Raw genomic sequence first — 288358 nt, forward strand, 5'->3', positions numbered from 1 at the left:
TGGCCTGCCCTACAGATTTTGAACTTGTTAAACCCCACGACTGGATGAATCACATGAACCAATTCCTTAAAATAAATCTGTGCATGTGTGTGTGAGTGTGTGTGAAGTTCATCTCCATCCCCCACATTCTCATAAAACATTTGAAAACACTTGAAAAAGACTGCTTTTTATAACAGCGTCATAAATGCACTTTCTTATAAAGCTCTCCCCATTCAAACTCTATTTTTTACTACTAGTGACCAAAGGCATATATTTGCAACCTAATTCTAGGCAGTCTGTGGCCTTCTAAGAGCTTGAGAGGCCTCTGTCAAAGCTGCAGGTTTTGACCTGTAATAGAAGTATTATGAAATTACACAGATCTTACAGAATGTGTGGCAACCCAAGCCAAGAGAAGGATGGAGGGATGGAAAAAGAAGACACTTCAAAGTCTCCTTGGAAAACTGGCCTCTTTCCGTTCTTCCTTCAGACATTCCTTTGTTAATTAATTAGCTTTTTCCATGCCAGTCATGAAATTAGGGGCTGGGATATACAGATGAATCGGTAAATCAGCTAAACCCCTCAAGATTTATCCCACCTAAGGGTGAGGACATGGAGGTACATGATTATAATACAGGGTGAGAAATAAAAAAACAGAGATTGCTGCCAAGCACTATGGGAGTACAAAGGAGAGTGCTTGCCTAATTAAGGCTGACTGAGTCAAGGAAACCTTCCCAGAATTGGTGACATCTAAGCTGAATCTTGAAGGTGGTAAAGGATTTTACTAAGGAAGAAGGAAAACAAGACAGGAAAGGGACAGTGTGTGAGACAGGGCAACTCCTGGGGTGTTGTGAAATGCAAATAGCTCAGAATCTCTCCCTCTTTTCCAACCATCCTTATGTCACTAATGATGATGACAATGAGGATTTTAACTTTCTTATAACTTAATTCAGGGTGGTGCTAACTCACAAGTCCCCATTTGGGATCTACCAGCCTCCAAGGAAAACAGCCTTGTATATAAAATTAACTCTTTATACAGACTTTACTGTTGAAAGTGACCATCCTTCACTGGAAGGTCTCACTGACCCTGGGTTTGTCCTTCTTGAAGCCACAGGGGTCAGGATGCCAGGCATACTGGAAGTTGTCTAGCTTTTGTGTCCCCCTCCTCAATTCTCAGTAAAGATCATGGGTTCTCTGTCACTGGTGATGAAGAAACTGGAGCCTGGGGCATCCCTGGGCCCTGGGCAAGAAGGGCTTCTAAGAGCCAAGAAGAGTCTGTTCAGGAGGATATAATTCCACATTACAACTTCAGGAGTCATAAGAAAATAATCCTATGATTCATTCAGACAATGTCCCAGGAACTTCCCAATCTGCAGTGGAAAGGTGGATGAAATGCACTTCAAGTTCACAGAAAATGGGGTGGAATATTGGCTACAGCAATACTAAATAAATAAATAAATAATCTTGTATAAACTCAATGCTGCATATCCTATGAGTAAACAGACTCTTCTGCCTGCTCCTGTGCTGGGGACTTTCACATACATTATAGGGATGTTCTTACTAACCTAAAAAAAAAAAAAAAAAAATTTCCATAACATTCAATCTCATTCAATACTCATCAGCTCCTTCAATACTTTTCTATCTTCCTATATACTGACAGAGCAATGAGGCCCAGAAAAGTTAATAATTTGTTAAAGCCTAAATTAATCAATCTCGTTCAATCTTAATCAAACAATCTCTCTCAATCAATAGCACTCATGCTCTGCCCCCTCCACTCTTTTGCTCTCCCTCACCCCTGCGGTCCCCCCACCTCTCGCTCTCTCTCTCTCTCTCTCACACACACACACACACATACACACACACTTTGGGACTGTGTGTCCTGTGCCTGCTCCAGCTCTAGCCTGGGTCCTTTTGCTGAGAGCCCAGTGTGAAGACTCAACTGGGAACACTCACTTGCTCCCTCCCAACCCCAGTAGCTCCCTGGCAGGAAGCTCCCAGGTCCAGCTCCCACTTCCCACTTTCTCCAGCCTTGGTTTCCTGCTGCCCCTTTTCTTCCTCTCTGCTGCCCCCAGATATTCCAGAGCAGAACTAGCAGCATGGCCAACCTTACACCCCTTACTGTGCTTCTCTCCACCCAGGTTTTTACTTCCTCCAGTCTTGGCCTCAAAGAAGTCACTTTGCTTACAAAACAGCCAAAGCCCTGAACAAAATTCCTAGTTCATCATTAACTTCTGGCACTGGACTAGAAACCTCCAGTGACTCAATATCGTGTAGAGAATTGGGCCAACTTTGCTTATAAGAACCCTGGCTTTGCTAAAGTGAACTTCGACAAGCCCCGTTGCTAATATAGCCCGTATCTTACATTTGCTGTATTTTCCACAAAACCACCTGTGACAGTTTGATTTTGATGAATCCCAAAAAAGATTATATTCTTAAACTAAACTATTACTGTGAATGTGGTACCCTTTGATTGCATTAGATTCACTTTAGATTGCTTGATTAGATTGCTTTTAATTAGAGTACATCAGTCAGGAATGACTCAGGCTGAGTCTCCACCCTCTTGCTGGGTCTTGTATAAATGGAGACATTGAGAAAGAGAAACGCAGAGAGAAAGGAAGCTACCATATTGTTCCTGCCATGTGAGAGACAGGACTGTAGGAAAATAGAGAAGCTCCAAGAGGCTGAGAGAGGTCCTGGATTTTGAAACCAGCAGATCACAGAGGCACAGGAAGAAGTTCCTGAGGGACTCAGTCCACAGCTCAAGAGTGAGGAGATGAGCTCTTCCATATGCTTGAACATCACATGGCAGGACACCAGGATCAACATTTGCTGACTTTGGTGAGAAAGCATATCTGATGGTGCCTTGATTTGGACATTTCAGTGTCAGAACTGTAGGCTTTTACCTCTAATAAATTTCTCATTATAAAAGTCAATTTATTTCTGGTACTGTGCAATGACAGCCTGGAGGCAAACTAAGAAACCACCCCTTTAATAGTACCCTGTATTAGTAATAGACATCTGTTATAGTTCCTGAGAGAGCTTTCTCACATCTGTACTCTTAAAGACAGTTCATCATCCATCACAGAATTCACTGTTATACAGTCCCATGCCTTGCCCGATCCATCAAAGTGTACACTCAGTGGCTCTCAGCTTCATCATCTCTTGTGCTAGCACCGCTTCAGTAAATTTTAGAATGTTTTAATTACTGCAAGAAAAAATCCCATACACCCTTAAAACCCCCTGTTGTTGACCCTTAGAATTTATATAGTATCTTCTTTGCCTTTGCTGCAAAAATATTACAATATTACTGTTAACTATAGTCTGTTAGTTGTATTTTCCTATGTATCACCATGTTCTTAACACCTTGTAATAGAAGAACATTATTTTATTTGTACTATTAACCACAATCTTCATCCACCACTGACATCACTGTTACATAGTCCCTAGATACTCTCTAGCTTCTGTTCAATTGACATTTACATCCGTAGACTCTCTCTGTCAGCTATGATCACATTTATAAATCAGCAGTGTTAGTTATACTCACTATAATGTGTTAACAACCTCTCTATTCACTTCTACACTTTTATAATAAGACTTATCAAAAATTCTATATCCATTAAGCATCGGTTCTCCCTTCTTAACCCATATTCTATCTCCCAGTAACCTATACTCTACAGTTTACCTCCAAGGGTTTGCTCATCATATTTGGTTCTTATTAGTGAGACCATACAATATGTGTCCTATGTGTCTGGTTTATTACACTAAACATACGTCCATATTGTCATATGCAGCCCAATTTCATTTCTTCTTACAGATGAATAGTATTCTATTGCGTGTAAATACCACATTTGGTTCTTGATCAAGTTTTGGATAATTCTTTGAAATTAAATGAAATAATAATTCATTGAGGGGCTGTTATATGTATAATTTTATTCCCTAAAATGAATAACCCTGTCATTGAAGAGCAAACAACACAGAATAAAGGTTAGGAAATAAACTCATTTCATTTATTTATTTTTTATTTTAAAGATTTATTTTTTATTTATTTCTCTCCTCTTCCCCCCTCAGTTGTCTGCTCTCTGTCCATTTGCTGTGTGTTCTCCTGTGACCACTTCTGTCCTTATCAGCAGCACCGGGAATCTGTGTTTCTTTTTGTTGTGTCATCTTGTTGTGTCCGCAGCTCCATTCTTGGGCAGGCTGCATTATCTTTCACGCTGAGTGGCTCTCCTTACAGGATGCACTCCTTGTGCATGGGGCTCCCCTACACGAGGGACACCCCTGCATGGCAGGGCACTCCTTGCACGCATCAGCACTGCACAGGGGCCAGCTCCACATGGGTCAAGGAGGCCCGGGGTTTGAACCACGGACCTCCCATGTGGTAGGCAGACGCCATATCCATTGGGCCAAGTCCACTTCCAATTTCATTTATTTAAATTGAATGCCCTCTTCAATTGTTTTCTGGAAGTTGTTGCCTTCACCTTGAAGTATTCATATGAGAGTATTTATTCACTGGAGATAATATATATTTTAAAATTATTAACTGAATATTTGTTTCCTGGGGATTTTTTTCATTATGGATATTTATTTATTAAATTTTTAATAAAATTTTATAAAGTATATCATTTATACATGAACATACATAAAGAATATGCATATAGTAAAAGTTGTGAACTTACAAAACAAACATGCTTATCCTACAGGGCTCTCATACATCACCCCACCACCAATACCTTGCACTGTTGTGAAACATTTGTTGCAAACTATGAAAGAGCATTGTAAAAAATATTACTATTAACCATAGCAGGTATCTTAAATTTGGTGTATTTTCCCCTAACTCACTTGCTTATTAACATCCTGTATCAGTATTATATATTTGTTTTAGTCATGAGAGAATGTTCTTATTTTTTTAAATTATTAACTAGAATATTTGTTTACTGGGGAGTTTTCAATCAATAATTCATCTAGAAAGTAAAAAACAAAACCTTTTAAAAATAGCTTTTTTGAAGGATAATTTATATAGCAAAAAAATTAAATCCCCAAAAATGTGCCTGTTGTTGTGGTTTGGAGCTCTGTACCCCAGAAAAGCATGGTCTGGAACTTAATCCATTGCTGTGGCTGTGAACCCACTGAAAATAGGACCCATTGATGAGGTTATTCAGTTAAGGTATGGCCCACCTGAATCAGGACAGTCTTAATTCTATTACCGAAAGTCTTACAGGGAAGACCGCAGTCAGAAAGAAAGCCAGAGGAAGCAGACAGAAGCGGAACATCAAAGGAACCCAGAAAAGAACAGAGGAGCCAGGAGGGGCCACTATGTGCATTACCATGTTACAGAAAAGCTAAGGACCAAAGATCATAGACAGCCAGACTTAGAATGCCATAGTCTGCTGGGAGAAAACATTACCTTGATGATGCCTTGATTTTGGACTTTTAGCCTCAAAAGAGTGAGCCATTAAATTTTGCATTTAAGCCGATTCATTGTATGGTATTTGATTAGCAACTTGGAAATTAAAACAATGCCCATTTTAAGTGAACAATTCAATGATTTTTAGTACATTTGCAGAGTTGCATAGTCATCAACTACAATCCCATTTTAGAACATTTCCATCACCCTCAAAGAGATCCCTCATGCAGAGTTGCAGCCAAACCACTTTCCCATTCCCAGTCTTAGTCAAAAACTAATCTACTTCAAAAAAAAAAAAAAAAACTAATCTACTTCTATCTCTGTAGATTTGCATTTTCTGGACATTCCATATAAATGGAAATACATATTATGAGTCTGTTGCATCTGGCTTCTTTCCCTTAGCATGTTTGTTTTTGAGGTCCATTCATGTTGTAGTATGTACCAGTAGTTCATACCTTTTTAATGCCTGAATAGTATTCTATTATATGGACATACCACATTTTATTTATCTAGTATAACTATATTATTATAACCTGTCCAGCTTTCTTATGGTTACTACTTGCATGATGCACATACATATGCACACATACACATACATACACATATATACACATTTTTAAAATAAACTGTATTTTAGAATTACAGAAAAGAGTGACAATAATAAAGTTCCCATATATACCATACCAAGTTTCTCCTATTATTAACATCTTAATTAGTATGGGATGTTTGCTTCAATTCATAAACCAATACTGATACATATTTATTATTACCCAAAGTGTATAATTTAATGAGATTTCCTGTTTTTCTCTAATGTCCTTTTTCTGTTCTGAGAGCCCAACTAGGATGCCACATAGCATTTATTTGTCATATATACTTAGGCTCCTCTTGATGATGACAGTTTTTCAGACTTTCCTTGCTTTTGATCACATTGACAGATTTGAGTACTAATCATGTATTTTGTAGAATGTCCCTTTATTGGGATTGGTCTTATGTTTTTCTTATGATTACACTAGGGTTATAGGTTTTGTGATGGAAAGCCACAGAGGTAAAAATACCATTTTCATCACAGCATATCAAAGATGCATACTATCAACATGACATATCATTGTTGATGTTGACTTGGACAACCTGACTGAAGTAGTATTTGTTGAGTTTTCTATAAAGTTACTCAATTTTCCCCCTTTCCATACTGTACTTTTTGGAAGGAAGTCACTTTGCACAGCTCATATTTAAGGATTGGGAAGTTATGCTCCAACTTTTAGAGTGTAATACATGGATAAATTATTAGTAATGCAGGGTGAAAAACTTACAGTTTTCCCTTGGGTTTTTTATCTCTTGGTCCTGTTCCCTCCAGTTGATGCCCTGAAGCCTCCTACTTTGTGGGTTCCCAAAACAGCTTACTCAGGGAGGATCTTGCCCCTTCTCTACCATTTTTTTTTCAAAAGCGGTGGTGAGTGCCCACTTAAACCAATGCCATCTTCCCTCAATCTGCCAGCAATGGGTTTCTTGATAGACCCTGATTAAGATAAGCCAATGGTAGAAGTTAGAAATCCTATAAACAGACTGTCGTAGGCAGAACTCTAAGAATGACCCCAATGATTCTCACCCTTATATAATGTCCTCCACTTTGATTATTGGTGGAATATGATAAAATATCTCTCCCACAGTTATGTTACCTTATATGACAAAAGGAAGATTATCCAGATAGACCTAATCTAATCATATGGGCCCTTTAAAAACAAGGAGTTTTCTCTGCCTGGTAGCAGAAGAGGAAATCAGAGATTTGAGGCATGAGGGGAATTTGATGCACCATTGCTGGTTTTGAAATGGAGGGGCCCTGTGCCAAGGACTGTAGTTAGCCTTTAGTTGCCGAGGGTGGCCCCCTGCTCCTAGCCAGCAAGGAAACAAAGATCTCAGTCCTGAAGCCACAAGAACCTGACTTTTGCCAACAACCTGAATAAGCTTGCAAGTGCATTATTCCTCAGACTCCAAATAAAAACCAACCCAGCCAACAACTTGGTTTCAGCCTTGTGAGACACTGAACAGAGGACCCAGCTGAACTGGTCTGAACTTCTGAGCTGCAGAATTGTGAAGATAATAAATGGATGTTATTTTAAGTCACTAATTTTGGGTAGTTTGTTGTGTGGCAATAGAAAACTAATACTCAGACCTGTGCTTACATAAATGTTTGCTCTGTGACAGAGCTGGCTTTGGCGAATTATTAGTGAAAGGAGGGAAACTCAGGATAATGCATGGACATCTGCTCCTCTTGCCTTTCATCCTTTCAGGAAAAGTCATACCTTCAAAATTCTGAAAGTAACAGTCACTTGCATAATCAAAGCTCTACTAAAATACTTGAGCACAGCAGTGGCAGGTTTCTATTTTGTTTTCATTCTGTAACAAAGCAAGTAGAATTATAACTTGATTTCACTCTTTCTTAACTCATTTCATGGGCTTTTGACAATTCTATCACATGTCTGACATTTCCCTCTCTAGGAAGATGAGAAAGAAGAAACCATAATAAAAACTGTGGCAACTCCTATAGTCTAAGTAGGTTTTAACTGTGTATTACTATGTTTCTAGTCAAACTGAGCTTTCTGGAGGGTCAAAGGATGAAAGTTTGAGATGCATTCAGCCAGTGCTGAAAACTAAACCTCATATACATGTATTAGCCACAAAGAAACCTGAAAGAATCTTCTCTGCCCTCTCTCATTGTCCCTTCCAAGGTTAATCTAATTGGTCAGTATAATCCATCTTTTTCAATAAAAAGTATTCAGGCTAAGGAAGTGCAGAGGATGGAATACAGCTCAAATAACTCTTAAATGACAGAAGCTCTAGATATGCAAAAGGATTTCAAATTTTCCCTAATGAAGATTATAATTAAAATATTTAAATGGGTTTTTAATTTTCTTTTTGGGTTATGCTATTTTCTAGTCCTCTTCAGGAGCTGCTATTGTTCAGTCCTGACAGAATTCTCTGTTAGAAATTATAGCCTGCTGCCTTTCAGCATCTTCATTAAAATGCAATGCTGCCAGATATATCTGCATGCATATGAATGAAGCATCTATAGAATAATTAAGCCATGAATAACACATTGCTGAGCATGGTTTTTCCTGAATAGGGAAAGAATATTATTTATGAACCCAAGATTTTATATTATATTAAAAATAACTGGCAATTCAAGTATTATTTGAGGTCTCAATAATTTAAATTACGATTACCTTAAAATAAACTTGTTTTTAATAAAATGGGAGATGGATATGAACTTATATGCTATTTTCTTCATTTTGCTCAAAAGGCAACCTGAAAGGTTTTGACAATGGGGTTGCCCAATTTGAAAATCTTCTTTTAGAACTATTATAAACAAAATGTCATTAGCATCACAACACCTTAACAAGCCTGGATTCAAATAAATGGTGACATATCAATAGAAAAACATAGATGCTATCTAAAACAATTCTTAGACTTTTTCAAGGAATATTGTGGAAGCAGACACTGAGCTTCCCCTGGGCTCACCCCACCCCCCACCCAGTATGTTGCAATTTGGGAGTGGTTCATTTATGAAAGGCTCCAGCTTAATAATGCCACATTCTAAAGTTCAACTGTATTGTAGTTTCAGCCCTGTTTAATATTTAACTCAGTGCCTCCCTGACACCTTTAGTTTCAGTGTAATATTTGTTGAAGTCATAGAGGCAGAGAAAGGATGTGCCAGTGAGAAGGGAGAGAGGAAGACTGGGGAGGGAAAAAGGAAGCAAGGCTTAAGGAGAAGAGAGACAAGATAATATCTCTTCTTTCTGGGTCTCCCTCAAGAAAGGGGATTGATTCTTTCTAGGTTACAGTTTTTTTGTGCTCTGTTTCACATATGGGCTTTTTAAATTTTTTTACTAGACAGTACGTACAGTACTTGCTCTCCCAAAGCAAGAGGCAGAGTCAAATGTCAATGGGGCAAAGAACATTTGACATATAAAAAGTCTCCACGACAGTCGGACCTGCTTCAAATATTCTGAACCCATTTCCTCCTTTCCATTTTCCCTTCCAGGGTCCTCCATTTTGACTCACTTCTCTTTTTACCTGAATTACAGCAGCTTCTCCTGCTTTCCATACACATCTTCCTAAACCATCTCTGTAGTACCGTGTAATTTCTCTGATAAAAAGTCTGCAGTGGCTTCTCACCATCTTCAGGATAAATTCCAAATTACTCAACATGGTTCAAAAAGCCCTGTGAGATGTGACCCCAAACTGCTGCTCCAGCCTCCCCACACACCACAAGGTCTCCTTTCCTCCAGCCTAACTAAATTACTCCTGGTTTCCTGAGTTCGCCGTGTTCTGCATCCTCACACATGCCGTTTCCCCAATTTGACATCTATTCCTCCTTAAACTTTCAGCTCAAAGTCCAGCTCATCCTGGAAACATTCCCTGCCCATCCATTCTCCATTCAGTCTGGTTTGGTGCCCCTGTCACACACTGAGTACCACTATGAAAACTTACTCTCACTCTGCACTTATAATCGTTGATTTTATTGTCTGTTTTCCCCACTAGAGTAGAGTGTCCTTGAAAGCAGAGAAAGGTTTTGTTTGACTTTGTATTCCCATCACCTCTCCCTGTGTAGTGATGGAAATTCCTTGAATTAAAGAGTGCACTATGTGCAAAACGAACACAGTGTGGCAAGCACCACAGCCCTCTACCTTATTATTACAGGGCAGTGAGTGAAAGCATAGGCTCTCAGGACCAAAAGCCTAGGACTGGAACTCCAGCTCTGATATTTACCACGTGAAAGCAAGTGATCTCGTTGTCCTGAGCCACAGTTCCCTAATCTGTAAAGTAGACATGTATACTGGTATTTCATAGAGTTATTTTGAGGAATAAATTAAATGAGAGCATATGAGTGCCTAGCAGGAGGGCTGGCATGTAGTCTGCAATCAGACTAATGCTAGCTATAGTGTTGTTGTTACTCTTTTTTATTACTTTTAAAGCACAGATAATAAAAACTACAAAGGCCATTGGGGAGGGAGGAGGAAGGCATACCTTCATTTTAACAACTCATCATTTCATTAAAATAGAACACCAGGCCCTCGGGGAATCCATAACTAAACCTCATAACCAAAACAGTGTAAGCAGTCGGACTATTTTACTACTCCATCTATCCCCTCTGTCATGGTATGGTGGAGAGAAGGAGCCCCAACTTTAATTTTAATCATTATATCACATTTTTGTCTCCCACGATCACCTAGCATATCTCTTGCATGAGACACTGAACTAAGCACTAAGTAGAGAGTTTAAATAGCAAAAATACTAGGAGTTATCCTGGCTTTAGAGTCAGAAAGTCTAGTTTAACTGTGGTATTGACGAGCTGCGTGAACCTGTTTGGGCGTATGTTTTTTCCTTATCTGCATAATTAGAGAGTGGAATGACCTGATCTGTAAGGTTTCATCCATCTCCAAAATCGTAATTACAAGTAGAAGCATGGCCCCTAATCTCCCAAGAGTTGTCATGGTGATGATACTAAACTATCCATGTATAAGTAGCCCTGCCTTTGCCTATTTAGTCCCTCCTCTCTCTTCCCTTCTGATATTGCCAGACTTACACTATTGGAGTTCATGTAACAGAGTGCCCAGACTGTGAGAAGTGTAGAAAGAATAAATATAACGGATTGGCTTTTCTAGAGGAGAGGAGAGCCAGCTTCAAATTGCCAAAGAAAGCAGGTGGAAGGAGGAGTGAGAGAGCAAGAAGCATAATTGGGAGGAGAGATTGAAGAGAGGATAAAAAAGGAATGTATCCATTATTGAAAAGTTATTGACATTATAGGAAATAGCTGGGAATTTTAATAAGTTGCTGTGGGATATAATCTCCAGTCCCCATTATGTCCTTCAAAACAGGTGAGTAAACAGTGAGATTCAGAAGGACTGTGCTTTCCATACTGCAGCACCTCCTGAAGGATGAGACCAAATGGGTCAAAGCATCACTGGAATGACACCACGTAATGGGAAGCCAGAGAGAGGTACAAACTGATATACCCACAAATACGTACACTCTGAATATGTGTTTAATTTTCAGGGTTTAAGAGGGATGAGTGAGATATGGATTGAGGTACCTTCTGAACACTAAAAAATGAAAATTCTGACATTTTATTGATAAAGGATAGGAAGAAATGGTAAACTTCACCATGCCCCAAGGTAAAATGGCCAGACCTAATGAAATCTGTTCAAATGACATAATTGACAAAAGCAAAGAAAGCATTCCAATATCATAGGTGGGAAATCCTTTCACAAACATGTTAGAATTATTTATTCAGAAAGTTTATATATTTTTTTTCTTTTGTTCTTTCACAGATGTTAATAAAGCAAACAACAATCTTAGTTTAAGAAATGTAGGGCTATCCCTCATATGGAAGATTAGGCATCACCATCCCCAAATCTGCAAGATTGAGGAATGAATAAACATAAGGGAGGAATGCAACTATGGACCAATGTAGACTTATTATTATTCTAGTAATGGAGGAAACTTGCAGCATCGATATAATGACAGTGATCACCAGAATTTTTGAAGGGAGAGAGAAGAATATGTGGAACATGGGACATTTGGGAGACATTGGAATTGTTCTGTATAATATTGCAATGACGGATACAAGCCATTATACATTTTGTCAAAACCTATAAAATTGCAGTGCAAAGGGTAAACCATAATGTAAACTATAGACCATGGTTAGTAACAATGTTTCAATATTTGTTCATCAACTGTAACAAATGTACCACACTAATGAAAGTTGTTATTAGGGAGGAAAGTGTGGGATCTATGGGAATCCCCTATATTTTCTATGTAACTTTTATTTAATCTAAAACTTCTTTAAAAATAAAGTTAGGGAGTGGGGTATGGCTCAGTGGTTGAGCACCTTCTTCCCATGTTTGAGGTCCCAGTTTCAACCCCCGTTATCTCCTAAAAAACAATAATAATAAATAAATAAAGCTAAAAGAAGAAAAAGAATAAAAAAGAAAGGTAGAGCTAAACCTTTCTACTTAATAGGGCTGACATTTCAACTGAATTTTTAAGGCTAAATAAATGTCAATTAGAGAAACAGCTTCTGTGAGGAAATGGAATCCATGAATTCAAGAAACCAAGAGTAGTTTAGTTAGTCTAAGTAGGGGAGTTGCTCGTTTTGCATTATAGAAAGATTATTCTGTTTGCAGAGTGGAGAATGGAACAAAAGGAAGCAAGACCAGAGGTAGGGAGTCTAGTTAGGAAGCTGGTGAGAAACAAGAACCTGAAGCAAACAAAGGACGTGAGAAAGAAGGTGGGGGATAAGACTGTAGGTCGGAGTTCCAGCTTTTCCAGTTACTATGCATGTGATCTTGGACAAGTTACCTAATTTACCTAAACTTTAATTTCATAATCTAGCAAATATGAATGGCTATAGAAAGATTTTAAAAGATCAGACATGCAAAATGTTCAACAGTTTCTGGCATGAAAACGTCATGTCGAAGTTAAAATATGAGGGTGCACAAGAATCAAGTATGGAGTAAAAACAGTGGAGGGCCAAGGCTGTCCGCCTCATGACAGTTGGGTCAAGAGGGTAGATCTGATTCTAATCCTCCTGCTGCTCCAGAAGTGCACAGCTTCTTTATGTCCCCTACGGAAATGCACACCATGTCAATGATAGGCACTGCCACTACCAACAAGCCATCTGCTTCTTGGCAGGTTTGCCTATAGTTCATTTTTTAAACCAACAGCAAGAAATGAGAGGAAGAAAGAGTATGCGACGGTAGCTGTTCTGACTTCTTGGTAAATCCCACCATTCCCCACTTGGCCTGATAAAGCTGTATGATTTTTCTTAGCTGCTCAAATGAGATGTAAAAATGAGGACTGCCTTTTTATGCTGTTTTGGTTTTGAGGTTTAATTAGTGGTGTTTCTGGGGAATTCAGTGCTTTAATTAATGATGTGCCCTGAATCTCTTAAGTGAAGAATGCCATTGAAAATATGAATATGTAATGAGTACAACTTTCTTTATACAAGCTGAATGTGGCTGTTACTTTGGCTATCACCTCTCAGCAAAAGCAAAAGAATCTCATGTACTAAAATGAGCCAGACTGACAAGGTTTTATATATATTTTTTGACATAAGTGTTTTTACATTTATTTATTTATTTATTTTACTTTTTTCACTTAAAAGTTGAGTCCATTAATAGAGAAATCAGAGTAGAAAAATAATCAGCTTGCTTTGATGCATTTTTAGACCTTCTCTTTACTGCTTTTAAATAGAAAATCTGAGGTCTGGATCAGAGTTTCTCAATCTCAGCATATTTGTTGTGGGGAGCTGCCCTGTACATTGTAGAATATTTATCAGCATCCCTGATCTATATCCACAAGATGCCAGTAGCATCTACTATTCACAATAAATAAAAATGCCTCCAGATATTGGCAGATGTCCCCTGGGAGGCAAAATCACCCCAAGTTGAGAACCATGGGTCTAAAGACAGGACTTAACTTCACAGGACTTAACTTCACATGTTAATCAAAAATAAATCTGCGTTTACTGGTGACTTGCAAAGTGCTGTGCTTCTTGTTATGGAAAATATAAAAATGTTAAAAGCATTGTACAATATTGGGAATGACCTTGGACCAGCAGTCTCAATCCACATTTGCTGCTTCCTATTCATGTATTCTTGGGCAATTCTTTTACCTTTTCTGGGTTTCTTCATACTGCCAAAGAACAAATTTGAAAATGTAGAGTGAACATTTATGTATGTATTTGCAACTGGATGAGTGAGCACATCTAAAGATCTCTAGTGGTGAATTAAAGAGTTTTGTTCTCAAACCTGTGATCTCTTTAACTTTTTTCTTAATAACTTGCCTGAATGAGGATACAGTTGACCAGTTAATCAAATTAAGCATACCATGTAGTTGGAATTATCATTAGTTGGATGAGAGCACCAGAATTTAAGATGATCTTGAAAAGTCACAACTGAAACAGATATGGAGTTGGACTCAGATATAACCTTTCTACACATGCCTCTTCTGTTACTTTTACCGGACCTGTGGTTGGCGTTTGGGTTGGTGTATACTCAGGAGACATGAATCTCTGAACTGTCCATGTGATGGCCAGGCCCTGGGCCTCAGCAGACTTGCAGCTCCCACCCTCTGGTTTCTTAGACTTACCTGGCCAGCTGACAGGGAGGTGAAGAGGATCAACCACCACACCAGGAAGCCAAGAGTGCCTAAAGCTGCAAGCAGGAGAATTGCATCCATCATCCATGTGGAATCTAAACCCCCTCTTGATGTAGAGGGGGACTGCACATAACCACCCCAGGTCCACAAGATGGAGGAATAAAGTATGGATTAGAGTAGACTTACTAATGTTCTGCTGGGGAAATATTGTGATTAGTAAGGGAAGAAATTGTATTAATGATGTGGAGAGTGTGGCCACAGTGACTGCTGATGGTCAGGAGAGGGAAGAAGAGATATTGTGTGGGGGTATTTTCAGGATTTGGAGTTGTCCTAGGTGGTGCTGCAGGGATGAATGCTGGACGTTGTGTGTCCTGTCATGGCCCACTGGCTGGACTGGGGGAGAGTATGGACTACAATGTGGACCACTGTCCATGTGCTGCAGTGGTTCTCCAGAATGTATTCACTGGGTGCAGTGGATGTGCCACAATGATGGAAGAGTTTGTTGATGTGAGAAGGGTGGCGTGGGTGGGGTGGGGTTTATATGGGGGCCTCATATTTTTTGAATGTAACATTTAAAAGAAAATAAAGAAAAAAAATGAAAAATTAAATTAAAAAAAGAAAATTCAGAGAACAACAACAACAAAAATATATATATATAGTCATGCATTTGGACTCAGAAACTCACACCATAGCACAAGTACCAGACTGGGGAGACTTTGTAAAAAGCTTTTATATGAAAAAGACTAAGTATCTCAAGAATCTAATAAGTCAATTAAGTTCCTTGGTCTTAACTGCCAATTTTTAAAAAAGAATTACAGGATCTATAAAAATGAAGGTGATGTTCCTTATCTACTCTGTATTGTTCAAAACTAAATCAGGAGTATAGTATCCAGGTCAAAGCATAATTCTTTAAGGGAGACACAAAATATATCAGGAGGCTTTGAGAGGATAATAATCAAAATAGTTTGTGTACCTCCTGGAATCTCTTCATTCTTTCAACAAATATGTACTGAGTGCCTATTATGAATCAGGCATGGTTTTAGCCTCTGAAGATACAGCAGTGAGCTAAACAGGCAATATCTCTACCCTCAGAGAGCTTATATTGTATTGGAGGATATAGACAATAAACAAGAATTGCTAGTAAAATAGATAGAATGTTATATAGTATTTAGGTTTCATAGGTTGTTGAAAGCAGATACCATGAAATGAGTTAGCTTCAACAATGGGAATTTATTAACTTACAGTTTGAGACTGATAAAATGCCCAAATAAAGGCATCATCAAGGTGATGCTTTCTTCCTCAACACCATTTGCCAGCGATTCTAGGCTTCTCTGCCACATAGCAAGTGATACATGTCCAGGTCTGCTAGTCTCTCCCTTCTCTTCTGGGTTTCATTGCTTTCACCTTCTTGCTTCTCTGGCTTTCTCTCTCTTTGTCTGATTTCCATTCTTTTATAAAGTACTCCAATAAGAGAATTAAGACCCATTCTGGTGGTTCATACTTTACTGAAGTAGTCTCATCAAAAGGTTCTACTTACAATGGGTCCATAATCACAGGAATGGATTAAACTTAAGAACCTGTTTTTCTGGGGTATGTGCAGCTTCAATCCACCACACAGAGTAATTTGAAAAAAAATTTAAAATGAATCAGGGGCTGTAGACTGGTAGTATTTGTGGAAATACTCTATCTTAGAAGATGGCATTTAAACAAAGACCTGAAGGAAGAGAGGGAGCATTCAAGCAGAAGGAAGAAATGCAAAGACATGAGGTAGGAGTGTGCCTGATATACTAGAGGAATAGCAAGGTGGCCAGTGTGTATGTGGGTAAGCAAAAAGGAGAGAAGTCAAAGGTGAAGTCAGAGACATAGGTCTTCAAACCATAGAGGTCCTCATAGGTAATATCAAGATATAGTTTTCATATGAAGTGGGGAGTCTTTGCAGTTTTTGAACAAAGGTGTAATATATAGGACCAAATATTTATTTTACTAGATTGCTTTAGCAGCTGTGTTGAGCATGAGGCAAAAATGTTAGGACAGAAATAGGGAGACCAATTAGGAGGACACTGCAATAAGTCAGGACAGATGTTTTAGTAGTTAGAATATGGTATACAAGGGAAGCAATGAGATTAGGTTGTGATTGAGAGCAGGAGAGGAGTCAATACTGACTCTGAGCCTGTGCGCCTGAAATATGAACTAGGCCTAGAGCTGCAGGGTGTCTAAGAGTTACCTCCTGAGAGCCTCCATATTGCTCAAATGTGGCCACTCTCTAAGCCAAACTCAGCATGTGGATGCATTGCCTTCCCCCCAGCATGGGACATGGCTCCCAGGGATGAGCCTCCCTGGTGCCAAGGATTACTACTAAGCACCAGCTGATGATATAACTAGAAAAAGATCTTGAATAAAGGAGTCAACTCAAACAGGTGGAATATCTCAGCCTACATGTAATATCAGGTGTTAAAAACTGCTTTTTGACTTTGGATAAAAAGGGGGAAATGGAAAGGACAAGTGAGTTTATATGGCTATGAGTCTCCAAAAACAAGTCAGGAGGTCATCAGAGGGGTGATGCTTATGCACGCCTCAGCAGGGTACCAGAGACAGCCAAGGTAGATGGAAACCCAGATGCTGGTTCTCCTGAGGGCTACAGAGACCCACAGGTTCTATGGTCATGGAAGATGACTCTGGAGTTCAGGGCCATGTCAGTTGGCCTTACTTTGAAGTTTGTGTTCCTGAGTGTGATGGAGTTGGACTCAGATATGACCTTTCTACACGTGCCTCTTCTGTTACTTTTACCAGACCTGTGGTTGGTGTTTGGGTTGGTGTATACTTAGGAGACATGAATCTCTGGATTGTCCATGTGATGGCCAGGCTCTGGGCCTCAGCAGACTTACAGCTCCTACCCTCTGGTTTGTTGGACTTACCCTGACAGCTGACTGGGAGGTGAAGAGGGTCAACTACCACACCAGGAAGCCAAGAGTGCCTATAGCTGCCAGCAGGAGAATTGCATACATCATCCATGTCGAATTTAAGGCCCTTCTTGATGTAGAGGGGGACTGGACATAACCATCCCAGGGTCCACAGGATAGAGGAATAGAGTATGGATTAGAGTGGACTTACTGGTGTTCTGCTGGGGAATTATTGTGATTAGTAAGGGAAGAAATTGTATTAATGATGTGGAGAGCGCGTCCACAGTGACTGCTGATGGTAGGGAGATGGAAGAAGAGATATGGTTTGGGAGCATTTTCAGGATTTGGAGTTGTCCTGAGTGGTGCTGTAGGGATGGATGCTGGACATTGTGTGTCCTGCCATGGCCCACTGGGTGGACTCGGGGAGAGTGTGGGCTACAATGTGGACCACTGTCCATGTGGTGCATCAGTGCTTCAGAATGTATTCACCAGGTGCAGTGGATATGCCATGATGATGGAAGAGGTTGTTGATGTGGGAGGGGTGGGTGGTATATGGGTACCTCATATTTTTTTAATGTAACATTTAAAAGAAAATAAAGAAGAAAAAAAAGATGTATATTATGAGAAAAAAAATACTGACTCTGAGACTTTTTAAATTATAATTGCTTTTTTTAATTGAAGTAATCATTCATACCTGAACATGCATAAACAATAAGTGTATTTTAAAGATTGTCAACTTACAAAATAAACATGCATAACATCATACAGAGTTCTCACACATCACCCCACCACCAACACCTTGATTTGTTGTGAAACATTTCTTACTAACTATGCTAGGGCATTGTCAAAATATTACTACTGGAAAGCAGATGTGACTCAAGCAATGGGGCCTCTGCTTACCATAAGGGATGACCTGGATTCAATCCCTGGGGCCTCCTGGTGAAAAAGAAGAAGAGAAAGTGTGCCTGCACAGAGAATCAGTGCCCACATGGTGAGCCAAGTGCCTGTGCAGTGAGCAAAGTGCCCACATGGTGAGCTGAGTACCCGCACAGCAAACCAAGTGCCTATGTAGGTGCCCACATGGCAAGCTGAGTGCCCACCCGAGTGCCCATGTGGCAAGCCAAGTGCCGGCATGGTGAACTGAGTGCCCGCATGGTGAACTGAGTGCACGAGTGCCCACGTGGTGAGCCAAGTGCCCATGTGGCAAGCTGAGTGCCCACACGAGGACCTGGGGGGTGAGCCAGTGCCCATGCAGCAAACCAGTGCCCAGGTGGGGAACCAAGTGCCACACAGCAAGCCAAATGCCCACCCAGTGAGCCAATGCCTGCACAAGTGAGTCACACAACAAGATAATGAAGCAACAAAAGAAAAATGAAGGGGAGAGTCAAGGTGAACAGCAGCAGAGACCAGGAACTGAGGAGGCACAATTGACAGGGAAATTCTCTCCACAATAGAGGTCCCTGGGATAGAATCCTAGTGAATCCTAGAGGAAAAAGATGAGAAGACAAAAATAGAAATAGATACAGAAGATCATACAGTGAATGACACAGACAGCAAAACCAGCAGGCCAGGGGAGTAGGAGGAAAAAACAAATAAAGGTGTTAATAGTTTATAGACAAAGACATTTAAAAAAAAAGACTTCAAGTTAAAAAATACATATTACTACTAACTATAGTCCCTATCTTACATTTTGTGTATTTTCCCCTTAACCCACCCTAGTATTTTAAAATATATTTTTATTACAGAGGTTGTGAACTTACAAAACAATCATGCACATGTGTAGAATTCCCATACAACACCCCTTCACCAACACACCATACTGTGATGGAATATTTGTTACAGATTATGAGATAATATCATCAGACAATTACCACCAACCATGGTCCATAGCATACATTTGGCACACTTTTTCCATACAACTCCATTGTCAACACAATACATCTTTGGCATTGATACAAGAATATTAGAGTATTGCTGCTAACCATGGTCTATAGGTTACACCAATTATGGTTTTCCCATGCTTCTCCACATTCCCACCACCCTGCAATAGTGATGTACATCTGCTCTAGCTCACAGGACACTTTTGCATCTCAAACTCAGTTGTGGTAGCATCCTCAACCACAATTTTCACCCACCTCTGGGTTCACTGCATTATTCAGTTCCTAGATTATTCTTTAGTTTTCTTTCAGTTGGCATTTACTTCCCCTGAGTACCCTTTTCAGCCACAACCCCATTTATAAACTAGATGCTACTCACTATAATGTGCTACCATCAACTCCATCCATTTCCACATTTTTACAGTCAAATTAATTAAAACTTCTACATACATTAAGCATTAGTAGTTCTTCTCAACCCTCCTCTTATCTCCTAATAACCTATACTCTAGGTTTTAATTACATGTGTTTATTCATATTTACCTCATATTAATGAGACCATGCAATATTTGTCCTTTTTGTGAATAAGGCTGCTATTAACATTGGTGTGCCGATGTCTGTTTGTGTCATAGTTTTTAGTACTTCTGGATATATTCCTAGTAGAGGAATTGCTGGATCATATGGCAGTTCTATATTTAGCTACCTGAGGAACCAACAAACAGTCTTCCACAGAGACAGCACCATTTTACAATCCCACCAACAGTGAAGGAGTGTTCCTATTTTACCACATCCTCTCCAACACTTATTGTTGTATTTTAAAAAATAATGGCCATTCTAAGAGGTGTTATATTATATTGCATTGTTGTTCTGATTTGCATTTCCCTATTACCTATTCATATGGAACATTTTTTCATGTGTTTTTTGGCCATTTGTATTTCCTCCTTGAAGAATGTTTATTTAAATCTTTTGCCCATTTTTTAATTGGATTGTTTGCTCTTTCATTGTTGAGTTGTATGACCTCTTTAAGAATGGAAATCAAACCCTTATCAGATATGTGGTTTCCAAATATTTTCTTCCTTTGAGTGGGCTGCTTTTTCACCTTCTTAATGAGGTCCTTTGAATCACAGAAGTGCTTAAGTTGAGGAGGTCCCATTTACCCATGTTTTCTTTCAAGTCTCATGATTTCAGTGTAAGGTTTATGAATCCACCAATTACCATCAGGTGTTGAAGATGTACATCTTTATGGTACTTGCTTTTATATTTAGGTCTCTGATCCATTTTTAGCTAATTTTTGTATAAGGTATGAGAGAGCATCTTCTTTCTTTCTTTTGGCTATAGATATCCAGTTCTCCTAGCACCATTTATTGAATAGACTGTTCTGTCCCAACTGGATGGGTTTGACAGGTTTGTCAAAAATCTCTTGGCCATAGATGTGAGGGTCTGTTTCTGAACCATCAGTTCAGTTCCATTTGGTCTATCTGTCTATCTTTATGCCAGTACCATGCTGTTTTGACCACTGTAGCTAGGTAATATGATTTGATTTAAAGTCTGGAAGTGAGAGTCCTTCAACTTCACTTTTTCATCTTAGGATGTTTCTGGCTATTCAGGGCCTCTTAGCTTCCAGAGAAATTTGCTAATTGTGTTTTCCATTTGTTTAAAAAAATGCCAGTGAAATTTTATTTGGAATTGCATTGAATCTGTATATCAATCTGGATATAATTGACATCTTACTGATATTTAGTCTTCCAATCCATAAGCAAGGGATGTTCATCCAATTATTTGGGTCTTTTTTTCTTTCTTTTAGTAATGCATTATAGTTTTCTGAATATAAGTGCTTTACATCCTTTACATCCTATAATGCATTGTAGTTTTCTGAATATAAGTGCTTTACATCCTTTACATCCTATAATGCATTGTAGTTTTCTGAATATAAGTGCTTTACATCCTTTACATCCTCTAATACATTATAGTTTTCTGAATATAAGTGCTTTACATCTTTTACATTCTAAATATTTGATTCTTTTAGTTGCTACTGTAAATGGAATTTTTTTCCTGACTTCCTTCTCAGATTGTGCATGACAATTGTATAGAAACACCACAAATTTTTGCCTGTTTATCTTGTATCCTGACGCTCTACTGAAATTGCTTATTAGCTCTAGCAGCTTTGTTGTAGATTTTTCAGGACTTTCTAGATATAGGAATGTATCATCTGTGAATAGTGTAAGTTTTAATACTTCCTTTCCATTTTGGATGCCTTTTATTTCTTTTTCTTGCCTGATTGCTCTGGCTAGAACATCTAGCACTATATTGAACAACAGTGGTGACAATGGGCATCTTTGTCTTGTCCCTGATCTCAGTGGGAAAGTTTTCAGTCTTTCACCATTGAGTACAATGTTAGCTATGGGTTTTTCACATATGGGCCTTATCATGTTGAGAAAGTTTCCTTCAATTCCTATCTTTTGTAGTATTTTTATCAAGAAAAGATGCTGTATTTTGTCAAATGCCTTTTATGCATCAATCAAAAAGATCATGAGATTTTTCTTCTTTGATTTATTAAAGTGATGTATTATGCTGCCTGGTTTTCTTGTTGAACCACCCTTGCATGCCTGGTATAAAACCCATTTGATCATAATGAATAATTCTTTTAACATGTTGTTGGATTAGGCTAGCAAGTATCTTATTGAGGATCTTTGCATCTGTATTTATTAGAGAAATGGGTCTGTAATTTTCTTTTTTTGTAATATCTTCTTGTTTTCTGATTAATAGTAAGATTTTTATTTTTATTTTTTTATTTTATTTTTTGTCTATATTTATTTTTTTAATATTACATTCAAAAAATATGAGGTCCCCATATATCCCCCACCTCCTTACCCCACTCCTCCCCCCTTAACAACATTCTCCTCCATCATCATGAAACATTCCTTGCATTTGGTGAATACATCTCTGAGCATAATATCTTTATCTGGCTTTGGCATTAGACTGATATTGGCTTTGTGGAATGAGTTTGGTAGCCTTCCTTCTTTTTCAATTTTTTGGAAGAGCTTGAGAAAAATTGGTATTATATCTTCTTTGAAAACTTAGTAGAACTCACCTGTGGAATTGTCTGGTGCTGGGCTTTTCATTTTGGGGAGCTGTTTGATGACTGTTTCAATCTCTTTACTTGTGATTGGTTTGCTGAGGTCTTCTGTTTTTTCTAGGGTTAGAGTAGGCTGTTTGTATATTCCTAGGAATTTTTCCATTTCATCCACATTGTCTAGTTCTTTGGCATAAAGTTCTTCATAACATCCTCTTATGATCTCTCTTGTTTCTGTGGGGTCAGTAGTAATGTTCCCATTTTCATTTTTTCATTTACTTATTTGCAGCGTCTCTCTTTTTTTCTTAATCAGTCTAGCTAAGGGTTTGTCAATTTTGTTAATCTTGAAGAACCAACTTTCAGTTTTGTTAATTCTCTCTATATATTTTTGTTGTTGTTCTCAGATTCATTTATTTTTACTCTGATCTTGGTTATTTCATTCCTTCTGCTTGCTTTGAGATTAGTTTGCTGTTCTTTTTCTAGTTCCTCCAGCTGTGTAGTTAGGTCATTGATTTTAACTCTTTCTTCTTTTTTAATGTAAGCATTGAGAGCTATAAATTTTCCTCTCAAAACTGCCTTCACTGCATCCCAAAGGCTCTGGTACACTTTGTTCTCAATGTCATTCATCTTGAGATATTTATCAATTTCTCTTGAAATTCCTTTGACTTACTGATTATTTAAAAGTGTGTTTTTTAATCTTCATATATATGTGAATTTTCCCTATTTCTGCCAATTGTTGATTTCCAACTTTATTCCATTATGATCAGAGAAAGTGTTTCGTATTCTTTTGATTTTGTTGAATCTATTGAGATCTGCTTTGTAACCCAACATATGGCCTATCATGGGGAAAGATCCATGAGCACTTGAAAAGAATGTATATCCTTTCTTCTGCTTCTTCAAATCTGATGTTATATTCCTCCAGTGTATTTTTTATTTCATTTTTACACCTTTCATTCCCATGAGGTCTGCCATTTTTCTATGTATACTTTCAAATTCTTCTCTGTGCTCCCTGGTGTCTTCTTAATATCCTTAATTTCTTTAGCCATCTCACTGAATTTATTAAGGAGATTTGTTTGAACACCTATGATTTGTTGTCTCAGCTCCTTTATGTCATCTGCAGTCTTATCTTGTTCCTTTAACTGGGCCATATCTTCCTGTTTCTTTGTATGGACTGTAATTTTTTGTTGGTGTTTTGCATCTGGAATGCTAGATGTATTTATTCTGGGTGCAGTTTCTCCCTTTAGTTTAGGGCTTTCTTGTCATTTCTCCCTTGCTCATTGTGTAGTAGGGGTTGAGGATGTAGTTGGTGCTGTAAGCTATGGAGGCTAAAGCTGACCACATTGCCCCAGAAACTGATGAAGCTTCTGCCACCTTTCTCCTGTTAGGAGTAAGGACAGATCTGTAGCAGTGTATAATAGTCCAAATTTGGCAGGACAAGACTGTCTGTAGTTGCCCAGAGAGACTGATGAAGCTTCACACCCCTTCCTCCCCTACCTTGGGCAGCAATGGAGCTATAGTTATGGACAGCAAACTATGTCATGTGGGTCCCAAATGACCACAGTTGCCTAGGTCAACTGATGTAGCACCATACCCCCTCCCAGCTGGTCATGGGAATGAACCCTCTGGAGTAACCAACAATCTAATCCATGTGGGCCAAATATACCTGCACTTGCTCTAAGAGGCTGAAGGAGTACTGGCACTTCTGTCCTTTAGGGGGTGGGAATGGAACAACCAACATCCAACAATTCAGTCCCTGTAGTCTGAAAGTACCCACCGTTGCCCAGAGAGACTGAGGAAACACCAGCCCTCTCCTGTCCTATAGGGGTTGGATTGGATCGATAGGCATCCAACAGTCAAGTCCATGCAGGCTGAAAAAGTCTTCCATTGCCCAGAAAGGCTGTAAAAGCTCCAGTTCCCTCCTTTCCTATTGAAGGGTGAGGGTGGATCCACAAGTCCCCACCAGTCCAAGCTGTGTGGATCAAAAGCATCTGCAGTTACCCAGAGAGGTTGAGGGGACACCAACCCCCTCCTATCATATGAGGGGACAGAGGTGGAGATGAACTCAAAGACACTCAACAAAACAGTTTGTGTAGGCTAAAAACACCTGCAGTTGCCAAGAAAGGCTGAGGATACCCAGCTCCTCTTCTATCTTATTGGGGTGCAGGGATGCAGCCCCAGGTGTCCAACTATTCACTCTGTGCAGGGGGAGAGCACCTGCAGTTGCCTGGAGAACCTGGTGCGGCTTCCTCTCTGCTGGAGGTGGTGCTGGAACCTAGGCTAGGACTGCAGTCCAATATTGGTCGAAAGAAGCCAGTCCCTAACTTCACTGGATTTTCAGTTGGCCAGGCTTCCCCTCCTGCTGGGGGTGGAGTCAAAATTGTGACTACTGGACTCTTTTCAATTTGGATGGGCTGAAACCCTAGCTGTTTTTTACTTTAGCCAGTGGAGTCCACTAATCAGTAGCTGAAGTCGGTGGACAACTATCTCTTCCTCCACCATTTATGGGAAATGGAGCTTCTAACTCCAGCCATGGAATAGCTCCTGAGGCAGCTTGTGCTGCTAGAGTAGGATGCGCACCAGCCTCTGTTGCATGACTTGCAGTTTCTGAGAGAGGTGGTGCAGGTCCCCCCAGCTTCCTCCCTGCCAGATGTGGGGCTGGGGTTTAGGCTAGAACTGCAATCTGATCTGGGTGGACAGAAACCGGTCCTTACCAGCACTGTGGTTTTCAATCAGTCCTGCTTCCCCTCATGCTGGGGGTGGAGTCAAAATGGCAGTCACTGGCCTCCTTCTGACCTGGACAGGCTCAAAGTTTAGCTGTTCCTAGGATTATACTTTAGTCTGCCAAATTTACTAATCAGTAGCTGAAGTTGGTGCCACACCATGTCTTCCTTCCCTGCTTTTTGGGAAATGGAGCTTCCAACTCCAGTCACGAATAACTCCGGAGATGGCTTGCACCACAGACATCAACTTCTATGGCGTGGAGGGCTCTACTCATGAATCCTCTCTGCAGATGGGCAGTCTCCTCCTTCCATAATTTTAAGGATGTTGCAGAATACTCTTCTCATCTCCTGGAGCCCCCAAACAGGTATTTTAGATAGCTCTGGGTGATTACTAACTGCCCTGTAGCACAAGCTGACTCCAAGAGCTCCTTACTCTGCCGCCATCTTTATCTAAGACTTTTTAATCAATTGGAAAAATGATAAATCATGAACTGAAATGGGGAAGTGTGAAGGGGGTAGATTTAGGGTGAGTAGGCAAGTTGATTGACCTAAATATCACACAAAAAGAGAAGAATAGCTAAGAAGGGGGGAATTTGACTCATTCTACAAAACTTGAGAAGCAACACCAAAATGTATAGGATGTAGGTATAAAATCTGATTCTGGATAATAAAAATATGGCACAAAAGGAATGGGGCCCTATGTGAGTTAGTGACATTAATACCAACCTTAGATCATACTTTCTATGAGCCCTTCCTGTCAAGGATTGCAATAATTATCTCATTTAATCCCATTTTACAGATGAGGAACTCATAGTTTATAAATGGTTAAACCACGCAAGGTTACTCCAATTTCAGATTGTAAGACTGGTAACTCTAAGTCAGTTAAAGTTAACTTTCCTTTTGTTTTACTATTGCTCCAACTAGCAAGCAATGCAAAAATATATATAAACATAAGAGCAAAATGGGAAGGAGATAAGCCTTTCTAGAGACTTTTTTTCTTAAGTAAGCATACCTGAAGAAGAGTAGTCTCAGCAGCTCATGTGGTGTGTGGATCTTCCAGGTTGAAAGATTCTGCAACACTACTTTCCCTTTATTCCTTGTTAGGCTGAGGCACATCATTTGAACCTTAGTGTTGAGGCCCAGATTTAGAATTCTGATTGAACCACTGTTATAATCTAATTATTCCCACGTTTTGTTTTTAGCTTAGCCATTGAGTCTATCTGCAGCTTCAGTTTAGCAGGTTAGGCCATAGTCTACCAAAATTGTAGAGCTGGGATTTTAACCCAGGTGATCTGACTCCAGAGCCTTCTCTTAACTACTGCCACACACTGTCTGCCTATAGAGGAATTCAAGAAGAGACCCAAAAACCATTACTAGAGAAGATTTAAACCTGAGATATGCCTTGGACTAAGTGACTAATAAAAGTATTACCTGTCTTTCAACCTGTTGGGATAGTGAACTGTGATAAAATACAGAAAGAATAGTAGAGGTGTATTTTAGCTTGCTAACAGCTGTCAATGCAAAATGCCAGAAATCAATTGGCTTTTATAATGGGATTTATTAGAGTACAATCTTACCCTTCTTAAGTGTGGAAATGTCCATATAAAGGTATCATCAGAGAGGCTCTCTCACCAATAAGTCAGCAACTAACAGATCCTTGACTCCTGTTGTGTGGCAAGGCAAAATGGCAGCTGATCTCTGTCTCTCTTTTCCAGGACCACTTTCTCCCCAAGCTCAGCTATGTGCAATCAAATATATGGCTCATCTCTCCCCAGACCTCATCTCTTCAGCTTTGGGCTGCTCTGCTAATTTCAGCCTCTAACCTCTCTCTCAGCTTCTCAGGGTTGCTCTGTCTTTCTCCTACTGTAGACAATCCTGCAGACCTCTCTCACATGGCAGGGTAAAATGACATCTGCCTTTCTCTGTGTGTTTCTGCTTTCAGTTCTCTACTTATATAAGACTCCAGCAAGAAGGCTGAAACCCAAACCTCACTGACAAGTCCAACCAAAGGCCCTCAAGCAATCTAATCAAAAGTTTCCTTAACTGAATCTAATGTAATCAAAGGGTCCCATACCCACAGAAATAGACCAGTTCCAAGAACATGATCTTTTCTGGGACTTGCAAAAGCTTCAAACTGTCACGAGGTGTTATTCTGGTTATAAATTTAACTATATCTTCCACCACTGAGATGACCTACATTCTGTGCTATAGCCTTAGTCAACTAGTTTCTTGTCTCCAAACAAAACATAAGTAGTGGTGTCTTTGAATATTCTGTTCCTGATCCCAGAATATCTTCTCTTGCCCTCTTTTCACCTAGTTAGAAAATATTTCAAGACTTGACCGAAGGACCATCTTCTCTGTAAACCTAACCTGTATCCCATTCCTATATCCAGTTACCTTTTTAGCACTCTTTTTTCTTGGATCCCAGAGGTGACCCCATGGATCTGCTTTTCAACAATGCTTCTGTGATTGTTTTTTATGTTATTTTATATATATAAATATAATAACATATAATATATGTTTCCTCCCACAATATAATCTCCCTTCATTCCTTAGATTGTAAATGATTTTTCTGTGCTCTTTTCCGAGATACTAATACCAATATGTTATTGCTGACTGTTTGCATTATACTTTTCTGAGTAGTTTTTTAGGAAGCAAGATCTGACTATGTCTTGTAGAATGAGTTGGAAAGTGAAGTAGGAAATCCATATGAGAAGTCTGCTCAATAGTTCAAGTACAAGATATAGAGAACTTGAATGAGGATAAGAATGGGAAAAAATGCAAGAGATGTTGTAGAGAAGAAGAAAGAGGGAGAGATGTAAAAAGAGAATTTTTAAATAAATGGGAAGTTCTGGCTCTTTATACATTAAGTTAAACCCTTCTAGTATAGCACACCTGAAAATGCTATGAAAATATATCTTTTTAAATAAACACATTTTTTAAGTGTAACTGGGCTGGTAGGAAGGAAAGGAAATTACTGAGAGAAGTACAGTAATGCACAAAATAAGTTAGTATCAGAGCCAGCCTTTTCCTTGGAGGTATTTGCTGATCCCTGGTCAGCCTAGAATCTGGGTTTTAACGGGCCACTCACAGGGAACAGGAAGCAAAACCAGAAGCCCAAGAGTAGAAGGTTAGATCAAAGACCCCTTCCACAAAGTCAGGATCACCAAAGGGCTATACCCTCAATGGGTGAACTAGAAACAACCTCTCCCTACAAAGAGAGTAATGGAGATAGTTGCCTCTCTCAGTCTTAGATTTGTGTGAAAAGAAAAATATGAAGAAGGAAAAAGAAGTGTCCTCCAAGAATTCCTAACACAGACTTGCTTTCTCATAGTTTGGGAGAAAATATCCACCTACCCATTTATCTGAAAACCCTAAGCCAAGAGTAATTTGAAAGACCCTTCATTAGTAGTACTCCCAGCAACCTGGCAGAAAAAAACAAATTTGCTCTACAAAAATATACTTTAAACTCAGGCTCAAAGTGTTCTCCGAGATAAGGTTCTAAGATATGTAAGTTCACTATCAAAAAATATCAAATGCAGAAGTAAGTGAGAGTTGAAAGACAGAAAAAATAGTCAAATAAGACATAAAAACTTGATATTGGAGTAATCAGACTCAAAATATTAAATATGCATGTTTAATTTTTTTAAATGAAAAAGAGTACTAAACAATATGCCAAAGATACAAAAGACTGTTAGAATTGTCCTACTAGATATAAAACAAAAGCAACTAGAGATTTACAGAAGAAAAAGAAAAATTAGAATACAGCAGATTAGATTCAGCAGTGGAGAGATTTAACGAACTGAAAAATAGAGACGAAACAAAAATTTTCATAAAACACTGCACAGGGGAGCAGATGTACCTCAAGTGGTTGAGTGGTTCAATTCCCAATACCTCCTTAAAAAAAAAAAAGAAAGAAAAAATCAGCACTGCCCAGAGAGACAAAGGAAAAATATAATGAAAGCTAAGAGATATGAAGGAGACAATGAGAATGAAAACGAGTCTCAATTGCTTGGTAAAGAAACTCGAAAGGACATATGAGCTATATCAACTGCAAAATTCAAGTAAGACTTCAAAAGCTGCCCCCTGCTATGGCAGACTGTTAATATTAAAAGAGCAAAAGTAATTGCTGAGTCCCAAAGCTGAGAGGAAAGGTTGTCAACTTCAGGCAAGATTCAGATGAAAGTGAAAATCTTACCACCTTCTCTGTCTTCCCATTCAAATTGATAGTGTCATATTCATATACCCTCAAAAGAAGGAGGAAGGAGCCAAGGCCCTGGTGGCCAGTGTGCCTAAGAATGAACTTGCTATGTGACCTTGAGGCAGAGGATATAGGGCTTCTCACAACAACTTGAATCTTTGCTCATTTTCCATGATCATATAACTAAATAGGAATAATCTAGACAACAATTATATGGCCCCATGTTCCTCCTTAGAAGAGGCCAAACACCTGCCTCTAAGAGAAGCCTGAGAACCCACCCTGTGTATCCTGGGTGGTGACCATTCTTCTGTCAAAATAGTCACACTGTAGTACAGCAGTCTGCACATTTTTTTCTGTAAAAGGAAAGATAGTAAATATTTTAGGCTTTGTGGGCCATATGGTTTTTGTTGTTTTTTTTAAGATTTACTTTTAATTATTCCGCCCCACCCACCCTGTTGTTGTGTGTTCTTCTGTGTTCACTTGTATTCTCGGTGGCACCAGGAATCTGTGTCTCTTTTTTGATTGTGTCATCTTGCTGTGTGTGCAGTGCCACTCCTTGGCAAGCTGCACTTTTTTTCACGTGGGGCGGGTCTCCTTGTTAGGGCACACTCCTTTTGTGTGGGGACCCCTACATGGGGTGGCACAACATTTCTCGCATGTGGCAGCTCTGCACATGGGCCAGCTCACCACACGGGTCAGGAGGAGTCTGGGTTTGAACCCTGGACCTCCCATATGGTAGGTGGATGCTCTGTGAGTTGAGCCAAATCTGCTTCCCTCCTTTTGATTCTGAAGCTGCTGTTCCAAAACCACATATAAGTGATGTTGTCATAACCCTAGCTGCAAAAAAAAAACAAGGATTTCTGGGTAAATCAGAATTTCATGATTTTTCATTATAAAATAACGTATTGGAAAGCAGACTTGGCCCAATGAATAGGGCATCTGCCTACCACATGGGAGGTCCACCATTGAAACCCCGGGCCCCCTTGACCCATGTGGAGCTGGCCCTCGTGCAGTGCTGATAAGCACAAGGAGTGCCGTGCCACACGGGGGTGTCCCCCACATAGGGGAGCCCCATGCACAAGGAGTGCACCCCATAAGGAGAGCCACCCAGTGTGAAAGAAAGTGCAGCCTGCCCAGGAATGGCACTGCACACATAGAGAGCTGACCCAACAAGATGACCCAACAAAAAGAAACACAGATTCCCAGTGCTGCTGATAAGGATAGAAGTGGTCACAGAAGAACACACAGAGAATGGACACAGAAAGCAGACAACTGGGAGGGGGGAGAGAAATAAATAAATAAATAAATAAATAAATAAATAAATAATAAATAATAAAATAAAATAACTCATTGGCTTCCTTTGCCATTTGGACTTGTTATATCTTTCAAATCCTGAGTTTTGCTGGGGGAATCAAGAAATACAATGTAAGATTTTTACAAAATAATTATTTTTCTATTTTTAGGTAAAGTTTTAATCAATGTAAAAAGCAGCCTAATATTATTATTTATTATGCCTATATACTATTCTAAATTCTCTACATGTATTACCTATTTAATCTTCATAAAGTACTCCATTAGGTGGGTACTATAAGTGATTTTTAATATATATTTAACCAGTAGCAGCCACTTGAGACAATTTGCTTTCTTTCCATTGACTTTATTTTATCTATATCAAAGTTTCCTAGTTTGAGCTCAGTGAAGAACTTACCAGGCTTAGACATATAAAGGAAGAAGGAGGAGAGGAGAAGGAGAAAAAGAAAGAGAGAGAGAGAAAGGGAGAGAGGGAGGGAGGAAAGGAGGTAGCTGAGCAAACTAAAACAAGTTTGTCTTCCCAACCCCTGTCCCCTTGCTAGAGAAAAAGATTAAAAATAAAAACAAGATGAAAAATATTAATAGAAAGAGCTCTCTTCTTTGGGGGCCAGAGCCAAGTTCTTGATGTTAGAGCTTGATGCATGAACACTTACTCCCGGTTTGGGGAGCTTCATTAATCAGATAGCCCTACTACAGGGGAGACTGCAGCAGGAAAGGGAGACTGGCACTTCGCTTGACAGCTTCTTGTCTTCTGAGATTCAGGGCTTGCTACCAGAACTTGGGGAAAGGAATTTTGGGAGGGAGGGATTGGCAAAGCCAGGCAGAAGTTGACAAGGTTCAGGTCCCAAAGCTACTTCCAACCCCACCACATCCAAGTTTCCTTAAAGGTGTGAACAATGAGATCGCAACCCATTGATTTCAAGATAGAGAAGACAGGTACATCAAAAGATGGATGAGCAACCTATAAAATGAGGGAAAATTATTGCTGACCACATATCTTATAAGGGTTTAAATCTAGAATAGATAAAGAACTGCTGCAACTCAACAACAAAAAGACAAATAACCCAATTTTTAAATGGACAAGGATTTGAACAGACATTTCGCCAAAGAAAATATACAAAGGACCAATAAGCACATGGAAAAACCTCAACATCATTGGTCCTCAGGGAACTTCAAGTCAAAACTGCAATTAATTACCACTTTATACCCACTAGGATGGCTACTATTTAAAAAAAACAAAAACAGAAAATACTAGGTATGGGCAAGGATGTAGAGAGACAGACACACTGATACATTGCTGGTGGTGTTATAAAATGATGTAGTCACTGTGGAAATCACTTTGGTAATGTCTTCATTTCCAGGCTTCTATGACAAATATCATAATGGATTGGTTTAAATATTGGGAATTTACTGGCTCATGGTTTCAGAGGGTAGAAGACTTGCTTCCTCCTGGGGTGAGTAGCATTCTGGTTGGCTGACCATCCTTGGGTTCCTTGGCTTTTCTGTCATGTGGAGACATCCTCTCCTTTCTCTTCTGGTTCCATTGACTTCTGGTTCCCACCTGCTCCCCATGGCTTTCTTACTATAAGGCCTCCAATAATGGGATTAAGACCAATCCTGATTCAGTTGGCCATGCCTTAATTAAAATAACATCCTCCAATGGTCCTATTTACTGTGGGCTCACACCCACAGGAATGGAATTAAGATTAAGAACATATTTTTCTGGGGTATGTAATTCAACCTACCACAGGTGGTTCCTCAGAAAGTTGAAAATAAAATCATCATATGACCCAGCAACCCCACTCCTTGGTATATACTCCCAAAGAACTGAAATCAGGGATTTAAACAGCTATTTGTACATCAGTGTATATAGCAGCATATTCAAAACAGCCAAAAGGTGGAAGCAACCCAAAAGTCTATCAACAGATGAATGGATAAACAAAATGTGGCATATATACACAAAGAAATATTATTTAGCTGTAAAAAGGTATGAAATTCTGATGCATGCTATAATGTGGATGAAGACATCAAGTGAAGTGAAATAAGCTAGACACAAAAAGACAAATATTGAATGATCTTGCTTACATGAAATACCAAGAAGTAGCAAATTTCATAGAGTCAGATAATAGATTATAAGTTACCAGGAGTTGGCGGGGGGCGAGGGTGGAAGTAGCAGGGGTAAGTGAGAACTATTATTTAATGAGTTTAACAGAAACAGAGTTTCTGTTAAAGGTGACAAATAGTTAAGGTAATGGATATTGGTGATTGTAGCACAATATTGTGAATGTAATTAATGCTAGTGAATCGTACACTTGAAAGTAGCTAAAATGGGGAATTCTGATTTGTACATATATTATTACAATAAAAAGTATTTTAAAAAATAAAAACAGTAATCTAAAACTTCTTTAAAAATAATTTTTTTTAAAAAAGTAAAAACAAAAATCAAACAAACGAAAAGATGGATGGGAGTAGAAGGTGGCAGGATTTTACCAAATGGGTCATGTGTATCAGAGGTATGTGCATCAAAGATGTGCAGATAAGACAGCCATCAGATGGGATATGCAGCCTAAAACTTTGTGGAAACTACAGATAGACAGCTGCTTAAGGATAAACCCTTTACTGTCCAGGCCTGTGGGTCTTCCCTATCAGGGGATTTGGAATGAACTTGATCAACAGTGATGGTCAACCCAAGAGCATACAACCAAATGCCCATCACCAACATCCAGGTAGTCAGGAAAGTATCTCTTCCCCCAACTCTTCTCTTCTACTTCCTTCCCTCCAGGTATAGCAAGAGGAGGGAGGAGACCATTCCTCCCTGATTTCTTCCACCAGCAGGCTCCAAGGAAGCAGATGCCAGCACAGTATTAACTATGCAAAAGATTTATTAAAAGAACAACTACAAAGGACAAAGGAGAGGGAGCAGGAGTAGGTGGCAAAGGTTTTCAGAACATGATGCAGATTTGACCACTGTGAAAGGAGAAAATTGGGTAGGAAGAGCCCCAGACTGCAGTGCTGCACTGAGAAAGTCTTGAGCAGGCCAATGGAGTACTAGTATTGTACTACAGAGTAGTTTTCCCTCAGAGGAGTCACTGTTGAGCAGGAATGGTCCAGCTCCATTACCCCTGTCTTGCTTAGTTATTAATTAGGTGCAACCCTGGGAGATGTATTGTCATCACGGACAATTCAATGGATCTCAAAGATGCAACCTATATGGGAAACAGATGTGGTTCAAGTGGTAAGTCCTCTGCCTACCATATGGAAGGACCCAGGTTCAATCCCTGGGAGCCTCCTGCTGAAAAAGAAGAAGAGAAAGCATGCTGGCATGGTAAGCCAGTGCCTGGTGGCAAGCCAAGTGCCCATGAGGTAAGCCAGGTGCCCATGCAGTGAGCCAAGTGCCTTCACGGCAAGCCAAGTGCCCATGTGGGTGCCCATGTGGTAAGCAGAGTGACCATGCGGTCAGCCAAGCGGCCATGCAGTGAACCAAGGGCCCACACGAGTGCCTGCATGGAAGTCAAGTGCCTGAATGGCGAGCCGAGTGGTCACACAGAGAGCTGATTGCCTGTGCAAGTGTCTGCGTGGTGAGCCAAGTGCCTGCATGGCAAGCCAAGTGCCTATGCGAGTGCCTGCAGCATGGTGAGCCAGTGCCTTCATGGTGAGCTGAGTGCCCTCACAGCAGGCTGAGTGTACATACGGTGAGCCAGTGACCATGCAAGTGAGTCACACAGCAAGATGATGCTGCAACAAGATAGAGGAAGGAGAGAGTCAAGGTTAAGCGCAGCAGGGACCAGGAACTGAGGTGGTGCAACATCAGAGGTCCCCAGGATCGAATCCCAGTGAATCCTGGAGGAGAAAGACAAGAAGAGAAGACAAAAAGAGAAATAGATACAGAAGATCACACAGCAAATGGACACAGACAGCAAAAAAACATTGGGGAGGGGTAAGGGGAGGACAAAATGAATTTTTAAAAAGAGATGCAACCTACAGAGGCTATCAGCTAACTATGTTCTCTATAAGGGAAATATGAGCCTGTAGTTATAACAATGTCTATTAAATCTATCCTGGGATGGTGGTGTGGTCTTCATATTTGAACATTAGAATGAAATTATAAAGATTTTTCTCCAAGCCAGGGTTAAGGAGTCAGTCACAATGTCTTCCATTCAGCAGGTTATAAAATAGGATAACTTCCATCTGTTTTAGCTCAATTCCTTTTCACAACTCCCTACCCTACCTCGCACCTCACTGCCCTGGCATTCAACCACATGTCCTTGCAACAACTGCTTTGAGATCAAGCACCTTCAAACAAATGTCAGTGCAGATAATATCCAAGCATAACTATTTGTAGTAGTTGAAAAAGGTGTATGAGCACTTATGATTGGTTTCTGTCTTGCCAATTCATTATTATTAAGAGGATAAAAATGTGGTCAGGAAGGGAATCATCCTTAATTTGGGATAAATCCAAGCCAAGCACACAGTGATATGAGAAGCTATAATAGTACGATATGACCTTATCAAGGGGGCTAAAGGAGGCCTATTTGAGGAAACGGTTCAGAATAGAGATCTGAAAAGGTAAGAAAGACATTCCAGGCAGAAGAAACAACTTATGCAGTGGCCCTGAATGACTGGAATAGGGGAGTAAGATACAGTTGGAGAGTCAGAACATCAGGGCATGCAAGTTTCAGTCATCCTAAGAGTAGTTCTTTAGGTTTTATCCAAATGATTAGGGTGGCAGTGGGGGGTGATATGATCATATTTGATTCTTGAAAAAATTATTCTTGCTGCAGAATGGAGAACAGGTTGGAGGATGCATGAGGGGTTGTTCATATTTAGGAGTTATTTTTCCTGGTAGCCCATCTATCTTGGATGAGAATAGTGGATATGGAAATGAAGATAAATTAGACAGATTCAAGAAATATTTACATGGTAAAATATCTAATATTCACTGGTAGACTATATATGGGGATTGTGGAAGAAAAAAAGCTGTCAACATGACTACTGGGTTTTTAGATGGTACAAATGGATGGAATATAATGGCATTCACCAAAATAGCAAATATTAATAAAGACCGAAGTTGGATACAAGACTATGAGTTCAAAATTAAATAATATACCAATTAGGAAGCGTAAACTCAATCTAGCTTAAGCAAAGAAGGGAAGGACTCATATCATTTTAAAATCCACAAGAGGGGCTGACCTCACCAATGGCCTCATTTGAGAATCAGATGATGGCACCAGGATCCAACTCTCAGTTCTACTCTCTCTGGATTTGTTGCACTCTCAGGCTTTGCATGCTGGCTCCTAACAGCTTCAGGTTCACATCCATAAGACCTAGTTCAGGGAAAAAGGGAATTCTTTCCCTTAAAATTTGAGCAAGTGTTCAAAATCAGATCTCCTTAGCCTTAATTTTCTTAATTTAAGCATATGTCAACCCTGAGCCAATCCCTGGGACCAAGGCAATGAAATATGCTAATTGGACCCTAGAGTCTGAGAGTAAAGTTATCTTCAAGAAGTTTATGGCTGGGAAACAGACTTGGCCCAGTGGATAGGGCATCCGTCTACCACATGGGAGGTCCGCAGTTCAAACCCCATGCCTCCTTGACCCCTGTGCAGCTGGCCCATGCGCAGTGCTGATGCATGCAAGGAGTGCCCTGCCACGCAGGGGTGCCCCCTGCATAGGGGAGTCCCACGCGCAAGGAGTGTGCCCTGTAAGTAGAGCCGCCCAGTGCGAAAGAAAGTGCAGCCTGCCCAGGAATGGCACCACACACACGGAGAGCTGACACAGCAAGATGACACAACAAAAAGAAACACAGATTCCCATGCCGCTGCCAACGATAGAAGTGGAGAAAAAGAAGAACAAGCAGCAAAATGGACAGAGAGAACAGACAACTGGGGCGGGGGAAGAGGAGAGAAATAAATAAAATAAATCTTAAAAAAAAAAAAGAAGTTTATGGCTAAAATTAGAGGATAGTTAGATATCCCAAATAAGATCACATACCATTGCCACAATAAGGATAAGTGTATATGGGGTAGGGAAAAATATATATATATATGTATATACATACATTAAAAAAACCATCTGTAACAGGTGAACATGACTGATCTTTCTTTTTTTTAAGATTTATTTTTTTTATTTTTCTCCACTCCTCATTGTTTTGCACTTTTTGTGTATCTATTCCTCTTCTGTTTCTTTGGGAGGCACTGAGAATTGAACCCGGGTCCTCCAATGGGGGAGGGAAGCACGTAATCACTTGAGCCACCTCCGTTCCCTGCTTTTTGTGTCTCTCATTATGTTTTTCTTCTTGTGTCTCTTGTTGCATCATCTTGTTGCATAAGCTTGCTGCTCCTGCCCATTGAACCAGCTTGTTGTCTTCTTTAGGAGGCACTGGAAACTGAACCAGAGACCTCCCATGTGGTAGGCAGGAACCCAACTGCTTGAGCCACATCTGCTTCCTGAACATGACTGCTTTTTGAGTGGGAATGCTACATGGTACTCAAATTACCGTTTTGGGGCTGCCTTGGTGACAGAAAGTGAAAAATAGCTTCCACTAGAGGGTGCTAAACCTCAAATAAAAATACAAATTAAGTACCTTTCCAATATTCTTCAATATTCATGGACAAATTACTGTCTTAGCTTGGAAACCCCAGAAAGCAGAGCGTGAGGCAAAGGTTTTGTGCTATTACTTTATTATACAGTGCAATGCTAGGGAGAGAAAAGGGGAGTGAGGCAGGGGGAAAAAATGAGAGGCAATACTAGAAAATACCTTCCTGAGCAGGTCACATCTTGGTATTAAACACAAAGGATTCCTGAACTTTCCAGGACTTTCCACTGAGAAGTCAAAAAAGAACAGGTTCATAAAACAGTCACAGACTGGTTCAATCTCTCATTGGTCAGTTTCACCCAGTGAGGTATTAACTCTCTCCATATAGCTGAATTGTACATAAGCAGGTACTGAGCATGTTCTTGTAGTCTCATGCTTCAGTGTTTACAGAACAGAAGATAAGAGCCATGCTTTGCATAAGGCAAAGTGTTGACAGCTTGTTCTCCTATAGAGTTGGTCTTGTTCGTGCACAGCTAGTTGCTCAGTAGTTGGGACTGAAATAAGTATCACACAAAAGGTATCTGATACAATAAATAACACTCAAGGGCACACAACTGAAAGGGGAATAATACCTCGTCAAAGACACTGTATTTAGTTGGCATATATCTTTAGTCTCCTTCAGTCTGGAACAGTTCCACAGCTTTTCTTCAACTTTGATAACATTAACATATTTGAAGAACACAGTTCCTGGTTTTCTCAAACAGAAAATTTCTCATTTTGTGATTGTCTGATGTTTCCATGAGACTAGATTAATTCTCAGCCAGAATACTGCCTAGGTAATGGTTCTTGTCAGGGTATCACACCTGGTGAGACCTGACATTTAGAACTCCATTTGATTTGGGATTTATTCTTGTGTATGGTGTGTGGAATGGATTTAATTTTATCTTTTGCCAAAGCTATCCAATTGTCCCAACACTATTTAATAAAAAGATTATCTTTGACCCAACATTTTGAGTTATTACGTCTGGTAGTTTGGAGTTGTATGTACCCAGAAAAAAGAAAAAATGTACTTAATCCATTCCTGTGGGAGTAAACCTATTGTAAGTAGAACTTTTTGATGAGATTATTATGTTAAGGTGTGGCCCACCTCAATCAGGGTGGGTCTTAATCCCATTACTGGAGTCCGCTATAAGAGAATGAATTTCAGACAGATAAGCCAAGAAGCTGAAATTCAGCAGAGCCCAGAAGAAAACTGTGAGACCGGGAGAGACCTCTCCCATCCTGTGCCTTGCTGTGTGACAGAGAAGCCAAGGACTAAGGAACACCAACAGCCAGCCCCAGAACTCCAGTCTTTGGGAAGAAAGCATCAACCTTGATGATGCCTTGATTTGGATTTTCTCTTAGCTTCAAAACCATGAGCTAATAAATTCCCATTGTTTAAGACAACTTATTGCACGGTATTTGCTTTGCTTGAGCATCCAAGCAAACTAAACATTACCTTTATCATATACTAGATTTTTATAAATAGTTGGATCTATTTTTTACCTTTCCATCACATTCCATTGATCTGTCTAGTAACAATTCTAAACTGTTTTAATTATACAAGCATTGTAGTATTTTAGTATCTGACAGAGCCATTTTCTACTCAGAGGTTTTCCTTTTCACTGTTTTCCTAACTATTCTTAATGTTTTTATTTTTTCAAAGAACAGGAGGATCAACTTATCCAATCTTATTTTAAAAAGTGCATTGAAATTTTTTATTTGTGATCACAGTGATGTTGAGTCACCTGAAGAACAAGGAACATATTTTCCTTCTTTTAAGTCTACTTCTGTGTTTCAGGGGTAATTTCTATTTCTTATTAAACAGGTTTGGAAAAATTCTAAATTTATTCCCACGTTTCATCATTTTAAAAACCTGGCCATATTTTAAAGAACAAGTAATATCTTGTTTTATTTTTAAAAAACAATATTTCCTTCTCATTTTATCTTAAATCCTTAAGAGAAAATTATCATAGCGCTTTTCCTCAGTATTTTCACAATCCTTCTTTTCTGGTTCCCTCTATTCTACCTACAAACATATTCTGATATATACAAACATAAAAACCAAACAACAGCAAAACTTTAGCAGAGCATTTCCTAAATTTTGTTGTATAGAACACTGGTTTCTTTAGAAGTTGATAGCTAACTTTGGGAGAACGCAGCCTCTGAAGGCACCTGACCTTTCTCACTCTTGTGATCCAGTATGTCATGGCTGGCCCCCTTTTTGGGCCTGTTCACCACCATCCTCTTTATCCTTATAATAGGACCATGCATCTTCAAAATTCTAATTAAGTTTATTTCTTACAGAATCAATGCTTTATTAGTCATGCAGGGATTTCATCCATTTCCAACCTAGGTGCTGGACCCATCTTCCCTCAACCTCAATATAATTGTCAGAGAGGTTTATGCCCTGTCAGGCAGGGACTTCTGCCCTAACCAGCAGGAAGTAACGACAGAAGAATAACCATCACCCCTCAGCACTCCTTTAAGAATAAGGGCATGAACTCTCTGAGGGAGTGTTGAGGTAGATCAGTACAGGGAAATGAGGAAAAGATAAGCCACAACATAGCTGACAGACAACATGATGACAGACAACATGGCTGTGAGACCCCACCGAGACCTTGACCTTGACCTTGAAGTCCCAGTCAACTAACTCTTTCTGGGATCTCCCATTGGTTCCAGATATTCCAAACAGTTCTCACTATCGTCACCCACCATTGGTGGGGTAGCCAATAGCAACTGAGACCCTCTCTTAGCATTAACAAGAGAAGGAATAATTAATAGTTTAAAAGGTAACCACACTAAGCCAGAGCTCACTCTCTCTGCCTAGAGGATCCCACACCAAATCTCAGTGCATATTTCTGTCCTTCTCTCCCATTTCTCAGCAAGCTCTGTTCTTTTCCCCCATTTCCCAATAAATTATTTTTACTGGCATAGCTGGAAAAAAAAAAGTTGATAGCTATTTTTTTCATCTGCAATGCAATGCATTTTTGTAAACTAAAAGTTCTAAAAAACAAAGTAAAGTTAATTGAATATTTTCCAAGCATATTTGACTATGGAACCTTTTTTCTGCAGAATCCCTATCAACATCTCATGGAATAAGTACTTTTTGGAACATTTCTTCACACAACACTCATGTGAAATAACTCCTTTTAAAACTACCAGTGATTTCTTACTGTTAAATTTGTGTGTTTTCCTCAGGTCTCAATCTCTTTTCCTCATACTAAGTATTATATATTGTTAACTAGTCCTTCTGTTTTAAAATCTCTGCTTTCTTGGATTTGATGACATCGCATACTCTTGGCTCTCTTTATACTGTACCAATCTCTTCTTTGCTTTCTTTAGTGGCTCAGTTTATTCCTCTCACTTTCTAAATATGGGGGTTTCCTAGGGTTATTAATTATTTTCTCTTGTCTCCTCTCTGTGTCATTAGTTCTTAATATTGGTAGAGTTTTTTTATATATACAAATGCCTAGTTCACATTCCAGACCTACTTGGTTAGAATCTTTGAAAGCAAAACCCTGGCATTTGATTTTTAAAAAGAGTCACTATCATAGTGATGGTAGCACAACATTGTGAATTTAATGAAAAGTTCTGAGTTATAAATTTGAATATGGTTAAAAGGGGAAATCTTAGGTTGTATATATGTGGTCAGAATAAAGATTTTTTTCTTTTTCTGAGGTATTGGGGACTGGAGATGGAACCTGGAAACTCGTATGTGGGAAGCAGGAGCTTAACCACTGAGCCACATCAGCTTCCCTGAGTTGGTTTATTTTTTTCATTTGTTTTGCTTGTTGTTCTGTTTTTGTTTTTTTCTTCAGGAGCCACCGGGATCTGAACCCAGGACCTCCTATGTAGGAGGCAGATGCTCAATTGTTTGAGCCACATCTCCTCACTGGAATAAAGATGTTTTAAAAACCATAGGGCTGTACAACACAGTGAACCCAAATGTAAACTATGGTACATTTATGATAATATTCTTTCATCATTTGTAACAAAGATATGACACTAATGTTAGATGTTAATAAAGGGAGGCATATGGTAACTTTGTTTTCTGAATGAATTTTTGTAAACTTACAACTTCTCTAATAAATAAATAAATAAATAAATAAATAAATAAATATATATATATATAGATATAGATATATATAAAAGGAAAAGGAAATGCATGCTCATCAAGCCAAAGAAACTATTGTCCACTGCATAGTGCAATGTGCTACTGATTTTCTGCCATATTTTCTATGGCTTTTAATTCAGTCTATGTAATTTTTCAGGAGAAAGGAGGGATATCTGAAGATAATGAAAATACTCTTTTCATTTCACCATATATAACCAGATGTGAAATAAGTAGCCCACATGGGTACTGGGCATAATATGGTTATATCATCAAAACACTGGGTTGCTACAATTAGCAAAGATACTGAGTTTTAATACATAGGAATTGTCATAATATTGACTTTTTGCCCAACAGGGAATCTGTCTTAGTTGCCATCTGTTTTTTTTAGGATAGAACAATTAACATAATCTCTCTCTTTGTCAGGGAGTGAGAAAGAACACAGAGGTAATTGAGCAAGAAACTCACAGAGGGCAAAGCCACAGTCCCATAAACCAAAAGAATAAAAAAATCAACAGCAAATTTAAATGACAAAATACAATTTTGGGGAAGCGGACTTGGCCCAATGGATAGGGTGTCCACTGACCACATGGGAGGTCCATGGTTCAAACCCCAGTCCTACTTGACCCATGTGGAGCTGGCCTATGAGCAGCGCTGATGCACGCAAGGAGTGCCGTGCCACGCAGGGGTGTCCCCTGCATAGGGGAGCCCCACGCACAAGGAGTGCGCCCCGTAAGGAGAGCCGCCCAGCGCAAAAGTGCAGCCTGCCCAGGAATGGTGCCGCACACACGGAGAGCTGACACAACAAAATGACACAACAAAAAAAAAAACACAGATTCCCAGTGCCTCTGATAAGGATAGAAGCGATCACAGAAGAACACACAGCGAATGGACACAGAGAGCAGACAATGGGAGGGAGGGGAGAGAAATAAATAAAAAGTACAATGAAAAAAAATACAGTTTTGCACCTATCAAATGGCAGAGACCAAAAATTTCAATAACACACTGTGTATTTTGCTGTACCTAGCGTAAGATAAGTTTCTATATCTTATAAGTAAAATAGTCTTGGTATTACAGAGGAAATTGGGCAATATCTCTATAAATTAAAAGGCAAACCAACATCTAAGTATTTAATGCACAATACATACTTACACATGTTTAAAGTTGTGGATAAAAAAATATTCACTGCAATAGTGTTTGTAACTGATAAATATCTTATAATAAATCTCATTAAATCATAGTATATCAAGTGAACAGTGAAATTCTAGACAGTCTTTAAAAAGAAAGAGGAAATGAAATTTTAGCTACGAAAAAAATCTCCAAAAGAAACGACTATGAAGCAAAATCAAGGGGAAGAACACTGCATAGCTTGGTGCCATGGGGTGCAGAGGGGTGAGGCATGTTTGTAAATGCCTGGGAAACCTCTCTGGGAAAATACACGTTAAACTGGAAGCAATGGATAGCCTCTGTGTAGAGACAGAGCTGCCACTGGCAGATACCAGCTCATAGGACACACTTAAAAATTCACTGCCTATAGGAAAATGTGTCCCTCTCCTGAGTCAATGCCTCCCTCCCTTCCCCACTCCCCATAGCCTTATATACAGTGCACAGTGCACAACTCTTGTCGGAAGCACTGGCTGGGACACAGTGAGGAGAAGGAAACTTACTGTTCATTGCATTAGTTATACCATAAGCACAACTTACCTGTTGGTTAAGAACCATTCTTCTATGCTGGGTCCCTCAGTATCTTTTCGGGTAACTCCCCTCCTCACTTCAGATGCTCCAAACCCCACCTTCACATTAGCATCTACCTACTTGATATCTCCTTTTCAGTATCTTAATATCAGCTCAAAGCTGAATACGCACAAAATTTTTCTTCAGCAGCAAAACAGTACATCCTCCAGACATAGTCCTCTTGTTTTGTTTTGTTTTGTTTTGTTTAGGAGGCACAGGAGATTGAACCTGAGCCTCAAACGTGGGAAGCAAGGACTCAACCACTAAGCTATACCCATTCCCAGTCCCATTCTTTTAATCCCTTACTCAATTTTTAAAATTTTGAATTCTTCTTCATCTCCTTTCTTTTCCTTCACTTCTTTGGTCTTCATCTCTCAAGGAGAGTAGGAAGGAAAGAGGATTCAAGGCTTGCCAGACTTGAGTTCAACCTTGGCTCATCAGTTCAGAAAAGTCACTCAAACCCTCTGAATCTCAGTTTCCTCATCTTTAAACTGGGAGGAACTAATACATATTTGCAAGACTGCCATGAAGATTAAATGAGCAGGCTCTGCAAAGTGTTCATTTAGCTTTGGCACATGGAACTCAATAAAGGTTCATCCCCCATTTCACCTCAGCCACTTTCCACAGTCCAGATGGTCAATCCATCACTCTCCCATAAATTGGCTTCTCCAGGGAGTGCCAGAGTCTTTTCTTTTTCTACCCACCTCCAAGGACTAGAATTGAATTGGCCAAATCCCAGGAAACTGAACTGAATCACAGTTCTAGTGAGAGAAGATTCCATGGAGTTAAAAGATTGACCTCATTTGTAGGTGGCCAATTGCAGTCAATGGAAGTACCATAGAGTAGTTAAGGGTGGGGCCCCTAAATTTCCCCATAATCTCCATCAGCACAGTGACCACATTCAAATTTAATTTTTTAAAAAAAATCATTTGATATAGGCTATTGGTATTTTAAGTCATCTTTAAAAAAAAATTTTTTTTAATCTATAACAAACAGAATATCCTCTTGTCCTGGCCTCTCTTTCTCTGAAGTCATCTGCCTCTATTAGCACCCTCTTACCCACGGCATATTAACCCATCCTTTCCTCTCCCATTGCTACAGCCTTAAATCAGGCCCTGTCCATTTCTCCTTTTGGATTGCACCCCTGCATAATCCATCGTGTATGCTGCTATTAGGATAATCTTCCTGAAGTATAGTTTTAGAGGCATCATACTGCTGTCCAGTATTTTCTATCACCTCCAATTGCTCAAATTCCTCTCAGAAGCCCTTTGCAACAGGATCCCAAACTAGCTCATATTTCACACTCCCCAAATAATAGCCTACATTCTGAGTCTGACAAAAATAAATTGTTCGTTTTTCCCCAAACTGCTCTCATTCCTTTACTCATGCAGTCCATTCTACCAAGAATGCTTTTATTATCAGATCACTTGCCTTTTGAAATCCTATCAGTTCCACGCGGTCCATCTCAATTGCCATCTCTTCCATGATGGCTTTTTTAGTTTTAACTTAAACTGATTTGAGTTATATTTAAAACAAGAGTCTTTCTATATGTATAAAAGACATTTATTGACCAATGCCTGGAATACACTCTTATCAGGGGCTAAAATAACAACCATCTACTAATATATACTAAGGACTTTATACTTTGACATCAGGGAAGTCAAATCGTTGTAGTAAATCCCAATTTTATTACCAAATAGATGTGTGACCTTGGCAACAGATGTGTGAGTTCTCTCACCTCAGTTTATCATCAATAAAATGGGCATTAAAAAAACACCTTCTTTGGAGAATTGCTATGCAAAATAACGTAATCGTGCGCATGAAAGCCTGGGGCTGTCATTGTTGTATTCAGTAAATGTCTCAGATGAGGTGAAATCTAAGGGGTCAGATTCTAATCCTGACTTTTTCGATGTTCTGCACACATCATTTCATCTCTCATGTATAAAATGAGGTGATCGAGTCCATCTTACTGAGTCAGCCTCAGCAGTTAAGTGTTGGCTGCAGTGTGGGATTAAGCCCGTACTTTTCATGGCCACTAGCTGGCAGGATTGCTACATCGTGTGCTTGGCCACTCACCATCTCCGCTGGCCAACTGGCCTTCCTGCAGACTGTGGACCAAAATAAACAGAATATTCCAGCCTCTCAGCAGCCATGACTGCATAGCAGGCTCTTGTCAGGATGCAAAGAGAGCAAGAAGAAACCCCCCACCCCCACCCCCGGCACTTTTGTGAAAACAAGTTACTTTGATTTGCTTCAAGCCTGGAACCTGAACTAGGATTCCAAATAACAGCTGATGCCACTCCAGCCCATGTATCATATCCATTCAAGAGCTGCAGATGACCTAAGCCAATGCCAGAACATCCTAGGGGGAATACGGTGCTGCCTCTCTTTTGAAACCTCACCTCAAGGCTCATGAGCTACCAGCAAAATTATGGATTTTGGACTTCTAACCTTTAGGCAAGTCATTTTAATTTTTCTGTTCCTCAGTTTCCTCCTTTATGAAATGGGCCTCTGGACTCTTTGGGCAGCCTCCCAGTGCTACAGGCAGGATGGAATCATGGAAAGAATAGGTGCTATGAAATCACATAGAGGTTTTCTAAAACCCTGTCCTCGCCACTGATAGGATCTCAAGAAAGTTACTTAACCTCTCTTTTCTGTTTACTCATCAGTGAAATAGGAGTATAAAAGCTATTACACAGGTTTTTCCTAACAATGAAATGAAATAGAATATGTGAAAGGGGCACATAAAGGTGCTCAATAATGTTAATTCCCTTGTCTGATTCTAAAAATACAAAACAGCATTTCCATCATCACTAAATCTGTGCATATATGTACAAAAGATAAATCTATATATCAAACTGTTAATAGTGTTTATCTCTAGGTGATGAGAATTCAAGTGATTAATATTTTCCTCTTTATCCCTCTCTGCAGTTTCTAAATTTTCTAAAATGAATGTTTATTACTGTTGTTTCTTTTTTAACATGTTATATTTTAAACAATTTTTTCCCTAGACCACCATTTCTCAAACTTGAATCTGCATATGAGTCACCTACAGATCTTATTAAAATACTGATTCTGATTCAGTAGGTCAAGGGTGGGCCATAGATTCTCCATGTCTCACAAGCTCCCAGGTAATGCTGATTCTGTGGGTCCTGGGTTCACATTTTGATTAACAAGGCTCTAGACCACAGGATTTCATACCCATTTTCACCTGGCCCCTATTTAGGTCTTTCTGTAGAAAAACTTGCCAGGCCTGGTACATTAATACTTCAGTCTTCAAACATCTCAAGGGAGTATAAGACAGAGAATGAGCAGATCATATGTGTTCTTAAATTAAAGTTAGTGTATCATAGGCAGTGTGTCTAAGAGAATTAGAAGACAACATTTGTAAGCAGTACATTTAAGCATTTATTTTACTCTATGGCTGTTTTAGTTTCCTAGGCTGCCTAAGGCAAAAACCATGAAATAATTTGGCTTAAACAATGGGAATCTATTCACTCACAGATAGAGTCCAGGAAAACATCCAAATCAAAGCATCATCAAGGTGATGCTTTCTTCCCAAAAAGCAGCTGCTGAAGATCCTGGGCTCCTCTATCACATGGCCATGTCTTCTGGTCCTCCATTCTCTTGCAGAAGAGAGAGCTTTCACTTCTTGCTTCCATGGCTCTCTCTCTCTCTGTATTCATTTCATTTATAAAGAACTCTAGTAAGAGGATTAAGATCCAAAGTCATTGAGGAGGGTCACACCTTAACTGAAGTAACCTCATTAAAAAGTCCTACTTACAATGAGTTTACACTCACAGAAAGGGATTAACTTTAAGAAGAGGTTTTTCTGGGACACATACAGTTTCGAACCATCACACTCTACCTTCTGGACCCCAAAAAGACCTATTCTTTTCATATGCAAAATACATTCATTCCATCCCTACATCCCAAAACCTTAAGTCATTCAGAAACAATGCTTATTGCAAAGTCTTATCAAAATTAGTTATGGGTATAGTCATACCCATTGTCCTGGGGAACAATTCCCTTGTGTCAGTGGACCTGTAAAACCTAGAGAGCAAGTTATCTGCTTCCAATGTGCAATGGAGGGGCAGGCATAGGATGAACATTTCCATTCCTATAGAGAGAAAATGGAAGGAAAACAGGAGGCATAGGTCCCAAACAATTACAAAATCCAGCAGGGCATACTCGATTAGATTTCAAGTATTGAGAGTCATTTATAGGACAATATTTTGTCCTTCAGGCCTGATGGAACAGCAGCCCCACCCCTTCCAAGCACTTGCACAGTGGCCAGAGGACTTGGGTGAAAGCTCCACACTCTCCAAGAGTTGGGGTGACAGCCAGACTCTCTGCAATCCCTGGGGTATATGCACCACGTTTTCTGAAGACTGGGTCAACAACACTCTTCAACAATGGGACAGAAGTCCTGCCCTCTCAAATGCCAAGGCAGATTCACCCTTCCCATGCACATGGGTGGGCCTGCTCACCTGGCCAGAGATGTCTTCAGTCTGGACCTTATCTTTCATTGTGCTTCCCTTGAAGTGATTTTTTCCTTTAATCTGTCTCTTTTCTGTCCCTTTTAGTCCAGGCTAATAGTGATTCCATTTATACAGATCTCACAAAAAAAACTGGTCTGTTTTGCATGTAGTACACAGGGGTCCAAATCTTAACTGAAGTAGCCTCATTAAAAGGTCCTATTTATAATGAGTTTATACCCACAGCAATGGATTAATTTTTAAAGATTTATTTTTTTATTTATTACCATCCCCCTCCATTGGTTGCTCTTGCTACCTACTCTCTGTGTTTATTTGTTGTGTGTGCTTTCTTTCTGCTCATCTCCTCTTTTTGAAGCACTGGGAACCAAACCTGGGACCTCCCATGTTGTAAGCGGGAGCTCAATCTCTTGAGCCACATCTCCTTCCTGTGGAGTAACTTTAAGAACATATTTTATTGGGGTACATACAGTTTCAAACCACTACAATGCTAAATAACTTTTAAGTTCTTTTTCTACCAAATAAATGCATATATTATAAAATAGAACATTTACACAAATTTTCAAGCTAAACTATGGGACTTCAAAGAAAGTTTCCACATGTGTTAAGAAACTTAGATCTATACTCCCAGACCCCCATGAGTCCTCATTCATTCTTCTCCAACGTGAGAATGTTTTGAAGAACATTTTGAGAAGATGGAATGGAAAACTCCTAAAAACTGACCCCCAACTTCTAGTCCCTGAGTCCAGTGGAGTGAAAGAGAATGTAGGAGCCAATAAGGCCACAGCTACCTGACTAGCCAGCTTTTAATTAAGGAAAGCTTTCAGCCCCCTCTTAATCTGAAGCAGGGCAGGCATCACTATCCCAAAATCCTCAATGAACAAACATAAGGGGGGAATGCAACCATGGACCAAACTAGCATTATTATTGTTATTAACAAAAGAACTTGTAATTTTGATATCAATTGTAACATTGATAGTGGTTACCATAGGTTCTGAGAAGAGAGGGAGGGAAAACAGGTGGAACATAGGGCATTTTTAGGGAATTGGAATTGTTCTTCATGATTTTGTAAACTGTACAGTGCAAACTGTAAACCATAATATAAACTATTGACAATGGTTAGTAGCAATGCTTCAAAAATTCTTTTTCAATTGTGACAAATGTACTATACTCACGTAAGATGTTATTAATAGGGGAAAATGTGAAAGGGAGTGGGGGGTGGTATATATGGGAATCCCCTATATTTTCCATATAACTTTTCTGTAACTTCGAACTTCTTTTAAAATAAAGTTTAAAAAAATAATAAGGAAAGCTTTCAAAGAAAAATGAGCCCAGAACTCAAACAAAATCAATTCAATAAATATTTAAGTTACCTGGATGCTCTTCTGCATTTAAGTGATCATGTTACTCTTCATGAAATGAAGAGTAAAACAGGCATAAACAATTGTTAATAGTCTAATGCAGGGGTTCTTAACCAGGTGTCCATGAACTTGAATTGAAATTCAAAAAAGACATTATTATTGTGGGGACATGTTGGTGCAGGTGTGATATATTTATTAAATAATACACAATAGGGAAGTGGACTTGGTTCAATGGATAGGGCAACTGCCTACCACATGGGAGGTCCACTGTTCAAACCCGGGGCCTCCTTGACCTGTGTGCAGCTGGCCCATGCTCAGTGCTGATACACGCAAGGAGTGCCGTGCCACGCAGGGGTGTCCCTCGCATAGGGGAACCCCACGTGCAAGGAGTGCGCCCTGTAAGGAGAGCTGCCCAACATGAAAGAAAGTTCAGCCTGCTCAAGAAGGGCACTGCACACACAGAGAGCTGATGCAGCAAAATGATGCAACTAAAAGAAACACAGATTCCCGTGCTGCTGACAACAGAAGCGGACAAAAAGAACATACAGCAAATGGACACAGAGAACAGACAACTGAGGGGGGGGGGGGGAGAATAAATAAATAATAAATCTTTTAAAATAAATAAATAATACACAATATAGTGTAGATTTAATAAGGGGTCCATGGTTTTCACCTCACTGGCAAAGGGGCCCATGGAACAAAAAAGGTTACGAACCCTTGGTCTAATGAGTATTACCAATATGAAAGTAAAGAGTCTCATGGAGGGTGAGTTATAAGGATTTAAACTAGGGAAACAGAGCCAGACTCTGAACCAAAGAGTCAGAAATTCCAGAAGGAAATGGACCAGGAACTAGAAGGAAAACATGGAGTGATGATTCCCAAATGACAGTGGGCAAAATGGTAACTGATCTTCAGTGAAGGGAGAAAAATAAGGACACTCTCATGAGTCCTTCATAAAGCACAATTTACTGCATATGGGAACTGTCAAAGGGATTAAAATGTCCTTTCTTTTAGGAAATGAACAATGTTCTTACTGAGCCAGTTTTAAAACTCTACTTCCTTTTTTAAAAATTATTTAGTGATCTTTAACTGGTCTGTGACAAGTGACATTTCAGGACTCTAGGCATTCCTGGCTAGGAGCAAGAAGTAGGGGTCAGATGTGGAGAAGAATGATCCAGTCAAAGTGAGTTAAGGCCTAAAGGAGGCTTAGTCAGTGATGAATATCATGTGAGACACCTACCTCCTCCAATAGAGAGGCTATTGGATAACCTGACATATGCAGTCCCTTTCCCCAACCCATCCTCCAAGCCAGGGAAGGGGATTTAAAAGAGCAGAAATCTGTTAATGCCTTTTGGACTTGTCTGGCCCAACCTATGGAGTGGGGTAGGCACACTTTTTCTGTAAAGGGCCTGATAATAAATACTTTAGTGTTTAGTAATATTTATTAAATATTTGTAGGCCATCTGATCTTTATCATGAGCATTCAATTCTGCTGTTTAGTTGTAGCAGAAAAGCAGCCATAGATAATATGTAAATGAATGTACATTACTTAGTTCCAATAAAACTTTATTTATAAAAACAGGCAGACAGTCAGTTTTGGTCCATGGGCCCTAGTTTGCCAAAGTCTACTTACAGCATAGAGAGAAGCCTCATAAATTCTGGACCAGTCTCAGCAATAAAAACTAAACTCTGTTCATTCTATAATCACAAAACTTGTGACATAGAGAAACTTGTTTTTTGAGTTCAGTGTAAACAGATGTTTTCTGAGCATCAATATCATCCTCATAGCTAGCATTTTATAATGAATTACTATGTGCCAGACAACATACTAAACACATTAACTCTCACAACCACACTATAAATAGGCATTATTATAGTTTCTACCTTACAGTTGAGGGAATAGAGGATTGGGAGATTATATAACTTGCTCAGGATCATATAACTGTGATTTATAAGGAAGGGATGTGGATTTCCACTTCCAACCATGATGAAGTAATATGGATTGGATTTACCCTCCCACTTTAAACAACTAAAAATCTGAACAAAGTATATGAAGTGATAATTTTTAGACACTGAGCAACAGGCAGAACAAAGCAGTGATCCTAAGAGAAAGGAAACAAATGAGGCAAACCTTATGATGCCCTAGCTCACTATCTGGAGAGCATTTCCAGTCTGTCTCAAATGGAACAGAAACCAAACAGGGCCTAGCAGTTAGAGGACACAAAGTTTGATGTTCTGGGAGGTCAAGGTAACTAAACTTTCTGGGGTAGAGTACTGGAGAGAGGAGACCTTCACAGAAAGAGCATTCCAGAGAGATGTAGGGGATTCCCCTTGAATCTTCAGCTGAGTACTGATCGGCGCATATGTATAGGGAAACGAGGGAGGCCAAGGAAAGGAGCAATGCCCAGGGTTCCCACAAAGTTGGAAATATTTCATGTTCCTACCAGACAGAGTAAAAAGACCTCCTAACATATGGAGTATAGAGTAGGGTATTCAGAAAGTATCACTTCAGTAATGGGGCTAAATTAGACCAAGACTAAAGGTTGTTATAGAGGATCAGCTTAATAATGCTTAAAATCAAGTTTCCAAGCAACTTAATTCTAAGCCAAAACATACCCTATCCCTACAAAAATATTTAAAGGAATACATATACACACACAGAAAAATCTGTACCCTAGAACATAAAATTCCCAAAGTCTAGTATCCAATCAAAAATTAGTGGTCATTTAAAAAAGCAGGAAAATATAACCCAAAACCAAAGTTAAAAAATCAATAGATGAATGCACAACATTATAATTATACTAAAAGCCATTGATTATACATATCAGATTGATCATATGGTACATGAATATATCTCAATAAAACTAGTAAATAACTAATTGTGCAATAGCAAGAAATAGCAGCTATGTACAGCAGGGGAAGCATAGAGAGATCAAGGGGTGAAGAATTTTCTTGTTTATTTTTTGTTTTTTATTATTATTGAAATAATGAAAATGGTCTAATGATGATTGTGGTGATGAATGAACAAATATATGATTATACCAAATAACATTGAATATACACTTGGATGAACTGTATGCTTTTTAATATGTATCAATAAAATTGATTTGCTAAAAGAATCAATCAATAGAAACAAATACATAAATGCCACAGATGAGAGAATAGACAAGGATGTTAAAATGGCTTCGGTAAATATACTCTGTATGTTCGAGAAAGTAGAGCAAAGAATTGTCATGGATGAGAAAAGAAACTTAGGATATGAAAAAGGCCCTTATCAAACATCTAAAGATGGGGGCGCGGGGAACCAACAATACCTGAAATGAAAGGTCATATAACTAGCACATGGCAGACTGAGATTTCAACCTTGGACTGACTCCAAGTTTGGTGCTCAACCACTACTATACCAGTTTTGTAGCAGAGAAGGCTGATAAATAGAAAAGGCACATTGACTATGTTAAGTAAGAACTGTTTCCTTCATGAAACCAATTGGTTCACGTATCTAAGTGGCACTTTTTTTTATTTCCCTGAATATATTTGAACTTTCTTTTGTTTACACTCCACAGTAGGGATTGAGGCTCTGACTAGGCAGAGGCTGCTGGGAAAAAAAGAAAAAAAACAACCATTACTACATTAAGGTCAATCTAACAGCACCTGTATGGATTTGCTTAGTTTTCTTCCCTGTTGAGAATATTCACACTTCCTTTTTTTAAAACAAACATATGAACGTGATAAAAATTCATTAACTATACTTTAGTTCAGCGGCTTTTCAGATGCTCTGGAGATTTTCCTTGCTCCATCAAAGCCACAAGAGAAATCAGAGGAGGATGACACTATTCTTAAGGATGAAGAGCTGAACATGCCCAGGGTAAATGGACACCTGAATCTGGTACCCACGTTCTACCACAGCGGGACTGGAGCTCATCTTTTAGCTATTTATGAAGAAATGGTTTGCTAAATCAATTAATAATTTCAAAGTATTTTCACAAGCAATATTTAACCAGCATAAAGGAGTAAAGGGTTTTCAAGTCCCTTTGCCACATTTATTTGTATGTTACACATTGTTAATTATACCTGAGTTCACCTACTCAGGAAAAGCAGACCAAGTAAGACCTTAGTGCTAACTATAATTGCATAACATCTTCAAATTAGATGCAGTCTCGAAGACGATCTAATCCATCCCTGTCATTTTACAGATAAACTAAGCCCACACACATAGACAATGGCAGAGCTGGAACAAAAATGTGTACTTTCTTTAAATGGGAACTATAGCACATGTGGCCAGCAATAAGTCCACCTTCAGAGGCAGTGAAGCTTGGGCCAGATTTTACTCTTTTTGTGTATTATGTGAAATAATGTATATATGTTGCATTTAGAATACACTTATTTCTGTGACTGCCACACAGAAAGGGCTTCCTAACTGGATTTAATGTCCTCCAGGACTTGTTGACTAGAAGTATCTCTAAGAGAAAAACCAGTTAGAACCTACACAAAATGGGAAAAGATCAACCACCCTGAGATAGCCTACTAAACATGGATGTTTTCCATACGTCTTCAAAATGATTGCAATGAAATCTCATGAAGGTGTAATCAAAATACAATTTATGAGAAAAACGAATTATGATAAAATGAGTCAATGGAAGAGGAGGCAAAGGCTTCATGGCCATGTTGCCTCCATTCCTGTCCAAGGGAGGTGATGCCTGAGCTAGGTAATGGTAGCTGTTATGTTCCTTCAGGGAATTCTTTTTATATATATATAATTTTATTGAAGTATATCATTCATACATGAACATACATATGCAATAAGTACACAGTAAAGGTTGTGAACTTACAAAACAAACATGTGTATCATCATACCAGGCTCCCATCCATCACCCCATTTCCATTATTATGAAATATTCGTTACAAACTATGAAAGAGCATCATCAAAATATTACTACTAACTATAGCCCATATTTTACATTTTTCCCCCAATCCAACCAATTACTAGCACCCCGTATTAGTATTATACATTTGTTATAGTTCATGAGAAAACATTGTCATATTTGTCCTGTTAACCACAGTCCATCTTCCACTACTGTGCCATAGAGTCCCATGTTTTTTATAATTCATCCAGGGAACTCTTTCTCAGTCTGTGCTTCCCAAGCACCTTTCTGAGGGTAACCTATGTTGGGACAATGTCATTGCCTTCTCATCCTCCAGTTCTCCTCCTTATTATAAATATTCACCTTTTTTTAGGGACTCCTCACCTTTGTATGGGCTTGGAGGAAAGCTAATTGCACCCCAGCACTAAGGGTGGATCTGCCACAGGCAAAGCCTAATCAAAGAAAACCTCTTCTTTTGGTCACCTTTTGAGGGTGGACTCATAAAATGATTCAAGCCACTTAAATTAGTGAAGATGTTTGTTAGATACCTAGGGAAGGAGGGTGGGAATCTCACTCTCTTCCTCACTCCTTCCCATGTCCTCCTCTCTTCTCTCCTCTCTATTTCTTTTTCTCCCTCTCCCTCTCTCCCATTTCCACTTCATTCTAGGTAGAAGGCAGGCAGATGTAAAACCAGTACACCATTATGCCATCATAAGAGAAGACAGCCTTAGTGTGAACCTGACACCTGACATCGTAAAAGGCAGAGAGAAAACAATAAGGAGCACACATCCATCCATACACATACACACACACACTCAGGAAACATAACCTGATTTTGATGATATGGTCATGTGCCTAAATCATCCAGTCTCATCCCATTTTGAACTTGCAATTACAGAAACCATCAAATTCCCCTCAATTTGTGTCACTCTGGTTTGAATCGTAGTTTCTGTTACGTGCAAAGGAATTCAATGCAACAGATCAAAATTAGTTTATGATGAGAGACAATGTACTAAACAATCAATATATATGTTTGGTTGACCTGAAAGATGATTTTCAAAATGCATTAACAAATGAACATGTAGTTGTATTCATTTGTTTGTTGTGTGCATTTGGACATATCTAACCTTGCTGAGTGGAGTGCTTCTGGCATTGCCAACAATTTCACAATTCTGGATCTGCAAATCTAAGGGCCAGCCCCTGAGATGTGGCTGCTGTGCTCCATTGTTGCATTTTGTGAGGCCCAGGCTGGGTATTTCCCTCTGCACGTCTTATCTCTCCTTAATGTGAACAAAGACCAGTTTACAAGACTCCCATTTTAGTGCTCTTTCCACCAGGCCATATGTTATTTCCGTGGTTAATTACCTCATGAGCTTGAAAGTAATAAAACAGCATTTCTTACTTTTTGTTAATTCACATAGTCCTTCCCTCCAATTAGTTGTAATTTATTGAGGTTTTATTACACACATACATATGCGTTTGTATTCGCAAAAGTTTATTGATGAATAATGACTGCACAGCCACCCACAGGCCAGATGGAAACGATTGGAGATTGTTAAATAAAACATTGTTAGGTCATTTCCAGCATGTAATCAGCAACAATGGCTGTGGTTAGACTTGTTATATAAACAGATGGAGGAGAGGATGACTCACAGAGTACAAGAATTATTGCGGCCTTAGGTATTCCCAACACAGAACTTCCAAGAAATAAACTTGGGAACTGCTCAGCATGGCTTGGGTGGTGCAGCCAGTTGAAGGGAGGGTGACCAGAACTGAGTCATCTCATGGAGTCTTGATTGTACTTGAGGTTTTGAGGAGAGACTCTCCTGCTTCCCTTCTCTTCCATGGAGGGCCAACCCTGTACTACCTACTCCCGTACGTTTTTATCAAGAGAGAATTAAAATTCTATATTGTTTAAACAATGATTCTTCTGAGATTTTTGTGACATGCAGCCAAAAATCCATCCTAAATGTTCAATGTCTCTAAACACAAAGAATAGAAAACTTAAGTAGATGGGATTCAAGTAATATGGAAATTTATCTTACATAAGTAAGGGGAAATCCAGAGGTCAGGCAGCTTCAGGGCTGGTTAAATTGGCAATTCAAGAATGTCAGTGCACCAAGGTTCATGGCATGTTTTTGGTCTTTTTCCCCACAAACACACTCTTCTTCAGCCCTGCTGAACTACTACTGCTGCTTCCCTAAATATGCCATGTTCTCAGTCTCCTTACACGTCAATGTGCTGCTGCTTCTTAAATGTTCTTCCTTCCCTTTTTGCCTGGCAAGCTGCTTATTAATCCTCTAAGATTCAGTTCAAACCTTATCTCTTTCAGGAAGCCTTCCCAGACCCCTCAGGTAGAATTAGATATTTCCTTCTGAGTTGCATATTATTTCATATCATGCAGTGTTAATCACATTCCACTGTAATTAAGTACATGTTTTCCTCAATCATTAGACATAACCCTTTAGAGCAGGTACAACATTTTATTCCCTTTGTATCCTAATACATAGGACAGTGCCTAGCACAAAGTTGATGTTTAACAAATGCTTAAGGAAAGGAGGAAAAAAGGAAGCTTTACATCTTCAGAAGAAAAAATGCAATGCATCTTCAGAAGAAAAAATGCAATGCATCTTCCAAACAACTGAATTACAAATGAGTACCAGAATATCCATCATCTACTAGATTTGTCTCAATAATACATATATTCAATATATGTATATATATATATTCAATTTCCAGATTGCTAAACATGGTTTAGTGGTGAAAAATGTGTCAGAGTTGTAAATGCTGTTTCTCTAGCTAATAGCTATATGGATTCATTGATTATTTACTGTGATAGATTTAAAATGACCCAAGTTCTTTGCTGTTCTTCCTATTTGGAGGTAGAGTCTAACTCCGTTCACATTAAATCTTGGTTGGTCTTAGTCACCTACCTTAGTCACTTGTGTCACCTTCGGGAGCATCTGAGGCTAGGTCGTAAGAAGCCTTACAGCTTCCTCTTAGGTCTCTTGGAGCACTTGTTCCTGGAGCACTGGGGCGCCACAGAAGCAGTCCAACCATCCTGAGGCTCCAAACCTTGAGGAAGCCCAGGCTAGCTCCGTGGAAAGACCATGCAGAGAGCAAGAGATTCACAGCCAGCCCCCCTGCATTCAAGTCATGGTCCTAGTTTCAAGGAGCAGAGTAGAGCTGACTCTGCTGCACCCTGACCAAATTCCTGACCCCAAAAACCACGATGTAATATTAATAAATGGTTGTTTTAGGTCACCAAGGGTTGGAGCAGTTTGTTATGTGGCTTTTAGGACCAAATCAATACTCTGCTGCATGCACCCCGGTGTTTTTGTTTGTAAAGGGATATAAACGGTTTCTCTCTCTTGGAATTACTGCAAGAGTTAAGTTTAAAACTCTTAAAACACTACCTGGCCCAAAGTAAACACTAATAAATATTAGACACTATTATTATTATTTAATGTGTTCTTTTTTATTCCTACAGGTCAAAACAATTTTGTTTTGGTAAAATTAACGATGGTTCAGAGCTAAGGCACTTAACGTTCCTGATTAAGAGGTCACATTGCAGTTGTTGATGATTGTCTCATCTTTTAATTTAGTGGGCTTGGTTCAGACTCTGTGTAGTTAAGGTGAACTCTTGCTGAGAGGCTGTAGGTGTAGGGGGTGAAAGAACAAGCCCCTTTCCTTCTTACCAGCTAATCATATTCCTAACACATCAATGCTATTAAGCTTCAGCATCCCTCTGTTTACACGACTGTTTTTTTGCCTTCTTTCTCCTGGGATAATTTGACACTAATGGACAAAGCTCTTGAGAATGGAAACTGTTGATCTTTTCTATCTGTGAGACTGGAATCCAGCTTCAGAGGAGGAGAAATACAAACATGACACTAATGGACTTCCCTTGTTCTCAGTTCTTCTCATTTCAAGACAGCAGGACCCTTGGCATCGAGGTTCCTCACTTCAGATCCATTAGTGCCGGGCAAATGAGCCATGTGGTTTCTCTCATCTCCTGCCCATAAACCACCATCCATACCTCTCTCCTGACCCCTCCCTCTAGTTAACATTGTTTAACAGACTCAAGGACACAGTTGCAGTTCTTTGATTCCTAGAAGAGCAAAGTGTGCTAATGCTTCCTGTGCTGGCCACCTCTGTGGCAACATAAAGGCAAAGTCCTGGGCTGTTTGATGCTTTGTATTTCAAGATGGTGTTGAGAGTCTGATAGTGAACACCTTGATGATGAAAAGGGACCTGAGTGACACGCCTGCGTTCCTGACTGACACACCTGGCATGGGCCAGCCATTTACCTTCTCAGGCTTCCCAATGTTGCCTTGGTTTTACTGACCTCCTCAAGGGCAGCTTCGGGACCTTGAGACCTACAGAGAAGGGTGTGGAAGGTGGGAGTGAGGCAGAAAAGGAACTTATAACATAGACCCACACAACCAGTACACTAACTCAACTAACTTATGTGGAAAGGGGGGACCTTTGTGGGCTGCCTGAAGACTTAACCAGCAACTGGGATAATGGGAAGCATATTGGTTTCAAAACCACGTAGCTGGGCTTTAGTCCCTACTCCACTTCATACCAGCTGTCTGACTTTGGGTAAGCTATCTAGGTCTCAGACAACGTATTTGTGTAAACAGGAGTATAATCCTTTTTTTCAGAGGGCTATTTTGACAGTTGGACTAAGTGAAGTATCTATGGTCCTGTGTTTATGCAACATAGTACCTTGATCATTCATCACCAGAAAGAGCCCAGTTTTACTTCTGGCTTGGAATCCAGAGGATGGAGCAGACTTTTTTTCTACTGTTCCCAGCATGTGTCCTTCAGTCTGCACAGAGTTTGCCCATATATCAGTTCCTTCTCTATTTCCTCTGTGCTTCCTTTGTCTTTTCTGTCCTCTGCCTTTGGTCTCAGCCAAGGCTTGGGTCAGTCCCTTGTGTTTGAGCCTGGGAGTGGCCCTACTCCAGTGCCTTCTAAATGGAGTTCCTGGAATGAAATGAGATTCTCTCACTGATCCGGACTGTGTTCCTTGGCATAGCTTTGAGATGTGATAATGTTGAAAGATCTGTCACAGGTGAGAATTGGACCAGGTTAAAGGAACAGAGACTTACATCCTGACGAGGCTGTAAAGCCCCTAGCATATAGTATACATCCAGTGTAACACTGACTTCTCTTAATATTATTAAATCTTTATCCTAACTCTTCAACCTACTAAATACGTGACTATGGGCAGGTTGCTTAACCTCTTATACCTCGGTTTCCTTGTCTGTAAAACAGGGATAATAGTAGAATGTAGGTCATGAGGACATGCATGTGAATTAAATACATTTACACATCTAAAATACTACAAATGATGCCTGATGATAAATAAACCACATATAAATATCTGCCAAATTATTTCAGTTGCATTTTTTAATAAAATAGGCTTTCATCTGGATTAACACAATTTAAAATGAGAGGTTCAAATACTTCAGTCTCTTCCTTCTCTCTCCTAACTTATCCAAAGATTTTTTAAAGTCAATTCTTACTTTCCAAATTCCCATTTGTGTGGTGTCAGATATCAGACCAAGAGCAGACAGTCCTGAGGTCTTCAGCCTCCACCACTGTGTGACCCCGGACAAGGCACCCAACCACCTGCTCCTCGGTTTTCTCCTCCGTCATGTGGGAGGGATATACCAGGTGGTCTGTGGTCAGTTCACCCCTCAGGCCAGAAGAGCAGGGCACTGTCAACACTGCATGTGTGTGTGTCTCCCTCACCCTTCAGGCCTGGGCCAGCCTGAAGACAGCCTGTTTTCAAACTGCTCAACTCCCAAGAGAAGAGGGAAACCTACCTTCTAACATAGCCTGCTGCCTTTCCCGGAGATAAGCACACCCCACCCCCCAAGACTCCCTGATCATCAGACATGTCAGCAGTATGCTAAGAATTCTGTGAAAAATAAGCAAACCAGTCCTCTGGGAAGACCTGGGAGACTGATGTGAACACAGTGGATGTACCTCCGTGCATAAATGGATACATCCTCATTAGGCTTGCTGATGCTGTCAGATGGTGACCCCCACATTGGGGTACTGCACCTCTGCAGGTGGCTGGATCACTAGGGAGAAGAATTCTCCACCCCCTGTAGAATAGTTGCCTCTGAATATCTTTATATTTTCATGGAGATACCGATAGCATTGAGATTTTTTTTCCCTTCATCTGTTTAATCTTTCTTTCCAAAGTAGTCTCGAACCCCTGCTATGTGCCAGATACTGTGCATTCTGACAGTTACATAAAGAAGATTAAGACAGGCTCCTTGCTCTCAAAAAAACGTGTCCTACTTGTTAGTAGGACAAAATAAAATGTAAAGGACTCTATAATACAGTGCCAGGCTAAATCTGGTTTCCCTGATAACACTCTAATGGCACTTAGCATTTTTCCTTCCTATCACTTATTACAAGTTGTTAACTATATTTGTGTATTTAATTCATTTATTTGCTTTCTCCAATCCCTCCACAAGGGTAGGTTGTGACTCCTTCAGCTAACATATATTAAGTGCTTAGTACATACAAGGCATGTTCCCCATATATTGCCTTTTAATCTTCACAACTACCTTAAGAGGTAGATCTTAATATTAGGCATGGAGAAACTAAGTAATATCCCTCAGGTCACACAGCTGTTAAGAGTCAGAGGCAGGACTTTAATCTAGATAGCCTGACTTCAATCCTCTGCTCTCAATTACTGGGCTTTGTATTAAAGGGAAGATACCAAGGCTCTGTATAAAAGATAATTAAGTACAGTCTAGGAAGATTTCCTTCCAAAATGCTTAAACTTTGATACAAGGGGGTAAACTTTATTTGTCTGGAAAATCCCTAGTGGCAAATCCAAGTAAATGAGATACTGTGGTGAATATAAAAGATGGAGAACAAGAGGAGGGAAATGGCAGCACTTAGATCAGAATAAGAAAAAGAATACTTACCACAAAATAAGTCTATGTGGAGGACTAACAAAAGTTGTTATCCTAAAAGCAAAGGACAGTACATTGTCAGATCTTTATTTGACCTAAATTTATAATTATGTAACCAAGAAAACTGATCAATTATTTCCTATATATTACCTATCTCAACTGTTGTAACAATGCAGTTCATTAATCTATGGGTAGTGGGAAACTTCTCTGGTAGACTCTTGTTATCATCTCATCAATTAAAATAGCAAAACATCTATTAGAAATTAAAAGCTAGGTTTCTTTATGTGGCTGTGTAATCTAAAGGCATACTAAATTTCTAATCCATTTAATTGTTCTGTACCTTTTAAAAATATAAAATGGGGACTTTTTATCTAGATGTGTTAAATTCTTGTTGGTAGTTTAAAACATGAACTCACACCAACTAGTTTTGGACCTTGCTTTGGCTCTCTTATTAATTATCTACATAGATTTGGATACATAATTTACCCTCTCTTGGTTTCGTATACCGAATTGCAAAATTAGGAGACTGAATTAGATTATTTGTGAGGCTCTTTTCTCCTCTTCTAACATTCTGAGATCTGAAGGCATATTAAGCCTTTTTATAATGCTTGATTTCTGTTCTGGCATTAGAAAATATTCACGTTTGACTCCAATAAAAACAATTCTCTTAGAAAACAAATTGGGAGCTAGGCTCAATATTTAACAAAGTGGTATGGCTCCCAGGAAATCATAAATGCACAGGACAGGGACATTTGTTTTAGAGACTGTTGGTACTTGCAATTATCTGTGCTCTGCTTTTCTTGTGGACACATGGCTGGACCACTACCAACAGTTAGGTGAGGCCATGTGACTGGGTTTGAGTCAATGGAATGTGAACCTACATGCCATGTGTCATGTCCAGGCCTGCACTGTCAAAACACCCTTCATGCATTCCTGGTTCTCCTTCTCCATCCCTAGCTAAATGCACAGAATTCTAAAAAGGGAAAGAAAAGCTGAGACACGAGAGAAAATGTATCCCCAAATGACTATGTGGAGCAGAACTTTTCAGCAGAACTCTATTGGATTATGATATGAAAGAAAAAGAAATATTTATTATGTTAAACTATGAAATTTGGGGCTTGGTTATTATGGCAGTTAACCTATCCAGACTAATACATCATCCTTTTAGATTTTTATCCAGGTAAAATTAATTTATAATGAACATCTGGCTCTACCTTGAAGGAAGACAATCTCACAGAATGGTTAATCTAAGGAGCGTTTGTAGCAAGAAGAGAGGAATATTTTTTTGCTGGGCATCTTCTCTGCATTTCCCAGCCTTCTTCATGCTGTGATGCTGCTGTCTAATACCCTATTTTCATCTTATACACAGGTCTCTCTAGTTTTGCCAAAACCCTTGCTGTACTTCCAGCACTTCTCTACATTCCCTCACTTCTTCCTTTCCCTACCCAAGCATATTTCCTCTCGCAGCTTCCCCAAAATTCCATCATCCAAATCTACTCCCTAGTAAGTGCAACTTGGCTGTTCTTCATTCATTTATTCCTGCATTATCTCTTTTAGCATTCCTTCTAAATCATTTTGAGTTGTGTAACCTAACATATTGTTTACTAATCCTTCACTCCTGTCAAAACTGAAAAGCTGTTTAAGAGCAAAAGAACTGCCTTGTGAATTGGTCTATTTTACCTTTCAGATCTATGTTTTTCTTTCATTTACTTTTAAGCTCCACTATTAGGTGCATATATGTATAGGATTATTATGTCCTCTTGATGGATTGACCCCATTACTGTTGTTATTCTTGTTAATATTCTTTACTCTGAAATTTACTCTGTCTGGTTCCCCCTCCTTTCTCGACTGCCTGGAAAGTCTCTCAAGGCAATAAGCTGGAGCAAACACAGGACTCTCACCTCATTTGTTCTCCATCTCTTAATGACCACTGTCTTTTGCTGCCTGCTGCTAAAGGTCTTTAAAACTATTGTTTCATATATTTTTGCTAGTTTTCTGTTGTTTCAAGAAGAAGGTAAACCTAATCCCTGTTATCTCATCTTGGCCTGAAGCAGAAGTCATTTAGTGCTTTTATACATGATATCATACTTGATCAACCCTATGAAGTGGGTCTTATTATACTCAATTTATAGACAAAGAAACAAACTCAAAGAGGTTAATTGGTCACATAGCTCATAAAATCAACTGAAATAAATAGATAAGGTAAAGATTTGTGTGATGGGCACACGTTTTCTGAATCTAAAATTGGGCACATGGTGTGAGATTTTTAGTGATTTGTTAATATATTTACAGGATAAATATCACAGAGATTAAATGCTTAAATGAATTTATGTACATATACAATGATTTGCCTTAACTGATAATAGCTACAATATACAAAGTCAGTTCTGTCTCAGAAGACCTGGGATATAATGAGATGAATGATGAAATATCATAGCCAGAGGGATTGGATGAAGGGTGAAAGTTATTTCAGGTAGGAATTGGACCTTCCATGTTTGAATAAAAGCCTCCAAGCCAGAAATCCTGAAGCAAATCTCTTCAGTATTCATGGAAGGGCTTTAAAGAAAAAATAACTGAAGTGTGTTATTTTAACCCCATTTCCTTTCACATGTCTGAATGAAATAAAAGTGCATAATCCTGAAAAGTTTGGGAGGAGCCACCAAACTAGATGATTCAATCTGGATCCCAAAGGCAGTCCTAGGCACAAATTCCCTCAACTTAACAAATGTTCTACAGTAGGCTGACTGAGAACAATGGGAAATCCTAGTTCAAGCTACCTCCTGCTTTTAGAGTGTCTAGCATGGAATCTGGCATATTATACCCTCTTATCAAATGTGAGCCCCCTTCTCTCCAAACAGAACAAATCAGACCAAACACTGTCCCTGTCACAAAGGAAAAAGCAACTCAAGGACAACCAGGCAAGGCTGGATGAGAAGGCTTAATTTGTTTTTATCTTGGAGATCCTTCCATTGACACTAATTAATCTCTGCCTCAAACTTGGAGGCTTAGAGAACCTCTTTTAAAATAGTATCAATCTAACACTCCCTAAATGGGATTTTAACTAATGTATAATAATTACTCTTATCATAACAGCATCTCTTTACCACATTCAGAAGAGAACCTCGCCTGTCTGCCATAAGTGGTGTTATTAGAGGGAGGAGAGTATTTTTCCTGTCCATTCATGCTCCAGCTGCCATTTAGCAGCATTCTGTGGGGACAATGATCCTCGTCTTTCATGGAGTACAGATGGAAATGCAGAACCACAGCATTCAGAGAAATTCTGCTGTCTGCCACAAAATCAAGTCAGCCCTGTTTCTTTGGAAAAGCATAATATTTCTGAATTGTATGAAAATGTTCTTTAAAAAGAAAACTACTATTTGAGTCCACTGAAACCCAAAAAGACTAGCAAATTTGAGAAGTCATTGCAGCAGACGTGTCTTTTAGACAAAATATCTATATGGTTTGTTGAAATGCAAGATAATTTACAGTCACAGTGCATGAACCAAAACTTTACGGTACAAAAATCTGACTGGAGAGCACATGTTACCCTTAGACACAAGAGCAGTAAAGCATCTTCTTGGGCCTTGGCCCCTCTGCATCTGGACCTTAGGACCCAGGATAGAACTGGATTCCAGTCTTAACTTAGTATGTGGGGGTATAGCCTCTCAGACTGTGCTGTCCAACATTTTACAATGATAGAAAAGTTCCATATTTGTGCTGTTCAGAGTAGCCACTAGCTACTTTTCACTACTGAGCCCTTGAAATATGACTAATGCAACTATGGAAGTGAATTTTTAATATCACATCATTTTAATTAATATAAATTTAAATAGTCACATGAGGGCTAGTGGCTATTGTATTTGACAGTACATCCCTAAGATAAGAATAAGTTGTGGCCTCTAGCACCTACTAACATTAAGAAAAGGAACAAGTGTTCCATTGGCCTCTTTGGATTTCAGAGTCAGCATATACTGCACTTGAGAACACTGTTCCAATTCATTCAGCAGTTGACACAGAAGGCTGTCAGTTTTACATGGATACCAGAGCAAGAGAGGGCTCTGTCCTTCCACTCAGGCTATCTGCTAAAGGTAAATGAGGCAGATAACAATGCTGGGGGGAACTCTAGGCAAAATCCAAAAGGAAAGTTGCCATCTCATCTCCTAGAATTTGAGAGAAAGGTCATGCCTTTTACAGCTGAGAATAATATTCTATTTGAAAAACAGATCCTGGCATTCTAATGAGCCCTGGAGGGGCTGAGGACTGATATCAGGACCACGTACATGACCAGAGCTGTCCATCATAAGCTGGATATTATTTTACCCATTGTGTCATAAATTCAAGCAGGGATAATGCAATCCATCATACTATGGAATTAGGAATTGGGCCCAAAGAGTTCAAGAAGATAGAAGTAAATTACTTAAACAGGTGTCCCAGGCTCCCACATCACCTGCTGCCATTACACTAATGCCTCTCCTAAACTCAAACCTTTTGCTATGGGACGTTCTCTACAACCTTTTTTAGTGGGCTCCATTCAAAGATGGGTTGTCATAACATGTCAGTGCTGACAGAAAATGGAGGGCTTTTACATTGCAATACAACTGAGGGGTATTCCTAGAGTGCAGTGGCAAAAGGAAACTTGGTCATCCAGTGGATATAACTTGTAGAAATATACTTGATCATCCAACTCTAATGGAGGGAGATGTGACTTTGAGGTAGAAACCTATACTGGCTCTTGGAAAGTGGTAAATGACTTAGCTAATTGCTAAGGGTCTTAGAAAGAACAAAATTGGATGACAGAAGACAAAGAGGTCTGGGGAAGTGGTACACAAATCCAAGTATAGCAGTGGCACAAAGTGTGCAGATCTTTGGGTCTCACATTAATGTTCATTAGAGTATCCACTGAGAAGAGAAGGCTCTGATAAATTAAGGAGACAGAATGACTCCTTCTGTGGAAGGCAACCCAACCCTTTCCTTAGCAACCCCAAAACTGATAATAAGAGCTTGGGTTAATTAACATAATGATTTGTGTGGCAGGGATGAAGGCAAAGGAAGTGTCTCTCACCACAACAAGTACAGCTACAACCACTGGTGAATGTTCAGTCTCCCAGCAGGAGAGACCAATTCTGAGCCTTCACTATTAGAGCATCATTTGAGGCAACCAGTCAGTTACTTTGTGGTAGGTCAATTACATGGGGCCCCTTTAATCGTGAAAGGGGTAGTGGTTTGACACCACTGGAATAGAAACCTACTTATGATATTAGTTTTCTTTTCACTGCACCTCTCTCAGCATGACCACCTATAGGTTTGTAGAATGTCTAATATGTCAGCATTATACTCTACACAACAATTCCTTGGAGCAAGTTCCCTATTTATGGCAAATAAAGTGCTAAATGGATGCATGACCATGAGACCCATTGGTCTTCTTATGTATACGCTCACCTGGAGCATCTGTCTCATAGAACGGTGGAAAGTTCTATTAAAGGTTCAGCTAAGGCACCAACTCAGAATTGGTTGCTGTCCTTTTGGATGTAGAGTATGTACTGATAAATGGCAAATATATAGTGGCTCTTTATCCTGAATAATAAGAATATATGGGTCTGGAACCCCAGGATAGAAACAGAACAGGGTTCTTTCCCCATTATTAACTATAGGTTCTACAAGTTTGGAGATTCTGGTTCCTGGAGATGGGATGCATAAAGTGGAATGGAGGAACACTTTCGTCAGATGGCACAGAAAGCTTCCGACTGAACTTGTATCTGTGACTACCAGCTGGTCACTTTGAACTCCTTATGCCAGAGACCAGCAGGCAAAAAAAAAGTGTGAATATCTTGTCAAAGGTAATTGACCCTGAGTACCATGAGATAGAATCCAAACTTGCTATTACACAGTAAAAGAGCATGTCAGGAACCCAGGAATTTCTCGGGGTGCCTGCTGGTGGTTTCATGTCCAGTAAGTGATAAATCTATAGCAACCATAGCCTAACAAGTACAAGGCAATTATGAACACATAGTAACAGAGATAAAAATCCACATCACTCCATCATGCAAGCAACACAGACCAGCTGCAGCATTGACTGGAGGTAAGGAAATTCCAAAATGGATGGTGAAGACAGGTGATGATAGATATCTATTACATCTTTGGAACTAGTTATAGCAATAGGAATTACAGCTTGGTTCACTCTTGATTTAAGTCTTTTCAGAGATTATCGCTAATCTCCACCTTAAAGATGACTCTGTGGTTAACTGGATTCTCATTTCTGGGGAAAGAAGTGAGGGTGCTTTGTTCTCACAAAAAAAGAAAGAAAGAAAAAATAGAGATTCTTTCATGTAACGTGGCAGCCAAATATAATGGGAGCACATGAGTTGATGTCAATAGTACAAGGGGTAGACTGTATCAGATGCTGCATACAAGTCTGCTTCAGATTTTCTTTAATTTACCTGCCTCTGTCTTTGGCCACTAGTTCCAGTACCCATAATCACTACATTGAAAAACCCTGTTTCAACTCCAACTCATTTCATATGGACACAACCTAAAAGCACTATGCAAATCTTGTTTTCTACCCAATTTGATGCTGAAGAATGAGATGCCATGGGACCTGTACAACTTAAAAACATAATAGAATTAATATCTCAGGGAACAAACATTTGACCATTGAGAAATTAGAGAAGATGGATAAATTATCCTCCTTTCCTCCCCTGGAAAGATTGACATGAGAAGCAATTGGTTTTATGACTTATTGGACGATAGTCACATGAAATCAGGCAAGAGTCTCACTTGATACCAAGCATTACAAGTTCAATAACTCACCCTTTTGTTGGTTCTTCCCCCACTTTTCCTACCTTGCTCTCATTTTCCCTCAATCCTGTTGTCTAAGATTATAAGCACCCAGGCCAAGAGAAAATGAAATTACTTGTATTTTCCTGGGAAAAAGAAGGTAAGTCAGGTATATATAAGGAAAGATGTGTCTAAACATCAGTGTGAAGAGCAGATTTAATGTATCTTTTCTCCACTTCAGGAAGTCAGTCTTTAACTCTTGCTTGCTGATTGGCTATCATTTCCAACTCATCCATTCTTTAGCCCTAGTCTCAATTCTTCAAACAGCAGTGCCAACAGAGGGCACCCCAAAGAGCAGAGGGCCATAAAGGGAAATTAGCTCTAATTAAGTACTGTGCTCTTCTCCACATATACCCCAGATATTATCTCATCTAATCTTCACACATGGGTATCATTCTCTCTAATTTATAGAGGAAGAAATGGAAATTCAGGCCAATGTAACCCAAGTAGTAAGTGGCTGTGAATCAACCTCATATTTTTTTACTGATGCAATTTCTCCAAACTGAATTCCTTGATTGGGCACCAGAAGTGAGTTTAGAGCTTACTGTTTTATGGCTTATTTGACCCAGGAGAAACAAAGTTTAGTATCCTGGGGGCAAGAAAGCCACAGACTATCTTGGCAAAAGTAGAAGTTAAATACATTAATAGGTAAAAGGAGAAAATAAAGGTGAACAGAGAAAGTCAGAATGCTATTGGACTGCATTTGTCTAGACCAATGGTTTAGAAACACATATATATACAAAAAAATGGTGGTGCTACCAATTTTTTATCAATATGCCCAATAATTGTTGGCTATCATTAAAGACATTGCATTCATCATTGCCTGCCAGATTAAGCATTGCTTTCAGGGGTTGTGCAACATGGTTAGGGTAGCTTTGCTATTAACAAGAAAGAACTAGATTACTAGAATATTTGAGAGCATTGTCTCCTGAATATACATATATATATAAAGGAAAGAACAGTTAGGGTAGTCAATATTTCTATCAAACAGTAAAAGTGTTTCTGAGCAACCAAGGGAATACTGGAAAAAAATTAAAATGTGAGACAGTATTATTTTCTGTAATATAGACTGATCAGTAATAAATGATAACTTGTTTACCCTTGTTGGATAGGTCTTGAATCCCTTCAGGTTGTGCCTCTAAAAATTCTATGAGATCTGCTGGTCTATTTACTTGACCAACATGCCACTCTACCTAAACTGAGAAACAAATGGGAAACGACTGCTTGTCAAAGAAGTGTATTGTGTTTTTTTAAAAAAGCATCTTTCCCCAGCATTACATGTAGACCCACATTGATAGGACTTCCTACCAGAATCAGCAACATTCCTTTGGCAGAGAAGACTCACCTGGACTGAACTGATACCCTGAAGGGAAGATGTGATCATTCATCCAGAAGGTAGCTGGGACATAGAAGCACCAAAAATAAAATTCCCTGAGCCATGGGCAAAAATCATAGCATGCATTAGAAAGAAGAAGAGAGGGCTCCAAAAGAAGAAAGCCAGGATTTTGCTTTGACTTGGCACTTATTCCTTGATTTTGCAGCACATAAAGGAAGCCTACAAAGAAGAAAGCATTTCTTCAGTAAATGCCAGACATCTGTTGATGTCTGCAAGGACATATACTGATGGGCTGAAGTGGAAGAAGCTGCAGAACACTTCAGAGCATGTTTGAAACAAGTCATCACTGTTGGTCAGGCAGAGATGAAGGAAGTTCTTGCTGACCCTACAGACCAGTTGCAGCACTTTAAAGAGGGCCAAATGAAGCTTCCCTTGCAAGATTTGGCCACAAAAGACAACATAAGTTTCACCAGCTATAATTCCTCTTTCACTCTGTTGGAGTTAGCACAGGCCAGATGTGGGTGCTAAGCCAAGGCCCAGAATGTTTTGAACAACTATGGGTTGCACTAGCACCCAAAGAAGAACTAGCCCAAGAAGGAAGTGATCCAGCCATCGATTGATAGAACCATTTCAACAGCAAGCACTGAATGTCCTAACACAAGAACAACAATGAGTTCATGATGCCGAGTCCAGACACTCCTCTGATGCTGTATTATTTGTAAGAAGGTAGTTAAATTAAGAGCACACAGGATCCAGGTCAGGGTGAGTTCCTGGTATAAAAGAAAGTTCAAGCAAAGATCAAGAGACACTTTTAAAAACAAGTATCATATTATAAAGTATATACATATTGGCAACTCACATATCTTACCTCAAAAAAAAAAACTGATAACAACTCAATATGCGACATTGGCTTCCACATTCGGGTGATGCCAACCTGAAAACATGCAATTCTGAAGGCAGCGTATGGTGAAAAGGACATGAAATTAAGGGCAACATAGCACTGGAAGAAAATCCCAACTCCACCACTTCCTGTTTGGGTAACTAAACTCTTTGAGTTTCATGTTTACCCTGGTAAAATAGGGGAAATGATATTATAAAAAGGATCTAGCACCTGCCTGCCCTGATTGCAGTTAGAGTCAATGGCTTACGACAACTCTGTAAGAAATGTAATCAGGTATTACTATACCTGTAGCTAGTAAATGACTGAGTTAAGAATTAAACCATCTTTTTAGAATTTCTAGTATCTTTGCTCCTTTGCTCTGAGACTTCGGGTTTTCATTCACTTACAAACATTTATTTAGTGCCCAATATATGCCAGATACTAGAAATAAAAATTTTTTAAACAGACAAATATCTGCCCTTATAGAACTTATAGTCTAGTGAATGGAGACCTATAATAACTAAATATGAAAAATATGTAGTGATGAGAGATGCTGAAAGGAAAATAAAGAGGGTACGTGATACAAGTGCTAGGTGCATGTGTGCTACTTTAGAAAAGCTAGTCAGGAAGGTGATCAGATAAGCTGACTTTTGAGTAGACCTAAAAAAGTGAGAAGTCATGTAGGTATCTAAGGGAATAGTGTTTCAGGTAGAAGGATCTACCAAAGACAAAGGTCCTGAGGTAGAAATGTGCTGTGTTTATCAAAGGACTAGCAGAAGCCAATGTGGCTGGAATGGAGAAAGCAAGGGGGTCAGAGTGGCAGAATAGGAAAAGAGAAAGACATGGTGGGGCAGGATTATTCAGGGTTCCATAAGATGTTCAGCTCTTTGGATTCTATTCTGAATGAGATGTGAAGCCAGAGGAGATGTGGCACAGAGGCAGTAGCAAGATCTTACGGTTTTACAAAGATCACTCTAGCTGCTGTTGAAGAAGAGGAGACTGTAACTGGGACAGGGGAGAAAGCATGAGGCCATTCACTAATTCAGGTGAGAGCTGAGGGTGCCTTGGATAGCATGCTAGTGGTCGAGTGGTCAGGTTCTGGATGTATTTCTAAATAGACACAACAGAATTTATTTATGGATTGAAATTAGGTGTGAAAGAGCGGCAGATCTCACAGAAAACAGCAAGGTGTTTTTGTTTTTTAAACAACATAGAAAGAATATCATCAGTGATTACTAAATATCAGCCTTTGTAAGTGACTCTGAATTAGTCATTTCAGCTCTCTAACTTTTGTTTCTTCATCTGCAAACATTTGTGCTTAGTCCAGAGGCACTCGAGCATCCTTTTATACCCACATTTCTTCATTCCAACATCCCTTCACAGCAGCAGCCTTTGGCTCCAGTGTCCCCTTACTCCAGCGTCACTTCTCTACAGCATCACTTCACTCTGGCATCTCTTCAGTCCAGCATTCCTTTATTCTAGCATTTGTTCACACTACCATCCCTTTCTAGCACTGATTTAATTTGAAGATGGTGTTTCATCTTTCCAATTCTAAGAATCCCTCTCTTCCCCCTCTATGTACATTATCCTATTTCCTTCTTGCTTTTGTTTATTCCCAATTCCCTTTTCCCATTCTCATGTCCTCTTCCAGAGGCAAAGAGAGCTGAGGAAACATGGTCATAATTTGGAAGAGAACCATTCCTCTTCCTCTGGATTAGACTGGCCGTGCATCTTCAATCCATTACAGTCTCTGTCTTGAGCATCTACAGTGGACTAGGTGTTCTAGGAAAAGAGAGCCTGTGTCTTCGGGATCCGGTTGCTTCTCCTTTCATCAACATCTTGATTCTTATGGATTCATCCAAAAGAAAGTAAGGGAAAGTGTCACAGAGCTGAACTTTAAATCTGGTAAATTTGTACCCACCTAGAAAGCTTCATTTGTCAGAGTTTTACATATTGCCCCCTTCAAACCCATTCCCAGCATTCCTAAAGTATGGATACTTATCTGATTTCAATCTAGAAAAATAGAAATCCTATTAGACAAATAGAAATTCCTCATATATCCTTAGCATCGAATGCCTTATATGGCTCTCTCACATTCACTACATATTTGATTCTACATATAAACCTATGAAAAAGTAAGGCAAGACAGGAATTACTGTCTCCATTTTATGTATGAGGATATTTAAATACAAATGATGATTACCTGCCCAAAGAAACAACCAGTAAATGTGGAATCTACACTAAAAGGTAGGCCTTCTGGTTTCTAAAAACAATCTTATTTCATGGTAATAGCTACAATTTGTTGAGTACTGTGTGCCTAGTACTCTGTGAATATGATCTATTAAATTACCTTAGTAAATGTTTACAAATGCCTATGAAGTGTATCGGCCCAATTTTACAAATGAGGAAATCAACATTCAGAAAGGTTAAAACAAATTGCCCATCTAACACTCAGGAGAGATTTAGTCAAATCAACTTGCAAAGCTCCAGTGACTGCCTCTCATATAAAGAGGTTTGGGAGTTATGAATGGGTTGTCATCACCCTTTGACACTGTTGCCTACTACTTCCTTCCTATTCATTTATCTCTCCCATCTTTTTTTTTTTTTTTCCTACTCTCATCTGCTCTTCCTCTTACCTCATGGCTATGGCTTTCTGGTTTCCTTTGCTGGCTTCTTTTCTTCTACAATCATCTTATTGTTGGAGTATCCAAGGATAGATCTTTTTTTCTTCTCCCCTTCCCTTTGTAACTTTATCCATTCCATTAGATTCAAATAAAAACTATTTCCAATTCCCAAACTTTTATCTTCAGCTTAGTCCTCTCCTCTGCGTTCTAGACTCTCTTGTATATCTGACTTCCTTCTTGGCATATCTGCTTGGCTGTCTCACTAACATCTCCCAACATTTCCAAAATGGAACATTTGATTCCCCCTTTCACCCAACTCCAAACTGGCCATATTCCTACTCCAACTGCCCTCTCTGAAAATGGCAGAACCACCTGAACAGTGACTAAAGCCAGAATCCTTGACTCTTCCTTTTCTCTTATACCCTACAAACTATCAGAAAGTCCTAATGGCTCTGTGTAGTAGTTTGATATAGTTATGAATTCCAAAAGTAGATATTGTATTATGTTTGTAAACTGTATGAACCTAGGTGTGATTAAATTATGATTAGGCCCTTGATTGGGTCACATTAGTAGGGTGTTGAGTCCTCACCCACCAAGGGTAAAAAGCATGGCAAAGGGCAGACTTGGAGGGCTTTTAATGTTGGAGTTTTGATGGTGGAGTTTGATGCTGAAGTCTTAAGCTGGAGCCCCAGGAAGTAAGCACACAGAGGAAAGAGAAGCAAGCCCCTGGAAGAGAGGAACCCTGAGAAGCAAGACATGGTAAAAGAGGAACCCGGGAAGCCTGAACTCTGGCAGACGTTGGCAGCCATCTTGCTCTAACACATGGAAATAGACTTTGGTGAGGGAAGAAACCTATGCTTTATGGCCGGGTATCTGTAAGCTTCTATCCAAATAAATACCCTTTATAAAACCCAACAGGCTTCTGGTATTTTGCATCAGTACTCCTTTGACTGACTAATACACTCTGCTTCCAAATTAGATCCTGAATCTCACTGGTGTTATTCCAAGCCATCATCCATTTTCATCTACATGACTTCTATAACTGTCCCACCATACCCACGCTTGACCCTCTTCCATCATACCTCTTTCAAAAGCATAAACCAGCCTGTATCACTCCCCTACATAGAAGGCCTCAGTAGCTTCCCCAAAACTTAGGAAGTCTTCAGATATGTTACCATGGTTACAAAGGTCTGTATGATCTGGCTCCTTAGTTCTTCCCTTCTTTCCTTCATTATATTCCAGTCACACTGGCTTATTTTGTTTTATTTTGTGTGTTTTTTATTTTTTTAATTTTTATTTGTCTTTTTTTTTAAAAGATACAAAGATCACAAAAAATGTTGCATTATAAAAATAAGAGCTTCCCATATATTCCACCCCTCACCCTCATCCCCACTCCTCCCACATCAACAACCTCTTTCACCATTGTGGCACATTCATTGCATTTGGTGAATACATTTTGGAGCACTGCTACACTGCATGGATTATAGTTTACATTGTAGTTTACACTCTCCCCTAGTCCATTCAGTGGGGTACTGGCTTTTTAAAAGTTCTTAAAACTTACCCAGCTCTTTCCCATCTCAGCACATTTGCTTCGAAAACTTCTCCCTTGGCTCTTCATGTAGATGACATCTTTTCGTCTTTTTAGCCTCATCTTGAACCTTCTTGTGAGAAGCTTTCCTGTGTATAAAGTAGGTTCTCCTGTTAGTCTCTATCACAACACATTGCTTACTTTCTTCAATCACACTTATCACAATCTGTAATTATCTAATTTTTTACACATTTATTTATGCATTTACTGTCTAATCCCTCACAAAGATCTCATCTGTACAGATGCTACATTGTGACAGTGACAAGTCCCTGCCCTCTAAGTAAATGAAAAAATAAATGAGTGAAACTCAATTCCAATTAACCAAACACCAATTATCAACTGGTTATGTTTATCTTCTGTGTTCTGTGCTCTGCAAACTCAGGGAGGAATTCCCAGTGATGAAGAAATGTAGAAATGAGTTGTGGTCAGGACCTAACCTCTATTAATAAGATCAAAAAGGACAAATGATATTGACCTAAAAGAATCTAGGCTGTTAGGCCAGGTTCCAGATATTGTTGGCTTTTTCATTTCCTTAGGTATATAACAGACATGAATTTCTGAGAAGTCATCCAAGTATGACCTTATATTACAAAATCCATTTCACTTAGTCCTTAAACATGTGTCATGCTCCATTTCAATACCAACCAGATTTCTCATCTACATTAATACTGCTGGAGGCCATAGCTGACTCATTCTCTGTCATTAAAATAGACAAATGTGTAATCATAATAACTATTTACCTTATAAGAGCCTACTGTATGACAAGTACTGCCAGGTACTAGGTGCTCTTCATGTTATTTATATTTAATCTTCACACACACACACACATACACAAACCTATGAGGAAGGTTTCATGCTCAACTTAAAGATATGTCTGAGACTCAGAGAAGTTACTTTATTTACCCAAAGCCTTATAGCCAGAAAGAGTGAGAACAGGATACAAACCCAAATTTTCTGAATCTAAAGGTGCATTGCTTGAACTACATTATATTGCCTTTTTAGATAGTCATATCCATGTATTTTTCATTAAATTATTTAAATCATTAGGTATGACATGTATTCTGATCAACTAATGAAATGTGATTCTCTTTAGCAGGCAACCTGTGCAAGCTCTCTGAGTCTCCATTATTCCTCTAAGATGAAATCTTTTCAATTATCCTGTCGCAGGGAATAACCTTAATTTACCTTCTCTGGGTAAACAGCTGCCTCATGGAGCTTAGAGATTTCTCCTGCCTGAAGTCTCCTCAAGGAGGATATAAAACCCTTTTGGCAGTGGTCCTCACTACTGTGGAGCCCAAGGATTCCGTGAAGATGCTGTGGTGTCCTACCATTATCCCATTGTTTGTCTATTTTCTATTTTGGGTTTCAATTTAAGCTTTCACTTGAAGTTTGAAAAACCACTGCCCTTGAGCAGGAAACAAAACAAAACAAAACAGTGAAGAGTCTTCTGTTTCTCAGAATAGTTTCCGCAAAGAAGTCATCCTGACGGCCTACCTGACTGGGAGGGAGGGTGAGATGAAAGAGCAAGGGTGGAGGCTCATTACCAAAGAAGGTGGAAGATAAATATGTCCAGACCCAGGAAGAAAAGTTGGAATGAATAAGAGTATAAACTCCTTCAGCTGGAACATTTAAGAAAGGTGTCAGAGAATATGCGTTTCACTTTCAATAGAGACTTAACTCTGTTTCCATTTGGGCAAGGACAAAAGATAACTTCTACTAGTAGAAAGACAGTTGTCTAATTTTGTAAAGAATTGCTAAAAGACCTAACTACAGTTGTATGGCTAAAAGTGTAACAAGAGGTCATGCAAACAATGTGAGAGGTATTCTTGCCCCATAAAACTAAAATTATTATTTAATTCTAAATTACACTTTAGAGATGAGATGTGGAGGCGTTTTTGGGACTTGGAGTTGCCCTGCATGGTGCTTCAGGGGCAATCACTGGACATTGTAAACCCTCCCAGGGCCCACTGGATGGAACGTGGGAGAGTATGGGCCATGATGTGGACTATTGACCATGAGGTGCAGAGATGCCCAGAGATGTACTTACCAAATGCAATGGATGTATCATGATGATGGGAGTGAGCGTTGCTGGGGGGGGGTTGGGAGTGGTGGGGTGGGGGTGGTGGGGTTGAATGGGACCTCATATTTTTTTAATGTAATATTTTTACAAAATGAATAAAATTTTTTAAAAAAGGAAATAAATAAATTACACTTTAGATGATCCATTTGCAGCATTTCTCATGTGTTCTTAAATTTAGTTTTTATTTCATAATTGAACACACAATTGCCCACCTTAGTTCCAATGGATGGTCACTTCAAGTTTTCAGTATATCTAATGATTTTTTATATTCCATTTTGTTAAAAGAAGAATCACTTTCAGAATGGAAGTACTCCTTTCCTCTTAGGTCTATTAATGTTAGGTTGATCCAGAGAGTAGACCTAAGCTTACCACTCTTCTCTATATACACATTCTCTCTAGATAAATTCCTGTAGTCCCTTAGCTTTAAATAATATTTTAAATAATATTCACATGCCAACACCTCTTATATCTTTGTCTCCAACCCTGATCACTCAACAAAACTCCTTGATGGTAGTTTTTGCCTATGTGCCATCTCCAACAAATTTGTAGTAGGTACCCCAAAATTAAAATATCCAAAATTATGTTCTCATTCCTCAAAATGTGACCATCCCCCAATTTTGCATCTCAGCAAATGCTGGCTTTACCTCCAAAATTCATAATATTCATCGACTTCTCTAAGTCTCCTCTACCACTCCAGTCCAACCCACCATTATCCCTCCCCTGACTGACTGCACTTGTTTCCTATCTGGTCTCTCAGCGGCTAATCTTGTGCTTGTCCAGTCTCCATTCTAGATAAGAGTCAGCCAATGTTATTTTTTTTTAAATGTTTAAAAGATCAGATCATGTCACTGCCCCACTTACTACTTTTGGAAGGTTTCCATTTATACGAGAATAAAATCCTAATTCCTTATTAGAACTTAGCACAGAATTTTTCAAAGCACAATTTACTAGATTGTGAAACCAATTTATTGGATATGGATCAGCGTTTTTAGAATAAAATAAAGTAGAAAATTTCAGAATTTGTTGTATGTAGTAAGGATATGTATTATTTCATGAAACTTCTCTTTCAGATATGTTTGTGTATGTGTGTGCATGTACTGGACTGCAATGTAAAATGTGTTTCTTACTTTGGGACACATTAAAAGAGTTTGAAACCCATTGGCCTACAAGACCCTACTGATCTATCTGTTCACTAGAGTCTCCTACCTAATCTCTTATCCCACCCCCTGTTCTCTTAAGAGGCTTTAGCCCCTCTGGCCTCATTACTGTTTCTTCAATGATGCCAAGCTTCTCCATGCCTCAGACACTTGGCACTTGCCTGAAGTGCAATATTTCCAATTATTTGCATGGATGGATCCTTTTTATCATTCAGCTCAAATGTCATATGCTTAGAAAGCCCTTCCTCTGACTATTCTAAAGTGGTCCCATCCACTTCTCTCCCACATCAGCTTGTTTTATTTCCTTATGCTGCTTACCATGACCCTGTATATTTGTTTGTTTGTACATTGTCTTTCTCAGCCTTCCAGACATAAACCACAAAATGCAGGGACCTTGACTATCCTATTCACCATTGATCCCCCCACACATACAACAATATCTCAATAAAGATCACTTGCAGACATGTTGAACATTTCAGTTTTACATGTGCTTTTACATAAGGGGCCTTTTATATTGAAATCTTTAGATAATTGTAGTAACACTGGCATGAAAAAAAGATGCTGCTTCTACAACTGAATTGTGGCTAGCAGGCAGTAACCACGGGGCACCCTGAAAGCCTCATTTGTTAGCTGGTCTATGGAAGCCTAAATTTCGTGTACAAAAGACAATTTCTCAATATGCAATATATGAAAATGCAGATTCGTTGACAATGAGTTCTGATGGTTAATGACATTCTTACAGTATTTACCTAATGCCTTGCGGTCCCTGGCAAAACAAATAAGCAGCTACAAAAAAAAAAAACTTTTAAAAACTCTTAAAAATCAAAGATTTTCACCTTGATTTACCTTCAAAATTAGTAGAACCAGAAATTCCACACTGAGTGAAGCAATAGGGTCCCAGGAAGCCTAGCAGGTAATGGCCACTATAAACAGCGACAAGATGGGGCAGGGTCAGAGTGGAAACAGCCCTCCAGGGTCAGAGATAGACTCAGGAATCTAAGAGAAATGAGCCCTCATTCCTTTCACAGTTAATCCAGAATACTTCTCCAAAGGTTATTAGGATTTTTGCCTCAGTATTTTTTTTTAAGATTTATTTTTTATTTATTTCTCTCCCCTTCCCCGCCACCCCCACCCCCATTTGTTTGCTGTGTCCATTCTGTGTGTTCTTCTGTGTCAGCTTGTATTCTTGTCAGAGGCACCCAGAATCTGTGTCTCGTTTTGTTGCGTCATCTCGCTGCATCAGCTCCCCATGTGTGCTGCGCCATTCCTGGGCAGGCTGCATTTTCTTTCACGGTGGGCGGCTCTCCTTACGGGGCGCACTCCTTGCGCGTAGGGCTCCCCTATGCAGGGGGTACCCCTGAGTGGCAGGGCACTCCTTGCACGCATCAGCACTGCACGTGGGTCAGCCCATCACATGGGTCAAGGAGGCCCAGGGTTTGAACCTTGTACCTCCCATGTGATAGGTGGACACCCTATCCGTTGGGCCAGATCCACTTCCCTGCCTCAGTATTTAATTCTTTCTAGATGTCAGATCATAAAGAGGCTTGTGTGCTAAGCTGAGGATTTTTAACTTTCTTCTTAGAGTAATGAGGACCCCTTGGAAAATTTTAAGCAGGGTAGTGACAGGTGGGGACGTCTCTTTTAGAGAGGTCTTCTTGGCTGCAGTGAGTAGAAAAGGGAAGCTGGGCACAGACAATCCCAGTGAGAAGTGAGTAGAACCTTAAGAAAGGCAAGGGTTGTGGGAACCAGAAGTTGTGGGGAGGGACAGATCTGTGTTTGAATCCGGCTCCACGTACTTTCTCGCTACTATTTCCAGTCTCAGGTATGCTGGAACCTAAGCCTTGTTTTTTCTCTTAGTAAAATGATGTTGATAATGGTGCAGAAAATTTTTGCAAGGTAAATGTGATAATGCATATGAGCTCCTAGAACCTGGCACAAAAATGAATAAATGCTAGTAATTATTTTTTAGTCAGGTACTACGGAAAGCACTGTAGTAGAAACAGACCCCACTTGAAGCAGAACAGAACACAAGTTGGATTGCACAAATGTTTCAAAAACACAAGAAAGCCACCGTTTATTCTTGCCAACGGGAAGCCTCCACAGTGGTGAACCTGGAGCTTTGAGTGACAGATAAACAGCATTTTGAAAGGCAGTGTACTTAGATTAAAAGATTGCAATGCACTCACATGCAAACAGAGTAAAACTCTAGTCTTGATTGAGATAAGCATGTGACTGAGGCAGGGGAAGGCAGCTGGGAAGACCAGGCCTGGGCCTGCCTGCACTCAGTTTAGAATCAGCACTGTCAATCTCTTCATCTTGGATGGTTGCCTCTGGCTCCTTCTTTAAGCTAGAGGGAGAGAAGGCCACAATCACAGCCCTCAATAGGTCGGGGGTTGAGGGCCCCTCAGCACAGGTTTTTGTCTGCAAACCCCGTTTCCGAGGTGCCTAAAGTGTACAAATAGTAAGCCAGGCCCAGTGGAGCCCATTCATCACAGGGCTTCAGCGCTGCATGCTGATTATTTGCTCTCGGTATCACCTCTCCTCGGGGGGCTTGAAGGAATCAGCAAATTCCCCGCATCAGAGCCACGAATCCCCAGCACAACCCATTCACACACAGCAGGGCGGCTGGGGATTAATTGGAGGGGGAATGTTGTGAATTCCAGAGAGTTCTTTCTGTTTGCCTCACAGCTGGTGGCAGGGATATTGCTACATGAAAGCTTCCCTGTCAGCATCAATCGTCATTGCTGGGCCGCTACATTCCAGAGAATGAATTAGCCTCATTTGATAACTCAACCGCGGGGAAGTTGGGGGTTTGGGGGGAAGGGGGGAGGTATATCATTACAGAAGTGTCCACATTTGGGGGCCCCATCTCTGGCTCCATAAGTGTCTTCCAAAGACAAACAGAAATCCAGAGGGCCCAGCTTTCATTTATTGAATTCCAGGCTGAGCGATCGGAAGCGGAGGGGACTGGGTCTGGGAAAGGGGTAGGACCTAGGTTAGGGCCTCGGCAGGAAATTAGCTAAAGGCAAAGCCGTGACTTACAGGAGAGAGGCAGACAAATCGCCCCCCAGGGTCTCCCCTATTTGATGTGGTGACTTTCCCCTTCTCTCCTCCAGGCTTCTCCGCAGGAGGCCGGTTGACTCTCCCCGGGGCTCCCGGTCAGAACAAAAGGAGGCCCGAGACCTGGAAGGCAAAGGGAGCTCTTGTAGCTCCTGGTCCTTCAGCGGCAATGGATTCCCCAACAAAGCAGATAAAAAGGAAAGCAGAAAGTCCAAAGTTTTCCTCAAGGAAGCGCCGCTGGAGGCCCCCAGGAAAGAACAAGAAAGGGCCTCTTCCAGAGATCGCATCTCTAAAACCTGCAGATTCCCGGGCCCAAACTTTCACCAATTCTTACTTTTTTAAAAAATTATTCTTATCTTTCCAATTCAAGATTTCCAGATTGTGCAGCCTTCCCGTCTTCCACCTGAAAGTTTCTCTCCACGTCTCCTATCCTCCCTCTACCTTTTGCAGAATTTCCTGCCACTCCCACCGAGTCGAGGACCCCAAGAACATACCCTGGGGGATTTTCTGTGAGAGGTACTGGACCCTGTTTGTCCTCAGCAGCACTGACCTGGGGTCCCACTCTGCTGCTCTGGGGCTGTGAGACGCAGGCAAACGCTCTCTCTGTGCCAGTGCATCCAAGAAATGAATGATAATAACTACTCTGCCTCCCTCCTAGGACTGGGGCGGGGATTAATGGAAGAATGGAAGGAAAAGTGCTTTGTGAATTGTAAATCACTCAATAGAAGATAACTATTACTAAATCCTCACTGGAGGCAGTATCACCAGATGGTGACACTATCTTGGGTGGGCCTTATTCTAGGTCAATAATTCATTTTCTGGGGACTCTGGCATGGCAAGAGGCAAGTGCTGGCCTGAGGCAGAAGACTTCACTCTCTCATTGGCAGTGTGCGAAGAGAGCAAGTCTCTTCCGCTCTCTTGGCCTCAGTTTTCCCATCTCTAAAATGTGTGAGTAGGACCAGACTTCTTTAAGATTTTAGCCAACTCTTCTGTTTTATGCCTCCCTGGATGCCTCAGTTAGACATCCCAACTTAGTAACAGTTGCAGTGCCAAGTTCATATCATACTTGATAGAATATCAAAGAGTTGTACCAGTCCCTTTATCGGGTGGGGCTTGGAGGGCAAAGGGAAAAGGACTAAGTAAGTAAATGATCCAAAACAATACCAGCCACTTACGGATACTTACTATTACCTGTAATGAGAATTTTCAACATTTGGAATGTGGGGAGAAGTATACCTTAGAATACTCTCTAGGATCTTTAGTGCAATTAGTGGTTTTCTGACCCCAAATGCTTTAATACTAAAAAAAAAAAAAAAGGGTGTTGCAAGAATCCTAAAGAGCATGAGGGCAGCAAGCCATTTCGCCCTTACAACTTACCAAATCCAAACTCTCTTCTAGAGTTTCCCACACAGGGTCTTTATCTGCCAGCTGCACATGTCTGCCTAAAAGACTCTTTTCTTCCCAGCTGCAGGCAGCTGGCTTGTCTGTCCTCAGTCAGAGACTTCGGGTTCAAGCCTCTGTCTGCTGGCGTTCACATACAGCCTTGATTATTATTCTGATGGATCGGTTTAATTCTCCCCACTTTGATCAAGTCAGGTTCCACAACAAACAAGGCTTACAAGAAGCATTCCTGGGCTCACAAAGGCAAACACACTTGGCTTTGCATCACAGATACAAGAGGCCCTAATTCTTCTGGGCTTTCACTTCAAGTCTATTTTAACCCTTAGCTGCGTAAGTTTCCAGTTAACATTTTTCACCTTCCTTTCCTCGTGGAGTGAGGATTGCTGCAACTATAGATGTGTTTGGCTTCTCCAGAGAAACGCAATGGCTTCCAGCCTTTAATTAAGCAAGGATCCAAGTGGCAGATGCAGTTCACACAGCACTGGAGCCAAGCCCTGGCTAGGAAGATCCTTTTGCTTCAAATGCTCAGCAGTTCACTAAGAATAACTTCAGCTAATTAAAAATAGCTCTGTCTATTGAGTGGCGGGGGTTGTTTTTAAACCATTTAAAATATCATCTCATTTAATATTAGCAAAACAGTAAGTGAATGAAATAGGCATTATTTCCTTTTCATAAATTAAGAAACCGTAGATGATGGAAGATTAACATTTTGTCCAAGATTACACAGCTAGCCTTGAATAGCAATGGGATTTAAACCTGGATTGGTCTGACTTCAAAGGCAGACCCTAAGTGCTAAATGTGAGATGTCATCATACTATAGTAGAAAGAGCTCTGGATTGAGAGTACAGAAGCCAGAGTGTAAGCCTATGACTGTAGGCGCTTCAAGCAGAATTTTCTCTATGACTTGATTTCCCGATCTGTAAATTGAAGATAGAATTAAATCATTCCTGCCCCCCACAAATCTCCATCTTTGCTTGCTTTTGCCATATCCCCATACATACACACTATTACTTAATAAATGCTTTTCTTTAAGTAATGCACTTTTTAAAACCAAATGAAATGTTTTTTAATTCAACTTCATTAAATTAAAAATCAAAATGACTTGCTCCTAATAAATGGTAATAATAAAACTAAATATAATGGAAAAACAATGTCATTCAATTTTGCCTGCCTCAGGCTCTGAGCCTTAAGCTAATTTTCTCTTTGTTAAATGGGAAAACACGCAAGCTATTTAAAGACACTGCAAGTTAGTTAAGGTATGTTGAAAACATACTTCACTTCTCAAAGTAACCAGATAGGAAGAGAATCTAAAAGGAAATAACTTTCTTACTACATTACTCAATATCACTACATCTACATTTTGGCTATGTAATATCTTAAGTGTGAATCCCCCTAAAAGGTTTTCTGCATACTACCAGGTGATCTTAAAGATTTCTTTCAGCATTTCCAGCTCTAAAATACTTTGATTCTAATTAGAAAAGGTAATATTAATGAGTATTAAATTTGAAACTTAATTCACTAACACCCAGGATTTCTTGACTTCCAGGGAAAGTAAAATTAGGAGACTGACAATAAACAATCACTGTTATCAGTTTCTTTGATGAGAGAAAAAAAACTTAAAGCTCTTGCCTGATCATGTCTTCAAGGATTGCAAACCACATTGCTCTACAGGCATGAGATACTTTTGCATATTAACCATGGTGCACACCAGTGGTTTTCGAAGTCTGGTTAAAGTCCGTGGGGATCCCCACAACCCTTTCATTGGATCCATGAGGTCAAAATTACATTCAAGATAATGCTAGGTGTTCATTGCCTTTTTCACTCATTCTTTTGTGAATTAAGCATTTCCCACAGGCTAAAGGATATGTGATACTGCAACAGATTAAATGCAGAAGGAGATAAAAGAATCCATCTATGTTCTAGTACAACCTTAAGGAGGTTTGCAAAACATTAAACAATGACACTCTTCTCACTAATTTTTTTTTTGTTTTGGAAAATAGAATTGTTTCATAAAATTTTTTTCTTGTATTAACATATAATGGGTTTATTATTGTCATTTTACAGTAAATATCTTTGAAAGATCTATGTTTAATTTCTAATATGGTAAGTATTAATAAACATATCTACATAAACAAAAGCTCTTTGGATTCTGAAAAAATTTTAAGAGTAAAAAAGATTCCCTAAGACCTAAATATTGGAGAATGTCTCAAGTCATTACAAAGAGCAGATTTAGAACACATCAGCTAGAATATGAAATGGGTAAAGTCAAAAGCAGCTCACAAGGATGAGAAGCAGAAACAAACAACAGTAATGATGAAAGAACTTTTCTGAAATGACCATGATCTCAGTGACTTAATTTGTGGTCATTACAAGGCAAAATTATGAATAAATATAGTAACCATAACTGGAAAATGCTTACCTTCTATTGAAAAAAGAGAAACAGGACACTGAATTCTGAATACTGTGATTGCAGCAATGCAAAATATGCCTGCTCATGGCAAGGCCTGGAAAGGAATGTGGAAATGGAAACTTTTGTTGGGAAGTTTGCATATAGGACATTTTTTCTTTTATAAATTATTCTTAGTGGTGGCCCCATATTGCTTTTATAATCACTATGAATTAGTAGTTAAATTTAATTTCTTGTGTTGTCAAGAAACTGTTGAAAGGTTTGGACACTCCCACCCATGGTTCTCTGATCACACCTTTGATTAAATCAACAAATTGGGCAAATGCATTTTAGCGGTTTTAATGGATGTGTTCCATCATCTATAGGCCACAAATTGATTGTGACTATCAGCTGAGACCATGGCGAAAAATTTATAATTGTCAATTAGTATGTTTCATGTAGATAAGGCCAAAGTGTATTGGCACCCACAAGAAATGTCTCACCCTCATTTGGATTCTGGGAGCTCAATTTACAAAAAGAATTAACATTTCTCTTTATTTTAAGTGGTTTCTATGGATACCTTCCATGAAGCATTTCATTCACATTTATCCAATTTAAGCTTCTCATTTTAATTTAAAGACATTTTTCCATTCCTCCAGAATTTGTATATGATACAATTCATTTTCTGAAAATAATCTGCAAAAAGCATTTATGAAAAAAAGCATTTATGCACACAAATTTTAAATGATATGTTTAAAGATCTAAAAAGAGGAGAGAGAAAAATTCCTATAGTACAGAAATTCATACTCTCAGAATTAGAAGTTTAGTTTCATTTACCATATAATGTGACCTGCAATTTAGAGAATCATGTTTTCTGGGTTTGATTCTTTGTTGTATTGGAGTTTTCGTACAGAGTAGAGTTGGAATTAAAATTTTCTGGTCTGTAGTCCATTTAAAAATCAATAATAAAAATTAATGAATAGCATATTTCTACTTGGTGTAGAAAAATTATAAAAAATGTTTTTAAAGAATACAACCTCAGATGACTGACATAATATTGTCAACATTTACTAATCTAATAAGCGCATCTATTTTTTAAATTTTCTTTTTCCAAGAAGAACTGTAATATATAAACTTGTTAGAGAAGAGGTCATCTCCAGCTTAAAATCTTTCATTTTTTAAAATCTACTTCATGTGTGCAAACTTCATGTGTCTCAGCCTGGAATCCAACACGTTCTACAGTATGGCTCCAGATCCTGGTAAACTGTCTCCACTACCCCATCCTACACATACCCACAGTAAGGCCAAATAGGACAGCTGTGCTCTCCAGCCAGCACCTCTGGCCTTTGCTCTCACAATTCTCTCCCCTGGAAATGTATTCTTCAGGTCCAGTGTCTCTTAAACAAAATCTGATCCTGGCCTGGAGACTGATTGATCACTAGTGCCCCTTCCTTTAGTCAACCTTTCCCATCCTCCCTAGCAAAAGCAAGAACTGTCTTCTGACCGACCAGAAGTCTCTTTACACACTGAGCTTTTTATGATTTGTGTATTTTTTTTTATTTATCCTCTACTTCAAAATAAAAGCTTCTTTTAAATTTTTTTGTATTTTATTTTTAATAAGAAACACATGCAGTACACTAATTACACGATACAAAAGGCACCAAGGAAATGTCTCTTTTCCACCCTCCTTACCCTGTTCTCCTCCTCAGAGGCACCTAACTGTTCCTTGTATATCATTCCAGAGATTGTGATGTGTGTGTGTGTGTGTGTGTGCTAACACACATGGTAGCATATCTCCATACCATAATGGTGGGAAGTTGTGACTTATACAAGTACACCCAGTGGAAGGGGCAAATGGGAGCTAAAATCCAGCCCATGATTCTCTTGCCAGGCTGTAGCTCTGCCACTTTACTACACATAATATAGAAACAAGACCATCTTAAAATTTCTATAAATTCATCTTAGAAGCTAGCAGTAGCCCTTACTACCACAAATTTCGTTTCATTTTAAAGTTTCATTTTACTGTAAAATATTTTTGTTTTCTTCATGTTGCCTATTACAAGGAAGGATTTGTGCTACAAATTCATATTAAAATACTGTCGTTGGGAAAAAGATTAATTTGCAAAACGTTTCTTTAAAATCGCCAATTTACAAGTCATCAGTGGACATACTAAGTTGAAATGATTGTTTCCAAATGAAATATCTATAAAAAGGCTTTTCAGGAGTCATAAAATATTATATCAATCATACTTATAATGGTTATCATTATTATTTTTTGAAGCAAGAATCTTAAGATCTTTAACTAGGCTGCTGTAGTTGGAGCTTATTAAATATACAAAAAAAAATTTTAATGCAATGATTGTATCATCTATTTCCCCAAGTTAGTCTAAGGAGGTTAAAAAAGAAAGTGCTGTTTCCTACCCTGGGGGCTCACTGGGTGTCAATTGCAGAACAAGTTAAAATCCCAGGCTCTCCTGCTTCCAGAAAGAACTCAGCTTTATTGCTGCTCACTCCAGGGGTCCCCTTTTGATGTGTTTTGGTCCTCATTTTCCAATAGTTAAACCTAAATTGTGTTTCTTCCCAGAAAATTCATCATTCCATTTTGGAGCCTCAGTTATTCAGGCTAGGACAACGGCTTCTGGAAATTTGGACCTACGTTCATTTGTGACTGTCATTCTGGCCCTGTTAATCTCCCTGGGTCAGAATCACTGGAAGACAAAAAGACCTTTCTCTGTGGCCTAAAAGGTGGGTATGCGAATATTTTTTAATGCCCTAGAAATTTTGAAATTACTTCTTTTTTATGACCTTTGATAAAGCTAAACTTTTTTTTAAAGATTTTTATTTATTTCTCTCCCCTTTCCCCTCCCCCACCACCCCCGGCCCATTGTCTGCTCTCTGTGTCCATTCGCTGTGCGTTCTTCTGTGTCCACTTGCGTTCTCGGTGGCACAGGGAATCTGCATCTTTTTGTTGTGTCACCTTGCTATGTCAGCTCTCCTTGTGTGCAGCACCACTCCTGGTTGGGCTGTGCTTTTTTCACGCAGGGCAACTCACTGCGGAGCATACTCCTTGAGCGTGGGGCTCCCCTACACAGGGGACACCCCTGCTTGGCATGGCACTCTTTGCACACAGCAGTGCTACATGTGGGCCAGCTCACCATATGGGCCAGGAGGCCCTGGTTTCAAACCCTGGACCTCCCATATGGTAGGCGGACACTTTATCAGTTGAACCACGTCTGCCTCCCAAAGCTAAACTTTTTAACTTTTTAAAAGTAAAAGTCAGGTAATGTGCCTTTCATTTTTTGGCACCCCAATGTTGACCTCAGTCTCAGAGAAATCTAAGCATGATGATGATGATGATGATGATGATAAGGGGAAGAAAAGGAGAAAAAGAAGCTATGAACTTAATGGCTGACTTGTTAGTGTCTCTAAATGCCAGGGAGTCAGAAGAGTTATGTCTGAACATGCTGCTTTATATAAGTTATCATATATTTATCCTTGTTATATATATTTTTGGTTTTGATTTGGTTTTTTTGTTTGTTTTTAGGAGGTAACAGGGATTGAACCCAGGACCTCGTATGTGGGAAGCAGTTTCTCAACCACTGAGCTACATCTGCTTCCCTGTTATATTTTTCAGAAGGCAGTAATAAGTATTGAGACATTATTACCTTGTTGTTCATCCTCTCTTCCTACGGCAATAATATTCACCTTACAAGGCTTAACTCTTCTGACCTTCCAAGAATTTTGCCTGTTAACTCCTTTTAAGGATGTTTTCCTCAGATATCATATATTATAATAATAAATAACCTTGTATTACTCCTATATTCAAATATAGGTATCTTGAAGGCAAAGGCTGGATCTGGTCCATCTTTGGATTCCCAGTATGACACAGGACAGTATTTTGTATATATGCTAGATTCTGGGTAAATATTCTGGGAAGGAAGGCATAAATGTGCCTAATGGCTCCAGCACTGTGAATCTGAAAAGTTCCTAAACTAGTGGTAGTCACTTCTTAGCTATTAGCCTTGGGCAAGTCACTTTCCATTATTTTCCTCAGCTTCCTCATTTGCAAAATGAGAATAATAGCACCTACAAGGAGGCTTTGTTTTCATGGTGATGAGCTGAACTGACTCTGATAAAGGATCTAGCAGAATGTCTGGAACATCAAAGACAAACTATAAACTTAGTGAACCTCTCCTTCCCTCAGTCATAATAGGGGCCTGGGTTTTGGGGAAGACCCATGATCTTTGTCTTGAACCTATCCCTCTCAGCAACCTGCCGCCCTCTCCCCTGCCCAGGTTTAAATTCCTCATAGTAAGAGTCTCTCCTAACATCAATAGAGGCAGGCAAAATTCCCTCTAGAACCACAAGGAGTCAAAAAGCCAGGACTCCTGGAAGCCTGCTGTGGTCTTCTAGGCATGGGTTAGGTTAGTTTGTCAGCTAGTTCACTGCCACCTGTAGAGGGAAGATGCAAGAGAAAGGTTTGAAGGGGATTGAACTGGTTGAATTTGAGCTTGAACTAGGAGTGGGGATGGAAGAAGTGATCACATAAGAAGGCTGGGCCAAATGAGGGATGGCTCGAGTGATGAGAACACTGAGTCATCCCTGTATATTCAGAATATATCTGAATTAGTGTGATTTTGGCCTCTATGTGAAGCTGTGTGCCGTACTTGTATGCACAGGGAAAGCAACAAGAAGTCCACTCATTGATTCATTCATTTGTTCATTTGACTCAAACAAAATGCGTTTTATTTAATGCTCCAGGTACTGGAGAAAAGAAGGTAAGACAGCTTGTGTTGTTTACAGGTGTCTGCCTAAATTCGTTCACAGTCTGTTGGAGACAAGAAGTAAATACTCTACAGGTACCGCCCTATGACAGAGGTTAGCACAAAGTGCTAGGAAACAGACCAAGGAAAGAGCCCTGGAAAAAGCGAAAAGAAGCCCTAAGCTCTTGTTTTTTCAACTCTGTAGGTTCCACAAAAACATTTTCCTTCATATATTCCCTAACCAGTCACTCCCCAACCCGCACCTAGGGATTCTGTTTGGAAATGGAAATATATTTAATGAGACCATTTATTTATGAATGATATGTGCTGAATACCCAATACTGTGTAGTGTTTCCTCTCTGGTTTAAAGATCTCTCTGTTTCTCTACCATCTTCAAGTGAGCAAAATAAAAATGTGAATTTTTGGTATAGTCATTCCTTTTGTTAGTTGGGGGGGATTATAAACTCTTTGAGTATAGAACGTGTTTTGCTCATCTCTATACATTTGGTACTACCAGCACAGTGCTTAGCACATGGAAAAGAATCTGTTTTCTGAGTGGTGAATGAATGACATCATTTTCCCTTTTAAGGCTCACTCCAGTTGATTCTCAGTGTTGTAAGAGTAACCTGGCACCAGGTTTGGCACTCGACAGGCAATTAATACATGTCAATAGTAATGTTATGATCATTATTAATATCAATAATTACAGTTTGATGGATTATATACCAAAACTATTCAAAATATTTATTTTTGCTTGTAAAGAAAAGAGAGAGAAAAAACACACACACAAACATTTAGATCTCAATTAAAGCCATGTGGGGGCTCTCCACAGCTCTGTTTCCCAGACCTCTGCAGGAGGCCAACACAGTACTTCCTCCTGTCAGCCAAATTCCAAGATCTGAGAGTTAGCCCCAGGAGGGAACATGCCATTCCAGGCAGGGGCCATTATCATGCAACCCCTGTTATCTAAACAAATCCTCTCTCTGGCTCCACTGGAGAAGTTGAAAGGACACCAGAGAACTGTTGGGCTCTCTGCCATTTACATAAGGTCCAGAATCGCTTGGGGCACAGCCTAGAGCCAGAGGAATCCAAGGGACGCCAGCCTGGAAGGACTGTCTCACTCAGGAGTCAAGACTTTCACTCCTTTGCCTGCGAGGCATTTGCAGACCACAGAATTCTCCACTGCCAAAGTACTTGGTCAGTGTGCCAACCAGTGTGATTTTCAAGTCTATTCTTAAACAGGCAGCTAACATCTTCTTTGCTGAGCTGTACACTGTTGAGCCAAAAGACAGTTCATTTGCAAATGATTCCAACAGTACCGTCTGATTTTTTTTAATTAATAGAGGATGTGGGTTGTTCATTAGCATTTGTGAGAAACATCTGGAAGCCTACCTCAAGCATGAAGACTGATTTTTTACTTACTGACTCTGTTTACCTGGATTTTCATCTTGAAAAGCTGACTTCTGGACCTGGTGCTACACTTCTGCTCCCATTTAGCTCTTATTTTTGACCAAATCTAAAATGTCTGGCCCATAGTAGTTGCACAAGAGGTGTCTCAGTGAATGGAGAAAATGAGAGAGTTGTGCTTCAGGAGATGGTCCCTCAGGTTACCAACTGAGAAAGAATACCTGTAAGGAAATTATACCTGGCAGGCAGTAGGCACTTTTTTTTAAGTGTGCTTCATGATGATAGGACTAGGAATATTGGGAGGACAAAAGAGATAATGCGTGTACATATTACTCGTATAATTTTAAAATACTCATACATAAAAAGACTGAGGCAGGTTAGCAGAAGAAAAAGTGGTAAGATCCGACAAAGAACATGGCCAGCCGCAATCATACCTGGAGACCCCCGAGGGGAAGCCTGCTACTGAAAATAAAGCCAGAAAGACCCCACAGGGACCCTGGTCTGGAGGTCCCACTTGAAACTCTTTCTGGGGTCAAGGGGAGGTCCGGGATAACTCCAACCAGGCCTCCCTATTGGTTTGAGATAACCCCAAACAAAAGGCCTCATCAGTGGCCCCCTGAGAACTGTCAGGTACGATAATCAGAACAGCAAACAGCCGGGGCTTCTCCCCCAACATTGGGAAAGGGGAGGAGTGAATAATGGCTTAATAAAGACACCACCCCAGATGCTCTTCTTGCCTAAAGGAGCCCACATCTACATCTTGGATGTATAATTTTGTTCTTTTCTCCCATTTCTCCATGAACTCTTTTTACTGGTCTGACTAAACAGGCATGTTCTTACATTCTTTCACGTAACATAGCCAAGAACTGAGACGAATACAGCATCCCCTGACTTCAAGACTAGAAGCAAATATGACAAAATATTGACTTGAACTAACATTTCATGTTATGAGAATATATATTATGTCTGCTCTTTTCTATATTTTATCTATTTCTCTCTACTGCATAATTTTTCAAAACTCTCAAAGTTCAAAAAAAGGTATTGCCTGAATGTAATCACATAGAGGATATGGAGTAAATGGCACCAGGGCTCTTTCACAAAAGCAAGGGTGGTTTCTGTTGACTTCTTATCTTTTTTGAACTTATGGTCTGGGTCCTACATGCCTCACAACAACCTAAATATGTGGGTATTACAATAGTCATTTTATAGGTTTTTTTTTTTAAATGAGGCACAGAAAGGCTGGCTAACTTATTTAAGGTCACACAGCTGCATATGGCTGAAGTGGACTTCAAGTCCAGGCAGACTGTCTTCATAGCCTTTCTCTTTAATCACTATTAAGATGAACCTCCTATATTGCTGATAATAGAGAATAGAGGACGAGGAATAGCCCTGACTCCTGTCTTCTTCCTGGAGTCAAAAACTGACCTGAGGAACTTTATTTTCTCTCTAAGACAGTGTTTCTCAACGTTCTTTATTTTTAAGAAGGTTGTTTAGATATTTTTTCCTAATCTCCCCTCCCCATGAAATTTTAATTCCACAGATAGACTGCATATTTCTTATGACTGTGAAAGACCATATACCACTGTAATCTGTTTTTTCATCGCTGCCCCCTCCCAAGAACCAATCTTCACCTCTTTAGCAGTGATTTTGTCTCCTTGAGAATGCATGCTCCAAGGAAACCATTACCAAGATTTCCCTAAAACCTTTTATATTATCATTGTTTATCCACATGTTACAAAAATCTAGGAGGAAACAAAGGCTCCCGTGTAAACTGGAAGCACAAAAAATATAGTAATGGAAGAATCTCGCTTCTTTCTCCCCAGCTTCTGAGGCTGTGTGTTTGTATGAGGTTACTGTTGGCGTGTAAGTGTGTAGGTGTGTGTACATATGTGTATGCTTGAAAGTATTTGAGGGAAGGGATAATGAGTAACTGTTCTATGAACTGAAGATTCCTGCTATCCTTATTCAGCCAGTTTCAATTACGTGTGCTAATGAGGTCCAGCAATAGGATGGGAAATTGAAATCCACAAAGAATTCCCAAACCTCATTTAGAAAACTATTTCAAGCTCCTTTGTGAACCTGTGAACATGTAGGAAGCAGACTAGGATAACTATTCATTTTCTTTTATTGTTTCCAGTCTTAGATGGAGAGGGAATAACAATCAACTTGCATTTATGGATTCAGGGAGTTTTCTGGGCTAGACACTCTGCAAGCCTTATTCACTGAGGTATTTCATTTCTGTACAGCCTCCATGTGTGGTAGGAATCATTCTTTCTATTTTGCAGATGTGAAAACTGATTTGTTGAAAGTGTTACATGTGGGAAATGGAAGAGCCAGCATTCAAACTTAGGTATTTCTAATTCCAAGTAATTTCTTTTGTAATGTCTTCAAAGCCTTGTAAAAAGGTTGGAAAACCTGGAAAGCATCCAATTTAATTGAATTCAATTCCATTTGAATTGTTAACCAATTAAAATTTTGCTTATTTGAACTTTAAAGTGAGCCAAACTGGCTTTATTTCTTTCTAATCATGTGTCCATGAGCAAGCTACTCAACTGTTCTTGCCTTCCACTCAACATTCTAGTCAATAGAACTGTGCTAGTATGAGGAGTAAAAGAGTTAATGTTTTCAAGCACCTAGTACGTCATCTACCTCAGAACCTCTGGTTTCTTTCCCTTTCCAGCAGCTTCTTCCTCTTTATTTGACCTTTGTCCTGTATTGCTTTGCACTGTTACCTGCCATTTTACAGGTATCTACCTGCCTTTCTTAGCTGCAGTCTAAGAACTTTGGGATCACAAACTGCTCATAAGGGTGATTCTCAAATTTTCATATTTATGACTTTTGAATATATGAAATTATATACATTGCACACTGTTACTTCTGAAATACCACTTCTAAGCTAATTTGAGACTTTTACAAGTCATTCAACAATGAAAACTTTAATCTCTTGAATGGTGGTAATTCTTGTCAGTATAAATTCATTTTATACATCATTATCTCTTTCGTGGAACAATTTTTGCTTGTTCTATTTATTTAAATATTATTTGGCATTCTAATTTTATAATGAGCAAATAGCAATAACAAATAGTGATAAATGAAATTGCAATATGACAGAAGATAATCCCCAAATGGCAGATTGTGATCTCAGTGATTGAACTTAATTAAGCTTGTGTCTCTACTCAACTGACAAGAGTAAGGAGTAAATGAGAGGCCATAAATGAAATATTGGGAATATGTCTTCTCATACCATGCCTAAAAGCAGAAGAACCGTGGTGGAATCCATAAAGAAATCTTTAAAATTCTGAAGAGTGAATCTTCATAAAAATCGTGGCTGTGATTCAAATGCCAGAGGAGTTCAAAGGCAGATGCTATTGATAGAGGTAAAACCCACAAAGATTCCTCACCCAAGTAGGAATGCTAGAGTTCAATTTCCCTTTGATAAAAATTTCCAAAAAATTTCTGATAACATAAAGTCATCATCATAAGCTCCTGCTCAGTTCCTTGCACAACCCCACTGTCAAATTCTTCTTCCCACAATGAAAGCATTTATTTTTTCTGTTTACAAAATGTCACTTGTAGAAAGTTCCTCAAGGGCAGGGATACCTGTTTTGTCCACTGTTGTTCACCAAGCACCCAGATTAGTACCTGGTACTGAGTAGTTATTTAATAAATATTTACTGAATTGAATTCAAGTAAATCCAAGTTATAATAAGACATTATTTTGGAAATTTATTTGCTATGCTCAATATTTCTATATTTTAAAAAAGACCATGTGAGCCTTGGGTTTAAGAAAACCAATAAGCAAGTATTTACACTACTGGTTTAAGAAAACCTAGAATGCATAATACAATTAGGATTTGTTATTATTTGAGACATCTAGGTACAGAAAAAATATGTACCAGGATAGACTCTATTTTGGAGTAAGTGTGTAAACTTGACCAAGTAATCCTCTCTGAGCCTGATTTAAGATCAATCAGTACATAAATAGCAATGTATTTATCTATATATCTGTCTCACATTATTAGCATAGCTTATAAGAATACACACCATAAAATGAAAGAAAAAGAAATACACAAATATATATCACGTCCAAAGAAAATATAGGTTAAGTGAGAAGATAAAACGGAAAGGAAAAAGTCTTTTTTTTAAGGTACAAATTAAGAAAGGCACCAAATTTGCAGGTTGTCATGAGAATCGAATCAGCTAAATGTAAGTGATAGTATCTTGTTAAGGTTAATGCATTTTAGACCCTTGGTTGTAGTGGTAGAAATAATAGCAATCCTAAAGCTGAGTTGGGTGACTTCATGTTTCCTATCTACATGTCATCTGTAACAGCAATCTTCCTTTTTCACTATCATCTTCATGACCGTGTGGATGGTGTGGTTTTCACTAGGGGTGGTACACAGCATGATTATATGCAAAAATGGCCACCAACAATCCCTTCTATTCCTGTATGTTTTTTGCGCCTCTCACCTAGACTGGAATCTATTTTCCCTCCTCTTGAATGCGGGCTGGCCTTGAGACTTGCTTTGACTATGAGAATGCAAGAGAAATAATATTGCACTAGGCTTTTTGAACCAGTGCAGCTTGTGTTTTCACTCTCTCTGGAACCCTGAGACACCAGGTAAGGAAGTCCTTCTATTCCTTGGGATAGAGAAACCTTGAAGGTTGAAACTCCTGAGACAGAGAGCCAGCCAGCTGTGGCCATTCCAGCCACCCCACTTGGAGTTCCATGTGAATGAAGCCATCTTGGATCCTCCAGCCCCGGTGAACCACCCTGTCAATACCACAGAAAGCACAGATCAGCTGTCCCCACCAAGTCTGCCTGAATTGGAGAACTGTGAGCAAAACTACGACCAATTGCTTAAGCCGCTAAATTTTGGGGTGGTTTCTTATCCTCAGTAGGGAATTGAAACAATGTGGTTTTCCCTGGGCAGAACCCCACCCTCAGTATGGTACTATTCAATGGTGTTTTGTTTATCTCAATAACAGCATCTTTTCTCCCCTGACCTGTTCAGCATCCTATTTATGTCATCTGTCCCTCCACTAACTGACCTCTCCACCCATGGATTTTAAAGGTAGGTTAGTAGTGGTGTGAAAAAGACTTTCTGACTTACACCTTTATGAGGAAACTACCGGGAGTAAATATTAGATGAAAATAATATTTAAAGTTCAGAGTTGTTTGAAATGTGGAAATAGAAATTTTGGCTCTCCAGAGACAAAATAACAGTAATTAAATGTTGAAGGGGCTTGTTTTATGTTAGGCTAGAAGAAAGGAAAATGACATTAGTCAGTCCCAGTGGACACTAATGAGAGATTGGTACTTACACAGGAAGTGTGACTTTGCTTCCTGTTGAAAAGTAATAAGATTAAAACACACACACACATAGGCCCTTGTTACTCCAAATTTTTACGTATTATACAATCAACACTTTGATAACAATCAAAAGAATAAAGGAAGCCACAATCTTACCATCAAAATGAAACTATTTTCATTTTGCCAACATCCCTTCTATTTCTTTTCCAAGTGCATAATAGCAAGCCCTTATTTTTACCTCATTTATAATACAACTTGTCTGGCCAAAACTGCAAAGAGCAACCTGGACCCAAAGCAATGAGGAGAGTAGGAAAGGGGAAGTAGGAGAGCTTGTGCTTCTCTCGTGGAGGTTGAGAGAGAAATGGTTAATAAACTATGTAATTATATATTTATTCAGTCAATAAGTATTACTTAAGTATTTGGCATACTTTGTACTTCTTAACGTTCTTCAGGAATGTAATTACTTGCTTATTGGTCTTCTGCCTAATTAGACTGTAAGCTATATGTGAGGGCAAATCAGTTTTTTATTCACCACTGTTTTCCTAGCATATAGTATTATGTGTAGCAGTTGGTAGGCATTAAGTATTTGTTGGATTGTAGTAGGGGAATTACAAATCTAGATAACACATTGACCAAACTAGAGATAGAAAGGAAAAAATAAGGAAAAATGGCTGTTTTAAAACTAAGTGCTGCTTCGGCAGCACATATACTAAAATTGGAATGATATAGAGAAGATTAGCCTGGCCCCTGCTGCAAGGATGACATGCAAATCTGAGAAGCATTCCTTATTAAAAAAAAAAAAATTAAACAGTGAGTGAGATTCTATGTAACAGAAGGAGAGTATGCATGCCCTAATGTGCTTTATAATAAATGTGGTCTATTTGATTAATGGTGCTAGTTAGAATTTGGATATTCTGGAAAAAAAACTGATGAAACCATCTCCGGAGACACTGTGTATATATTCAGTTCATTCAATATTTATATTGAACTTCTTAACATAACATCCTCAAGGAGACCAAAAATTATAGAATATGCAGAGTGATACTCAGGAGGATGGGGTAAGAGCACTCCCTACTCTTCCCATCCCACATAAATCATTGTAGATTGAGTTAATTTAGGTACTCCTAAAGGATGGAGGGATTACTCTAGAATATTCAGATGGAAATATTATCTTTCCTTCTCTTTCTCCCCAACATGCTGGCAGAGACTACAAAAGCAGGTTTGCTATTAGAAGGAATAAAAGCCATATAACTTAGGGTAGAAATGAAAAACAGGATCCCAAAATACAATGCCTTAAATAAGAATTTTATTTCCTCTCTCTCATAGTAGTCTAAGATGGGCACACCAGGCTGCAGGTAACTCTAATCAGAATCATTAAGAAGCCATATTCCTTCTGTCCCACTGCTCTATCATCACTCTACTAAGGTAGTGCTTCTCAAACTTCAGCATGCATATACATCACTTGTTCTTGCTGAAATGCAAATTCTAATTCAGTAAGGAATGGGGCCTAAGATTCTGCATTTCTACAAAGCTTCCAGATGATGCTAATGCTGCTAGTTCAAGGACCACACTTTAAATAGCAAGACCCTAGGGCATTGTCATCATCAGTATGGCCAAAGTGAGGCTGCTGGCACATCTGTACTCAGCTCTCAGGAAGGGGGAAGAGAACAAGTCCATAGCAAGGAATCTCCTTTAAGCAAACAATATAGAAATAAAATACATACCTTCTGCTCACATTCAATAAGCAGGGACTTAGTAAAATGGAATACCTGGATTCAATGGGGCTATAGATGAGGTTAGTCTCTAGTGAGGCAGCCATATTACCAGCAAAAAAAGTGAGGGATGGAGGAGAAGATCACTCTTACCATAGGAAATGAGAGAATGGATATGGGGGAACAGTTAGCAGTCTACGCTACAAAAAACAAACAAAGATAAGGAAGTGGGAGCTTACAAATAAGCAATAGGGATGAGCCGAGCCGTAACACTAAGAAGTAGGGTGTATGAGCCAGACATTGCTCTGAAACCTTTGAAAACAATTATGGCACAAAGCTTTTGGATCAGAAGCCAAAGAGCGTTGAAAGCAGTCCATTTTCAATTTGCAACCACACATATGCTTCCCTTGTATATCTTCTATGACTTGTTCTTGGGGTTATCTGATGATAGGGTAGGTAACTGGGAATGACAGTCTATTGTAGACACAGTAAGTAGAGTTGATCCAAAAAAACAAACTTAAACAAAAGTAAAAAACTTAAGTAAGATTTCATTAAAGTCATGAGGCCAAGTACTAAGAAAGATAATCTAAGCATAAATTACGAGTTTCTGAATTTATTTAACATGAACACTGGTTAACACAGGACAGCATCCTCCATGTTTTGACTTTGTCTGCCTCTGACAGCTTCAGCAACAAAAGTCATTGCCCAAGCCCTTGGACCTGACACATCTTCTGAGAACTTCCAGTTGAGTAATACATTTTAGGAGCTTCCTGCAAAGAACATTGCATAATTTCTTCTGGTATCCCCACCCCATTTCAACATTTAAGTTTTCCTTTGCATCTAATCCACTTAGAGTGGCAATACTGGAACACTTTTGAGAAGGAAAGTAGGATTATTAATAACTATATCAGGACTACAGGTATAAATCAAGAATGTCCTGGGTAGCCCAGGATATAGAACTCAAAGTTAAGGTAATACCTGTCATATTTTCTTTTTCTTTCTTTTTCTTTCGTCCTTTCTTTCCTTGCTTTCTCTTTCTTCCCCTCCCCCCTTTCTCTCTTTCTTATCTCATTTCTTTCTTCTTTCTTTTTCTTTCTCTCTTTTTTCTCAATTCTTGGGTAGAAATAAGAAACATTGTATTGGTCAAGCTCTTTAAGATTGTAAGGAATAGTCACTAGCAAATTACCTTTGATAATGAGATTTTGTTGCAAATTTCTGAGGTAATGAAAGTAATACAGAGTTATGACTGGAGAGCTGTTGCAATCAGGCACTCCTGCCTTAATCCAGTTCTTTCAAGAATAGTATGAGCAATAGGTTAGAGTTCAACATTGTTCAGAATATGATCTGAGCTCTACTGTCTCATTCTCTCTGTGTGCTGGCAGAGATTTTGCCAAATCCTCTCAAAGCAGTTGACCTCCTTCACATCAAGCTCACATGAGTTTACCTTGTCCATTCAATAGTCGCCAGGGAGCAGGGAGTTAACTCATCGAAAATATTGTGAACTTTCTATAGACATTTTGTGAGGAAAAAACCACTTGAGGATCAGGTACTCAACGGATTCTGAAGTGTTAGAACTTTAACGGCATTTCTCTAGTAAAACAAATTTGGTATGTTGCATATTTCTGCTTAATGCTTTTTGCTTTAAATGAAAGAAGCATAAAACAGATTGATTTAAGATTGTGGCCCATTATGACCATAATGCTTATTAGATAACTTGATTCTTTCATGAGGGGTTTGTTACCCCTAATGGAGAGAGTGAATGAGATAGACTGACAAAAATACAAATACTATCATACTGGATAGATAGTAAAAGCTGATAGAGTGACATAGCATGTGTGTGGTTCTTACCCCCAGTGATTTTGGAAGTCTAAGCAGGAAGTTTGAGAGTTTGGGTTGTTTCTAGAGAAGAATGTACTATGTAAGGTGTTAACTCAAAATCGCATAAGCTAGAGAAGGTATGAAAGAAAGCATTCTGCAGGAAAGAGAGGTGAGGGCATAACCTGCAAAACTTCAAATGCTGCCTCAAACCATAGCGATTCTAATGAAAGTATAAATATGATAATGAATAAGATAAAGAAAGGATAGCGAGTAATGATAGGCTGGGTGGTCAAAGTCAGGCATTTCTATATATAAATTCTTGAAGATTCCATATCTGGTGGGGAATTTTTTTTTTAATGTGGGTCATGTCTTGTTTCACCATGGTAGGGAATAATCCCTATACAAGTTGAAGGAAACCAAATAAGATGAATTTCTCACTTAAAGAAAATATAACACACGCCCTGAGATATAGATCTCTTCCATAGCTTCCTCCTACCTGGACAAGAGGCATAAAGCCAACAAAGGAGGCCAGAAGCGGGCAAGAATGATAACAATTTGTGGGAGAGCTTCACTGAGATGCAATAGTATTACATTAGTAGATTCATATATGTATATATGAATATATATATATATATATATAACTACCAGCAGCCATACCACACAATCACAATAAATTATATATATATGAAGAAAAAATCATGGAAGGTGGAGCTGGAAAGGACCTTAGTAATTATCAAGTCCAACTATCTCAACATTAAGAAATGTGGCCTAAAAAGGTGAAATGATTTCCCAAGACTGCACAAGGAGATAGAGATGGCTCTAGCACAAAAATCCATGTGTTCTTTATTACTCAGAACTAACTGAAACTGCGCTAAGCAAAAGGAGTAATTTCTTGGGTCACAGCTGAAAAATTCACGGGTAGACCTGGATCCGGAGACTGAGACAATGTCGTCAGGATTTGCCTTTACTCTCTCTCTCCTACTCTTTCCAGGGGTGGGCTCTGTTCTCAGAAAATTCTCCATTTCTGGAAGTAAAATGTCTTCCAGCAGCATCAAGACCCAACTCTAGCAGAAACAGGATCTCTCTTTACCTGTACTTGAAACAAAAATTCTGGGATTAGTTCTGATTTGCCTGACCTTACTCATGTGCAGTCTCTGAACTAATTACTTGCTGTGGCCACCACACTAACTGACTAGCTGACTGGCATCAATCCCTCTCTCCCCAACCATAATACCTGTGAAATCCCAAGACCAGGGTTCTTACCTTACTTAACTAGATGCACCATCTCTCTAACCCAAGTGCATTGAACATCCATTGATTCATCGGGCATCTGCAATGTGCCAGGCCTTGTGCAGGAGACTATGTGGATAAAAAAATGAATAAGACACAGGCCCTTCACTCAAAGAACTCTCAAACCTGAGTGTTTAATAAAACTTACACATAAATAATTTCTTCACCTGGCAACCAAACAACCACAGGAGCAATCTGACCATCAGTCAAACAAGGATATGCTTAGAGCTTAAGATTGTGATTTCCTATCGGAATACCACATGTTTGTTCAAATCCACAAAATGCCAGTACCACTAAAGCAGTAGACACAGTAGATCTAGAAAATAGAGAGGACAATTAAACATCATAATTTGAAAAAGTAGAATAAGCCTGGTTTCTCCCTTTCAATTCCAAATTTCAAGCTTAACTGCTAAAACAAAAGCCCAACTTATTAAAAGTGGTTTAAATAAAATAGAATTGTATTTATCTCTCATATGTACTATTTTCTCAATAAGGGATGATAAGGCAGCTTTGCAGTGTTATAAAACCATGTATCTTCTATCTCTGTCCTTCTCAATTGTGTTGTCCTCTTGCACATAGGTGGATTGCTAACACATTCTTCTGGATCTACACTTCTTCAAGCAGAAAGGGGGAAAGAGGCAAGGGAAGGGCATACTTTTTCCTTCCAAAGGTTCAACCCAGAAGAGACACACATCATCTCTGCTTATATCCCTTTGACTACAAGGGAGGCTGAGGAAAATGGTGAGAGTTCTATTGAAGGACAGAGAATGGATACTATGGGACTTCTAGCAGTCATGCCTCACAATAGACATAAACTATTTAATCTATTAATGAATATTTAGAGAGAAACTACAAGTATTGTTTAGTAAGGTGACACTGGGTTGATGTTATCTTTTGTGACACCACTCGCTTCCCCTCAAAAGACCAGCCTCCACAGTCAAGGTCACTAGCTGGAAAATATTAAAGGAGATGAGGACATGGGTTTTCTGTGTGATTTTCTAACCATTTAAAAGTGAGGATTCCTGGGAGCTTCTCAATGTTCCCAGTTTACTCTTTCTCTCTATGGTGAGTGTGCTGAAAGGCAGAAGAGATATGTTTAAGGCTTTGCTCCATCACTTACAAGTCATGCACCTTTTAGCAATCACTTATCTCTCTGAACCTGAATTGCTTCATGGTGATGGGGCAATTGACCTCACAGGGTTGAGAAAACAAATGAGATGCTGTGCAGAGGTTTAAAGACTCGCTATTAGTAGGCCAGATTAATTTTTTTCTTGATTCAATTAATTTCTAGTATCAAAGAGAGTAAACAGGGGAGTGAATGTACTTTAGTGGCTGAGTGCCTGCTTCTAATGTACAAGGTCCTGGGTTCAAACCCCAGTACCTCCTGAAGAAAAAAGTAAACAAACTCACACACCTTTGACATTAGCATTGACAAACCCATAAATTTTGATTTATAAAAAAATTTTGAGGAATGGGGATAAAACAATAAAAAAATATTTAGCTCAAACCTAATATTCATAATTCTTTAAGACATAGCAAGTCCCAGACTGTAGACTTGAAGCACCCTGGATATATTTTCAGCACTAATAGCAGTATTCTTCTTAACAAATAGAGAAAAACCTTATAACATTGTTCTTAATCTCAGATTCATTTTGTAAGGGCTAGTTCTTTTATTATGTTGTTTTTATTATGAATTCAATTATTATTGTTGCTTTTAGATCTGAACATTATATGAATATTCTCTGGGCCATTATTGTGTTGACAAAAAAAGGATTGAAAAAGCCTAGCAGGTAGGGCTGATATTCAGTAGGTACCACTAACCCAGCTGTGCTGATGTTTTAAGGCTGGTCATTTTCTGATGTATACCTGATGTATATCTGATAGATACTTGTATCACTGTTAACAGAAACCTTTTTGTGAAAAAAGCAAACATCAGTTGAAAACCAACTCATTTTTTGTGGGGAAGGGGAGGAATAGAGGAACTTCAACATCTTCATTTTGTTTTGGTAGAGAGGTTAGCATTTTAAATCAAAGGAAGGGAAGCAGACTTGGCCCAGTGGTTAGGGTGTCCGTCTACCACATGGGAGGTCCACAGTTCAAACCCTGGGCCTCCTTGACCCGTGTGGAGCTGGCCCATGCGCAGTGCTGATGAGCACAAGGAGTGCCCTGCCATGCAAGGGTGTCCCTGCGTGGGGGAGACCCACGCACAAGGAGTATGCCCCGTAAGGAGAGCCACCTAGCGTGAAAGAAAGTGCAGCCTGCCAAGGAATGGTGCTGCACACACGGAGAGCTGACACAACAAGATGACGCAACAAAAAGAAACACAGATTCCCATGCCTCTGACAACAACAGTAGTGGACAAAGAACACGCAGCAAATAAACACAGAAAACAGACAACTAGGGTGGGATGGGGGGGGGGGGAGAAGGGGAGAGAAATAAATAAATAAATCTTTAAAAAAATAATAATTAAATCAAAGGGAGGTTATAGGGACCAGATGTGGCTCAAGCGGTTGGGTGCCAGCCTCCCACATGGGAGATCCCTGCTTCAGTTCCCAATGCCTCCTAAAAAAAAAAAAAAACAAGCAAAACAAGAAAGGAGCCAACTCCAGGAAGCCAATGTGGCTGATGGTTGAACACCAGCTTTCTATATGTGATGTCTTACATTCAATACCTGGTCCCTAGTACTTCAAAAATAAATAAATAAATTTTAAAAAGGACAGTTATATTCTTAAACTCCCATAAATGTCATTTACAAGTTGACTAAGTTCCTGGATTTGTCCTTGAATATTGGCACTGTTTTAAGCATGGGTTTACTGGTTTGAGGTCCCTTATGAAATAAACAGACAAATGAATCAACTTCCTCTACTGCTCCCCTCCCTACAAATGCTGATCCTTTTGACTCACTTAAGGAAGCATGTGCACCCCTCTTCATAAGATCCATTTTCAACAAAGAATGCAAAACAGGTGCATATACCTAATCCTTTCCATTCCCTTGAAGATATACTTGAATCTACATTTTCTGTTTAGATTGAGAAGCTCTAAACAAAGATTGAATGTATATATATATATACTCACACACATCCATACCCATATCCATATCCACATACACATACACATGCACGTAAACATAATAAACACACATTCACACACACACAAATACACTACGCATACATAAATACATGGATGTTCCCGTGTGTATTAGGGTTCTCTAGAGAAACAGGACCAAGTGGATATTCATTATTATAAGGAACTGGCTCATGAAGTCATGGTGACTGGCAAGTCCTAATTCCCTAGGCAGACTGCAAGTTGGGAACTCCCATAAAGGTGAAGTTTTTAGTTCAAATTTCCCCAGGAAAGTTTGGCTGGTCAGAAATTCTGTCATACGCAATGCCGGAGTTAAGGCATATATTCTTCAGACTTTCAAAACCCTCAGTTTTGACTTTTAAGACCTACAAATGGTTGGATAAGAGAAGACTACCCAGGATGCTGAAGGCAATCTCCTTTGTTAACTGTAGATGTGGTCAACTGATTACACTTACAAATCCCATCCATGAAATACCCTCACAGTAACTAGCAGGCCAGTGCTTAACCAAACAACTAGACACGATTACCTAGCCACCTTGAAACACGAAATTAACATCACAGCATGTATGTTTCTCTATAATTTGATTAGTCAAAATTAATTTTAAAATGCTAGTTTATTACAAATACTGTGTTTATATCTACTTCGTGGTGAAGGTACAACTTGAAAGTGAAGTTTTTTGTTGTGGAGTGCCTCCAAAGTGTTTGAAAAAAAAACAATTTGTGAATTGGTGTGTTTAGTTTTTGTTTTTTTTGAAACACTTTAAGATGGTTACTAATAAAACTAACACTTCCCAGCTTTTTCAACCAGGCATTAGAAAACCTGCCCGTTTCCTGGCCTTTGATAATTTTTCTTCCATTTATGCAACACAAAGAAAACAGAGCATGGGAAAATTAGTAAATTCAGAAATTGCTTCCCCATCATTTGTGGAATATAGAGAAGCCAGATTATGAGGGAAACAAGAAATTCAGAGACTTCAGCCATTTTTATCAAGATTTAATTAAAACAATAAATTATTCAAGTCACAAAATCTTCAAAGTCTAAGCATAGCTTAAATGAATTAAAAATAAAGTTTGAATTACTCCAATCTACTAGGCTATTCTCCTGTTGATACTTTCCTTTAATACCCTGAAATATTCACTTGCTTTATTTTAGATGTGAGATTGTGGTCATTAATTGCTCTCTTTTTATTTCAAAATTATTTTGATTCTTCTATATTCATTATTGAGATTAGTATTACTTTTTAAATCAGGAAGATAAAATATTTAAAATCATTTCTATAATTAGAATGGTAATTTGTGTGCTAAAGTGTTGATTCCACTGTATTGTAAAGTTTCAAAGAAATATGAGTTGTAAGAGTTAATAGTTGTTGACTTTGCTGTTGTCCACTAATGTTCAATACAATTAATCCTATAATTTTTTGATGGAATCTACCTTGGTTGACAAGAAACCATTCTAAAGTTAGCATACTTTTTTCAAATTGAATTAAAACTACTTCTTGATGTAATAAGGCTTAGGGAGGTAACAATGACCTAATTACCCAACCTAGAAAGAGTCTGAATCACCTCTAGAGATAGCTAAAATTAATAATGTTATCGTACACCTTTTAAATGAACTTTGAGTCCACTTAAAGACTGGGATATCTGATTCCGACCAGGAACAGAACAAAGACTTAGGCAAACTTGCCTTAAAAAAGGTAAGTTTTAAAAATTTCTGACAGTACTATAAACCTCAATATACTTGTTACCTTTAATGTTTAGCAACCAGCTAAATTCCAAAAAGGACTAATATTAGCCAGAGGAGCTCTGATAGTCAAAAAAAATCCCAAAAAGGAAATCGTTCTCAGTTTAGTTTATGAAATCCATCAATGACACTGGAATAAAAATTTGACTCCATGGCAAAAGCGAGTGGCTTATTAGAAAATCTGAATAGGAGCAGTCAGCCCACACCAACATCAGGCAGGGAACAATGAATGCATATCAACTTTCATGGAATTAACTTATTTCCACCATTAAAATGATTACTTCAGACTAACATCTCTCCTAAAGTTTCAGCCTCTTAGGAAAAAGTCTTCTACTGAATATCGCAACAAATACAAAACAGATACAATATTTTCCCCCAAGAATTAGAGACAGAGTTATTAGAATTTTTTGAAAAAATAAAAATAATGGACATGACTCCAATGAAAACATGTTTTTTTGTTGTTGTTGTGCAGATTTACTACATATTAATTAAAACCATCTGTGAAAAGCAACATAGCCTAATGTTTAGAGGTACAATTCTTTTCCTGGATCCTGGAATCAAATCTTGCCTCTATCAATTACTAGAGGTAAAACCTTGGGCAAATTATATAACCATTAAGACTCAGTTTCCTCAGCTGTAAAATGGGAATACTTCATTGAAGTATTGTAAGAATGATATAAAATACAAACCTACAATTTCATTTTTTTTGATTTAAAGTGAAATTTACTCTTAATATGCAACAATGCTGTTTAATGGTTTATAAAGTATTTTAATATTTGCAAAAACAGAAATAATTATAAAACATTTTTTGTATTATTTTTACTAGAGAAGTTGTGAGTTTACATAAAAATCATGCAGAAAATACAGAATTCCCACTCTATTATTAACACCTTGCATTAGTGTGGTATATTTGTTAAAATTGATGAAAGAACATTTTTATAATTGTACTACTGACTATAGTCTATGGTCTACATTAGGATTCACTGAGTTATACAGTCCTAAGTTTGTTGCTTTTAAAAATTTTCATTCTAGTAACAATTACAAAACTTAAAATGTCCTCTTTTAACCACATTCAAATATATAATTTAGTGCTGTTAATTATGTTCAAAATGTTGTGCTACCATCAACACCATCCATTATCAAAACTTTTCCGGGAGGGGGGGCAAAATGGCGTCTGAGTGAGTGCACCTTATAATCTCTCCTGCAAAGAAGTGGCTGAGTAGGGTTGGAGTCCTGCTGGACTGGGCCGTTTCAGGTGTTTGCAGGGCAGGAGGTGTCTGGATGTTGATTTAGTGGGACAGTGACAGAGAAGATTCTTGTAAAAGCAAACAAAACATGTGATTCTTTGCTACCATGTAAAAAAAAACAAAAAACAAAAAAACTTTTCCATCAACCCACTGTACAATTTAAGCGTAAACTGCCCATTACATAACCCAATCCCTGCCTGGTCACCTATATTCTAGTTTCTGACTCTAAGACTTTTCTGATTCAAATTATTTTATATCAGTGAGATCATACAGTATTTGACCTTTTGTGTCTTATTGCACTCAACATGCTGTTTTTAAGGTTCATCCATGTTGTCTTATGAACCAGAGCATCATTCATTTATGTGGCTAAATAATATCCTATTGTATGGATATACCACATTTTGTCTATCAGTTCATCAGTTGATGGACACATGGGTTGCTTTCATCTTTTGGCAATTGCGAATAATACTGCTATGAACATCAGTGTGCAAATATCTGTTCAAGTCCCTGCTTTCAATTCTTTGGGGTCAACACCTCACAGGGGATTGCTGGGTCACATGGTAATTCTATACTTAGCTTTTTGAGGAGCTACCAAACTCTTCCACGGTGGTTGCAGCATTTTACATTGCCATCAGCAATGAATGAGTGTTCCCATTTCTCCACATCATTTCCAACACTTGTTATATTCTGGTTTTTTTTCATAGTATCCATTCTAACGGGTATGAACTGGTATCTCATAAAGGTTTTTATTTGCATTTCCCTGATGGCTAAGGTGTTGAACATCTTTTCATGTGCTTTCTGGCCATTTATATATCTTTTTTGGAGAGATGTCTGTACAAGTCTTTTGCCCATTTTTAAAATTGTGTTGTCTTTTTGTTAAGTTTAAGAATCTATTTATATATTCTGGATATAAATCCTTTATCAGAAATGTGGTTCCCAAATATATTCTCCCATTGTGTAGGTTGCTGACTTACTTTTATGATAAAATTCTTTCAGGAACAAGAGTTTTTTGTTTTGATGAAGTCCCATTTATCTATTTTTTCTTTTGTGGCTTGTGCTTTGGGTGTAAAGCCTAAGAAACTATTGCCTAATACAAGGTCCTGAAGATGGATCCCTACATTTTGTTTTAGGAGTTTGACAGTTACAGCTCTTATATTTAGGTCTTTGATCCATTTTGAGTTGAGTTTTGTATACAGACATAATTCCATTTATTGTGCTTCATGTTGCTGTGCTTTGCAGATACTGCATTTTTTATGAATTGAAGTTTTGGGGCAACCTCACCTTGAATAAGTCTATTAGTGCATTTTTTCGCTGATATGGAGAAAATTTTAGTGATCTGTATAGCAGCTCAAACCAATCACAACATTCCCTTAGCCCAAAGACGAGAGCAAGGCCCTAACTCTCTTCAATTCTGTGAAGGCTGAAGGAGGTGAGTAAGCTACAGAAGAAAAGTTTGAAGCTAGTAGGAAATGGTTAATGAGGATTAAGGAAAGAAGGCATCTCTATAACATAAAAGAGGAAGGTGAAACAGAAAGTGCCTATATAGAAGCTGCAGGAATTCATACAGAAGATCTAGCTAAGATCATTGATGAAGGTGGATACTCTAAACAACAGATTTTCATTGGAGATGAAACAGCCTACTATTGGAAGAAGATGCCATCAAGGACTTTCATAGCCAGAAAGAAGCTGATGCCTGGCTTCAATGCTTCAAAGGACAGACTGACCCTCTTGTTAGGGACTAATGCAGCTGGTGACTTTAAGTTGAGGCCAATGCTCAGTTACATTCCCAAAATCCTAGAGCACTTAATAATTATGCTTAATCTATTCTGCCTGTGCTCTTTAAATGGACCATCAAAGCCCTGAAGACAGCACGTGTTTACAACAAAGTTTACTGAATACTTAAAGTCCCCTGTTGAGACCTACTGCTCAGAAAAAAAAAGATTCATTCCAAATTATTGAGATACACAATGAGATTAATATTGTTTTCAAGACTGCTAACACAGCATCCATTCTACAGCCTGTAGATCAAGGAGTAATTTCAACTTTCAATTCTTATTATTGAAGAAATATATTACATAAGGTTATAGCTGCCATAGGTAGTGATTCCTCTGATAGATCTGGGCAAAGGCAATTGAAAACCTTCTGGAAAGGATTCACCATTCTTTACGCCATTAATAACATTCATGATTCATGAAAGTAGGTCAAAATATTAACATTGACTGGAGTTTGGAAAAAGTTGATTCTAACCTTCTTGGATGACTTTGAGGGGTTCAAGTCTTCAGTGGAGGAAGTAACTGCAGATATGGTAGAAAGAGCAAGAGAACTAGAATTAGAAGTAGGGCCTAAAGATGTAACTGAATTGCTGGCATCTAATGATAAAACTTTAATGAATAAGGAGTTGCTTCTTATGGATAAGCAACAAAAGTGGTTTCTTGAGATGGAATATACTCCTGGTGAATATGCTGTGAATGCTGGATGAAATGACAACAAAGGATTTAGAATATTACATAAACTTACTTGATAAAGCAGCAGCAGGGTTTGAGAGGATTGACTCCAAATTGAAAGATGTTCTACTGTGGGTAAAGTGCTATCAAGCAGCATTGTGTGCAACAGAGAAATCTTTCATGAAAGGAAGAGTCAATCTATGCAGCAAAATTCATTGCTGTCTTATTTTTAAATTGCCACAGCTTCCCTAACCTTCAGCAAACACCACCCTGATCAGCCAGCAGTCATCAACATCGAGGCAAGACCTTCCAACAGCAACAAGATTATGGTTCACTGAAGCTCAGTTGATGGTTAGCATTTTTTAGCAATAAAATATTTTAAATTAACACATGTAAAATTTTTTTTAGTCATAATACTATTGCAAACTTAATAGACCACAGTATAATATAAACATAACTTTTATACGCACTGGGAAATCAAAAAATTCATATGACTCTGTTGCAATTTTTGCTTTATTACCTTATTTTGGAAGAGAATACACAATTCCTCTGAGGAATGCCTGAATGATAAAAGTTAGGAATCCACCTTAATTCTTTTGCTTACGGATATCCAATTTTCCTGCCACTATTTGTTGAAGAGACTGTTCTTTTTTTTCTGAGCCATATCCATAAAAATCAATCTAAAGTGTACAATCAATGGCATTTGGAATAATCATAGAGTTGTGCATTCATCACTTTGATCAATATTAGAGCATTTTCATTACAAAAGAAAGAAAGAAGAAAGAAAGAAAGAAAGAAAGAAAGAAAGAAAGAAAGAAAGAAAGAAAGAAAGAAAGAAAGAAAGAAAGAAAGAAAGAAAGGGATAGAGCCCTATCCCTTAGTAGTCACCTCTCAATCACTCTATCTTTCCCCTGCCATATAGAACTCCTAATCTATTTCCCTTTCCAGAATTTATTTGTATTTACATCTTGTAACATCAACAACCATTTGTTCTGTTTCAGAGAAAAACATTCTTATATACGCACTCTTAAACATATTCATTTTTCACAAGAGGGTTGGTTCACTATACTGTTTCATTTTTTAGCTTTCCTTCTAGTGATATACACAACCTTAGACTTTCCCTTTCAACCAATGTCATGCCCATATATTAGTGCCACTAATTACAAACATTATGATGTGCTTTCACCATTTCTATTCATTTCCAAACATTTCCAAACAATCTTTTTACCAAAACCCACTGCTTTCCATTCTCTAAACTCATTCTATTTTATGGTGACTTATATTTTAGCTATTAACTCCATGAGTTTGTTTATTATATTTAATTCATAATAGAAAAATCATACAATATTTGTCCTTTTGCTTCTGGCTTGCTTCACTCAGTATAAAGTCCTCCAGAGAACCATGCTGTTTTGACTACTGTGACTTTGTAATAAGTTTTAAGATTGGAAAGGGTGAGTCCTCCAACATCAATCTTCTTTTTCAATATGGCTTTGGTTACCTGGTACCTTTTACCCTTCCATATATATTTTATGATTGTCATTTTCATGTCTGCAAAGAAAGCTGTTGGAATTTTGATTGAGATTGCTTTGAATCTGTAAATCACTTTGGGTAGAATTGACATCTCAACAGTATTTAGACTTTCAATCTATGAACATGAAATGTTCCATTTATTTAGGTCTTCTTTGATTACTTTTAGCAATGTTTTGTAGTTTTTTTGTGTACAAGTCCTTTATATCTTTGGTAGATTTATTCCTAGATGTTTGATTATTTTACTTGCTTTTGTAAATTGAGTTTTTTCTTGATTTCTTCTTCTGATTGTTCATTACTAGGTCATAGAAACACCACTGATTTTTGTGGGATCTTGTACCCTGTCAATTTACTGTATTCATTTATTAATTAATTCTTGAAGCTTTGTTATGGATTTTTCAGAATTTTCTGTGTAAAGGATCATGTCATCTACAAATAGGGACAGCTTTTACCTCATTTCTAATTTGGGTGGCTTTTCTTTTTCTTACCTAATTGCTCTGGCTAGAACTTCCAGTAAAATGTTGAATAACAGTGGTGACAGTGGGCATCTTTGTCTTATTCCAGGTCTTAGAGGGAATGCATTCAGTGTTTCACCATTGACTACATTGAATATGATGTTAGTAGTGGGTTTTTCATATATGTCTTTTATCATGTTCAGTAAGTTTCCTTCTATTCCTAGTTTTCTAAGTGTTTTTATCAAAGAGTGGTACTTAATTTTGTCAAATGCCTTTTCTGCATCAACTGAGATGTTTCTATGCTCTTCCCCGTTTATTCTGTTAATGCAATGTATTACATTAATTTATTTTACTAATTGAATTATACTTATGTATCTGGGATAAATCCCACTTGATCATGGTGTATAATTCTCTTAATGTGCTGTTATTAATAGATTTCATTTTCTAGTATTTTGTTGAAGAATTTTGCATTTATTTCCTAAAAGATATTGGTCTGTAATTTTCTTTTCTTATGATATCTTTATTTGGCTTTGGTATGAAGGTGATGTTGGCCTCATAGAAAGAGCATTCAGTTGTTCATATTATGGCATACAGTTTCTCATAGGATCCTGTCATAGTCCTTTTTATCTCAGTGGGGTCAGTAATAATGCCTTCCTTTTCATTGCTGATTCTATTTAGTTATATTCTTTCTCATTTTCCTCATCAGTCTAGCTAAAGTTTTGTAAATTTTATTGATGTTTTCAAAGAACTAACTGTTGGTTTTGTTGATTCTATTCCTCTATTTTTTAAATTCTCTAGTTCATTTATTTTTGCTCTAATATTTTAATTTCCTTTTTTCTATACACTTCAGGTTTAGTTTGCCCTTGTTTTTCTGGATCCTCCAGTTTGGTAGTTAGATCTCTGTTTTGAGATCTCTATTCATTTTTAATGTAGGCATTTAGAGCTATAAATTACCCCCTCAGTACTGTCTTCACTACATCCCATAAGTTTTCATATGTTGTGTGTTCATATTCATTCTCCTCAAGATATTTCCTAATTTCCTTTGTAATTTCTTCTTTGATCCATTGGTTAAGGGTGCATTTTAAAATTTCCACATTTGTGAATTTTCCATTTCTCTCTCTTTTAATGATTTCCAACTTCATTCCATTGTGGTCAGAGAAGATAAATTGTATGATATCAATATTTTTTAATTTATTGACTTGTTTTGTCAACTAATATATGGCTTATCTTGGAGAATGATCCATGTGCACTGGAGAAGGATGTGTATGTGTGAAGTGGGTGAAGTGTTAGCCCTAGTTGCGGGGTGAAGTATTCTATATATGTCAGTTAGGGCTCATTCATTTATTGTATCATTCAAGCCTTCTACTCCTTTATTGATTCTCTGTCTAGACAGTCTATCCATTATTGGAAAGGGTATATTGAAGTCTCCTACTGTTAATCTCTTTGGAGTACTGTAAGAATATATAAAATACAAATCTACAATTTCTTATCCAAAACCCTAAGGCTGAATGTGTTTCAAAATTTAGATAGCATGTTTACAAAGGAAATAAGGGGCCCGTGCTGAATATTATGCAACACCACCAAGAGTCTGGGACAGCACTCCATAATCAAATATATCGTATTAGTCAGCTATTGCCACAATAATTATTAGTAACAAAACTCTAAAACTCAGTGGCTTACAAATGCAATCATGTATTTTTCTTATTTATACTCTGCTTCTGGCTGCAGGTTATCTGGCTTTATCTGGGATTGGCTGGTTTAGCTCCAAGCTATAATTTTGGAAACTTGTGCATTTCTTCTCATTTTCCTTGAACCGTAGTTCCCTGGGACAGGCTCTTCTCTTGGTAAATCATTTGAAGGCCAGACACAAACCAAACTGGACAAGTAAATTTAATACTTCTGCCCCCATCATCTCCTCTCTCATTCCATTGGCCAAAGCAAGTCACATGGCCAAGCCTAAAGTCAAGGAAATAGATTTCCTCCCAAGGGAGAAGAGAGGATGAATGAATATTTACTGGAAAATACTCAAGTTTGTCATACATGTTAATATTTCTTTAACAAGGCATAAGAATATATTCCCATTAAGGGAGATAAATACAAATTATAAACAACTTTATGAGAGCCTGGTTTTCAGAACTTACGTATTTCAGATTTGTAGATAAGACATTGTGGATCATTAATGTAGGCAAATCACTTAACATAATGCCAGGTAATAGAAATATTTTTCTGTGCTCATGGATGTTTTATAATCTTTATGGTCCCTAGGGACTCTTAACAATTGAAAGATTTTCCCCATGTCATGTCAAATATGTTAAATGCATCCATACCCCTTCTAAATACATGAGTGAAATTGAATTGCAATTTATTAGATGACATAATGCTAGATTGTAAGATGCTTAAATCTGTATTACTTATATTGAATTAATTTTACAGTGCTCCTTTTGAATATTGAAGCCAGTAATACTTCTTTAGACCTAAAACAAATAAATGTAAATATAGTGTATTTCTTACTATGAGCCAGGCATTGTTATAACTTCATATGCATATTAGCTAATTCAATCCTTAAAATCATTCTGGGAGTTAGGAACTCTCATTAGCCCCAGCCTAGAGATGAAGAAAGTAGAGCATTGAGAGGCTAAAACTTTGCTTAAATTCACATAGCTAGAAAGGTGCAGACCTGGGACTCAAACACAGGGACCCCCACTTTCTTGTCTTTTCTCTTAACCCTGTGCTAACCATTTTTGTAAGCACAAGAAAGCTCACAGGTTCTCAGCATTGGACCATGAAGCCACTATGAAAAATAATTCCCTGTGTGCACATGAATCTAAGGCCTTTCCAGATATCTTTTGAGATGTGGAAAACCTAGTTCTCAATTTACTTTTTTGTCTACAAGTTCCCGAAAGTCAGAAAGACCATGTGAGTCATCAATATCTTCCCAGTGTCAGGCACATGCCTAGCATGTAATAGTCACCAAATGAATACTTGTTGAATGAAATAAATGACCAAATAAGCTACCCATAAGTAATTAATGCATTCCAAACCTAGGCTGTTAAGGTAACAGTTTGTAAAGTGTCTGGCAAGCCCATGCAGCATATTCTCTATGGTCCTTTTACTCTACAATTCCTACTCCTGAGGCCAAAGTCTAGTGTAAAATTGGCCTATCCTCTGCTCATGGTAGGCAAGAGCTACTGCTACACCATGACTCCCAATGTTCTCCACAAATAATGTCTTTCAAATTTCATATACTTCTTCTATTGCCCTCACAGGACTTGACAAAAGCTCCAAACCCATAGTAGGCTCATAAGAAAACGTATTTGTTCAACTGAATTCTAATGTTAGTGAAGCCTGTAAACCAGGCGCAAGTGAATTGCAAGAAGACTCAAAGAAGATAGTCCAGAGGGACATCCTTGCCTTTGAGTTAGTGTACCTCATCAATTTCTTCTCTGTAATCTCTCTGCTTAAAGAATGTCTGGACAATTTGCAAGTGTGTTAATTAAATGTCACATTCTGCATTCATTAAATAATTCATACCACCATGTTTTCAATCATCGTGAGATAGTTTCTTTGACTTCAATAATATTCTCCTAAAATAAAGAATAAAAATGTTGGCATTAGAGTTATACTAACATCTAAAGCCAACTGATAAATAGTGAATCTACCATTTTTCTGTTCCTTTAGTTATCTAAAAATCATGTTTCTCGAAGTTAGGGATCTGTGGAACTGTGCTTAAAGTAGAACTTTGCCCATTAACAGTTAGGGCTGTGGAACTGTGTTTAAAGTGGAACATTGCCCATTAACAGTGCTGCCTACCATATATTTATCCTAAACCCTTCTAGCCTCGATTGTAATTAAAAGAAAGGGTTATTACAATGGCATGGTTGTGACTTGTTTTATGTTAGATTGATTGATATCTTCCTGAAAAATACAGAACTCAACTGCATCCTGCAGGATTTTTCTAAATACACTGATTTAATTCTTAATGCACAAAATCATTATGTCTCAAGTTTTGGAACAATTTGAAATAAACACAAAGGTTTACAAAAGAAAAAAAATAGAAAACAATACTGCTGAATTACTAGCAATTGGGCTAAACAAAAGAGTTAAGATGAACTGCATTTACTTTTAAAGGTAAATTACAAAGAAATGGCAAATCAAAATAAATAAAATAATAGGAACTTTTTATAGCCTCAAAGGAGATATCTGAGCAATTTTCTGGGAATTTACAAGTTAATACAAATTCCTCATTTCTTTTTAAAATTAGTTAGTTTATTTTATTACACAAGTAATAACAGTCTCATAATAAAAAACAAACAGAATAGAAAAATATGAGAGGGTACATGAAGTTTTCCTGCCTTCTTTCCTTCCTACTCTGAAATCCCACTCTCTAGAGGTAACCACTGGTAACAATCACATCCATTTATAGCCATTGAAAATATTTCACATTTACTAATAAAACAACGCTACCACAAAAGTGTGGAATTCCTGTACATATGTATATATAATTTTTAGCACTTTTGCAGGTATATAAGTAGGATAAATTTCAAAACGGAGGCCAAAGGATATGCTCATTGGCAGTTTGGGTAGATGTCAATAAATTTCCCATAAAAAGTTAATAATAATTTATGCTAACTGCAATACATAGAAATGCCTATTTCCCTTCAACCTTGGTTTTACGTAACCTTTTTACCTTTTCATTTGGATAGGAAAAAACATTCTATTCTTGTTTTAATTTGCATATTCAAAATGTTAATATGATTGAGTATATTTTCATGTGTTACTTGTCCATTAATAATTTTCTGCAAATGCCCTTGCCTTTTTTCCCTAATCCGTTATTTACCTTTTACTTTAATTTTTGTGAGTTTCTTTTTGTATTTTAAAGATGCTTTGTCATATTTTATTACAAATACTTTCCCCAATCTTTTTTATTTCCTTTGGTCTTTTGGTCTTTTTTACTGTATGGAGGTACAAAATTGATTTTTTTAAAAAAAGTTGAGATATGAATTTGGATATTAAACCTTCCTATATGGCTTGAGAGCTCTGAAAAATGCTTAAAAGGACTTTGCCCATGCCAAAATTATTTTTGAAGTAATATTAGTCCATGTTTTCATGTTTAAGTCATTGAGCCATCTGGAATTTATTTTAGTAACAAAAGAGAAGAGAGAAAACCAGCTTTCTTTTCTTCAATGTTCAACCAGTTTTAGCAACATAATTCAGGCAACACTCCATATTTTCCTAATTTATTAAAATGAGACCTTGAACATATATTAAAATTCTGATTTTTATCTGGGATTATTTATGGATTTTCTAATCTGCCTCATTTATCTGTTTGTTTAATCTGAGGTCAGGGTACAAAGTTTTAAATATTATACCTGATAGTGGCCAAATCCCCTTCAAGACTCTCCTTTTTTGAATTTGTTCTTACATGTTTATTTTTCCATATATATTTTAGGGTCATTTATCCAAGTTTCTAAAAAAAAAACTTGAATTTCATTATGTTTTTACATCAGTTCAGAAATAACTCATATCTTTTTTTTTTTAACCTTTTTATTTTCACTTTTCTGTGTCTATTGAAAGTGCATTTCTTGAAGGCAGTTTAAAGTTAATACTAGGGAAGCAGACTTGGCCTAGTGGTTAGGGCATCCGTCTACCACATGGGAGGTCTGCGGTTCAAACCCCGGGCCTCCTTGACCCGTGTGGCCCATGCGCTGGCCCATGCGCAGTGCTGATGCGTGCAAGGAGTGCCGTGCCACACAGGGGTGTCCCCGCATAGGGAAGCCCCACACGCAAGGAGTGTGCCCTGTAAGGAGAGCCGCCCAGCGCGAAAGAAAGTGCAGCCTGCCCAGGAATGGTGCCATACACACAGAGAGCTGACACAACAAGATGACGCAATAAAAAGAAACACAGATTCCCATGCCGCTGACAACAACAGAAGTGGACAAAAAGAAGAACATGCAGCAAATGGACACAGAGAACAGACAACTGGGGTGGGGCAGGGGGGAAGGGGAGAGAAATAAATAAAATAAATCTTTAAAAAAATATAATAAAGCATTAGAAACCATCAATGAAGAGGATCAGACCTGGGACATTCTAGACAAAGGCTTTTAAAAAATGGTCCTAATGTGCGCAGAGAACATCAAACAGTATAAACATGACACAACAAGATGACGCAACAAAAAGAAACACAGATTCCCATGCTGCTGACAACAACACAAGTGTACAAAGAAGAACACACAGCAAATAGACACAGAGAACAGACAACTGGGGTGGGGGTGGGGGAGAGAAATAAATAAATAAATAAATCTTTTTAAAAAATGTGTGGAGAGTTGTATTTTTCTTCATGATTATCCTGTTTGATGTGCTCTGAGCTTCTTGGATTTGTATATTCATGCCTTTTAATAAGTTTGCAAAGTTCTCTGTCATTTCTTTGACTAGTCCTTCTGCCCCTTTCTCTCTTTCTTCTCCTGAGACTCTTACAATGCTTATATTGGGGTACTTAATGGTGTCCCACAGCTCTCTTAGGCTAATTTCACTTTTTTAAAAAAATATATTTATTTATTTATTTATTTATTTATTTATTTATTTATTTTCATTTATTTCTCTCCCCTTCCCCCACCACCCTGGTTGTCTGTTCTCTGTGTCTATTTGCTGCATCTTCTTTGTCCGCTTCTGTTGTTGTCAGCAGCATGGGAATCTGTGTTTCTTTTTGTTGCGTCATCTTGTGTCAGCTCTCCATGTGTGGGGGGCCATTCCTGGGCAGGCTGCACTTTCTTTCGCGCTGGGCGGCTCTCCTTACGCGACGCACTCCTTGCTCATGGGGCTCCCCTACGTGGGGGACACCCCTGCGTGGCAGGGCACTCCCTGCATGCATCAGCACTGCACATGGGCCAGGTCCACACGGGTCAAGGAGGCCAGGGGTTTGAACCGCAGACTTCTCATGTGGTAGACGGCCGTCCTAACCACTGGACCAAGTCCGCCGCCCTAATTTCACTTTCAATATTTCTTTTTTCTTTTTGCTTCTCAGCGTGACTCATTTCAAGTGTTTTGTCTTCAAATTCACAAATTCTTTCTTCTGCCAGCTCTAATCTGCTCTTGAAACTCCCCTGGGTATTTTTCATTTTGGTTGTTATAGTGTTCTACTCCAGGCGTTCTGCTTGGTTCCTTTTTAAAATTTCTATTGCTTTACTTAGACTCCCATATTGTTCATTCATTTTTTTCCTGATATCCTTTAGTTCTTTCTCTGTACTTTCATTTATCTCCTCTGGCATTTTTAAGATCATTTTTTAAAGGCTTTGTTCAGTATGTCCATGTTTTACTCTGCTAAGCAATACTGAAAGCAATATACCAGAAATGAGTTGGCTTTACAATGGGGGGTTTTATTAGCATACATGCTTACAGTTCTGAAGCTAAGAAAAATGTCCAAATAAAGTCATCATCAGGTGATGCTTTCTCCTTAAAGATCAATTGTCAGCAATCCTAGACTTCTCTGTCTTCATAGCAAGGTACATAGTAGCATCTGCTGGTCTCTTCCTTCATTTCCAGCATCTTACTTCTGTGGCTTTCTTTCTTTCTTTCTCCATATTTATCCCATTCATAAAGAGCTCCAGTAAAATGATTAAGACCTACCAGCCACCTGGGTCACACCCCAACTGAAGTAGCCTAATCAAAATGTTCTTTACTGACAAAACCTAATCAAGAGCTTTTCTTACAATTGGTTTATACCCATAGAAATAGATCAGCTTTAAGAACATTATTTTCTGTGGTCCTTTAAGTTTCGAACAACACAGTCCACATTCTTGTCTTCTTCATTGGTGTCTTCTGTATTTTTACCATCTTCCCTTGGATGGACCTTCATTTCCTGTTCCTTTGTTTTTTCCTGTTCTGTTGTGCACTGTACATTTTAATATTTTTAAATGTTTACTCTGGAGTTTGTTTCCTTAGATGTCTGTTTCTTAGTTTTATAACCAGCAGAGGATGATTTCAAAGATAACTAATATGTTTTTAATGTTAAGTGCTCTTCCAAATAGAGGATATCTTTTCATTTTTTTAACTCTTCTTTCATGTGCCTCTGTGGAGTTTTTAATTACTGTGGTCTTCTTGTTAAATTAATTCCTAGAATTACAACTTTTTGTAGTAATAATCCAAGAGATATTTCCTTCTCTTTTTTTGATGATGATTATCATTTCTTTAAAGTAATTTATTTTATGTTGAATTTGTGATCAGCCATTTAATGAGCTTTTCATTGCTTGCAATAATTATTTGAATTGTTTATATTTTTAAGTTTTATAATTATATCAATTACAGATAATTCTAAGCTTACTTCCTCCTTACTTCTCATTTTAGTTTCTTGTCTGATTGTGCTGACTAAAATTTTCAATAAAAATATCAAATAATAGTGATGATTTTTCTATTCCACATTGTTTGGGAGGAAATAGCTGTTTTAGTTTGCTAGGCTGCTGAAAGCAGTTACCATTAAATGGGTTGACTTTAGCAATGGGAGTTTATTCACTTGCAGTTTGAGGCTGAGAAACATGTCCAAATCAAGGCATCATCAAGCTGATGCTTCCTTCCAGAAGACTGGCTACTGATGATCCTGGACTCCCTTGTCACATGGCATGGCACATGGCAGTGTCTGGTGGTCTCTCCCTTCTCTTCTGGGTTTTGTTGCGTTTAGCTTCTTGCTTCTGTGGTTTTTCTCTCTTTGTCTGAGTTTAATTCTTTTTAGAAGGACTCCAGCAAGAGGATTAAGACCCTTTATGAATGAGGTGGGTCACACATGAACTAAAGTAGCCTCAATACAAAATCCTACTTTAAATGGATCCACACCCACAGGAATGGATAAACTTTAAGAATATGGTTTTTTGGGGTAGTTTCAAACTACCACACTAGTCAATAAAATAAGACAAGAAAACAAAATAAAAGCTATAAAGTTTAGAAAGAAAGAAGTAATATAATCATTCACATATGACATGATTATTTACGTAGGAAAACAAAAGAATTTACAGATGAATTTTTAAATCAAATAAAAGAAACGCAAGACTTCTGCAGTTCTGATAAGATATAGCTGAGAGAAATTAAAGAAGACTTAAATAAATGGAAGCAATCCTATGCCTATTGATTAGAACACTCAATATATTAAGATGTCATTTTGTTGTCAAATTAATCTATGGACTCATTGCAGTCTTAGTCAAAATCCCAGCAATTCTTTTTTGGAAATTGGCAAGGTAATTATAAAATTTATATGAAATTCAGAAAATTCAGAGTGTCAAGTCAATTTCGAATAAGAAAAAAATCTGTATACTTACAGTATATCAATTATTTCTGTAAATCAATGATAATACATTAATATTAAAAAAGATAAAATAAAGTCAAATAATAAAACAGTATAGTGTCACTATAAGTTGAGATAAATAGACTAATGGAACAGAATAGAGAGGCCAGAAAAGGATCCACACAAATATGATTACCTGATTTACCACACAGGCACCACTGAAATTCATTGAGAAAAGAAATTATTCTGGGTCACTTAAATAATCACATAGAAATATTAATGAGATAAATCATAAGTCTATATGCGAAAGTAAACAATCAAGCTTCAGAGTAAGAGATGATATTTGTAATACAAATCCTGAAAAGACATAGGTATCCAGAATATATAAAGAACTTCTGCAAATCAATAAGAAAGAAACACTCATAGATTTAAAACTGGAAAAAACTCAACAAACATTTCACAAAAGAGTTTATCCAAATGACCAAAAGTCTACATCATTATTCATCTTGGAAATACAAATTAAAACTCCAGTGAGGGAAGCAGATTTGGCTCAACTGATAAAGTATCCGCCTACCACAGGGGAGGTCCAGGGTTCAAACCCATGGGCCTCCTGACCTGTGTAATGAGCTGGCCCAAACACAGTGCTGATGCACACAAGGAGTGCTATGCCACGCGCTGGGGTGTCCCCCGCATAGGGGAGCCCATGTGCAAGGAGTGTGCCCCATAAGGAGAGCTACCCAGTGAGAAAAAAGCACAGCTGACCAGGAGTGGCACTGCACACATGGAGAGCTGATGCAGCAAGTTGACGCAACAAAAGAGACACAGATTCCCAGTGCCACTGACAAGAATCCCAGTGGACACAGAAGAACACACACAGTGAATAGACACAGAGAGCAGACAACTGGGGGGGGGGGGGAGGGAAGGGGAGAGAAATAATTTTTAAAAAATCTTAAAAAAAAAAAAACAAAACTCGAAATGAGATACTCATCCATCCCCACCAGAATGGCTAAAATTAAAAAGATTAATAATGCCAACTGTTGGTAAAGATGTGGAATTCACATTGCTAATGTGAGTATAAATTGGTATATTTAGAAAAACTCTTCTACAGTATCTATTAACATTAAATATACCTTTATCTATAGTCCAGTAGTTCCACTTTTGCCTATGTATCCAGCAGAAAGGCATGATGGCTATGTCCACCAAAAACATATACAAGAATGTTTATAGCAGCTTTATTCATATTAGCCAAAAACTAGAAGCAACTCTGATGTCATTCGGATAAATAAATGGTGATATATTTATACAACACAATGAAATAAACTACTGCTATTTGCAATAACATAAATCTCACAGAAATAATCTTGGGCAAAAAATCATCAGTCAAAAGAAGGCAAAAACATTTTATGTGGTACAAAATCAGGAATACCTTATCTATGATGATTAAGGCATAAAGAGTAGTTAGCACGAGAGAAGTAATTGGCTGGGAGGTGGCACAAAGTAGCTGTTTGGGATGCTGGAAATAGTCTATATTTTGATCTGGGTGGTTCTATATCATATATATTATATACATGTATATATATATATAAAGCATATCATATTTATGTGTATATATATAAAGCATCATCAAAGTGTATACCTATGATTTGTATACTTGACTGTATATAAGTTATGTATCAATAAAATTTTTGAATGAATAAATAAATATGAATTTTCTTCTAGCAAGTTGTCCAAGCAATCCACAACTCATCCATTCTACTCCTTATGACAAACCTGACTCATAGTCCTTTCAACACTTTGTTTCATGTCCCTCACTATTTCTGATTGTCTTTTAACCCAACCCTAGCTTCTTTAGCTACAGCATTTTACCCTATTTTTCCAAAGATGAGCAGCAAGATGTGAGGAGAGTGTGGAATTAGTGTATTGTTATTTTGGCCATTAGCTGGCTAGAAAGAGTCCCATTTCTAGATCCACTAGCTAACTTTTTTTTTTAAACAGTTCTGGATTTCTTCCTTCTCATCCTTGTACCTCAGCTTTCCTTTATAGAAAATAGGGATAATAATAATTGGCCAGAACTCCAAGGTTTGTTGTGAAGTTTACTGAGATAGCATCTTAAAATTGTACTAAAATGGTGCTATACACGTATGGGGAAAGGTGTTATTATTCCAGCCTAATAATAAACTTGGTGTCAAAGGATAGTTTTCAAAGATCTTTAATCATAATGAAAACATCACTTCTCCACCCTTGTTATATTCCCATCTTACATGGCTGTAGGTCTCTAAGGCAATATGCTCTGGAGAGACAAAGACATATTACACCAACCCTTCAGCCTGGTGCATGAATATTAGGAGTTACTGTTCTCTGATTTTAACCTTGCCCATCTATTTCCTTCTTGGATACCTGGAAAACACCTACCCATCTTTTAAAAACTCATCTAGAGTTATCTTTTTTTTCCTCTAAAGACTTATCTGAACCCCTTATTCTCCAATATAAAATAAGCCACTCTCTCCTTTGCTACTGCTCCCAAATGCTAGTGTCCTTTTACATGATGAGTGATTTGATGATGACAATGACAACTACTACTAACAACAGTAATAATAATAACCATAGCTGCCCTTTGTTTAGTATTACCATGTTCCAGAAACTGGCCTAAGTCCTTTATACGTATAAACATTTGCAATCCTGACAGCAGTTTTATGAGGTAGGTATAATGAAAAAATTGAAGCAGAAATAGTTTAAATGAATTTCCTAGTGTCACACAGCAAATAAGTGGCAAACCCTGGATGCCTGGCTCTAGAGTCCATCTTCTAAGGTCTCTGCAATTCTATCTGCCACACCCCATTGTGCTTATTGGTTTTAATGTCCTTTTCCTTTTCTAGAATTTTGCTTTCTTAAGGGCAGAAACATCTCTGATTTATCTAGTGTCAGGTATACAGCAAATGCTAAATAACTGTTTGTTAAATGGGTGTATGGTTGAATGAATAAAGATACATGACCTTCACTCTCAACCTGGAAATAGGCTAAAAGCATGTGTTAAGTGATCTGAAGACTCCACAATTCCAAGAAATATGAAACAAAATTCATAGAGGAGTAAAAACATACTCTTTTACTTGTTTTTTCTTTTTTTTTGTTTCATTTTTCATTAAAACATACTCTTTTTTTAAAAAAGTGAGTGTTCATTTCCTAATTTTTCTGTTACCAGTTTGAATATTTTTTTTGTTTTCTTTAAGTAAAGTCCATTTACATAGATAATCAAGGGGGAGGAAATTAGTGCCTGCCTCAAAGCAAGAGTGTGAAGGAATACGTACAATGTTTTCAGAGCAGTACCTTAAAAACTTAAGGGGAGCGAATGTGGCTCAAGCAGTTAAGTGTCTGCTTCCCACATGGGAGGTTCCGGGTTCAGTCCGGTTGCCTCCTAAGAACAAAAACAAACAACGACAAGCAAACAAATGAAAAAACCTACTCCGAGTTGATGTGGCTCAGTGGTTGAACGCCATACAAGGTCCGGGTCCAGGGTTCAATCTCCAGCTCCTGTACCTCAAAAAAAAAAAAAAAAAAAGAAACACAAAAAAACTAAACAACAAAAAACACTGAGATATTACTATTACTATTATTAGAATAAAAAAGCACAAGAAGGTAATAGTTAAGTGCATGGACCTTGGTGCTGCTCAGGTTCAAATTCTGGCTCCCATATTTATCTATTTATTTATTTGTCTTTTTTTTTTTTTAAAGATACATAGATCACAAAAAATGTTACATAAAAAATATAAAGGAAGCGGATTTGGTTCACCTGATAGAGTGTCCGTCTACCACATGGGATGTCCAGGGTTCAAACCCACGGCCTCCTGACCCATGTGGAGCAGGCCCATGTGCAGTGCTGATGCACGCAAGGAATGCGATGCCATTCAGGGGTGTCTACCACGTAGGGGAGCCCCACGCTCAAGGAGCGCGTCCCATAAGGAGAGCCGTCCCGCATGAGAAAAGTGCAGCCTTCCCAGGAGTGGTGCCGCACATACCAAGAGCTGACGCAACAATATGACACAACAAAAAGAGATCCAGTTTCCCAGTGCCGCTGACAGGAATGCAAACAGACACAGAAGAACACACAGCAAATGGACACAAAAATCAGACAACTGACAGGGGTGGGGGGAAAGGGTAGGAAAACAAAATAAATCTTAAAAAAAAAAAAAAAAAAAATATATATATATATATATATAAAAGAGGTTCCCATATACCCCACATCCCACTCCACACACGCACTCCTCCCATATCAACAACTTCTTTTATCATTGTGGCACATTCATTGCATTTGGTGAATACATTTTGGAGCACTGCTACACTTCAGGGATTATAGTTTACTTTGTAGTTTACACTCTCACCCAGTCCTTTCAGTGGATTATGGCAGGATATATAATGTCCAGCATTTGTCCCTGCAATATCATTTAGGACAACTCCAAGTCCTGAAAATGCCCCTACATTTTATCTCTTCTTCCCTCTCGCAGCCCTCAGCAACTCCAGTGGCCACTGCCTCCACATCAATGATACAACTTCTTCCATTGCTGGAGCCACAATAGTTCTATAGCAGAATACCAGTAAATCCACTCTAATCCATATTTTATTCCTCCATCCTGTGGACCCTGAGATGGTGATGTCCACTCCAGTACTAAATGGAGAGGGAGCTTAGATCCCACATGTCTGATGGACGTGATTCTCCTGCTTGCAGTTATAGGCACTCTCGTTTCCCTGGTGTGGTGGTTATACATCACCTCCCTATTACCAGCTCCAGTATTTATTAGTTGTGTGACTTGGGCAAGTTACCAATCCTCTCTGAGACTAAATTTTCACAGTATCTAAAATATAATAATAACAACAATAGTACATACCTCAAATGGTGTGATGAGGATAAAAATGTTCTAAGTGATATATATACACACACACACACATTTTTATACACTCAGAACATCTAATGCTCACTGCAACCATTTGAGCATTTGATTATTATTTTAGTTTAGTTCTAAGTGTTATTTATATATAAATATATCTATATCTGTATCTATATATATCACTTACAACAGTGCCTATCACATAATAAGACTGATATAAGTCTTTAGGGTTGTTATTAAGATGGATTGTTTATGATGCCTGGCATATAATATGCTCAGTGTCTATTAATCGCACTAATAAAGGAACGGTCTAAGATGATTCTAGTTTTCCATCTTGGGACTCTGGATAGTCAGTACTTTGAAATAGGTCATACAAGAGGGAGAATTTCATGGGATCATAACTTGGTATCACCACCTAGGGGTCAACTGGCCTATCCCATTATTATGTTATAAGTAGAAAGACCTGTGGTAGGCTGTAAATTACATATACTCGGGGAGGAACAAAGAAGTACCTTGGTGTGTCTGGGGAAAAAGGTAGTTCACAGTATGTAGATATTAGAATATTCAATAAAATTTTGCAATATATAAGTTTTAAAAGATAAACTTTATTCTATAGACATGTCTAAATACTGAAGGGTTGTTTTCAGTGTGGTAGACTGAATTATGTACCCCAATTTATACATGTTCTTAATCCTCATCTGCATACCTGTGAGTGTGAATTCATTGTAAATAAGACTTCTTAAAGATGTTATTTTAGTTAAGGTATGGCCCAACTGAATGAGGGTGGGTCTTAATCTGGATTACTGGAGACTTTATAAAGAGCCAGAGCAGGAAGTCAGCAGGAACTATGAAGAGAAAGGAGAGGACATTGCCTTGTAATGGGAAAGCCAAGAAATCCCAAGAATTGCCAGCAAGCCAGCACCAGAATGCCACTGTTCTCCAGCAGAAAGCACGACCTCACTGATTTTTGCCTTGATTTTGCACTTCTAGCCTCTAAAGTTATAAGTCAAAAAAATCCTTTTTGTTAAGTCAAAACCCATTGTGTGGTATTTGTGATAGCAACTTAAGCAAACTAAGGCCTTTGGGAAATGAGGAAATCAGATTTATGGTTTATAATGATCATATTTTGAAAGCTGTGTGCAGACTGGATTATCTCCAGAGGTTGAAGACTTGAAAAGAAAGATTTTCTATAACCTAAGTTGGGGAGATGATGAAAATCTGCACTTGGAAAGAGGTGGGGAAGGTGGAGAGGAGATGCTGGCTCATTATGAATAAGAATTTGGTCTGAATAATTGATTGGATATGTGATTAAGGAAACAAGGATGACCTGGAGGTATGTAATTTGCATCACTGGATGGAGAGTTGGTCCATTAACTAAGATAGGGAAGAAAAGACAGTAAGACATTCTGCTGATTTGGAGTTGCATGTAGTTTATCCAGACAGAGAAGTCCAGGAAGTAATTGGCTCTATGAGTCTAAATTTCAGGCAAGAGATTAGGACTGAAGATACAGATTTGTCCATGACTCTAAGAGAATGGGTGAGGTAAAGGAGAGAATGCCAGCTCTCAAGGAATACTAACATTCAAAAATTGACAGAGAAAATAGAGCCAGTGAAAGAGAGATGAGATGTTAGAGAAGTAGAAGGAGAACCAGCAGAGGGTAAAGTTACTGAAGTCAAGGATGTGGGGAGGGATTTTCCAAATAATGGATATAAATGGTGTCAATTTTCTGAGACATCAAGTAGGATAAGCACCCATGACTTTTGTCAGAGCAGTCAGTGAATGATGGGTTGGATGTAGATTATCTGCATCAAGTCAGCAAGTGTGAACTGTTCTTCCTGGAAGCCAGTGAAGGTGATGGGTTAAGGAGAAGGCAGGGATCCGTAAGGAAAGGATCTTTATAAAATGGGGAAGGCTTGAGATTGAGATTGAGGAAAGGTGTGAAAGGAGATCATTGAAGAAGCTGGTCATAGGCAGTGATGGAAGATAATGAACAATAATAATTAACTTTTACTGAGTGCATACCATGTACCAAGTACCTGAGTAAGCAATTTGCACGTAGTAATTCATTTAATCCTTACCACCACCCTGAGGGTGTGAGCAGGATCATGTATTATTATTACTGTCTTCATTTACAGAGGAGGAACCCAAGATACAGATAGACTTAGTAACTTGCTCAAGGTTACACATCCAGCAAATAGCAGAGCCAGGAGTCTAACCTAGGCAGTCTGGATTCAGAGCACATGCTCTTAACCACAGGCTACACTGGCCAGCTGTCTAAATGGGTCTAAGACCTGTAGAAGTATAGACCCATTTGGAGGCGGCTGAGAGTGCTCATACGCTATGGTTCTCCCTCTCTCTCTGTGCCCCAAGAAATAAACTATCTCATGAGAGAGAAAGAGATAAAGTGGCATGGGGCAACTTCACAACTTCATAGCGAACATCTGGAAGAGCCAGAACAGGGCCTGGAATCCTACTAGAATTAAATGAAGACTTCTGAGTAAACCACAGTCCCTTGACCTCAAAGAATATGTGATCTACTTGAGTGGATATAACCAGGACCCAAATAACCACAAGGTGGGATAACATGTTTGAAGGGAAATAACAGAGAAAGTTTTATGAGGATTTACCCAACGGAAATACTGTATCTGCTTCTAGGGAGTGGTGATCAAAAAATATCTCAGGATCAGAGTTTCAACAGTCCTGGGAGCTTGACGTCTTGATTTGTTCCAACCCCCAGCTTAAAAAGCAGGGTTCGATGAGGGAGAATTGTCAAGGAGGATTCCAGAATTGAGGGGAGCAGGGCACAGGTAGAGGAAGAGTCCCTGAAAGGGGCAGGATGGAGCGCAGTGTTGAGGGCAGCTGGACCTCAGTTTTCTTACTAATTAATGGTATCTACCTCCAAGATTATCTTCTTCCTCCTCACCTCCTCTAGTTCCTCCTTTTTACTGAGTGCTGATCAAATGCCTAGAATGTTGCTAAACCCATTATACATTAAATATATTTAATCCTTGCTACAGCCTTTGTGAAGGTAACTTCGTTTTCATTTTACAGATGACTCGGCTGAATCTCTGAGACATTAAGTCACTCACTCCAGGTCTCAGAGTCCGTCCAAGGCTGAGCCAGGATTCTACCCTGGTCTGTTTGCCCCTTAATCTGTGCTCCTCATACTGCCTTCTATAATTACGCATCAAGTCCTGGATACAGGAGATGTCCAATAAATAAAGAGTATGCAATAATAATAGTAATTAATAATGTATACAAGGCCAAAAGCAGAGGCTTTGGGGGTTAATCGAAATGTTTAAAGTGGGCAGAATCCAAAATATCCTTGTGAGAGTGACAGAAGAGGGAAAAAACTTATCTTTTAGCAAACACTCATTTGCACTGTTGTAAACACTTTTGTCTTCATAGTCATTGTGTTTGGGGAGGGTATTATTATTCCCATTTCACCGATGTGGGAACTAAGGCACAAAACAATGGACTGGCACAGGCACACTGTTGTAGGCGGCATGCTCTTAACTTTTATATTATGCTGTCTCTGTGAAGGTCAAATGGAGCCAGAGTGTGGAGGACCTTGTAGACCAAGCCCAGGAGAGCTCCCTTTGCCATCTTCTTTTCTCAGATCTGTCTGCTCCATGCTTTTTACACCAATGATTCTTTAGGACTTACTGTCTCGGCTAATAGACTCATTGCATCAACACGACCCTTTTACATATTTGAGATGATAAACTTTGAGAGCAAGGGCCATATCTATCTTTTTCACATTTGTATCCAAAAACTTACAAGATGAATAGGCATATGATAAACATACAATAAATATTTCTGAAAGAAAACATCAAGTCACTCAGTCCGTAGGTATCAGATTTTTCAGAAAGCTAAGACATATATCAGAAATTGGGACATTTTTGCCCTCACAAATTGTTACATTAAGATTAAAAATATTTATAAAGCAACTTGAACTCTGTGGCAAAGAGAATTGGTTATTGGGGTTTCCCAATTAAACAATAAGATAAAACAAAAACATTTTCATAATCAATTTGCAAATTAGCTAAACAAATAATTTCATGGGGGAGCAGATGTAGCTCAGTGGTTGAGCACCTGCTTCCTATGTACAACATCCTGGGTTCAATTCCCAGTACCTCCTAAAAAATAATAATAAATTCTATGTGCTGAGTGTCTTGCTAATGTGTATACTTCAAGAATATCCTCTGTAATTGTGCTTAACAATTACTCTTATGAGTCATTTGACTTGAAAATTGATCTTCAACCTGGAAATGCCCTTAGCTGCAAATATACCAGCAAAGAAAAAATTGCAAAGATTTAAAGCCTAATGGGAGGACGTTTGATCTGAGTGGGACTTAAAGTGCTGAGGGAGAGAACCGGAGCTGAATGTGTAAACAAAAGGAAAGCTGGGAAACACTAAAACAAGCCTATCTCAGAAATGGCAGGAAAAGGGCTTCTGAATGAAGGTTTCCTGAGAGCTTATGGGGCAAGCAGGAGTGAGGTGCCTCCACGCCCCACGGACTTACTTACTATTCACCTCCGCAGACCAGAGGGCTTCAGTGAGTTCAAAGGAAAAGGCAGGTATAAAGGAGAAAAGAGCTAAGACTAGGAAGCAGGCTCCCGGAGGGCAGGGACTTTGTGGGCCTCCCTGCTCTGCCCTAGCTAGGCCTTGGGACTAGATTGTCTTGAACTGGTCCTGGCTCCTCCCAGGCGCTTAAGAAGTTATTTACTCATTGAAAGAATGAAGGGTGTGTTGTATCTACTTTAGAATCTCAAATCCCCAGTTTACTAGCTGTGTGATCAAGGACATATTCCTTAACCTCTGAATCTGCTTTCTTCTTTTTGAAATGATTTTTTAAAAAAAATACTGTGGTACCTACCTCATAGGATTGCTTTATGAATTAATGGAGAAACACATGTAAAGCATTTTGCGCAGTGGTTAGTGTACTGGAAACAATTGGTCTAAGTTCTTGTTGTTATTACAATTATTGGCATTACTATTAGGGGCTATTAACTGCTATTGTATCTGAGGTCTCAGTAGAAATATCAGCGTACGTGGCGTTCATCTGTTTATCCTCATACAAATTTTTCTTCCCCATTACATATAGACACTCTAAGCGGCTTTTATTGGATGTTGTCTGCTATGCTGAGCTCCTTAGTGATGATTTTGAACTTTCCCAAGTGGTTCTGATTGGGGGTTGGCCTGAGTCAGGGCCTACTCTCACTCCATCTAGGGTAAGGCTGGGGCGAGATCTGAGTCCCTCTTCCTGCCATTGGCCATGTGGGTGGGGCATGTTTCAGAACCCCTTGGATAGACAGGGACCTCCATTAAAAAACATTTGAGTGCTGAACTTGTGCCAGGCATAGTATGGGAAGTTCTCTGCTTATCACAGGACCACAGTCCAGGGCAGAAGTATTTAGGCCAATGAGGGGCTTCTCCCACTGCCACTCTCCCTGGGGAGGGATGGAGAAGATAGAGAGGAGTTGAAGAGCGCCAGGAAGGTGGGGGGATAGATGGGGAGGAGAACAGTTATGGGGGTGGGGGTGGGGTGAAACAGTTGAGCTAATGCAATGAAAGCCAACAACCCAGGAGTCCAGAACGTGAGACCTCAGAGATTTGCCATTTGGAAGAAATCTAACTCTCTGCTTAGGCCTCTTTCAACCCTGGGAAACAATAGCAGGCTGGCTGGCTACTTCAAGCTCTAGGCTCCCTCCCACCAGAAGCCTCTGGAAACCTATAAAATTTCTTACTTGTCCTTCCAGGTTGTCTGGGTTCAAAGAGGCAATTTCATAGGAGACTGTAATTATGGGTTTTACTTTTTTTTTTTTTTTTTTTTGTATCTGGAAACACAAATCTCTCCCTTACAACATGCAGTATTTGTTGAGGGCCCTCTTTGTGTCAAGCACTGTGGGAGGCACTTTTTACATTATTTTATTTCATGATCCCTGCAACCTAGCTGGTATCTGTTTGGCCCCATCAGTCCCTTTTCTAAGAAATGAGAAACATCAGTCTCAAAGAATGAAATTTTTCCAAGTTCATTTGTATATCAAAAAGACTTGTAACTGGGATTGAATACATCTGATATCTTAAATGCATGAGGAATGCAAAAGAAAAGATGAAATGGAAGTCTGGAGGGTAGGTGCTGATGTGTAAAAAGGAAGGGGGTAGAGGGCATTTGTTCAACAATTTCATCTAGAGATCAGGTTCAGGTGTCAGTCTTCTGAGCCCTGGGCTTTGATTGGTTCCTACCCAAGGTTCGTGTGTCAAAGGAGGTGCCAGAAGAGGTCTTGAATTTCCATACAAAATAAGACAATGAGGCCCAAAGACAGAAGGGAAGGGTGGTTTGGTTTGAGGAAAAAAAAGAATAAGCATTTTAAAAGAAGATGTGATTTAAATAGATATACATATATATATTTCTTTACACTGAGTGAACGTGACACTAAATAATAGAGTGTGAACCCATAGTGCCTACTCACATTCATAGGTACTGATTATGAGAAAATAGGAACAACCGGGAGCCACAGGGATGCCTTTTATGGAGAAAAGCTATTTAGCAGAATGCAAAGCTTTAGAGTGAGATTATTACTTATGTTAGGTCTCTCTGAGAAGTAAATTGGATGTTTAAGGAGGTATGTTCAATGATTTTAGAACTCTACATTCCATTTAGTGCAATAACAATGATATGCTGCCCTTGGCTTCCACAGGGGGCTTTCTCAGCTGTAGGCACTGAGCCCTCCTCGGGCAAAGAGCTGTGCTGGGCCGTGAGGGAGACAAAGGCCCAGGTCACGCTTGTCTTGTTTCTAAGGCGCTCGCAAGGAAGTTGGGGAGGCAACACACCACATATATGGATATATGTGCTAGAAACAGCCTAGCATACATGTGCCAGGTAGGAACAGAGTTAGTAAAGGCTTTATGGGAGTTGTGGGGGGTGGGGGGGGGGGGGCATTTTGTAGTTAGTCTACCTGATACTCCTTTATTCAAACATTCATTCATTCAGTCATAAATATTCATTGAACATCAAGACCTTCTAGATGTCAAATGCTTTGAATGAATTAGTGGATAAGTCAGGATCTTTTATTTGAAGTGTATTGAAATGGAATTGGGATGAATGGTTTCTGTTGGAGGAGTTGGATCATTGGATCATACCCTTAGATCCTCCCTGTCTTTGGGGCAAACTACCTTATCACCCAAGAAAAGCATTTCCCTAGTGGTGAGGAAGAGTTTTAGTAGAGAATTTTTCAGTAAAGTTCACTGACTCTTGTTCAGACTTTGAGACTGGGTGCAGCCTTAGCACCCTTGTCAAGTAGAGTTAAACCACACAGACTTCTCCTAAAACATATTTTTTAAAAAATCCTAACATGATAAAATGATGGGACTGAGGATTATCAACAATCAATTGAACTAGTTTTTATATTAGTTGTTGATTTCCCTTAAGGGTCCCTAAATACCATAATAATAATGATAATAACAGTTCTATTTTGCAAGAACGCCAAGAGATAAATACTATGTTTATCACTTTTTAATAGATGAGGAAACTGAGCCTCAAAGTATGTAACTGTGTATCAGCCCTTGACTATACATAGCAAAAGATGGAGCCAAGGAGAAGATGCTAGATCTAGCTTCCTCACTCTGCTCTTTTCTACTGGTCTATATTGACTCCTTTGATAATTAGAGGCTAACAGTTATTTTTAATATTTAAAAAGACCTATTGGGAATCAGATGTGGCTCAAGTGATTGGACTCCCATCTACCATATGGGAGGTCCAGGGTTCGATGCCCAGGGCCTCCTGGTGAAGGCAAGCTGACCTACATAGTGAGCTGGCACACACGGAGACCTGGCACAGCAAGATGACGCGAGATAAAGAGACACAGTGGAAAGGCAATAAGAGATGCAGCAGACCAGGGAGCTGAGGTGGTGCAAGAGATCGAGGGCCCCTCTCCCACTCTGGAAGGTCCTAGGATTGGTTCTCAGTGTCACCTAAGGAGAAGACAAGCCGACACAGAAGAATACAGAGCAAATGGACACAGAAAGCAGACAGTGAGCCCAAAAACAATGGGGGGCAGGGAAGAGGGGATAAGTAAATCTTAAAAAAAAAATTGTTATATTAAAATTTAATTTTTTAAAGCAGTGCATAGTGATGAATTCAATAGACATTTCCCACTACCCCCTAACTCCATTTTGCAATACTGGTAATCTCATGCAAGTTAGAGCACTGATTAGTAATTAGAAATGTTTCTTTTTAATTAAAATGGGTAAACAAATGAATTGATTATAATAAATGCTCTTTCAAAATAGAGGATCACCTTGGTGGGGAACCAATTATTTATTCCAAGCCTTTCATCTCCATTTGAGGAAACTGGAACATAATGAGTTGGAGTTACTGTGAAGAGATGCATTTGAGAGTGAAACATGTGGGTTATTGTAGAAGTTGATAGAAAAATGAATCAAGATGTTCATTAATCTTAGACAAAGAAATCAATTCAACTAGACAAGGCATTTAGGGAGAGTAATACAATTTTTTAGGGGGAGTAATATAATTTTTTAGGGGGAATAATACAATTTTATTGAAGTATATCATTCATACATCAACATAAAAAACAATAAGTATATGGTAAAAGTTGTGAATTTATAAAACAAACATGCATGTCATCATACAGGGCTCCCATACATCACCTCACCATCAATACCTTACATCATTGTGAAAATTTTGTTACAAACTATGAAAGAGCACAATCAAAATATTATTACTAACTATTGCCCATATCTTACATTTGGTGTCTTTTCCCCAACCCACTCGATTACTAACACCCTATATTAGTATTCTACATTTGTTATAGTTCATGAGGGAACATTCTCATATTTGTCCTGTCAACCACAGTCCATCTTCCACCATTGGAATGCCTGCATTATACAGCTCCATGTTTTGTATAATCCATTCAAAGCGTACACTCAGTGGCTTTCATTTTCATCACAGAGTTGTGCTATCATCATCTCAGTCAATTTTAGAACGTTTTCATTTCTCCAAAAGGAAAAATCCCATAATGAGACATTTCTTATGGGCACAAGGCATTTCTAATTCACACTTGAAATGTATGGGACACCATCTCTTTTTTCTTAAATAGTAAAATGTAATATCAAATGGAGAATAAATCTTGATATTGAATCCTATTGAGCTTACTTTAAAAATATCTTTTGGTTCTAAACAGAAATTCTAACCCGAAGGCATCATTATTATTCAAATGTGTGGAAGCCAGCAGCTTGCTGAGATGAGAAAACAGAATGTGGAGTTCACTAGCTGCAGAGGTGAGAAGGGCATACTCACTCCTTTTTTTTTTTTTTTTAATGCTCTGGAAATCTACCCCTAACAAAAATAAAATGTTCCCCTTTTAACCACATTTAAATATATAATTCAATGCTGCTAATCATGTTTCCAAAGTTGTGCTACCGTCTCTATCATCCATTACCAAAACTTTTCCATCAATCCATACAGATTAGGTTGTATATATGTACTAGAATAAAAATTTTTTTAAAAAACAACATAGGCCTGTATCACACAAACAGTGGGCCCTATTGTAAATGAAGGACTGTAGTTACTAGTACAAGTATAAAAAAGGTTCTTACGTGAATTCTAACAAATGCACCACACCAACGCAAGGTATTTATAATAGGACGGTATGTAGGAACACTATATTTTATACATGATTTTTTTCTGTAAACCTACAAATTATCTTATAAGAAAGGAAGAAAAGAAGGGAAGGAGGGAGGGAGGGAAGGAAGGAAGAAAGGAAGGGAGGGAGGGAGGAAGAAAGATGTAAGTTTCTGAAATGGCAAAGACTCCCACAATGGTCTATCTTATGTTTGGGTCCTGGCTAAGTACTTCTGACCACTATTGTCCACGACAGTTCCCCCTTCTTCTGATTTGATTAGTCACTATTCAGCAAATAACTAGACTGGGGGACTCCTTCAGGGCAAGAGCAAGTATCTTGACATCTTGATTTCCTTGGTGCTTAGAAAAGAAAGTATGAAACACATACAGGACACAGTGACTGTTGGATAAAGTGTTGAGTTAAAAAAGGAATAAATAGCAATTATACCCCCAGAAATGTTAAGAACTGTTACATGCCAAGGAAATAGTCTTTTTAAATAAACAAATAAATTTTATTGATACATATTAATAAAGAGTAGAGTTCATCCAAAGTGTACAATCCATGGTATTTGGTATAATCACATAGTTGTGCATCCATCACTTCAATCTTATTAGAACATTCTCATTACTCCATTAATAAAAAGAAAAAAAATGACAAACAAGAAAATTCTTCACTTCTCAATCTCTGCTTTCCCTGCTGTACATAGCTGCTATTTCTGGCTATTCTTGAACATTTATTTATTTATTCAGCAGTTTTACTTAGATATATTCACATACCATACAACGTAGGAGAGAGAGTTTTATATATATCACATTTGGTACCTGTCCTTTAGAAGAATCTAGTCTAGTTGGAGACTAGAAGAGAACACCTCTATTAAGTGTAAGCTGCATGACAACTTCTGTGGTCTATTGGGCAACACTGTAAGTGGTCAGTTTATGAAATATGAAAAACCAGGCCCAGGATCTAGACTTAATAGAGCAAGAAATCTCTAACGAGCACCACTCCCACCCCCAAGTGAAGTATAAATACCTCCTCAAAGAGAGACAACAAACATTGCAACCTAATATGTGTACCATCTAAATCAAATAAGGTCTCTTTTGGGCTTTTGAAATGCAAACAGTGGGCTTGCTTTCACATTCACTTATTTATTCTACAGAAGTTTACCGAGCGCCTACTAGAGCTAGAACTTAGTTAGGCATCGTGTTGGGGGGCGGGGCGGAGGGGGGGGGAGCAGAGACAGGTGGGACAGAGATGACTAAAACTCGGTCCCTATCTACCAGGCTTTTTCAGCTCATTGGTGGAGACCAATGTGTACCTACAAGTCCTTACAATGTGAATACAGGCTCGTAGGGGCTCAGTTCCCTGAGATATTACAAGAAGATGGCGTGGAAAATTAGAAAGACTTTGCAAATGAGATGATTTTTGAACCTTTTAAGGCTAGAGCCAGGGTCAAGGTTCTAGAACTCCATTGGGGTGGGGGATAATGTGGTGATGAACAGTGGTCTGATTTGGCTGGAGGGCAGGTTCCCCAAGGGGCGCAGTGGGGGGATCTGACTGGGTACATGCCCCATTACTGAGGCTGGGACCAGGCAGGAGGAAGACGAGCTAATACTTGATTCTGCATCTCTGCGCTTGGACCTAAGCATCTATTAGGCAAAACTCACTTCCTTTCTCCTAGAGAGAATGCTAGCAGTTGCGGGTGGGGGTGGGGGCCATTTCCTAAAGTCAATGTGTAAGTTAAACGCTTATGAAGCAACCCACGGGTGATTTAAATCTCGCACTTAAAGAACAGAAAAAGAAACCTGTGAGAGGCGGGGTAGGGAGAACCCACTCACAACAACCACCTCCACATCATACCAGCTCCTGGCGGGACAGGGTGCCTGCCAGAACCAGGAGCTGGACGCCGCCGACCGTAGCTCCGAACTGGAGGGCAAGGGGGAGAGGAAGAGAGGGAGGGAGGGAGGGAGGAAGGAAGCGCGAGAGGGAGGGAGGGAGGAAGAAAGGGAGGGAGGCGGCGTCATGTGATTCGCTTCCCTGCTCCTTTAAGCGTCCACAGGCGGCGGAGCGGCCACAATCACAGCTCCGGGCACTGGGGGAGCCCGAGCCGGCTGTGCCGGGAAAATCCGTGCGGGCTCTTTGCGTCCCGGTCCCATCCTCGCAGCGCTCCCGGCACCCCAGAAGTTTTGCAACGCCGGGAGAGAGGGCGAGAGAGGAGGGAGAGTGAGAGGGGAGGGAGCAAAAAGCACACCCTAAAACATTTATTTTAAGGAGAAAAGAAAAAGGGGGACGCAAAAATGGCTGGGGCAATTATAGAAAACATGAGCACCAAGAAGCTGTGCATTGTTGGTGGGATTCTGCTCGTGTTCCAAATCATCGCCTTTCTGGTGGGAGGCTTGATTGGTAAGTGCGAGAGCTGCAAACTTTTCTCCTTTTCTCTCTTTTCTGGCCCCTTCCCTCTTTGCCTCTTGGACTACTTGTTACTGTATCACTGCCTTGCTTCTATGATCTAATTAGTCCGGCTATTGTGCTTAAGAAAGCAGAGCTCCATGGGGCTCCGTAGGGCACAATCCAGTCTAGTGGCAAAGAGAAAAGGAGGGGGAAAAGTTTTGGCCTAGTTTCAGTATCCACTTGAAAGGAAGGAGGGGGGGCGGGGGTGGGAATCTTAAGCATGGCGACGGATCGGACGAGGAAGCGCTTGGTTACAAAGTTGATTCCTTGCCCCCCCCCCCCCCCGCCCTGCTTTTTCCCGCGTTCCCCCCTTTTCCTCTCTGTTCCCTTCCAATCAGCTCCCGGAGGGCAACGTAATCGACCTTATTAGGAACAACAGAAGAGTCGGGGAACTGCGCCTGGCGCAAGCGGGAGCCGGTTACAGGGTTGTGTCGTTGCATGTGTAAATGCTTTTGGTTGTCTCTGCTAAGGGGGTCGGGTTTGCATTTTGAGTCCCTACCTTCGCGCCCTCCGCTCCCGCTCCTCCCTCCCGCCTTGGCCTCAGACTAGTCGGAGCTGTGGACTGGGAGACGGGATGGGGTGGGGCGCGGTGGGAGAAAGTCTTTGGCTGGCGCCGAGGGAAGTTGGAAAGGTCGGAGGGGAAAAGCGTATCCGAAAGGTGTTGCTTTTGGCCGCCTGCCCTTTCGTGAATCTCCCCTCCCCCCACTTCTTAGAGCCCTAAGAGCCTGAGCGCCTGAAGCCCCTGGTCCTCCCTCAACACCTAGAGTCCCCGCTTCCCTCCGCACGCTGCAACCCGGTGCAGTTGACAGCTCCCGGCCCCGGCCGCGGTGCCCGCCCTGGAAGACGTCCTCTGGCGAGGACCTCCTTAGCCGCTCCGAGCCGAAGAGGCTTCTGGATGATGAAGACTGTAGAACGGACTTTCCACTCGGAAAAAACTCGCTTCCTCTCCCTGCCTCTGCATGCTCTCCTTTTCCACCTCCATCCATCCTCCCCACCTCTCCACACACTGGCGATCGCCCTTTCCCTCCCTCCCTCCCCCAAGATTTAGGAGCTCTCGGCACAAACTTCACTGCAAACTTTGCAGCCAGCGCGGGTGCAAGGTTCAGCTTCCTTACTTTGCGGCTTTGCTAAACTTTGCGGAGTGGAGCTAGTCCACTGAGGGACGTTCTCCGGGCGTCCCTTTGCGAGAGCCCGCGCGACGTGGGCAGGAGAGCGGTGCTGGTACGCGAGCTGCGACGCGGCGAGAGCTGCACGGGCTTGGGCACCTTGAGTCGTGTGCGTGGCGTTTTGTTTCCAGACTTGGGCTTAAGGAACAAATTAAAGGGTGTCTGGTACAGAAAAATCACTGTAACATCAAGTTAATTGTCTTAAACAAAGGAGTGCGAGAAGCTTCCCCAAGAACAATTTCAGGAGGAGATCCTGCCTTTCTTTCTGTGTGTTGTGTGTATGTATCCACAAAGCAGAAAGGGGTTCAGAGTTTTCTAAGCGCGGGTCCTCAACACCTTGTTCTTTATTTTCTTGGAATCCTCACCATCGACACAGACACTCACACACACACATCCTGACCGGTTTGGCTTTCGTGTTGCAAGCTCCTGTTTGGCTACGTGCAATCTCCATGTTTCCCTGTATTTGATTTTTCCGAAGCTCTTAATACCTCTTCTGCTGGGAGCTGAAGGCAAGCCTTCCCTGTGCCCTCACAGTGATTATGCAGCGGTTACAATTACACCTCTTGTCTCCCTTGATGAGCAGTTGCAGCTAGATGCCATTGGATCTTGTGTGATTTCAGTGGCAGACCATAATTAAAATTTCTTGCACCTTGTGCTTTCAGAATTAAATTGGCCTATTATCCCTGTCTGACCTTCATCCTCTTTGAGGTTTTTGCACAAGCAGTGAACCATTATAGAGTTCCCTGGTGTTTGCTGGTGTTTCTTTTTTCTAAAGCTGATCTCTTAGCTTCGAAGAGCCCATTATCCATTGTAGGTTTCTTAGGGCACTTCAGGAACTAGATTAATTTCTGGAATTGTCATGCTGTGGAGAAGGTCCGTGGACACCTGTGAATGGCTGCTGGACGTGAGAGGTGCTATAGGGTCAGAAGAGTTCAAACATGGTTCCTCTGGAGTAAGAGGTGCTGGGGTTTGTTTTGACTTAGAACTTGGTTAATAACCCAAACTTGATAACAACCTCAAAAAGTCGGTGAGAAGTCTTACCTATAACTATATTTACCATAATAGATTGCTTCAGAGCCAACTTTTCTTGAAAAAGATAAATATCTATGTATAACAATTCTTTACGGTAATTAATATAAATTTACTGCCTAGTTCCTTTCCCTCTTCAGTGGAGAAGGCTACATCCCTAGTTCTAGTCTGAAGACTGAGCAGATCAGTCACTTTGAAAGTGACTTAGCCTTTATCAGAGTAACTTTTTGCTCTTCATATCAAATCTAGGAACTTGGGTATGTTACAAGCCCCCGAAGTAGGGGGAAAAATCAGCAAAAGGTAAGCAATGTGTTTTTCACCAGACTTTCTTAAGCTGGAAAGCAGATGAAACTGAGCAAAGAATCAATCAGTACTTCAGCCACTTGGGCAAGAGGAATCAATAGTTGAAGGAACTGTTTGTAGGTTGAAAGTAAAGTTCAGAAACCTCCTTCTCCACTCTTCCCAGTGAGAACCTCCACTGCTCAACACCTCTGCTATTTAAGAAGTCAGGTTGTGAAGTGTTTTTCTAATACATTTACAGTAGGTCAAGTGAGAAAGTTAAATTTTCTCTGTTAACCAGCCATAAAATAGGCTTTTTTTTTTTTTTTTTCCCCCCTAAATCACTGTCCTTCACCCCTGATGAAAGTAAACATGTCAGCTTGGGAAGGAGAAGATCTAAATGGCAAAGTTCCTGATTGTACGGACACATATACACACAACAATAATAAAACAAAACCCAAACAAATGACAAACCATGTGCCAGAAAGTGACTGGGTAAGTTAGCTTAAAAGACAGGCTTCCACCTCCACATTGGTAGATTAATGAGTTTAAGGTTCCTTTCAGTTCTAAAATTGTATGACTTTCAAAACTTAGAGAGTTTTATATGATATTGAGACTGGTGAGGTTTTTTAAAAAAGATTTTTATGTCAATAAAGTTTAACAAAGAAAACAGTATATAATATTTCTTCCTCAAAAAGCTCAAAAGGTCATAGGCAGGCTTCTTTCCCATTGGAGACTGCTGGGTTTTTGCAACCCTCTAGAATTAGTGGAGAAAATTTAAACATTAGACATTAAACAAGTAGGAGGGATTATGGTTTGACTTAGCTAATTTAAATATTCTTTAATGTCATCATACTGCTAAATCTGTAATGGAATTTTGCAAAATGGCTCTGGAAAGCAATATATTATATGGTAGAATTTGAGATATTTAAAAATTCACTGACTTATGCCATGCTTTTGTAAAGTTTTTGATTGATTATAAAATCAGGCATCTAATTGTTTCCTTTTTTAAAAAAAAGATTTATTTCTCCCCAATACCTCACTGTTTGCACCCGCTGTGTCTGTTCATCTTCCTTGTTTCTTTAGGAGGCACCAGGAACCAAACCTGGGACCTCCGATGTGGGAGAGAGGTACCTAACTGCTTGAGCTATCTCCATTCCATGCTTTGTTGTGTCTGTTATCATGTTTTTCTTCTTCTGTCTCTTATTGTGTCAGCTTGCCACACCTGCCCATAGCACCAGCTCACTACCTTCTTTAGGAGGCACCAGGAACTGAACCAGGAACTTCCCATGTCATAGGCAGGAACTCAATAGCTTGAGCAACATCCGCTTCCCTAATTGTTAATTATTCCCAGTGCTACCGACAAGAATGCAAGTGGACACAGAAGAACACACAGCAAATGGACACAGAGAGCAGACAACAGGGGGGGAGGGGTGCGAAATAAATAAAAAATAAATCTTTAAATCTTTATCCTCCTTAAAAGTAAGCCTACAGAAAATTTAAAAAATAATTTTCCATTGATTTCTTGTTTAGTGGATTTAGTTCATGGAGAGGCACCTGCAGGAATGGTTGAGGGGGTGGGGAAGGAGACCATGTATCCTGAAACGAGTTCAGACTTAAAATCATGAACTTGAATCCCTGGCACATTATATGTAATTTACTCAGCCTTAAATTAGTCATGTATGAGGGTATAATGGTTGAGAAAGCAGGTCACTATTCTCACCTCTTCTAAAACTATTAACTTACGAAGATTAGGACTGAATGAATAGAAAATTACTGCATTGTTTTAAGTATACCATAAATGAGAATGTCCCAAAGATAGATGCCAAATAAGTGCCAGCCAATCACCAATTATTTCTTTAGGAAAGATTCTTCTCTTTCTTTCAACAGTTCACTTACGTGAGTGGCCTTTTAAAATTTTTTTCAATATGGAGGCCACAGAATGCATAAAATCAATTTTCTCAATTTTATGGATTTATCAACTGTCTTTTCATTATATAGCTTATAGCATTTTGCAGTTATTTAAATGGGAACTTTTGATGGCCTTGATTATAGTTCATTCATGTAAGTTTTATTTCTGCTACTGTTGTTTACTTGGAGAGTTGCAGAATTTTAAGAAATTAACTAAAATTACAGTTGTGCATAGTATATATGAGTTTGCCCCCCAATGCATTATGTTTTAATCTTTCTGTGGTGCTAATTATATGTTAACATATATTAATCATGCAATTGTTTATATTCTGTACAGTTTGAAGATCACTGGTGATGAGTGAAAAGCCCAAATTAGCTTTTGGTTGATGTTAGCTCACATTTTTCTATTTTTGATTCTGTTTTCTAAAGTTTCATATCTGACTCAAACCGTGTCGTTTCTCTTTGTTAGCTACTAGAAGTATCTAATGTGGTTTGTAAGAGTGCTGTGCAACCTCACAAATTCTTCTTGCAAAAGTTTAAGATAAATTTTTAGTAATCCAAGTCACATTATTTAACTTTATAAAATGAAACTGCATGGTTATTGCAACAAAACCATGCTTGTATTAATAATCTCTAATCATTCTTTCATCTAATCATTCTTTTGGTACAGCCTGTCTAGCCTGCTATTGGAACTTTCTTTTTAACCTACTAAAAATGAGGAACATTTCTTCGAAATAATAGTGTTATGCATGGCTTTGTGAGGTTTTCAAGTCTCTTGCTGCTTTAGCTAGTTGACATTTTTAAATAAATTTGGCCTTTAGAATTTTCTATACATACAGACTGAGAAAGGTATTCTGACCTTCTCTTCCTTATAAAAGTGTTTCAATGGAGATTTAGAATTTAGAATTTGCTGAGATTGTATGAAGGTCCTTAGATTTAGTGCACTTGTGTGCTACTTGTCTAATTTGCAAAGTATTTCTTAGACTACTGTGTGTGCCCAGATTAGGGCCATAATTACTGACTGGGGGTTAGGAAAGAGGGAAGTTGGAACTTGGATCTACTAGGTTAGAAGAGCATTAAGAAATCCAAGATCCACAAGTAAAAGATTTCTTTAGATGAGTTTTCTTAGCATGAAGATAGCTGTCATTATTGAGATTGAGAGAACATGTGAAATTAGAAGTTTTGCTAATTATACCATCAGATAATTATATTAATATTTCATATCGAAATTAGAATGTTAAAATATGAATAATGTGTAATATTGAATGTGTATTGTGTAACCTGACATCTAATTTTTTTAAAAAGAATTATTTATTTATTTATTCCTTCCCACCCCCTTGTTGTTTGCACTTGCTGTGTCTGTCTTCCTTGTTTCTTTAGGAGGCACTGAGAGCTGAACCCAGGACCTCCGATGTGGGAGGGAGGTCCCTAATTGCTTGAGCCACCTCTGCTCCCTGCTTGGTTATCTCTCTCATTATGTTTTTCTTTCCTGTGTCTCTTGTTGCATCATCCTTTTGTGTCAGCTCACTGCACCTGCCTGTTGCATCAGCTTCCCGTCTTCTTTAGGAAGCACAGGTAACCTCTGATCCCTGCTTTATTAGGACCTCATTATGTTTTTTCTTCTTGTGTCTCTTGTTGCATCATCTCGTTGCATCAGCCTGCACTGCTTGCCCATTATGCCAGTTCTCTGTCTTTGTTAGGAGGCACTGGGAACCGAACCAGGGACCTCCCATGTGGTAGGCAGGAGTTCAGTTGCTTGAGCCACAACTGCTTCCCAACATCTAATTTAATTCATACAAAAGCCCCATCAAATTGGTGTTATTGTATTCATTTTACATAGAAGTAAACCCAGGAGCAGAAAGGTCTAGTAAAACTGCTAAAAATTATCTAACTGGTAAGAATCAAAGCTAAGATTGAACTCAATCTGACATGAGAGCCAGAATTCTCAACCTCTAGTGTTCCTCTACCCTACCACCCCAAACCTTGTTTTTTAGGTCTAAATAAAAATGGTTTGAATGCAGCATGACATAATGAGTAACACTAAAAATGCAACTAATTTCTCATTTTTAATCACTGGGGAACATTACAAGGGAAAAGAAAATATGATGATAAATGAAACAGAGTCCAGCTGTACTTAACAAAGTAGTGCCTTGCCAAGGCTAGGGGAGGACACCTTCTTTGAGAAGTTTGGGTATGCCAGTCCAACCAGTTCTTTACAAGTTCCAACCAAAGCCCCTACCTGTAAGAATCATCCAATTGGCTGAGTAGCCCAATTCATTAATCATACAGTGTTTAAGATTCTGCTACTTTACAGAAGATTACTCAATTTTATTTTCTCTGGTTAGTGGTTTTAACATGATTATACGGTTCTTTTTTTTTTTTTTTTTTTTTCTGTTTTTTTTTTTTTTTAATAGCAGCCATTCAAGAGGGTGTGAAATGGTATCTCATTGTGGTTTTTTTTTTTTTTTTTTTTTTAATTTTTTTATTTTTTATTGACTTTGTAATAATACTACATTAAAAATATATATGTGAGGTCCCATTCAACCCCACCCCCCCACCCCCCCTCTCCCCCCCCCCAGCAACACTCGTTCCCATCATCATGACACATCCATTGGATTTGGTAAGTACATCTTTGGGCACCTCTGCACCTCATAGTCAATGGTCCACATCATGGCCCATACTCTCCTCCATTCCATCCAGTGGGCCCTGTGAGGATTTACAATGTCCGGTGATTACCTCTGAAGCACCATCCATGATTATACGGTTCTTTAAGTCAAAATTTTTCAAAGGAAGAAGGGAGGAGAGAACTGAAGCTGGAAAGGATTTTAGAGGGTGTGAATTGGCAATGATGGTGAAGCAATAGAGAAAAGCCTCTTACTGGAAGTTGAAAATTCTGTTCTCCAAAGGATAATTTTTGTTTATACATACTCATATATAAAAAGGTGTTCCAAATGAGAGGCTCTGAGGAGTAGCCATGCAGATACCAGGAGTAGGTATATTTTGTTCTTAGGAAAAAAGTGCTGATGGATTTGGAGCCCATCATTCTGGTGGAGTCTCTGAAACAGGGGTTCTTAACCTTTTTTGTTCCGTGGACCCCTGTGCCAGGCAGGTGAAAACCACAGACCCCTTACTAAGTCCACACTGTACTGTGTATTATTTAATAAATATATCACTCTTGCAACAACACGTCCCCACAAAAATAATGCTTTTTGTAGGGGTCCCGAAATAATGCGCAGGGCTCAAGCCACTTTGCTAGGGAGGATCAGTGTGTGCAGAGAGGTGAGGGTGTGGTCAGCCACGTCAGTACCTACAAGTAAGCAGAAAGGAGGCAATGTCCTGATAAGAAGAAACTCTAAGAAAACCCTCCTCAAAGAACTTCATGCCTGATAGCCCCTGCTCTGAGAACAATGACCTAGTTAACTGGTTTAAATAAAGCTTGTGGTGCCAGCCGGGGGCCTTGGCTTTGCCATCAGCTAGCCCTGGCCCACCTGGCCCTCTCTAATCTTGTCGTTGTCTTTGTGTGTCTTTCTTCAGCTCCTGTCGCCTCCCCTCCAGTTCTCAGTTCACCCATGCAGATCGCAGCACTTTTAAAAATTTAAATTCAAGCTCACTGACCTCTTGTTAAGAACCCCTGCTCTAAAAAATGTTGGAGGAGGGGGAGCAAGAAGACATGATACGATTGTGCGTGTTTACTGAGGTCTTATTTCTTCTCTTAAATGTTATAGTGGTGGACTTATAGACAATCTTCCAGATATTGATGGTTCCCAGAGAAAGTGCCCTGATAGAGATGGGGAATCAGGTGAAGAAGAGCCGTCCAGGCATTGAAATTCTCAAACTTGGTGATGAAAAGCTTTTCCAAAGTTCCTTTTCAGAATAGGGCTGATCTGAAAGGATTGTTAAATTATAGAAAAGGAAGTCTCATATATTTTACAATAGAAAAAGATACTAATATTCTTTAGCCTTTTACTACCATCTCTCCTTCCTGTACCCCTCACATTCCATCCCTATTTCATAGGGGGGCAAAAGCAATAATCAGATTGTTACTGGTACTACGATCTATTGCTTTTGGAGGATTTACTGGGTGACTATGGAAAGCACTTGACGTGTGTTGGTTTATTTAAGGCTCATAAAAAAACCCAGAAAAACAGGTACTGTTACTTTCTCCAATTTTCAGAAGAATCTGAGGCTCGTTGAAGGAACTTTTCTGAGCTTACAGAAATAGTAACTAAGAGCTGGGACTGAAGCCCATGCTGCATTAATGACTCCTAAGCCTAATGCCACTGTCCTCTGGGGCATTGTCCCTTCAATGTCCGTGGACCTTTCCATGTCCATGGGTCCAGTGAGACAGATTAAATGGATGACAAAAGCTTAGTCTCCCCACTTTCTGCTTTTATCCCTTTTCCAAGCCTCGCATTCTCACCTCTGCATGGTTACTAACTGCTAACATGCTTACTTCCTAAACCAGGGATCTGAACTCCTAATATATATTAACTACTCATACTAGTCGTTGTAAACATTGACTGGTGCTGGCTGGGGAGGGTAGAACCTGAGAAAATCACACCCCTACTTCCCCCCAAAAGAAATTGTTACACAGGATAAATCAGGTTAAAATGAACAGCCTTGAGGAAAGAAGCAAAGGGTGGCTGATAGTTGTATCTGAAGACTTTTCAAAAGGACTGTCCCACTGAATGTTGTCTGACATGGTAGGTCCTCAATGCAGTTACTGAATGGAGGGGAGGGGAGCATGAGTGTGACAAAGGGAGTAAATGTGGATTCAAGGTGGATGAGAAAAACTAAGGCCTTTATAAAGAAATTAGAGCATCTCTTTGGAACACAGCTTGTGCCTAAATTTCTAAAACCTACTTTCAATGTTACCCTCTCTCTCGCAAACTGAGCTGCTGTTTCTATCCACTATGCCTGTTTCAATACTGGGCCTCTTTCCCCTTACGCCTTCATTCTATTACTATTCCCTGGCAAAGGGGGTGTTCTTTCTTCACTGGCCCACAGGAATTATAGGATCTTTTTTAACTTCTGATTAATTCTCTGAGTTAATTCAGAGGCTCTATCCACAACTATAAATTTCCAAGAGAGCAGACGTAATTGAAAGAAGGAGGCCAAGTTATTATATTTATTTTGGCAGGGCATTATGATTTTTCTTTCGAAAAAAGGTATGGATCTGTAAATGGTTTACCCGGTCCATTCCTCTCTACCCGCCCTCCCAAGCTCTCCAGGTTAATAAGGCTGAGCTCATGAGAACTAGTTGGGAGCTAGTTAACTGCTGCCTTGGTCCTGGCTGACTCTCCCCCCCCCAAAAAAAGAGCTCTTGTCCTTAGGGCAGCTTCATGTAGTGGAGAGAAACTTGACTAGGACTCTGTAGGCAATCTGTGGTCTCAGTCATCTCAAACAGGTGACAAAAGCTCTTTGCTGCCTCCTCAGTTGTGATGTGGAACAGAGTTCTCCTACCTCATGGACAGTTAAATATCTCTGGGATATAACCTCTGAAGGCCACATGCCTCACCATTATTGAGCCCGCCAGAGATGTGATTTCCATAGGACTTTTGACTGAAACCATCTGCTCAACCTCCTATCCGTTTCTCCTGCTTTTCTTTCTCTGTTTCTGAGTCTTAAATCTATAGGAACTTAAACATGGCGCTGTTTATTATCCATTCTTTTTTCTTCCTTGTGCCACTACCACTTTGTCAAACACTTTCAGATTCAGGCTATAGCAGTGACTTCAGTCTATGGATCAGTTGAGGCAGAAGGAATGGGAATGACCCAAAGCATTACTCAGTTTGTGTGTGAAAGTGCAGGGAGGTCATCCTGCTTTCTGAGATTAATTCCCATATTATAATCGAGTGTCTCAATGAGCCTTTTGAACACTTTAGATATTACTATTGTTGCCAAGAACTAGTGAATAAGCAGACAGGTCCAAATTGTTTTCCTAAAGTATACACATTTTATTCCCAAGAGAACCCCTCATGCTTTTACTTGGGGTCTCTGTATGTACATTGGCTTTATACACAATTTTAACGAAGTTCTGTTATTTTCTAAACGCACAACAGTTGTAACAAGTTGCCACAGGAACTCACTGGCATCTAAGAGAAATAGGAGTGAGTAGCAGCACGACAGAGGGAGGGAATGTATTAAAAGTCACCCTCCAGAATAAGAATGCCCAGGATTCTGGGGTCTCTGGGATTGTTACAGGGAAGTTATTTCATTTATCAGCCCTCTTTGGCTGCATTATTATATTATAGGCTAGTATAATAATTGATTCCACTTTAATGCTGGGCGATTTTATTACTTTCCCTGAGAGCAGCTATTTGAGTCCCCTGTATCCATACACTTTGGTGTTATTTGGCCTGAATGGAAGTTATGGTGCTTATCAGCATTAAATTGTACAGACGAAAAGGCTTTGGAGACCACCTTGTCCTACCTCATTTTAGGAGGAATCAGAAGCCGAGGAAAGGGAAGTGATTCAGTTCATACAATCAGAGGCAGAGCCATGGCTTGGAATCAGGTTCTAATGCCTGCCAGAGCTCCAAAGATAGATCTTCTTTTGAGCTTGAACACGAAGAACATCTGATTTCTGTCTGAGGCCACAGAGTTAATGTGCAGAAAATTCCCAACTTGAGGTTCTTACAGCTCTATTAACTTTTCTGTTACTTGAAAATAAAATAGCAATAACTTTAATTCTTTTCCCACTTGCCTTTGTATACTTAATATTCTTAGCTCATCTCTTGCAGAGCAACAGAATTATATACGGCGTTAGGTTGTTCTGTGTGGATTTTAAAGAACACCCCAGAATTAAACACACAACTAAATTCTTGCCTTGCTTGCTAAGGGTGTGGTACATTCCCTTCCTCCTGCCTGGGGAAATTTTGTAAATTTAAAACTCTTAAAAACACAAACACACAACTCAATATGGTCCTTACTATCCAATCCAAAGACAGTCCATGCATTTAGCTTCATCAGTCTGAGACTTCCTTTGACTAAAAATCTGTGACTAGCTTTTGTGCTTTTGGGAATGTTTGTGGCAGGCATAATTCTGAATTTATAGTGGGCTCGAGGGAAGGCAATATAGACCTATTATTTTTCAGTCTGATATATAAAATAACTGACAAAGTTCCTCATCTGTAGTCTCCACCATTTCTTCACTTTGAAGGTAATTGCAGCAGAGAATTCATATTGCCAAAATATGGCTTAAAATATTGAGGGCCCCAGCCTTTGTGATGGAAAAGCAATTTTTTTTGTGATTCCAGAGGTTCAAATATTATGCTGTCAACTCTTCCTCTTTTGCCTTTCTCTTTGTTGAAGCTGAGCAGAGAGTCACAAAGCGTCGAGTTTTTCTGCACTATCTGATTGCCAAGAAGCCTGTCTTGCTGTCTTTAGCTGTAAAGAATCTTGACTTTTAAGTCTCTATTTAACATGATGCCTTCAGGAGATCGCAACCAAAGAGTTGGGTTCCGTGTTTTGTTAAATGCAGCCCTCTTTCAAGGCAGCTCAGGCCTCTTTGAGGTCCTGTTCCTTTTACTCTGGTTCTTATATATTTTATCTGCTCTCATTTAGGTTGTAACTTGCTGGAGAGCAGAATACGTCAAAAGTGGAAAAGACAAGTCCTCACATTCCTTTCTTTTTTCTTCTGTGTAGCTAGTTCTGGCTTGTATGAAATAGGCTCCTGGTTTAGCCCTTGCATGCCTGGGCTAAGGGAAGATATAGATAAGATTTTCTACTTAGGCTTTCAAAAGACTGTATCTCAGACTTTGCTCTTTTACAACACCCACTTCTATTTTAAAAAGGATCAGCTTCTTTAGACTTGTCAGGGGTGGTAGGGTTTGGCTGTGACAGGCTACTGTGGAGCCTCCAACACTCTTTTATGCAAACCCTCTCTTCACTGATTTTACAGAATTTGCAGGTCCTTGGCATACTCCTGTTAAATCCCCAGCACCATTCTTTTAACATGCCTGAACAGAGCAGAGTCGTCTCAGTGGCGTAAGAGAAACAGGATAATTTGTAGACGGCTGGATATTTTTAAGATTTAAAAGACCCTGGGGTCACCTTTCAATTAGCTTTTTTTTTTTTAACAGCAAAAGAATTCCCCCATTATCTTCCTCCCCTCCCCACCCAACCTGTTATAAAAAAGAGAGCAAATACAGTTTAGGGGAAGTTGAGCAGCCTCTTTGGGAGTTGGACAAAATCAAGATTAGTATGTATATAAGGCAGCAATATCTCTGACCAGGATTTAGGTTAGGTACAGATAACACTCTGTCTATGAGAAGTTATTAACTCTCCCTGAATCTCGCTTTAAAATAACTCACCCCACTAAGCAGTATTTTTATAGTAATTTTGATCTGTTGATAAGTTAGGCTTATAGGATTCCTAGAACATAGTCGCTCTACAAAATAACATGGTGTTGGCTCAAGGTTTTCCATGTGACACTTCTGCTCTATGACAGACTTACTGAGTCTTCCATTCAAAAAGATCAGATTTCTAACTGATAGCATTGGTTTTATGGTTGATTGGGTGGGTATAATCTAGTTTGTTATCTGTTTGTAATCTCCAAGTTGGCTTTGTAAACTGGACAAACCATTTATATGCTGTGATCCTCAATTTCCCCATCTAAAATTTCTGGTTCACAGGGAAGTTGTAGGTTTAAATGGGAGAATATCAATCTATGCTAGCCTCTTCCCTGAAGTAGGAGTTGTCACTAATTACTTTTTTAAAGCCTTCTTCTTAGGCCTGATCCATGCTAGCTAACCATCTAAGAAGCATGACATTCACATGTTTTGTAAATTAGAGTGATTAACTTCTTTTTGATTCAGTTATTGGTAGTTTTCACCAAGGTTTAATTTGAATTTTAAATGTTTTCTCATTTTAAATGCTAGGCTCCCTTTCATGGCAGCTTATAGCATAAAGCCCAGGTGGCAAGATTTTTAAATGGATATCACTCATTTCATAGAAGAGAAATATTCTATCCATGGATGCTGCAAAGCGAATCCCAGTTGTTCTGTTTTACATTACAAAATTGGAGTCATCATCCATTGGGAAATTTTTTTTTTCCTCCTAGACATAACATAAATGGTAAAGACCTTTGAAAGTCAAGTCTTATAAAATATTAACTACTTCTGAAACATTAACTAGGATCATCGTGCTGTATATTATAAGAAATTATAAACAGAAATAATGATTAAAATATAAGCCCTGTAAGATTATAAGAAACATGGGAGGAAGAGTGGTCTAATTTGCTCACTTTTATCTGCAGTGGCAACCAGAGTAGTGCAGTGCAGGTACACAATAATATTTGTTGAATAAATGAGTAGATAAATACCTTGCATTTTGGACCCATTGCAATGGTAGATAAAATGCTTCAACCTTAAGGTCTGCCCTAAGATTGTTAACATTATATTCTGAGTTATTCTTTTATAATTTAAATGAGATTATTCGCTTGAGTTTAAAGAATTGTATCATCTTCTCTGTAGTGTTTTGGAATGGAGTCATCTCACTGATTAGATTAGCAAAATTGTATAATTTTTGGAGTTGGAAAGGGACCGTCTCCCATTATAAGGGAAACTAAGGTTCACAGGGGGGCACAATGAGAAAATAAGGTTTGAACGGAGGTTCCTGATCACCAGTGGAGTGTTTCTGTTACTTACGCCTGCTGTTAATGCTAACTAATGTGTCTAGTCTATATGTTTATAAAGGAAGAGAATTGGCTGTGGCTAGTTGTCTATACTGGTAAAGCTTAGGAGAAGGACGTACACACACAAGTACATGCCTTTCCAAATTTTGGCTATTAGAATGATAATGGAATTTTGTGTTTTATTGTCTTTAAGAAGTAAACGTGTTTCTTATGTTCATTGAGGTCTATTTTGAAGTGACTTAATTTCTATAAACTTTTAAAGATGGAAAACTCACCTTTTAAAGTTTCCCTTGTAAGGATTTGCCAGATTTCTTTATCGTTGTTCTTAGAGATCAGTAATGTATTTATGATGTCAGTTTTCATAACTGTCCTTGACAGGAAAGCATAATAAGTACAAACAACCACCTCTGCATTCCATTGTGTTCTGCTTGTGGATCTGGAGTGGGAATTAATTCATCCGTACATACCTTGAGGTTCCTTCAAAGTACTGAAACGTACTGTGCTAAATATGTGCCTGTGGGCAAGAGCCAGGCCTGTTGACTTGGGTGTGAGCCAGGTGGAGATGGGTGAACCGAGATTTCAGAAGCAGTGTAAGCTGAAAGGGAAGGAAGCTAAAAACAAGGAGAAAGCTGTACAAAAGCTGGGCTTGGCGTTCTCTTAGCCTAACTTTCCAGCTGAGGATGGAGTAATGGAGAGGGCGCACAGAGCTGGCACAGAGTTCGGGGAGAGAGAGGTGGTGATGGAAAGAAAACAGGCACAGGAAGGGGGATGGAGTTCTTCCTAGCCTCTTAGCCTGAGTCTTCTAAGTCATCATGAATTCCTTCCCTCTAAAACAGGGCACTGTTTGTTGTTGTTATGAACTTATCCAGTCCTCTAACAGCTGTATAAAATCATACCGGAAATGGAGTTTGGTGTTGTAAATGTAAGCAGGAAATTTGGGGTCAGAAAAACTAGATTCTAACCCTTGCTCTATCACTTGTTGGCTGAGTGGCCTTGAACAAATGATAAATGATCTAATCTGAGAGCCTACATTATCTCATCTCTCAAATGGGTAAACTTGGAGTCATAAAGCTGGATGTTGTCTTCTGATTTTGCTGTGAGGGTTAAATGAGATAATGTGTTGAAAAGGCCTCAATACAGTGCCTGGCAAACAGTAAACATGTAGGAAACATTAGGTACTATTTTATTATTATTATTATTTTTTGAGGTACCGGACGGGGTTGAACCCAGGACCTTGCATGGAAAAGCTGGCAGTCAACCACTGAGCCACATTGGCTCCCTGAGTTGTTTTTTTCCTTTGTTTGCTTGTTGTTGTTTTTTTTTTTTTTTTGCTTTTAGGAGGTACTGTATGTAACCGGGGGCCTCCCATGTGGGAAGCTGGTGTTCAACTCTTGAGCCTTACCTGTAGTCTCATTCTTTTAACCCAGAAATTAGTTCCTGGAAGTAAATCACCCAAGGGTCCTTTGGGAGGCTGACATGGAAGGTTCTACACTTAGTTCAGAGAGAGGTAGATGGGTTCCAGACTTGGGTATATATTTCTTGTTTGATTTAAACTCTAGTGACTGGGACAGATATATTTTTGTCCCTTCCTAATTTTTATTTATTTTTAATAAGGAAATAATGATGCTAAAGGAATTTTTAAAAATCCTCCTGAAATCTGCCATTCTGATACAAAAATTCTATGTTAATTTTTTATTCCTTCACCTTTTGTGACTAAATACTTCCACGTTTTCATAAAAGAAATGTAAAAGCCAAGTTGGCAGAGGCTCAGAAGTTTATGTTTATGCTGCTTCTACCAATTGCATGTTTATTTTGGAAATTCAGCAGTCCTCCTTTCCTCCTCCAAAACTCCTCTCTAATACTTAAGTCAATATTGCTTGTTTAGTCATTGAACCACGGGAAATTCATTTTCAAAATCTGCTTAATTGCTGTGAGACTTTTAATTTGTTCTGGATGATGGTGCTAATGTCTGGGAACTGGGACTGAAGCCCTCCAAAGCTGTTAATTCAAGCAGCCGTTGTGCCCTTGCCGTGCCTAATGAAGGAGGGACAACCAGATCCCTCTCACAAAGAGGCTAGGTCCCTCCTGACCACCTTGTCAAAGATCAATAAGAGGGGCCTCACAGTTAGGTGGAACACTTCAGGCAAATTACCAGGGTGTCAGTCTACATTATCCAAAGACCTAGGTTGGGCTTCACCAAGTAATTATTCAGTAGGTTTTATGTAAGACTCCAGAATTTTGAGTCATGCGTTTTGTGTACATGTGTTCACTCCTGCTAATCTGCAAAATTCTTTAATCATTGAGTTTCTGTTGTGGTTCTGTCTATAATCTGTAAGATCATAAACATCACCCCTAGACTATTGATATTCCCGTTAACCAGTGAAGTTTTCCATGGCGAGACTGGTGAAAGCTTGCTCTGTCCTCATGATAAATTAGCTTGTTTATTCCTCTTCTGCTTATTTCTATCCTGCTGTTGGTTAGTGTAATGAAGCAGAAGTCCATTGTGTATGTTCATTGGGTAGCAATCCTCTGGCACCAAAGGGGGTAATTGAGTAGAAAGGCGAATGCTGTTGGTGCATGGGAGAAGTTAACACCACATGAGGTCACCAGGCTTCAAGCTTTAATCAATGTAGACACAATGCAATTGAGATTTTGAAAAGGGTTTGTTTATAGTGTGAGAGCAAGGGTCAGTAGTTAATTTGAAATGCTGTAGGTGTGTTTTCCTTGAACCAAGAAGGTACAGAGCATGTGTCATGGAGGATTGTAAATATCCTCAATGGAGGGATGTAATTGGGATGGGGGTTGAAAAAGGGAGGGCATTTAAGAATTTCAGTGTAAAAAAAAAAAAAGAACTTTAGTGTAGTAATTATTGTTTCATCCATGCTTTATTTAAACTTTTACGATTCTTCAAAATGAGAAAAGACTGTAGAAGAAACACTATATAAATCCACAGTCTAGAGGCAGAAATTTCTTTAGACTAAGGCATGGCCCTACCAAAAAACAAAACAAAATCAACATTTTTTAAGCAGTGCTTTCCTTTGGGAAAATATCAGTAGGGCTATATAATATATATATAGCTATTAGCTGACACTATGTACCTATTCTAATAGAATGCTTATTCTCGGAAGTTTACATCTTTTAGGAATTTTAATTGTTAGAACTTGAAGGAGATAATATGAAAATCATTAACCTCTCCTTAGTCATACTAATGCCCTTTTCCACTTTTCAGGACTCCAGTCTATAGGAGACTTGTTCGTCTTCTTTTTGGATTATCTTTGGCATCCCTATCCCCATTTCCACTTATTTAATTACCTAAATTTCAACAGCTAGAAACATCAAGCTTTTATAATCCCTGTCTGGTCAGTTTGAAAGTAGAGAGGGACCTGCTCTTTTAGTGTGGGGTAGATTTGCAGGCAAACAACTGGTTTTCAAAAATGACTGCTGAAAAAGAACTTTGGAAGTTATAGAGGAATGAAAGGCATGACATGGGCTGTTGAGTGCTTTGTTGCACGTGTGTTAAATCTGGATGATGAATTGATATTCCTGATATCTATTCCTGATGTATTCCTTTTCTCCATCTTCAAAGCACCTTCATAGCTATCACCTCATTTGATCTTATCAATAATACCCTGAGATAGCCCAGTCCACCAGGGACATTTTTTTTTTCAGAGGTACCAGGATTGAAACCTGGACCTTGTCCATGGGAAGCAAGCACTCAAACCACTGAGCTACACCGACTTTCTCTTTCTCATTTACATTTTGAAGTTATGGAAATCAAGATAGAGAATAACTGAGTTTGTGGTGAGTTTTCATTGGGAAAGTAGTAGATTTGTTAGTGGTGGGAAGAACTCTGGGGATTTGAAAATTAATTGCTACTTGATAGGATGAAGAATTGGAAAAAAGCTTAGTTTTTAATATGGAATTATTTGTTATACAAGTCATTGTATATTAACCAAGTGTTACTTTTGGGGGACTATCTTTCAGGACAAGGAAATGCCATCTGTAGCCCATCTTCATCACCTTCTCCCATGCTGCACTCAACCGTTCCCATAAATAATTATTAAACAAATATATAAATTATCTCTCTTTGAAGGAATAACACATTTTAGCCTACCAAGGGTGCCCGGATGTTTTGGTCTTTCCCTTAGGCAAAATCTGGGTCTTTAGAACACTATGGTAAATCTTAAATAAGGAGTTAGGGAGTGTCTAGGAGATGAGGATGAAACAAATTTACTAGATTTGTCTAGTGAGTGATGCTGTGGCCACTGCCTTAACTCTATTAACTCATCCATGGTGTACCTTTCTCCCTTATTTAAGGTATGCTGATAAGTGTGCATGGGAAGTGTCAGCATGATATCTCATAGATTTACCATAATTAAATTACCTCCTATTAAATTGTTGATTAAATTGAATTATTTCCAATTATCTAACATTTATGTTATTTCCAATTTGGGAGTGTTATTATAAACAGTAGTAGGAGAACCTTCTTTGTAGTTAAATTCATATGTGTGACTTTATTTCCTTAGCAATTTCACTGTGAATTTATCTTAGTTTAAAAGGCATGCCTATTTTTAAAGATTTTGATGTTATTTGCCAACTTGTCCTTTAGATAATTGATAGCCATCATATACTTCATTAGTCAGGTCTGGGAGTGTCCATCTCCCTGAATCTTAGCCAGTACTAGGCATTATTTTTGTTTAAAATTTTTTTTTTACAATCTGTGATTAAAACATGGTATCTTATTATTTTAATTGACTTTTTTTTTTATTACAAATGAGGGTAAACATTTTTACATGCTCACTGGCTATTTGTAGTCTTTGTGTCTTACCTAGATTTTTTCTTTCCTTTAGTATACTATTTTCAAAACTAATCGTCCCTGTAATGCAAGTTGTTGGAGATTAGAGGAAGAAGGAGGACTTACTGGGAAGGACAATTGTTAGTTTTTGGCAGCCCAGCATCCAACCTATTTCTTGAAGTAGCAAGACCCTGAGTTTTCTTTGCAATACTTATTCTTCCCTACTCTAAGTCTATGTGGTATAAGAGGAGCTTCACCTCCTTCTCCAATGAACACAACCAAACTAAGTGCTGGCTGCAGTGGACACATGCTCTAAGTTAGTCTAATCAGTGTGAATTCTGAGACTTGTGTGGCAGCAACCAGGAAGAGGCTTTCTCCCTTTTTCCTACTAAATTGGAATGTAGAGAAAATGGACCTGCAACTGCTAGAGTCCTTCCAATGAAGCTTGAGAATGAAGTGAATACAACAACTTAAGGAAGGATTTACGAACTGTAAATAACTGAAATCTGAGACACAAATTGATTTTCTAAACAAGCCATTACCTGAAGACTACTTTGTCTATGGACATTTTTCAGTTTTCCATCATTGACTGACTGACTGAACTTTTGCTCAGGAACTTTGAGCAACGTTTCCTGTCTCTTGCACCTTTAAGAGAACAGACTGATGCACTTAATATGTCTTCATTTTAGGGAAAGATAAATCTTGATGGAGGCTACCGCTGTATTGCAGAGGTGTATTTGGAGGATTTAGACATTTTTGATGGCATAGGTCTTTTTTAACAAATAGTAAATAAAATCAAGTGTTGAACCAAACTTTGTCAGGCACAACTCTGCCAACTAGCGTAGTGTGTCCATGTGTCCAAGTGTCTGTGTGTGCATGTGTGTGCAGGGACCACTGTAGGGTATAACAGTGGCTGGCAAAGATCATTCTCGGCAATTCCTGGAACTCGGTCCAGCTGTCAGCTTTGAAGTAAAGCTCGTTGCAACACATGCTCCTGCTAGGCTGGATGTCTGTGTGAAATGGATGGCAACAGGGTGTCCAGGCAGCTGAAATGAGGTTCTTGAAGGCAAAGGAGAAGCTTTAATGACTATAAGCAGAGCAGTATTTCTGGGGGTGGCTGGGAAACTTCAGTAGATATTAAGTTGACTTGTTGCTTCTTCAGGCCATCTGGGAGTCTGTGAAAGAGAGTGAGGAATGAGCCAGCACACGTTCATTACTACAGTCCCTGAACTAGGTTAGCCATGGACTTTAGGAAGAGTGCACTGTGGCCTTTGCCTTTGAGGAACTTAAATTTGATTGACGAGGCAAGATCAATAAGATAAAACAATGTATTGTTAAGGGATAAGCTGGGTGAAATTTACTGAGTTTTTGTTCAGGTATCAGGGTTTGACCTGGGCCTGGAAGTATAGAGAAATCATTTGAAGCAAGATGTGCATAATTCAAGACAAGAGTCTCCTAATTCAAGGCTCTGAATTAAAATTGAGCTTAATAGAAACAAATCCATGAGCCGAATATCAAGAGTACTGGTTCTAGCTCCATCTGCCTCCTTGGACATATACTTAATCCTTAATGCTTCTTTTGCCTTATCTTTTTTGCTACGAGGATCTGATAATGCTTTCCTTTCTCTACCAACACTTAGAGTTGTTGTGGGAGAAGATTGACTTTTTTGTTATTATTCTTACTTTGGCACATTAAAAACAAAGAGGCCTGTCTCTCTCCTCCAAGCCAAATATGCTCTTCTTTCCCCTACCATTTCTTTTGTTGTTGTTGTTGTTAAAGGCACTCAAATTAAATCCTGAGTCTTATAGGTTATCCACAGATTGGAAACTTGTCATAGATGATGACTGAAGTTTCTCTTAACACTTTACTAAATCATGTGAACTATAGAGGGACAGAAAATATAAAAATCTTCTCCTCTGTGGTGTTATGTGAAGAGAGTGCTGAATGTGAAATTAGAGTTGAGATCCCAGCCAGGGCCTCTTCCACTCCTACTGTGAGACCTTAACTTGCTTTTTAGTAGCTCACCTGTAATCTATACTAGAAACTGTAGGTTTAAGTAAGATAATGTATATGAAGGCACTTGTTTTTTGTAATGCACTGAAGACAAATGAGTTGGCACTATTTCAGCTGAGGAGTCAAGTGGTACATGTATGAAAGTATCATGAATAAGACAGTAGCATATGATAAAAAATATTAAATGACATAAATTGAACACTTACCATGTGCCAGGTAATGTGCTGTTATATCTGCATTATCTAGATCATCTTAGGTGGTCGAACTGGAACCAGAATCTTTGTCTTAGTTTTTCTCAGGTTTAAAGGTCTAGAGAGACTGCAGTACTGATTTGGGCTTCCCTAACTTGTCGATTGTCTATATTCTCTTTTAAAATCTTCCATTCTAAAAGGAAAGGAGTTTTCTTTGGAACAATACCCAGGGGTGGCTGTAAATTGACCAGAAGGTTTACAAATACCCTTAAGGACTGTCATTGTGCTAGCCATTGTGGGCAAATTCATTCAGCCCACGGCCTCTGTCTGTATTTTCCTTTGTGAACTCTTTTGCTGCATGTCCCATCATCCTTTGTTGACTTGAGGTCCTGTTCATTCTGTCTGCTTTCATGACATAAATGTTTTAGGAACTCTCCACAGACTGGCTGGATTGTCTGTTTGGGCTGTGAACAGATTGTGTGGGTGATGAGACAAGTAGGAAAAGACTCCACAATCAAAAAAGGAGGGCGGAAAGCTCTCTTTCTCTTTCTCTCAGAATGGAGCTTGGACATAAAAGGAACTTCGTTAATCATGCCTGCTTTGTAATCAGAGTGGTGGCGGCATTTTTTTTAAAAACCACTATGATTTTGTCCTCTGTCTCCTCTGAGTTAAACCAACTATGCTACAGCTAATGGAGGGGTTAAAAATTTCCCAGATGCAACCAGGCAGAATTGACTTCCTGTGGTAAAGAGTGGGTCCATACTGATTGGTAAGTAAAGCCAAGTGTGGTGCCAGGCTGCTTGCAGGGTAGTGCCAGACTTGGTAAGATTTCCTTGTCCAAGAGCTACAGAGTGACAGATTTGGGTTTAGAGGATAAAAATTTCATGTATATGTGAGAAATGGAGAGGAGATGGGTAAGAATTTGGGGTTTCTATGAGTTTATGAGGTTTAGTCTGTTTGCACTATAACCCTAAAGCAATCTCTGAATGGCAAATACAGGCATCTTGACTTACTGAGTGACCTTAGACAACTTACTTGTTTAATCTTTCTGTAGTTGCTTTCTTAGAAATCAAAGGAGGATGATGATCTTTTGTACCCACTTAATGGATTTTATGTGAAATAATGAGACTCAGTGCTGAGTGCCCTGGAGATGAAGAGCTAGGGAAAATTTTCTTACGTATTATTAATATTTAATATGAAAAGATGAAATAGCGTAGTTTGTGTGTATATGTTTAAGGAAAACCTATTCTTTCATCATCTCTCTTGTATAACAAAGATGTTATGCCTTATAGAGATTGACTTCGTAAAAGTCTCATTTTCCAGGACAGCGCTTTCAGATTCGCAGTGGGGTTGGTTTTCTAAGCGGAAAGTGAGTTTAGCCCTGTCTTATCTATGCACTCAATCAAGTGGAAGAATGTTTTGTAATGAATTTTTGTTTTAGGGCAATAAAGGGTCCTGAAACCAGTCAATATTAGTGTTTAGGAGAAAGACAATCAATTATTATTCTAGCTGGATGGTTGTCTATTATTCCCTAGCTGGATGGTTGTCTATTTTCTTTAAAAAATGAAACGGCGTTTTCAAGCCAAAATAATGAGAGTTGGCTGTAAATTTCATGAAAGATACATCAGTGTCTTAGTGTTGGAAGATAGCAGAAAGAACTGCTTAATTCTTGTTTGTTTATTTTCCTACCCTTACTGCCTTATCCCTTGATCATCTCTCTAGAACAGGGGGAAAATATCCCAAGATTCTTCCCGTTTTGTGTCTGATCTCACCTAATGATATATTCTTCCCAGGCACGATCAGAGTTTCCTTCTATTATGGGATGAGCTACTGCCGGTACTTTCTACTCAATGAAGAACTACACCCCCTCCCCATTTGCCAGTTTTCAACAGAAAATCCACAGTTTACCAGTTCTTTTCTAGTGAAACAGAGATTCTTCCTTTGGAATGGGTCTGGTAGTTTTTCTGGTCGAACTTCAACCATACTGGGGTCTCCCAATGGAAATGACCTTCCTACCAGTACCTTTCCATTTCGGTGATGGTTATTCTCCATCCTGTTTCATTTTTCAATCCAGTTGAAACACTATGACAGTTAAGTATTCTTTCTTATCATTCACTGGAAAACTGGCTTCCATTACCACATTGTAATTTCCACTCATGAATCCCAGATTTTCCTTTCGGAATTATCTAGAACATGTGCTTCCCTTATTTTAGATGATGACCTTTCCATAATTGAAGATGACTATCATTTCTCTTTGACTTTCTCTTCTCCACAGGAAACTCTTGTCTGGTTTAGACTCCACCTTACTTGCTATCCCTTTCTGGTCATTGTATTTCCAGTCAAGTGTAAGTTTACCTCTGCTACCATGGCAACCAGCTACTGCTTTTGCTTTCTACTTAGAGGAAACCACCATTTTCCTGTTTTCAGTTGGAAATCTATAATTCAAAAATCGGCTTGTTATGTCCTTTGAACAAAGACATCCACACTGATGGTGTTCAGCTCGGTGCGGAGAATACTAAGTCCTACCCCAGTCTATGAACTGGTCACTTCGGTGCCATTAATGAAGCTCAGATTGTACTAGACCTACATGAACCCCATCACCATTTTAACTCATGTAACTTATGGCAAACATATCCTACATACCTCACATATCTCTGCTTTGTTTCTTTTCATAAGGAGAAATAGTGGTGCCTAAGACAAAGAAAGACTTTGCACGCTAATGGATTTTCGTTCAAAGCCAGTTCAACCACTTAAATTTATTGACTATGACCTTGGAGAAGTAATATACATTTTCAGAGATTCATTTTCCTTGTCTCGAAATGGAGATAATAATATCTACCACTTAATATAGTACCAGAATGGAAAGCAATCCAGTTTATTCTCCTAGCACAGTGCCTGGCATATAAGAAATACTCAATAAATGGTAGCTGTCATTATCGTTTATTCTTTGTAGGTGACAGGCTGGTGCACTCAGTCCAGCGTATAGATGGCTATACTGGGTAGGCACTGTTGAGAACTTAGACTCCCTGTAGCTGCAAACTCAGTAAAGGAGCCTCATGGAATGGCCTAATGGGGCATACATTTTTCTTCTAAGCCTGGATGATTGGGGTAAAGCAGGGTTTCTCATCCAGGAACTGTTTGCCCCCCAGGGGATATTTGGCAATATCAGGAACGTTTTTGGTTGCCATGAGCGTGGGAGGTGGATGCTACTGGCATCTAGTGGGTAGAAGCCAGGGATGCTGCTGAACATCCTGCAGTGCACGGGGCAGCTTTCCACAACAAACAGTTATGTGCCTCAAAATGTCAATAGTGCTAAGGCGGAGAATCCTGAGGTAAAGGGATGGATCAGGCAGTCAGGAATACATAGAATTGATAGGTGCAGCTCTTAATGTGAAGAGCTCAGAATTTGAACAAAATATTGACATAAAGATGGTGAATGAGTGTAGCTATGGCTGCAGCCTCAGGTAGCTGTAGCTCCGTCACCCTAAAGTGCTTTTCTAATCTGTCCTTCCAATGTTCCTAATATCTTGTGCTATATACATAAATCCTGCCTAGGAGTTGTGTAATATTTTTGCACCTGTAATCTTATTATACTCATTGAGCTAGTGAAGACAGGATCTTCTTGGTTCAGTCTGAAGTAGAAACTCTGTCCAACAGGCAGATGCCTTTAAAGGGGATGCTTGTTTTCTCCTTTGTGGGATTTGTCTGGAGGATGTTAGTTGAAATGACCAAAAGAGTGTTGACTATAGATTTTGTCATAAAATCTTCCAATCATACAACTATCAATTATGATCACTGAAGGCCAAAATGTGAATATTTTATCTCATTTTGCCTCCCAATTTCTTTTTATCTGCCCAGGCCTTGATCACCTCAGGGCAGTACTTGACTTGGATAGACAACTGTTTAAGTCCTTAATTTCTAAGAACTATATTCAAGAGTGCTTAAAGAGTAAATATCTAAACATATACAAACCTTTTGGGGAAACTTTTAAAAATTACCATTTTTTATTATGTCTTACTTCTTAAGATGTGTAAAATTACTCTTCTTCCTGTGGATTGTGGTGATAGTTTTAGTTTGATCCCAAGAATTCCAGTACTTATTTTCTATATTGGTTTAAATAGATCTGTGAGAAGCCTCGTAAGTATTTATATGGAGGGAGCCAAAGTGGGGACGTGTGTAACATTGGGAGGCTGGCACTGTGGAAAGCAGCTGCGGCTTCTCTAAATGCTCTCCCAGGTCTACTCTTTGTACTTTGATATGGGTAGCCCATGAATCTAATCTGCTACGGCACTTAAAAAATAATGCCTAATAGATGTTTCATAAAACACTGTTGGGTAAATACAAGCATAAATTAATGTTTATGTATATATTATGATATAAAGACCCAAGAGGACTATAATATAAATATTTAGCACAGGTTTGGAGGACTTACATGTTGAAGCCTCTATACTCATTGCCACAGACAGGAACAATTCCTTCTGCCCTTCTAATTTAGTAGGGTGCAGAAGCTAGGTTACATTAAGTAGACTGCTATAATAAAGACATAGGCCAGGTGATATTGGCACTAAAGGAGGTAAGGATTGTTTGTTACTGAAGAAAAATCAGAGAAGGCCTCAAATGCTGGAGGCAAATAGTAGATGATTACCAAATTGAAGGAAGGAGGGTAGTTCTTGGGAAGAATTTAGAACTGATGAAAATGTTCAAATACTGATTTTAATTTAGTATTCCAGTGGTTAAAAAAAAGCAATTTCTAAGAAAGTGAATGTTAAAATTGTAGTTTACCCTTAAAATTTCCCCCTGACCCCAATTCTAGGGAATTCACAATTATGTGTCTGCCTTTTCTTTGAATAATCAGGAAATAGGATATGATCATTCCTGGCATTTGTGAAATTCCAGATAAAGTCATTAGCAGCTCTTGCTTGACCTTAAGATCAGCTTGTACTTGCCAATACTAAATTTTTGACCCTTCAGATGCCCTGTACTTTTGCTCCTATAATTGCTTTTATCTGTTTGGCTGATACTGGTCAGAAAATGGAGGAAAAAAAAAATCCGTAAAGTGCTACAGCTTTATAATATATTAGGCCTTAAGGACTCTACTCAGAGTCCTAATATCCTATATGCATGGATAGGAGACTCTTCATTTTTGTGTTACTTAAAGAAGCTTATTATTTAGTTCAGCCTCTCATCTATTCAGGCACTTCCTGAATGTTTCCATGGATGGAAAACTCACCCTTTCCTAAGTCAAATTGCCCCAATGTCGGCCTACCTGAATTGTCAGTAACTTCATCCATAGATGGCTCTGAATAATAAATAATTATTCTAGGTCTCTGTGTACTAGGTATCTTCCATGATAGTCCATGATGTGTTCCTGCATCTGATCTTCACTAGGCTAACATCCCTAGCCTGCTGGCCTAGAAATTTGAAGTTACAAGGAAAGTACCAGTGAAACACGGAGAGTCTCCATTAGATTGGGATGAGTTGAGTGCATTTAGTAACTCTCTGTAACTTCATCCAGTAACTCTGTGGAGGAACCTTGTCTCTGATTGTAACCTCCCAGAGAAGCTAAACTGCTGAAACATGCTGTGTGGTGCTTAACCCAGTGCTGGGTTTAGAATCTTGCCTGTAAGCTTCAGCAAGCTTCTTGTGGCCATTTTCAGTCTTCCTCATCTCTGCACTGCAAATTGACTCTCAGATAATTGGAGAGACCTATTAAATCGTGAGTGCTAATAAATGTAAATGGACAATTGAGAGGGCCTGTGGTGTACTGGAAGGAGCACTGGGTATGAAGTCACACCTGGGTTCTAGCCCTAGCTCTACAGCTTACTAATGGGAAAAAAACATTCATCATCTGAACTGTGGAATAGGGTTAGTTATGATTTTACCTGTTTTCTATGAGGATTAGATGAGGTATATGTGTGAAAGTGCTTTGTAAAGTATAATGTGAAATCGACATATTAGTTACTCTTTATGTTGATTATTAACATTGAGGACAATATTGATAAAAGGAAAATGCCTTGTGGAAATTTATAGAGTATAAAAGGTATACTCTATACTTTTTAACAGAGAACAGAGCAGCTGACCTCTTTCTCTGGGAATATTTTATTTTGGGGTTTCCTAACCCTAAAATCCCAATACAAAAGTTTGCCAGTAGAGAGCTTGCTCAGGAAGTAGAGCTACTCATCCACCTTTTTTGTCACCTCTGACCCCCACAGCTCTGCCAGAGCAGCTTTGGGGGCCTCTACAGGGGCTGTGAGAGATTTCCCACACAAGAGCTGGTTCGCCTTCCATGCTGGGTTTATGAGATCATAGCCCAAGGTAGTAAATTATAAGATGCTATAATTCACTTTCCATAGGTGGTCTTGGCTGCATTCCACAGCCTTTTGGCTAAAAGGTTGCTGATTTTGAAGCACTGGCACAAAGTCAGAATTTCAGCCCTGATGACTGGTTTGCCAAGCAATGAGCAATTGCGTCAACAGATGAGCCATTTAGTTTTTCTTTGGAGGTCTTTGTGTTCACTTCATGTGTATTTAATTTTTGCTGTTTTATTTCTGGAGTGATGGAGAAACCGTAATTTCAGGCAGTTTCCAGGGATAGAGGTTAGAATTAGTGATTTGATGTACTTCTGTTAGGTTTCTTGATTTAGCCTGTCTTTGTTGCTGGACACCAAAGGTGAAGACCAATTTTTTAATCTCAATTCAAGTCACTGAATTGCTCCTCTAATTAGTATGTCTAATGCAGGGCAAATGTATGTACTAAATCTGTAGCAGGGCCCTTTATGTGCACTTTATTATTTTTTCAAAATGAGAAAAAAAAACTGGCATCAAACTTGAACCTAAAATAATTTCATGTTTACCGCAGCATTTCAAATACTATGTAAGAGTTTGGCTGGGTGTCCCAAAGCACTCTATTTTTTTTTCCCTCTTGGTTCCAGTGCTCCTTAATTCCATGGGATGCAAGCCAGGCAAGTAATGTAAGCCAAGTGGTGCTGCTTGTTTGCTGCATAGATCCTGACAAATATAGGGTAATTCTTCAATTCTTCAAAGCTGTTCTATCTTTGGCTCCAGAACAATTGAGGTTGTAGGCCAAGCATACATAATCCTCATCAGCCTAAGAGGTAAACGTACAATAATTTTCAGTATCTTTTAAGTCAGAATGAATTAAACAAGTGTTTGCTTCAATTTCTGTAACTCTGCTGTCAAAATGTCTGTCATTTATTCATAAGTTTACACTAGGGAACTACTTTAAGTATTTGACTTTGTGTGTGTGCAGTACAAATTATTTTGCTTTCAAGTCTGGTGTGTGGTGTGTATGTGTGTGTGTTTTGGTGGTAGTAGTTTAGAGGAATGTTCTGCTGTGTTAAAAAAAATTTAACTTTCCCAAAACAGATGTTAGCATAATTAACTGCTTCCTGAAAATTGCTGGCAGGAATGAATTACATTTCACTTTAGAGTCCTCCCATTGCATGTACCAGAAAATAGGTATGAGAATTCCGAAAATCCCTTCTCCATGCCTAGGCCCTGCAGAACAATTTTCAGTTATCCAGCAATTGAGATTGAATTGTGAAATAATATTTCATTTCTTAATCTAGTAAGATTTAAATGGTATGATTGAAATATAGGAGAATTTCCTTTTCAGAGTAAGTGGCAGAGGTGGAATGAGTGTCTGGCCGTTGTAATTTCAGGGCAATTTTATAAAGGAATTAGCAGGCTGAGTCAGTTCATTTGTAAGCACAAAGTCAGTTTAACAAAACAAGTGTTTACACTTTCTTTAGCTGAAACTTTTGAAGCAGTCATTAGAACAAGACCTTCTGAAATTTGGACTCACGCTGTGGTAGACACTGAGAAATCTTTTTAGGAACTGACCTGGAGTGAACGGCAAGCAGAATTGACTCAAAGTATTGCTAATTGTCTAAGACCTCACAACTCAACCAGATAACATGATCTGGCTACTTAAGTAATATAGTATATCCCACGTTTCCTTTGAGGTAGAATTAAAGTAGAGTCCTTTGAGCTTGAGAAAGGCATGCAGAATTTTGGAGGGAACGTAATCTAACAATTAAATTTCCAAATTTAACTGATGATTTTTTTATGTTACATAGGTGTTTTCTGGACATATGAATCAAAATTATAATTGTATAAATATTAAGAGTTAATATAGTCTTGGTGTCTGCCAATAACCTTTTATTTTCCCTTAATTTCTTTCCCCTCTCCCCTCCCACACACTTTATGCATGTGAAAAAATCCTTAAGGAAACCCTGGGATTGTCCAAAGGCCTAAATTCCAAATACATTTTATATACATTCTCATTAAGGCAAGTATAGATATTAAAGTAGGCAAAAGTTTAGAGCCTATTTGGGTATATAATTAAAAATTTAACTTGTAAGTACTGTTCATAGCCAGGCAGTGGAAGTTGTCTCCACATTACAAAGTGAAATGGATATTGAACCATTTAGCTTTAGATTTCGGATAAAACTTTGGGGAGCATAAATTACCCAGTTTATTGCCTTTGTTCTCTACTTTTGTAGGTATAGACATAGGCCGAGTAATTTTTTTTTATTAAAGATTTATTTATTTATTTCTCTCTCCTCCCCTCTGGTTGTCTGTTCTCTGTGCTATTTGCTGCATCTTCTTTGTCCGCTTCTGTTGAAATCCTTGGCACGGGAATCTGTGTTTCTTTTGGTTGCGTCATCTGGTTATGTCAGCTCTCTGTGTGTGCGGTGCCATTCCTGGGCAGGCTGAACTTTCTTTCGTGCTGGGCGGCTGTCCTTACGGGGTGCACTCCTGGTGCGTGGGGCTCCCCTACGCGGGGACACCCCTGTGTGGCACGGCACTCCTCGTGCACATCAACACTGCGCATAGGCCAGCTCCACACTGGTCAAGGAGGCCCGGGGTTTGAACCGTGGACCTCCCATGTGGTAGGCGGACGCCCTAACCACTGGGCCAAGTCTGCTGCCCAGGCCGAGTAATTTTTACTGCCCCCCCCAAACATTAAGTCTATCCTTTTAAGTCAGCCCCAATTATTTTTCTAATAAAGCTAATTATTCATTTTCTAGTAATTCCAGATTTTTATGGCACAAGGTAGAGAATATAAATAAACCAAACATTTTTTTATTTTACGGGTGCAACAACCATGATAGCTGATTTTCAGTTGAGATTAGCAATCAACCTCCCTCGAGTCAGTAAAAGAATGTATCTGCTAGCAATTGCCTGTGTGCTTTTAAATCAATATATATATGTTTTGTTGTTGTTAGGTAAATGCTGTTGTAAAAATGAAATTTTCTAAAGTATTTCTGAAATCTTTGATCATTTTTGCTTAAAATCATTAGGTTCTCAGACTTTGAGGGGTTCTGATTGTTAATGCTTGTAAACACAAATTACCCTTTTAACTGGTTTCTTCTCTTCATTCCTTCCCTTGTAGCCTGAAGCAGATTAATCTTTAAATATCATCTTTGTTGCGAGGCAGACATTCTTCCTTTAATTTAGGTGAAGGCTCTTACCAGATGATTGAGACTTCAAAGGCCTGTTGCAGGAATGTGAAGGGAGCTTCTCTCTTTCTACCCCACTATCCTCCACCCTCTCCCAGCTGGTCTCAAGTCTGTCTTTGTGGCTAGCTCCAGGACAGAGATAGGTGTATTAGAAGGAAACATCTCCCAAACAAATTATTTTAGTTGTGAGCCCTGTGCCTCTTCTTATTCTTTCTTAATTTTGCTCTATAGAGTACAGACGAGGGTAGTTAGAGCTGAAGCCAGCCCACCCAAGTAGAACTCTTCTCCTGGTTAGAGAAAGTGAGGGACAAACAGACCAGTGAGAGTAGTGCTCCATTTTCACCTATAAAATGATCTCTAAATTTTGAAACAGTCATCTGCAGAAAGTGCTGTGACTTTCCACATATTCTATGACCTGGCACGTGCTCTTCGAAAGAGCTTTTCCCACTCCCCTTTTTAATCCTGGCAAACACCTCTTCTCTTTCAAGGCCAAATCCAGGTCCCCTATAAGCAGTCATCCCAGCCTGCTCTGCTCCTGAAGCCTCCTATGCAAACCTCCTCTAGGGCCGGGGTTCTTAATCTTTTTTGTTCCACGGACCCCTTTGTCAGTAAGATGAAATTCACGGACTCCTTACTAAGTCCACAAGTATTATTTAATACGTATGTCCTAACCACACCAACACATCCCCACAAGAATAATGTTTTTTTGAATTTCAATTCAAGTGCACGGACCCCTTATTAAGAACCCCTGCTCTAGAGCAGTTTTCTATCAGGATCTAATTTTACTGACCTGTCAGGCCCTCTCACTAGACCCTGAGCAGCCTTGGGCTGTTGTTTGTCTCTAACCTTAGTTAGACAGTGCCTGCATAACAGTAATACTCCAAGGTAATTGTTAAAGGGATCTTTTTTACTTGTGATAAAGAAATAGTCTTTTTTTTTTTTCTTAAATTGAGACCACATATCTTGTCAACATGTTGTTTTAGTTTTATTTTAACTTTTCCAAGTGTTGTGTCTCTATCCAACTTTAATTAGGGGTTCTGGAGGGTGTGGGAGCTAATGATTTGTTGTTGACTCAACTTTGAGCATGATACCTGGTAGTAGTGGGCTAGATAGTAACCTTGTAGACTAGACAGACATTTCAGATGAGAGAACAAGAAGCTGATGGGAGCCAATGAATCGTCTTCTAAAAGAAGTTCATGTTTAGTCATTGTTCACTTACATTTTTATTCAAGGTTACATTATAATGATGACTGGAATTTTTAGTCTCATTCTAGTAAATTCATTTCTTCTACTTCACAAATATCTGACAGTTGTCCTTTCTCAGGTAATATCAGGATAAATATAGCGTTCACCACAATTCTAATTAATTTTTCCTGTGATTTTAAAAATTTATCTGTTTTCCCCATTAACAGTACATTCCACATGGCTGTTATCTAGGAGGTTGACTCCAACCCCTATCTTAGTGCCGAGCTCAGAGTAGGTACTTAAGACACATTTGGTGAATGAAATATCAACTTTAGTAATGTATGCAATTGAGAAACGTCTTTTCAAAGAAGTTTCAGGTTGTGTTTGCATAGTTCCTCACAGCCTAAAATTTGTTAGAAATTTCATTTATTTTGTTTCGTTTAAAATTAAATGTCATGTAATATCACATTTTGTAATTTGTGTGCTATAGTAGAGAGCTAGATGCCAAAAATATTGTGTTAAAATTCAAATATGGAAGGGAAGCAGAAGTGACTCAAGCAGTTGGGGGCCCACCTACTACACGGGAGGTCCCAGCATCTCCTAAGAAGATGAGCAAGATAAAAAGCTGATGTGATGGACCAGCATGGTGAGCTGACGCAGCAAGGTGATGCAATGAGGAGACACAGTGAGAAAACACAATGAGAGATGCAATGAGCATCTGTGGATGCTCTGAGGGAGTGGAAGGGACTCAAGTGATTGGGTGGTTCCCTCCCATATAGAAGGTCCCAGGTTCGATTCCTGATGCCTTCTAAAAAGAGAATGAGCAGATACAGAGAGCACAAAACAAACAGACAGGGAGCAGACAGCAAGCACAGACAAGAGGTTGAAGGGGGAGAAATAAAGAAATAAAATAAATCTTTAAAACAACGCAAATAGAAAAAGAAAAATGGACTATGTTGAACGTATTCAGAACAACCGAACTTGAGGTAGGCCAGTGCCAGTGTTTGCCATGAGTAGCTCATAATTTTATAACATCTGTACACACACTAAATGCTGTCTTAACCAGTCATAGCCAGTCCATAATGATTGGGCATGTTAATTTTTGGCCAAACTGTTCCGTCTGCTAAATTGCACTGATATAGAAGTAGCTTTTGGCCCAAATGTTTTCAACAAAACTCAATGCTACTGATAGGTAGAGGGAACATTTATAATGTGTGCCTGGGCAGCTGGGTGATATTGCATTACTATCCTAGGAATACTGAGGATAGGTTATTTTTAGCTTTCACCTGAGCAAACACGATTCAATTTGTTGACTTGAATCCATCCAACCACTTCTTAAAGGACCAAACTCTGAGGCCTGTACCTGTGTCTAAGTGGGGTCTTCATTACATCTTCCTGTCAGCTAAATGATTGTGGCGTGTTCAAAGTTGGCAGATAATTTGAACTTCTTCCATTTTGCTCTCTTGTTTTAGAATAAAAGCTTTCTCTTTTTTTAAACTGAAAGACAGAAATACATCCCAACACATTTTGATTCTAGCCATTGTTTTGTGATCTGTGTAGTCACAATTTTGGATAAAGTTAATGAAAATATTTTCTATAGTAGGCAACCAGCTACAACTATAAGCTTTGCTTTTAGTTTACCTTGATATGATTTCTACATAATCAACTGGGAATTCATCTCTACCTGGAGTAGGAAGTTGTCTTGAGCTGTAAATATATTATTGGGGGAACATTAGGTGTCCACTAACTGTTTGAATATCAGAATATCTAGCTTATATTCTATACAAGTATTTTGCCTTTGATTGCTGGAAGAATTGAAAAATGTTGAATTATCTTCAGGTTTTTAAGTTATGCAAAGGGCTTTTGAGACTAGAGGATTAATTTATTCAAGTGAAGAACAATATTTGTGATTCTGATGGCATAGCTTGAGATGTACTTGAAGCTTCTCTAAGTTCATTGTCATGATTTTTATGAAAATATTAGTATTCCTGGGATTTTTTTCCTCTATGCAAGAAACACAAGAGTAATGAAAGAGCGAAAATAATGCAGGCTGCTACAAAGGCAGGCGTTCACTATGTCCATTAAAAATGGGGCCTTTGTGCCCGTAAAGTGTTCAGCTTCTCTGTTATTAAGTTTGGAATGTGGTTTTGGAGCCTAACTGAGGACCTCAGCTAGTTATTTTTCATTTTGGTTTGAGGAGTGAGAGACTTGTTTTTCAAAAGGAAAAAAAAAATAAAGAAATGAAAAAAGGTTAGGTTCATTTTGGATGAATAGAAGTTTTAAAATGTAGTAACTATTTTCTGCAGCAAATAGTCAGTTTGAGTCTGTTAGCCAAAAATGGAATTCATGACTTTTGTCTCACTGTTTATTTCTCCAGCCACATTTAAAGAAGTTAAAAAGGGTTCAGTTAAATGTACCCTTTGGTATCTCTACTGTCAGTGGACCATTTAGCTGAGTCAGGATAACCAAAGCTTGATTGACTCATATTTCTAATAATAAGCCAGCTGTCTGATTCTAGATGGATTAGATATAAAATGTCTCAATGGTACAGTTTTGAGTTTTAAAGGAAAACTTGCCCAGCAGGAACTAGTGGCTACTCCATGTCACATGGAAGGACTTTCAGCTAGAGTTTAGTGGTAGTCCTGAGTTTTCTGGTAAGCTTTAGAAGTCCTTGCCCCATCTTTATACAAAAATAATATATTACTACTTGCATTTTAATGATGTCCTCAAAATTTACCATTAGGAGAGATATTTAAAGACAGAAGTTTTTTTTTTAAAGAATGTGTATTTGATCTTAGAAGTAGGATAGAACATTAATAGTAAACACTTTTCACTCCTAAGTGGTTTTCCCCATGCTTTGCCTGTTCCTGTAGTTGTTGGCTGATCTCTGTTAAATAAGAGATGGTTTTCTGCTCAGGAATCTCTATAAGCACTGTTGTGCCAAGTATCATAGGCACAGAATTATATGTATTTAAGCCACGCACATAAATCATAATTTATAATGTCTTCCTTTTACTCCTACCAGTCAGAGAAAAGTTTTATAAATATATTATAAAAATGTATTGTACTAGCAGGATCCACATGAAGAAAACTATGAAAATTTTCAATAACATTTAAAAATAGATTCCAGTTTATGGGGAAGCAGTCACTGTCCTTGAATGGTAATACTAGATACTGGAAAAGGATAATGATTCTGACCAAATTAATTTATAGATTCAATGTAATCTCAATCTGAATCCCAGCAAAAAGATATAGAGTTGAAATTGATTGGGGGAAGGTGGGTTGATTTGTCAGATATTAATATAAACTGTCAATGTATAGGATTCACAACAACATATTAGCCCATGAATTGATGGCCAAATGCTTGGAAGAGTAGATTGTCCAGAAACACATACTAGTATACATAAGATAAAGGTGATATCATAAATCAACAAGAAAAGGAAGTCTGTTCAATAAAGGATAACAAATATTTAGAAAAAAGATAAAGGCTAGAACCTCACTCATTTTGTATCAAAACAAATTCTAGATAGATCAAATATTTAAATACTAAAAAAATAAAATTTAAAAAATAAAACTATAAGTCAATAAATGTTGCTGTTTATTGAATATGGAGAAAAAGGTCTCTGCAAGCCCAAGAGCAAAGAAAAAAAGCATAAAGTCAAAGAAAGATTCTCTATGAAATCTGAATCTTCTCTGTATTAAAAAAAAATGCCATAAATTGATGGAAAAGGTAGGATTCATTACTAACAAAAAATATTAAACAAAGAATTACTCTTATTTAAGGCAGGCTTTTCAAGCTGATAGGGGATATAGTTAATTAATTTTGGTATATCATGTGATTGAATATTTTGCAACCACTAATTGAAAATTTTTATTATATAAAGTAAGTTTATAATATAGTAGCTAATATTAATTTTATATTTCCCTTGTGTCCAAGTACTGTTCTGAGTGCTTTTTATTCATTAACTCATTTAATGCATGCAGTGACTGGGGGAGATTGGTACTATTATTAATATAATCTCCATTTAAGAGATGTTAAAACAAATACACAGACAAGTTAGTAACATTCTCAATTTCCCTAGCATGGATTAGTGGTGACAGCTAAAAATGGGAGAGCCAAGATTTGACAGCAAGCAGATTGGCACCATAGCTATTCCGTTTCTCTATGTGAATGAAAAAAGGGCTGTAAAACTATATATGATACAATCTTATTTTGTAAAAATATGTGTTCATATTTACATTTGTATGCATTTTAAAGTTATACAGTTCAATTCATTCATAAATTTTTAAATCTATGCATGCATAGAAAGGACATTGCATTTTTTAATTTAAAGTTGTATTTAATTTTAAAAGTACTGCTATTTATTTGAATTGCTCACATAAATCCATTCCATCTAAAAAGGAAATGTGACATGCTTCTTGCAGTGCAGAGTTGGCATGACCTATCCAAAGATCTTCCACTAGAGTTGGCAAAAAATTCAAATGTTAAACCATGAACTGAATGTTTTCAATCCTTAGGTCCACAAGAGATTTTTAAAATCACTTTGATTTTTAAAACTAATCAAGTATCAATCACAGCAGGGAAGACCACTTAGCTGATTTCTGGTAACTAAGTTATGTTATCAATGAACATAATTTATAATAAATGGTTAATGGCATAATGAAGGTCTTGGGATTGAGACTCCTCAGGAGTAACTAAGACCACTTGTAGGAATAACCTGGCCTTCCCCAGGAGAGTCATGTGCTACAGACCTCCTCCACTGCTTACTCCTCACCATTGTAATCAGGCCTGAGAGCTGAGGGACGATGCTCAAACTTACCTAGGGGTTTTATCGGAGAATAGCAAAGGATGTATTGTGAGGTACAAATTTTTGAGACACAATCTAGTTACGAAACATGATGAGATCTTGAGCCTATTTATATTGTCTTTAATTTGCTAAAGTTTTATATAGGTCTAGCCTTTCTTGCCTTTTTTAAAAAAGATTTATTTATTTATTTATTTCTCTCCTCCCCACCCCCGCCCCAGTTGTCTGTTCTCTGTGTCTATTTGCTGTGTCTTCTTCTTTGTCCGCTTCTGTTGTTGTCAGCGGCACGGGAATCTGTGTTTCTTTTTGTTGTATCATCTTGTTGTGTCAGCTCTCCATGTGTGTGGCGCCATTCCTGGGTAGTCTGCACTTTCTTTTGTGCTGGGCGGCTTTCCTTACGGGGCGCACTCCTTGCACGTGGGGCTCCCCTATGCGGGGGACACCCTGCGTGGCATGGCACTCCTTGTGCGCATCAGCACTGCGCATGGGCCAGCTCCACATGGGTCAAGGAGGCCCAGGGTTTGAACTGCAGACCTCCCATGTGGTAGACGGACGCCCTAACCCCTGGGCCAAGTCCGCTTCCCTAGCCTTTCTTTCTCATAGGACAGTTTAGAAGATTAAATGAGATAAAATATGTGACAGTCTAGTCCAGTGTCTGGGTATCCAGTAAATAATATTCTTCCTCCTCCTCCCCGTCCTAAAACAAATGAAGTTAAGGATTGTATTTTGATATTTTTCCAACATTGGTTACTTTCCCCTGTTGAGGTTTTGAGTAAATGTTGTTTTGAACATTTATATATTTTGCACATTTTCTACTATAAGTATGTAACCTTTTAGTACTGACAAAATAGTGACTTTTAATGTTATACACTTCAAATTTTATTTGCTCTCTTGAAATGTACAGATTATATTTTAGTGCATCAGTCGTTCTCACTTTCTGATGGGGACCATGCTAATTGGGGCCCCAAGGTCAACATAATGGTTTCTCTCAACCCAAGATTACCTGAGAGTAAGTTTTAAATTGTTTAACCAGGCTTCAGACCCAAGTTCCTAACCTTAAAGACTGTACTTTTTAGAACACCAGCCCTTCAGACAAGCGGTAACTGTAGCATAGTTGATTTTGTGACATTTTTTGGAGTGAGAAGGTATCTGTATCAAACAGGTTACAAATGTACTCCTTAAAATCAGCCATTGAAAACACAACAGGAAGGTTTTTGGGGACATTTTTATGACACCTCTTGAAGTCTCTGAGGGCTTAGGTATTACTGATCGTAAATGGAAAAGGCAGTACAAGAAATGGAAGAAGACAGTAGTGGCAAGAATGTTAGCCAGAAATGACTACTTAATCAGATAGTTTTCTAAAACAGAAAAACTTTCTCTTTCCAGCTCCTGGGCCCACGACAGCTGTGTCCTATATGTCAGTAAAATGTGTGGATGCTCATAAAAACCATCACAAGACAAAATGGTTAATGCCTTGGGGATCCAACCAGTGCGACAAGATCCGAGACATCGATGAAGCAATTCCACGGGAAATCGAAGCCAATGACATTGTGTTTTCCGTCCACATTCCCCTTCCCTCCATGGAGATGAGCCCTTGGTTCCAATTCATGCTGTTTATCCTGCAACTGGACATTGCGTTTAAGCTGAACAACCAAATCAGTAAGTGCACTCTTCTTCTCATACCTTCGAGAATATCCTTCCTCAGGTTCTTTCAGAGCCAGTTCTAACAGAAGAAGTTATTAATAATAATAAAAGCTGATGATTATTGACTGCTTACTATTTACTAGGCAGTTCTCTGAGCAATTTGCGTGTATTAACCTATTTAATCTTCCTACCAATTCCTTGAGGTAGGTCTTGCTATTTTTTGTTTTCCAGATAGACGATTTGGGCACGAGTGAGCATGTCTTAGGTGAGAAGCCTAGAGAGTGGAAGAGCTGGGACCCTGCCCTACCCACCAAGTTGCATTACCCCTCTAATGTCATGAGGGGGCACACCTGAGAAGAGTGGTTTGAGGGCTGTGGAAGGTCCCTTATTTCAAAATGTCTTTTCCCATTGGGCTTTGAAACAGGAATCCCCTTAGAAAATGATTCCTTCAACATGGAAGTGGCAACCTGTACGCCCTCATTTCCCACTAATCCAGGTTATCATTTTGGCTTACCAAATTGCAGTTCAGGACTCCGAGGGCATGAGAATTTATAAACAATTCATGGATGTGGGGATCTGCTTCCCAGATCCACGTGTAGCATCTGGGGACATTATGAGAATCTTAGGTTGAAAAGGAAGAAACTATTATTGGTGAAGTAGGGGAAAAGGGATGCAGCCGATAGAGAGAGAGAAGCATGTTGAAGACAATTCTTCTTGGGGCCTGTCCATGAAATTAAAGCTTTTTTTTTTCTTCTAATGCCCCTGTATCAGCAATAATCTTGATATACAATGAAATTAATTTAACACTTTTTTAGGAGTTGGAGCAATGTGTTTGATTGGCATTGTATCTGGAAGGAACAGATGATGTTGAGATCATTTTCCAGAATGCAGAGTTTTCTTTTTCTTGTCCATTCTTTCTCCTACTCATAATTTCAAAGTATCTTTTGAGTGTCTGCTACTGCCAAGCACTGTACTGTTCACTGGACGTGTGGACACAGGTGAGGACCCCACCGTGAGGGGCTCGTAGTCAAGGGGAGAAGAAGGGCAAATAAACTTATCAATACAGTAGAGTGTGCTTGGTGCTGCAACCAAGCTATACCTGGGAGGCTGTGGGCCCTTAAAGAAAAGACTTCAGGGAAAAGGAAGGCTTTCCAGACAGGGCTATGTGTGTGAATGTGTGTGGGTATGGGAGGCAGGGGCAGATGTTGAGGTGAGTGTTCAGAACTTGGCATCAAAATCATTTAGTAAAATATTCCAGAGTCTCAGGTGAATTTATGCAAAATTTTAGAAGCTGATGGTAAATTTCTAAAATTAAAAATAGACTTCAAAATCTGGAGAAAGATTCTTAGGTATATTTACTGGATTCTGTTATAACTGAAAATGTGTTCTTAAAGAAACTTTTCCAGTAATGTGAAGTAACTTGTATACCTTTTGCTATCTTTGTTTTTGTCAGTTACTAACAAAGTTATGTTCATTGTAAGTAGATTGAATATTTTAGGATTCCCCACCCTCATTTTAAATACATTTGAAAGCTCAATATTCATATTTTTAAGCTTTGGCAGTATAAATGAAATAATTTTAAATCCAAATCTTGAGTATTTCTCCCAAACTTAGAAACTCAAAAATAATCTTAATTATGCTAATAATTTCACAGACCAAATTGTACCCAGCAAATATTAGTCCTAAATATTAAAAATGCCCAAGTGTTAGTGAGGCTGTGAAAAAACATTTTTATGTGTAAATTAATTGTGGATTTATCTAATGTTTTCTCTATTTTAAATATTTCTTCAGGCTCCAAAATATATTTCAATCTTCATCTATAGCAGAGGTTCTTAATCAGGGGTCCATGGTCCCTGATTTCAGGGTGTCTGTGAGCTTGAATTGAATTTTTGAATAATCCTAAAATTTAATTTAAAGACACACCAATGTTGAGTGTCATAAAACTACCTACCATCACATTCTGAGAAGGGGTGCTTGGTTTTCACCTGACTGGCAAAGGGGTCTGTGGAACAAAAAAGGTTAACAATCCCTGAACTATATGAAGATTTTACTGAAGTTTCTTACTTTAAAAAAACACAAACAAACGTAAATTTCTTGTAGCATGAGGCCCTGTACTTAATAGGGACATACTAAAAAATTAGCAAGATAGATGACTGATAGTTTCTTTGAAAATGTATAAAATAACTGAAACCATATCGCTATCAAGAAACCCAGATCCAAAAACACTTTTGATGAGAAGGAGCAGTGGTGGGAGGAAAATGGCATCTGTTGACTTTAATATGAGAAGGTTGCATGTTGGACTTGTGGAATTTTGTTTTCCCTTAAATTTGATCCTCAATACCTTTGTCCATGGACACTGAGCAGGGCTTTAATTAAGAGGTGATATTATGCCACTTAGTTGCAGGTATAGGTATTTAGGTACACGTATATTTTAATTATAATTTATAATATTTGTAAAACTCAGCAGGTCTAAGTTTTCCTCTGATCCTTGTATTAAGTATGCACAAGATTGCCTACCCAGGTTTTTTTGTTTTTCACATTTTTATCATTCTGGTTACCTTCTGAGAGCAATAAATAGCGAAAATAACAGGAGAAAGGTTGGAGGTGTGATGAGCAAGATCTCGTTATATGTAGATGATTTCCTGTTTATCAAAGATTCACCAGTAAGAATATTACCTCAAATTTAAGGGAAAGTCAGAACCAATCCTATTTTTTCTTTAAACTCTTCCAGGCAATCTATGAAATGGGTTTCAGATTTTCACAATGAGAAGAGCTTTCATGTTTGGGGTATATAATTAAAGCTCAGATATCCTAGGTATTTCTGATTAGAGTTTTCAGCTACCTTTGAAATATTTTTTTTAACATAAAATAAACTAAATATTTTAAAATTGATTCTGGCCATTTTGGGGTTAAATATTTATTCCTATTAAACCTTTCAATTTAAAGCTGATACAGAGTTTACCTAGGATTTCAGATCTTGACAAATCCTTAGAAAACTAGCAAAGCATTGATTAACATGATAAAAGCTGGTTAATTTTTCATCAGTTCTAAGATTTAATCAGGCTGGTCCCTTTGAGGGGAAAATGAGAGCATTATAGGAAAATTTATAGTAATAAAATAGATTGGGAATGTATATATTATTTGATCATTAAGAAAGAAGATACTCCATGCATAATACACAAAAAATGCAATCCGGATTTTAAAATAATTTCAAACAGTACATCTACTTTTCATCTTTTAAACAAACATTTTTAAAAACCTATAATTGTCATTTGGTGATATGTGTAAAAAGCTAGTTCAACTTTTAAATAGTGGTAGTTTTAAACAATAGTCTATAAGAGCTGGGGAAGGAGGTAAATTGAAGAGAATGCAGAAACATATAGGTGTTCATAAATAAGAATAATTGACTTTCGATGATTACCAATTACAAATATGAATAGAGGCACCAAATTAACATGTTTGTCAAGGTGCAAACACGTTACTTCTATAGGGGAGAATGGGACATAGGACTTCAGCTCTTCATTGAGAAGAATTTAGGAAACAGAGGAATGTGCACAGACAGAAACAGTGCCAGAAAACACCATAAACCACTTCATGTGTTGGTGTTCTAGAGTCTGGGTATATGGTTAATCATTGGGAAAAATGAATGCTTATCTGTGTGCATTAGATTTTTTTGTAAAGCCAAATTGTCTTATTTGATAATATTCTCCAGAGTTTGTGTACCCCATTTTGTTAAAGAAATGTTCTCTTAAAAGACTTGCCCAAATATATCATTACTTTTATTTACTTATTTTTTTTAAAGATTTCTTTTTTATTTATTTTTCTCCCACCTCCCCCCGTTGTCTGATCTCTGTGTCCATTTGCTGTGTGTTCTTCTTTGTCCACTTGCATTCTTGTCAGCGGCACCTAGGATCTGTATTTCTTTTTCTTTTTTTTTTTTTAAAGATTTATTTATTTATTTTTCTCCATTTCCCCCCCTACCCCGGTTGTTTGTTCTCTGTGTCTATTTGCTTCGTCATCTTCTTTGTCTGCTTCTGTTGTTGTCAGCAGCACGGGAATCTGTGTTTCTTTTTGTTGTGTCATCTTGTGTCAGCTCTCCATGTGTGCGGCACCATTCCTGGGCAGCTGCACTTTCTTTCGCGCTGGGTGGCTCTCCTTACGGGGTGCACTCCTTGGGCGTGGGGCTCCCCTATGCGGGGGACAACCCTGCGTGGCACAGCATTCCTTGCGCACATCAGCACTGCACATGGGCCAGCTCCACACGGGTCAAGGAGGCCTGGGGTTTGAACCACGGACCTCCCATGTGGTAGATGGACGCCCTAACCACTGGGCCAAGTCTGCTTCCCTGTATCTCTTTTTGTTTTATCATCTTGCTGCATCAGTTCTCTGTGTGTGCGGTGCCACTCTTGGGCAGGCTGTGCTTTTTTCGTGTGGGGTGGCTCTCCTTGAGGGGTGCATTCCTTGCACGTGGGGCTCCCCTATACGGGGGACACCCCTGCATGGGCAGAACACTCCCTGTGCGCATCAGCACTGCATGTGGGCCAGCTAACTACACGGGTCAGGAGGCCCTGGGTTTGAACCCTGGACCTCCCATGTGATAGGTGGACACTCTATCAGTTGAGCCAAATCCGCTTCCCTCATTACTTTTAAAGTGTATCTTCAGTTACCCAATTGAAGTATACATTTAGGAAATGTAGGTTTGGGTTGGCTAAAATGGCACCCACTTAATGGAATGCCACTCTAATGATTACAACTGTAAGTCACATTCTAAGCATAGCCCAGACTCTCGAAGGAGGTTCTTTTGAGGAACCTGAGTAAAGAGATCAAAGACAGGGATTTTTTGACATGTTTCTTCTAAGCCTTCAAATATACAGGCTGTTGAAGCACTGAGAGTCATTGGCAGAAAGCCTCAAGATATATTGATCTGCTTGAGTAGCAAGCCTAGGGCTATTAGATGGTCCAAAAAAAATTTCCCCAGGTGGAAGAAATACCATTAATCTTGGGGTGTGGGGGAAACCCAGGTAGTCTGTTTTTTTCTTAAGTAATAAAGTCATATTTTGCCTTGAGTCCTGGCTGTACTCTGAAATCAAGAGTTAAGTCTTGGGAAACGGACTTGGCCCAGTGGTTAGGGCGTCCGTCTACCACATGGGAGGTCTGTGGTTCAAACCCTGGGCCTCCTTGACCCGTGTGAAGCTGGCCCATGCGCAGTGCTGATGCGCGCAAGGAGTGCCGTGCCACGCAGGGGTGTCCCCCGCGTAAGGGACCCCCACGCACAAGGAGTGCTCCCCATAAGGAGAGCCGCCCAGCGTGAAAGAAAGTGCAGCCTGCCCAGGAATGGCGCCGCCCACACTTCCCGTGCCGCTGATGACAACAGAAGCGGACCAAGAAACAAGATGCAGCAAATAGACACAGAGAACAGACAACCAGGGGAGGGGGGAAATTAAATAAATAAATAAATAAATCTTTAAAAAAAAAAAAGAGTTAAGTCTTATTTGCTTGTCTCATTATTGCAAATGACTAACTGAACTGGTGGAATTATTTCTACAAGTCATGAGTGACTTTCTTCCCTTAACCTGAAAACATCTCTATATAACATTTCTACTCAATTCTAGTTAAAAAAAAATTAAAATATTATTACACAGGGAAGCGGCTGTGGCTCAACCAGATGAGCTCCCATCTACCATATGGGAGGCCCTAGGTTCGTGTCCTAGGGCCTCCTTGTGAAGGCAGGTTTGCCTGCACACTATGGCGCGCTGCCCAGACTGCAGATGCCGTGGAGCGCCGCCCGGCCCACAGACACTACAGAGAGCTGACTCAGCAAGGTAACACAACAAAAAGGAAGGGAGACAAGCAAGAATACAGAAGTGCCTGCAGCGAATGGACACAGAGAGCAGACAGCACACACACACACAAAGGCCGCAAGGGGGGTGATAAAAAAAAGACTTCTGATAGTCTTTAAAAATATATATTTATTATTACACAGTCATTTTCAGGTTTGGTGGCCAAGTGTCCTGGGAGAAAAGTTACCTAACTTTTTTTTCTGAATCCTTTACTGCATTGATGTATAAAAGATCTTGAAAAGGTAGTTGTTACTTTGCTGCAAGAGGAAATCCTTGGCCTCTTTCTTTGAATGTTACTGTTTTATGTCTTTACTTAGAAATAATAAATGGGAGGGGGGAATGGAGAACTTTGTATTTTGATTACATCTGTGAATTTTTTTAATATAATATTTTTAAAGAGGTTTTAGATTATAGAAAAGTTAAATGAAAGTATGAGTTACCTAACTTTATGACTCAATTGTGTTCTTTCATTTGTGCATCCATCATGAAATGTTAGATAGACACCAAGTGCAGGCAGTTTGACAGAAAAAAGAAACAATCTGTTGGCTCTACAAAATAAATTGTCACATTATCCAAAATGGTGAGTGAATTTGTAGGAGGAAGACAGTCAGGGAATCCTTCAGTGTACTTATTGTTGGCCACCCAATAATTGAACTTCCTAATTCCATGTGGTTCTTAATTCCATTTTTGATGCCTCTTGGGAAAAGTCCACAAAAAGCTAAGGGGCAGAAAGATTCCATATATCAATAAAAAGCACAACGACTCTGATGAAACAGGCTGTTAGTAATATGGTCTTCTCACAACTGAATTTCCATGCCTTCGTGGATGGCCCTCATTTATAAAATGTGTTGAAGAAACTACTAAGAAGAAACCTCTAACTGCTCTCCCCTAACATTCCCCGCGGCCCCCCCCCCCCAAAGAGTACTTCTTTTTTATTCATGACCTTGTTAAAAATCTATTTTTAAGAAACATTTCTGATTGGATAGTTTTTATTTTAGGCTGGTATCATCAAGATTTTCAAAGTTACCTTCAAAAATTCTTTACCTGCCTGAATTTCAAGTCAGTGACACAGATTAAAAAAAACACAAAAAACTCAAGTTTCCTTTCCATCTGCTGACACCCACCCCAAAAGATAAGCCAAAAAATCTCAAACCAAAAAGATGAGGAGAATTAACTGGAGTAGTGTACGGAGTGTGGAGAAGGTGAGGAAGAAGTCAGCATTGGCGATGGGCTTACTTGAACATTCCCCTTCTTCTTTTTTTAATTTCCCAAACCCAAATTCCCCAACCCCGCATTCCCCCAAGACTGTGTTTCCTGAACCCAGCACTCTCCGAACCCTGGCATTCCCCTAGCCCTCCAGTCTCTGACAAACTCCAAGAGTGGGAGGGTTCTGATGAGGTGTGCAGAGGGGCCTAAAGAGTGCACGTTCAATTGCCTGGTCCCCTCTTTTTTTGAGCTTGGAGAAGCATGCCAGCTGGCTTGGGGAGAGGCTAGGAAGAGAGGAGAGGTGAATCTGCTGAGAGACCATGATTTACCTAAATGCCCTGGGATAGGGAAACTTGGTCTGGGAGAATTTGGAGTCAGACAATTAACTAGTTCTGCTTAGCACACCTAAGGGAGGGAGACAGCAGGACATGCTTGGTAGGCTTTCAGTAGCATATTTAGGGTTCCTGGCATCACGTGGGTGCTCTCTCTCAAAGAAACTAAGAGTCATTATTTTCTGTGGTGAGCTGGTTCACCAGTGTCCCATTTGAATTTTGGAAGGGAGATCTCACATGGCCTTCCTGATATCTTTGGTGAAAGGGAAGGCCCCTTTCTTCTCATAGAGCAATGAATCCCCTTCAGATTCTAAGTTACAGAAGTTTTTAGCATGGGTTGATCTTACCTACTGACTTAATAGAGAGAAACTGTAAAATCGTGGGAGAAGACTGGGAAGAGCAAAGATTGAGAATAGTGAAGTTTTTTCACTTCATTCATAGATTATCGTTGCCTTTGAGGAAATCTCCAGGCATGCCTGTACGGTACTCCCTTTGCAATTAACCAATGTGACCATGTTTATATTGGCAGGAGCGTGGGAACGTTTGGCTTTGCTTTATTTGGGGTGTGATTATTGGAACACACATTACTTGGACAGCGTTACTCTAACGCTTTCAGGATCGCTATATCTCGCTTGATGATTTTGTCGTGTGTATTTCCAAATGAAAAATTCCAATTAAGAAACAGCTGGGCTCCTCCAAAATCTTACCATGATTTTTATATTGATAAACATCAATGATATACATGATAAACATAGCTTGGTTTTCCAGTCCCTTAACACTTCCAGTCCTTCATTGACTTACTGGTCAATTTCCAATTACTAACATTGGGAAGTATAATTGTATTGAGTTTGTCTCTAGTCTTAAAACATTGGTTTGTAGTGTTGAATTATTTGGTAAAATATTTACTAAACATCTATCATGTTATCACAGCCCTTTAGCACTAGAAGAAATATTACAAGGTTGTTGGCCTACAAATCTTCAACCAGGCAGCCTATGGATGGAATTCAGGGGGTAGGTGAGCCCCCCGATATTATATGCAAAGTCTGGGTTATATTCACCTATAAATATTTTTTTAGAGATAAGAGGATTTCTTGCTTTGGTCAGGTACAAGACCCAAAAATTTTCAAAGACTACTCCTTTAATTTAACAGAGGAAGAAACCTTAACACAGTGAGTCTTGCCCACTGTAGCATCACTGGCTCAAGGCAAAGTAGGACCTCCTAACTGTATATGAACACTGTGAATAGGTAGGTAGTACATATAAGAAGTACACTATTATGTATTCAGGTCAGTATGCCTTCCACCAAATCGACCTCAAATATTCTTGGACAAAAGTTACTCTGGTCATTCTAAAATGGTGCATTTAAAAAAAATCTTCCAATCTGTAATTCAGGGAATGCACTGCACTCTAGAATCTAGACTAGGAGGTAGGCTGGTCCTGTTTATAGTGCCACAGCTGCAGATCACCCACAGGTCTCATTTCCTGCTCTGAGGTTAGAATATAAATGAGGAGATTCTCTTTTGCATCCATAACAAGTTATATCCTGGTTACTAAAATAAAAGCCTAGTGACATCATTGAAGAATATGTTAAAGCAGGCAGCAGATTTCATGATGGCATCCCCAATATAGAGAAGATGATTTATGTTTTTACATCCTCTTCTAACTCGGGGTGTTTTTCTCAGTATGTAAATGCCAGCTAATCATAACATAGCTTTCTTTATGGGGAATCGCACCTTTACTTTGGGTAACCTAAGGAAAAATGGAGTAAAATTATTTTCTGAATGAAACTTTTCAAAACAAAAGATGTTAGATAGAGGTAGGAAAGTCCTTTATTAAGTAAGGTAGATTCCACTTGCAAAAGTGCCAGAGATTCTACGTTGGAAAAAACAATTTCCCCCTATGCCTACTGTGTGCACACAGACAGTAGAAGTGATTCTGTTAGTGGTAATGTGTTAGTGTAGGGGAGGTAAGAGTAAGACTTTAAAAGAAGAAGAGGGTCTGTTGTATTTGTTTTAATTATCCTGGTCTAGGTTTTCTTTCCTAAAATAATTATCCAAAGACTCTATCTTTCTTGCCTTGCCCATTATTCATATTATGACTAGAAAGAAAAGCTCAAGCGTGACCTAAATGAGCAAGATTATGTCTCCTGTTAAAAGGTAAGTTCTGGGGGAAGATTGCAAATACTCACATTTAGTATCTTTTAAAAAGTTGCCATCACATAGAAAAGAGAGTTTCAATGGTTGGAATTGTTGAGAAATGAGAAGGCTGTCTGTCTCTACAAGTACTGAGCAGCCTGTCCCTGGGAGTAGTCAAGTAGAAGCTAGTTGGTGAGGCTGATAAACATGATCACAACAATAGCATGCACACAGTGATGCTTTCTTTACAAAGTACTTTTATACCAAAGATACTGGTGGTCCTCTTTGCCAGTTATTTGCCTCTGCATATTCCCCTTTCTTGCAGAATTTGCCTTCCTCAGAGAGTTGCTTCCTTGACCCTGCTAAGAGGGCAGCTGGCCACATGATCAGTCCTCCAGCCATCCTGAATGGATTAGGGACAGGCCCTGGACCAAAAGGGGATTAATCAGATTCTCTCTTTGAAGAAATTGAATTCAGTAATACTAGGTCCACCTACATTGGCACTTTTACTGGAAAATCTTGAGGGCTACATGGACAGTCATCGTTTACCAACTACATAAAAAAAAAAAATAGGGGGAGTTGGCTGGCAGGAGAAAAGACTGGATGTGAAAAGACAAGTGGAGATGTAGGACCACGTGGTATGACTGTGAATGACCCCAAGCGGTGTCTTTACTCCTGACAACTCTCTTCCTGGTTCTAGTCCCTCAAGCTTTCCAGCCATAGAGTTTCCTGAGATACTTCTGTATTGTTACAGCTAATTTCCCCTTTTCTGCTTAAATGGGGTGAAATCGTCTCTTGTAACCAAATGAACTCTGATGAAGAAAAATTTACTTTCATTTCATCTGATCACTTCAACAATTCTTTCCTGCAGGGTGAGGTAATTGAGGATTAGAGAGGTTGAATGATTTGCCCAAGGACTCCCAGCTGAGAAATAGAGGGGTCTTAGAACTTCAGTGCCTTGATCCTACTTGCACCTGTTGACAGTGCTATGGAGCAGCTGGCTTCCTGTACTGAGTGGGAAATTATACTAGATGACCTCGAAGCTTTCATCTATTTTAACTCTCTGCTACCGAGAGTCCATGATTCACCTAAGATTCTTTGGCTCTATAAAAGTCCCATGAGTACCTACTGGCTTTGTAAAGAGGTGACTTCAGAGATCCTCAAGTGTGAGCAATTTTAGAAAGACGCCACCCAGTCAGTGGGTGAGCTTACTGTTGAAATGAGTGAGTTTTGTATTTCATTCTGTTATGTGTTACCTTGTGTTCATTTCTAGTCTTTGGGTAGGCAGACAGTGTTGGTGTACTGGAAGTGTATTTTTAGTCTGACATTAAAAAATGTATCATAGACACCAACACAGGAAGAAGTTTTTAGGTGAGTCAGTGTAGAAATAACCTCAAAGAGTTTTCATGAATAGATGGTAGATCTTTTTAACAGTCCAGAATCTGAGGCCCCCTTACCAACTTCATTCATTCATTCATTCATTCTTCAATTGTTGGGCTTCTTCTATGTCCCAGTATTTTGCTCAGGGTATTTAAGATAAAAAGATAAATCTTGATCCAGCCATAATATATTTCAAAACACCTCATCGCATTTCTTTGTTTACAGCTCTATTCTGTAAGTCTGAATTCTTTGAGGGCAGGGACTGTGTCTTGTTCATCTTTATGTCCCCAGTACTTAGCATAGCCTTTGGCACAGAATACACTCAAGTTGTACTCAAAATCATTAGTTAGGAGTTCACATCTAGTTTAGGGAGAAACATAAAAAACTACACCAGTGCATTTAGTGCTTTAAGCAGTGTTCCATGGACACAGGAAAAGAAATATTTAACTTACTGAGAAGGTAACTTTTAAAGAGAGGTGGAGGCGTCTTCGGGACATGGAGCTGCCCTGGATGGTGCTTCAGAGGTAATCACCGGACATTGTAAATCCTCACAGGGCCTACATGATGGAATAGAGGAGAGTATGGGCCATGATGTGAACCAATGTATATGAGGTGCAGAGGTGCCCAAAGATGTACTTACCAAATCCAATGGATGTGTCATGATGATGGGAACGAGTGTTGTTGGGGGGGGGGGGAGAGGGGGGGTGGGGGGGTGGGGTTGAATGGGACCTCACATATATATTTTTAATGTAATATTATTACAAAGTCAATAAAAAATAAAAAAATTAAAAAAAATAAAATAAAATAAAGTGAGTCTTGAAGTTTAGAGCCTTAAAGAAGATGTTGGAGTTCACTGTACCTGCTATATGATGACAAAGAATCTAGCCATCCAAGGGCTGTTCCAGGAAGTGAAAGAGCTTAGAGAGATGCTGTAGCACAGGGTTAAACACTCTAAAGCCAGAGTGTTTGCGCTGAATCCCCAACGAATTATAGGACCTTGGACAAGTTTCTAAAGTTCCTTGTATTTCATTTCCCTCATATGTAAAATAGAGATAGCAGTAGCACCAGAACTGTTATAAGACTTAAACTAGAAAAATCCAAGTGAAGCTTTTATAGAGAAAGTGCTTGGTTCATAGTAAATGTTCAACAAAGGTGAGGGCTTGGACTGGAGCAGAGAGGAGGCATGTGAGTTCTGGAGAGAACATAGAAGTCCAGAAAGTCAGCCAGCAGGGCCACTTGTGCAGAGCAAGGGCCAAGGATGATGCTGGCCACAAGCCTTTTATTAGCTCAGGGTAGTGGTTCTTAATTTGAATCAAGGCTCTTACCTTGGGAGAAACACATGTGTGGTAGTTTGAGATTATTTTATGAATCCCCAAAAGAGAAAGATTGTGAACTAATCTATTCCTTGAGTGTAATACCCTTTGATTGCATTAAATTCAGCTGAGGTGTCTTAGATTATATGTTAAGATTGCTTTTTTTTTTTTTTTAAAAAAAGAGGTACCAGAGATTGAACCCAATACTTCATATATGGGAAGCAGACACTCAACCAAGTTACATCCACTCCCATTGAGAACTATTTTGACTCGACCATGTCAGTGAGGTGTCTTGAGTTGAGTCCCTGCCCCTTGGTGTGTCTTATATAAATGGACATACAGACAAGACACATAGGAAGAGAGAGAGCTCTGTCATTTTTGCTCCTGCCATGAAAGGGGAAATCTCAAACAGCTAAAGCCCCTCAAAGAGATAAGCCATATGCCTGATAACTGACAGCTGACCTTGGGGAGAGAGCAGGATAGCTGAGATTGATATAGGAAGCCCTAGGAGACAAGCCGATTGCCAGACTACAGCTGAAATCGGGACCCAGCAGAGTAGCTGAGCCTGAGAGAGGAAACTCAGAGGGGAAAGCTGAAACCTGCAGAGCTCACCCGCTATCTTGCTTCAACATGTGGCAGCTGACTTTGGTGAAAAGTACCTATGATGGTACTTTGAGTTGGACTTTCAAACGGCCTTTGGACTGTTAAGCTTTTACCCCAAGTAAATACCCTTTTTAAAAGCCAACAGATTTCTGGTATTTTGCATTGGCAACCCTTTGGCAGCCTAATACAACATGCTTCCACACATTTTTGCATTTATGTTTCAACTGAAGCCCTGAAGCTCATCCATGGAATTAAGAGATTTATGAATTCCAAGGTAAGTGCTTCAACTTCATAGTACTTGTAGGACCTCTGAGTACCAAATTGCATGTTAATCAGAAGTTAAACACTTGGAGAACACCCTAACATAGAGGATGTGAAAAATTCTCAGCATCCTTAGGGGAATATGCCCACAGATTTATGATTTATTTGACTGTAAATATATTAGCATGTAGATTAAAATGCTTGGAAATAATAATTCAAGATGGGAGCAGAGGTATATGGGAGACACAACTTCTTTGAGCAAAAGAGTATTAAGGGAAGAATAAGACGTGGGTTGGCAATGAAAAAGTTTTCTGAATGATTCAAATTCAAGCCAAGAGGTTGAACTTGGAAGGAAACATTTGTTGTGCATCTATTATAAATGCTCAACTCTTGATGTTCAAGGTTAAATTTCCACCAGTGCCTGTGAGGCCACTACTGTGAGAACAAGATTTAAAGCTTGGAAAACTGAAATTGTGGAAGTGACTTCTCCAAGGTCACTTGTTTTATTTTCAGTTGAAAAAGCTGGGAAATAATATGTTGTGTTCAGAGACAGTAAACCCATTACTTAGGCTGTAGAAGAAAGTCATATTAGAAAAAAAAAGTTCCTGAGGAGGTGTGGGGGTGGCCGTTGGTAAGTCGTCTTGATGCCTAAGCTAAGAAATTTGGGTTTATATCCTCAAGAAAAGGAACTGAAAATCACATATCTAATGCTGAAATGAAATGTGGAATTCAGGATTTGAGACTTATTGTTTGTCCTTTGAATTATACAGCAGCTAGAAATCACATTTCAATTTTTTCCATCCGTACTTCTTGCATGGAGGTATTCCCAATGGGAGGGCATCTGTGAACTTTTTAATGGGAGAAGTCATAAAGCTGAGTTAGGGCTGTGTTCACACAAGGCAGCCTTCGGAGGCAGGTAAAACCTGACTCCCCTTTAGCTTTTCAGTTACAGATACGACCATAGCTGCCACCACCAGCTGAGTGACTCGAAATCTAGGGGTTGCCAGTAATTGTGGGTTTAAGTCACAGAGGAAAAGATAAGAGGAGAGCATGGCTGGTTTTCCACAATTAAATGTTGCCTCTCAGGCTTCTCTGTCGGCAGGAATCCAAGAGGTCAGGAACCACCAGTCATATTATTTTTCTCCCTGGCTGCCTGCTCTCATTTGTGTCCCCTATTCATTCATGGGAATGAAGAAAAGGTGCACTGGAAATAAAAAGCTTGTTTTAGCCTACTTTTTACTTTCTGAAACTTGTTGGAAACAAAGCTTTCCCGTGAAAGACAGAATCCCTTCTGGTGGCTGCCTTTTTCCATATGTTCTCCCTCTCTTCTCTTTCCGGGTGGGGGAACGATCATTGTTGGATTCCACCTTGTCCTTGTATAGTTGCTATAGCAGTGGTGCCTTGTAGTCTAGCACTCTGGTGTTTTCTATTTGTTACTGTTTAACTCTTGTATTAGTGTAACTCATGCTTTCATGAAACCCTTGTTGCTCCCAACTTCATTATAAGTGCCCTAAGGGCAGAAATTGTTTTATAGTTCTTTGTTTTTGCCACAGTGCCTCAAAAGCTAGGAGCCAGTCAAACAGCTACTGGGGTTAATTTAGATTTCTAGACTCAGGAGTGTTAGAACTAGAAGTCTAGTAGTCAGATGATCCAGTATTTAATGAAAGAAGACAATATGTAAAGTGACTTACTCAATTTGTACAGCTAATTTTGTGGCTTTCCTAGAGCAAGAAATGGATTTCCTTGCTTGTGACCAGTGGCATAATGGGAAAGAACTGGAGTTGTGAAGGTCTGACAAACCTGGGTTCGTATGTTGCCTCCCTCTCGCACGAGCAGTGTGACTCGGGGCCTTGGTTTCCTCATTTTGAGGTTGGAGATGACTGTTACATCTGGCTAGACTTTTGTATGTGGGTGAAAATGCTTGCACATAGTAGGCACTCAAAAATGTGAGCTTAAGTGTCATTGTTTGGTTTGAAAGTACCGTATTATCATTACTGTAATGTTTTTATAAGAATACTCACATTTTTGAGATCTCTTCAATATCAGAGATTGACTTTGATTGCTCCTGATGAGGCAAACTTCAGAGGGAGAGCAGGCTAACTAGGCTCATGGATGAATGGAGATTCTGCCTAGAATGGGTGAGAAATAGAAATTGGTCCTGCCTACAGGAAACAAGGGTCCCCATCAGCTCTCAACCTGGTGAATTAGGGTTGATTTATTCAGCAGTTTGTAATTGAGTGCCTACTACACTGAACCAAAGGACTGAAGATGTAAAATCATGAGGGAGAAGGACAAGTCAACAGGCCCTACTTGTATCATCGGTGATCTAACAGAATTGATTATAAACAACATGACGACAGAGGCCCATGGCTGAGGAAGGAGGACACAGGAGGCACCCAGCCCCAGACTTGGTGTTCAGAGCAAGTTTGTGGAGTGATGCACATGATGGAGACTGGCAGAGGCAAAGAGGGTGTTAATACCACCTGAAAGGAAAGAGAATGAGGGAGAAGGCGGGAGGCAAAGCATGGAAAAGAGAATCCGGCTTAACGCTTTTTGAGGGGTGGGTGGCTTTATTGAGGGAGGAGGAGTAGAGATCTTCCAGGGTTCGGCCAAGGGTCCTGTTTTCAGTTATGCTTCCTCCTCGCTCTCCCACTAGACCCCCACACATCCCCACACATTACGGGGTTATGAAGACCAGGCGGCAGCTGCATAGCGCTCTGTGGCTGCCTGGAGCTCACCTTCAGCAAATGCCCTGGCTGATTGATCAAGGCAAGGAACTTATCTGCAAAGAGAACCCCCAGTGCTGAGTGCAGTAATTCCCCACGTAAGCCTATGAAACAAATACTCTGTGTGAATAACACTGGCCCAACTCCAGCAATAACACAGCTGTTGAAACAGCTTAGTCACCAGGGCAATGGAGGCAGTGCCGCGAGGGAATGCGAGGGTACAGCAATCTGACATTTAGCTGGCTGGCAGCAGTCCTGAGAGCCAACACAGATCTGTGGGAGAGCTGGAGAGAGGATCTGCTTCCCATCCACAAGCATTCCCTTGTTTCTTTTGAAACCCAACCGTAATCCCCTGGCTGGGCAAGGCAGACTGAGGCAGAAAACAGAAAACATTTTAGGACTGAGGGGAATGTTCCTTTTAGACACCTGGTTTCTCCCCCTTAATGATCCAAGTTTATTTTCTGAATAACCTTTTTTTCTTTTGCCCCAGGCTAAGCAGAATGTAATTTAGATGTGGTGGGAGGGAAATGCATTCATTTATCTTATCTAGAAAATATAGTGACTCTTTTTAGCTTGTGGGTGTCCAGGTGATATGTAAAGAAGTTAGGAGGGAAATTTGTGGCCCTTCCACCTGGTCCTGTTTGGCTCCTGTCACAGCCCCATCTGTCTGCCAGAGCTCTTGTCTGAGGAGTCTGGGCAGAGCTAGGCAAAATAGGTGGATTTTTTTTTGCAGGATTTTGGGAGAGCTAATAAACTGCCAGGAGGTGACCCCATTCCTCCTCCAACTCTTTGAATTACTGACCTTTTTGTTTTCTCTTTATCCTGGACTTCTTCCATGCTATTTGTTTTAGAAGTTGTTAAGTTAAATTAGCCATCCCTTTCCTTTCCTGGTTACTGTATGAGAATGCAGCTGTCAGTCTGTGAACTATGCCATCATCTATTTTTAGATTCAGTGTGAATGAAGTGCTCTTCTCTAATTGTATTCAGAGATAGCAAGAGAGAGAGGCAGGTAGATCATCAAATCATCAAGTCAGCTATTCTAAATGTTCCTTGCATGGACAACATCCTGGGGAGAAAGCAAAAAAGCCCACTGGGTGTTTTGCTCCCTTGGCTGACAAGTTTGTTTTCTCTCCATATTTGTGTTGATTATATGGTCAAATAGGAAAGAGCTGTTGCCACTTTTGCTTTCCAGGGTTAACACTTGCCAGCTTGGATGGTTCTAATTTCTCTAGCCTTGGTTAGGAAATGTTGAGTTCATCATCGAATTCAAATCCTTTGGAAATCTGAATTTTTCTTCTGCTGATATCTATCTTCTAAGAGATCAGAGAACTAACCCAGAAAACTGGGTAAAGGTAATGGGCCTCAATTTCCTTTAGATGCCACTTGGCTCCCCACCCCCCATACCCATTTGCAATGTGTTTTTCGCACAGCTGCCAGAATCTCCTCCTTGCTTAAACATCCCTAAAAAAACAAACCAACTATAAAAACCCTGCATTGTATAGTGCAAGACTCTTCCCTTTGTCATCAGACCCTTGCTGCTCTCCAGCCTTGCCTATTCTCTCCACTACCTCTCCCATTCCCTACCATTTTGAGTTGTTTGACTTCTCTGACAACTCAATGGTATTTCATGCTTCCATGGGTTTTTGTACATGCAACTGTCTGCTAGAAATTCTGTCTCCTGCCTTCTTACTAGTGTACTTCTACTCATCCTATAATCTCATCCTGTGATCCCGACGACTTCTGGAAGTCTTCTGTGCTACTTCCTTCACTCCCTCCTCAGTGCCCTTGACCCCTTTCTGTACTTTAAATGAACTTTTATCACAGTATTAACCACATGGAATTATACTTATTTATGTGTACACCTGCCTTCCCCACTTTACTGCGAATAATATGAGGACAATGACTTTGTGTTATATGCCTTTTTATCCCTAATATTGTACATGAAAAATAGTAGGTGTTTAAAATTATTTGGTGGAGGAAAAAATGAATTGGGTCAGATGGTCCATCTAGCATTAGAGATGTAGTGATTCCATCTTGGTGGCAATGCTAACTGTTACAGGTTCTGGGTTCCCGATGGGCTTCTTTCCTTTTTAGCTCTGGCAGTCGTGGGTAGGCTACTAGAGACATGACATGGGGCATGTTGTGCCCAAATGAGGGCTGTATAATTTTTCTTCCTTGGAATCTCTTGTCAGAAACCCCATCTCTTCTTGAATGCCTATGGATTAGACAGAAACTATACAGATGACAATGACCCATCCATTTCTTATACTGCTTAAGCCTTGAGCCCTAGATCAGCATGGGTCAGAGGACTCTTGGGTTTCTAGCCCCCTGGGTTATGATAGGTCCTATGTCTTCCTGTGCCCACACTGGACCTCTCAAGCAGAACCCTAGGACATCCCTGTATTATCATTCAGAAAGAAGAGGGAAAAAGAGACAGTAGCTTCCTCAGGATCACATTCCTCAAAAATGCCCTCTGCCCCAGCCCTAGGGAACAGGCACATGGCTCCTTAGTGGGACAATTGGGCCACATTTGAAGAAGATCCTTTTCCTGGGGGGTGGGGGGTTGGGATGTTTGTGTGTGTGTGCTTATGCATGCATGTGGGGGAAGGGGCGAGGAGGGGAGCAGGCAATGTGGAAAGGAAGTGTGAATACCACCAAACCCCACTGCAGTGTTGACCACACTTGTGTGGCACAGAGATGACAGAGTGACAGGAATTTTGGGTTGTAAGGGTATTTGGAGAAACAAGGTTGGTATTCATTAAATTAGCAAATATATAATGATTATCTATTGATTAAGGCCATAGGCAATAGAGCTGTGAACAAGGCTGAGGCTGTCCCTGGAGTTCAGGAACTTCTCAATCTAAATGGAAGGTGGGCAGGGGGACAGAGAAACAGGTAAGTAGTGAGGTAGCACCCTAGTGTGTTAAGTGTCAGTGCTGGATGAATCTGGGGCTGTAGGAGCAGAGGAAAGGCGCTTATAGAGGATTGGTGGGTAAGGAAAGGTGTGAGTGAAACTGAGTGGAATTCTAGAAGACAAGTACGAATTAGTCTGGAGATGCTGAGCACCAACTTCAGAGTCCTGTCTACAGCCCAGAGGCACAGGACCTCTTTGTCATTCACCCTTGCAAAAGGGTCACCTCTTTAAAATTCGGTGTGCCAGTGGTGACCTTGAGCACAGCATTAGGAACCTCAAGTAGCAGCCTTACAGTAGATACCTTAAAATAGCAGCCAACATTTACTGAGTGCTTATTATTATATGCCAGGGCGCTGCGCTAAGTCCTTGACATGCATTATCTCATTTAATCCTCTCCACTGTAGGGGATGGGCATTGCCATTATCCCCATTTTATAAATAAGTGCAGTGACTTGCCCAGGATTGCACAGGCACCAAGTGGTAGAGGAGGGCTATGACCACAGGCTTCCTCTCCCCAGAGCCTGAATTCTTGCCCATCTTCCAAGACTGGTAGGGGGGAGAGGCAACATTGGAAGTGACCAAACTGTCTAAGGAATGAGAAAGGGCTTGTAAGATAAGAACCTGGAATGCAAAGCAGGAGCCAGGTCTTAGCCTTTTGTGCCATTTAAGGAGTTTTAACTTTAGACCAAGAGCAATACAAAGTCATTGAAAGCTCTAAAGCTGGCACAACCTGCTTTGCATTTTAGAAATCATTGCTCTGGTTGCAGTGTGAAAATCAGACAGGAACTGGGCAAGCATTTCCATTGCCTAGCCAGAAATGATGGTGGCCCAAAGAAAGGCAGTGGCAATGAGAGGGAGAAGGGGATGAGTCTGAAAGATACCTAGCAGAGGGATTTGACCAAATTTCCGTCCAGTGGGAAATGAATAGTAGATTTGAAACTCAGGAGGGAAACCTAAACGGGAGATGGTGACTGATGTCCCAGAAGCAGGTAGAGAGACCCTTCAGGGTGATTGCATTAACTTAGAAGGGAAGGAGCTACTCTAGAATCTGCTGAACACCAGAGGATATAGTTTTACTATTTTCACTGGTACTTCATGGTCATTTATTTATAAAGCAACTGATGTGCCTACTTACTTATCCACATGTACAGCCCTTAGCAGTATTGGTCTTTGGTCCAACAGAGTAGATGTTTTTTAACTGGAGAGATGTCATTTTGCAAAGGATCTGATGTGCAAAATGTCTTCCTGACCTAGTCATGTTTCATAGACAGTTGACTTCAACTATGGGATATTGCTTCAGAGTATGGTAAGGACTTTTTTATTTTTTGTATTGTTTAGCAGGTACTGGGATTGAACCCAGGACCTCATACATGGGAAACATACACTCAATTACTGAACTACATCTGCTCCCCAGTGAGAGTTGTTTTTTCATATGTTTGTTTTTAGGAGGTACTGGGGATCGAACCCGGGACCTTATACATGGATAGCAGGTGCTCAACCACTTGAGCTACATCCACTCCCCATAAGGGATAATTTTGAAGATGCTTAGAGAAATATTTTCTTAAGTGTGGGAAGTGTTTCTCCACCAGTGCAAATGCTTGAAGTGATGGGGAAAGAGGAGAGACATAATGTGAACTAAACTGTTAGGCTGGTTTGCAAAATAATTGTCCTCATTCATTTTTTTATAACTGCTCACACCCAGGCCTGTAGGGTGTGAAAACAGTCAGGGATAAATTTATAATTAGCTGAGTCCATTTTTGCAAGGCCTAACCATGGATATTGGACAGGGTTGGTTTTGTTATTTCCTTAATTGAAAGCATCAAGGAAATACAAGGAACACTGGCATAAATAACCCCCAGATTATATGTTTGCTGGAGGCTGGGAGGAGGATCATCTGCATGGCCTCCTTCTGAGGTTACCCAAACAATCCCTGGTGACTGGGGTTCCCCTATGGAATGCTGGAATGCATATGAACATTTTGAAATCACTTTAGTTTTTGCTCAGGGCAAGGGCCCAGGAAAATCAAGGTTTCTCAGGGAATGTAAAACTTTTAACAACCATAAAATGATTCTTTATTTCTTCTTATTGTACCTTGTTCTCCCCCTTCTCCAGACAGTCCTGGGAATAGTTGGAAAGAGAACTAATATTTTTGAGGGCCTACTGTTTGCCAAGTATTTGGTCCTGTCAACAGCCTTGGGAAGTTGGTCCCAATATTTCTATCTTTCAGAGGTAGAAACTGGAAGTTACTCAGTATCACTCAGCCAAGAAAACAAAGAATTTCAAACCAGGTCTGTTTGTCCCCAAACTCATGCTTTATACCATCCTGACTGGCAAATACTGTTTGAAATATATAGAGGGTGTATATTATTTAGCCAAAGGGTTGCTGATGCTATGTACCAGAAATCTATTTCTTATATAAAGGGTATTTATTTGGGGTAGAAGGAAAAACTAGAGTGATTTCAAAATGTTGATACCGATGACTATGCTTATGAACCTGTGTACCTGAAATTTCAACGAGGCCTAGAGCTGCAGGGTGCCTGAGAGTTACCTCCTTAGTGCCTCCATGTTCCTCAAATATGGCCACTCTCTAAGCCAAACTCAGCATGTAAATGCATTACCTTCCTCCCAGTGTGGGACATGACTCTCAGGGATGAGCCTCCCTGGCACCGAGGGAATTACTACCAATCACTAATTGGTGATGCAACTAGAAAAAGACCTTGAATAAAAGGGGGAAATTGTAAAGACAAATGAGTTTATATGGCTAAGAGTCTTCACAAAAGAGTCAGGATGTCATCAGAGGGGTCGCACTTATGCACACTCAGCAGAATCCCAGAGACAGTCAAAGTAGATACAACCCCAGGTACTGGTGCTCCTGAGAGCTACGGAGACACACAGGTTCTACAGTCATGGCAGATGGCTCTGGAGTTCAGTGCCTTGTCAGTGGGCCCTACTTTGGCATTTGGGTTCCTGAGTGTAATGGAGTTGGACTCAGATGTGACCTCTCTACACAATTCAGAATTCTGAATGAATTTTTTACCCAACTAAAACATGTCTCCAAGTCATTTGAGAAATGTGAATTTCAGCCAGCCTATAGGAGAGCAAAGTTGCCAATCTGGGATAGGTGTGGAAAACCAGGGATTTTGATCCTTAAATGCCCCATGCCAATACCTTACAACTTTACTACGCAGAACTGATACAACCAGAGTCCTGGCTTTATAGGGAAGGTTTTCCTAAGTGCTAAACGTGCCCTGACCTTGCCATTCTTCCAGGGAGTCCAAATTAGATTCTTTGCCTTCATTATCTCCAGGGTGAATTATTGCCCACGCAGTATCCCAGGAGTCATGAAACCAGTGTTTTATTACAAGCAACGTAGTCATTAAAGCTGAACTTTATTTCCGAATCCATCGGAGGCAAAAGTGGAAATGTCCCAGGCGGCTGACTTCACAGCATTGCAGGATTCCCCTGCCCAGTGCTTTCCTGTTTTTGATTTTTGTGCTCCAGATTTGGATATAGATTCATAGTGGGGAGCCCCCCATATTCATTAAGCCTGGTAATTATTGTAGATTAAAGGTGGTATAAGAATTTTACTTCTGTAATAAAATGAAACTAACAATAGTTATACTTGGTGCAATAAGCACTGTTTTAGGCATTTTTCATACAATGACTAATTAAATCATACAAAATCCTGGGAGATAAGTCCTCTCTCAACTGGTAAAGAACCTGAGCATGTCAGAGGTATATCACAGGGTCTCATGAGGGAGACAAGAGTGTCATCTGTAGAGGTCGTTATCCCTGTTATTTCTAGTGTTTACTTACACCATGAAAGATGCAAGGACCCTAGGACTGCAGGCACTGGAGCACTAGAAGCCCCTGGAATGGAGCTTTCCAAGCCTTTACTTCTCATCTTATAAGCAGGAATAGTAACACATCTGCCCCAGACTGTGCCAGAAGTAAGTAGCTAAGTGTATGGACTGGGCAGAACGTGTTATAAATTTAATGAACAATAACAAAGTTTTAGAAAAAACTTGATCATTAAATGGAAAAATAGAGTGGTGGCGTGATGGCCATGACAGTAAGAGGAGATTGAATATTGCCTCAGGGGTAACCTGATATTTTATTAGCTGACCCGTGCAGGGAGTTTTTTGTTTTGTTTTTAGTGAATTAGTTACTGACATTTGAAAACTGGGTGTTGTCCCATAAACATCTGAATTTCTGGCTTCTCTTGAAAAATTCAAATCTGATGACAGACTAGCATGTACTATCTGAGAACTACCGGCTGAAGCTAAGCAGCAGCTGCCTCCTGTAGACATGGCTTGCTCTCGGGTTTGAACCCATACTCGCAGAGACCAAGACATAAAGACCAGTGTTCCCTGGCTTCTGGTTCTGTGCTCTTGGGACTACACCATGCTTTTCTAGTCAGTTTCCTAAAATGGTGCAGCATCTGTTTCAGCAGTTCTGCCCCCCTTCCCCTCCCTCCCCTTTAAAGCTCAGCTTAGGGAATTCTAGACATTTGGGTGAGCCACACTTGGAACCCTCCTAGGAGCACTGTAGGAAGCCAGGAAGGGCATTTGGTCAGAGGTGAGTGGCAACTCCCTGCAATGTGTTCAAATTAGCTGTTTGGGCTAGGTTCAAGACTGTGGCTGTCAGAAAAGTCCACTCCATCTGTTTTTCAAGTTGAAATCTCTGGTCTGCTCATGTCCCTACAGTCTTTTTTTCCCCTTGTGACTTAATACCCTTGTTTTCCTTTACTCTTTTTGGTGGTGATACAGGAGGAAAATGACAGTTGCCATTGTACCATGTTTAATGGAAATTCCTACATGAAAACTGAAATAGCTGATAGGGGAAGGATGCTGTTATTCATTGAGGGTTTTGTCTGCATCAGAATGGCCTCAAATCCCTTTTCTGCACTTTCAACCTAAGAAATGTGCATCATTTTATTTCTTTCACTTAAATGGTGTTTTCATTTAAATGTGCACCATATGTATATCTATTACATAAGAAATGTGCATCATTTCTTCCTCTTCCTAGATTTCCTCTGAGAACCAGAGATGAGCCATTCTGTCAAATCAGTGTTAAGCCACATTGGGCCAGTAGATTGATAGAAAAACCCTAATTTTCCAAATAGTTATTTTTGTCTGTTATCCCTCTGACCTGTACGTGTGCCGGTTCAGTTAACATTTATCAATCACCTACTGCATACCAAGCAACATGCCAATGCTTTCACCTAATTGAGCTTATTTAATCCTTATAACAACCCTGGAGGGGTGGGTATTACTTTTCAGATGAGCAAGCTAAGGCTTCTGGATATTGAGATTTACTCAAATCAAGATGGAATAGACAGATTAGAATTGAACCTAATCTCATAATCCCAGTGGGAACTGGCTCTCTAAATCATTTTAGAAATGAGGTCTAAGCTTTTATTTTTCTAAGTCCCCTCTTTCTTTTGAACTTGCTCAACATAGTAAAAAACAGATGAAATGGATAGATGCCATTTTATTCATTTAATTTCCTTAATGAGCTGTGTGGTGAGTTAAACCCATTTATGATCCTTACAGATATGGAAATACAGTTCATTTGTATTATTGCATACTCATTATTCCTATTTGTATATAATTCTTTAGTTCTGGAAAAATCATTTAGCTTTTATATTGACTTTGTCTAAAATAAAAAGAAGGGGTTTTGAGCCTTCAGAACGGTAGCAGACCCTATATTTGAAAGCTTCTTGGGAATGATTTTAAGGATGTTTTCAGACTAGATCATGCCCGGAGAAGAGTATCCAGGGTACTTAAATCATGTCCTGGACTGGGAGGAGTGGTTGAAAAACATGGTCAGGTTTAGCAGAGAGGAGAGAAAATGCCAGCAGATGTGGCATGGTTTTCAAGTACTTGTGGTGCTTTCTCTGTAAGAGGGACCTCTTCTGTGTGACTCCTACGGGAAAACCTAGGATCAGGAGGATAAATTCTAACCAAATGTCAGAATCTGCCCACTTGAGCTGACAGAACATTGAGCTTGTCTCAGAGTGAGGTGCCCAGCTCTGGAGGAGTTTAAGCAGAAGCTCTTTGAGTGCCTGGCAGAGCAGCTAGGGGAGTAGATATAGCATCTAGTTTTTTTCCTTCTATGACTTTTAAGTCTTCAGGTTTGGAGTTTTAGGTTTGGAGTTTGGAAGGAATTAATGTCTCTTTTTCTGGTTGGTTTCCATGGCAAAGCCTATAAGAATTCTTGAATTGTTTCTCAGGTACCTTCTCAGAGGCCATTTCTGAATTTCATGTCCTTTCTTTTGCAGGGGAAAACGCAGAAGTTTCCATGGATGTTTCCCTGGCTTATCGTGATGATATGGCTGCTGAATGGATAGAAATGGCCCATGAGAGAGTGCCACGAAAACTCAAGTGCACTTTCACATCCCCCAAGGTACAATATCTTGATGTCTAAATTGATGGAGTTTCTATTGGTCCCCAGGTATATTAGTCAGCCAAAGGGGTGCTGATGCAAAATACCAGAATTGGTTGGTTTTTATAAAGGGTGTTTATTTGGGGTAGGAGCTTACAGATACCAGGCCATAAAGCATAAGTTATTTCCCTCACCAAAGTCTGTTTTCACATATTGGAGCAAGATGGCTGCTGACATCTGCAAAAGTTCAGGCTTCCTGGGTTTCTCCCTTCTTGGGTCTTGCGTCTCTTTCCCCTGTGTGCTAACTTCCTGGGGCTCCAACTTAAGGCTTCAGCATCAAACTCCAGCATCAAAACTCCAACATCAAAAACCCTCCAACTCTATCCTTTGCCATATCTTTTATCTGTGAGTCCCCATCCACCAAAGGGTGAGGACTCAAAACCCTACTGGCACAAGGGGTTTACATAATTGCTTAATTAAGTAAACCTATGAATCCAATATAATCTAATATGCCCAGAGGAAAAGATCAGTTTACAAACGTAATCCAATATTTCTTTTTGGAATTCGTCAATAACATCAAACTACTACATCAGGTATATGGAAAGATTTATTTTCACAGTTTATAGTGCCTTATATCTTAGCATGCCTGACCCACAAAGTTTGGTCATTATCCTTTGTCTTAGTCCTATTCTTACCAACTTTGCAAAGGCATGAAATCTCTGCAGTGCCCTTCTCTTTACTATCTGTTAGAAATGATGTGGTTGTTTCTCTGAAATGCCATTATAGAGCAACTCTTGGTTCTTTGATAAAGTGCTATAAGTGTTGTTTGAAGAACTTTGCCAAGCTGTAATCAGTTCATATTGGGTTAATGTTTATGCCTCCTTCTCTATTTCCTAGGCATCTGTTTGTTTCCAAAGTTAACATGCAGATATGAGGGCTCACAGTCCCAGGGAATACCACAGACAAATTGGGGACCTGAGGGAGGAAATCTGGCAGCATTCGATACCTCTTGGTCATCTTACCCTTCCATAGGGCTCTACCTTCTCCATTTTCCCCAGGAGGACTCATTTACCCATATAGGAAGTTACCATCCTACATTGAGAGTAGGGAGCCATTGTCTTCTGGGCAAAGGCCTTAGATTCCTCCTTAATTGAAAGTGACCCACAGAGGAGAGTGGGATTTGATGGTATAAACACCAAATCAGGATTAGTTGGGGGCACTTTTCAAATCACAGTGATGATTTCACACACACCCTCCTGAGATTCTGATACCCACTCACCCCCATGCCCATTCACCCACCCTTGAATGTCCCTGCACAGGTAAGGGAGCTAAGGCTACTGTTCCTTATGGCTGCTCATATTCTCAAGGGTGCTGGCACGGAACACCACCAGCTAGGGGATCTCTGATGTCCTCTGGACACAGAAATGTTCTCATTTTCTTTGTGTGACACCCTTGAGAGGCCAAACTTTCCACTGAGGCACATTCTGCTTATGTCTTTTCTCAGTTGACATCTTTAGATCAGTTGTTCCTGAAGGATTTGGACTCCTTTGCAGTACCCATCCTGCTGATTGATTTAGCTCCTTCCCTCTCCTGGTCTTGGCCTTTCCTAACTTTGCCATAGGTTTTATCCTATAACTGCAAAGTTAGGATTCCTGTAAATATGTAAGAATGGCAGGTTGAAACCTCAAGTTCCATACCCCAGCCCTATCCATACTAAAAAGAAATACTATCAGGCAGGGTCAGTCACAGTATTTTTAAACTAAGTTAAAAGCATGGATTATGAGCAAAAATACTTGGCTTCAATGCCAGGCTGACTGTGTAACTTCAGGCAAGCTTCCATAATCCATCCAAGCCTCAGTTTGTCTTCTGTAAAGTTGGGTAAATAATACCTGTTTTGGAAGTCTTTGTAAAGACCAGTCATATGAGGTAATGCACACAAACAGGGTGACCTTATAATTTAGCATCTACTCTGGGATGTGTTTGAGAGTAAAAGGGAATGTTAACCAGGTTGGTAATACACGATGACAAAAGGCACAAACTGGGAGAAGCCAGGTACCCTACATGTAAGCATCTAATATAGCACCTGGCATTTATTCCCCATTCCTTCCCCAATATTCCCCAAAGCTGCTGAAAGTGTGGTCCAAAGACAGTAGCAGCCTCACCTTGTAAGAGAAGAGCTTGTAGGAAATGCAGATTCCTAGGTCCCATTCCAGACCTATTGAATCAGCTCTCAGGGGGACAGGTTGTGGGATCTGTGTTTTAACAGGCTTTCAATTCATGTGCTTATGTACTAAATAAGCTCGATGAAGTTTGAGAACCATGGCCCTGGACTCAGTGTCGAGGACTAAATACGGCTCCCCACAAAGGATATCTGGCATTGTTTTGGGCAGACCTTGGGGGATGATCTGTAGGGGGAAAGGAACAATATAGAGAAACTGGAGGGAACAGGAGAGAGGAATATCTTAACCTTTTTAGGTCTTTGTATGCAGTGGAGGAAATTAATTAAAACCTTTCTATTAGCTGTCTGCCACAAGTTGATTGCGTCTTTCAGAGCTGAGATTGGTTTATACATCCAAGTTAAAGGGATTTTAGATATGAAATTTCATCCTCAGAAAAAGGAAAATTCATTTCTCCCCTTTATGTATACTCTTGGAGGGCATGGGGAGAGGCAGAGAATGAGGGGGAGGGGTATTTGCCTGCAACTGCTTCTTAATGAAGTTTGCTTAATTATCTTTAGGATGTGTTGATCCCTTTCAAGAAAGATATTAAACCTTGAAAGGTGTGAAGGAAGTGAATCATCAAATCTTTCTTTTTGATTGCAGTGAAATTTAGTATTGAGTCTGAAGATTAAATGAAAAATTGCTTTAAAGCTTTTTAGTCCCTGGTGGATTGTGAAGTTAAAAAAAAAAATCAAGTTGCCACCTGCTGTAATATGTCCTAATTAGCCAGTCTTTGCCTGTGTTGTGGAAGGGTTGAAGGAGATGGGAGAGAGGAAGGAGAGCTGGAGGAAGGAATTTTCCTTCCTAAATGCCCTAAATACTACCTGAGGCAGTGGGAAAAGAAAAGTCCCTAACAGAAGACAGTGAATTTGTCTCCCAGACAGGTAAGCCAGGCAGGATTCCAGAATTCAACATGTCTCTCTGAATTTGTTGAATTTAGGCAGATGTATCTCATGGAGTAGTAGTGGTATCTTCTCTTTAGAGACAGGGAAGTGGGGGACATACAGAGACCCCTGACTGGGGAAATTGATTGGAAGGTACCCTGGAGATCAACTTATTTAAACTTCTTGCTTTACGTAGGGGGAGAGAGAGGCCAATTACCTGAGGTGGGGCGACCTCTCCAGGCCTCACACACATCCAGCCAGGGACCGAGGCAGGACTGGAATCTAAGCCTCTTATCTCAGAGCGCGGTGCCCTCTTCAGCACACTACTTGCCTTTGGGCAATGTCTTAGACAAAGTCATTCTTTTTCTTCTGCTGCATCAGCATACCCTCTCCCATGTCAGATTTGTAAGATCCATGCCCAATTCTACTACCTTTGCAATCGTGGGCAAGGCATGCATCAAGTCAGTGGCAGTAGATGGAATAATTTTTGCTCCCTTGCTCCTCAGATTCTCAATTTCTCTAAGTATAATAAGACCCTGACTAGAAATATATCAGAAAACCCTCCTCTTGCTGCCACAGAGGATAATCAGCTTCCTTAAGGAAGATTAATCTGAGGCTGAATTAGAGCTTGTATTAGTATATATTTTCAGCAGTGCTTGCAGAATTCTAATTTTAGTTTTGATTTGTATATTTAAAAGATAGATAAGGCCTCAAGGCAATAGTCTTTGGAAATAGTGACCCTACCCTATGCCCTCTGCCCTTCTATTCAGACCCTGGAGCATGAGGGCCGGTACTATGAATGTGATGTACTTCCTTTCATGGAAATCGGGTCTGTGGCTCATAAGTTCTACCTCCTTAACATCCGACTGCCTGTGAATGAGAAGAAGAAAATCAACGTTGGGATCGGGGAGATAAAGGATATTCGGCTGGTGGTAAGCAGATCTAATTGATCTAAGCAAGCTGTGTCACAGAAGGTACTGGTTCGTGGGCATGTATATTGGAAGGAAACTCCATCTCACTCTTGGCATCCCCATGCCTCAGTTTTTTCCTCTGAAAAATAGGAATAATGATATATCCACAATGGCTGAGAACATAAATTGAACTCATTTGTGTGAGCAATTATAGAAATAGAAAAGAAGGCAATTAGTTTGTTCTCTTATTGTAATGATCATGATTGCATAAAGAATAACCAGATGAAAGTATTTATTTTTACATGTTTTACATTGCAAGTACAAATGTTTAAGACAGGATGTTAGGCTATGTACTTCTTTCTAGTTTATTTGTTCAATAGGGTAAAATGGAGAACATGAAAGAAGGAGGCCATTTTTAAATTTTAAAATAAAAGATTACACAAAAAATATATTTATTGTAGAAAAATTAACAAGTATATATAAACACACAGAACAGCATGAAAGTTATTAGCAAATCCTACCTTCTAAAGATAACCATGTTTGAGATTTTGATAGACATCCTTTCACACTTTTTCTAAGCATATATACATATATAATCCTTCCTGTACAAAAACATGGGATCACATTGAACACACTATTTTGCTCCTTACTTTTTTCATTTAATGATATATTGTGAGTATAATGTAAATATATTTGACAATACTGTTTAGCATTCTACTGTATAGATTTATCTTAAAAATATTTATCCAGTCTACATTTTTGGCACCTAGGATGGCTCTATTCCTTTTTTTTTTCAATGAAAATCCTTAATGGAAAAATCCTTAATCATATTCTTAATCATTCCATTAGGATAGAGTGGGTCCATTTTCATACCTTTAATGCATATTTCTGCATTGTCTGAGGAGGGGTCAGGGATAGTATAAGGACAGAACATGCTATAAATTGTGAGTGCCCTTGAATCTTAAAAGTTCAACAGACAAGGTCTCTGCCCACCTCTCCCAAAATGCAGTTTATGGTAGAAAATAATACTAAAATATATTCGGCTTCAAAATTATGATTGATCTCTGTCTAGGGAATCCACCAAAATGGAGGCTTCACCAAGGTGTGGTTTGCCATGAAGACCTTCCTTACGCCCAGCATCTTCATCATTATGGTGTGGTACTGGAGAAGGATCACCATGATGTCCCGACCCCCAGTGCTTCTGGAAAAGTAAGAGCTGATTTCAGAGCATTCTTTAGTAAGTGACATCCCATGACCTGCCATGCTCCTGCTTTTGTTGGGGTATAATTCAAGAAGTCAGGTTGTCAGTTGGGCTGCTGATTTGAACCAGGAGTTATCCTGGGCTCCTTTTTCTCCTTCAGCTTTCACATGAAAATTGTCATGAAATTCTAAGGGTTCTACCTTTCTCATATTTCTGTCTGTGCTCTTTATCCCCATGGCCAAAAACATAGACTTTTCTCTGTTTCAGTGGATTGATGAGCTAACTATGCCCATCCCCGCTCACTTACAAAAGGACAGTGTTCCTGCAGATATGCCCCCTTTATCTCCCACATTTTTAATTTTTTGTTTCTGCTGGATTATTCCCATGAATATACAAATATGCTCTGCCATGTCCTATTCTTAACCAATATTCTCACTTTTCCCCACTTCCTGAAACCACTACATGATTTCTTTGCTCCTCTTAATAGCAAAACTCCTCAAAATTCTTGTCCATATCTTCTTCTATTCTCTTTTGAACCCATTTGAGCCTGGATTCATCCCCACCACTCCACTAAAACTGTTCTTCATAAGGTCGCCAATGACCTCCACATTCCAAATCCAATGGTCATTTTTCACCTTTTCTTGACTCATCACCAGCTTTTGATGTAGTTGATCACCCCTCTTTCTTTCACTGATCTTCCCTCACCTTCTCTTCATTAGTCTCCTCCCTTTCTGGCCATTACTTGGTCTCCATTGCTTGCTCTTCCCATCTTTCCAACCTCTTAAACTTTAGGGCTAGGACCCAGCCCTTGGATCTCTTTATTAACTATACTAATTCCCTAGGTGATCTCATCTATTCTCATGGCTTTAAAAATTATCTACACTTTGATGACTCTTATTTATATGCTCAGCTTAACCTTGCCCAATTTTAGACCCATATATCTGTTTCCTTAACATTTTGTATTGAAAATGGATCATGTATAAATAATTGATTTCCTTCCATTTCAAACTTGCTCCTCCTCCCAGTATTCCCCTTCTTAGTAAATGACGACTCCATCCTTCCAGTTGCTCAGGTTAGAGATTGGGGGGTCATCATTTACTCCCTACCTTTTCTCATACCTGTTGTCCAGTCCACCAGATACATCACCATTTCCTCTACTACCACCTTAATCTAATCCACCATCATTTCTCACTTGGATTATTAGAAATAGCTTCTCTACTACTCTCCTGGCTTCCACCATTTTCCTTCCTATATTCTATTTACACAGCAGCCAGAGTTGTCCTTTTCAAGTATAAATCAGATCAGTTACTCTTCTCCTCAAAGCTCTCCATTGGTTTTCATCTCCTTTGCCCTATCCTGCAAATCCCTACATGATCTGGCTACTTGTCACCTCTGATTTCACCTCCTATCCTTCCCACTACCTGCCAGTCCCTTGATGGTATTCAAGAATGCATGGCATACTTTCATCCCAGGGCCTTTGCACTTGTTCTCTTTATCAGAAATGCTTTTCCCCAGATATTTTTGTGGCTTGATTCCTCATTTCCTTTAAGCTATACTCTGTCTCTTATCATAGAGGCTCTTATTATCTACCTTACATAAAATAGTGACCCCATCTCTCTTCATTCTCTTATTTTACTTAATTTTTCTTCACAATGCTCATTCAGTATGTGTATATTGTCTTTCCCCTGTACTTCCCTCTTGTACCACCAGAATGCATGTGTCAGGAGAGCAGGCTCCTTGTCTATTTTGTTCAAGGCTATATATACCCAACATCTGCAACAGTTATGGCCACATAGTAGGATCTCGATAAATATTTTTGATGGAGGAATGAATGAATCATGCCATTCCCTTGTTTAAACTCTTTCTTGGATCCAGGTCCCTTCAAAGTAGATTTCAAATTCTATAATGAGACATACAAAGATCTTTCTTCTCTAATCTCATTTCCTTTTACTTCCTGATACTTGGTACATGCAGATCCCCAAGTGGTTTATGCTATTTCATGCTTCTGTGCCTTCATCCAGGTTCTTCCTTCTGACCGGAATGTCCATTTCCACCGCCTAATCTCAACTCACAACTCAGCTCAATTTTTCTCTTGTCAAAGACAGAGGTCCCAGTAGCAGCCTGTGCATAACTCTAATGTGTTGTTTATCACCCTTTATTTCAGTTGTATCTTCATCTGGCTTCCCTGCTAAAGTGTAGCTCCATGAGTGACAGAACATGCCCTATTCACCATTTAGGTATCTGTAATCCTAGCACAATGCCTGGCACATGATCAGTGCTAAATAAATGTGTATTTCATGGAGGTGAATGAAAGTATGAATAAATCTGAGACATAATGAATAATATTTTGATAGAGAAGTCACAGTTAATAGTGTAATGGGGAAAAGGAAAATTAAAAAAAACTCAAAGTAGACAAATTTATATTTTATAAGTATTTGGTGTCATTAGTATTCTAACAGGTATGTTTGTGTAATTCACAGTTGCTGAGAATATCATTGTAAGAGTGTTTTTATGATGAAGCTAATAACTTGAACCCTTAAGAGAGGACAAGTATTAAGTGAGTTCTATTTAAGAAGGCAAGGGAGAGCAGCAACACTATTTGGGGCATTAAGGAGGTTAGGTTCAATCAAACAGAATAGCTAATGTAAAACTCCTTCATTCTGTGATGTTGCCAACTAAATGGGACATTTTGTGCCCCTGTGCAGAAACTCATCATGAGAGCTGAGAAATCTGATCATGTGGTTTCATTCCCAATAAATAGCAATCCCCAAAACTGGCTTCTGACTTTTAAACATAAAGGTGTTTTCCTGATGTTTTCTCATCATCAGAGTCATCTTTGCCCTTGGGATTTCCATGACCTTTATCAATATTCCAGTGGAATGGTTTTCCATCGGATTTGACTGGACCTGGATGCTGTTATTCGGTGATATCCGACAGGGCATCTTCTATGCAATGCTTCTCTCCTTCTGGATCATCTTCTGTGGCGAGCACATGATGGTAAGAATCCCCTGGGGGAGTGCCAGATGTCTATACCCTGGTTCCTGTTGTAGACTGCTGAGCTGACACTGCCAGGCTTCTTCAATTCCAGCTGTGGATGAGGCAGAATGAGCTAGTGATTATGGTATGAGCTTTGGAGTGTCCTTGGGCAAGTGACTTAATCATTCTGAATTGTAGGTTCCTCATCTGTAAAATGGGATTTAGAGGCTTAATTGATAGGGTTTTTGTGAGAATTGGGATTATGTGAGTAAAGGACTTAGATGGCAAACACATGATTATTATTTCCTTTCCTTTGACTTGGCTGTAGCTTCAGCTCTTCTTGTGTCGTGGCTCAAACTAGCTGGCAATTTGTCTATATGTTCTAGTAACCCTTATTACCCTGAAATACTGACCTCCCTGGTCTCAGCAGTTTTCACAGACAGGAAATCATATTTTAAAAGTGATTGAGAGTACCATGGATTAAAAAAACCACATTCAATAATATAATTCATTGGTGTTAATTACACTCACAATGTTGTGCTACCATCATACCATCCATTACCAAAATTTTTCCATATTTTAAATAGCAGCTATTCTAGTAGGTGTGAAATGGTGTGTCATTGTGGTTTGATTTGCATTTCCCCAAGGGCTAATGATGTTGAGCAGCTTTTCATGTCCTCTTTTTTTAAAACTGATATGTATTTTTTTAAAGATCCATAGATCACAAAAAATGTTACATTAAAAAATATGAGGTTCCCACGTGCCCCATACCCCACCCCCCATCCTCCCATATCAACAATCTCTTTCATCATTTTGGCACATTCATTGCATTTGGTGAATACATTTCGGAGCACTGCTGCACCATATGGATTACATGTGCTTTTTGACCATTTGTATATCCTTTTTGGAGAAAATCTGTTCAAGTCTTTTGGCCATTTTCAAATTGGATTGTTTGTCTTTTTGTTAAGTTGAAGGATTTCTTTATATATTCTGATACTACACCTTTGTTAGATATGTTATTTCCAGATATTTTCTCCCATTTTGTAGCTTGTCATTTCACTTTCATGATAAAGTCCTTTGAGGCACAAAACTTTTAATTTTGAAGAGGTCCTATTTAGCTTTTCTTTTGTTGATTGTGCTTTGGGTATAAGGTTACATAAACCATTGCCTAACTCAAAGTCCTGAAGATGCTTCCCTACATTTTCTTCTAGAAGTTTTAGAGTTCTGGATCTTATATTTACGTGATCCATTTTGAGTTGATTTTTTTGTATACGGTATGAAGTAGGAGTCCACCGGAATTTTTTCACAAATGGGGATCCAGTTTTCCCAGCACCATTTGTTGATGAGACTATTCTTTCCTGATGGAGTGGTTTTTTCCCCCACTCTCAAAATTCAGTTGGCCATAAATTTGAGGTTTGATTTCTCTGCTCCAAATTTGTTTCCATTGATCTATATGTCTGTCCTCATGTCAGTACCATGCTGTTTTGGATGCTGTAATAACTTTTAAGATTAGGAAGTGTGAGTCCTCCAATTTCCTTCTTCATTTCAAGATGGCTTTAGCTCTTTGGGATCCCTTACCATCTATATAAATTTGATTATTGGTTTTTCCATTTATGCAGAGAAAGTTGGGGGAATTTTGATTGGGATTGTGTTGAATATATAAGTCACTTTGGGTAGAATTGAGATCTTAATATTTAGTTTTCCAATCTATGTACTTGAAATGTCCTTCCTTTTACTTAAATCTTCTTCAAATTCTTTTAGCAATATTTTGTAGTTTTTTTGGGTATATATCCTTTCCTTGGTCATATTTATTCCTAGATATTTGGTTCTAAAAAGTTGCCATTTTAGAAGGGATTTAAAAATTTTTTTCTTCTGACTTTTAATCAATAGTATATGGAATCACTACTGATTTCTGGGTGTTGATCTTGTACCCACCACTTTGTTGAAATAATTTATTAGCTCCAGCGGCTTTATTTTGGATTTTTTAGGATTTTCTATATGTAAGATTGTGTCATCAAAAAATAGGCAACATTTTACTTTCCAATTGTATCTTTATTTATTTATATCTAATTGCTTTGAGTAGAATTTCTAGTACAGTGATGAAGAACATTGGTGACAGTGGGTATCCTTGTCATGTTCCTGATGTTCCAAAGGAAAGCTTTCGGTCTTTTACCATAAAGTGTGATGTTAGCTGTGGGTTTTTCAAATAAACCTTTTCACATGTTGATGAAGTTTCCTTCTATTCCTAATTTTTTAAAATGTTCTTGTTTTTTTAAATCAAGAAGGGGTTTTGGATTTTGTCAAATGTCTTTTCTACATCCATCAAGATGATCATTTGTTTTTCTTCCTTAATTCTGTTAATGTAGTGCATTACATTAAATTACTTTCTTATATTGAACCACCCTTGCACACCTGAGATAAATTCCAGTTGAGTACAATGTATAATTCTGTTAATGTGCTGTTGCATTCAGTTTGCTAGTATTTTGTTAAGGATTTTTTCATCTATATATACTTCTATCTATAGTCATAAGAGATATTGGCCTATAATTTTCTTTTCTTACGGTATCTTTTTCTGGCTTTGTTATGAGGGTGACTTGGGCTTCATAAAATGAGGTAGGGAGTATTCCCTTCTCTTCAATTTTTTGGAAGAGATTTTGTGGGATTGGTGTTAATTCTTGGAAAATTTGTTTAAATTCCCCTGTGAAGCCATCTGGTCCTGGACTTTTCTTTGTTGGGAGGTTTTCCATTACTCATTCAATCTCTTTACTAGTTATTGGTTTATTGACATCTTTACCACTTCTTGAGTCAGTGAAGGTAGTTTGTGAGTTTCTAGGAATTTTTCCATTTCATCTAGGTTTTCTAATTTTTTGGAGTATTGTTTATTTCAAGTGGGGTCAATAATAATGATCCCCTCTGCATTTCTAAATTTAGTTATTTGTGACTTCTATCCCTTTTTCTTTTCAGAACCACCTTTTGGTTTTGCTGGTTCTATTTTTTTTTTTTTTTATTCCATATTTCACTTATCTCTGCTTTAATCATTATTTCCCTCCTGCTTGCTTTGGGTTTAGTTTGCACTTCTAGTTTTTCCAGTTTTGAGGTTAGGTCCCTAATTTAAAATCCTTTTCTTTTTTAAAGCAAGCATTTAGAGCTATAAATTTCCCTCTCAGCATTACTGTCTTTGCTTTTGGTATGGTATATTTTAAAATTTTCATTCACCTTAAGATATTTCCTAATTGCCTTTGTGATTTGCTCTTTAATCCATTGGTTGTTTAAGAGTACATTGTTTAATCTTTCCATATATTTGTTAAATTTCCATTTCTCCCTGTTACTGATTTCTATTTTCATTCCATTGTATTCAGAGAAGAAGCATTATATGGTTTCAATAGTTTTCAATTTGCTGAAACTTGTTTTCTGACCTAACATTGTATATCCTGGAGAATGATGTGTATTCTACTGTTAGGTGACCTGTTCTTCACTGTTAGGTCTAGTTCATTTAGAGTATCATTCAAGCATTCTATTTTGTTATTGATTTTTTTGTCTTGGCTTAAATCCCATTATTGAAAGTGATATGTTAATGTATCCTATTAGTAAACGTAGAACCAATTATGTCTCATTTCACATCTCTCAGTATTTGCCTCCTGTATTATGGGGCTCTGCTGTTAGTTCAGTTCATATATATTTATAATGCTTATACCTTCTTGTTGAATTCACCCCTTTATCACTATGTAATGCCATAAATGCATTTGCATTTAATATCTGTAAGAGGTAAGAAATTGAGTTACATACCAAAATATAGTATAACAGTACTGACTTTTATAGTTACCCCAGATGGTTACCTTTACTGCAGATCTTTCTTTATGCTGCTTTGAACCAATGTCCACTGTTCTTTTCCTTTCAGTCTGAAGAACTCCCTTTAACACTGCTTATAGGGCAGGCCTAGTGGTAAAGAACCACCTGAGCTTTGTTTATCTGGGAATGTTGTAATCTCTTCCTTATTTTTGAAAGAAAGTCTCACTGGATTTCTAATGCATGCTTGGCAGTTGTTTTCTCTATGTTTCAATCCAATCTTGCCTCCATGGTTTCTGATTAGAAGTTGGCATTCAGTCTAATTGTGATTCCCTTATACATAACACATTGCTTTTCTCTTACAGCTTTCAGAACTCTTTGTCCTTTGCATTCAACAGTTTGATCACTATATAAAGGGTTGTATTTCTCTTTAAGATTCTTGGTGTTGTCTGTGCTTCTTGAATGTGGATATTCATGTCTTTTGCCGAATTTGGGAAGTTTTTTTCATTATTTCTCTGGATATTCCCTCTGCCCCTTTCTTTTTTTCCCTTCTGGGTGCATGTTCCATAATGTGTATATTATTATACTTTATGGTATCCCAGAGACTTCAGGCTATTTTTGCATTTTATAATCTTTTTCTTTCTGCTGCGCAACCCGACTCATTTAAATTATCTTGTCTCTGAATTCACAAATTCTTCTGGTAGCTCCCATCTGCTGTTGAAACCTTCCTGGGAATTTTTCTTTTCAGCTATTGTGGTCTTCAACTCCAAAAGTTCTGTTTGTTCCCTTTTTAATTTTTTTTCTTCCTTGAGATTCTGATGTTGTTTCTTCTTTGCTTGCCTGGTATCTTTCAGTTCTTTCTCTTTATTTTCCTTCATCTCCTTGAGCATATTGAAGATCATTTTTTAAAAGTCTTTGTCCATTATATCCATGGCTGGTTTTCTTCATTGATGTTTTCTGGATTTTTATCATCTTACTTTGGATTGGCCATCATTTCTTATTTCTTTGTCTTGTAATCTTTTGTTGCACCCTGTATATTTTAATATTTTAAATGTTAACTTTGGGATTTATTCCCTAAGATGTCTGTTTCTTGAGTTTGTATCCAGCTAGTGATATAACAGATTTCTTGAGTGTCAGGAGCTAACAAAACTAAACACATCCAAGCAAAAAACAGCATTAACCATCTTTGAAAATTGGCTTTGCATTGTCTGGTGCTCTCCTTCAGAGTTCCACCCTCCTTTCCGGAAAGTCAGCCCAAGATGAAAGCCTCCAACCTCAACTGTTTCTTATATTTCTTTTGCTTTCGCAAGCTGCTTTTGCTTGAAGCACAAATTCTGGGAAGGGATCAGGCAGAGAGGAGTTTCCCAAGCTAGTCTTCCCATCTGGTACAATGCCAGGGACCAAAACAGAAGAGTGCTGGCCTTTTCCAAACTGCCCTGGGGAGGGGATAGGAAAGCTCCAGGACCATCTTCCATAGTTCTTCAAAGCTGTGCTTTCTTGACTTGGCATCAGGAAATGCAACCCTTCAAGTCTCCTTCACACCTCTGAGGAAGTGTGCCATTTTTAAGTCCTCTCCGCTGGGTTTGTTGACGGTATATTGGAACAATGGCCACCTCAGAGCTGGCGCCCTGGTGATCCGAAGTAGCTAGTCAAGAGCAGCAATCATGGCGGCGGACTTGGCCCAGGGGTTAGGGCGTCTGTCTGCCACATAGGAGGTCCCCAGTTCAAACCCCGGACCTCCTTGACCCATGTGGAGCTGGCCCATGTGCAGTGCTAATGCGTGCAAGGAGTGCCCTGCCACGCAGGGGTGTCCCCTGTGTAGGGGAGCCCCACGCGCAAGAACTGCGCCCCGTAAGGTGAGCCGCCCAGTACGAAAGAAAGCGCAACCTGCCCAGGAATGGCACCACACACACACACAGCTGACACAACAAGATGATGCAACAAAAAGAGAGATTCCCATGCCGCTGACAACAACAGAAGCGGACAAAGAAGGAAGACGCAGCAAATACACACAGAGAACAGACAACCGGGGTGGGGAGGCGGCAGAGAGAAGGGGAGATAAATAAATAAATAAATAAATCTTAAAAAAAAAAAAAAGAGCAACAGTGATTGGGCCCTCCTCTCCCCACCCTAGATCTTGGGAAATTAGGTTTGTATGTCCCTTTCTGGCACAAGCAAGCTGCACCAGAGGCCAGATCCCAGTGCTGCCTGCTATGAGAGTGGGGGGATAGGTGACAGTAAACACCAATCAGAGCAGTTTACTAGAATTTATCACAATTTACCAGCCTCTTCCTCCCATTCTTCCCTGGATGCTGCACTGTGTTCTACTGGACTCCAGAGTTTCAAAATAGTTGATTCAGACAGTTCTTGCCTGTGTAATCATTGTTCTGGTGGAGAGACTGATTTCTCGAGCTTCCTGCTCCACCATCTTCCCACAAACCCTCTCCCTTATGGTATGATCATTGCCCTTAAAGACTTGCTGTCCTCCCAAAATGTTGTTTGAGAAGAGAGGGGAAGGGAGGCTTTTGTCTCTTTTTGGACACCACATGTGAAAAGGTCCTCAACAGGCCATCATTGAGAATGAGCCCTTGGCAGGAGGGACTAGGAATGGAGGGATATCTCGTACAGCAGCAGGACAGCAGCCAGGATGGATTACCTGGATGGCGATGGTATGGACAGTTCCACCTGAGCTGAGCCCCAGCCCGGATGCTAAGATAAGTCTTTTCCCTCTTCCCATTTCTCACTTTGCATTCCTCCAGTTTATTTTCCTTAGTGTCTTTGTATACATCTATGAAGTAAAGTCATTCTTGTTTTTAACCAAGATAGGGAAAAATGTTTATTTTCCTAACTATAGGAGACCTCTCATGTTTGCCATATTTTAATTCTTCAATCTCTGGTTGGTCTTCTGGGGACCATCCTACCTTCACAAATACTTCTATTCCAAAAGTTGTAAGTCATATATGGGTTTAATTGTGAATGAGTTATTTTGGGACCATAAAATTACCTAGCTTAGGGTGTCAGATCTTTTTTTGTGTTCCTATAGCATCCGGTTCTTATTGCCACCAGAGCCCTTATCAATGGCTTTGTACTTGTTTATGTGCCAGACTTCCCCAATAAGAGATTTTGCTTTTATTCACTCTTGTTTGCCTGACTGACTCAACTCCAGAATTGCTTGCTCTCCCCCCCTCTTTATTTCATTTCTTAATTTGGTTTTCCTTAGGATCAGCATGAGCGGAATCACATTGCTGGGTACTGGAAGCAAGTTGGACCAATCGCTGTTGGCTCATTCTGCCTCTTCATATTTGACATGTGCGAGAGGTAAGTAAGTGCCTATGGGATTCAGAGCTGAAATGCCCATTGCTATGTCCTCTCCCATCACTTAAGGAGGAGTATTTAGAAAGGAGAATTGTAGTTATGAATCTTTGCTTTGGGATGAAAGAACTGGACCTGATCACAGCTACAGAAGAGGTTTGTGATTAAATTGAAGACAAAACTCTTTATAGTTACAGAATGTTTGAGCTGCTTATATTCTAAAAGCTCCTTTTTTCTTTAGATTTCTCTGTGACATTCTTTAGTCTAAATACAGCCTCCACCCTTCTAGCTGTAAAGCTAAGCTAATGTTCCAAGGAACATTCCCCCTTTGCTTTTCTATTAATTGTGTCTTGCCTTTTCATCTTGTTTTTCTTTGTAGAGGGGTACAACTTACCAATCCTTTCTACAGTATCTGGACTACAGATGTGGGAACAGAGTTGGCTGTATCCTTCCTTGATGGGCTCAGAGTTTTATTTCTTCCCATAGCTGCTTGGTCCCCAAGATCATTTTCTAAGTCACTGCTGATGCTCTCCATATGTGCTTGGCCAAATATTTGAAGCTCAGACTGATGATAACAGCACAATTACGGAACATGATGGGAAGAATTAATATTGGCTTTCAAGCCCAGGTGAGAGGAAGCAAAAAAGGGAGGTGTCAGCATATCCCCACAGCAGAAGGATCAGAGTTGCTGGTTTTCCTGCAGTGTAAATTATCCATTATACACTTGTTTACTGCAGACTGAAGCATGACTAGCTTTTCCCTGGAGCTACATAGGTTCATCTCTGCATCCCTGTGTGAGAGTCTGTTTCTGAAGTCATCTGTGTTTGAGGCTTCTTAAAGTGACCTTGGCGTGTTGGCATGCCATGCTGCTGCTATTCATTTCTGAGACTGAGTGGTGATAAGGCTAAGGTGATTAGTTCCAGAGGAGTCACTGAGCCTTCTGGTTGGTTGGCAGAAACTCTGCCTGAGTCATCTTCGTGAAGCAGAAGCAACAGTCTTAGCTGATCCCTTTTAGGATGCTGGATTTAAATATTTTATCTTCCTGAATTATGTTAAATGCTCCGGGAGAAAAAAAACACTCCTCTGGAGTGAAGAGAAAGGCTTCGGTTGTACTCTTCCTTGATGGATAATGATGTCTTGCCATGTGCTGGTAAACATGCTTTGTCTAGCCATGATGTTTATATTGGTTTTCTTAGTGTCACAAGAACTTTATGAAGAAAATGAATCAGTAGTATTATTACTTTAAAGATGACAGAATAGAGCCCCTCTTCTCCCAGAGCACCAAAAAATGTTAACTGCACAACCCAGAGACTATTTATGCCGGTCAGTCCTTTCATTTTACAGATATGATGGGGGGCCTAGAGAGGTAAATATACTTTCTCAAAGTTCTGCATCAAGTTACCCCATTCCTCTCATTCCAGAAGACCACTGATTATAAAGAGCACCTTAGATTTAGTAACAGCTTTTTAGGAAAGAAGGAGAAAGTTCATTAACTGTATTATTTAATGAAATATGCATGCTGAATTCAGAGTTGTTAAAATGTGGGATTGTAATGGAGAGGAATTGGAGTCAGGTCACCTGCTTCCCAAGCCATCTCACTCTGCACCAAACCTTGGTGATTCTCCAGTTGCATCCAAAACATTGGTCTCAGGTTTTCATCAATGGATTTCAAAGTATTTTGCCCCCGCCCACCAACACACACACACACAAAATCACATCCTCGCCATATATCCTTCTACCCACTCTGGTGACAGAAATTTGTAAGCAGCGCTTCATTCCTGGTTTTACTTCAGTACTTTCATTCCCATATCCAGCGGACCTGGTAGCTCCTGCCCTTCCCATGATTCCAGGGCATCTCAATCTTATTCCTATAAAAATCCAGGGTCTAATCCAGTGGTTCCCAAATATAGTTTTGTGGTTTTTTTAAAAGATTTATTTATTTATTTCTCTCCCCTTCCCCCCAATCCCCCTGCCCTGGTTGTCTGTTCTCTGTGTCCACTTGCTGCTTCGTCGTCTTTGTCCGCTTCTGTTTTTGTCAGCGGCATGGGAATCTGTGCTGCGTTAACTCTACATGTGGGCGGCTCCATTCTTGGCAGGCTGCACTTTCTTTCATGCTGGGCGGCTCTCCTTATGGGAGGCACTCCTTGTGCGTGGGGCTGCCCTATGCGGGGGCACCCCTGTGTGGCAGGGCACTCCTTGCACGCATCAGCACTGCACATGGGCCAGCTCCACATGGGTCAAGGACTCCCGGGGTTTGAACCGCAGATCTCCCGTGTGGCAGACAGACGCCCTAACCACTGGGCCAAGTCTGCTTCCCACCAAATATAGTTATATTTGGTTCCTTAACCTAGGCAAATCTGACTCCATATATCTGGGGTGGGGCCTGGACATCTATGTTTTTAACTCACTCCTCCAATGATTTTAATGCAGCTTTTAATCACCAATATCTACCATTTTAGTACCTTTGAATGTTATTGTGCACTGGGGACCTTGTTGAAAGTCAGATTCTGATTTAGTAGGTTTGGAGTGGGTCCTAGATGCTGCATTTCTCCATTTCTTACAAGCAAGGCACCATTCCTCTTCTTACCTGGCTTAGAAAACAGTTTTGGGACAACCATTGTGGTACTGTTGGGTCAGAAAACCTCTCGTGCTGCCGTTAGAATGCCAGGTTTTAATATTTCATCTCCCTGAAAATTGCTTAAATACTTGGAGACAAAAAGAATATCACCAACTTTGCAGGGGGAAAGTGCTTATGCCCTTTCAGCTTGTGCCCTTGGCTAGTCGGCTGCTTCCTTGACCGGATACCCTCAGATGGCCTTCATCATCGTGGCCGGAATATGCCTCTGCCTCTACTTCCTGTTTTTGTGCTTCATGGTATTTCAGGTGTTTCGGAACATCAGTGGGAAGCAGTCTAGCCTGCCGGCTATGAGCAAGGTCCGGCGACTGCACTATGAGGTGAGAAACTCTCTGAACTCATTCTGGAGGAACGGCTGGTATTCAGCGTCTCTTGCCTGATATGTAAACACCAGCAGAGACACACACACACAGACACGACACAGACACACAGACAACTGTGTGTTCTCTTTCAAATACACAGTGATGTTGAGAGATCCTAATAGTAGTAGGATCTCTGGGCAAAATTAGAGGCTAATTCCTCCTGTGAGAAACATCTAGGTGGCCCATCTAAATCTTTGGAGTTTCTCATGGTAGAAATTTCTTTGTCTCCAATAAAGAGTAAACTTGTTCAGCAGGTTTTTCAGCTTTGGGATGGGGGAGGAATGTAGGGGCATACTGTCTGGGAGATTTGACTATGGTAGAATTGGCATATGGCTTGGGGTGAGGCTTTAGAAGATCCAGATTCTCCCACCTAGATTCAACTTTAAGACTGGGGATTGGCCCAAGTCACCTGACTTCCAGTCTCTAATGGTCCCCCTAAAATATCCAGCAGATACTCAGAGTTCAGTTATCTCTGTTCATAGATTGTATGCCTCGTCCAAGAGAAAACACTGAAATCTCAAATGCAGACAACACATTCTTGATATTTCAGGAATCCCTTGGGCTCATATTTAGGTGGCCATCCGTGGAGACACTGGCTTAAATTCCCTGTGAAAGTAGGAGCAGAAACTATAGAATCACAAGTTTTTTTAAAATGCCATGATCTATAAATAAGAGCCCCTGAATAATAGGCATCCCTCCCTGGGACACAGGTTCCCTTAAATCCTGCACTCAGGAAACCACAGGCACTATCTGAGGCTTGCCTGCTTCAGTGCTGGAGTGACACATGAGAAAATGCAACCAAATCCACTTCATGTTGATTAATATGCACATTTCTTTTTGTTCACTGGAGCAGAATTTTATTACAACCACAGAAAACTTGGATTTGGTAACTTTGAACCCTTGCAGAGAAGCATAACCAGCTTAGCAGGGAAATTAGCAGCCTAGTGATGTGCTGTGAATATAATTTCTCAGGCTTTGGTATCACTGCTTCTTGAAAGATAAGAATATAGGAAATATTTGGTTCAAGAAATTTTCTAGCCACATTCACCTCTGCAGGAGAAATATTACTATGTGAAATTATTTTAGTCAATCCTAGGGATTTGGTTTTATAGAACTTTTTTTAATGAGCTTTTCATAGATTTATATTTGGAGAAAAGGATTGCTGGTGGCTAAATACTAAACTTCTCCTTTCCCTCTTTTCCTAATAGGGGCTAATTTTCAGGTTCAAGTTCCTCATGCTTATCACTTTGGCTTGTGCTGCTATGACTGTCATCTTCTTCATCGTAAGTCAGGTGAGTGAACCCTGAGATGTCAGAATATTCCTGGGAAGCCCCTCCACTCTGCACAGAAAATTGTGTAGAGTGGCTGAGCAAAAGAACAGAGAGGCTGTAATTCTGGACAAATGGCCAAGCTGTGTTCATTTAGGTTGCTCTAGTCTGAGATTCATTATCATTTGGCCAGAGATGGACTGAACTTTCCTTTTACTACAATCCTGTGGCAGAAAATAGTTGCTAAAGAAACTAAATGTCTGTAGTCAAATTGAAGGACCCATATTTCATTTACTTAAGAGAATAAACTTTCCAAGCCCCATAACAAAGCAAACAAGCGATGTTTTAATTTGATCCTTATCCTAGTCATTAATATGATCCCTCTGTATGAAGATATATATATAGTTCATCAGCCATTCTTTGTAATAATTGCCACCTAAGCATGAAGAATAATTCAAAAGTCCTTTTGAATAGAACTTATATCTTTCTACTGATTATTTCCAAAATGCACAATGTTGCTATACTTGAAAAATCTCAACAGGGATAAAGATAATAATTTTTGAAATATTGGTAACTTGTTTTGGAAAGTAAAAAGTTCTCTTTAAACCTAATGTATTATGTATCTGTCATTCATTTGAGCCTCACAAAAGTCCTGTGTGGTAAGTCGGCTAGGAATTAATATCCCAGTTTGCTAGCATATGAAATGTAACTACTTCAGAGAGACTTCGCAGTTTTGCTACTTTCCAGTTGGGTGGGACTTTGGCTAATTCACTTAACAGTTCTAAGGTTTCATACTGTGCCTGTAAAATGGGTGTAACAATAGTGCCACTGCAGAAGGTGGCTGCAAGGATTGAATGAACTAATGTTTGCAAAGTGATTAGCAGAGCGCCTGGCACATGGTAAGCATGCATATCAGAACTCGGTGAATAACAAGCAGGCTAAATGTCTTGCCAGAGGACATATAATAACTTTGGGAATAGAACTGAGTCCTCCTGAATTCTTGCCAATGCTCTGTTATCCTTATAGTTGGCCAAAATAGAGAATTTTAGTTTTGCAGATAGAGCCTTAGAACAAGAATTATTTCACTCTGCTAGCAAGTCTCCCTCTACTACGGGAGCTTGTACACTTTTTTGTGCCATTGACTCCTTTGTCAACTTGATGAGACCTATGAGTGGGCCTCTTCCTAAAATGTTTTTAAATGAATAAAATAATATAGATTTCAAAGGAAGTTAAATATGTATATATATATTTACAATTATACATATTACAGATAAATCTGTAAGATGATACGAAAATTTTGGTATTTCTATTGTTGAAACTTTACAGGAAGTGCTAATAATCCTGGGATTTGTTTTCTATATTCATAATTAAAGGAAATGCTCACTTTCACTTACAGATCTGTGAACATAAAAACAAATTTTTTCCCATTTCACTTCATGGATCTCTTGAATTCTATCCAGGGACACCCACTGGAACCCAAGTTAGGGGCTTTGAGGCCTCTGTTGGCTCCGCCCACTGGGAAGTAATAGGGTTGCTGGCTCTGCTGGAGACTGCAGTTGAGTGTGGAAAATGACAGTAAACATATATCTAAATACCTTCCGTGAGACCTATTCACTACATCTGCCTTGACCTATACCAGTGCTATATTTGTGTCAGGCTGTTTGTTTATAAAACCTTGGAAATCTCATTCTCCACTCCAAATGCAATAAAAATATTTCCAATTCTGAATGAGTTTTTTATTCTACCAGCTGAGGCTCAAACACCCATATTCAAACAAGGGCATCTGTGGCATGCCCTTTCCTTGGCTAATTCTCTGGTGTGACCAGAATGCTTTCCAGTTCCTCCAGTCACTCAGCAATGTGCTGTGACACCACACCCAAGATATGCATCAGTGCCAAGAGAGCATGGAGAAACAGAAACCCAAGGAATTTGGGTAGAGGAATAAAAGGCAATACCAAGATACCTTGTCAGGAAGGCTGGAAGAAAGGGCGCTTTCCATCCTAATGCACATTTCTACCACTCTAGAAAGCTGGAGGCATTCTCCCCACACATCAGTCCTCTCCTCTTTTCTCTGGAGACTGCTGCTCCCACCTGAGGGACCTTTTGCTGATCTTTAAGGCAGCTGCAAGTTGCCAGAATTTAACCTTGTGTTTGTTAATTAGTGCACCTTTTTAAAGCAGAGGAGGCCAGTCCTTCAAGGAGCAAATCATTTATGGCTTTTCTCTAGAGAAGATGATTAATATTCCATTGCCAAGTATTTTCTAGCACAGTTCCTGCCTGTGGCTGGCTTTTTATATCTGCTGCCACAGTCTCGGTCTGGGGTGGATTTCAACTCTAAGCGGGGAGCAGTGAGGCCTTTTGGATTCCATTAGCTCCTCAGATTCTTCCTACTTTTTTTAAAGGTTTATTTATAGACTTCTAAGACATTTTCAGGCATAACTCAGTGTCCCAGGTACTGTATTAATATAGTCATCAGAGGATTTATTTTTTTAATGTCATTTTGGAATGTCTCAGCAATGATCTCACCTAAAAGAGAACCTATTGGGTAACTTTTTGAAATGGATCCCAGCCTTAGGTGAAAGGAATGTATTAAAACCCCCATTATACTCCTGGGCTTGCTGGGAGAGCTCACATTTAAGCCCCATGAAATATAATGCAAGGGGATCTCGCCAGGGTGTTGAAGCTCTAAGGCTAGGAATGAAAGGCCGAGGGGAAGCTGTGGAATGCAGTGACCTTGAGGCTTTGTAACTGGGTGCTGAGGTGCAGTCTTTTAATGCCTGCCATTTTAACGGCTTCAGTCATAGCAACCCAGTGATGGTACATCACAGTCTGATATTTCAGCTCTTCTGGAAAAGAAAGAGACATTCCATTTAGAGGTGGCAGGCAGCAGGGAACAGAAGGGCAATGCAGGGGAAAAGGTCACCAATCTTCACTAAGGGGACCCTCTCCCTCCTCTCCCTGCCCCCCCCCCCCCCCCCCCCCCGCCAGGTGCCCAACACTTAGGTCAAGCCACATGCAGCAAAACCCAAGAGAGCCTGTCCTCAGCTCTTTTTGTGTGTGCACAACCACTTCATTCTGTTACAGAGGAAAGATTTCCAGTAAGAGGGCCTGTGTCTGGAATTTGGAAGTCTTGTTGTTAAGTGGAATGTTGGTTGTCAAGACTACTGGGTGTAAAGGGATTTGACCTTCACTTGGCTCCAGGGGCATAATTGGATGGTTTCACACAAAAGTAAATTGTTCAAATGTAAAACCAGGAGAAAACAGGAACTTTTAGATGTAAAGTTTATGCAGAGGGTGAGATGATTTGGGGGAGGTTAGAGAGTATCTGATTTTTATCTTTGAAAGTTAAAAAGGAATGGCTGTCCCCGTCTGCTTTGGGATTAGTAAAATTTGGACTTATAAGGCCTTGTCTGTTGAGGTTGATTATTAGGGTACATATTGGTAGGCATGCGCTCAGAGCTCAGGATATATTGGGCATGAAAAATGGAGAGAAGTGAAGGGAAAACCCAATCCTTCTCCAAACATGGAGTTACACTTTAGGCACAGTTTATTTATGCAAATCCAACCCATTGCCCTCAGCAGGAAAGAATACATTTAGAGATTACAAATTAAATGATATGAATACATATGCCCTCCATTCTAAACAACATTCGTCTCAGAGCAAGTATGAGATCAGGGTCATGAATCTACTATTTCCTCTGTCAGTCTTAAGTCCATGTGCTTCATAAGATATTTCATTCTAGTGGTTCTACTATAAAATTATATTTTGCATATATATGTAGTTTAGTATATACCACATGTTAAAATGGTTAGGATATATAGTGCATGTATATTAAACAGATTCAAATATACAAACCTGTGTACATGTGCTATATAAATATCCATCATGGGCAATTGAGTGAATTCTCAAAGGAAATTTGATCTTATACCATATGCTTCATGTACTAACTTCAGAGACTGACCACTATTTAAGATAAAATTCTGGGGAGCAGATTTGGTCCAACGGATAGGGCATCCGCCTACCACATGGGAGGTCCAAGGTTCAAACCCCGGGCCTTCTGACCCCTGAGGTGAGCTGGCCCATGCGCAGTGCTGCTGCATGCAAGGAGTGCTATGCCACGCAGGGGAGCGCCACGCGCAAGGAGTGCGCCCCGCAAGGAGAGTCGCCCAGCACGAAAGAAAGTACAGCCTGCCCAGGAATGGCACTGCACACAGGGAGAGCTGACAGAAGATGATGCAACAAAAAGAAACACAGATTCCTGGTGCAGCTGATAAGGATAGAAGTGGTCATAGAAGAACATAGAGCAAATGGACACAGAGAGCAGACAACTGGGTGGGGGGGGGGGGCCGGGAAGGGAGAGAAATAAATAAAAAAACCTTTAAAAAGAAAAAAGATAAAATTCCTAGCCTTGTGTTTTATAACATTAAGAACATATTCTTTGAAGACAGAGCTACCACTCTCTGGCTGAGTGATTTTGGACAAGTTTACTTCACTTCTCTGTGCCACAGTTTAACCATGTGTTGAATGAAAGTGTTACCTATCTACCTCACATAGTTATTATCAAGACTAACGATATTTCATGTAAAATGTTTAGAATGATGTCTGGCACATCATTAGCACTGAATAAATGTTAACTATTGCTCTCCTTGTTATAGTTACACAAAAAGCTTAGCTTTGCTAAAATCTGCGTTAATTACTTGTTTAAGGGACAATAAATACAATAGAGAGCAATATTTGAATGAAAACACCTGTAACTCATTGACATCTCTCCCCTTTAAAGCTCTAGACCACCTGCTCAGCTGTGTTTAAATTCCCAATTCAAAGAGTAGAGGGAGGGTTGAAACAGACTTGTATATATTGAGATTCTTGTGCGATTTTGATACCCCCACCTACATCCAACCTCTTCAGAAGTACTAAGACAAGGCATCAAAAGAGGAAGAATACCTGTAAATCAATGTAGAACATAAAGAAAATATTTCTCAGTTATTTTATTCCAAGAAACTTATAAACTTAGTTCTGCAAATTCATACCAGTGCATGCCTCTGCCTGACCCACCAGGCATTTAATGAGCACCTACCCTATTCAGAATCAGACCAGACATCGTGGAGGATACAGAAGTCTACTGCATTGCTCCTACCCTCAAGGAACCCATGTCTAGTGGGGAAGGCATTTTTCTCATATATGACAATTTATAAGCTATGCAAGATCGTATAACTAAAAATCTGTGAAGTGGACTGAAATTTTGGAAGTAGAAACCTTAGTGTGGCCCTGATAGTTAGAAAAACATTTGTGCAGGAGTTTCGTAGGATTTTGATAGGGGATGTGTACTTTAATGACAGTGTTTCTGGTGTGATCAAGTGTGAGCAGAGACCCACAGAGAGAGGGAAGAGGGCGTCCTGGCACAGAGATAGAAACCTACTGGAGTATTTTAATTAGCTTGTTGCTTCTCCGCAGGCTGTCTTGAGAAGCAGTCCAATGTAATAAGAGTCAGAGCTCCAAAGATGAGGCATGTGTTAGAATCCAAACTCACCTCTTTAACCTTGGAAGTACATGGTCTCTCTAAACTTTAGTTTGCTCACCTGTTGGGGAATAATTGTAGCTACTTTATTTTGGTGAAGAGTGTGAAATGGAATAATGCATGTAAAGCCTTTAGTCCAGTGGTCTCCACCTGGCTAATACTGTGGTTGCTTTAAAAATATTCAATGCCCCTGAGTTTCTGATTTAATAAACCTGGTGTTTGGACTGAGCGCCTGGATTTTTAAAAAGCTCCCCAGGTGATGCTAATGTACAGCCAAGGTGAGAACTGCATGCCTGATACATGTTAAGCCCTCAATCTTAAATCATGCTGGTATAATTCAGATTAAAAGATGGAGTCTTGCATAGCCCTTTATTTTTCCTTATGGAGAAAACCTGGTTTTTGTACTGGTTGGTTCCTATGTCAGTATTGTGTTTCTTCTTTGTCCCAACTGAATGTCACTGTCTTTTCTCCATAGGTGACTGAAGGCCATTGGAAATGGGGCGGTGTCACAGTCCAAGTGAATAGTGCCTTTTTCACGGGCATCTATGGGATGTGGAACCTGTATGTTTTTGCCTTGATGTTCTTGTATGCACCATCCCACAAGAACTATGGGGAAGATCAATCTAATGGTAAGTTCCAATTTCTTTAACACAGTTTAACTCAGCACAGTTAGGCTCCTGCATCTTCAAGGTTTAAATAGTTAAGGCTCTAGATTTCTTAGTTAAGCTTTTCTTCCAAGAATACTATTAATGGGCCACAATAAGTGTGCACCTCTGGGGCCTCTGGAACCATTAGCCAAAGGAGCCAATACAAGCCAGATATTTCTTTAAGTCCTCATTATTTAATCTTTAAAATACGTTGGGAATATTATGCTCTACTATAAAATATGCACTGGGTTTTAGTATAAAAATTAAATTTGTTTTCCTCATTTTTTGAGCAACCTGAGTCTATTGGAAAGTATGCACATTTATTCTTCCAGTTTGAGAAGTGTAATCTTAAGATGTCAGGTAGAGGGAGACCAAAACCTGAGAGGTAAAGATGGAACAGGCCTCATTTTTCTCCTCATTTTTAGGCAAATGTGTTTCTTGATATACCTCCAAGCCAGTAGCTATTCTCCTGTCCTCCTGTCCTCTAATGCTGATGTGTGCTGTCTTTTCCTACCTTATAATTCTAGAACACTGAGATGTTCATGCTGAACAGAACCTTAGAGAACTTAGCCAATCCTAGGCTATGCCCAGGATTTCTCTGCTAGCCAGTGGCAGGAGAAAGTGAATATCTCTGTCAAGGCCAGTGCTATTATCACATAATATGTGGCCTGGTAAACAATTGCTCTGATAGCTTCTTTTTCTTTGGATACTTAGCTTTATATTATCTTGCCACAACTTTATTCCTTCTTCTTTACACTTGCTTTACCAAGCCAGGTACTTGCTAGTCTCAAAACATAAGATGTACTTTCTCAAATCAGTGCCAGTACCCTTCACTCTGCATTAAGATCGTCATGTACCCCTTAGTACCAAGGATTATCCTTGCTCAGAGTAAGTGTTTATCTAGTGTTTGTTGAATGAATGGCTTGTGTTTTCTTTTGGGCATCCCCTGAAACATTATCCATCTTTTGGGCTCAGCCAAAGTGCAACCTCTTCCTTAATCCTCCCTTGATCACTCCAATTAGAATCCAGCAAAGTATGTTCAATGGAATGTCGATAGGTCTCAGCAGTCAAATAAGTTTGAGAAATACTCAGTTAATCAGCATTAATGAGATTAATGCAAGACATCTTAGTGCCTTTAGTACATTAATTTGTACTGTGAGTCTCTTAAGAAGAAAGGGGGAGGAATAAGAGCATTTCCCAAAATTACTATTTAGCCCCAGAACCCTTTTTCTGGGTGTTATATCTTTGGGACCAGTATTCTAAGGAACGGGCCTGGAGGAAATGTGATTATACTTTTCACATGGCAATCACCAGGTAAGGCCACATGTGGTAGATGAGCTTGCCTAAGTCTTAGCTCCTTACGGGCAAGGACCACTTCTCAAAGGTGCTTTTAAAATGTTGAATGGATTAATGCTTTAGAAATGAGCTCTAGATTAGCCTTCATGTTTCTCATATGGGCCAGTGATCTTGAAAGAGGGTAGAAATATGTGTGAGATAAAGAGGAGAGAAGAAGAGACTATCCTGAGTTGAGGGTCAAGGATGATGGAATGGTCTCAACCACCAGCTGTCTCCTGTACTATATTCTTGCCCATTCTGTGCAAGAAGAGCTTGGACAGCCGGCTTCTCTCTCTCCTACTCCTGGACATCTTTGGGGTAAAGATTTCTTGTCCCGTTCACTTTCAGGCCCACCTCTGCCCATAGGTTCTGGGTCAGAGTAAAGAATTTGACCTCATCTACTACTCCTCCCTTACCTGCCCAACCTTCTAGAAAGCTCCACAGGTAACCAGCCTTCATCTTTGCCCCACAAGTCCTTCAGCTTCCTTTCTACTGCTAATACTCAGTGGTTTTACTATATGCATGGAAAATAGGAACATGCAGCCTCACAAACTGTGGACCTCCAACTCCATAACACTAGCAGGAAGGAATTCTGGCTTTTGAAAAAAGAATCTTGATTTCATTTCTTGAATGCTGTTGGACTTTGGCAGAAACCAAACTGATTTGTCCTTTACTTGAGGATACTGACAAGAATCCAAGTAGTTGGAATTCCTGCCTTCCAGGGAAATACCACATAAAGCAGTTGCTGGACTTGCTGGGGTATTAGAATGATAAGACTAATGGGTAATAGTTATTGAGTCCTGATTATGTGTTAGAGCACTTTATATACATAAGGACTTCTGGTTGTATTTGTTTTATAACTACTGCCAAACCGCTTAACCTCTCTGTGTAGCATGTTTCTCAGCTGAAAGTGATCTCTTAAAGTCCTTTTGAACTATGGGAGTCTATGGTTCTCTTTCTTCCTGGAAGAAACAGAGAGCAGCTCCTGTCCCTAAGTGACAGCCCAGGGACTGATACCTCTCACAGGTGATGAGTTCCCAAATGCTGGTGAGAATTTGTCAAACTCTTAACATCAGCAAGTGGGAAGCCAGAGTTCTGGTCAACCCTGCAAAGGCTGGGTCAGATTCTTGAGTGGGGAGCCAGGTGTTAAGCAGCTATCATCAGCACCTGTGTTATCATAACAGCAACCCTCCAAGGCTTGAATCTTTGCAACTGAGAATAGATTTGCTCTCTTCCCCATTGGTATAGGTTTGTTGAAGACAGCTTGATAAAATTCACAGATAACTAAAAAACTAGTTCTCCTGCAGTTGGCAGTTTATACTCAAACCCAGCAGGTCTACCACAATCTCTCCCTAGAATTAACCAACAGCATAAAAGAACTCAAGGAAGAATGTTGTTTACCATGAACTTTGGGAGGATGCAGCCTCTGAAGGCACCTGGCCTTTCTCACTCTCATGGTCCAGTATGCCATGGCTGGCCCCCTTTTTGGGCCTGCTCATCACCACCCTCTTTATCTTTTAGTGTATCTTCAAAATTCTAATTAGGTTCATCTCTTACAGAATCAACGCCTTATTTGTCATGCAGGAATTTCATCCAGTTCCAAATAGGGTGCCAAATCCATCTTCTCTCAACCTCAGTAGAATAGCCAGAGAGGTTTACACCCTGTCAGGGAGGGATTACCACCCTAACCAGCAGGAAGTAACTACAGAAGAAGGACTATTGCCCCTCAGCACCACCTTAAGAGTAAGGGCATGAACTCTCTGAGGGGGGAAGTTGAGGCAGATTAGTATAGTGAAAGGCAGAAGGCGGCTGGCTCGGCAACATGACTGACAGACAACATGGCTGTGAGACCTTGACCTTGAGATCCCAATTGGGACTTTCTGGGACTGAGGGGAGGCCCCAGATATTCAAAACAGGTCTCACGATTGGCCTCCCTCATTAGTCGGGAAATCAGTAACAGCTGGGGCCCCTCCCCTTAGCAGAATAATCAGTAGTTTAAAAGGTGACCACAGAAGCCAAAACTTGCTCTCTCTGCCTAGAGGAATTTGCACCAAATCTATGTGCGTATTTCTGTCCTTCTCTCCCATTTCTCAGGAAACCCTGTTCTTTCCCCCTGTTTCCCAATAAATTCTTTTAACTGACCTAAAAACAAAACAAAAAACAAAAAAAAAACCAAGCCTAGTTCTCAACAGGAGGTCATACCCTTGGGGCTGCCACCCTGCCAAGGGATGTTTGGAAGTGTCCAGAATTTTAGATTGTCTTTATGACTATGATGTGCCACAGGAATTTAGTGTCCAGATTCTAGGGATGCTAAATATCCTACAATGAACAAAACAATCCCATTTAATAAAGAATTGTCCTGCCCAAAATGCCAATAGGACCCTCTATTGAAAAACAGTCTTCTAGCAATTTAGTGTGCAGACTCTTTAGGGACCCTATGCCAATCACAAACTCAAAATTCACAGGACTTAACAATTCTATGATGACATGACAGTTGTAACTGCACAGCAGCCCCATTGGGTCCCTGGAATCTTTCCAAAATTTCCACTTTCTTTCATGGTGCCATCACCTTGTGCATTAGGAAAGGGTCTTTCCCATATTGGGTTCTCTGATCATTTTCCTTCCCCTCTCTCTTTTACTTTCCCTCTCTCCATTTGCCACCAGATTGCCCAATGTATCCAGGAATTATGGAGCACTTGCCAAGATTTTGGAGCTCCTTGGAAAGAGCTAGTTTGGAATATTACTTGGAAAATGAAAAAAAAAAAAAACTGTCAAGAGGATGCACTGTATTTTTTAATTCTCTGGGTCTCTGGATGTCTTTCCTTCTCCTTCCCCAGTCATTCCATTTTCCTTTTTCTTTCTAGTGGAAAGTTTTATTTTTAGGATGATTCGGGCTTCCCCACCCCCTTGGCTTTTAAGATCTGGAACCAAAAATTCAGATCTCTTGCTATGGAGAATGAATCTCAGGTGTGTGGTGCTTCTTGCATTCCTGAAACTGATCCTGGATGAACTACTAGAAAAAGCCCCCTTCCAGGAATTTGACAAGAAGTTTCTGCTGCAGCAGAAGCCCAAGGGAATAAAGAAAGAGAAAGAACCATTGAGGAGGGTTGTTTTCTTTGCGCAGCAAAGAGAGAAGCCAAGGGGTGCATGTGTCAGAAGGGAGTAACTAGGAAGGAAATAGATGCTGAGTGCATGGACTGCTGCTTTTCCCTCTTGGTCAAGGAATGGACCAAAACAAATTGGGCAGCAAGCTCAAGAGAGGGTAGGTTTCCAAAGAGCATTTCATCTATTTCTTTTTCTCTTAATTTATGGGTAGGCAAGTGACTCTCACAAATGAATAGCAGAGCTCCTCATTACTTGGCTCTATGCTAGGTTTGATAAGATGGAGTAAGGTGAGGCTCCAAAGTGTGAGAAAAAACACAGTCCCTGTTCTCAGGGGCTATTCTTCTGGTCTGGGAGACAAGACTTCCTCTTCTGCCCGAAACACAGAACGTGGTCAGCCAGCTCCAAGGTGGAGGTCCGCCAGCATGTTTGTACTGCAGGAACATGAGGTTCTGGGCACCTTCCTGTTGGTTAATTTACCACACCTGGAGTGGTGGTGCAGTTACATACACATTAATCATTATATATATACATACACACACAAGTTTAGTCCTTTTTTCTTTAAAGAACACTCACATTTTCTGCCCTGTTGCTGCCTTTTCATCAAAGTTGCTCTTCTTACCTGTTTCCATAACCAATTTGTGAATCATTTTGGATGTCTTCCCAGGCAGAAATGAATTGCACCAAGCTGGTATTAACCCTGAGCTCGGAGCGAAAGCACCAGCTCCCCAGGGTACAACGCAAATGATGCTCTGCACACACATGGGAAAAAACAGTCCAAACCCACTCACTCATCAATTCATGTTTTAAAAAAAAACAAACTGGAGCTCCTTATGAAATAAAGCAACTCTTGATAATAGCTTTCATTTTTATGTTCCTTCATCTGTAAAATTCTTGTCAGAAGGTTTTAGAAAAGAAGTGAAAAATGGAAGTACTGACTGGCTGACTATGGCAAAGGGAATAGGAGGCACTCTAATTGCCAACTCGTTCCATTCTATTGGCACTAAACGCCTTCTGTATAGTACACTCAATCTGCTGGAAGCAATAGCAGCCACCCTGGGTTTGCATGTCTCAGTAGCTAGTTACTGTGTGATGTCAGTTTTACTTCCAGAAGCATCTAAGGTCTCCTGCTGCTTGTTTCACAGGAAATATAGCTTTAGCTTTTATTTTCTTAGTAAGTGTTTGAGTCATGAAGCATTGCCAGTGAACCCTTCTGTTGGGGTCATTCCCCTGGTTGTAAGTTAGATGACCCACCCCACAGGCAACTTTGCTTCTCCGTAATGTCTGTGAGTGCGATGGTATTGTCTTATCACCAGGGCAGGACCCAGACTCTGAAATGGGTCCTTCTGCATTCCGCAGTAAAAGTAGGAACCAGGTGACAAGACATCACCAGTCTGGCACCTCCTGCTCTGCTGTTTATAATCAGGCCCTTTCTGCCTCTTGTCCTAGAAGTGACCTGACCTTTCTTTGCTGTCTTATATCCTGATTGCTGTGACAAGTACCACCCAATGGGTTGGTTTATCAATGGACATTGACTGTCTTAGGGTTTCAGAGACTGGAAGGCCTGCTTCCTCCTGGGGGCAGTAGTGTCTGACTGGCTGGCAATCCTTGGGTTCCTTGGCTTTTCTGTCACGTAGTACTGGCCTCTCCTTCTGCTTTCCACTAGCTTCCAGCCTTTCCCCATTGCTTTCTCTTAATATTTCTGAATTTCTTATATTTGTAAAGGACTCCAGAAATTCAGATTAAGTCCCAACTTCATTCATTTGTGCCATATCTTAACTAAAAATAACGACTTCAAAAGAGTCTATTTACAATTGGTTCATACTCTTAGAAATGAAGAGTAAGACCAAGAACACAGTCAGGGTGGGGTATATAAGAATCCTCTATATTTTTGATGTAACATTTTTCTAATATAAAGCTTCTTAATAAAATGTTAAAAAAAGACTAAGAACAGGTTTAAATGTGGGGTAAATAAAGCCACCACACTTGCCCCAATCAATTAAAATTATCTTTCTGACTAAAGAATTACTACCATCCCTTCCTAAAACCAGGCACCTCAGTCACCTTCTTGGGAGAACCTACCTGCTTCCTAAGAGCTCACTCAAAACTTCCAAATCTTACTGTGTCCCAGTCCTTCTTCTAGCTGTTGCCTGTCATTGAGTGCCTGGCTCCATCCCCAGATGCTGCTTTGGAGGTAGACAGGAAATGTCTTATCCACCCTAAGCTTAAAGAAAAACAACGATCCACTATTTTTATTTTTTAACATAAAATTATAATGCTAGAACTGTAGAAAAGGCATAAGGTTAGAATAAAGGAGAGCCTTTTGTGTGGAAATAATTTAGTTCTACAAATACTATACTTTTCCTGTTTTTCTCATTTTGTTGTGAACCAGGGACTTCATTAGGGAGGGTTATCCTTTGAGCTTATCTTTGAAGGTGAATAAGATTCAGTAAGCAGGGAGGGAGGTGGCGGACTGGGGAAAATTCCACATAAAAGAATGGAGTTCCTGGAAAGAACATAAGCTTTGGAAGTAGGCACAGATGGCTTTGAATCCTGGCTCCAGCATGTACTGTGTATGACCTTGAGGGGAAAAAAAATGATTGCATGGTGTGAAAGCTCTCTGGCTTTCACATCTGTGTAATGGTGTGTTCATTTGCCTTGGTAGTTGTGAGGATAGAATTAGTTAACTCTGATTAATGTTAGAAGACCACCCATCTCTCCCATGATTCTGTGAAGCAGTCTTGGGTTCTCACATAGCAGTTTTCCTTTCTTTTCTTCCCTTTTTTTTTAAACTAGAGTGGCCACAGAAGCACAAATGATTGCCATTAAAATTCTACCAGCTAAAGAGAGCTGTATCCAACTTATGTGGCTTTCTTGGTTCTCAGTATGCATTCCAGGAAGTTAGAAACAAACAGCAGCTACATAGCTATGGATATGACATCCTCGATATAGATCCATTGTCATAGTTCACTGAGGTTAAATTGGTGCCAGAGATTAGTCTCATTTCACAATCATTAGAAGGAAATAGGCCTTCGTCCTACTGTTACTTTGCAGAGATTAATTGGAGTAATAACTAGGGAGAGAGCCCTACTGCAAACTAAAGATTTCTGCCCTTCCCCTTTTCCTTCACCTTTCCCTTCCTTTTACTATCCCTTTCAGTATCCTTTCCCTTCCTCTTCCCTTCCCTTCAAGAAACCCATCACATTTTGGAAGAGGGTTTTTTGTTTTGTTTTTTTTTGTCTTGAATGGGAAGAGACTTTGAGAATGTTTGTGTGCAGAGGAGCAGGAGCCAACAAGAGAGAGGGAAAGTAACAGATGGAGCAAGACCTTGGCAGAAGTAGTAGTTGATGGAATTGGAAGACAAATGGAGAAATCCTCACTCTTGCTATGCTAGTGCCATATTCCCACATCCATTCCTTAACGGGGGAAAATAGGCCTTCCAGGTACATGAAATCACATGTGAGTCATAGATTTTGCCACACAAAGGCCCAGTGATCACATTAAAGAACATAGTTACCTATTTAAGCCTCAGTTTCTTCATCTGTGAAATATAATTCCCATTTTATAAGGAGACAGCTAGCAGGCATGTTAAGCCCTTAACAGTACATATGGTAAATACCCATAAATAACAGCCCTCTGTGCTGTCAGTGTACTGGTAATGTGTACTGCAAAATTAAAAAAGCAAAATTAATATGCTGAACAATTTGTCCAAATCATGGTATCCATATATTTATAACCATAGCACACCACATGTGGCCTTCACACTTTACTATAAGTCTCATTGCTGTTGAGAACTTGAATATTTAAGAAGAGGCAGCATACCTTAGAGGTTGAGAGCCTGGATTCAGCAGCTCCACTACTCAGGTTTGAATCCCACAGACTATTTGCCAGCTTAGGCTTTAGTCTCTCTCTGTCTTTGTTCCTTCTTCTACAGAATGGGAATGATAATAGAACCTCTGTCAGAGGAATGGTATGAAGATGAAATGAATTAATATTTGTAAAGTGTTTAGAACAGTGTCAGGTGCATGGTAAGCACGATAATCTAGCTACTAGAATAATATAGATGCTGGTTTAAATAAGACACAGCAGATTTTACTGTCTCTCCAAGTGATTTGCAGAATCACACACATTTTTTCTGGGTCCTGCTAATTGAAAACAAGGATCATATTTTAAGCCTAAAGAATTAGTGTTCTGGTAGAATTACATTCTGGTGTCTGTTTCTAAGAAGTTCTTCAGTGAAAGGAATTCCTTAGGTAAACACTTGGAGATGCTAATGTGTGGTCTACAGGGGTTGTGGGGATTTTGATGGCTCACACAGACAGGCAGAACACAGAACTGGCTTTGAAGTTTTGATGGCTAACACAGATAGGGAAATCCAGAACTACCTTTGACCAAGAAATGGGAGGCTTGTACTGCCAGTGCTTGACTAAGGGGTGGACTGGAAGATGCAGCAACAAGAATGCAAGTTTGTGACCTGGGAAAGCTTTCTCATTGTACAAATAATGGTTCAGCTTGATCCCAGGCAGCCTGAGTAGAGCCTCTCACCAGCTTTATCTTGAACCCTGTTGGTCTGCAGCTGGCCCAAGGGTGTATGAAGCTGACCATGCTGGAAGCCGGGTTTCTGAGGCCCACCTCAGAGGGCTCTTGTGAAGATGAAGTAAGATCCCATATAAAGACTAGCAACAGGCACAAAATAATCTCATTAAATGTTAATGATTGCTAGGAAGAATATCAGCGGTGAGCTAACTCATATCATTAGTGACTGTTCTCTGGGAAACAAAGAAGGAAGCCGATTGTAAGTAATGCTGCTAAGGCCAGGTAGAAAGGCTTGGGCGTTAGCCCTTGTTTTAGGTGTCAGGAGCCCTTTCCCTGTGAGCTCAGAATGTGAGTGAGGGCTAGCAAGGGGGCGGTGGTTACTGAAATGATTCCCAGCTTGCTTCTCTTTCCTCCTTGAACACATCTAACACCGAATACCCTGTTTCAGGCAATCTGGGCGTCCACAGTGGGGAAGAACTGCAGCTCACCACCACCATCACCCACGTGGACGGACCCACCGAGATCTACAAGCTGACCCGCAAGGAGGCCCAGGAATAAGAGGCTGCAGCACCCGGCTGGGGCTGGGACTGTCTTCCCACATCCCAGCCCCTCTAACTAGAGTGGAGAGCGTGCCAGAGAGGGCTCCGCGTACAAAGGACGGCCTCGTGCCTCCCAGCCCTGGTTTCTTGGGCCAGCAGCACGGACGTTTGTCAGTTTGCCTTCTGATGATAGCTTTTGGAGGAAGATTGTGCAGCCACTAATGTGCTGTGTATGATAAAAACCTCTGGTATGACACGTTCTCTGTGATCATTGTTAATTAGTTACATAGTAACATCTGTAGCAGGTGGTTAGTAAACCTCTTGTGTTGGGGGTATACTCTTTGGGGGATGGTTTGGGCCAGGTGGGGTCTACATAGAGTGGAATATTTGACTTTTTTTCCTGTTTTAGTTTCTAGGGTAAATTTAAACATCCTTTACAGTCCAAGATAGACTAGTGTCATACTCTTCTCACTCCTAGTCCATGACCACATTATTTTTCCTATTTATATCACTGAGTAGCCTACCGAGTTCTTATTTAAGTTGTCAGTAGAGATGTGTCCTTACTTTTTATGGCATAATGTAAAATAGCTGAATTTCATGAGAAGGCCCATTGCACCAGGAGCATTTCAGCTGTGAAACCAGATCTTGTGTATCCAGTACTAACCAGTCTGTTGGATGTGGGTTTTTAAAAATGTTTGCTAAACTACTCTAGTAGAATTTATTGTATTAAATGGCCGTTGGGTCTGAAAAGCTTTTTTAACCTCTTGCTTAAAATGTGTTTTCTTTTGATAAGATGCTTCAAACAGTCTCCAAAAGTGTAGATCAGGTCATTTAAATAAACCTGTATGTATATGCATATATATATATGCACATATCCTCCTGCTCAAACTAATACACTTGCATGTAGATTCTTTTTCATTTTGATTATGTGGGGTGGGAAAGGGGAAACAGCTTTATAAAAAATTAAAATATTTTGCCATCAATCAAAGTGTTTGGGGGAAGTAACTATTTCTGGAAATAGGGTAAAATTTTCTGTGCTGGGTAGTTAACTTCCCGAGGTTGGCACTGAATGTTCATATGTGTGGCAACAAGAGTGGAAAACAAAAGTTCTATGCTTTGGAAATAGATTCTTCCCTGCCTTATCCCATGTCTCCCCAAACAGCCTGTTTCATTGTATTTTAATGCTGCCCCAAGAGTGGCAACATGATAGAGCAAGAGAAAGAACAGGGAACTCTGAGATTAGAAGGCACAGTTTCCTATTGAAGGTCAATTATTTACTAGTTGGTGACCTTGTTCAAGCCACATGCCCTGGGTGTTCCCTCACTTACAAAGTGGCATTAATAAACTTTACCTGCTCCATGGGGTTGCTGTGCAAATTAAATCAATTAATGTATATGGAAATGCTTTATAAACTATAAAGCCATATGAGTCTATTATTCTTGGCATCTTAAAACACAATTTCATGAGTGTACTGTTTTTCAGACACTGATGCCTGGAGGTCTGTGGCACAGTCCATTTAATTCACTCACTCAACAACCCTCACCCATTCTTTTCCCTGATCTTGTCTAAACCCAATGGTAAGCAGTGACAGAAAGAAATAAATTGACTTTGGCTATTCTGTCCAGGTCTTTTCCTATCCTGGTAAATGTTTGATGGTGTATGATCCAACACACTCAACATCCACTTACTAATCAACCAGTTTGGTTTATAGGAATCAAATGTAGCCTATGTGTCACAGTCTAGCAGGGAAAATGAAGTATTCTCATGTCCCAGAGGGCAGAGGGAAAGTTTCTCCTAAGGAATTGGGGAAAAGGCCAGAGAAAGGCCTCAAAGAAGAAGTAAGATGTTTCTAGTATCAAAGGGCAAGGGAAGAATGATAGAAAAAGAATAAAAGGAGTAAAACACGTGGAATGTTTGGACAAAGCTGATCATCAGGCTTGGCTGGCATGCAGAAGAAGTAGAAATAGCAGAAGATAAGCCTGATGCATCTGTGAGCCAGAATGAGAAGGGTTTTTAACACTACAGTAAGAGTTATAAGACTTAGCCTGTGGGCAGAGAAGTGGTATGACAACACTTAAAAGTAGAGCATGGAGAGACTGGACAAGTCCAGCAAAGAGATCACATAGCCTGGAACCAGGGCAATAGCAAAGGCCCTGGAGAGGAGGGGGGTACTTTGGAGATAAAACTGATAAGTCTGAGTGGGCTTGAGGGAAACTAAGAGCAGAATCATTTCAAGCCCTTGCTGGGTGAGAGTATAATAGGGCCACTGATAGATTCCTAAAGAAGTGTCAGTATGCCCATTAAAGTTCTATAAATAGGAGAAGCCAACCCTAGGAAGCTTAACTAAAAGAGGGACTTCCTTAGAACTTTCCTAGCTCAAGGATTCCTTAGAAGCTGAATTAACCAAAAAGAGTACAAACTGGGACAGCTCTAAGGGATCTCACATACCAGAAATTCATGGGCTTTTCCCCTTTATTTCCCATTAATTTAATTAACAAGTAATTCAAATCTGGCTCTGTCATTTCAAAGCTTGGAGAGTACCAATCATGTATGACCAGGAAGTCAGGTCAGATGGCAACTAGGGGCTTATGCTGTGGGTTGAGGGCAGTATCCACAGAATGGAGAATCCATTTGAGCAGGGCAAACAGCCTGAAAAGACTTACCACAATGGGCAAGATGATGAGTTTGCAGTTGCCCAGGCTGGGCTTTAAAAGCCATCTCCTGGAGAAAGTCATGACAAGCTAACAGAAATGTTAGTGAACAACAGCTGAGGCAGAGCATCAAAGCACTAAAGAAGATAATCAGGAAGAGTGAAGAGCCAGGGACAACACATGGAGAAACAGTCACATTCAATACATGAGGAAGAAAAGGAAGTAGCTACAGCAGGATAATGCAGGGTATTAAAGAAACAGAAGAAAACAAGATTCCTGGAAAAGAAAAAAGTCCCAAGAAGTTCAATAGCATTTAAGGGTTGAAAAAAACCCATTGGAGGGAAACGGACTTTGGCCCAGTGGTTAGGGCGTCCGTCTACCACATGGGAGGTCCGCGGTTCAAGCCCTGGGCCTCCTTGACCCGTGTGGAGCTGGCCCATGCGCAGTGCTGATGCATGCAAGGAGTGCCGTGCCACACAGGGGTGTCCCCCGCGTAGGGGAGCCCCACGCGCAAGGAGTGCACCCATAAGGAGAGCCGCCCAGCGCGAAGGAGGGAGCAGCATGCCGAGGAATGGTGCCGCCCACACTTCCCGTGCCGCTGGCGACAACAGAAGCAGACAAAGAAACAAGATGCAGCAAAAAGACACAGAAAACAGACAACCGGGGGAGGGGAGGGGAATTAAATAAATAAAAATAAATCTTTAAAAAAAAAAAAACCCATTGGATTTGGTGGTTGGATGTGTGTGACTATACGAAGTGGCGAGCACAGAAGATGGGCAGAAGTAAAGTAGAGCAGATTCACTGTGGAAGGATGGGAAGGAGAGTGGGAGGTAGGGGTGAGAGTCAGCCATAAAGGAAGGAAGTCAGGTAGGGCCTAGGGAACGTTGGAGATTTGGAATGTAGGGCACAAGTTGATGAGTTCACTGTAGAGGGGCAAAAGGGCACTTTCATCCTGAGACAGGAAGGAAAGGAAAACAAAGGGTGCAGGAGAAACTCGAGATCAAAAGGAGACAGGTTGCAGCATGTCCCTCTCTATGACCTATCTTCTTTACAAAAATAAAATGTGTCAGAGTTTCACTAAAGCAGGCCTTAGTTTCAAGAACACAGGTTGAACGCAGCCATCTCCACTCAGTGGAAAGTTCATGAAACTCTTTGAGAGGTGAACAAAAGCCCTTTCTCTTGTAAGGTCCATCAACCTAGAAAAAAAATTTTAGCCATGTGTACCAGATTTAGAAATCACCATGAAAATATTCTTCATATAACTTTGGAAGATTATTATAGAAATCTAAAATTTTCTACTTGTCTGCTTCTAGAAATGAGATGCTTCACAAATGAATTCAGCAAGCGATATACACTTTGAAATAGAAAGCAAAATCAGTTTTATATTATTGGGTTTCACCATGTGTTCTTCCTACATTTCTCTTTGGAGAAGAAATGTCCATCATAATGAAATAAGTGATTCTATATGTGACCTCCAAGTAGCTTTCATCATTTCTCAGAATTGAAATAAAACACTCTACCAATTCCTTTTTTTCTCCCCCTCCCTCTCCTCTTCATCTCTCTTTTGTTGCATAATCATCTTGCTGCTTGACTCCTTGCAGGGGCACTGGCTCACCACATGGGCACTTAGCTTGCTGTGCAGGCACATGGCTCACCGCATGGGCACTGGCTCACCACACAGGCACTGACCACACAGGCACTTGTGGTCACTTGGCTCGCCACATGGGCACTTGGCTCACTGCGTGGGCACTTGGCTCACTATGCAGGCTCTGGCTCACCATGCAGGCATGCTTTCTCTTCTTTTTCACTTGGAGGCCCCAGGGATCGAAACCAGGTCCTCCCAAATAGTAGGTGGAGGCCTTATCTCTTGAGCCACATCTGCTTCCCTCTACCAATTCTTGAATGCTGGGAAGATGATTCCTGAATCACTCAACCCATATTATCAGATCTGGAGGAGCCCTTGAAAGTCACATCCCTATTGCCTTTGCAGATACTTTTAAAAAGTTCAAAAGAAATGTCAGAGGGGGAGGTTGGAGGACTCACAGGTGTTAGCAACTTGATGGGCTCAATCATCATCCTCATTACAGTTTTAGAAACTTTTTTATCAACTCGTTATTTAATTATGATCAAGGATTCAGAGGCTGGCTGGTAACACTGGGGAATCCTTATAAGTTATAATTCCCATATATTCATTTACAATGAAGAATGCACATCCATGGCCCAAACATCCCAGACACTTCCTTTCTTACTATTATCAGGTAACCTTGGAGGCTAAAGAGGAAACAGAAGGGTTTTGGGTGGATAAAGAATAAATGGAAAGAGAAATGGGTTCCTTTGAAAGGAACTTCATCCCAACCACAGTGAAGCCTGAGGGGTTAGCTCTGCCCCTTCAAAGATAATATCCATCACTCCCTAAAAAGCTCTTAGCACAGAGAATTCAGAGAAAGCCAGTGAATGAGGGAGCACACTTCAGCTAATCTCAATCTGTCTCTGACCGCTGTGCAAACATAAATTTGGCAAGACTCGCTTCTTTTCTTGACTGGAGCAGACCTTCCTACCTCTGCTGACATTCTTCATAAGGATGTGGTACTGGAGTTGATTAAGCTTAACCCTCCAGTTCAGTCTGACTTTCATGAGCCCATATCTTTGTCCCCTTTATTTCAAGGTCCTCTTCCTCCCATGTGCTACGGGATTCTAACTTCCACAAACTGGATCTCATTGATTACATTTTGATGCATGACTTATTGCTTTGCACAGGAAGGAGATAACTTGGTTTGTTAGACAACTTAAGCAGCCTGCCCCTTTTCTACTGCCAGCAGAGGGGTCTTCCAGGACCTCCTTAACCCAGCTACTGTCAGGAGCTCAGTGTCTCCCGTGACAGTGCTCTGAGCTCTTTGGTACTGAGCCCAGACCACTGCTCCGTGACTTTTACCCTTTTCTACAGAACACCTTCCTGTATGTTCTGTGCTGCTCAGATCTTCTCCAAGCTCAACATCTCAGTTCCTCAACTCTCCTCAAGACCTGGTTTCCAACAGCTCCCCCAGTACAGCTTGCCTGTTAAATACATTCTGGTTTCTCATTGTTCCAAAATAAGATGCCCAGTCTACAATACATCTTTCAGTTGTGTTCTGGCTGGCATAGATGATATGAGAATTGACATCCTAAGAAATAGCACTATATATAAATATATACACACACATACATACATATATTTAATATCCACATCTTTTTTTTGCTTCTCATAACCATGTGACCATTAAAACACTTAGATTTGAAAAAAAAATTAATACAATCAATTCCTTCCTCTGTAATCAAGCAATTTTTTAAAAGACTTATGTTTTTATTTATTTCTCCTCACCCACTCACTGTTTTTGTACTTGCTGTGTCTGTTCATCTTCCTTGTTTCCTTAGGAGGAACTGGGAACCAAATCAGGGACCTCTGATGTGAGAGGGAGACTCTTAATTGCGTAAACCACCTCTATTCCCTGCTTTGTCATGTCTCTCATTAATTTTGTGTTTTTTTAAGATTCATTTTTTTAAATTTACCCCTGCCCCAGCTGCTTGCACTTGCTGTCTGCTCTCTGTGTCCATTTGTTGCTTGTTCTTCTGCATCTGCTTGTCTTCTCTTAAGGAAGCACCAGAAACCGATCCCAGGACCTTCTGACATGGGAGAGGCACTCAATCGCTTGAGCCACCTCAGCTCCCTGGCTTGTTGTGTCTCTCATTGTCTTTTCTCTGTGTCTCTTTTTTGTTGCATCATCTTATTGTATCCGCTCTCCCCATGGCCTGTTCTCTACACAAGCCAGCTTTCTTTCATCAGGAGTCCCCAGAAAATGAACCTAGGACCTTCTATATGGTAGATGGGAGCCCAATCACTTGAGTCATATCTGCTTCCCTTCATTAAGTTATCCTTATATCTCGTGTCAGATCATCATGCCTACCCATCATGCCAACTTGCTGTCTTCTTTAGGAGGCACCAGGAATTGAACCAGGGACATCCTGTGTGGTAGGTGGGATCCTAATTGCTTGAGCCACATCTACTTCCCTCAAACAATTTTTAAATTTAAATAGGACTTTATATATTTCCCTGTTATATTTTGCTTTTTCACACACAAATTCAATTGGTAAAATACATCTTTAACTTTGAAAATGAGCACAGTTTGAAATAAAAGTACAAAGTTAAATCCCTTCCCAGTAAAAAAACATGAAACATGAATTGGTTTCAATTATGGGAGAACTTAAACATATGTAAGTTCACCCAAGACCAGAAGAACCTTCCTCGGTAGTTCCTCTCTCCTTTATCCAACTCACTCCTTCACACACACACACACACACATCATCATCATCATCACCATCATCACAAATTCCTTTTTTTCGTGCATGCATGTGTGTGTTTTGTAATACATGAAACTTTATAATTTGCATATTTCTCCCTAATATTACCCCCTCCCAGTTAACAGAGTGAGGGGCATATCTCATAAAGAATTGAGGCTTAGAGAGCTGCAGCAGGATTTGCTCAAGAATGTATGTGAAAATGGCAGAGTTGGAATCAGAAAGAGATCTTCAGTCTCCAAGAACTTCACTGTGTTTCAAGTAGCCCATTTGCAGCAGAATAGTTGTGAATTTTGTTTGAGCTACAACTGTTAGAGCAAAATGACCTTATTGGGAAATGTTATTCCAGCCTAAAAATGATCTGCCCTGTCTTCATCTCCATTGACAGCAAGTGTCTGCCCTCTTCTGGTCAAATGCAAAATGACAGCTATCACTAAACAAATCTTCGAGACCAAAGTCAGACCTTGGAATTTGGGGGATTTATGGCCACTCTATGATAATTGCTGTCTTTTAGGGAACTCCCTACTCACCATTCCTGATTCTAAGAATCATGCACAAGCTGTATTTGTTAATCACATCCATATCCTATAGCAATATAGGGCACCTAATCCAAATGGGTGCAAAGAAAAGGATGTGCTGGATTGCAGTTGTGGGGGACTGGTGGTGTGAGCAGATGGACTTGTATTTCTTGATTCTGTGGCTGCAGATTCCTTCTCATTGCTTATACCCTTACCTGTCCTGAAGTTCTGAGCTCACTGAGGTGGCTCCTATATGCAGAAACTTTCCATTAGGGAGAATCAAGGTTGGGATGGTCTTCACTCTCAGCAAAGCAGGGACAAGCGTTCTGTGCCCAGCTTTAACAGATTGAAAGTGAGCCAGGGGAGTGGCCAAGTGCAAGTTCTTTCCACCACACCATGCTTGGCAGATATTCCTCCCTTGCTAACTGGATTGAAATTTTATACAGGCAACTCCCACAATGGAAGAAACTAAGTTAAGTTTCTTGCAAGGCCGTGTGAAGATGGAGGCAGATGGAGTGACGAAGCCTCAAGCCAAGGAACGTCAGGGATTGGCCACCAGAAGAAGCCAGAAAAGGCATGGAACAGATTTCCCCTCAGGCCTCCAGAGGGAACCAATACGCTGACATTGGCGACTTCTGTTCTCTTGAACTGTGAGAGCATCAGTGTCTGTTGTTGTTAGAGGCAAGTCTGTGGTCTTTTGTTATGGCAGCTCTAGGGATTGTGTGCAAGTGATTTATCTGAAAAATGATTCAGGAAATTCTGAGAGGGAGGGAGAAATTAAGGCAGAGAAAAGGGAGAGGAAATACAGGCTACACTGTGTGCTCTGGGGGACCTCTGAGAAGCTGCGTGGCCCACACTTCAGGCTTGTCCACCGAGGGGAGGACACTGGGAGATCTACCACGCTCCTGTTCCAGGGCCATTAAGCACTTGGGACTAGAATAGGCCCGAGGAATGTGGTGGTGTTTTTATCTGGTCTCAAAAGCAGAACAGGCTTATTGTAAAATCTTTGGCAAAATACATAAGAGAATAAAGAAAAACACTGTAAACTTTCCATAATTCTACCACCCAGAGATAATAACTGTTAAAATGGTGGGCTATGTTCTTACACAAGTTTTTCTATGCACATATGCATATGTATAACATAAAATTGGGGGCGTATTATACAGGGTTATGTAATCTGCCTTTTTCACAACACACTATATTGAGAACATCTTTCCATGTCATTAAATCATCTTCCACTACATAATTTTTAATGGCTTTATTGTATCTCTAATATAGATGTGTCATGATTTGTTTACTAATCCCGTCATTGGACATTTAAATGGTCTGCAAAGTTTTACTATCATAACGTATGCTGAAATGAACATCCTTAGTTATACATTTTTTGGTAGTTCTCTGTTGCCTTAGGACCAATTCCTAAGAGTAGAATTACTGGTACAAAAGATCAATCATTCCTTTGTGGAGAATTTATTGAGAATCTTATTATATACTGGATGCTGTTCTAAGCACTTGGATAGATCAGTAAACAAAGTCCTTGTCATCATGGAGTAGTATATTAGTGTAGGGATCAGGAGTGATGGGTGATGGAAGGGGAAGAAGGAGTAAATAGAATGATGGTGATCCAGGTTGTGAATAAAAGCATTTATTATGGGCATCTTTAAGCTCAAAGTGTCTCCAGAAATGTGCCAGCAGCAGGAGGAGAGGTGGTTCCTGTACCTCTGTATCCTCACTTAATACTTGGCAGTTTTGAAATTTTCCAGGCCAAAAAAGTTCAATTTTGCTTTTATTGGATTATCAGCAACATCGCTCATGTTAGGTGTTCTTATCAATTTATTATTTTAGGAGGTCAGTTCAGGTTCTTTATCAATTTCCTCTTAGAAAGTGTATCTTTGACTGATTGAAGATATTCACCCTTTGTCTGTTGTATGTATGACCAATATTTTTCCTAATCTGTCACTAGCTTTTAATTTTGTCTAGAATGTTTCCTAAGGTACAGAGCTTTCAAATTTTTATGCAGTCAAATCTTAAATCTTTTAGAGTTTCAATAGTTGCATTAATGTGTAAGGAAATCTTCCCTAACCAAATGGAATAGGTCATGCATATTTTTTCTAGTTTTTTGCATTTCCTTTTTTGTTTTTCTTTCTTTAACCTAACAATTCATATGGAATGTGTTTTCTATTAGGGATCTCAGTTAAATATTTTTTTTTTTTGCAAATATTCATCATGGTATGCTTCCTTGAGTAATAATTGGAAAGGATAGGATTTTAAGCAACTTGGGAGGACATGCTAGTAGGAGACCTCTGAGATGAGACTCTGGAGCTACTGTGAGCCTGGCACATGTGGAAAACATCCCAGCCTGTCTTCCATGCTGCCAATAAGAAGTAGGGCACCCAGGATTCTGCTACCCAAGGGCTCCCAAGGAACTCCTCCGTGATTTGCTAGTCTGGGCCCCTCAGTGCCAAAGAAATGCGTTGTCCTGAGAAGACAGACCTGTACTGGGTCACAGAGGAAACATGAGCATTGCGGGCAGCATTGGAGTAAGCTGAGGAACATAGGCCGTGATGATGGCCCGTTACAGTCCCCAGCCCACCCAGGCAGCTGCCCTGGGTAATAATTGGTAAGCCAAGATCTTGGCTCCTACACTAAGCCTACAACCAATTGCTGAGTCCGTGGCCAAATTACAGTGCTTCTCGCAGTCTAGTTTCATCACACTAGATGCTCTTTGTGTTATAATGCACTTAGCAGCATTCATCTATTGGGATGACTATTGTATAAGAATACCCTAGACTTTATGGTTTGGAGTACAAGCTGCAATTGTGCAGATAAAATATAGGAGAATGTATAGTAATAATTGATGGATGCAGAGGAGAGATTGTATAGGGATGGGGAGGAGACAGATAATCAGAAAGATAGAGGAGAACAGGAAAAACGAAGAGATAAGGAAAAGGAAGAGAAAGAGGTAGAAAATAAGTTAGGTCCGTGGGAAGAATTGAACCAAGATTTGTTGTAAGTTGGAATTTCTGTCAACCATTCTAACCTTTAAAGATAAGTGGGCAGGGACAGGGGCCAGACACACAGGGGCATGACCATCCTGGCTTAGGAGGGACAGCTCTTTCAGCCTTCAAATGTTAAGATTTAAAAACCACCTTTTTCCAGAACTATAGTTATTTGCTGTCCTCTGCTGGCCAAAATAAATAATGGCTGCATAACAAAAGACAGTTTCGTCTGATTGAATAGTAATATTCATTCACCCAACAAATATTTATTAAATGTCTTTTAAGTGCTAGGCACTGTTCTAGGTTCTCAGAATGCACTAGTAACCAAAATGGATGAAGATTCATGCATTAGTGAGAATTGTTTCAATAACAACAAGAATAATTATAATAGTTTAGCATTAAGGTATCATTCTGTGCCAGGCAGTCTAAAAGCTTTATATTTATCAACTAATTTAATCCTCAAATCAGTCCTATGAGGTGTACTATTATTTTACATATGAGACAGCTGAGGCACAGAGAGGTGGGATGATTTCCCCCAGGTCACACTGCTAGGAAGTACCTGAGCCTGGTTTGGCTCGAGTCTGCTCTTAACTATTCCATAATCTGCTGTTTTAATTTGCTAAGCTGCTCAAAGAAGATATCATGAAATGCATTGGCTTTTACAATGGGAATTTATTAGCTTACAAGATTACAGTTTCAAGACTGAGAAAAATGTCCAAATCAAGGCATCATCAGGAGAAGCTTTCTTCCCAACAACTGCCTGCTGGCAATACTGGACTCCTCTGTTTCATAGAACAACACATGGCAGCATCTGCTGGACACTCCCTAATCTTCTGGGTTTTGTTGCTTTCAGTTTCTTGCATTTGTGGCTTTCTTTTTTTTTTTTTAAAGATTTATTTATTTATTTCTCTCCCCTCCCCTCCACCCCGGTTGTCTGTTCGCTGTGTCTATTTGCTGCATCTTGTTTCTTTGTCCGCTTCTGTTGTCAGCAGCACGGGAATCTGTGCCTCTTTTTGTTGCGTCATCTTGTGTCAGCTCTCCATGTGGGTGGTGCCATTCTTAGGCAGGCTGCACTTTTCTTTCACTCTCCTTATGGGGCACACTCCTTGCGCGTGGGGCTCCCCTATGTGCGGGACACCCCAGTGTGGCACTGGACTCCTGGTGTGCATCAGCACTGCGCATGGGCCAGCTGCACACGGGTCAAGGAGGCCCAGGGTTTGAACTGCGGACCTTCCATGTGGTAGACGGACGCCACACTGGGCCAAGTCCTTTTCCCTACATTTGAGGCTTTCTCTCTCTTTGAATTTCATTCTCCTATAAAGGACTCCAGTTAGAGGATTAAAACCTACCCTGGGTCATGCCGTAACTGAAGTGAACTTATGGAAAGGTACCACCTACAATAGATTGACACACACAGGCATAGATTAATTTTAAGTACATGATTTTCTGAGGTACATACAGTTCCAAACTACCGCCCCTGCTTTCCACTGGGATGTTGTTGCCGACACAGCTCTCACTGCCAGCTGCCTCATCAGGTGGCATCATAGAGGAAAGGCAAAAACACATTCTTCTCTCGGCTCAGCCACAGTGTGGCCTCAAGCCAGTCACTTGCCCCACGAGGTTGTCTGAGGATTAATACATGGGAAGTACATGCTTACAGCAGGAGCATAACAATTGTTGCCCCTGCCTCTTCCCCCACCCCCTCCAGGCCCTCAGAGTAAAGGGCAATGAAGCCACTGGAGGGGCTGAAATCTCTTCCCTGCATCTCTTAGAGCCGTCTCTTATAATCTTGGATTCTCCAGTTCAGTGTTTAAAAGACAGGGTTAACCTGGAAGTTAATGGTGAAAAAGATGAAAGCTGCAGCAAGAAGGCTTCAGGTCAACTCCAGGGAATAAATTGCATCTACTGACCAGGAAGGTGGAGGACTGGTTCCGGGAGCACTGATGAAACATCAGTGACTGCTGTTTGGTGGGAGAGAGCAGAGGAGCTGCAGAATACAGGAGGAGGATGTTTTTAGAAGCCCTTGGTTCTTATTTGCTAATGCTTTTTTTTTTTTTTTAATAATGTATGAGCAATCTTGTACAAAAATATCAGCTTGACAGGAAGGGAAAAACATATTTTTTCCCATTTCATTTTTTTTTCAAAATGCCATAAAATTTGTTGATGTTTTCAAAAGGCAAATTTAAAAAGTATTCTATTTTGGTGTGAGCCCAGATGCCCCTTGTATTAGTCAGGGTTCTCCAGGGAAACAGAACTAACATACATATAATGTAAAATATTATGAGTATTTTTACAGGAATTGGCTCACACAATTTAGGGGTGGGCAAGTCCAAATTCCATAGGGCAAGCTACATGCTGGGAACGCTGATGAAGTTTGCAAAGAATTTCCCAGGAGAAGCTGCCTGGCTGAAGTAGGACAGAAATTCTTTCTGATGTTTTAAATCATCAGTTCTTTTAAAACTTTAACTGATTGTTGAAAACAATCTCCTCATTTGATTGTAAATGTAACCAGCCATAGATATGATAAACTTACTGATGATTTAAGTCCACAAAATATACTCACAGTAACAATCAAACCAGTGCTGCTTGACCAAACAACTGGACACCGTAATCTAGCCAAGTTAACACAGGAACTTAACCATCGCACCCCTTTTGTTAACCAATTCCCAAATAATAACAATAAAAATAGCTACTCTACTTAATACCAATTATGCGGCAGCACAGCATTGAAGGATTGTAACTCATCTGTCCTCACAACAGCCCGAGGACATGGATGCTTTCATTGACATCACTCACAGATGAGCATGCTAAATCTTAGAGGGGTTAAGTCTTTTGCCCTGGGCTGTTCCGTATTACACAGCCTGGCTGACTGCAATGCTACCACTGAGGCACGAATTTGAATCATGCCCATTGCCAGGCTGGGGCTCTGGGCAAGACTCTCAGCTCCAGGGGTAGCTGGCCAAGGGGATGGTGGGAACCTAAAGACCATCATGGGGCTAGGTTGGTCTCCACCAGTCACCTGTCACCTAGATCTTCAGAAGTCCCATTCAGCGTAAAAGGGATAAAACTGAGGAACCAACTCTGTGATCTTGGGCAAATTACTTCACCTCTCTGTGCTTCAGCTTCCTTATCTGTAAAACAGGGATTACACTACCCATCTCATAACATTATTGTCAGCAGTATATAAGTTATATAAAGCATTTAGTACAATGCCTTACATGTAATAAAGTCTCAATAAATAGTAGCTATCACCATCACCACCACCATCATCATAGATCCCTGACATCCATGGAATCTAGAACCTTCTCAGATATGCTCATACGGGCTTTTGACTTTCTCCAAATGAGTATATCCTGGGTATATCCTCACACCACAAGTTAATCAACAATTTAAATCGTAGTGTTGATTTAATTTTTTTTCCAACCGCAACATCTAATAACTGCTACATTTAACAGGTGTAATATTTACAATAACAAACAGGTAAGCCAGTTTCCCACATTTCCCCCTTTTTGTTTTTACAAAGTCTACCCAAATGACGTTTTACTGATTAATAAAGCTTTAACAACAAACAGTAAGACTTCCAACTAGCAGAATAGACTTTCATTTCTCATAGGCTTAAAAGTTCCAACCGGCAAGTCTATATAAGCCAGTACTCGATATCAATGCTGGCAACATCCAATTTACAGGCTAAATTAATACAAACACTTACCCAGCCAAACAGCATTTAATAATTTGATGGAGTAACAGGAACCTTACAGCTTGTCCCAATTGTTTGCCTTTTTCAGGCCCTTAAAATACCATTGTCTCTGATGTTTCTTAGTGGGGTCACTGCCACAGGTTTCTTCTATGCAGCCAGATTTGTGGTGGCCATTTTTCCTTGTATGTTTGCATTACGCTATGAGTAATCACAGACTTAGTGATAAGGGGAGACCAACCCAACCACATAACAGTGTGATCCCTAGGTCCCACCCTCCCCCTGGTCAGTTCCCTCCAGAATTGAGGCCAGCCTGACAGTGCAAATGATTCAAATTTGTGCCTCCGCAAAGTGCCAGCCATCACACCATGGGCTTATTTCTTTCAGAATAGTTTTAGGTGACTCTGAATACCAGGGGTCCACTACAGTTTTTCCCAAGGTGTGTTTCACAGGACATTAGCTGCACTGAATGTTTACATTTCGGCTATCAAATAAGTTTGCGGAGAGCTGGAGTTTTGAGCAAGTTCCTTTCCTGGGAGACTTGAGTCTGGAATATGCTAAGGAGGTACAGGCTGTGCTCTTTCTCAAACTCACCTCACCATTCTGCTCCCATTTATCTTGGGACAGCTCATGGACTTAGTGTTGTATGGTAGTTTTTTTCAAACCTTTACCTGCACATGGCTCACTGGGGATCTTGTTAAAATGCACTTTCTGATTTGGAAGGACTGAGGAGGAGCCTGAGTGTCTGAATTTGTCATGCCCTCCGGTGGACGCGGGTGCTGCTCTTCACAGACCGCACCCCGAACAGTAAGCTTAGGAGCTATTTCTGACAGGCAGGTCTGCTCTCTCTACCCCAGGCACTCCTGTGGCCTCCAACGCCTGCAGAGCTGCTGAGATCATATGAAAAGTGAACTGGGGCGCTGGCCAGAGGGGAAGCACCTAAGGGCAGGGATTTCTGTACGTTTTGTTCCCAGTTGTATGGTCAGAGCCTAGAATTGTCCTTGGCACACAGAGGTGCTCAGTAATTACCTGTAGAGTGAATGTCTTCCCAGGGAAACTAAAAGGGCAAAGGTGCTCTTTTCCAGGCATTTTCAGAAACATTTGCTGAGCTGAGTTCTTATGAATTTGAGTTGTTGAGTTGGTCCAAGTCTTCTGCAAACTTGCCAAAATTTTAAAAAACCCACCCAAAGCATCTCTTATCTTAAACTCAAGGATCTGACTCACACAACTTACATGTAAGGCTCCACCTATAGAGACATGGCTGATTTTATTGTCCTGGGAGGCAAAAGACTAAGGATGTGAGGAAGCCAGAGTGACTGAGGGAAAGAGCTTCCTGCTGTGGCACTCAGGTTTGTAAACCACAGGGGTGCCAGCGTCTCCAGAATGAAACACTTTTTTAAGATGGGGCCAAAGCACTCCAGGCCAGGTTCAAGCACAACTAACTAAACCAGAATCACACATTTGGCCCTCGCCTTGTCTCAATGTCCTCATTGCCAATATAGGCAGGGAGCCAAATTCCTTGCTCTTGAAAGGCTGGTTGGTTTTGTTTGTTGATTAGTTTGGGTATTAGAGATCAGAAAGAGAAGCTCTTTATTCCTATAGTGACCGGTTAAGTAGGGGATCATGGAAGTCAACTCTTCTTAAATTAGGTTCCTACCTTCAAGGAACTTACAATCTTGTTAGGGAGCAAGATACTCCGTACATGAACTGTGCAGCTGTTGTAGAAGTCGAGAGAGGTTCAAATTATTTGCGTATAGAAAGGCCAGGACTCAGGAATGATTTTGGGCAGGAAAAAGATTTATTTATGGCGGGCTGGACTTGGGAGTTTTCTGTTCAAAACCGGAACAGGATTTTCAAGTTTCTTTTATAAAGGGTGGGGAGTCAAATGGTGCTTTTATGAAAGAAAAGGATTTTCTTTGTTAGTTAAGTGTTTGTCTGAGTACCAGATAGGTTTCGAATTAACATATTACCCATATTCCATCTAGATGCAAACTTGAATACACATCCTTTCTGAACATTCAGAGTCTAAAGGGCCTATATTACTTAATTGGATTTCTAGGCACACTTGGATACAGAATTGGATAATTTTGAATTCATGCACAGGCTATATTATATTTTCCTTTCGAGGCCGAGTTTAAGTTTATTTAAGCTTCGGCCACACTATTATCAGTCTCTCTGGACTGACTGGTGTGTATATAGAGTTTGCGTTGCTAAATTGTTTCCTGGTTCTGGAGTCGTTGCTATGGTTACCAAGGGCCAGGCTGTAGCTTCTCATTGTCCCATACTCCCAACTCAGGTTATCTACCAAGAGATAAACAGCCTCCCACCCATAGCCCACTTCACAGCCAGTTACCAATGGGAGGCACAATGGGTGCTTTTCAGTAACTCCTGATCTGCGGGTATGAAAGAGGCCTTCTCAGAAGAACAGAAATGAGCTGGGCCTTGAAGAAGTTGTATAAATGGAGAAGATAAGAGTGTCAGAAAGTGTGGAGATGATATTTTGCAAGCTTTGTTTGGGGGGCATTTAATAAAGTAGCCCACCTAGAATATTCTGGGGTGCAGTGGTAGAAAAGAAAATTAGAACTAGAATGGCAGGAGGCCAAAGGGATTGGACACCCCATAAGTGTCCTGGGCCCTTCAGAACCAGAGCCCAGGTGGGGCCCACACATCGTGCTGTTGGGTTCCGGCAGCCGCAGGATTGTTACAGAGAGACAGACTCCTGGAAGAAGCCAAGAAGGAGTCACTGGATTGGTTGGGAGTGAGAGGGTCCCACCACTAGGTATGGTTGTACAGTCTGTGCACTGCACAAGAATGCCTGGTCAGGAGAGCAGTGAGGTCTGAAATAAACTTTTCTTTGCCCTCACTGAGCTCTGTGCCCTGGCCTGTGGTTTCTTCTCCTAGAGGGGGCTCCCTCTATCTAGTGTTTACGAAGGTACTTGCATGGGGGGCCAAGGCCTTTTCTCCTTATGGTCAAGTCATTTTCTCAGAGCAGCCAGTTGTGTATGTTTCCAGTGTCCCCAGAGGAGGGCACTGCTGAGCTTTGCACAGGATGACAAAGCCCAGAACACACCGTTTTTCTGAGGCTGCAGTTAGAACCGGAGCAGGCCGGTTTTCTGCTCCCACTGCCTGACGGTACTAGCCGACAAATGGTCATAATTATCCACTTCAACCAAGTTCAACTAAATCTGCAAGGGCAACTCAGCTTCCAAGCAGGAAATTAGTGAGAATAGAGCATCTACAGCCCTAAAGATCCTAAAATTAGGACCAGGGGACACATGCGGTTTCGGCAGAGAGCTGCATGCTTCATAAAATATCCCATCTTTCTCCGTGGGCAGTGAGCATCATATAGAGGATTTGTAGAAATGCAGGCTCGCAGGACTGTTAGGTCCACTGCCCCTCAATAGGGACACTGCTGTGGTCCTGACACTGAAGGGCAGGAAGCACCCTGACCCCTGACACTAAAGGTCAGCAGGGTCCCCCATCCTTGTGATGACCCCAAAATTCCCCCTACATGTAAATGCCCTCCAGAGGATTGCATCATGTCTGAATGAGAACTGAGCCCTCTCTTTTTGGAAGAGGGTCATATGGCTAGAGAGAGGCAAAACAAGAATAGCACCCAGGTTAGCCACTCTTTATCACTTTTCACCAATTTCTTCCCCTCACCATGGAATGGTGCTTCTTTCCTCCAGCCTCAATCACTCACTGAGTGTCTGAATTGAGATCACAGATCATCCCTGTTCAGAGATCATTGGAGTCACATGATCCAAGGTCATCCATGACATCATAAAAGCTGAAAAGGAAAGCAGAGAGAAGAAGGTTCACTACACTGACTCTGGTCTATAACCCTCTGTTTGGCCTCTTCAGGTGTGGGGCAGATGAGCACAGATGAATGGGGAAATTGACTGGTCCTGCTGTGCTTCTCCACTGGGCTGGACCGGCAAACCACTGGCTCCAGACTAAGGTCGTGACTTGCCTCTTTGTTCACCTCCATGACAATGACTGTGTTGAATAACCTATCCTCTTGCTGGGTGACTGCTTATGGAGATGAGGGTAAAGAGGTCTCTCTGAGCAGGATAGGGAGAGGACCTGGTGGCCAGGCAGCAGCACTGACTCTGTTGCAGGAGCCTTTGGCAGAGGCTGGTGGCTTCTGCTTCTCCTCTTGCCATCATCCAGATCCCGTGCTACCCTGGGGTCCACACAGCTCCCAGCCAGTCACTGGGCTTTGAACTCATGTGCTGTGTTCTCTAGAAATATAACTCAGAAGGAGCCCTTTGATGGATGCTGGGGGCCCTTGAATTGAAAAATAGCTAAAAAGAGATTATGGTTCTTTATTTATGTTCCTTTGCTTTACTGATAAACTTAATCATATATTTATGAATTTTTAAATAACACATTACTTCACTTTGCTTGTTTGGGGCATTAGGAAAAGATCATACTTTATGCAATCTACATTTTTGTCCTGTAAATCTATGCTTGTGAAATTCATGCATGTTGAAACCCATAACTTAGTTTATTCCTTTTCACATTTTGGTACATGTCTTCCAATGCACATGTATAAGACTTTCTCTAGGTATAAATTTAGAAGTTGATTTGATAGGTCATAGAGCTTGCAGATTTTCCTTTTTAATATATAGGAGGAAACTATTTTGCAAAGTCATTATATGAATTCCACTGATACTAGCAGTGTATAAAAATTCTCTTTAATACATGCTCTCACAAATTCTTGGTATTGTCTTAATTTTCCCAATCTAGTGTGTGTAAAATAGTATCTCATTGGTCTTAGCTTTCACTTCCCCAATTAGTAAAGGATTAAAGATTTTCATATGTTTATTTGCCATCTATGTTTCCTCTTTTGTGCAATATCTATTAGAACTCTACTCCCATTTTTTATTGCGTTGTTCTGATTTGTAGAATTTAAAAATATATAATCTGGATATTGATTCTTTGTCAGTTATATCTGTTACAAATATCTTCTACCAGTTTGGAGCTTTTCACTTTCCGTGTGGTGTCTTTTGATGATATTAATGTAGTTGATTTATCAATATTTTCTCTTTTGGTCAGTTATTTTTAGTGTCTTTTTTTCTTTTTTCTGTCTTATGTTCTTTTTTCTCCTTTCTTTGGGTTTGTTTTAGCATGCAAATTGAATTGGTTCAATTGTTTTTCCACTGTCAATTTAGAATTTGGCTTTCTTAGCTCTGATAAATCTATTATAACTTGTTCATCTACTTCCCTTTTCCAGAAGTTTGTTTCTATTTTCTCTTCTTACATTCTGCCCATCCTTGTAGGTTTATGTCATTCTAAAAATGTCTTATTGTAGTTTTAAATGTTTTGGGGAAGAGAATAAAAGTAGATGCATGTGCTGACTCAACTGAAAAAAAAATTTGGCAATCACCTATCTGATATATATTTGATATCCATGACATATAAAGAGATCATATGACTCAACAATAAAAACCAAACTACCCAATTAAAAAATGGGCAAAAGACTTGAAAACACAATTGTCCAAAGAAGAAATACAAATGGTAGAGAAACACATGAAAAAATGTTCAATATCACTAGCAATTAGGGAAATGCAAATCAAAACTACAATGAGATATCAGTTCACACCTTAGACTGGCCACTATTAAAAGGTTGGATAACTAAATGTTGGAGAAGATGTGCAGAGATAGGAATGCTTATTCACTGTTGGTGGGAATGTAGAATGGCACAGCCACTGTGGAGAACTGTTTGGCAGTTTCTAAGGATGTTGAATATAGACTTGCCATGTGATCCAGCAATACCATTGCTAAGTATATACCCAGAAGAACTGAGAGCAGTGACATAAATAGACATCTACATACCAATGTTCATAGCAGCATTATTCATCATAGTCAAAAGTTAGAAACAACCCAGGTGTCCATCAACTGATGAATGGATAAATATATTGTGATGCATACACAAGATGGAATATTATGCAGCTATTAGAAGAAGTGAAATTGTGAAGCATATGACAGCATGATGAACCTGGAGGACATTATGTTGAGTGAAGCAAGCCAGATACAAAAGGACAAATACTATATGATTGAGCTACTATGAACTAAATATATTATGTAAACTAATGTAATTAATAATTAGAATATAGGGTGCTAGAAAATAGAGTGAGGGTAGAGAAAATAGCTGATGGTTAATCTGTGAAGAATTGGTTAAAAGGTTGTTTGTAAATTTTTGGAAATGAATGGAAATGGTGAGAGCACATCATGGTGTTTGTGACTTAGAGCTATTATATGGGTGTGACAGTGGTTGAAAGGGAAAGCCTAAGGACATTTATATTACTAGAAGGAAAGCTAAAAAATATAATATGGGACTGTATAACATAGTGAAACCTCATGTAAATTATGAATATGGGTGATGTTGCATATATAAGACTGTCTACAAAATATAAATACAATTAGAGAGAAGGAAACAGAATAGCAGCTATGTATGGTAGGGGAAGTATAGAGAAATCAAGAGGTGATAAGTTTTGTATATTTAGTTTTTGTTTATTATTGTTATTATTATTACTGGAATAGTGAAAATGCTCTAAAAATTATTGAAGTGCTAAATGCACAACTATGTGATTATATTGAATACCATTTATTGTACACTTTGGATGGATTTATGCTTTATTAATAAGTATCAATAAAATTGATATAATAAAAAAAGAGTAGAGAAGAAAACCATCATACATGATAAGCGCTATACAGAAATATTAAAATTGGTAGATGTAACAGTGATTAACTACTTTAAGTTGGGTGATCAGGAAAGACCTCCCCAAAAGGTAATATTTAAACAAATATTTGAATGACAAGAGAAAACCCACTTTACAGCATCAGGAATCCCCCAAGAGTTCTGCTACATTCTCTAATAGGACAGAAAGAATCCCTTTAGTGCAAGGGCAATGTTTAGTGAAGGAAGATAGACCAATATGCCAGGTCTTTGACATTGATAATTGCACTTATGAAGTTTCTTGTGTAATTGAAATTTAGTCTAGTATTATATATTGCCTAAGAGTTACCTCCTGAAAGCCTCCTTGTTGTTCAAATGTGGCCTCTCTCTAAGCCAAACTCAGCGTATAAACACACTACCTTCCCCCTGGTGTGGGACATGACTCCCAGGGATAAGCCTCCCTGGCACTGAGGGATTATTACCAAGCACCAATAGTAATGAATCTGGAAAAAGACCTTGACCAAAAGAGGGAAATGGTAAATACAAATGAATTTTTATGGCTAAGAGATTTCAAAGTGAGTTGGGAGGTCATTCCAGAAGTTAGGCTTATGCACACCTCAGCAGGATCTCATTGACTGCCACAGTAAACAGTGTCTAGAATAACAGGTTCTCAGGACACTAGAGATATTCAGACACTATAAGCAAACAGTTCAGAATTTGGCACCCTGTCAGTGGGCCTTACTTTGGAATTTATGCTCCCCAGGGTAACAGAGTTAGACTCATTTATAGGTTCTATACACATGGCTCTTCTGTCCCTTTTATTTGAACCCATAATTATCACTACACTTGATAAATATATGTCCCAGAGACTTAAATCTTGGTTTGTCCATGTGCTAATTGAGCCCTGAATTTCAGCAGAGTTGCAACACCTACTCTCCTGTTCATTGGACTCACTCAGGACAACTAACAAGGAGATGATGATGGACAATACCCATGCCAAGGAACAGAGAGTGGCTGCAACTGCAAGCAAGATAACTTCACCCATCTGCCTCATGGGATCTAAGCCCCCTCTCAGAAGCAGAGTGGGCATCACCATCCCAATATCCTTAAGACTGGGGAATAAACAATGAACTAAAGTAGACTTATTATCCTACTATAGGCTTATTATTATTCTATCAATGGAAGAAGTCTTATCATTGACGTAAAGGCAGCAGTCACCAGAGGGATCTGAGGGATGGGAGAGGGAAGAATTGGTACAATATGGGGACATTTGGGGACATTGGATTTGTACTGCATGACATTGCAGTGATGGATACAGGCCACTGTATATTTTGTCATAACTTACAAAATTGTGCAGGACAAAGTGTAAACTATAATGTAAACTGTAGTCCATGGTTAGTATCAATGCTTCAATATGGGTTCATCAATTGTAACGACTGTACCACATTAATGAAGGATGTTGTTAACATGGAAAAGTGTGGGAAGGGAAGGGAATGGGGCATATGGCATTCCTTATATTTTTTATGTAACATTTATGTAATTTAAAACTTCTTTAAAAATAAAAAAGTTAATTACTAAAAAAAACAAAGAATCCCCCAATACATAGGAAGTGCCTAGTGAAGGAGAAGAGACCATTACACTGGGTCCTTTATATTGATGGTTGTACTTATGAACCCTGTTCTTGTGAAATTGAAACTTAACCTACTATTATATTTTGTCTAAGAGTTACCTCCTGAAAGCCTTGTTGCTCAAATATGACCTCTCTCTAAGCCAAATTCAGCCTATAAATGCACTAATTTCCCCCTGGCATGGGACATGACTCCTGGGGATGAGCCTCCCTGGCACCAAGGGATTATTACCAAGTGCCAACTAGTGATGCATTTGGAAAAAAACCTTGACCAAAAGGGAGAAATATTAAATACAAATGAGTTTTTATGGCTAAGAGTTTTCAAACTGAGTCAGGAGGTCATTCCAGAGATTACACTTATGCAAGTCTCAGCAGGATCTCATTGACTGTCACAGTAAATATTGCCTCAAACAGCAGGGCTACTGAGGGCTATAGTGACATCTAGACACTATAGGCAGAGCAAACAACCTCAGGAATTTGGCACCCTGTCAGTGGGCCTTACTTTGAATTTATGCTCCCCAGGGTAACAAAATTAGATTCATTTATAATTTTCCTACTCATGGCTCTTCTGCCCCTTTTATTTGAACCTATAATTAACACTATACTTGTTACATATAAGTCCCAGAGACTTAAATCTTTCGTCTGTCCATATGCCAATTGAGACCTGAATCTCAACAGAGCTGCAACACCTACTCTCCAGATCATTGGACTAAAGTAGACTCATTATTATTCTATAATAATAATATATAATATTATTATATATTATATTATATATATTATATATATACTTATTATTCTAGCAATGGAAGAACTCTTATCATTGATGTAAAGGCAGTGGCCACCAGAGTTTCTGAGAGATGGGAGAGGGAAGAATAGCTGTAACACGGGGCATTTTTGGGACATTGGATTTGTCCTGCATGACATTGCAATGATAGATCCAGGCCATTATACATTTTGTCAAAACCTACAAATTGTACAGTGCAAAGTATAAACTATAATGTAAACCATAGTAGCAATGCTTCAGTATGGGTTTATCAACTGTAACAAATGTGCCACACTAATGAAAGATGTTAATGGGAGAAAGTGTGGGAGGGGGTGGGGTATATGTGTATTCTCTATATTTTTGATATAATATTTATGTAATCTAAATCTTTTTTAAAAATAAATAGAGAAAAATAGGTAGATGCATGTATTCAATCCACTATCTTTACCTGGAATCTATAATCATCATTTATTAATATTTCTTTCTTATTGATCATCTTTTCTCATTGTGCTATATCTAATTCCTTAAACTCTATTTTCTGCTTCACTAATTCTCTCTTCTATTGTTTAACCCATGCAATTGGCTGTATGTTAATTAATAAGATTTTTCATTCTTAAAGTGATATTTAATCCTTTTTCAAATCTACCATTTCATTTTTGATAGTCTGCCATGGCATGCTTATTACTGTGACTTCATATTCTATTTCTTTAAGAATTTTATACATAGTTATTTCACATTATATATATGATTATTCTATTCTAAAATCCTTGGAAGTCTAAATTTGTTTTGTTTTGTTTCTTCTGCCTCTTACTTGTAGTGGTTTGCTTTCTTGTGTGTTTAGTTATGTTTTTTTGAGAGTGCATATTTTGTTGAACTTATTCTGTGGAAATCCTAGGAACCCAAATTGAGGATGGTGTTCCCCAGAGAGGAATTGCATTTCCTTTTGGTGAGAGCTAGAGGGTGCTATCCTCCTGTGAAAACTTTAGTCCCTTTAATAAGTCTCAAGCTTAATCTCACCTTGCTTCTTGACTTTTGACTGTAGTTTTAATATCAAACTTTGCCAGCAGCGTAACCCTGCTCCCTGGAGGTCAGCTGACTACTCTTTGAGCTAACTACCCATCTCCACCAATCAACCTTAGTGGAGAAGGAGGGGGTCCCTTGCCTCTGCTACAGAATACCAAGGGCCAGGTGGTAGGGGTGGCTAGACTGTCTCAGAGGAAGGAGGACAGCAGTGGTGGGCAGTTCTAATATACTCCATTACCTTGTTTGGTCCACAAGCCAATTCTGTGAGGTAAGCATTATTATTCCTTTTTATGATCTCTTTTAAAAGATGAAGGAACTGAGAATTTGAGAAGTGGAGTTAACCAAAGATGCACAGCTATTAAGTGGAAAAGCCAGGATTTCTAGCCAGGTCTTCAAAGACCAGACCCTTTTCCAATATGCTAGGTGAGGGTGTGGGGGGGTGGAATATGTCCTTTTCAAGTGCTTTGGGGTCAGGACTTGCTGTTTTTCTGTTCTGATATGTAGTGTGACATTTGACAAGCTGCTCTGAGCCTCTTTTCCTCTCTTGCAAAACACCTACTTCACTCACCTCACTATTGTTAGAACCAAATTAGAAAATTGTCCTCATCTCTGAGCCTGGGCCATGGGTCTATGGTGTGATCATGGCTGGGTAGATTAGTGCTCATGTGTCATTTTCCTCCTGTGTAAAATATGGATTGTAATAGTATTTTATAGGATTGCCATGAGTATTAAATGAGATATAGTATGTAAAGCATTGGAAAGTGCCTTTACATATGAGAGGCTTGCAAAAAAACGGTAATATTTATTTTTGTTATCAGTAAATTACAGTTTAAGAGTGCTATTATGTATATTATCTCTCTAATCCCCTGTGCAATCCCACTAGGTAAATATCGTTATTCTTCTATTATGGATGCGGAAACTGAGGCATTGAGAGGTTGAACTGGTTGGTTTAAGGTCATGTGGTTAGTAAGCAAATTGCTTGATTGTAGATCCTGATTATAGATCTTAAACTCTTTGTACAATATTGTCTTACCCTCTCAGGTGTCAAGCATCTTTTCACTCACTGGCAGTAAAAAATCCTTTACTGAAGAAAAGAAAGATTACTGACCTCAACATGTTAAAAGCAAAAACAACAACAACAACAACAATAAAAAATTAGGAGAAAATCTAACTGATCATCAATAGAGGATAGCCAAACAAGAGTATATCCTTTAGTACATTCATAAGATTGAATATGAGGCTGAAACTAAAAATAATGTACGGAAATATATATTTAAGAAAGATGAAGATTATTCACAATATAGTAAATGGAAATAGCTAATTAAAATATATAGTATGCACCATTTTGTTCCATTTTCAAAACTGAATGGGAAGAGAGACTCTGAAATATTAGTAATTACTGTATCTAAATAGTGGGACTATAGATTTTTTTTTTCATTCCTTTATGCTGATCTGTATTTTCTAAATTTAAGAGATTTTAAAATTTAAATTAGAAAAGATTGGGATTCAATCATTTTAATGTACAAATTACTGAAACCAACTTAAAGGGGTACCAACTTCTTGTCAGGGAGTTTGCCTTTTGCAAACATCCAAAGCATAATGTATTACAATGAGGATCATATTGATTTTGAGAAACTGACCGAGCATGGCAGGATATTGAGCATCTCTGACCCCTAAGGCACAAAATGCCTATAGTCCCGACGAACATTCATGTGGCTGCCTGCTCACACACAGTAAGAAAACAAATCAGCCTCACATTTTTCCCCCATAGGCAGGGGAGTACCTTGTATATACAAGAGAATCTCTGAGCTGCCATAGTGAAACTATGACAGGCATTGTTGAAAAGCTAATGGAGGATTCCTAGATCCACTGAGGTACAAGTTTTTGAAATAGAGTTTTGATTGGTTTACCCCCTGGGTGAAATCAAGTTACAACTTCCCCAGCTCTTGCCTTGGGGTGTTCCAGACCTGGAGGGTACTGGGCTGTCTTTCTCCTCCAAATTGCATTTTGGTGAAGCTAACCTGCAGAGCTCAACAGATGCTCAGGAATCCTAAGGACACTGTCCTCCAGGCCCATTTTCAGGGCTCCCCAAATCTCTCTCTAGAGCATTTCTGCTCGCCCACACCTGACATTTCTCTGGGAACATTCACAGCTGACTCACCCACTTTGGCCATTAGGACTGGCTGCTGTGCACATCATTTATCTCTTTATGAGTGAGTTCTAAGTGCCTTTTAATAAACCACTTAAGAGTGTATACATTATTGATGTCTCTACATTTTAAATATAGCGCATTGCTGTGGGAATGACTACTGTGGGTTTTTCTTTTTTTATTAGAGAAGTTTTAGGTTTACAGAAAAATAATGCAGAAAATGCAGAATTCCCATATATCCCTTGCATACCCAGAGATTTCCTATTATTGACACTTTGCATTAGTGTGAAACAATGTTATTATAGTTGTACTATTAACATAGTCCACAGTTTATAATAGGGTTCACTGTATTGTGTAGTCCTACATTTAAAAAAAAAATTTTAGGGGAGTGGATGTAGTGCAAGTGGTTGAGCACCTGCTTCTCACGTACAAGGTCCTAGATTCAATCCTCAGTTCCTCCTAAAACCACACACACACACCCTAAAAATCCCCTTTTAAATACATCCAAATATTTCAGTCAATGGCGTTAATTATATTCACAATGTTGTGTTACCATCACTACCACCTACTACCAAAATTTTCCTTCACCTCAAAAAGAAACTAAGTACCAATTAAGCATTAACTCCGCATTCCTTATCTCCCACCCCACCCCTGTAACTTCTTTTTCTAGTCTGACTCTATGAATTTGAGTGCCTGGAATTAAGCTAACAAAAACAAACCAACCAACAGGAAAAACACCTTTCACAGCCTTTGCAAATTGGCTTTGCTTTGACCGGGTGCTCTCCTTTAGTTTAGTACTCCTATCAGGAAGATTGGCCCAAGGTCAATGTGAAGTGCATTCTTTGAGCCTGAATCTTTTCCGGAGCTTCGGTTTGTTCCTGGCCTTTGGAATCCCTATATTTACAGGGATTTGAGTGGCCCCCTATACCCTGTGAAATAGACTTTCTCTCCCTCCTTAAAACAGGAATTTCTTCACCCCAGGCCACTTGGGATTACTTGTTTTTCTACAGCTTTGGCTATGGGCACTCCGCTTCTGCCTGCAGGGTATGTCCTGGGAGGGTGAGCCTAAGACAATTTCCAGGTTCTGATTTTCAGGCTTCACCTGATAGGTCGGCTTGACTATACAGGCACCTCAGTATGTACATAGGGGTTACTCTTCTCCCTCTGGAATAGACCCACAAGCGAGTGCAGACTAACTCCCCAACAGGACAGGGAAGAGTGGGGGAGGAACCAACAAGGGCATCAGAAGCTTCTCCTCCCATTTTTAAAGTCTGCTTTCTTGATTAAGCCCTCACCCTTTAACTGTTTTTTTTTCGAATTTTGAGGAAGATGGCTCAGCCAGTTTTTGCAAGTGGTTCAAAGTTTCTGTGGGGCAGTGGCACCCAGGAGTGTCTTATGCTGCTATCTTGGTTGACCACCATCCACTACTGTGGTTTTAGCTGTAATTCTTCCCATCAAAACTCCGCACCAAGGAATTCTGTAATTTTAGAGCCATGTACTTGGCATTCCATATTAAAATTTTGGCTTCAGTGGCCAGTGTTAAGTTTGAAGTCATTCTTCTCAATAAAATAAGTAGAAAAATGACTATAGATTACTGTCTTTTTTCTTCTCTTACTGCCCCCACCCCAAGTCCATGCTTTTCCTATTTGAGGCCAAGAGCATTGCTTCCTTTTTCCTCTTTACTACTGAAATGCCTTTGTCCACTCTTATGATTTTAGGTGTATAATACTGATATGTTTCCTACAGATGCAGTTGTGGGATATAACCCAGTCTTTCCATCCCTTCTTTCTAGATCAGACTGTTCTGACTCCCTAATAAAGGGCTGAAGTTACTCACACACACACTGCAAAAAATAATCCTTTATGTATTTCCCCAGTTTTACGTGGCAGTTAGTTTCCTATTAAATATTGAGCAAAGTCCTGAGGGAAAGCTAGGATCCCTTTTTCACCTAAGAGTTGGAGTTCCTGGTTTGCCACAGAGCTGCTACAGTGACTCCTGCTATCGTTTCAGACTTGGAATGTGCAAAGGTGCAGTTCATGACCATGTATTTCTTCCTGGCTTTCTTTTCCACGAAGAGGTACCTTTACTGTAGCTTTGTCACTTATCAAACTAGACTTTCCATAAGAGAAATTGAACTGATTAAGTTGGAAAATGTCGCCAGTTTTACAGATCCAAGAACTCTTCATTAAAACAATCAAGTAGCACAATAACTAGCATAACTAATGAATGTGAAAGGGATATACAAAATATAAATACTCAGGTTGGAAGTCTTTTTCTAAAGTTCTGAATATATTCTCAGATAAACTATGATACTTCAACAGATGAGAAAGAAAGCAGAACTTCTTGACTCATGCCTTTCTTCTAACTTTTCTGTCAGGGAACTAGAAAATGGAAAACAATGGGTAGATTAGACATTTTACTTCACGAAACATGCTGGTCTGGACAAATTAAAGCTGGTGAGGCTGAGCTCATGCAAGTGAAATCAACTATCCACAGGCGGGGACTTCCTTGGGGCCCTACAGACAAGGAGAGGTGCCAGAGAACAAAGCAAGAAGTTGCAGTCCCTGCAATCCTGAATTCAGAATGCTGAAGGTGCAGTCCCGACCTTGACAGTCAAAACAGACAAGGCACTAGAGGGGGCCATGGACATTCACAATCTCAACAGTACTGGGGCTGGATGCCATGTGATGTTGCACCAACAAAGGAGAACTAGCCTGGAGGTTTTCACTGATTCTAAAATCTAATATGAGTCATTATCAGGACATAGCTGCCAGGAGCTAATGTGATATTCAGTTGTGCTAATGGAACTATGCTGTTCTCAAAAGAGAACACAGTGACCCCACTGGACTTAGCACACATGGCTACATCTGGAGCCCCTGAGTCATAATCTGTCCATTCAGATGGTAATGGTTCTCAAACTGTATTGTATAAAGAAGAATTTCATGTGAATATTTATCCTAGGTAATAGGGACTGCACTTTGGTATTTTGTTTCATCACAATGAGATGAACATTGCAAGCCCTGAGAGACACAGGCTATTATTTCTTTTATTCCTAATCAAATGCAACATCAAGTAATGTTTACCCTTTTCCAGAGTGCTTCTCTCTCTGCCTGAAGATGGGACTCCTCAGCTGTCTGAATAGTCCTGGGTACCAGGGCCAGTGTGTCTTGCCCAGTAGTGGGTACATGTGACAGAGGTTGTTCTTGGACACATATTCGAGTCACTGTGAGCGCAACCAGTCAACTGCATGGAGGAAGAGATGTGTCCCCGCCTTTTTTTAGTTCACTGTAAGGCAGAATTCCTAAAAATTAGGGTTGTTTTATTGACATGGGCTTCCTTGGGAAGGAGTGAGCTCTTCATCAATAGAAATGTTTGAGCAGAGTGTGGGTAGCCATCTGAAAACAGAAGAGGTTGGGTATTCTTCTGAATCTGATATTGTGATCCTACACTTAGACAATCCTGGTTTTGCCAGGTGATGAAACTTTGCAGAGAGCTTGGTTCTCCTGATTTGGAATTACCAGTCCAGTACAAACTATGATTTTAGGATTCTGAATCCATTAAAATGGAAAAAAGTCCTTCTAGGTGTTCATTTTATCCATCTCCATTACTAGTAATGCTCCTTCCAAACACTGCCATGACCACCTGAATTCAGAAGAAGAGAGGGACTATATTATTTTGTCTTTCTAGCTTTCCTAGTCCATTAGAAGGGCACTGTGTTGTTCCTTTCTGACTCTCTCTTTAATCCCTTAAGCTTTTTGGCAAAGTAATGAAAAAACACTTTATAAGGAGTGTGAATAGATCTCAATGGGAGCCAACCTGTGGTTGTTCTTTTCTCCTCACCTGTTTGGTAGTCAGCTCAGTCCCAATACTTTTGAGGCTAGAGCATATATTACAGCTAATTTAAGGCAATTTCAGGATTACAAATTAAACACATCCCCAATGGTTTCCCTAGCAACCATCTCTGAATCACACAGTGAGATAAAGCTATTCTTCTACTTAATAGAGTTTGATATTAAGACGAGCTATAGAGTTCACAGCATGTATCCAACCTGGAGTGGGCAGAAAGAGCACAGGACAAGGAGGTAGGAGGTCTGTATGTAGGTTTTAATCCACCAGGGACAGATACAGAACATGAATATATCACAGGGCACAAATGCTAGGGTCCCCAGCAAAGCAAAGGTTCTGATCAGTGTTTAGTAGAAAGAAGACACGGGTGCTTCCATGTGAGTGAGAACAATCTGGGCAAGAGGTCTACTCTGAGAAAGCAGAGACCCAGTGAGGGTCAAATGCAGGGCAGGATCCTCCAGGTGTGACAGGGTTTGGGCAGTGGCTATAGCAGCAGGGCCAGGTCAGACACTCTAGCAGCCTTGGGACCACACTTTATTTTGTTGCCAGAAGCTAGATGGGGTCATGAAGGATGGGCCAGCAGAAGGGGTATACAATTCTCAGTTTCCTTACCTCACAATAAGGAGCTTGAACTATATCATTTTGAAGGTTGCTTCTAGCTCTTTCTGGGCTGTAAGACATCTCTGGTTCTGAGCCAATTGAGAAATAATCACATTTTCATCAGATAGAAATGAAAATAGCAGCCTTATTGATGATCAAGCTAGCTTAGAGAACTTGCATTGGACCTGCAACGAAACGACCTTCAAAATGGCACAACTCTACTCCATGAAGACTCTGGGCTGGAAACCAACTGTCCTTACCATAGGGAAACAGAAGCAATGGAAGAAAAGTCTCTTATCCTATGCACAACTAGCATAAAAATCAAAGAGCCCATTGTTCAGAGCCTTTCTTCCACCTTCACCAAGAAGAGAAGTCATCCCCACCTTGGGAAGTAAATTAGAGGTAGAAGAATGAACAGAAGCTAACTTCCCAACACCCTCCCCCAAAAGAGCAGATACTCCTTTTTTATAGGCTTGCAGGAATGCCGGAAGAGGATGAAAATGGTTCCCCTAACCCAGAGAGAGAGGGTTAAGGGAAATAGTAAAGGCACACATCTGGCCCCTGGTGGGCACTCCACCCTCTCCTCACTTCCCACACACCGAGTTCTGGCCATCCATGCCTCTGTATGCAGAGAGCCTTGCAGATCCCAGCAGCTGTACAGAAGGTACTTATTGCCACCCACATGCATATAGGTCAACATCCCTTTAAAAAACTAAAATCTCCAGTAAGATATTTCATTTCTGTCCAGTGACAGTTGGAGATCTCAACAATGAATTTCTAAGGGTATAAAAAAGTTTAAAACAAGTTGGCCAATATCTCTCACTATGATTGAAATATAGATTATACTTTCCCTCATGAAAAGAAGAACATGTGTATTTATAATGAGCACACATTTGCAAAGCTGCTTACTGCCACTCTTTCTGAACTGTCCCCATTAGGGGACCCACCCTGTGGGTTAAGTATTGCCTTTCTAGATCTGTGTACAATATTTTGAAGTTGCTTATTTAGTAACTAGCACTTTAATAATGGTAAGCTCTGTTGTGTATGGATTTCTGTTATATTCTTAGCATTGAATGTATATTAGTCTAAGAGTCATGGAAGGAAGGTGACATGTTCAGAAACTACAGTAAGTGGTTGAATTGGGACAATGTGGGAGTTTGGGGAGTAAGAGGGAAGTGGGAGAAGGTGGAGATTTGTGAATGTGCAGACTCTGAGGAGTGAGGCAAGTCTGGATGTGGTGTCACAGTAGAAACTACGGAGAGGGGTTTGCAACTGGTGAGGGTGGGATGGAGATGGGGAGTGTGGGAAAGCCTCAAAGATTTACTTCGCTGGTGCTAAAGTTTTAAAAAGACTGTGGTGGAGCCGCATGGTTCTCATGTTATAGAAAATTCTCTCCCCAGCTGGTTTGTCAGGGCTAGTTATAAACTGGAATAAATATCTTCGTTTTCCCTTGGAAGCTTTTGGACTTACCTACAGTGAAGAAAACCAGATAAAGTTTGGGAGAGGCTGAAGTTCCATGGATTCCCTAAGCACATCATGCCACTGCTTTAAGAAGAGCTGATGGGCCCTTTCTCTGTGTGTTTTCCCTAGGCAGCACCAGTCATGGTATACTGGAGAGAACAGCTAACAGTGGCTGTGTCACCTTGGCTGCTGATCTTCTGCTCTCTGGTTACAGTTTCTGGCACTGAAGCACAAGCAGATTAGCATTCATGAATGTGGAGGTTCTCACCTGCTTCCAACCTACGTGATTTCAACCATGCAGCATTCAGTGAAACTGTTAGGAAAAGTTGTGTTTTCACTGTGCTACTGTTTTTGCTCGTTTGCTTGACAAATGCTTACATAACACTTAGAACTAGCTTCTATTTATGTACTTTATGTACATCAACTTATCACCCAAATAAACTTATGCAGGAGGTATTATAAGTTATTTTCATTTTTCTACTGGCAAGAAATATTGCCTATGTTTTTTAGGCAGGAGGACTGAAGCACACAGTGATTTACTCAAGGTTCCCACTAGTAAGAAAGAAGCTAAGTGGAATCTAAGCAGTCTGACTCTGAGTCCACTCTCTTACCTTGACAGTAATTTGTTTTTTTCTTATAGACAACTGAATTATGTAACTGATCTATTATCACTTGTTAAATTGTCAACCTAGTTTACTTATCACTTTTAGCAAGTATATAAGCTCTGGGAGTATGTGTTTTAAGTACTAGGTTCTCCCCCATTTTCATTCTGCCTGCTTATTTTTCTTCCACTTTTCTCCCAACCAGATAGTTTTTTCCTTGTCTTCAATTAGGTCTCTTTCCAATTCACCAAAACATCCTTTCTGGAAGAAGATAAGAAAGAAACAAAAACAAATGCTTATAGATATAATTCAGTGATATGCATTTGAAATGAAATGAGCTTGCTTTGCCCTGGAGCACATGCACTGTGTTTACAGGTTTGGGAAAGAGAGCGGGGTAAGGGATTCAGCCCTACCTCGAGACAGATTAGATACAAGCATAGAGCTATGGTTCTCCACAGGGATGGTAGTGCTCCCCAGGGGTTTTTGGAAAATTTGTTGGGTGTGTGGGGAATTGATTGCCACAAGGTGGGGTTTGGTGAACAAGAACCAAATCTCCTAAATTCCCTATAATAAAGAAGATAGTACCACGCAAATTCTGATGCACCACTGAAAATTTACATAGATGAAAAAATTCTATAGCTATCAGAGCCAAGCACCCAACTCCATTTTTTAAAAGATTTATTTATTTCTCTCCCCTTCCCCCCCCCCCCACCCCATTGTCTATTCTCTGTGTCTATTTGCTGCGTCTTCTTTGTCCGCTTCTGTTGTTGTCAGCAGCACGGGAATCTGTGTTTCTTTTTGTTGCGTCATCTTGCTGCGTCAGCTCTCCGTGTGTGCGGCACCATTCCTGGGCAGGCTGCACTTTCTTTTGCACTGGGCGCCTCTCCTTACGGGGCACACTCCTTGCGCGTGGGGCTCCCCTATGTGGGGGACACCCCTGCGTGGCAGGGCACTCCTTGCATGCATCAGCACTGCGCATGGGCCAGCTCCACATGGGTCAAGGAGGCCCGGGGTTTGAACCATGGACCTCCCATGTGGTAGACGGACGCCCTAACCACTGGGCCAAGTCTGCTGCCCCAACTCCATTTTAAGAAGGACTTTTTGTGTGGATTTAACATATACTGAATTTTCCAGGAATATTACTTTGTGTAAATGGAAGGAAGATTGCACTTTGTTTCGGGGCATTACCAAGGATTGTTCACCACTTCAAAACATTCCATTAATGACAACACCACTCCTGGTATTTGAATAAACAATACAGCATATCTTGGCAGTTGGCATTTGTAGCAGTCACATTCACAATGGTTATATAGAGAGAGATGGATACAGATAAAAATATAGAAATACCATACACATATGCTCATTTACCCCTTATTTAAAATGTTAAATATAAAGAAAATTGTCAACAATATTATTTGAGTATTGTCTTATTTCTTTCATATCCATATTTACTCTTTGTTCATAGGAGCAAACACCTGCCAACTTTATTATATCTCTAGCACAGTTGTACCTGACCATTTCAAGGTTGAAATACATACTATTTTATTACAAATTACTTCCTACTTATTTCTCCATTCTATAAGAGTGTATCATATTACTTTAAAAATGTATATTTCCTATTAATTTCTTTATAGGATAGCAAATGGAACATTAGAAATATATGTTTAAAATGTTGATGTTGACTCTGATAAAGTTGTGAGCCACTGGTTAAGTCCCCAAAGTTACAGTTTCCAGGCATGTACAAAGGCTTTCTTGAACTGTATGATTCCCAGCTTAATGCAACAATGTGTAGCAGTCGATCAATGTATCTTCATGTATTTTTGCTTCAATAAAATTCATTAATTCATTTACCTAATAATTTATTAAATATTACCAAGTAATAGCACTGTGCTAGGTGCTAGAAGAGTAGTCTCCTTACTACTCTTTACACTTTATAAATATGCATGCATTTGAGGGTGGTATTCATCTACAGAATCTATCAAACTGGATGAGATCAACATTAAGAACAAACAAAAATTATGGAACCTATAGAACAGCACTGTTCAAAGAAATATAATATAAGCCACATTTGTAATTTAAAATTTCCTAATATCCACATTAAAATCACAAACATAACAAAACAAAACAGGTAACATGTAGCTTGGGCTGTCTGCAAAATGATTTTCGAATGAACATATTATAATGCTAAATTGTTTATGAAAAAAACAACTCATTGGAGAGCAGATATAGCTCAGTGGTTGAGTGCTCCTTATGTTGTATGAGGTCCTAGGTTCAATCCCTGGTACCTCCTAAAAAACAAATACAAAACAAAACAAACAACAAAAAAAAATACTAGAGATAAAGAGGGACATATGAGCTGTATATATCCCAGAATAGGTCTTAAACATAATCCATTCCTGTGGGTGTGAACCCACTGTAAGTAGGACTTTTTAAGATTATTTTTTCATTAAAAAAATTTTTTTTAATCCCCGGCCCCCCGCTTGCAGCTTGCTTGCTGTCTGCTCTCTGTGTCCATTCACTGTGCGCTCTTCCGTGTTTTTGCTTGTCTCCCTTTTTGTTGCATCACCTGGCTGAGTTGGCTCTCCGTGGCACTTGTGGGCTGGGCAGCACTCCATGGTGCCAGGACCAGTGGCTCTCTGCAGCGTGCGGGTGAGCCTGCCTTCAGGAGGTGGCCTCAGGACATGAACCCAGGGCCTCCCATATGGTAGATGGGAGCCCAACTGATTGAGCCACAGCTGCTTCCCTGTAAATAGGACTTTTTGATGAAATTACTTCAGTTAAGGTGTGGCCCCCGTCAATCAGGATGGGTATTAATCCTATTACTGAAGTCCTTTATAAGCAGAATGAAGCTCAGGCAGACAGAGAGAAAGCCAATGGAAGCAAGAAGCTAAATTAAATGGAAGCTGGGAGAGAATGGAGAGGCCAGGAGAGGCCATTATGTGCATTAACCTGTGACATCTGAGCCAAGGACCAAGGATCACCAGCAGCCAGCCTTAGAACACCAATCTTTTAGAAGAAAGCATTGTCTTGATGACACCTTGATTTGCACTTTTTCCTGGCCTCAAAATCATGAGCTGTTAAGTTCTTATTGTTTAAACCATCCTTTTGCATGGTATTTGCCTGAACAGCCAAGGAAACTAAAACACAGAATAATAAAAATTTCAATTTACCAGTAAGATATGATTCTAAGTTTGTATGTACCTACCCATGTATAACGCAAAAATTGAAAGGACAAAAAGAAGAAATAGACAATTCCACAATCAACAGTGAGCAATTTTAACTTGCCTTTCTCATAAAACAAGCAAACAATGGTCAGTGAGGATATAAACAATTTGAACATAATTTAAAAATTCAACCTAATGACACACATAGAACATTGCACCCAACAAATACAGAATATACATTCTTCTCTTGTGCACATGGAATGTCACCCAACAGTTTTAGAATGCACAATGAGCATATGCTAGTCTCTAAAGCCTATCTCTGCAAATTTATGACTATAAGTGGAAATAAGCTAGAAAGTAATTTCTACAAACATAACTATAAAATACCAACATGCTTGGAATTTTATAAATTATTTTTAAATTTCAAAGAAAATTACAAGAAATAATTTAAAAATATTTTGAACTAGTTCAAAGTAAACATTGATAGTTCCAAACTCATGAGATGCAACTAAATCTGAGCATAAAATGAAAATTGTAGCCTTATATAGGTATATTAGAAAAGAATATTGAAATCAACAATATGAGACTACAACCCAATATTTTAGAAAAGGAATGACAAATTCAGTCAAAAAAGACAGAAAGACGGAGGCAAAAATAAGAACAAAAAATAAGAAAATTGAATAAATGTACAACAGAAAATCAAAAGGCCAGAAGTTGGTTCTTTGAAAAGTCCAACAAACTGGATAAATTCCTGACAAGACAGGGCAGGATGAAATAACATGCAAATTAAGAGGATAATGCGATAAGTTTTATGCCAATAAACGTGAGATATTACATAACATGGACAAAGTCCTTTAAATGCACAACTTATTAAATTTAATACAAGGAGAAATAGAATGTCTGAATAACTATAAAATATATTTTAAAACTTTAAATTTAATGTGGTATCCTGAACCCATTTAGGATTCTAGAAAAAAGAGAGTATATTATAGAAAAATTGAGGAAATCTGAAGAAAGTATGAGCTTTAACTAATAGTAATCTATCACTATTGGTTAATTTATTGTGACTAATATATCATAGTAATACAAAATGTTGATAGTAATAGGAGAAACTAGATGTGGTATATATGGGAATGTTCTGTAATATCTTCACATTAATTCTGTAAATCTAAAACTGTTCTAAAATTTATGTTTGTTTACAAAAAGCCAGCTTGGGGAGCTCAATTTTAGTGGCAGAAATTATATAAAGATTGAGTAGCATTTTACTTCAAAACTGTAAAATGAGGAGCATATAACTGTAGCATCTGAGTCTTGCTGAAATGACAGAATGGACTGAAAAATTTATTTTCCCTTATTGACAGTACAATTGAATATTTTTGTTTAGCCAATGAGTATTTTAGAATGCAAACACATTTTGAGTATGGAAACAATAAAAAAGAATGTTTAAAAATTAGACTCTTACTAAAGGGCAAGAAAAATGCATCTCTTCTTTTTAAAATGAGGATAATTGTCATTTTAAATATTCTTCTCTTTCTAGGCTTCTCTTTCCTCTAATTTAAGAAACCATAGTGGCTAAGTGCCAACGCGCTGAAGCTAGCCTGTGTTTGAATCTATAATGTGCCACTTACTAGAGGTGGAACCTTGGACGAGATATTTGCCCTCTCTTTGCTGTGGTTTCTTCACGTGTAAAATGAAGATATTAATAGGCTTGTTATGAGGATTATATAAACTAATACAAGGGAAGTGATTGGAACAATGTCTTACACATAAGTTAGCTCCTAATACCTGTTAGCTATTTTTATGTCACTTTCTGTTCTGAATGAAATTGCTAAAAAAGGGTCAGAATCTCTACTAGAAAAACCAGACATGGAATGGTTAATAAGGACCCCTCCTTCCTCTAGCCACACAGGCAGGAAGAGACACTTAGTATTACACAGGAAATGCCCTGACTTCCATATTTCTTCCCAAAAGGGATATTTTCTTCAACCTGGAACCCCAGTCCCTAAATGTTAAGTGCCCCTTTCCTCTGTGTCTGCAAGGAGATTGTCAAGGATAGTACTCGGAATCCTGTGTTCCCACGTTTCCAAACTGACCTGTGGACACTGCCTCCATGTGTTCCTCAAGAGCCACCTTTTCTATTGGGTAGGAACTCCAGAGTCTTCCAAGAGACTGCTGCTGTTCTGGTCCGACCCTCTAAGAACCAAACTGTGGAGGTACTCTGATGGCCCCAGAGCACTGAAATCAAGCTGTGTTTGAGTTTCTAGTAGGAATAGCTCACTTTTAAGTTTTATTATATTGACTAGGGACACCTGAGTGGTATTCCCTTGAGCCCTGATGGCGCACCTGAATTCAATGCTGAACTTTTCCAGCTAGTCAGCTCCATGGAGATGCTAGGAAGACTAATTAAAGAAAGACTTATGGCTGAACTCTGAGTTATCCTTCCCCTCCTTTGAGAATCTTTGTTTTTGAGCCAAACCTCTCTTTGTTCCTTGGATTGCTCTTTGCTAAAAGACACCTTAATCCGTTGTCTTAGTTCGCCAAGATGTTGTGACAAATAACACACAATGGGTTGACTTAACCACAGGAATGTATTGGCTCATGGTTCTGAAGCTAGAAAAAGTCCAAAATCAAAGTACGGGCAAGACTTGCTTTCTCCTGGCGTCTGTACATTCTGGTTTGGGCTGCTAGCAATCCTTAGGATTCCTTGCCTTGTATCTCTGCCTCCCATCACATGGCAATGTCCTCTCTTTTCTGGCTTCTGGGACTTAGGAGTTCTATCTATGAGGCCTCAGTAATACGGATAAAGGCTCACCCTGATTTTGGTTGGCCACACCTTACTGAAAAAGAACATTTTCAAAAGGTCCTACTTCAAATGGTTCACACCCACTTGGAAATGGATTAAGATTAAGAACATATGTATACTGGGGTACATAATTCACCCTACCTAATTGCTCATTCAAAGAGAATCCTGCTATTCCAGCTCCACCATCTGCCTATTAACCCAATATATCAGAATGCTACATTGAACACAACTTGGCTTCAAATGGACCATTGTTTATTTTCTTTAATCACTATCAGCTCACTGTACAATCTCTCATCCCATATTGCTCCCTCAAATAAATACAAGTCAATAAGCTCCAAAAAGGTGTAAATTATTCCTATTTTGCTCACCTTTATAAATATTTTTTTAATATTTGCTGAACAAATAAAAAAATTGGACACAGGTGAAATAAAGATGAATTTTGAAAGGTACCTGTAACAGTTTGATATTGTTTATGAATTCCAAAAATAGATATTGGATTATGTTTGTAAGATGGTTTTGCTTTTCTGGGCAAATTAGGTTGCATTGGATTCAGAGGTTTCACTTTTACTTGATTAAATGATGATTAAGGCTTTGATTGGGTCACATCAGTAGGATGTTGAGTCCCCGTCTCCTTGGAGGTCAGGGACTTACAGAGAAAACCACATGGCAGAGAAGAGAGTAGAGTTGTTTTAAACCTGATTTCCAGGAAGTAAATACATAGGAGAAGAACACAGAGGACTAGAGATGGGTCCATAGACACAACAAAAGCCTCAAGAAGAGGGAGAGCCTGAGAGTTTACATTTGACCTTGTGGAGAGAACAGAGCAACTGAGTCCAGAGAGGAATGAACCCCCAGAGAGAGACGAGACTTATTCCAGTCTACAGCTGATATTGGAAGAAGTTGGAGCCATGGAGCCTTAAAAGAAAGAGAGAGGCTGAACCTTGCAAATGTTGGTAGCTATCTTGCTCCAACATGTGGCAACAGACTTTGTTGAAGAAAGTAACTTAAGCTTTATGGCCTGGTAACTGTAAACTTCTACCCCAAATAAATACCCTTTATAAAATCCAATAAATTTCTGGTATTTTGCATCACACCCCTTTGGTTGACTAATACAGTACCATAAAAGCCAATACTGATTATGTCCTTTCTCTGAAAGTGACTACAGTGGATAACCTGTATTTAATACATGGCCAATGAGGAATAATTGAAAATGACATGAAGAAATAGCTAGAATGGGACTAGTATTACAACTTAATAAAAGGCAGAGTGATCCATACTGAAGTTTATATAACAAAAATTTCTTAAATTTCATTATCTTCAGGAAAAAAGTCAACCTGTGACTGAACATACTATAGCACATTTAAATTAGGTTAGGTAGGGCTGGGCCATACTTTCTGTAAAAACAGTACGCCTGGGAAAAAATCCAAAAGGCATGGGTGTGATAACTTACTAATTGAAGGATATTTTAAATATGCTCAGATGATATTTAACAGAGACTTAAAAGAGATAAAGATGTTTGTCAAAGTATTTGTCACTTTCATGTTTCACTTGGCCTGCATTGTCCTATGTGAAGCTTTCTTAAAATAACATACAGATGAACATACTCCCTTTGAGATTGATTTCTTGTGGACATGGACATTAACTCTTACCTTCTAAAAATGTATTTACTCACATGCCCTATTACTAGCACCCTTGTTTTCTTGCAATTTCCTGAAATATATTCTTGTTGCTGAAAGGTTATTTCAGGTTAGGAACAGGGATTCTCTCCTTAGTATCAGAACATTCTAGACCAGGGGTTCTTAACCTTTTTTGTTCTACCGACCCCTTTGCCAGTCAGCTGAAGACTATGGACCCTTTATCAAGTCCATACTATACGGTATATTATTTAATAAATATATCACACCTGTACAAAAACATCCCCACAAGAATAATTTTTTTAAAAATTTCTATTCAAGGTCATTGACCCCTTGTTGAGAACCCCTTGTTAAGAACCCCTGTTCTAGATTAAGATGCCTTGGTAAATTAAGTTATCAGTGTTAGGTAAATTCCTGGCCCATCCCCAACTCCCTGGAATGTCTCCACACTTTAAAAATTCATAACTATATTTTTCTCAAAGGCTAAAAAATAACCTCAAACTAATGTAATCAACAGGGCTGCATTTCCACCGATGTTATGGGCAAGTTTCCCTTTACTCTTTGCTAGTCAGGTTACATCTGGAGCTCTGTGTCTCATGGGAGGCCACACATTGATAAATTAGAGAGTATTAATAGGTATATAATGAGGACTGGGGGAAGGGCAAGAAGGCAGAGCTATCAAGACCATATTATGTAAAGAATGTTTGAAGAGTTGGAGAGGTTTAGTCAGAAAACAAGCAGGCACAAGGATTGACAGGCCTTGTATTCATATATTTGAAGCTGTGCTGTCTAATACTACTAGCCATGTGTGGCTATTTAAATTTAAATTTAATTAAAATAAAACGAAATGAAAAAATTCAGTTCCCTGGTAACACTAGCCACATTTCAACAGTACTATTTTAACATTCTTCCATTAATTGTAACAAAGGTACCACACCAATGCTGTGTCAATAATAGGGGCATATAAGAAGGTTGGGGTTTTTCTTTTGGGAGCAATGAAAATGTTCTGAAATTGATTGGGGTGATGAAAACACAACTATGTGATTTTACTGAAAGCCATTGTTTGTATACTTTGAATGAACTGTATGGTATGTGAACAAAACTGATTTAAAAAAATTAAATGAAAAATTCAGTTCCTCAGTCATACTAGCCACATCTCCAGTGCTCAATAGCTGCATGGGGATACTACCATATTGGATGGCATGGATATAGAACATTCCCCTCATTGCAGAGAGTTCTATTGAACAGCACTGGTTTGGTTTGAAGGGTTGTCAAAGGGAAGAACCAAGTCCATATGAATATAATGAGATTTGATTCATGAAAAGGAAGAATTTTCTAACACCTGTATTGATATTAATGTTTTTAAAAGGAGAGAATAGGAAGGAAAAGAAGAGGGAGGTGTTAGGAAGAAGGGTCCTTTGCTATGCACAGCAGGTCACATTCAGAACCACCAGAGAGCCTGGAGATGTAGTCATTCATCTTCAACTACAGCTACTACTACATTTTCTATAATATATCAGGAAGTATAAGAGCTTCAAAAGTGAATCATTTCGGAACACTGTTCTCAAGCATTTTATTGTTGTTTAGGGTTGTAACACACACACACACACACTTTATATAAGGATGTATTTATCCAGCTTAGTTCACTCTCTTTCCCTTCCTCCCATAGGCAACCATTGTAACATGTCTGATATGTGTTTTAGTCAGCCAAAGGGGTGCTGATACAAAGTACTAGAAATCTGTTGGCACTTACAAAGGGTATTTATTTGAGGTAGAAGCTTACAGTCACAAGGCCATAAAGAGACCAACTCAAGGTACCATAAGAGGTACTTTCTCACCCAAAGTCTGTTGCCACATGTTGGAGCAAAATGGCTGCTCGTCTCTGTGAGGGTTCAGCCTTCCTCTTCCTCCTAAGGCTCCGTGGTCCCAACTCCTTCCATTCCCAGCTGTGGGCTAGCATAAGGCTCATCTCTCTCCCTGGGGCTACTTTCTTTCCCAGCTTTCTCAGCTGTGGTCTCTTCAGTAGCAAACTATCAGGCGAAGGGCTTGACTTTCTTCCCAGGGCTCCAGAGTCCAAAATTAAATCGTCTGTGTTTTCCTTCTCCATGTATTTACTTCATGGGGCTTCAGCATCAAAACTCAACTCTCTCTTCTGCCGTCTCATTTTCACATCCTACTGACATGGCTGAATCAAAGCCCTAATCATAATTTAATCAAGTAAAAGTGAAAACTCTGAATTTAATACAATCTAATATGTCCAGGCGAGCAGACCAGTTTAAAAACACAATCCAATATCTATTTTTGGAATTCATTAATAATACCAAACTGCCACAGTATGTATCTCATATGTATTTCTTGTTGCAAAAAATGTATAATAATGTTTTGTGGGCACAAATCTTTAATTTACATAAATTATGAGGTACCATATATCTCATCCCATTTTCTTACCTTTTTTTCAGTAAGCACTAGGTTTTTAATGCCCATTCATTTTGTTATGTGGACATCCAATCTATTACTTCTAATTTCTCTTAAACACTCTAAACTGTAAATATTGAAAAAAAAACAAAACAAAAACGATGATCCTTCTCTACCAGTCCCATCACAGTGCCTGACACTCTCCTCCTGACCCCAGCCCCACCCTCAAGGTGAGAGCTGGCTTCAGTTGGTTGGTTTATTCCCTTGAGTCTGGGGCATAAGTTTTCACTTACACAGACTTGATCATCAAGGAAATTTTACCAAGAAAGATTCTGGTTCATTTAATTAAGAAGACAGCACTGGGAACTTATATAAGGCTGTAATTAGTGCTAGCCTACAAATCCTCACTGCCTCATGAGAATATATCATTTATGAATCTCTATAGAAACTTTTTTTTTCCCTTGACCCCTAAGGGCTCTGTCAACTCCATCACTTTAATCTCCATAGGATGTTTCGGGCAATAATTATGTTTCAGGATGTAAACCTGTTGGAGAGTAGAAGGTTTAAGAGTTTGAAGACAAAGATTGAAGGCCTCATCTTGGCTCTGGGTCTAATTGTCTGGTCCACCTTGGGCAGGACTTCTTTTTGTGGTTAGGAAAATTAGTTCTGGAGTCATTCTTCCTGGGTTTGAATCCCAGCCCTGCACCTTTCTAGATGTGTAATATTGAGCAAATTGTTTAACTCAGAAACGATGTAATTGGACCACAGATGATTTCTAGGATGAGTTTCAATTTAACTACTGTTTCATCCATAGATGCTTCCTTGGCTCTGTGCCCTTTTAATATTGCTCTTTTGTCTGGAATGCCTGTATCCCCACGACCTCTGTACCCTTCAAGGTGCTTGCCAGACAGCAGGTCCTCTACGAAAATTTCCCCGTTATCTATACCACCCTGGAATTCTCTCAACACTTTTATTTCTTATTAAAAATGTCTATCTGATTAGTAGGTGGCCTTGGGAAAACCTCTCACTATGTAAGAAAAATAAAACTAGATCAATACACACTAAATACAAAGTTGGATTAAATAGTTAATTATGTAAAATAAAACTGAAGTTAATCCCTAGGGTAAGGGAAACAACTTTACCAGAGCCTTATTTACCGGAGGAGGGGGCAATGAACCAGCTCTAGCTACTTCTAGACTTTCTATCTCACCAAAGGGAAGGAAAAAAAGAAACAGTGAGAAACACTGCTAAAGGTCATAGCCCAGAGATTCAGGCCCACTGAAAAACCTGAGATTTAATCATAAAATTATAGAATACTTCCCTTCCCTCACGCTGTAACACCATGTCAACAGTCTTCAGTATAATAACATTGGAGTACAACCGAAAGAGCTACAAGAATATATATAAAGGACTTTTTAGGGAATCCCAAAGACAACAAAGGAAGGGGAAAAACACAAGGACACTAGAGGAAAGTGAAACATTGGTACCTACAACTACAGTAAACATTAACCACTTACCCAACTCTTACCCAAATTAACAAAAAAACCTCTAGTAAAGGCCTTTACTTTATTTACTTCAGTTATAATTACCAATATATCATATCTGGCTTTCAACAAAAAAATTACATAGAATACTAAAAGGCAAGAAAAAACACAAACTGAAGAGATAAAGCAAGCATCAGAACCAGATTCAGTTGTGGAATTATATAGAGATTTAAAATAATTGTGATTAATATGTTAAGGGCACTAATGGAAAAAGTAGACATGAAAGAACAGATGCGTAAGGTAAACTGAAAGAATCAAAAGAAAATGATAACAAAAACGTGCCTTTAATAGGCTCAGCAGAAGATTGGACAGAACTAAAGAAAAAATCAGTGAGATTGGATATATGTCAAGAGAAACATTCCAAAATGAAATGCAGTGAGAAAAGGAATGAAAAAATAAAAATAAAAATAAAACACAACAAAATATACAGGAAATGTGAGATAATTTCAAAAGGTACAAAATATGCATGACTGAAACATCAGAAGAGGTAGAAGAGCAAAAGAAATACTTGTAGTAATAATGACAGAATTTTCCAAAATGAATGACAGACATACCACAGATCCAGAAAATTCAAAGAACACCAAACAGGATAAATACCTAAAAGTCTACATGTAGGCATATAACATTCAATGGCAAAAAACAAAAAACAAGGGGGAAATCTTGAACAAAGCCAAGGGTTGTGGAGAGTATACCTTACCATAGAGGATAAGGGTAAGAACTGCATCAGACATCTTACCAGAAACCATGCAAGCAAGAAGAAGGCAGAGTGAAATATTTAACATATTAAAAGAAAAAACACCAACCTAGAATTCTATATTACATGAAATTATCTTTCAAAATTGAAGGAGAATAAAAGACTGATTAGAAAAAAAAAACTGAGGAAATTTGTTACTATTGGCCCACAAGAAATTTTTTTTTAAAGATTCATTTATTTATCTCTCCTTCTCCCCCCACCCCCAGTTGTCTGCTCTCTGTGTCCATTTGCTGTGTGTTCTTCTGTGACCGCTTCTATCCTGATTAGCGGCACCGGGAATCTGTGTTTCTTTTTGTTGCGTCACCTTGTTGTGTCAGCTCTCTGTGTGTGCAGCGCCATTCTTGGGCAGGTTGCACTTTATTTCGTGCTGGGTGGCTCTCCTTACGGGGCACGCTTCGTGCGCGTGGGGCTCCCCTACGCGAGGGACACCCCTGTGTGGCACAGCACTCCTTGCGTGCATCAGCGCTGCACATGGGCCAGCTCCACACGGGTCAAGGAGGCCTGGTGTTTGAACCGCAGACCTCCCATGTGGTAGGCAGACACCCTATCCATTGGGCCAAGTCTGCTTCCCCCACAAGAAATTTTAAAAGAAGTTCTTCAAGGGGAAGGAAAATGATATAGACCAGAAACTCATATCTAAATAAAGAAGGGAAGAGCATCAGAGAAGGGATAAATGAAGGTACAATAAAATATTTTCTATTCTTATTTTTAACTGCCCCAACAGATAACTCTATGTTCAAAGTAATAATAGAAACAATTATGGGTCATTATAGCTTATGTATAAGTGAAAGGAATGACAACAATGTTATAAGGGATGGGGAGAAAACTTGGGACTATACCATTATAAGGTACCTGCCCTGCATGTGAAGCAGTATAGTGTTATTGGAAAATAAACTTAGATTAGTTTTAAATGTACACTGTGGACTCTAGGACAGCCACTAATTTTTTTAAAAAGTGTAATTTTAAAAAATATAATTGTTAAGAAAGGAGAAAAAAGTGAATGATATGAAATGTTCAGTTACAACCAGAGAGGTCAGAAAAAGAGAAATATAAAAGAAACAAAAAACAAATGCAGCAATTGGAAAACAATTACAAGGTAGATATTAAATCAACTGTATCAAAGATCATTTTAAATGTGAATGGTCTAAATCTATGAGTTAAAGATAGATACTGTCTGAGTGCATTAAAAATAACCAACTATATATTGTTTGTAAGAAATTCATTGTAAATATAAAGGCATAAGAAAGTAAAACGTTATGGGATGGAGAAGGTCATACCATACCAACACTGTCAAAAGAAAGAAAATTAGCTATATTAACTTGAGACATATCAGATTTGGAAAAACAATGATAAGGGATAAGGAAGGGTATTATAATGATAAAGGTGTCAATTCTCTAAAAAGACATTATCCATACTGCATATATATTTAACAAAACAGTGTGAAAAACATGAAGCAAAACCTGATAAAAATGCAAGGAGGAATAGACATATTCACTAGTACAACACCCCTTTTTCAGTAATTGATAGATCCAGCAGGCAGAAATTCAGTAAAGATATAGGTGAATGGAACAGAACCATAAGAAACTAGATATATTTGACATTTATGGAATACTTCATTCAACAACAATAGAATACCCATTCTGCTTGGGTCTACATGGATAATCAGCAAGATAGACCACATCCTGTGCCATAAGACACACCTTAAAAATGAAAAAAATAGAATCATACAAAATATATACCCAGAGCACAATGACATTAAACTAGAATCAATGAAAGAATGGTATATGGAAAATCCCCAAATATTTGGAGAGTAAACAACATATTTCTTAACACAGGATTCAAGGGAGATATCTCAAAAAATTTAAAATATTTTACATGAAAAGAAAATGATAATTCAACTTACTGAGTTTGTGGGATATAGTGAAAGCAGTACTTAGAGGAAAATTTATAGTATTAAATGTATATATTTAAAGAAGAAGAAAGTTCTAAGATCAGTTATATACGCTTTCTCCTTAAGAAACTAGGGAAAAAAAGAATTTAAGCCTACAGCAAGCTAAAGAGAGAAAACAATGAAAAATTAAAGCAGAATCAATGAAATTTTTTAAAAAGCTGGAAAACAATAGAGAAAATCAAAGAAACCAAAGGTTGGTTCTTTAAAAGTTCAATAAAACTGCAAACCTCTAGCCATGCTAACCAAGAAAAAAGAGAGAAAGTACAAATTCTGAATATAAGAAATGAAAGAGGCCTCATTACTACTGATCCCATGGATATTAAAAAGATAATAAAGTAATAAATGAACAATTCTATGTCCACACATCTGCTAACTTAGATGAAATGCACCAATTCCCTGAAAGACATTACTAAAACTTACACAAGGAAAAATAGATAATCTAAATAGGCCTGTAACTATGAAAGAAATTGAATCAATAATTGATAATCTTCCACAAAAGAAGGTCTCAGACCAGATGATTTGACTGGTGAATTCTCCAATTTTTTAAGGAAGAAATGACAAAAATTCCCTATAATCTCTTCTTGAAAATTAGGAGCGTAGGGAACACTTCCTAACTCATTTTATGAGGCCAGCATCATCCAAACACTAAAACCAGTGAAATACATTACAAGAAAGGAAAGTCACCAGACCAGGGTCTCTTATGACTAGAGGTACAAAATCCTCAACAAAATATTAGCAAATCAAATTTAACAGATGTCAGTTATTTCTATCTTGTTTTATAGATTAAACACAGCCCCAGTAAAAATCACAGTAATCTGTGGATATCAACAAAATTATACTGAAGTTTATATGGAAAGGTAAACAAACAAACAAATAGAATAGTCAACAAAATACTGAAGAAGAAGAACCAAGTTGGTGGAGTGACATTACTGACTTTGTGACTTACTATACAGCTACAGTGATCGAGACAACATGGTAGGGCGGCGGACTTGGCCCTGTGGTTAGGGAATCCGTCTACCACATGGGAGGTCTGTGGTTCAAACCCTGGGTCTCCTTGACCCATGTGGAGCTGGCCCATGCGCAGTGCTGATGCGTGCAAGGAGTGCCCTGCCTCAGAGGGGTGTCCCCCACATAGGGGAGCCCCAAGTGCAAGGAGCGCACCCCATAAGGAGAGCCGCCCAGTGCAAAAGTGCAGCCTGCCCAGGAATGGTGCTGCACACACGGAGAGCTGACACAACAAGATGACACAACAAAAAGAAATACAGATTCCCATGCCGCTGACAGCAACAGAAGAGGACAAAGAAAACGCAGCAAATAGACACAGAGAACAGACAACCAGGATGGGGGGTGGGGAGGGGAGAGAAATAAATAAGTAAATAAATCTTTTTTTTAAAAAAAGACAACATGGTAGTGGTGAAACAACAGACATTTAGCTCAATAGAACACAATAGAGATCTTTAAAATAGACCCACACAAATATAGTGAACTGATTTTTGATAATGGAGCAAAGTCAATTCAATGGAGAGACAACAGTCTTTTAAAAAAAAATGGTGCTGGAACAATTGGACATACACATGCAAAAACAAAAACAATTGAATCTAGACACAGACCTTAACCTTTTCACAAAAATGAACTAAAAATGGCATAAATGTGAAATGCAAAATTATAACATTTCTAGAAGATAAATATGAGAAAATGTATGTGACCTTGGGTTTGACAATGAGCTTTTTAGTTATAACTCCAAAAATATGATCCATTTAAGATAAAAAAATAGGTGGGACTTTTCTAAAATTAAAAAAAAAAAAATTCTCCTCCATGAAAGAGACTGTGAATGCAAAGACAAGCCACATATGGGGAGAAAATATTTGCAAAACACGTTATCTGATAAAGGAATTTTATCCAAAATATACAAAGAATTTTTAAAACTCAACAATAAGAAAATGAATAATTCAATTTAAAAATGGGCTAAAGGTCTGAACAAATACTTCACCAGAGACAATATAGTGATGCCAAATAAGTATGTGGAAGGATGCTTAACATTATTTGACATTAGAGAATTACAAATTAAACCAGCAACAAGATAATCACTACTAGGGAAGCAGACTTGGCCCAGTGGATAGGGCATCCATCTACCCACATGGGAGGTCCACTGTTCAAACCCTGGGCCTCCTTGACCTGTGTGGAGCTGGCCCATGCGCAGTGCTGATGCATGCAAGGAGTGCCCTGCCATGCAGGGGTGCCCCCTGCATAGGGGAGCCCCATGCACAAGGAGTGTGCCCCATAAGGAGAGCCACCCAGCATGAAAGAAAGTTCAGCCTGCCCAGGAATGGCGCCTCACACACAGAGAGCTGACACAACAAGATGATGCAACAAAAAGAAATACAGATTCCCATGCTGCTGACAACAACAGAAGTGGACAAAGAAGAACATGCAGCAAATGGACACAGAGAACAGACAACTGGGGTGGGGTGGGAAGGGGAGAGAAATAAATAAAATAAATCTTAAAAAAAAAAAAAGATAACCACTACTAGCCTATTTGAATGGCTAAAAGCCAAATAGCTAGATTGTTAAATGAGATGTGAAACAAGAAGACTTTTTATTCATTGCTGGTGGAAATACAAAATGGTACAGCCACTTTGGAAGACAGTTTGGCAGTTTCTTAAAAAAAAAACAAAACTAAGCATAGTGTAGCAGTCTGATATTATTGATGAATTCCAAAAAGAAATATAGAATTATGCGGTAAACTGCTCTTTTCCTCTGGGCATATTTGATTATATTGGATTGATAGATTTATTTGATTAAGTAATTATATAAACCTCTTGTGCCAGTAGGGCACTGAGATAAAACACATGGCAAAGGACAGAGTTGGAGGATTTTTGATGTTGGAGTTTGATGCTAAAGCCTTAAGTTGGAGCCCCAGGAAGTAAGCTCACAGAGGAAAAGAAGTAAGTCCCAGGAAGAAAGGAACCCTGAGCCCAGGAAGAAGTAAGCCCTGGGAAGGGAGGAACCCTGAACCTAGAGAGAAGCAAGACCCTGGAAGGGAGGAACCCAGGAAGCCTGAACCCTTGCAGACATTGGCAGCCATCTTGCTCCAACACATGAAAATAGACTTTGGTGAGGGAAGTAACTTATGCTTATGGCCTGATATCTGTAAGCTCCTATCCCAAATAAATACCCTTCATAAAAGCCAGTAGGCTTTTGGTATTTTGCATCAGCACCCCTCTGGCTGACTAATACACATAGTTTTACCATATGATCCAGCAATTGCAACCCAAGCTATTTATCACAAAAAAACCTCTACACAATGTCTATTGCAGCTCTAGTCATAATTGCCTGAAATTTGAAGCATCCAAGATACACTTTAATAGGTGAATGGATAAACTAGCTGTGATACCTCCATACACTGGGCTATTATTCAATAATATGAAGAAATGAGGTACCAAGCCACAAAAAAATATGAAGGAAACTTAAAAGAACATTGCTAAGTGAAAGATGCCAGGCTGATAAGACTACATACCATACAATTCCAATTATATGATATTCTGGAAAAGACAAAACTACAGAGACAGTAAAATAATCAGTAGTTGTCTGAGGTTCTGGGGAAGAAGGGAGGGATGAGTAGGTGAAGCATAGGATTTTTAGGGCAGTGAAACTATTCAGTATGATACTGTATTGATGGATATATTAGGCTCTGTCAAAACCTATGGAATTTTACAACATAGTGAACTTTAATGTATTCAAATTAAAAAATAATAAATTAGGAAGTTGGGAGATCCCAGGAAAGAATACAGCCTGTGACAAGAGAATCTACTTATATTATAACTACCCTGGTAGGTAAACCTGCTGACCTTACTGTCTTTGGAAATGAATGGAGACTGTAAGAGTAAAGGCAAAGGGAATGCCCAAAGGACTGTACTCTAGTTAATAAATGTATTTTGGGGTGGGAAGGAGAATACAGTTAACAAATTCTGACACTATTAAACATGTATACTGTATACATGTATATGTGTATACATGTGTATACATGTATACAATTAAATGGGTGGCAGATGGTGGGAGTCAGGTTTCTCATTGTTGGAGTGGAAATTTACAAATCAGGAAGAGGAGGAGGTGAAAATGCTTCATGGGGTAATGACTGGAGTTGTAGACATTAGTAAGAACTCACATTTAAGTTACTATAGATACAGATAGTTATATATTTATATTTGTACTTATATTTATACATATGGACAGGCCAGTATACACAAAGATTTTTGTTCTATCAACTAGCAGGGCCTAAAAGAAATGACACCCTAGTAGCAACAAGCACATCTAATATCTTGATCTTGTTTTCTAATACCATTTTCCAATAAATGACAGGGATCCTTGGAGAAATTACTGACTCTTTGACTAGGGCATGAAATAGGAAAGATGAACCTGGAGCAACTTATAGTACCAGAAAGTAAGGCAGTGCTTAAAAAAAAACACACACATCGATTAGGGTATGTCAAAGAAGACACAAAAGCCAATGAAAAAGTTCCCAATGGCCAAAGCTAGAACAATTTGAGAAAAAAAAAAAAGTTATATGGGATTATAACTCAAAGTATAAAATACAGATCCATATGTAGTACTCTATCTCTAGGATCTTCTTACCCAAAACCCATAACCCCAATCTAATTAACAGAAAATTCAAATTCCAATAGAAGAGCATCCTATGATATACTTAACTAGAATTCCTTAAAATTGTCAAGGCCATCAAAAATAAGGAAAGTCTGCAAAACTGCCATAGCCAAGAGGAGCCTAAGCAATCATGATAATGAAATGTAACATGATATGCTAGATGGGATCCTCAAGCAGATAAAGGACATTAGATAAAAAACTAAAGAAATCTGAATAAATTATGGAGTTTAGTTAAAAAATATAAGAATAGTAAGAGCTAACACATATGTTTATCTACTAGGTACATTTGTGAGTGTTTTACCGATATTAACATTATTCTTCACCATTACCCTTTGTTATATTATTATTAGGATAGAAGAGAGTTGAGTAACTTTGTAGGCTAAGAGAATCTAATGGAGAGTAAGGGATCAAAGATACAAAGACTATTGTTCAAAAATATTCTAAAAAAATAGTCTCAAGCTTTCTTCTGTATCAAAATCACCTGATGAAGCTTGTCAAAATGCAGACACCCAGGTCTGACCTCCAGTTTTTAATTCTGTAGGTCTGTGGTGGATAATTTCAACAAGCATCCCAGGTGATTTCCCAGCTTGACAAGCACTCAAGGGACCTGATAAAGGTATTAAACTTGGATGGAGGAAAGAGAAAATGCTGGAGGATGTGTGTGGGGCAGACACTGGAGGAGTTTTGTCTGGTGGCCTTTCTCTCTGAGGTAAGAGATGCTATCTCTGCGAGTTTACAAACTATTTGTAGCGGGGGGGGGGGTGCAAGGAGAGAAAGTATAGGGTGAGGCATTGGGGAATCCCCTATATTTTTTATGTAACATTTTTGTAATCTAAAGCTTCTTTAAAAATGAAATAAAATAAAATAAAACAAAAAAAGAATGGAGGAGAAGCTGATACGGGACAATGGAAGGGATTGTTA

The 288358-nt window shown here is 39.4% G+C and overlaps 1 protein-coding gene, 1 long non-coding RNA gene and 1 other non-coding gene across 3 annotated transcripts; all 3 read left to right on the forward strand.

Annotated features, from left to right (window-relative positions):
• Positions 1-96222: 96222 nt before the first annotated feature.
• Positions 96223-96329, forward strand: LOC111761984 (U6 spliceosomal RNA). Its single transcript, XR_002795205.2, has one exon. It is a non-coding gene; the product is annotated as a U6 spliceosomal RNA (small nuclear RNA).
• Positions 96330-136629: 40300 nt separating this feature from the next.
• Positions 136630-236554, forward strand: WLS (Wnt ligand secretion mediator). Its single transcript, XM_004483695.4, has 12 exons — positions 136630-137051; positions 174981-175253; positions 200231-200355; positions 204208-204369; positions 205421-205557; positions 208378-208546; positions 215532-215629; positions 216003-216066; positions 218435-218578; positions 219829-219912; positions 225883-226036; positions 235476-236554. Exons 1-12 carry the CDS (start codon positions 136946-136948, stop codon positions 235583-235585), a joined length of 1626 nt encoding a protein of 541 aa, XP_004483752.1. The 5' UTR covers positions 136630-136945; the 3' UTR covers positions 235586-236554.
• A 16583-nt stretch (positions 236555-253137) lies between these two features.
• Positions 253138-257583, forward strand: LOC131279906 (uncharacterized). Its single transcript, XR_009187404.1, has 2 exons — positions 253138-253718; positions 257361-257583. It is a non-coding gene; the product is annotated as an uncharacterized lncRNA (long non-coding RNA).
• Positions 257584-288358: the final 30775 nt, after the last annotated feature.

This window comes from Dasypus novemcinctus, chromosome 9 (assembly GCF_030445035.2).
Source record: "Dasypus novemcinctus isolate mDasNov1 chromosome 9, mDasNov1.1.hap2, whole genome shotgun sequence".
NCBI classification, from domain to species: Eukaryota; Metazoa; Chordata; class Mammalia; order Cingulata; family Dasypodidae; genus Dasypus; species Dasypus novemcinctus.

Bases quoted from the DNA above. Each gene is read 5' to 3' on its own strand.
- WLS (XM_004483695.4), top strand. From the start codon at position 136,946: ATGGCTGGGGCAATTATAGAAAACATGAGCACCAAGAAGCTGTGCATT. The intron at 204,370-205,420 runs GTAAGCAGATCT...ATCTCTGTCTAG, and splicing joins TAAAGGATATTCGGCTGGTG to GGAATCCACCAAAATGGAGG. The intron at 205,558-208,377 runs GTAAGAGCTGAT...TCTCATCATCAG, and splicing joins CCCCCAGTGCTTCTGGAAAA to AGTCATCTTTGCCCTTGGGA.